The sequence below is a fragment of the Leptodactylus fuscus genome, chromosome 4, assembly GCF_031893055.1.
Source record: "Leptodactylus fuscus isolate aLepFus1 chromosome 4, aLepFus1.hap2, whole genome shotgun sequence".
Classification (NCBI taxonomy): domain Eukaryota; kingdom Metazoa; phylum Chordata; class Amphibia; order Anura; family Leptodactylidae; genus Leptodactylus; species Leptodactylus fuscus.
In genome coordinates, this window is record NC_134268.1 from 50,388,427 (window position 1) to 50,676,784 (window position 288,358).

The 288,358-nt window shown below is 42.9% G+C and overlaps 1 protein-coding gene across 1 annotated transcript; it reads left to right on the top strand.

Moving 5' to 3' along the window:
* The first annotated feature begins 2,424 nt into the window (after nucleotides 1-2,424).
* C4H8orf34 (chromosome 4 C8orf34 homolog) lies at nucleotides 2,425-229,800 on the top strand. Its single transcript, XM_075270419.1, has 14 exons — nucleotides 2,425-2,703; nucleotides 63,954-64,098; nucleotides 68,841-68,972; nucleotides 77,619-77,747; nucleotides 78,772-78,800; nucleotides 82,056-82,228; nucleotides 91,801-91,967; nucleotides 114,992-115,127; nucleotides 135,818-135,903; nucleotides 141,812-141,885; nucleotides 177,356-177,476; nucleotides 188,173-188,678; nucleotides 196,171-196,264; nucleotides 229,750-229,800. Exons 1-14 carry the CDS (start codon nucleotides 2,635-2,637, stop codon nucleotides 229,755-229,757), a joined length of 1,869 nt encoding a protein of 622 aa, XP_075126520.1. The 5' UTR covers nucleotides 2,425-2,634; the 3' UTR covers nucleotides 229,758-229,800.
* The last annotated feature ends 58,558 nt before the right edge of the window (nucleotides 229,801-288,358 follow it).

The window sequence follows — 288,358 nt, forward strand, 5'->3', positions numbered from 1 at the left end:
TAGGGCTGTGTGCTGGCTGTATGGTGTGGGGCTGTAGGGCTGTTTGCTGGCTGTATGGTGTAGGGCTGTGTGCTGGCTGTATGGTGTGGGGCTGTAGGGCTGTGTACTGGCTGTATGCTGTGGGGCTGTAGGGCTGTGTGCTGGCTGTATGGTGTGGGGCTGTAGGGCTGTGTACTGGCTGTATGGTGTAGGGCTGTGTGCTGGCTGTATGGTGTGGGGCTGTAGGGCTGTGTGCTGGCTGTATGGTGTGGGGCTGTAGGGCTGTTTGCTGGCTGTATGGTGTAGGGCTGTGTGCTTGTTGTATGCTGTGGGGCTGTAGGGCTGTGTACTGGCTGTATGCTGTGGGGCTGTAGGGCTGTGTGCTGGCTGTATGGTGTGGGGCTGTAGGGCTGTGTACTGGCTGTATGGTGTAGGGCTGTGTGCTGGCTGTATGGTGTGGGGCTGTAGGGCAGTGTGCTGGCTGTATGGTGTGGGGCTGTAGGGCTGTGTTCTAGCTGTATGGTGTGGGGCTGTAGGGCTGTGTGCTGGCTGTATGGTGTAGGGCTGTGTGCTGGCTGTATGGTGTGGGGCTGTAGGGCTGTGTCCTGGCTGTATGGTGTGGGGCTGTAGGGCTGTGTGCTGGCTGTATGGTGTGGGGCTGTATGGCTGTTTGCTGGCTGTATGGTGTGGGGCTGTAGGGCTGTGTGCTGGCTGTATGGTGTGGGGCTGTAGGGCTGTGTTCTAGCTGTATGGTGTGGGGCTGTAGGGCTGTGTGCTGGCTGTATGGTGTAGGGCTGTGTGCTGGCTGTATGGTGTGGGGCTGTAGGGCTGTGTGCTGGCTGTATGGTGTGGGGCTGTAGGGCTGTATGGTGTGGGGCTGTAGGGCTGTGTGCTGGCTGTATGGTGTGGGGCTGTAGGGCTGTATGGTGTGGGGCTGTAGGGCTGTGTGCTGGCTGTATGGTGTGGGGCTGTAGGGCTGTGTTCTAGCTGTATGGTGTGGGGCTGTAGGGCTGTGTGCTGGCTGTATGGTGTAGGGCTGTGTGCTGGCTGTATGGTGTGGGGCTGTAGGGCTGTGTGCTGGCTGTATGGTGTGGGGCTGTAGGGCTGTTTGCTGGCTGTATGGTGTAGGGCTGTGTGCTGGCTGTATGGTGTGGGGCTGTAGGGCTGTGTACTGGCTGTATGGTGTGGGGCTGTAGGGCTGTGTGCTGGCTGTATGGTGTGGGGCTGTAGGGCTGTGTACTGGCTGTATGGTGTAGGGCTGTGTGCTGGCTGTATGGTGTGGGGCTGTAGGGCTGTGTGCTGGCTGTATGGTGTGGGGCTGTAGGGCTGTGTGCTGGCTGTATGGTGTGGGGCTGTAGGTATGTGTGCTGGCTGTATGGTGTGGGGCTGTAGGGCTGTGTGCTGGCTGTATGGTGTGGGGCTGTATGGCTGTATGGTGTGGGGCTGTAGGGCTGTGTGCTGGCTGTATGGTGTGGGGCTGTAGGGCTGTATGGTGTGGGGCTGTAGGGCTGTGTGCTGGCTGTATGGTGTGGGGCTGTAGGGCTGTGTTTTAGCTGTATGGTGTGGGGCTGTAGGGCTGTATGGTGTAGGGCTGTGTGCTGGCTGTATGGTGTGGGGCTGTAGGGCTGTTTGCTGGCTGTATGGTGTAGGGCTGTGTGCTGGCTGTATGGTGTGGGGCTGTAGGGCTGTGTACTGGCTGTATGCTGTGGGGCTGTAGGGCTGTGTGCTGGCTGTATGGTGTGGGGCTGTAGGGCTGTGTACTGGCTGTATGGTGTAGGGCTGTGTGCTGGCTGTATGGTGTGGGGCTGTAGGGCTGTGTGCTGGCTGTATGGTGTGGGGCTGTAGGGCTGTTTGCTGGCTGTATGGTGTAGGGCTGTGTGCTTGCTGTATGGTGTGGGGCTGTAGGGCTGTGTACTGGCTGTATGGTGTGGGGCTGTAGGGCTGTGTGCTGGCTGTATGGTGTGGGGCTGTATGCTGGCTGTATGGTGTGGGGCTGTAGGGCTGTGTGCTGGCTGTATGGTGTGGGGCTGTAGGGCTGTGTGCTGGCAGTATGGTGTGGGGCTGTAGGGCAGTGTGCTGGCTGTATGGTGTGGGGCTGTAGGGCTGTGTGCTGGCTGTATGGTGTGGGGCTGTAGGGCTGTGTACTGGCTGTATGGTGTGGGGCTGTAGGGCTGTGTGCTGGCTGTATGGTGTGGGGCTGTATGCTGGCTGTATGGTGTGGGGCTGTAGGGCTGTGTGCTGGCTGTATGGTGTGGGGCTGTAGGGCTGTGTGCTGGCTGTATGGTGTAGGGCTGTGTGCTGGCTGTATGGTGTGGGGCTGTAGGGCTGTGTGCTGTGGGGCTCTGCTAGGCTCAGCCAGGGAGTGGGCAGGAGCTGCTGCTGCTGTTGTTCTTGTAACCAGGCACCTACAATAAGAGGAGAGAGGCGGGGAGGAGGAGGGAGCCTCTCACCATGCACTTTCCCCTTCCCTGCATCCTTATAGCAACTCTCCTCTCCTATGGCAATGCCACTACTACTCCTCCATTCATCTGATTGACTACATTGGTGCCTGGGGCTTGCATTGCTGAACTTGGGACACTTGCTTGCAGCACAGGAGAGGGGGGTGTCAGCCCTGCACCCCTCCAGCTGGAGATCGGGATATATTGGGGGGCCCTGATGGCGTCTCGACAACAAAATCGGATTCAGATCTACCTGGAGACTAATAAGATCGGACCTCTCTTTGAGGTGAGTGCCTTATCCTAGCAGCCCCAGGCAATGAATAGGTTAACGTGCCTTAGCACTTCCATACAGCAAATGCCTGCAAACCTGCCATGTGCTATGCATGAGAGCAGACAGTGATGCATAATGCACATGACATGGCAGTGCCCCCTGTGTATGGATCCATCATACCACTACATGTACCAGCCCTGCACGGGTATATGGGCATGATCATTGCAGTCAGCTGGTATATACTATGGGGAGCATTGTGCATGTATATAGTGGGGGGCTGCCACAAGCTGCAGGGCTGGAGGGTTCCCTCATCTCCCCCGTATAACAGTACATTCCAGCAGGGCTGAGGGTGCTATTGTTACAGTGTACAGAGCCATTGTGTGCAGGAAAATGCTGACTCCAAAGCGTCCTGTTTGTTGCCATAGCGAAGCAAGCAGCGCCCAGGTGTGTGTATGGAGGAGTCTCAGCAGCGCCCCTAGCGGCCATGTGTAACCCTGTCATGTCTGCTACACTGACCTAAAGCCCTGTCACATTCACTTGTTGTGTTGGAGGAAATCAATTGTTCTCTGTTATCATTTCTTTATGTCATTACTTTCAGAAAGGCTAAAAATTAAAAATAAATTTAAAAAATCTTCCCCAAGATCATGTCACATCCGTCACAAGGGCTCGTTCACACCTTCTGCTGCATTTCAGCATTGTTTTAAAATGATTATTCTGAGTATATTATGTCAGGAAATGGGAACGAATCTCAAGACATACATGTATGTTCTTAAAGGGATTGCGGTGTGAGAGGCTTCCTAGGCATTGGGTGTAAGATGTCCATAGTCCGGTCTATCATCCAGATGTATTATAGGTCAGTGTTATGACTTGAATTCTGTCGGTATCTGACCGGTCATCCCATTCACTTCCATGTTCACCACGACAGATCATACAGTGTCTTCAGACATCAGTCACATCCGTTTTTTCCCATACGTCACATCAAGATGTGAAGATATTTCCGCACCATATTAACACCTCTATCTTTAGCATGAATTTCTCCAAAGTGTTAAGTGTTCCTCCAAATAGCCGTGTTACCGCCCTACCGGCCCCCAAAAACCCAAACACCTTCTACTACTGTTCACAGCCATCTCACCTACTTGCTATAGAGAATAGTATGGCTGTACTCTCATGTTATACTGTACAATTTATGGTATTATTGTATTATTACATTATGTACAATATTATTATATTATGTTATGTATTGTATCATTATATAGTTGCGTTCCACTTTATAGTATCATTGTATTATCAGGTTCTACTGTATTGAATTATCACATACTTTACAATATTAGTGTATTATGTTATAATGTATCACTATATTATTACATGACACTGTATTATATCACTGTATTATTACATTCTGCTATATATTGTCATTGTATTTTTACATTATGACGTATAGCAGTGGATCCCAACTAGTAGCCAAAAAGCCACATGTGTGTCGTGACCCCTATCTGTGGACCATACCACTAGTCACCACAACCAGAGGAGTCTCTATAGGGGGTGCAGAGGTAGCAGCTACTGCTGAACCCTGGACCTTGAAGAGCCACAAATATTCCTGTGCCCCATAAAATCTACAACTATTCTAAATTGCACAAGGTAGGAGGAAGGCTCATTAAAGATTTGGCACTGGTGCCCACAAGTCTCAAGTTACTCCTGGTCACTATATGACGTAAATACTGACATACTGACAATTTTGAAAGTGTATCTGTATTTTAGCGGTGCCATTTCATATGGCATAATATAATACCACTAGTATAAATAGTGAACCGTAGGTTGGGTGCCTATGCGATATAACATCACTGGATGATCACATTATTCACTATAGAATCACTGGATTATTATGTTATAGTGTTTTAGGAGAACCATGGTATACAGTGTAGTATCATTAGATTATCATATTATGCTACATACTATCATTGGATTATCACATTATACAGTATAGTGTCCCTGGAATATTACATTATGCTATATAGTATCACTGGACTATCACATTATACAGCATAGTATCATTGGATTGTCACATTTTGCTGTACAGTATCACTAGATTATTACATTATGGTATATAGTATCACTGAATTATTACATTATGCTATATAGTATCGCTGGATTATTACATTATGCTATATAGTATCGCTGGATTATTACATTATGCAGTATAGTATCACTGGATTATTACATTGTGCTATATAGTATCACTGGATTATTTCATTGTGCTATATAGTATCACTGGATTATTACATTACGCTATATAGTATCACTGGATTATTACATTACGCTATATAGTATCACTGGATTATTACATTGTGCTATATAGTATCACTGGATTATTACATTACGCTATATAGTATCACTGGATTATTACATTGTGCTATATAGTATCACTGGATTATTACATTACGCTATATAGTATCACTGGATTATTACATTGTGCTATATAGTATCACTGGATTATTACATTGTGCCATATAGTATCACTGGATTATTACATTACACTATATAGTATCACTGGATTATTACATTATGCAGTATAGTATCACTGGATTATTACATTGTGCTATATAGTATCACTGGATTATTTCATTGTGCTATATAGTATCACTGGATTATTACATTACGCTATATAGTATCACTGGATTATTACATTATGCAGTATAGTATCACTGGATTATTACATTACGCTATATAGTATCACTGGATTATTACATTATGCAGTATAGTATCACTGGATTATTACATTACGCTATATAGTATCACTGGATTATTACATTACGCTATATAGTATCACTGGATTATTACATTACGCTATATAGTATCACTGGATTATTACATTACGCTATATAGTATCACTGGATTATTACATTACGCTATATAGTATCACTGGATTATTACATTACGCTATATAGGTATCACTGGATTATTACATTACGCTATATAGTATCACTGGATTATTACATTACGCTATATAGTATCACTGGATTATTACATTACGCTATATAGTATCACTGGATTATTACATTACGCTATATAGTATCACTGGATTATTACATTACGCTATATAGGTATCACTGGATTATTACATTACGCTATATAGTATCACTGGATTATTACATTACGCTATATAGTATCACTGGATTATTACATTACGCTACAGTCCTATGAAAAAGTTTGGGCACCCCTATTAATCTTAATCATTATTTGTTCTAAATATTTTGGTGTTTGCAACAGCCATTTCAGTTTGATATATCTAATAACTGATGGACACAGTAATATTTCAGGATTGAAATGAGGTTTATTGTACTAACAGAAAAATATATATATATATATATATATTAAACCAAAATTTGACCGGTGCAAAAGTATGGGCACCCTTATCATTTTATTGATTTGAATTCCCCTAACTACTTTTTACTGACTTACTGAAGCACAAAATTGGTTTTGTAACCTCAGTGAGCTTTGAACTTCATAGCCAGATGTATCCAATCATAAGAAAAGGTATTTAAGGTGGCCAATTGCAAGTTGATCTCCTATTTGAATCTCCTCTGAAGAGTGGCATCATGGGCTACTCAAAACAACTCTCAAATGATCTGAAAACAAAGATTGTTCAACATAGTTGTTCAGGGGAAGGATACAAAACGTTGTCTCAGAGATTTAACCTGTCAGTTTCCACTGTGAGGAACATAGTAAGGAAATGGAAGACCACAGGGACAGTTCTTGTTAAGCCCAGAAGTGGCAGGCCAAGAAAAATATCAGAAAGGCAGAGAAGAAGAATGGTGAGAACAGTCAAGGACAATCCACAGACCACCTCCAAAGAGCTGCAGCATCATCTTGCTGCAGATGGTGTCACTGTGCATCGGTCAACTATACAGCGCACTTTGCACAAATAGAAGCTGTATGGGAGAGTGATGAGAAAGAAGCCGTTTCTGCACGTACGCCACAAATAGAGTTGCCTGAGGTATGAAAAAGCACATTTGGACAAGGCAGCTTCATTTTGGAAACAAAAATTGAGTTGTTTGGTTATAAAAAAAGGCGTTATGCATGGCGTCCAAAAAGAAACAGCATTCCAAGAAAAACACATGCTACCCACTGTAAAATTTGGTGGAGGTTCCATCATGCTTTGGGGCTGTGTGGCCAATGCCGGCATCGGGAATCTTGTTAAAGTTGAGAGTCGCATGGATTCCACTCAGTATCAGCAGATTCTTGAGAATAATGTTCAAGAATCAGTGACGAAGTTGAAGTTACGCCGGGGATGGATATTTCAGCAAGACAATGATCCAAAACACCGCTCCAAATCCTCAGGCATTCATGCAGAGGAACAATTACAATGTTCTGGAATGGCCATCCCAGTCCCCAGACCTGAATATCATTGAACATCTGTGGGATGATTTGAAGCGGGCTGTCCATGCTCGGCGACCATCTAACTTAACTGAACTTGAATTGTTTGTCCAAAATACCTTTATCCAGGATCCAGGAACTGATTAAAAGCTACAGGAAGCGACTAGAGGCTGTTATCTTTGCAAAAGGAGGATCTACTAAATATTAATGTCACTTTTCTGTTGAGGTGCCCATACTTTTGCACCGGTCAAATTTTGGTTTAATGCATATTGCACATTTTCTGTTAGTACAATAAACCTCATTTCAATCCTGAAATATTACTGTGTCCATCAGTTATTAGATATATCAAACTGAAATGGCTGTTATAAACACCAAAATATTTAGAACTAAAAATGATTAAGATTAATAGGGGTGCCCAAACTTTTTCATAGGACTGTATATAGTATCACTGGATTATTACATTACGCTATATAGTATCACTGGATTATTACATTACACTATATAGTATCACTGGATTATTACATCATACAATATAGTATCACTGGATTATCATATGAAAGTAAAAACCACTGTTTGACTGGCAGGCCGTATACACAGGTCAGGCAATGCCATTGCTGAGGATCCATAAAATGAGACCCCGCTATTTCCCCAAATCCCATGGCTCTGGTGCTGTGCAGAGCTCCTGAGCACATTGGGCACCACATGGAGATTTCTCTAACTCCATCCCCATCAAAGCTCCCCGTTTGTTGTGGGATTTTCCAGTGGTGATCCTGGGTGTAACTTCTTGCATTTAGTTATTACTATTAGGCCTCGGCCCCATGTAGCGTATCGCTGCAAAAAAATAAGTGGCGGAAACGCATCACAGATTTTTCTGCAGCATTTTTCTTTGCGATTTTGCAGAGTTTCCTCTGCAGACTTTCTGTCCCTATTTATCCAAATTAGTGCAGCCTTTCAAAAGATATAAGCCCTTTAAGTGTTTATGCAAAATAGTGTATTGGTCAAGTGGGTGGTAACATTGTGGTGTCTCTGTGTGCTGTATGTCATGCAGTTGTAAAATATTATCGGGATACCATATTTTATAGCAGTGTTGTCGCCCACTTGGCCACTATACCCTAAATTGCATCAACAATAAAAGGGTTTATATCTGTGGAATGGCTGAATGGATTTGGATAAAAAAATAAATAAATCTGGGTTTAGGAGTCAAGTGGGCGGCCCTACTTAATGACTAGAGAAATCACAGGGGGAAGGGTGTCAATTGCTGAGTAGGACCACCCAAATGACTATTAAATTCAGAGCAGAGTTTTATCCTGGAAATGTCTAACACAACTATATATCAATGTGCTCGGCGTCTCCGGCTATATAACAGGCAGATATCATAGTATTGTCAGTGCGACAGGTTCCCTTTAATCCCCATTGTCCATACACCGCACAGTTTAGCCTGCACCAAAGTGTCAAACATCTTTGGTCCACAGCAGTTCATGAAGCTGAAGATCAGAAATTACTTGAGAAGTCGGAATATCAATTATTCTCCTGCTCTCGGCAGGGATTATTAACAAGTTTATTTCACAGCATGCAGGTTTCTTCTAAAATGACCTTTACAGTTGTAATCCTGGGACCCCTGGGGTTCGACTCCTTCTGTGTCGTGTGAGTATGACATTGATGGTGTTAATACGTGTCGCTGGTGAAATTCTCTTAGAAGACAATCTGTCACATAAGGACAATGAAAGGGATGATCTGGGCAAAACTGATAAGATGTCTAATACCTGGTGCAGGGGTAAAGCAGCCTATGGACAGTAGATGTGTATCGGTAGGACCCACCAATTCTGACTAGTCATATTATGTATATGGGGGTCTCCTGTATTTACCCCGACATTAGATGTAGGGGCATTTGGATTATGACTGCCCATCCTTCTGAGATAAAGCTGGTCATACATATGAGATAATGTTGGCTGGACACTTGTTCTACTGACAGCTACTTCGTCTGACTCCTCTGAAACACATGCACACTTGGCTTCGCTGAGGGCACTACAGTCGACTCTCGATATAACGTATTGCTGGGACCGGGAAAAAAAATACGTTATAAGGCGAATACGTTATACGTATATAACGTATTTCACTGTGCCGGACCCTGACTACGTTATTCACGATAGCACCTTTTTCGGCCCTATAAAATACTGTATGTACATGCGCGTGTCATGCACATAACGCCGAATGTAAGAATGTCAGAACGCAGAAGCCAAATTAAAACTATTTACATTTATTTATACAGTACTGTATGTCTGTGTGTGTGTGTCCGTATCATTCACTTTTTAGGACAGAAGAATTCCTCAATACGGGTTTGTTTTTGCACAGCTTTGGTGCGCAACCCATACAGCACACTCTCGACGTTTGCTACCTGATTAATGATATGTTCACCGACATCAAAAGCGCTAATGAAAGTCTTCACCTTCTGAAATGAATCGAGAACATCAGAATATTTTGGCACGATTGTTTCGGAAACGGAATTGCTGCTTTCAGAATCAGAATTTGGTTCCTCAAGAATACACTCCTCCTCCTGCTCGTTTTCGTATATTTCCTCAACAGAAAGCACTTCTGATGTAATCACCTCATCGTCCATGGTTGCGTACGTTTCGAAATCTAAACCAGACCCTGCGATGAGTTCCCAGCTTGGTGTATCAATAACTTCTTCGGCGTCACGTGGGATTTCTGCTTGCTCCATTTCTTCTTCCTCATTTTGATACAAAATCACTGCTGCTCCAGCTGCTTCTAGCTCCGAAGGTTGAGTGTGGTTTCCAGCACTTTCAAACCCTGCTTTCTGGAAACAATTCTTGATGCAAGCGGGGGTCACTTTGTTCCACGAAGCTACCAGGAAGTGCATGGCCTGGAGAAGGTCCGGTTTTAACTGATCCAATTGGTTGCGCTCCATCAGCGCAAGTGCCCGCTGCACGAGCAAACGCCTGTAATTGTACTTGAGGGACTTAATTACACCCAAATCGAGTGGCTGCAATTTACTTGTGCAATTAGGTGGGAAAAAATAGAGGTCTACGTTGCGTAAATCCTCCACTTCTTGTGGGTGTGCGGGGCAACAATCCAGGAAGAGGGCCACTTTCCTGTTGCGTGTACCCATCTTTGCGTCGAAGGCTCTCAAAAATTGCATGAAAAAATCGCCCGTCATCCAAGCTTTGGTGTTGTTTTTGTACTCACACGGCAGTGTGCGTACGTTCTTGAAACAACGTGGCTTCTTGTACTTGCCTGCAAGGCAAATTCACAGTAATTCAACATTTAAATTAAATTTAGTGAAACTCGTTTATACAGTACTGTAATTTTAGTTTACTTGCCTATCACCAGTATAGGAATCTTCTCCGAGCCGTCCGCATTGGTGGTAACGAGTACGGTGATCCTCTCCTTGCTCATTTTGCCCCCGTGGCGTTTCTCCCCCTTTACAGCGATAGTGCGATTCGGCATCAAATTAAAAAATACGCCAGTCTCATCAGTGTTGAAGACATCTTTTAGGTCGTATTTCTCTAAAATCTTCGGCAGTTGCTCCGTTGTCCAAGTTTCAACAGTAGCCACATCTACAGCCCCACTTTCGCCAGCAGCAACACAATACGAAAGACTGTTTCGTTCCTTAAATCTCGTGAACCAGCCACTGGAAGCAACAAAGTCTTTCACATTCATTTTTGCTGCTAAAGTGTTTGCCTTTTCCCTGACAACCGAACCATCAATATTAATTCCGGCAGCTCGTGCTTGGTTAATCCACTTCATCAAAATGTTTTCCAATTCCTCATGCTTTGCTTTGCGGAATTTGGAACGTTTTCCTGACATCTTCCCGAGTTTCTCGCTCTGCTCTAGGATATGCTTTTTGTTTCTCACAATGGTATTGACCGTCGTCAGAGGCATATTGTAGCGATTTGCGAGATCTGTCTGTCTGAGGCTAGAGTTGCCTTCCAACTCCCGTATGATTTCAACCTGATCGATGAGAATAGAAACGTACAGTAATGAAATCGCAATGCAATCAACACAAAACCATCTTTACCAGTGTGCAACTCCATGTCACGCTTACCTTCTGCTGCACAGTAAGCTTAGTCCTCTTTTTGGGAGGCATTCTGGCGCCAATAAACAACCAAAACCGGAACTTCACACGACACGAGACACGTACGACTTCCTTCCGGTGAACTAATCTACCCAGAGGGCACTGTGGTGAGAGACTCGTCAGAGGCTCGCACGTATAACGTACTACGTTATACGCTGAAGAAAATGCATGCGATTGGCTAGGTGGGACCCTCCTGTACACAACGTTCTACGTTATATGTGGCTTGCAATTGGCTGCGGGGGTCCAAAAAAGAGTACGTTATATGCAAACCATATTACGTTATAACGGGATAAAAATACATGTAGGTTAGTCGGGACCTGAGAAAATATACGTTATAGCCTATATACGTTATATACTGATACGTTAAATCGAGAGTCGACTGTATATAGTAGAGATATCTGACAATGACTTATCTCCCCATGAACCAAGGGATTTGGCAATTGAAATACAAGAACCTCATCCTTACCGCCCCCACCCCCTACATCTGCCGTCTTGGGAGATTGGGGATGCTTATTGAACCCTCTTATTTTGCCTGACATCAGTCTTATGTTTGTGGCTGCTTTGGCAGTGGCTTTCTTATCATTTTGGACACAAGTCAACTGTGTGTGTTTATTGGGGTGTCAGGCAAAATAGCTGTCTTCCGAAGAATTTACCATCCACAAACTATGTATTTAGGTGTATAGGCATATTCAGGATTGGATTGTCTTTTTAAAGGTTTATTTTATTTTTTTTGTTTATAATCCCATTATCTGTCCCCATATCTAAATTCCCCATTGGTAGATCTTTACAATGGGGTAGGAAACCCACACAAACATGGGGAGATCCTACAAACTCCATGCAGATGTCGTCCATGGTTGGGTTCAAGTCCAGGACTTTGGTGCTGTAGGGCAACAGTGCTAACCACTGACCCACGTTATTGCCCCTATGCTCAGTGTCTAGAGATTTTTTTCTTATGTTTGCTTTTGTCCAGCCCATTGGTCAGACATCTTGCTGTATATGAGCTACTGTATATTACTGCAGAAATCTTGTCCCTTCCTTGGAGGGTAAGCTCCCATCTACCTTCCTTATTGATTTGGTTTAGGAGAATAATTAGGACTTTGGTATTCTGCAAATGAAATCACAAGCATTTTGGCCAGGACTTTCCTTCATCAAACTTCATTATATATTTCATTGGGATTCATTTGCCTTGTGAATATTAACCAGGGATTGTTGGCAGCGTGTACTTGTAGGAATAAGAGTTAATGGGCTCGGCGTCCAGGTTAGTTAATGAATGATAGATTTGTTTACTTCCTAATATTGATACTTGTCCTGCATATTGTATGAATGCAAAATAAGGAGAAAATCAAGATGCAACTTTCTTTATTTTGAGAAGTGATGTATTCGTTCTTATGATACGTATATCAAGAGTATGTCGCTGACACCAAGCCTGCTGGGTGAGGCCATGTGCACATCTGTGCTGTTATTTATGTAGGAAATAATGGCAGGGATGGATCCATCACATGGCGGACACCGACTGCTGCACAACAGACCTTATGGACTATAATAGGGTCTGGGATTTTACTGGATCAAGTAGCACAGCATGCTTTACTATTTTTTTTTTTTTATTTTTTTTTTTTTTTTTTTTTTTCATACAAAGTTTTTATTAGTTTTACAAGTGAAAGGTTACAACTCGACAAGTAACAAGAGAAATAAACATAACAATTCAGTACAGTTGTTAAACAATGTGGTACATGACTATTTTGTTCAGCTTTTTTGATGAAATATGTGACAGAGACTCCATTTTCCAGATGTGAATATAGCCTTAAACTATTGGCTAGTTTTTCACTGGTATAAGGTTTACATCTGCGTTCGGTATGACAAATGGTGGGCAATGAAAGCACACGAACCCCATAGACTATAATGATGTCCGTGTGTTTTCCGCACTTTGTCCGCACGAGTCTTGCAGAGAGAAAAATACTACAAGCACTACTTTTCGCTCTGTATGATTTTTGCGGACTCTGTACAGGAAACACACGGACCCTATTATAGTCTATGGGGTCTGTGTGCTTTCATTGCTCACCACTTTTTAATTAGAGATGAGCGAGTATATTCAATCGAATACCTCCCCTGCATAGTTTTTGGTGTAAAAAAAAAAAGTGCCAGGGAAGGTGGGAGGGGAATCGAATGTTTACCATGTGGTATTCGACCGAGTACACCAATAACTATGCAAAGGGAGGTATTTGATCGAACACTACTCGCTCATCTCTATTTTTAATTCATTCGGTATTTCATCCAGTGGTCCCCAAGCAGACTTCCCGAACGGAATACCGAACGCAGATGTGAATATATGTGGTCAGATCAGTTGCCTTTCATGTAGTACACAGATGATGCAGGCTGCCAGAGTAAGAGCCTTTGACTATATAGAGGGTCTTAACAGGGACTATATACATAGTAAGGGCTTGTTCACATCTGCGCCCGGGGTCTCCGTTATGCAGGTTTCCGTTTCCTGCTCGAAACTGGGCAGGAAACGGAAACCTGCAGGCATTTTTCAAACTCATTCATTTGAATAGGTTTGAAAGTGTCCGGCCGTGAGCGTTTTGTGCTCTCTGCGGCAAAACCGTTTTTTTTATAACCGGACACAAAGTCGGACATGCAGGACTTTGTGTCCGGTTAAAAAAAACCAAAACGGTTTCGCTGCGGAGAGCATAAAACGCTCACCGGCGCTCATGGCCGGACACAGTCTGACAGGTTTCCATCTTCTGGCTCCATTCACACTGAGTAACGCTGGCGTTTTTTGTGCTTATTTTGGCACATAGCGCCGCGTTTGCGCCGTACAACGCGACCGCAAAATAGCGCGACAACACGGCATTTACGCGGTGCTATGTGCCAAAATAAGCACAAAAAACTCCAGCGTTACTCCGTGTGAATGGAGCCTCTATCTGCAGAAGACGGAAACCTGAGAATGGAGACCGAGGCGCAGGTGTGAACCCAGCGTAACATAGTAGATAAGGTGGGATAAAGTCCAACCTATAAATCTACTCAGTTTATCCCGAGGAAGGCAAAAAAACGCCAGAGACAGAAGCCAATTGTCCCAATCCCAAATATGGCAATTGGAATAAGTCCCTGGATTAACATCCAGTCCCCAAAAATTTCTAATTCCCACAACCTATGATATTTTTACTTTCAAGATAAGCATTTAGGGGCCATTCATAAGGAGGAAAATGATGAGGAATTTAGTGTGGAATTTCAGCGCTTAAAAAAAGACTCCCATTGACTTCAATGGGTTACTTTTTTGCTGGCAGAAAAAGGAACCCGTTGATGTCAATGGGAGGCTTTTTTTTCAGCGGTGAAATTCCACACTAAATTCCTCACCATTGTCCTCGGTGTGAATGGCCCCATAATGTAGTACATCATGTGGCAGTGACTTCCATAGTCTCTGCACCCTCTTTAGTTTAGCTATATCTTTCCTATATACAGGTGCCTAAATTTGTGCCCAGTATTCTTCATGTTGCCTGTCTAGAGGAGCGATCAGGATATAGAGATGAGCCAGTACTATTTGAAACGGCCGTTTCGAATAGCACGCACCCATAGGAATGAATGGAAGCGTCCGGCACGCAGACTTTGTCGGTAGTCGGTCGCTTAACCCCTGCGTCCTTCATTCCTTGGGTGCGTGCTATTCGAAACGGGAAGAAAAGCCTAAGAAAAGCCTTGAAGACTGCGATTCACACCTTTCCCTCCATCGAGTGGCCAAACATAGACACAAATCTAGCTAGTATTTCCCTTTCTATTAGCCCATGAGGAGATCCTGATTTTTAGAAAAGGTGCTTAGCCAGTGATACACCTATCTGGACATATCCAGCCTAAAGGACAGGACTCCTGTAGAAGATCATTGTCACAGCACATACCTGTTTACGTAGGACAAGGGGCTGCTGACAACCAATGCTATTTATTGCACACTTGATCATTGGCTTGTGTTAATGGACCTTAACATTGCATATTCTATAATAGGGTCAAGATAAAACCTGCCCTTTAAATTTAATTTAAAAATTGAATTAAAATCTTGGACTACTTACTTGACATGTTTATGATGAATCCTCCAGAATTCTGCTCCGGGCATAGATTACCATCTACTGATGTATAGAGAACACTATAGTGATATTCAATAGAAATTGGGCTGGAGCTAGCAGAATGCTGCAACCACATTACAAATGTCCAAATATGGGAACAAAAAGCAAATAATACAGAAATGTGAATGGACGCTGCAATAGTTAACTCGGTACATATGTGATATTGTTAGCACAGGTTTGCTAAAATGCTCAGAGATTGAAGACTTTATGACCAGCACATGCCTTGGCCTTGTTATCTAATTGATTCCTGTGTGCCACCGGCCGTGTACTTAGTTATTGGCACACTGACAAGAACATCCCCTGTTGTTATAATAGTGATGAAGGCATTCTGAATAATGTCATCCTTATTTCAGGCCATAGTTTCCTGTTCCGAGCCATCAGTATTAGGGGCATGATCACATTCCTTGCACGAAAAGCAACAAACATTTATTATGCAGTAGAAGAACATTATGGGAAAGCTCCATCTTTGGTGATGCTTCTAGAATATATACAAAGTATAGAGATAAATAGTGTAGTACCGTGTTGGCAAGAAAAAAAATCATGGAATGTTTGACTCTTTTGTGTCAAAGTTTTGTAGGTACGAGTCCTGTGTTGGCTAACCAGATTCTGGCCTACCCCCACCTTCCCCAACTCCTTACCCCTACTTTATGGCAACCTGTATTCTATTGGACCCAAAGAAAAAACATTTCATATGAGAAGACATCTATGAACTTCAGATGTGTGGTCTTATATGTGTTCCTTCCACATTTCTATTGGATTAAGGTCAGGACTTTTCACCATGCCAAAACTTCATTTTTCTCTTTAACCATTCTTTGGTGGAATAACTTATGTGCTTAGGATAGTTGTCTTAATATATAACCCATGTTGTCTGGAGATTTGGTTCATGGATAGAGATCCTGATGTTTTCCTTTGGGATGTCCTGGTATAATTCAGATTTCATTCCATCAGTGATGGGAAGCCATCCTGGCCCATAAGCAATAAGACAGGCCCAGACCATGATCCTGCCACCACCGTGTTTCACAGATGGTGCAAGGTTTTTAGGGAATGTAATGTTTTCTTTTTCCAAACATAACGCTTCTCGTATAAACCAAAAAATGTCTATTTTCATCTGATCCCTCCTCAAAACATTGCTCCATTAGCCTTCAGGCCTTAGCAAACTGAAGAAGGGCAGAAATGTTCTTCTTGGAGAGCAGGAGCTTTCTCCTTGCAATCCTATCATACACACTATTGTTCAGTGTCTTCTTATTAACGGTTGCTTAGAGGTTACCTTGGTCTCTTTTGTTGACTTTGCAGACAATTATACACTTCCTCTTGACGTGAGTTCTGTTGGCCAACCACTCCTGAGGAGGGTAATAATGGTCTTGAATTTCCTCCATTTGTACACAATCTGACTAGATTGAAGGTGTCCAGATTCTTTAAATATAGTTTTGTCACTTTTCCATCCTGATGAGCATCAACAACTCTTCTGAGGTCCTCAGAAATTTCCTTTGTTCATGCCATGATACATGTGTTGTGAAGCTCAGACTTTGGTGTATGCATTCTGTATGTCTGTTGGTTCGTGGTCTTATGCTTGGTCACCTGGACTGAGACACGCATATGCCCTTAGGCCTCAGAGAACACAGCAATTTTGGGAACACAAATCTGTAATTTGTCAGTCCACAGTACCTACAGATTTGTTTGCCATCCTTCGATGCCTTGTGGTGCCTTTGCTTTTGTCATCGATGCTTCTACAGGAGAACCTCCATGATATGGTGTGTACTATACCAAGATTATTCTCTCATGGTATTACCTAAGAATTAATCTTAGTGTGACTCTACGTAATATTATAGGCAAATGGAGATACAACATTGGCCCAAGGATATGGTGACTATGTATATGAATTCAGTATTATGAGAAGGTGAAAGGCAAAGTGCTGGAGTCCCGCTATGTCAGCCCCAGATTCCTGACTAATGTGTGGTCCAGGGCAGGTCTGGAGTAGGCCTCAGCCCTAGGTGTGGGTCATAGGCTGGTTACTGGGCATAAAAGGCTGCAGAGCCTGCACTTCAGGGCAGATTCTAGGAGGGAGAGGAGATGCCTGGGTTTGTCCTGACAATGAGAGCCTTGTGTACGGTGCAATGTTTTATTGGTTGATTTCGTGTCGCTGGCAGTAAGCCACACGTACAGTTAGTATTTTCTCTTCAGTTAGTGCTCAGACGAGCAGGAATATGATTTGACATTATTTTGCCTGAAGTTAAGGCTGTATTTTATTTTGCTCATTTTTGTGCCTGACATAAAGGTTTATTTATTTTGCTGTTTTTCTTAAATAAACCGCTTTGCTGCAAGATTTCTGTCGGGTCCACACCACTGCTTCAACCGAGCTTCCTGCCCCATATTATATATGTGAATAATTACTTTTGCAATTCATCTCAGTCTCCGCTCTTAGAGCGTACGCACATAGCACTGCCTTATATTGTATAGCTCCCTAGTATACAGTTGGATAAGTCTCCATGTGTAGGCTTTTTTGGGGGCCATACATACAGGACGTAGCTATTCTCCTCTAGAAGAATACCTCTGTATATTTGGCATCTGGTACAACATGTCCAATTCTATTATTCTAATTCATACAAAATCCATGATCCTTATGGAGCTCCAGTAGAGTTCTAATGCTCTCTCTATGGGAACAGAAATTATAAAATGTTACTGTACATATTGACTTTAATATTTCTCATTGTAATAGAATAGTAAATTTATGCATCTGTAGAATATTGCTATCAGGTTAAATCTGTGAGACACAATTTGTAGCCCTGCTTGTTCCTTGTAAGAATCAGGAATTTATACTCCTACTTCTTGTGAAATATTGGTCCTAATGTTGTTTGTGGCCTAGAGGGGATCATTTGTATTCAGATCTTCTAAAAGTGATGGAAAAGCTGCAGACATGTGCAATAATGTGACTTGTGATGAAAGTGAATACATCACATACATGTCAGTACATCCAAATAAATGCAACTATTGTCTCCTAGCAATTCCAATTTCAATTTTTTCTTTTAAAGTGTAGGAGTAAAAGTGAGAATGGGAAACTGGCTGCTCTTTTGTTTCAGAATGACTGATATAATGGAAGTTTGTGCTAAAAAACCCCCCAAAACCAAACATTTTTTTAGGAAAAAAGTGCCAACTATTGCATAGAATTAAATGTAACTTTTCTTGCTAACCAACATGTATTTTCAACATGTGAGATTTCTATCTGTTGCTGCCCTTCTCTACATAGATGTCAACTAGGGACACACACCTTTAAGCAACTGTAAACCCCTCGCTTGTAGGAGTCGTCCGGTTGCTTCAAAAGCCATGTTGTGACTTCGGGAATCAGTCTCATCACCTGGAAAATGTTTGCCCTTAAAAAATAACTTCATTGTTGGAAAAAGGTGGAAGTCCAATGGTGCGAGGTTGGGTGAATAAGGGGGATGCCGTAGAATTTCAAAGCCACAGGAGCATGCTTCCTTTTGGGTAAGATGTGAGTTGTGAACCGGTGCATTGTCTTGCAGAAGGCGGACAACTATTGTGAGCATTCCACGTCTATTGGTTTTGATGGTCTCTCGCAATTTCTTCAGGAGTGAATAATAGTATGCCCCAGTGATCATGGTACCCTTTGCTAGGTAATCCGTCAATACTACTCCGTGCTGGTGTCAAAAAACTGTGCCTGCCGAGGGTTGGGCACTTGCCTTCTTTGGAGGCGGTGAGACAGGATGCTTCCATTGCATCGACTGGACTTTAGTCTCAGGATCATAGTGACAGACCCAGCTTTCATCAAGTGTGATCAGTCTGTTGAAAAAGTCCTCCTGGTTTCCACGGCACATCGCCAATAGAGACTGAGAGCATTCAACTCGTTCCTGCTTCTGGAAAGGTGTGAGCATTCGGGGAACCCAGCAAGCAGATGCCTTATGCATGTGAACATGGTCTTGGATGATTTTTTCCATGGACCACACACTAATCTTGACATTTTGGCCTACATGGCGAATGGTTATGCAAAGATTTTCCAAAATGGTGAACTCCACTTGCTGGATTGTTTGTTCATCAGTAGCAGAGTTGGGTCGCCCTGGAATTGGACCTGTTTCCACCGAAGTCCGACCACATTTGAATTGACGGTGCCAGTTCTTGACTACGTTGTATGATAGGGAATCATCATCATAAACCTCTTTCATCTCATCGAATGTCTCCTTTGGTGTGCGGCCCTTCAACTAAAGGAACTTGATAACTGTTACCTCTAAAATCAAGACCGTTATGAGTTCTGAGTTGCAAATTGGCAGGTAACCTATAGAGACTTATATCATTACAAAGGTTCCGTTTCAGCGTCCTGTGATAAATAGAAGGGGGTCAGGGGAAATCTTTAATGAACACACTGCGTACCTAGACTAGATGTACTTTGTTGCATACACCTGTACTACAACAACCATAGGAATCCATGGGCCATACTATACCTCTGCACAAGTCTTGGGGATACAAGAGAAAAATAATGGTGCATGTTCCATTGCCTATTTTATGGAAGTGTTCTCATATATGGTGTTATGGGGAGAATTGTATCTCACGTGGAGTGTCCATGGCTCAGTAATACATATGTGTAGGTCCTTGGTGTGCTTCCATGCAGGCACCATGGTGAGGAGTTGGTGTGATGTATAGACCATCAGGGCAAACCCAGGATTTAGATAACACGTTGAGTGATGAAATTTCTCAAATGGTAGATAATGGAGATAGTGTCCTTATGGAAGACTGTACCTATTGAAACAAATAGGATGAGGAGGGACCCTGACTATAAACACAAAGGGTACCAATTCACAAGCCTTAAAGAGTCAGGAGGGGTCTTGGAATTCTCTGTGTGTATGTATCCTAGATTATTCAGGTATTGTACTGGTTGAATTCTCCACCACCATACTTGGTTTTGTGGTCCTGGGTAGTTCTTAGTCCTTAGTTTTTCTTTAACCTTTTTAGTTCCTATATATTTTAAGCAATTTAATACAAGTTATGTTCTATTAGCCATCTGTACTCTGTCACTTTGCTTCTGATAAATGGTGGGATGGGATGGTGGTGGGATGTTAAGGGTGGTGGCGGAACCTCTTTAATTCTCTGCAATTTCCCTTTCAGTAGCCCCTAAGCAACATCAGTGATAGCATAGAGAGAAGTGTGATATACTATATACTAGTTTGCCTGTTGTCTCTGGGCTTGGTCTTGTACACCTTTGTTAGTAAATGACAGGAGGAGGAGTAAAGTATTATACGGTAGTTCCTCTGAAGCAGTATATTGGACTCTTCCTTTTCCAGGCTTTCTGCTCACAGGGCTCATACTTCTCAGTGAGGGATGAAACACGTGCTTTTCTCCTGTGGCTCGCCATCCAGCCTCTATTACCATGTTTATTACTGTGCTCCGCTCTGGCAGTTAATTAAAGTTTTCGTCTTGCATGCAGAAATGTCAGAGTCACTCTCAGTGGGACTGACTTGAAAATATCCTCACGTTCTCAAGTCAAGACCCAGAAAAGTAGATGGTTTATTTCTAAGAAGAATATTTTAGTCATGTAATGCTTATATTACAGTTAATGATTGGTATACGGCTACTTTTTTGAGGAATAGATTTGTGGTTTGCTCATCCAATTCCATAATGTCTTACCCTTGTTTCACATCTGCATCGGTAATCCATTTGGGGAGTCCGCATGGGGAACCCCCTGAACGGACTACCAAATGCATTTGCAAGTGGTGTGCAGTGAAAGCATAGGGATCCCCATAGACTATAATGGGGTCCATGTGCTTGCCGCAAGATCTCCACACAAGTCATGCAGAGAGGAAAGTAGATTGTGAAGTACTTTCCTGTCCTCATGTTCCCTGCGGAGATGTGACGACAAGCACATGGACCCCATTATAGTCTATGGGGATCCGTGTGCTTTCACTGCATACTGCTTGCAAATGCGTTCGGTCCCCATGCAGACTACCCTGAATGGATTACCGATGCAGATGTGAATGAGGCCTTAGTGTTTGGTTATGAGACGACATATCTGAGCCTACTAATCTTAGGTGTGTAATGGTTTGACATGGTCAATGCACAGAGCTGTCACTTTAATCGGTACTGCTATGTAATTTTGCCACTTCTTTTTGCCTTGGCTGTACTATGGCGGATGTATTTTTGAACTTCCCAAAGTATAGTCTACACATGCTGTGGCCTGAAGCTTTACTATGATGCTTGGATGGAAAGCTATCCATATTAGGAGTTTTCCCACGCTCACATTAACATTGTTAATGTCCGTTGCTGTCTTTCGTAATAGATGACAGCAACGGACATTAAACTGTCACAGAGAACAGTCACAGACCGATTCTCATTGACACTAATGTAAACAGCGTGACTGAAGCCATCTTCCATCATGTTTGTTTAGTTTTATAATGGAAGATAAAGTTGAATATGAAGATAATGTCCTTTGCTGTAATTCTGTGATGGAAGACAGAAGCGGAAATTAACAACATTAGTGTGAACGCACCCAAAGTACAATTATCCAAGACAGGGCAGCAAGTGACAGTGGCAGCGTGGAATCGCAGGATCTGTAAGAATTGAGCGCAACTCCTTTGCAAACAGGCATACTACTGCGGGACAGTGACTCCACCACTGCCTGGAAGGGCCCTTACCTGTATTCTGTGCAACTGCTGTGAAGTTGCTGTATAGCTTTTTGGTGCTGTCGTAGAGACCTGCTATAACAGAAAACCACCTCAGTAAGGTGTCTGATGAAACCATGGGTAGAGGGAACTGGATACCCTGTACATCTTTTTGGTATGCTGGCTTAACAGGTGGAGCAGTGTCCATGTCTGGCTCCATTTCAGCACCATCACATGTATCAAACTTGTTGTATGGATAGGCAATTAAATGCTGCATAGTCTGTAACTTATAGGGCTGCTATTCCATGGTTAACCCTAGCAAGGCAGTTTTCTTCCTCTTAGATGAGAGCTAATTTGCATATTGTTTCCCCATGAAGCATTGCCTGTCCTATAATACCCCCCGTGCCAATAGTGAACACCAGAAGGAGAAACAGTACCCCCTAAACCAACTTCTGTGTCTGGACACAGCTGACCATCTGGGGGCAGAGAAGCTGGGCATCTCATCACTGCACCCAAAAGCATCTGTTTTTAGAGGACTGTTCACTAACCAGTTTATGATCATTCCTAGACAGCACAGAAGTGGCTAGCTGCTGGGAGGATATAGTCTTAGTCATGGGGGCATTCTCAGTTTCCTCCAATAAATCTCCTGGCTTTTAGGTCCAGTTCACATCTGCGTTCGGGACATTCTATTCCCTTCTCCGCATCAAGGTAAGCAACACTTTACTCTACGCGTTTTTCTGCAGAAACCGAGCAGAAACCACACGGACCCCATTATAGTCTATGGGGTTTGCCAGTTTCCTAAGGTAACTGTTTTTTATGTGGATTAGGTTTCCGTTCAGGGGGTCCCCAAGCAGACTTCCTAAACGGTAACCCATGCGCAGATGTGAACTGGGCCTTAGAGTAAGTTGTGGTCAAATCACACGTTTTGGTGTCATTTTAGTGAAATTGCACTTTGAGCCCATCCATAATAGATAAAGTGAAATAAATGCATATCCAGCTATGGCTGAATATCGGCTCATTTCTGAAACCAGGTTGGATAATGTATGGAAGCGACAAGCTCCTGTGCTCCTGGTTATTCATATGCTACTCCCTGGAACGTCATTAAAAGAAGCAAGGCAAGCATGACTTCATGTAGTCGTGTTCCTTGAAGGATGACAGCTGAATGACTGCATGTTCTGAAAATTGATGTGCCTGTCATGTTTTCTAGAAATTTTAAGGACTCACTTTCTACCCTGGAAAGTGAGAGTGGAGAATTATAGAGAACAGACTTCATCCTTGTGATGAGTGAGAGGTAAAATTGCTATGATAAAACTGTTTCCAAGCGATTAGTAAATCTATTTAGCAAGAAACCGCTGCTGCCCCTTGTCTTATGAATTATAGACAAGTGCTCAATGACCCAATATCGGGGCCAGTGAGCTTGAAAATAGCGAGTTCATAAAGTCCCAAGACTAGCAGATATTCTATGGTCTGAAAACATTTTATGCAGTGCACAATTTAGCAAGCTTTACAACATACGAGTACAAGACGTCTTGAGGCCACTCATTCGGCAAGCTTTTTGGAAATTGTAAAGGAGCGACAATCTCTGTGCGTTGCGTTACACAATCGCCTTCTAGATGAAATAAATAAGTGTGAATTTATCTTGTCCTGTATTCTTATGCAAGTTCAAGGCTGACAGCATTCTTATCTGAATCAATGTCTTGGTGTAACATTCCGCTGCTACCATCTTGTTAACTGCAAGATATTAAAGCAAGGATATGTTCTTCTAACAGTAAGATTTGTGAGTTGTTGAAGCTGCTGTGGGGTGGAATATAGGACAAAAGCAAGGACTTAAAGCAATGGACTTAAAGTCTTATACTGCACCAGATTTATCACAGTGAGACATTTTCGTAGCACCTATTAGTTGATTTACTTTGCGAGAGAAATTTGTGCAAGAATTTTGGTACAATTCTGGTGCACATTTTGGCATCTTGAGCTCCAACCTCTTTCAACAAGCCACACCCCCTCATCACTAAGCCTCAGCTCCTTGTCCTACAAGGCCACAACAGGCCCCATGAATACAGGATCATCTAGACAGGGAAATCTTATACATAATGGCCTATTTCCCAGTCCAAAGCTAGTCAGGAGACGGGATTTGTATGAAAGTGATCTATAATACTGGGAGCCCCTGCTTGCCCGTGACTTCACTGTCCTATAATGTATATACTGTGGATAATGCAGCCGCAAGGAGGCAAGGACTCCCAGTATCAGAGACCCTGTGATGCAAGGAGTTCTGTCTACTGGCTAGGTTTGGAACAGCAAAACGGCCGATGCACAGACTGGGTGTTCTGGTCTGGATTGCCCTGCGTGCATGGGTCAAAGTATCTAAAAAACATAGTAAATATGGTGCACAGACAGCAGTCCAATTTATTGGTGCAAATTAAGACAAAATTCTGCCACATTTAGGCTTAGCAAATCTGCCCCAATATCTGTGCCTCTTAGTTATTTATAGTAAACCTATAGCCTCCATGACGCCAATTGCATAGTTGCATTTTCCAGGATCTTTATTACCCATTCACATGTTGCATATCCTCCCAGCAGTCTTCCATTAAAATAGGATTTCTCTTATTTTTAAAGGGGTTTTACGAGGCCTGGAAAAAAATTGGTCCTGGGAAAAAAAATAATACATTGTAGTTAGAGATGAGCGAACAGTGTTCTATCGAACTCATGTTCGATCGGATATTAGGCTGTTCGGCATGTTCGAATCGAATCGAACACCGCGTGGTAAAGTGCGCCATTACTCGATTCCCCTCCCACCTTCCCTGGCGCCTTTTTTGCTCCAATAACAGCGCAGGGTAGGTGGGACAGGAACTACGACACCGGTGACGTTGAAAAAAGTAGGCAAAACCCATTGGCTGCCGAAAACATGTGACCTCTAATTTAAAAGAACAGCGCCGCCCAGGTTCGCGTCATTCTGAGCTTGCAATTCACCGAGGACGGAGGTTTCCGTCCAGCTAGCTAGGGCTTAGATTCTGGGTAGGCAGGGACAGGCTAGGATAGGAAGGAGAAGACAACCAACAGCTCTTATAAGAGCTAAATTCCAGGGAGAAGCTTGTCAGTGTAACGTGGCACTGACGGGCTCAATCGCCGCAACCCAGCTTTCCCAGGATCCTGAATGGAATACACTGTCAGTGTATTCCCGTATACCCGATATATACCCCGATACCCGTTCCAACGGTGTGCCCCCCCACCTTCACCCCAGAAATACCCTGCAAGTCCCCTAGCAATAGAATTGGGGCTATATACACCCACAATTTTTACTACTGGTATACAGTGCCATTGTCTGACTGGGAATTCAAAGAATATATTGGGAATACAAATACCCTCATTTCTTGCTACTGCCATATAGTGCCAGTGTCTGACTGGGAATTCAAAGAATATATTGGGGTTACGTGCACCCACAATTTTTACTACTGGTATACAGTGCCATTGTCTGACTGGGAATTCAAAGAATATATTGGGGTTATAAATACCCTCATTTCTTGCTACTGCCATATAGTGCCAGTTTCTGACTGGTAATTCAAAGAATATATTGGGGTTACGTGCACCCACAATTTTTACTACTGGTATACAGTGCCATTGTCTGACTGGGAATTCAAAGAATATATTGGGGTTATAAATACCCTCATTTCTTGCTACTGCCATATAGTGCCAGTTTCTGACTGGTAATTCAAAGAATATATTGGGGTTACGTGCACCCACAATTTTTACTACTGGTATACAGTGCCATTGTCTGACTGGGAATTCAAAGAGTATATTGGGAATACAAATACCCTCATTTCTTGCTACTGCCATATAGTGCCAGTTTCTGACTGGGAATTCAAAGAATATATTGGGGTTACGTGCACCCACAATTTTTACTACTGGTATACAGTGCCATTGTCTGACTGGGAATTCAAAGAATATATTGGGGTTACGTGCACCCACAATTTTTACTACTGGTATACAGTGCCATTGTCTGACTGGGAATTCAAAGAGTATATTGGGAATACAAATACCCTCATTTCTTGCTACTGCCATATAGTGCCAGTGTCTGACTGGTAATTCAAAGAATATATTGGGGTTACGTGCACCCACAATTTTTACTACTGGTATACAGTGCCATTGTCTGACTGGGAATTCAAAGAATATATTGGGGTTATAAATACCCTCATTTCTTGCTACTGCCATATAGTGCCAGTTTCTGACTGGTAATTCAAAGAATATATTGGGGTTACGTGCACCCACAATTTTTACTACTGGTATACAGTGCCATTGTCTGACTGGGAATTCAAAGAGTATATTGGGAATACAAATACCCTCATTTCTTGCTACTGCCATATAGTGCCAGTTTCTGACTGGGAATTCAAAGAATATATTGGGGTTACGTGCACCCACAATTTTTACTACTGGTATACAGTGCCATTGTCTGACTGGGAATTCAAAGAATATATTGGGGTTACGTGCACCCACAATTTTTACTACTGGTATACAGTGCCATTGTCTGACTGGGAATTCAAAGAGTATATTGGGAATACAAATACCCTCATTTCTTGCTACTGCCATATAGTGCCAGTGTCTGACTGGTAATTCAAAGAATATATTGGGGTTACGTGCACCCACAATTTTTACTACTGGTATACAGTGCCATTGTCTGACTGGGAATTCAAAGAGTATATTGGGAATACAAATACCCTCATTTCTTGCTACTGCCATATAGTGCCAGTTTCTGACTGGTAATTCAAAGAATATATTGGGGTTACGTGTACCCACAATTTTTACTACTGGTATACAGTGCCATTGTCTGACTGGGAATTCAAAGAGTATATTGGGAATACAAATACCCTCATTTCTTGCTACTGCCATATAGTGCCAGTTTCTGACTGGGAATTCAAAGAATATATTGGGGTTACGTGCACCCACAAGTTTTACTACTGGTATACAGTGCCATTGTCTGACTGGGAATTCAAAGAATATATTGGGGTTACGTGCACCCACAATTTTTACTACTGGTATACAGTGCCATTGTCTGACTGGGAATTCAAAGAGTATATTGGGAATACAAATACCCTCATTTCTTGCTACTGCCATATAGTGCCAGTGTCTGACTGGTAATTCAAAGAATATATTGAGGTTACGTGCACCCACAATTTTTACTACTGGTATACAGTGCCATTGTCTGACTGGGAATTCAAAGAGTATATTGGGAATACAAATACCCTCATTTCTTGCTACTGCCATATAGTGCCAGTTTCTGACTGGTAATTCAAAGAATATATTGGGGTTACGTGCACCCACAATTTTTACTACTGGTATACAGTGCCATTGTCTGACTGGGAATTCAAAGAGTATATTGGGAATACAAATACCCTCATTTCTTGCTACTGCCATATAGTGCCAGTTTCTGACTGGTAATTCAAAGAATATATTGGGGTTACGTGCACCCACAATTTTTACTACTGGTATACAGTGCCATTGTCTGACTGGGAATTCAAAGAATATATTGGGGTTATAAATACCCTCATTTCTTGCTACTGCCATATAGTGCCAGTTTCTGACTGGTAATTCAAAGAATATATTGGGGTTACGTGCACCCACAATTTTTACTACTGGTATACAGTGCCATTGTCTGACTGGGAATTCAAAGAGTATATTGGGAATACAAATACCCTCATTTCTTGCTACTGCCATATAGTGCCAGTTTCTGACTGGTAATTCAAAGAATATATTGGGGTTACGTGCACCCACAATTTTTACTACTGGTATACAGTGCCATTGTCTGACTGGGAATTCAAAGAGTATATTGGGAATACAAATACCCTCATTTCTTGCTACTGCCATATAGTGCCAGTTTCTGACTGGGAATTCAAAGAATATATTGGGGTTACGTGCACCCACAATTTTTACTACTGGTATACAGTGCCATTGTCTGACTGGGAATTCAAAGAATATATTGGGGTTACGTGCACCCACAATTTTTACTACTGGTATACAGTGCCATTGTCTGACTGGGAATTCAAAGAGTATATTGGGAATACAAATACCCTCATTTCTTGCTACTGCCATATAGTGCCAGTGTCTGACTGGTAATTCAAAGAATATATTGGGGTTACGTGCACCCACAATTTTTACTACTGGTATACAGTGCCATTGTCTGACTGGGAATTCAAAGAGTATATTGGGAATACAAATACCCTCATTTCTTGCTACTGCCATATAGTGCCAGTTTCTGACTGGTAATTCAAAGAATATATTGGGGTTACGTGCACCCACAATTTTTACTACTGGTATACAGTGCCATTGTCTGACTGGGAATTCAAAGAGTATATTGGGAATACAAATACCCTCATTTCTTGCTACTGCCATATAGTGCCAGTTTCTGACTGGGAATTCAAAGAATATATTGGGGTTACGTGCACCCACAATTTTTACTACTGGTATACAGTGCCATTGTCTGACTGGGAATTCAAAGAGTATATTGGGAATACAAATACCCTCATTTCTTGCTACTGCCATATAGTGCCAGTTTCTGACTGGGAATTCAAAGAATATATTGGGGTTACGTGCACCCACAATTATACAGTGCCATTGTCTGACTGGGAATTCAAAGAGTATATTGGGAATACAAATACCCTCATTTCTTGCTACTGCCATATAGTGCCAGTTTCTGACTGGGAATTCAAAGAATATATTGGGGTTACGTGCACCCACAATTTTTACTACTGGTATACAGTGCCATTGTCTGACTGGGAATTCAAAGAATATATTGGGGTTACGTGCACCCACAATTTTTACTACTGGTATACAGTGCCATTGTCTGACTGGGAATTCAAAGAATATATTGGGGTTACGTGCACCCACAATTTTTACTACTGGTATACAGTGCCATTGTCTGACTGGGAATTCAAAGAGTATATTGGGAATACAAATACCCTCATTTCTTGCTACTGCCATATAGTGCCAGTGTCTGACTGGGAATTCAAAGAATATATTGGGGTTACGTGCACCCACAATTTTTACTACTGGTATACAGTGCCAATTTCTAACTAGGAATTCAAAATGCGCAAGGCTCCCGGAAAGGGACGTGGACGAGGCCGTGGGCGAGGTCGGGGGAATGGTTCTGGGGAGCAAGGTAGCAGTGAAGCCACAGGGCGTCCCGTGCCTACTCCTGTGGGGCAGCAAGCATTGCGCCACTCCACAGTGCCAGGGTTGCTTGCCACATTAACTAAACTGCAGGGTACAAACCTTAGTAGGCCCGAGAACCAGGAACAGGTCTTGCAATGGCTGTCAGAGAACGCTTACAGCACATTGTCCAGCAGCCAGTCAGACTCTGCCTCCTCTCCTCCTATTACCCAACAGTCTTGTCTTCCTTCCTCCCAAAATTCCGAAGCTTTACAGAACAATAACCCAAACTGTCCCTGCTCCCCAGAGCTGTTCTCCGCTCCTTTCATTGTCCCTCAACCTGCCTCTCCACGTCACGATTCCACGAACCTAACAGAGGAGCATCTGTGTCCAGATGCTCAAACACTAGAGTCTCCTCCATCTCCGTTCGATTTGGTGGTGGATGACCAGCAACCCACCCTCATCGACGATGATGTGACGCAGTTGCCGTCAGGGCATCCAGTTGACCGGCGCATTGTGCGGGAGGAGGAGATGAGACAGGAGTTGGAAGAGGAAGTGGTGGATGATGAGGACACTGACCCGACCTGGACAGGGGGGATGTCAAGCGGGGAAAGTAGTGTGGATGTTGAGGCAGGTGCAGCACCAAAAAGGGTAGCTAGAGGCAGAGGCAGAGGTCAGCAGCTTAGGCGAAGCCAGGCCACACCCGGAATCTCCCAAGATGTTCCAGTTCGTACCCAGCCCCGAAAAACTCCCACCTCGAGGGCACGTTTCTCGAAGGAGTGGAGTTTTTTCAAGGAATGCGCCGAGGACAGATATAGTGTTGTCTGCACAATTTGCCTCTCGAAATTGATTAGGGGCTCTGAGAAGAGCAACCTGTCCACCACTTCAATGCGCCGTCATTTGGAATCCAAGCACTGGAATCAGTGGCAGGCAGCAACGGCAGGACAAAGGCCGCCTGCCGTTCACGCCACTGCCACTGCCTCTGCCACTGCCTCTGCCACTGCCACTGCTGACTGTGCTGGCGATGCACTCCAGAGGACGAGCCAGGACACCACTTCATCTGCCTCCGCCACTTTGTTGACTTCTACCTCATCCTCCCCTGGTCCTGTCTTATCTCCTTCTCCTGCACCATCAAAGGCACCATCAGGCGTTTCTTTACAACAACCCACCATCTCTCAGACATTGGAGCGGCGGCAGAAATACACTGCTAACCACCCACACGCGCAAGCCTTGAACGCCAACATCGCTAAACTGCTGGCCCAGGAGATGTTGGCGTTCCGGCTTGTTGAAACTCCCGCCTTCCTGGACCTGATGGCAACTGCGGCACCTCGCTATGCCGTCCCTAGCCGTCACTACTTCTCCCGGTGTGCCGTCCCCGCCTTGCACCAGCACGTGTCACTCAACATCAGGCGGGCCCTTAGTTCCGCGCTTTGCACAAAGGTCCACTTGACCACCGACGCGTGGACAAGTGCATGCGGACAGGGACGCTACATTTCACTGACGGCACACTGGGTGAATGTAGTTGAGGCTGGGACTGCTTCCCAAACTGGCCCGGTGTACCTCGTCTCCCCGCCTAACATTCCTGGCAGGGACACGAGAAGAACACCCCCCTCCTCCTCCTCCTCTACCGCCTCCTCCTCCGCCACCGCCTCCTCCTCCGCCACCGCCTCCTCCTCCGCTGTTAGATTGACCCCAGCTACGAGTTGGAAACGTTGCAGCACTGGCGTTGGTAGACGTCAGCAGGCTGTGCTGAAGCTGATCAGCTTGGGGGACAGACAGCACACTGCCTCCGAGGTGAGGGATGCCCTCCTCGATGAGACGGCAATATGGTTTGAGCCGCTGCACCTGGGCCCAGGCATGGTCGTTTGTGATAACGGCCGGAACCTGGTAGCAGCTCTGGAGCTTGCCGGACTCCAACATGTTCCATGCCTGGCCCACGTCTTCAACCTAGTGGTGCAACGTTTCCTAAAGAGCTACCCCAATGTTCCAGAGCTACTGGTGAAAGTGCGGCGCATGTGCGCCCACTTTCGCAAGTCGACAGTAGCCGCTGCTAGCTTAAAATCTCTCCAGCAACGCCTGCATGTGCCACAACACCGGCTTTTGTGCGACGTCCCCACACGCTGGAACTCAACGTTTCAGATGTTGAATAGAGTGGTTGAGCAGCAGAGACCTTTGATGGAATACCAGCTACAAAACCCTAGGGTGCCACAAAGTCAGCTGCCTCAGTTTCACATCCATGAGTGGCCATGGATGAGAGACCTTTGTGACATCCTACGGGTCTTTGAGGAGTCCACAAGGAGGGTGAGCTCTGAGGATGCGATGGTGAGCCTTACAATCCCGCTCTTGTGTGTTCTGAGAGAATCCCTGATTGACATCAGGGATAACTCAGATCACACAGAGGAGTTAGGGATAGCATCCGATCCGTCACAGCTGGAGAGTAGGTCCACACATCTGTCCGCTTCACTGCGTTTAATGGAGGAGGAGGAGGAGGAGGAAGAAGAGTTGTCCGATGATGTGATGGTGATACAGGAGGCTTCCGGGCAACTTCGAATCGTCCCATTGTTGCAGCGCGGATGGGTAGACATGGAGGATGAGGAGGAAATGGAGATTGAACTTTCCGGTGGGGCCAGAGGAGTCATGCCAACTAACACTGTGGCAGACATGGCTGAGTTCATGTTGGGGTGCTTTACAACCGACAAGCGTATTGTCAAAATCATGGAGGACAACCAGTACTGGATCTTTGCTATCCTTGACCCCCGGTATAAAAACAACATCTCGTCTTTTATTCCGGTAGAGGGGAGGGCCAATCGCATCAATGCTTGCCACAGGCAATTGGTGCAGAATATGATGGAGATGTTTCCAGCATGTGACGTTGGCGGCAGGAAGGGCAGTTCCTCCAGTAGGCAACCAAGTTCTCACCGGTCCACACAAACGAGGGGCACACTGTCTAAGGTCTGGGACACCTTGATGGCACCCCCTCGCCAAAGTGCCGCCACGGAGGGTCCTAGTGTCACCAGGCATGAGAAGTATAGGCGCATGTTGCGGGAATACCTTTCCGACCACAGCCCTGTCCTCTCCGACCCCTCTGCGCCCTACACGTATTGGGTGTCGAAGTTGGACCTGTGGCTTGAACTTGCCCTATATGCCTTGGAGGTGCTGTCCTGTCCTGCCGCCAGCGTCCTATCTGAGAGGGTGTTCAGTGCAGCCGGTGGCATCATCACTGACAAGCGCACCCGTCTGTCAGCTGAGAGTGCCGACCGGCTCACTTTGATAAAAATGAACCACCACTGGGTAGAGCCGTCATTTTTGTGCCCACCTGTGTAAAGCACCCCAACATGAAACTCCATGTCTGTACTCAACCTCTCCAATTCCTCCGCATCCTCATACTCATCCACCATAAGCGTTGCACAATTCTGCTAATACTAGGCTCCCTCCACCCTGATTTCCCCCAACTCTGCTGGTTAGAGGCTCCCTCCACCCTGATTTCCACCAACTCTGCTGGTTAGAGGCTCCCTCCACCATGAATTTGCCCAAACTGGGCTGTTTAGAGGCTCCCTCCACCATGAATTTGCCCAAACTGGGCTGTTTAGAGGCTCCCTCCACCATGAATTGGTCCAAACTGGGTTTTTTAGAGGCTCCCTCCACCATGAATTGGTCCAAACTGGGCTGGTTAGAGGCTCCCTCCACCATGAATTTGCCCAAACTGGGCTGTTTAGAGGCTCCCTCCACCATGAATTGGTCCAAACTGGGCTGGTTAGAGGCTCCCTCCACCATTAATTGGTCCAAACTGGGCTGGTTAGAGGCTCCCTCCACCATTAATTGGTCCAAACTGGGCTGGTTAGAGGCTCCCTCCACCATTAATTGGTCCAAACTGGGCTGGTTAGAGGCTCCCTCCACCATGAATTGGTCCAAACTGGGTTTTTTAGAGGCTCCCTCCACCATGAATTGGTCCAAACTTGGCTGTTTAGAGGCTCCCTCCACCATGAATTGGTCCAAACTGGGCTGGTTAGAGGCTCCCTCCACCATTAATTGGTCCAAACTGGGCTGGTTAGAGGCTCCCTCCACCATGAATTTGCCCAAACTGGGCTGTTTAGAGGCTCCCTCCACCATGAATTTGCCCAAACTGGGCTGTTTAGAGGCTCCCTCCACCATGAATTGGTCCAAACTGGGTTTTTTAGAGGCTCCCTCCACCATGAATTGGTCCAAACTGGGCTGGTTAGAGGCTCCCTCCACCATTAATTGGTCCAAACTGGGGTGGTTAGAGGCTCCCTCCACCATTAATTGGTCCAAACTGGGCTGGTTAGAGGCTCCCTCCACCATTAATTGGTCCAAACTGGGCTGGTTAGAGGCTCCCTCCACCATTAATTGGTCCAAACTGGGCTGTTTAGAGGCTCCCTCCAGCATTAATTGGTCCAAACTGGGCTGGTTAGAGGCTCCCTCCACCATGAATTTGCCCAAACTGGGCTGTTTAGAGGCTCCCTCCACCATGAATTGGTCCAAACTGGGTTTTTTAGAGGCTCCCTCCACCATGAATTTGCCCAAACTGGGCTGGTTAGAGGCTCCCTCCACCATGAATTGGTCCAAGCTGGGTTTTTTAGAGGCTCCCTCCACCATGAATTTGCCCAAACTGGGCTGGTTAGAGGCTCCCTCCACCATGGATTGGTCCAAACTGGGCTGGTTAGAGGCTCCCTCCACCATGAATTTGCCCAAACTGGGCTGTTTAGAGGCTCCCTCCACCATTAATTGGTCCAAACTGGGCTGGTTAGAGGCTTCCTCCACCATGAATTTGCCCAAACTGGGCTGTTTAGAGGCTCCCTCCACCATGAATTGGTCCAAACTGGGTTTTTTAGAGGCTCCCTCCACCATGAATTGGTCCAAACTGGGTTTTTTAGAGGCTCCCTCCACCATGAATTTGCCCAAACTGGGCTGTTTAGAGGCTCCCTCCACCATGAATTGGTCCAAACTGGGCTGGTTAGAGGCTCCCTCCACCATGAATTGGTCCAAACTGGGCTGGTTAGAGGCTCCCTCCACCATTAATTGGTCCAAACTGGGCTGGTTAGAGGCTCCCTCCACCATGAATTGGTCCAAACTGGGCTGGTTAGAGGCTCCCTCCACCATTAATTGGTCCAAACTGGGCTGGTTAGAGGCTCCCTCCACCATGAATTGGTCCAAACTGGGCTGGTTAGAGGCTCCCTCCACCATGAATTTGCCCAAACTGGGCTGTTTAGAGGCTCCCTCCACCATGAATTGGTCCAAACTGGGCTGGTTAGAGGCTCCCTCCACCATGAATTTGCCCAAACTGGGCTGTTTAGAGGCTCCCTCCACCATGAATTGGTCCAAACTGGGTTTTTTAGAGGCTCCCTCCACCATGAATTTGCCCAAACTGGGCTGTTTAGAGGCTCCCTCCACCATGAATTGGTCCAAACTGGGCTGGTTAGAGGCTCCCTCCACCATTAATTGGTCCAAACTGGGCTGGTTAGAGGCTCCCTCCACCATGAATTGGTCCAAACTGGGCTGGTTAGAGGCTCCCTCCACCATGAATTTGCCCAAACTGGGCTGTTTAGAGGCTCCCTCCACCATGAATTGGTCCAAACTGGGCTGGTTAGAGGCTCCCTCCACCATGAATTTGCCCAAACTGGGCTGTTTAGAGGCTCCCTCCACCATGAATTGGTCCAAACTGGGTTTTTTAGAGGCTCCCTCCACCATTAATTGGTCCAAACTGGGCTGGTTAGAGGCTCCCTCCACCATGAATTGGTCCAAACTGGGCTGGTTAGAGGCTCCCTCCACCATGAATTGGTCCAAACTGGGCTGGTTGGAGGCTCCCTCCACCATGAATTTGCCCAAACTGGGCTGTTTAGAGGCTCCCTCCACCATGAATTGGTCCAAACTGGGTTTTTTAGAGGCTCCCTCCACCATGAATTGGTCCAAACTGGGCTGGTTAGAGGCTCCCTCCACCATGAATTTCCCAAAACTTGGCTGTTTAGAGGCTCCCTCCACCATGAATTTGCCCAAACTGGGCTGTTTAGAGGCTCCCTCCACCATGAATTGGTCCAAACTGGGTTTTTTAGAGGCTCCCTCCACCATGAATTTGCCCAAACTGGGCTGGTTAGAGGCTCCCTCCACCATGAATTGGTCCAAGCTGGGTTTTTTAGAGGCTCCCTCCACCATGAATTTGCCCAAACTGGGCTGGTTAGAGGCTCCCTCCACCATGAATTGGTCCAAACTGGGCTGGTTAGAGGCTCCCTCCACCATGAATTTGCCCAAACTGGGCTGTTTAGAGGCTCCCTCCACCATGAATTGGTCCAAACTGGGTTTTTTAGAGGCTCCCTCCACCATGAATTGGTCCAAACTGGGCTGGTTAGAGGCTCCCTCCACCATGAATTTCCCAAAACTTGGCTGTTTAGAGGCTCCCTCCACCATGAATTGGTCCAAACTGGGCTGGTTAGAGGCTCCCTCCACCATGAATTTCCCAAAACTTGGCTGTTTAGAGGCTCCCTCCACCATGAATTGGTCCAAACTGGGCTGGTTAGAGGCTCCCTCCACCATTAATTGGTCCAAACTGGGCTGGTTAGAGGCTCCCTCCACCATGAATTGGTCCAAACTGGGTTTTTTAGAGGCTCCCTCCACCATGAATTTGCCCAAACTGGGCTGTTTAGAGGCTCCCTCCACCATGAATTGGTCCAAACTGGGCTGGTTAGAGGCTCCCTCCACCATGAATTGGTCCAAACTGGGCTGGTTAGAGGCTCCCTCCACCATTAATTGGTCCAAACTGGGCTGGTTAGAGGCTCCCTCCACCATGAATTGGTCCAAACTGGGTTTTTTAGAGGCTCCCTCCACCATGAATTTGCCCAAACTGGGCTGTTTAGAGGCTCCCTCCACCATGAATTGGTCCAAACTGGGCTGGTTAGAGGCTCCCTCCACCATTAATTGGTCCAAACTGGGCTGGTTAGAGGCTCCCTCCACCATGAATTGGTCCAAACTGGGCTGGTTAGAGGCTCCCTCCACCATGAATTTGCCCAAACTGGGCTGTTTAGAGGCTCCCTCCACCATGAATTGGTCCAAACTGGGCTGGTTAGAGGCTCCCTCCACCATGAATTTGCCCAAACTGGGCTGTTTAGAGGCTCCCTCCACCATGAATTGGTCCAAACTGGGTTTTTTAGAGGCTCCCTCCACCATTAATTGGTCCAAACTGGGCTGGTTAGAGGCTCCCTCCACCATGAATTGGTCCAAACTGGGCTGGTTAGAGGCTCCCTCCACCATGAATTTGCCCAAACTGGGCTGTTTAGAGGCTCCCTCCACCATGAATTGGTCCAAACTGGGCTGGTTAGAGGCTCCCTCCACCATGAATTTGCCCAAACTGGGCTGTTTAGAGGCTCCCTCCACCATGAATTGGTCCAAACTGGGTTTTTTAGAGGCTCCCTCCACCATGAATTGGTCCAAACTGGGCTGGTTAGAGGCTCCCTCCACCATGAATTTCCCAAAACTTGGCTGTTTAGAGGCTCCCTCCACCATGAATTGGTCCAACCTGGGCTGGTTAGAGGCTCCCTCCACCATGAATTTCCCAAAACTTGGCTGTTTAGAGGCTCCCTCCACCATGAATTGGTCCAAACTGGGCTGGTTAGAGGCTCCCTCCACCATTAATTGGTCCAAACTGGGCTGGTTAGAGGCTCCCTCCACCATGAATTGGTCCAAACTGGGTTTTTTAGAGGCTCCCTCCACCATGAATTTGCCCAAACTGGGCTGTTTAGAGGCTCCCTCCACCATGAATTGGTCCAAACTGGGCTGGTTAGAGGCTCCCTCCACCATTAATTGGTCCAAACTGGGCTGGTTAGAGGCTCCCTCCACCATTAATTGGTCCAAACTGGGCTGGTTAGAGGCTCCCTCCACCATGAATTGGTCCAAACTGGGTTTTTTAGAGGCTCCCTCCACCATGAATTTGCCCAAACTGGGTTTTTTAGAGGCTCCCTCCACCATGAATTTGCCCACACTGGGCTGGTTAGAGGCTCCCTCCACCATGAATTGGTCCAAACTGGGGTTTTTAGAGGCTCCCTCCACCATGAATTTGCCCAAACTGGGTTTTTTAGAGGCTCCCTCCACCATGAATTTGCCCACACTGGGCTGGTTAGAGGCTCCCTCCACCATGAATTGGTCCAAACTGGGGTTTTTAGAGGCTCCCTCCACCATGAATTTGCCCAAACTGGGGTGTTTAGAGGCTCCCTCCACCATGAATTTGCCCAAACTCTGCTGGTTAGAGGCTCAATCCACCCTGATTTTCAAAACAAATGTTGGTGCCAACCTCAACTTACTACAAGGGCCAAATTCACTGCTGGTGACAAGCTCTCCTCACTGCAAGTGCCAAATACACATGTTTCAAGGTGTTTTCCTACTGTCAGAGAGGTGGTATTGAGTGTGTAAAGTGTGTAGTTGTTAGGCTGTGATGTTGGGGTAATAGAGGGTCTTTGGTGTGTTAGATGCCCCCAGACATGCTTCCCCTGCTGTCCCAGTGTCATTCCAGAGGTGTTGGCATCATTTCCTGGGGTGTCATAGTGGACTTGGTGACCCTCCAGACACGGATTTGGGTTTCCCCCTTAACGAGTATCTGTTCCCTATAGACTATAATGGGGTTCGAAACCCGTTCGAACACACGAACATTGAGCGGCTGTTCGAATCGAACTTCGAACCTCGAACATTTTAGTGTTCGCTCATCTCTAATTGTAGTAAAAGAAGCATTATGAGGCCCGCATCATATCTGTATTCAGGCCATTCCGTTCTCCTGCAAGCAGTACTTCTCTCTTTGCATTTTCGTGATGAGATCACACAAAGTCTATGGGGTGGGTGGGTTTCCTAACTTAACTGCTTTTTTGCAGATTAGGTTTCTGATCGGGGGGGGGGGGGGGGGGGTCCCAACCGTAAACCGTAAACACATGTCTGCTGCAGCTAATCCCTGACATTGTGTTGTATAATGGTTGGGACAATGACTTATTTTATCACATTTTCCCTGCTTATTCTTCTTACCCTAGCAATGACATGTTGACACATCACAAGACGCAGTTATCTTAATGTCGACAGAGATCGGTGGCTGGCGGTCAAAGTGTTGATGGTGGAGGAGGGTAGGATTAGTAAGGTGAGGATATCTCCTCTACAAGCTCTACTTTGTTGTGATATATAACCATATATAACCATCCAGACCTTGTTATATTTATTACCTTGAATTTAAGGAATGTATACCTTTAAATTCCTATGGAAATAAGTTATTCAGGCATTAAGGTCCATGTATACTCAGGAAATAGCTCATCCTACAGCGGCTTTGTTCCCTGGATTGTGATTATATCTTGCACCTTTTGTATCTTGTTTGTGCAGCTTGTGAATTCAGAATCGGTATATGTGGATAGTCTACAGTACCTTGTTTTATTCCTTGCTGATTTCTTGCATAACAATCTTTTTATATGGTCAGGGCAGCAAAACCATTGTGCTAGATAACAGTCTAGGGACTTCAATTTACTTTTCCATCTACTGTATCGTGTTAGACTTCCTTACGAAAGCAAGTAGCAGGAAGCAAGGAAAGCAGAATTATACATATGGTCAGCAATTGGAGATGGTAATAAGCTTTATACACTGGTCCCTCAAGGTAGAATAGTTATTGGCTCTAGGATGACAATTGCAAGTTAAAACCATTGTAACACGACGCTACAGAATGTTAATAATTGTAAAGATCCCAGAATATCACAAAATATATGTAACAAAAATAAGAATAATGGAAAATTACCAAAATAACAACATACCTATAGCAAATCCTTAGGACCTATTCACATCTGCATTCAGGTAGTCCGCCTGGGGACCCTCCGAATGGAAACCTATAGCATAAAAAAGCAATTAAAGGAAACACGCGGACCCCATAGACTATAATCGGATCCATGTTTTTTCCACACGAAACATGCAGAGAGAAAAGTCCTGCAAGAGGTATACAGAACCTGTAGTACTGCAATACATTGTAGGGAGGCGCTATTTCATGCAATTCACTAATTAAGGAGTTTTACCAGTAAAATGGCCATGATGACTTATTGGAATCTCCAGCCAAGCATTGTATGTTGAGTCTGGTTTCAAGTTACCGGGCCCAGAAAAGACCACTGTATGTTGAGAATCTTGTAACTTGAGGGTCCACTGTAATTTCTTTAATTTCTGTTCCTAAACGGATCTAAATAGTGAAGATAAGGCACTGAACCCCCCAAAATTAGGCTTCTATGGGTCTTGTCATGCTTGGACAGATAGATGCGGTGCTTAATAGTCCCTGACCTGGGATAATCCTAAAGTCTTGCAGAAAACGTGTGCGACCAGATTTATCTGGAATTTCCTAATATCCCGACACATTCAGGTACCAAGTGAAAAAATAAATGTTTTAAATGTGAAAGGTTAGCACCTGGGGGGAAGGGGGGTTTAGATATTGTAATCTTTATACTATAAGAGATGGAGTTGACTTTCAGTGTCTGATTCGATTTTGATTGGACTTTCTGCTGTCTTGTAAATCCAGGTTACTGTATTGTCACTATACTGTTACTATACTAATAGCAATATCATCTCAAATCCTCTAGAAAGATTTCATATCTATTACAGTGATGAAATAGAAATGTGGATTCTCTATGACAGAATCCATTTGGTGCTGGCTAGACTGGGATGCAGATTGGAAGGAATCCCTGGGTGTTACCATTAACCTTAAGAAGGATCAATGGACTTTGCTGCAAGAAGGTCACACGATTGTAGTCCTCAGAATAGTCAGGAAAAGAGCCAGGTAGATCACTGGGAGTAGAACTACAAGTACCAGGTAGACAACCCAAGAAACTAAGCAGAAGCAAGGTCAGGTAGAAAGCTTAGTTCACAATCGGGATCGGTACTGAAAACGGTAGCAGCGCACAGGAACGACAACAAGCAAAGCATGACCCTTAAACACCAGGCAAGACATAAGAGGACAAATCTTCAGGCACTAGTTTCCTTCAAGGGGTTTTCCAAGCTTAATAATGGTTAGATAAAGATAGGTCGTCAATTGAAAATTGGTAGGGGTCCAGCACCTAAGACCATTGGCAGTCAGTGGTTTGAAGAGACCCTAACGTTCAAGTGAATGATGCGGCCTTTTTAATACCGTACTTCCCAAGCTCAACCCTGTTACTTGAATGGGATTCAGTTGTGAACAGGCCATGTAACGGATGAACATGATGTAACATAGCCTGTGAAGCAGAAGCAGTATTCAGAGAGCGCCACTGTCGCTTCAAATAGCCAGTCCATGGTTTTCAAACCCCTGCTGATCTTCAATCACTTACCTATCCTAAGGAGAGGTCATCAAATAATAAGTACTGGAAAACCCCTTTAAGAATCTGATGACATTGCAGATATATAGTAGCAGAGACATGGCTTAAACTTGCAGGGCTGAGGTGAAGAATGGCAGTCAGTGCAGGAATGGACGCAGTGACCAATTGCCTTGAAACCACATAGGGCCATGGGATGGAGTAGCTGCAGCTACCCATTGAAACGTGAATCTGGGAACAAAGTGAAATAGTTATTTCTCTTTACATATAAAGCTCACTTTACAGACATTGTCGTTCATCTAAATTCTATATTATTTTAGGTTCACACTGGCATCACCTCTCTGTTGTTCAGGTCCGTCAGGGAGAGGTGGACCGCTAAAACCACTGTCTGATGGACCCCATTGACTATAATGGCGTCCGTTAGGTTTTTGTCATTTTTAACCTAAACTGGTGGAGGAAAAAGTCCAAAGGAGTCCGTCAGCTAATCTGGATGTAGATGTGAACCTAGCCTTAGTATGTCTTTTCAGTGGAGTAGGAAACTGGACTATCCTTAGGACCCCCATACAAACTGATTCAAACCTAGGACTCGGCTCTATCCACTGACCATCTGATAATATTTTTAATATATTTGCTATCCAGTTTGGGCAAAATGTGTCTATTACATGGATTTTAAAACCCCCGCAGTTCCGTGCATAGACCCATTTGGGTTAGGGTATTCAGAGGGCCGATTTTATGGGCACTGTCTAAACCCTTCTGAAGTGACCTTACAGATGATAATGAATCCTAGAGCTTCTCTCTACCCACAACCCTTCCATGGTCTATTGACCACTTACAGTAGGACTGGAGGAATTTATCTCTTCCATTAACATAACATGGTCATTAACTGTAGTAGAAATCAGGAACGTGTCAATAATGAATTAGTCTTAATCAATTGACCCTCGTTCCGGCAGGGCCATCATTCCATGGCTGGGGTAAATAAACCCTTGGTGTGGTAGAATGTCATAAAGTGTAGATCCAATTAATGAAAACCTATAATTTATCTCCAAATAGACAGGTTTACCACACTCTGTTTAGCTTAGTATATCAATATTCTGAAATGGGAGAACACTACCCTACTGGAAACATCAATATTTCATAGTCTTCAAGTGCTTTTTTATGCTCCATGTAATATGAATTTAAATTGTGCACCTTGGGGAGCAATGCAGATGGGATGAAGACTAGCTAAGCAAGGTTTTCTTTTCTCTTCCCTTTTATGGCCATGATGATTTAATTCTCCATTTCTCAGCTTTTTGTTACTTGCTCAGAATTTTTTTTCATTTTTATTGGAAGCCATATAATTATGCCTTAAACATCTTCCTCTAGGTTTTCGATAGTCAGCAGTTTGTGGTTCTAATCCATCATAAGCAGGTTGGCTCGCCACATGTATACACTGTGGTAATAGAGCGTGTAGAAACTGTCTCAATGTATATTTATGCCAGACACTATCGAGGGATGGAACACTGGATGGCTCGCTCCACTGATCGTTGTGAGGACTGTGCAGAGCTGATGACTTTGTCAGCTACGTACGGTTGTCTTAAGGCAAGCCTAGAGAAGTCTTAGCCAGATCTAGGAGCCAGCTTCAAAAATTAGGAGCCAGCATCTACAGGAGTCATTTTTCCATGTAAAGAAATGTCCAAAATTACAAATATGCACCTTCAAAATGTATTCTGATCCAGAATGCCTGATCCTGATCCATATACTCCTACCTGCTCACTTCCCCTGAGAACAAAGAAAGGAAGAAAAAAAAAAGTTGAATATTTTCGTATTATTGTAACTATTGTAACTAAAATTATTAATAAGAGAAATTGTCTGGAATAGAACTGTGTGTTTGTTCCTCAATCACGCAGAGACGGCTGAACAGATTTGAATGAAATTCGGCACATAAATTGTAACCTTGCATAAAACATAGGCTTTTATCCCGGTAAATGACATGGCTTCATGACAGTTATGAATTTATGTTCACATACTATATTACACTGCTCTTATCTCAGCTTCTGAGAAAGCCAGGGCTGTTATCTCTCTGTGTAAATACACGCTAACCCTTAGTGTACACACATTTGCATATTATCTGGTCTGGTCCAGGCACTGCTGACAAACTGACATGGGAAAATACCTTCAATCCACATTGGCAGTTTACTAATATCAAACATGCCTGGAAAAATAAAATCTACTTTGTCGCAAACAAGGAGAGCTATTAAGGTAGCCAGAACTCACAGCAAACGGAGCTGAGGGGGATCAACACCAACAACACACTCATTATACGGCGTCCCAGCGAGCTGCTGAGATGCCGGAACAATCACGGGCACAGCGTGAGGAATGAGTTTAGCGGCAGGCCAGCTTGACAGCTGCCAAAACACCGGAGCAAGCGGATCATCTACGCCAACAACACACTCATTATATGATGTTCCAGTGAGGTGCTGAGATGCCGGAATAATCACGGGCACAGCTCGAGGAATGAGTTCAGTGGCAGGCCAGCTTGACAGCTGCCAAAACACCGGAGCAAGCGGATCATCTACGCCAACAACACGCTGATTATGTGACATTCCAGGGAGGTGCTGAGATGCCGGAACAATCATAGGCTTTTATGGCAGCCACCTCTTTTCCCATTTCCCCAGGTACCACGGTAGTGCCCATCAACTTTTTCACTGACCAAACAGTAAAGATGGTTCCTGAGATAGCTGGATTACTTGTAGAGGATTGATATATACGGATGTATCACAGTTTGCATTCACATTGATAACTAGCTGCACTTATCTCACATCGCAACTCAAATCACTGAAAAGTCACTGTTTAAACACAAATCAATATCAGTCTTCCAAAAGGAAGAGACACCATTCGCTATTTTGATGTAATTGCTAGAGATGAGTGAATCTAAGCTGATGAAGTGGAATGTTATCCGAATTTCAGTAAATATTCGATTCACATCGCATCCGGTTTTCCTCACGCTTCTTGGTAACATCGCTTTTTTTTCATAAAATGTCTGCTGCATGTTAGGACATGGGGCAAGGAACTCTGGGAACACGGGATCACCCACAATTCCAATCAGTATCCAGCCAACCCTATGATGTCACAACCTTTGCGACCGTCCATGGCTTCAGGAGCGGATGTTAGCTGTATCTGACAGCTAACACCCTGTTCCATAACCCCCGGTCAGAGCTCAGCTATGATTGGGGTTTTCAACCCCTTGGATGCTGTGGTCAAACATGATCGCAGCATCCAAAGGGGTTCCGCCAGGCCTGCATAGGCTGACTTCCTCTATAGACTGCAATACACATGTATTACAGTCTATAGTGCTGAACCAACGATTCTACACCACTATATAGGCTCTCTGCAGTCAGGAAATAGCTGTTTATTTTTTTAACACAATTCACCGCAAATGAATTGGATCGAATCGTACTGGAAAAATTCATGAAGCTGCTGAATCAAATTTTTGAAAAGTTCGCTTATCTCTAGTTATTGCTTCAAATCCATGCAAATTGGGGTATTGGTTGGGTAGATGAGAGGCCATAGACGTAGGTCAGAAGGGTACTATGTCTTCTTAAGGAGTTGCCTTTGCAGATCAATTTTCAAGGTGAAGAGTCTTAGACCATAAATGCTCTTCTAAGAATTATAAGTACCCTGCTTTGCACTGATGAGGGGCAATAAGTATGAAATCTCCCTCTTCACATGGGTTCCTCTTCCTTTTCAATCAACATGATTTTCTGACATCATTTGTGACACTAATACATTTTGTAATATACATACTAGCAAATCTTGGCTCATTTCTGTAAAACCCTGCTGGCAGAAAAGTCCTTCAAAAGTTTAGTTATGTTTTAACCCTAGATCATGTTACTAGTTTTTTTGACAAACAGGCATTGATTTATAGGAAGCTACCTTCCAGAAGGTGGCACTAGAGCTCGTTTTGCTTTTTTTCCCCATTAATGAGAATTTATTTAAATGTTATTTCCCAGAATTCTTAGCAGAAAATGTGTATGCTCTGTACACTGAAAGGTGACCTGCAAAAGCTGGTGTCAATATTTGCTGTGTAGCTAAGAGTGGGTACAACTTTTTGTACAGATCACGAGTTAGGGAAGAGACTTGACGCAGTACTTAAGTGGAATTTAGGCCTAATGTACAAATCAATAAAAAATCAATACCAATTGGCTCACGGCGTGGCTGTACAAAGGGCTCTTGATCTTATATTGTTTTCTGGTTGTGTTCATTACGGGGACCATATGGCTTCAGAAGTAGTTTTTTTTTAAAAAAAAACCATGTGATTATTTTGCGCTTTGTGATCTTTTTTGACCTCTGTATGGAAAAGGCAGCATCGATATAGCATCACCAGTGGAGACCAAGCAGGGACTAAAGCACCTGCTTAGATGGCCAAAGGTAAGGGCAAACCAGAAGAAATGGGCCCATGTTTCCCAAACCAAGCTGAATGTTGGTTCTCTTCCCTTCCCTGAAGGTTTGCAGGCTTTTATTTTGGCTTTGCCTGAAGTTAAGACTGTATTTTCTTTTGTTTATTTTTTGTGCCTGAAGTCAAGTTTTTTTTTTTCTTCCTGTTTTTCTAAATAAACCATTTTGCATATTTTGTGTCCCTGTTTTGACTGTTTGGGTCCACACCACTGCTTCTACCGAGCTATCTCCCCCACAGGTGCCATAGTCAGTGTCTGCAGTCTCCAGAGATGCAAATCAGGAACAGATTATAAATAGAGATGAGCGAGTAGTATTCGATCGAGTAGGTATTCGATCGAATATTACGGTATTCGAAATACTCGTACTCGATCGAGTACCACTCGCTATTCGAATGTAAAAGTTTGATGCAGAACCAGCATTGATTGGCCGAATGCTATACAGTCGGCCAATCAACGCTGGTTCTTCTCCTACCTTTAGAAGTCTTCTCCGTGCAGCTTCCCCGCAGTGTCTTCCGGCTCTGAATTCACTCTGCCAGGCATCGGGCCTGGGCAGAGCTGACTGCGCATGTCCGCTTGTAGTGCGGGCATGCGCCTGGCAGAGTGAATTCAGAGCCGGAAGATGCCGCGGGGACGCTGTACGGAGAAGACTTCTCGGAGCATCCAGCCCGACCCTCACTCGTGGACTTGATAAGTGTAATTTGATCGAACGTTGCCTACCTCTGAAACGAGCATTTTCCCCCCATAGACTATAATAGATTCGATATTTGATTCGAGTAGTCGAATATTGAGCGGCTACTCGAAACGAATATCGAACATTTTACTGTTCTCTCATCTCTAATTATAAACACCTTGCACATACTTAATAAGCATTACAAGTCTTTTCCACTCTTCTGCTTTATGTAAATGTCCGCCTTATCACACTATGTTGTATTACGGTATTAACACAAATGACTCCACATTATGTAAAACGCTGCGTATACCAGAGTGATAGAGTTTTCCTATAGTCTGCTGAGTACATGTTTCCTGCTGCTTATCAATGATGAAGAGGATGGACTAGCCATTCATTCTCATAGCACCTTACAAGTTCACTTAAACACAGACAATTACATCTCCTGGTAATTGAACTTGTGATTAATGGTCAGTGACGAAGCTCCATATTTTATTAAACACCTGGATGTTCATCGACTGAGTCCAAAAAAAAAGCAATATATGTAATGTATGAGATAGGAGAGCAAATGAAATGTTAGGACTACATACCAAAACAGCAATGGGTGACTAGTAGCCAGGCATCTATTAGTTGCATAAACATATTAGCAAAACTACTTTCTACTTTCTATCCAGCATGTGCCCCTCACCCAGGACCGCCCATAGGCACAAGCCTACTGTGCCTATAGGTAAATCCATCCATGAATGTAACCTATGACCTTAGTTTATATGTTCAGTTGCCACATCACATAAGGACTGTAGCATTTACCTGTTGCCTACATCTTAAATCACTTACGATGTCTCTTAGGATTTGAATACTTTTTATTTTTGTTAACCAGTTTTTATTATACTTCTTTAGAATATCTGTTTGTTCCAGATGTGGATAGTCTGAACAGAAACATATATGGCTTGACAATTTGGGGATTGCTATTGGCACATCAGAAAAATCCAATAGATTCTCCCTCCAACACAGAGGATTCGCTACAAAACCGGCCACAACCAGCTTATTTCTTCTTCTTTTTTTCCAGCAAACATGCACAACAACATATCCTCAGCTGCCTGGCTACTAACTAGGCGTTCATTGTCACTTACTACGAGACCCTGGACCTACGACATAAACACAGCGGTTCATACCGGACACAGCCTGTTTCTTCCCCAGATAAGGAGCATTATGGAAAGTGTAACACATTACTTGTAGAGCCTTCCATCTGGCTCCTTATTAATCCTTTGTGTGCAGATCAACATGAAACATCCAACTTTCCCAAGATTTGTCTCTCCCACCCTGCTTTCCTAGGCTGAAACACATACTTTGTGTACGCTGTAGTACTGAAATAGCCATCATCAACATGAATCTGATAACTCACTGCACCATGATAGTTACCAACAAATGACATTGAAAGAGTTAGGCTAAGACAAGCAAATAGCAAAGCGGAGCAAAAAAAACAGAGGCGGAAATTCATTGAATTTTTTTTCACAGCGTTTTTCATTGCAATTCTGCATAGCTTTCCTCTACGAACTTTCTGTCCCTTTTATACCAATACGGAAAACACCAGAGTTTCCGTAGGGATAATGGACATGCTGCGATTTGCAAAAAAAAAAAAATGCTTTTCCCCTGCGGATTATTTTCTGCAATGTGTGAATGAGATGAGCCAGAATCCCATCCACTTTGCAGGTAATATAAAACGCCGTATTTCCATAACGTGGGGTTTCAGCATCAAAAGCAATGAGCAACAGGTTTACCTAATGTCTTAAAAGTCATGTTAAACTTGGCTGCAACAAATTCCTTATCACATTAAAGATAACTTTGATTGCTTTATTATCTCAGGAATGTTCTAAAAGTTTCTGCCAAAGTTTTTATTTTTTGAAATAACAAGATAAGAGTTTTCTATAAACGGCAGATATTCTCCTCCCACACAAGGTTAAGGATGGATCTTACAAGACGTGGAGCTTTTGTATCAATATTATTTGTCTTTATGCTTTTCTTGAAAACAATTTTCTTTCAAATCGACAAATAAAATGAGTTTGTTCACTGTGCCGGAAACAATCTCCTGCTTGTAGACTCGCTGTACACAATGTAACATTATCTACACTTAAGAATATACCGAATATGTTACTTCTGTTTCCTCTATGTGTGGTTAACGTATTCTTCCTCGCTGGCTCTTTATGACCTGTTCTCTCCATTATTGTTGATTTTTAAGTAATGAACATCCTTTACAACATGATATGGAACTATTGTGTTCACTTAAGAATTGCAATGCTGTTTCCAGAAATAGAGGTAGTGCTTTTACACAGGCAGCAAAGTTTGACTTGAATCTAAAAATTTACTGCAATATGATAACTTAAAAGCCAAAATAGCTAAAAAAAAAAAAAGAAGTAAAGTCTTTGCTCCATTTGTGCTTTATCTGAAACATTTTCGGAATTGAAAACATTGACTATAATGGACTGGGTGATGGGGATGGTAGTAATAGTATTGCATTGCTTATCTTTTTTCACAGATCTCTTAGTTTGGTGCTTAGTTTTATTAGAGATGAGCGAACGGCGTTCGATCGAATTGGTATTCGATCGGATATCAGGCTGCTCGAGATATTCGATTCCAATTGAATATCACGCGGGAAACGCACTAAAAATTCGTATCCCCTCTCACCTTCCCTGGCGCTTTTTTTGCACCAATAACTGTACAGGGGAGGTGGGACAGGAACTACGACAACGTACACATTGAAAAAAAAATCGGAAAAAGAAATTGGCTGGCTAAATCAGGTGACCTTTATACAAATGGTGGATTATCAGATTTGGTTCATATGAGACTGTGAACTATGTGACTGTGAGACAGGGATAGATGTACTGGCAGGGTTAGCTAGGAATTAGCTTTATTAGGGTAGGAATATTACTCAAACAGTTCTTTGGGGCTCTATCTTGTCGGGATCCCTGTCAGCTTGCGATATGCGGGAACTGACTTTTTCTCATAGGAATGCATTGACCAGCGTTGATTGGCTTAATGCCATACAATGTACAGCATTCGGCCAATCAACACTGGTTCTGCCGGAGGACGCGGAGTCTAAGATTGGTCCACAGCCGTCTCCACTGTGGTCCGATTTCAGGTATAGCAGAGTTGACGCAGCTCTGCTACACCTGAGATGCAGCAGAGCTGGCCATGCACTGAGCTGTGCTACACCTGAGATGCAGCAGAGCTGGCCATGCACTGAGCTGTGCTACACTTGAGATGCAGCAGTGCTGTGCGCTCAACGCTGCTACATCTCAGATGTCGAATATTGAGGGGCTATTCGAAACGAATATTGAATATCGAATATTTCACTGTTCGCTCATCTGTACTATTTATTATTTTATTTATTTATTAGTAATATATTGAGACTTACCTCTTTGTACTGTATTTCTTATCTCATATTTTCTTGCATTAAAGGGAATCTGTTAGCAGAAAAACTAATGACAGTACCTTATAGGGTGGCTTCTACACTTTCCAAATATGCCTTTCTTACTCAGCATTGCAGATCCATTTTCATGAAAACCAGTATTTTATTCTTATGTAAATTTGCTGAATTAGGTTTAAGGCCAGGAAGCCATGGGGTGTAAACACCACGATTTGCCCGTAGTGGAAAATCCAAAGGAAAAATCTCATATATTACATATTACAGTCAGGGCAAAGTGGATGGGATTCTAGCCAATCCCATGCCCACTTTGTGATAAAAAAAAAAATACGATGCGGACACATTGCGATTTTCAAAACTGATGCGGTTTTGGAAAACACAGCATGTCAACTTTACCTATGGAAACGCCGGCGGTTTCCCCATAGGTATAATTGTAAAAGAAAGTCCACAGAGGAAATCTCTGCGAACTCTCTGTCTAAAGCACTACGGAAACAACAGCGTTACGTTGGCGCTGCAGTTTTTCAATCAACACTTTTTGGCTGCGGGACGCCCCGTGGGGCCTTAGCCTAAGGGACATTTCATCTCCTGCTGCAACGTCATTCTCTGCTCTAGATAACCAGCCCAGCCCCCCTTCATTGCTTGAGTGACCTCTCCCACTTTGTCTGAAATTAGAGTTGGTTATCTAGAGTGACTCTGAAGACCCAGCAGAAGAAAAGATGCCACCAAAGCCCTCTTCAACTAATTTGCACAAGAATAAATGAATTTTTTTTAAAATGGAACTGCAATGTGGAATAAGAAAGGCATCTTTGGAAAGTGTAGAAGTCACCCTAAAAGGTACTGTCATTACTATGATAAAGATTTTCTTGCTGATAGGCTCTCTTTCATTATTTGGTTAGCCATCCAGTTTAGACATAAGAACAGCAGCCAATGTATATTAAAAAATTTATTAATAAATAAACTCATTGGCCTCTATAGGGCAATGTTGTGGGCATGCTCTGTGACATGTGCAGGTTGAGATGCGCTGTCTTCAACAACAGTCAGTGGGGTGACCCTATCTGACATGATGTACCAGTCCTCAGGTCTCCGGTGCTCTCTCAGTAAGTGAAACGCCAATTAATTCCAAATGTATTAAATCGCTGGCCAGATGACCGGTACCGCAATGTTTTGTAGAAGTGGGTGTGGCCAACATAGCGCTGAAAAATTAGGCGACAATTGTGCCTAATACAAAAGTTGCATTTCTAGGCACAACTAGGCATTTCACCCCGACCCTGGTGTAAACCTCTCGCATTATACCCTCAATAGAGGGAATTTATCATGTGGTATTATGGCACACATTTCTCGTAAAAAACCTGATTTCTTATAACTCACACTAGTTTCTGGCATGAGTTATACTAGAAAGCTACACCAGTTTCTGACTGATAGATGATAATGATAAATAAGATCAGTTTTTGCAAAACTGACCTTATTAAAAATTGTGCCAAATTCTATTTTATAAAATTTGTCTCAATTTGTGCAACTGATATTATTAGATGAGTGGTAAGTCACGTCATTTGTATTTGCATTTGATGAATCTAAACCTAGAATAAATAGATATAATTCATAAGTCTTAGGGAGTGTTCACACTACCGTCAGTGTCAGACAGGTAGTGTCCGCTCCTAGTGTTTGTTCAAAATGTTGCACGGACATTAGCAGCGGACACTAGCTGTGTCCATGACATTTTTCATTCATTTAAATGGCGATCGGGTGCGTTCTTTTGCACTCTGTGCCCTTCCTTCACTGTCCGCTTGTAAAGATGTCCGACTTTTCAAGCGGACAGAAAAACCTGACATTGTAGGTTTTTTCTGTCCGCTTTAAAAGTCGGACATCTTTACGAACGGACACTTAAGGACAGGCACGGGTAGGTAGAACAGAAAAACAACATTTATTCCTATACAATAGTTGGTAGAACCCAGCAGACGCTTCCTTACGGATGGTATTGATAGACACAATAATCCCGGATGCCTGGTGAAACTCCTGGTGTATGTGAGCCATTGGTTGGGTGCGGGTTCTCTGGCCAGCACTCGTCGGTCTCTATCTACCACTTTTGGGGCGTCTGCTGACTCTTAGCACATACTGACAATCACCATTCATCTTCCACTTCGTAACCACATAGGCCACTGTCGATTTGGGGTAATTCAGTTCGCTTGCTTAGGGATCGACCATTTCTGTGGTACCCCACAATTACCCCTTTCTTGAAATAAGACAACTCTGCACTTCATGGCATCTTGCATGCGACTAATGCCAATGCTGTTTCCTATTTAATGGCAGTAGGCGTGACGTACATCACGACCGCAGATATCTCATTTACATTGGTGTCCAAATTCTTATTGGTAGACAGTGTATCTAGAAAAGTGTTTGGAGATTTACTCATTTTTCTTACAAATATCCGTGAGCATTGCGTCTCTGCACAAAATGTATTTACCTTGCAGAACATGTTATGAGGGTATGCAGTTTATTTTGGTACGATGTGACACAGTCTTGAAGCCTGCAGGTGCGCGGATCTGCGGGAGCCATCATACAGGAGGAGGACAATATGTGCGGCACAGATGCACTCAGCAGAAGGACAACTAAGAGATTATATTTGTTGCCTTCTGGTGACCAAATAGTAAAATATCATTTACTTAATTTATAAGAATTGTCACTGTGCCTGTAGATAGCACATGGCATTGATGGTGACCATAGATCTAGAAATGGAATAACAGCAGGAATCAGGTAACCTGTGTGCCAGAATTCATTACTGTCTATGGGTTTGTGCTATTTTTTTTTTTAATGTAGATTGTGAGCCCCACATAGAGCTCACAATGTACTTTTTTTTTTCCTATCAATATGTCATTTTTTGGAATATGGGATGGAAATCCATGCAAACACGGGGAGAACATACAAACTCCTTGCAGATGGTTTTTTGCCCTTGGCAGGATTTGAACACCAGGACTCCAGCGCTGCAAGGCTGCAGTGCTAACCACTGAGCCACCGTGTGGCCCCAGGTTTGTGCTATTTTGTATTGACCTTCTATAGAGGGTCTTCTTGCTTAGCTAACAGGCTATTGGAGTACTAACTGGTTTCTGGAGTAAACCTTCCAAACAATAGTATACTGAAATAAGAAAGTATAATGATCATCCTGGTGCAAAATCTGTAAGTCACAACTACTACATATAACCCTTTCAGCAAAGGGCAGCATGGTTGCTACGCAGCGCTGGAGTCCTGGGTTCAAATCCATCCAAGAACAACATCTGCAAGAAGTTTGTGTTCTGTGTGGGTTTGCTCCGGGTATTCCGGTTTCCTCCCACACGCCATAGGCATACTAATAGGGAATTTAGATTGTGGTCCCTGTATGGGACAGTGACTGACAATATCTATAAAGAGCTGTGGAGTATGTTGGTGCTATATAAGTAAGCAAAATAAATACAAACCAAACCCACAGACTCCTAACGAAATACAAAGCACATATCATGCCATTAGATAAATATATAGATCCCAGGTCTGCAGTTTAGGCCACATTTTGGCAGAAAAGATACAATTCTTTGTTGGATTTTGCTGCGGTTTTTTTAGGCAAAAAGCCAGGAGTGGATGTAACAGACAGGAGAAGTATACGTCCTCCATTTATATTTCCCATTTCTTTTAAAGCCACTTTTAGCTTTGGCTTAGAAAAACACAGCAAATTCTGCAACAAAATATGCAGCTTTTCAGCAACTTGTGGCTCTAGACTTAGGCCAAGGCCCCACGCAGCAAAAAAGCACAGCGGTAAAAACCATGGCGGCAACATCAGTTTTTTCTGCAGCCGCTTTTCACAGAAAGTCCACAGAGGTTTCCTCTCTGCACTTTTTGTTTCCAATATACCTATAGGGAAACCACTAGCGTTTCCGCAAATCTAATTGACATGCTGCGATTTCCAAAAACATAATGGTTTTGGAAACCGCAGAGTGTCCACAGTGCAGATTTTTCCAAAAGGAGTGTATGGGATTTGCTAGCGTCCCGTCCACCTTGCAGTGACTATAAAACATCACGGTCAAGTGGGGCCCAGCCTTATACAGACTTCATCTCAGACCCCTCCCTTCCCGTTGCCCAGTAAAGACCCCCCTTTAGATAACAATGGCTCAATGACTGAACTTCACCAAATAAGATGTTTTGACCTTTCTCTTGTAAATTTGATGGAGTCCTGTGGACTTCTCTGCTTCCTAATAAATTGGGCCCGTCTCCTTCCTTCGCCCTCCATGAGCTATCATTCATTCCACTTTCTAGTACAATAGCCGATTCTAGCACAGATTATAGTAACTCCGCTGGGCTGTAGGGGGCCATGTCTCCTTTACTAACCCCCATCCAGACACAACCACTTTTTTAAAAAAGTGGTATTGGGGGCACAGACAGTTGTGCACTAATATTTGTGACTTTTAGCATATGTGTAATGCCAAATCCTTACGTAAAATATTTGATGACCTCCCCCGTTGGGCATCTCTTGAACGTTTTGGGTAAAACGGCAATAGTCAGAACTTCACCAAATATACACAGCCAGCAGGTATATGGTATGTATAGTAGACTGATGCTAGCACGTTCCTAAAAAGTCTCCTACTTTCCATACACGGCATTCCCATAATTGTAATAGCGTACAGTAAGTAGCGTCTGTTCTGTAGAATGACAGTGGTGTCATGAGTAATGATCGGTGAAGAAGTGATGGCCTCCAGCAATTACAGTCAGTTACCTCCATGTTCTACACAATTAGGCTGTCATTATTGTTGATACGAGGCGCGCGGCTCTGTCACCTGGGTCTATAGTAAAATGATGGCGCTCTTATTTCCTTTCCATCTATGTCCTTCACTTCTGCATGGATGCAGGTCCATTTATAATGTATAATCTGTGCTAGTTGAGGCTTTAGGGACATATTTTATCTATTGTCCAGTAGGAGGTGTGCGCCATTTTAGTTCTGCTAATAATAGGTCTGCACAAGGGGATTATTATATTTAATGTATGAGACGGTGCGCACATTTACTGGCACTAGGTAATAAAACCTGCTCTACAATATTGCTTTAGAAATATATTCTAAATCCAATCTATATCATTAGAATGTGAAAAATCCTCCGTTTATGCACAAAATTTAAGGGCTCCAGATAAAATGTGCAGGTTGTGAGCGTCCGTAATAGCACGTTTTGGGCTTTCCTGCTGTCACGTAGATTGTATGTACTGGGGCAGGAAGGTGAACTGGTGATTGTCACAGCACCCCACTACCCCCCTAGCAGTGTGTTAGCTGTTTCCAATATCTAGGAAAATTCAAATCCATGCTTTCCCCCTTTTAGATGTAGATATGGGATATGTGGGTGTCAAGCTCAGCGAAACTCCACCAGCGATAAGATGCTGCATATGACCTTACGCTGGGTCTTACGCAGTGGTGCAGTACCCTATAACTAGGAGTGCTTGTGCGCCATTTTGACAGTTTTGGGTCAGTTACTGTTACGAGTACAACTCTGTGTCGCCCTCTATAGTGCAGACGATGCATTACAGAAGGACAGTGCAAGTATACCACAGTAAATGCTACCGATACTTAAGGGGTAGTTCACACGGAGTAAACTGGAGTGTATTTTGGCGTGTAATTTTACACGTGTAAAGTAAAACTCCCATTGACTCCCATAGACATGTTAATGATATGCAAATGATAACAAAATAGATTTGTTCGATTTGTTCGATTTGTTCATTCATCATGGATTAGAAGCACATACTAACAAGCCTTGTCCTGGTAGCAATAAGGATGTTAATGTTCTGCCAGGCTGAATGCACCCGGGCATACGAATCATCAGGATTGGTTGCTGGGAAGTTCCATTGCAATTGCCAACCAATGATCTGATGTGATTGATGGGAAGACGATAAAGTCCATGGTTGCAAGTTAGGGCACACAGTAGCCCAAGAAACAGAGGTCTAGCGTTGTCTTGTTGAAAAAAGGGGCTCCTTGGACACTTTGGAGAAATCCTCGTACCACTGGTTACATGACCAAATCAATGTAAGGTCGAGCTGTAAGTGTTTGTGAAATGAAGACTAGAGGGGTCGGCCTACCGTACATAATGCCACTCCACACCATAACCCCAGTGTGACGTCCTCTTGTGAAGGCCTCCTGGTATTGTCCACATGGACCTATCTCTGGCTATCATTGCATCTGACACAAATGTGGGACTCATCACTGGTGAGGATAGACCTCCATTCCAGCCTCCACTACCATTGTGCTGTGCCCCATCATAACCCTTGAGAGTGGCGATGGGAGGTCATTGAAACCCCCGGAACCCTTGTAGCTAGATGTCTGGCAAACCCCTTCTGATGGGGTGTGTGTCAACAAACAGGAGGTTTATTGAAGGTTCATGTGGCTAAAAAACTTTGTTTTCAATCCTACTTTTATGCCCCTCCCACTTGCCATATACTGAGCGACATCTGCTTTTTTTTCTAGATTTTGCATAACATTTGTCCTTTTGTAATTTCAATGTTGAAGAGTGTATATATAATATACGTGTTTATATCACGCCTTGAGAAGGAACATTGACTCTAGAGAAAAATTTTGCTACAAATGTGTTTTCTTACCATTGTTTCGCTGATTTGTGTTGGTAAAAACACATTTTTTTCTGCAGTTTTTTTAGCTGCATTTCACTATCTGGGGCCTTTTTGCACAAGGTGTGCATAGGCTGTAGCTACATAGGGAAGTCATAGTTTGTGTTTATTTCTGACAACAGAAGAATTGCACGTACAATATTCACTTGCAGCTCTTGATAAAGTATCATTATAAGAAATCTCTGCAATTGTAGAAAATTGATAATCAATATTTAGCATCATAGGGAGAATGAATGCTTACAGCTGCTATTCTCCATCTACTTCACAAGTAACATGAATTGCATTGGATACACTTGGTTTATATGTGTAGTGTAATATATGATAGCTTTATTGTAACACTTGTAACCATATATAGATAGATATCTCCATATGTGTGGGTATGTAAATATGTATATAAAATGTGTGTATATATACACTGTACTGTGTATGTATATACTAGATACAAGAATACATTACAAGGTAATTTCAGGAAAAACAGTGTTATGCCCGATCCAAAATCCTTGTGACCAAGCACCTATGTATTGGCTTTATTACAAACATTCTTTTGATCCTAAGACTGTCACAAGGTTCACACCTGCATTGCTTTTTCCGTTCTTCAGGTCTGCTTGGGGACCCGAAAACGAAAACCCAATCTGCTTAAATCATGTGGGCCCCATAGACTAGAATGGGATCTGCCTAGTTTCCGCCCACATTTTTCATGCAGAATGGGGGACGGAATTCCCAAACGGTTACTGACGGTGTGACCATAGCCTTAGACATCTCGGCTCATCTGATAGTATCAGTGAATAATGGTTCTATTATTTTAGTCATATTATTGACTGATACATTTAATTTGAAGCCCCAACATATATTTGTGGTGGTTCCATGACGCTCTGGATATTCCAACCATGTCCGATGATCGGCCACAGCACCCTCGGATACATCTTACAATGAGCTCGTAAGATCAGTCAAAACATAAAACGGTGAGAGGATTCTTTACAATACAGTTCGTATATCCAACAACAGGGTATATATAGCAGAAGCTTATTAAGGCTAAGGCCCCACGGACCGTAATCGCAGCGCTAAAGTGCTGTGGAAAGAACCGCGGCGTGCACGTATTGCGGTTCTTTCCGCAGTGCTTTTAAGAGAAAGTTCACAGAGTTTTCCTCTGCGGACTTTCTCTTAACATTATATCTACGGGAAAGCCGCTGGCGTTTCCGTAGATATAATTGACATGCGTGTCTGCGCTGCGATCTTTTCTGCAAAGTGGGGATGGGATTCACATGAATGCCATCCACTTTGCCTTCACTGTACAACGCGGTATTTTTTCACGGAGCATCTCTGATGCGGGCAAGTCGTGGCATTTACGTCCCGTGGGATCCCGGCCTAACACTTTAGGAATAGCTCTGTCAATAAATACAGACCCAGGGAACCGTTTAACCATTGCAATGCTGCAAGTGTGAGGTACGGTTCTTAAAGGAAATCAGAAAATGGTCTCCAACAGACATGGGCATTCCCCATAAGAGTAAGACATGTTTTTCACAGTGTGATGGAAGATGTCACAGTAAGGAATAAATCTGTACCATCAGCAACACCCAAACAGATTCTCCTGCCCTCAGTGTCTCAAGATTCGTTGCTTGATGATTGGGTTTCTTAGCCATATTAGGGCACAAGCTATCTTGATGGGTATCATTCTTGTTTCGAGTGACCACAGATGAGATGCGGTCTGGGTGTCCTAGATGCAGCCGCCATCACTAGCTCTCATGTGCTATTACAACTTTCTGATAAAGTCTCTATGGGGTGTCCTGTCCCCTGTGACCTCACAGACGGACAGGACCTCACCCTGCCGAATCTGCAGAGGGTTATCTCCTCTTTCTATACTGAAGCCTATATGAATGTCCATCTCCTCCTGAAGACTCTGGTTGTTCTCCTACCTTTCTAATACAGATGGTTTGTTAGGTGCAACATCGTTCACTCTGCTGTTTCTAAGGTGACATGCATACGTGTTCGTGTCACTTGGCTGTGATTAAATAACATGGACAGAACACGGATAACATCTGTGTGCTGCCCGTGCCTACTGGGCCACATTCATTGAGGTCAACATACAAGGGCTGCAGTAGGGACGGGAATAAGACTTGCACTGAGTTTTGCCCACAGCCCCATACACAAGACCATGAAAATACACAGTAGTGGGTATGGGGCCATAGAGTGGAATGGGTCAGTGCGCCAACTCTGAAATCACATTTCGCGCACTGAAAGTGCATACAGTTATGTGCATGATGCCTTACTATTAATTTATTTATTAAAACTAGTCGGTGAAATATTCCTTCCTTCTGTTTCTTTTTTTTTGTGAATATTTATTTTCATTCTATTTTCTGTACATGAATAGGGGGGGCCGCCATCTTGTCTGAGCTTCTTCTTGGCTCATTTAATAACATTTCATGGCCATATGCCGCAGTAGTCTGTAGCTGACTCATTGAACTCTATGGAGAGTTTTCTAGACATGCTCATTGCACAGATGGGGAGAAGATAAGCTGGAACATCTTCCATTGTTAGAAGTAGAGGCAATGATGGGTATTGTCTATACTCTATGTTGCAATCTTGTCTGGTGTAAATAAGGCTGACTGGTGCAAAGAAAACCCCTACAAAATTGGTGTCAGTCTATTATTAGGCTTATTGTCAATCTATTATTAGTGACCAAAGTGAAAATTACAGGATAAAGTAAAATAAAGGTGGAAAATTTACAAATCATTTAAAAAAATTCTTAAAAATATGCGTAAAATAAAAACTTGGGTCATTTTCTGGTGAACCCCTTTAAATACTACATATAATCTTCTAGTAATGTGGGCTTGGCATTTGATATTTTTTACGTATGATCTTTGTTTTCATTTGCATACATGAATATACATTGTATCTACCAATGTAGCAAAGTTTACCTTTGTCTCTTGCAACTACTCAGAACTTTTGACTTTTTCAGTGGCTTTTGTTGCGTTGCGTGAGATCTCGCAGCGGCTGTCAATGTAAAGTTTGCTCCATCAGCACGTTCGCATTAATTGGGGAATCTATAACCCTCGAGTGTACTCTTTGGAAAGAGCAGGAATGTAATTCGAGTGCTTTCCACCTCTACATGGGGTCATTGCTAAGACACTTTGTGCTGCATTGATGCTTTATTCTGTTCTATAGGAGTAAAGTGCTTTTCTAACCTTCTCAGTATTGAATGCTTTTCCATCAGTGTTTCCGCACATAAAGACTTCTGAAGGCCAATCGAAGCATTATGGAGATAATAGGAGAAATTACTTATTTGTTAGGGAATATTATGGATATTGTATATTTTACTTAAGTAGCATATGAATAGGAAAAATACAATAGCACTATAACATGAACGTGATAGAATCCAGCCCAGGCTTAAAGGAACTGCTCTTTTTTGAACAATGTCTGTTCAGTAGATGCTTGCTACAATGATCAGCTACTCTGATGTTTACAGGGTCTGGGGTGATGGTTATGCAGGTTGCATGACTCCCAAATCCGTGTTTTAATATCCTCAGCACCATAATCCCAAGTGCCTAGGAGGTGACCCATTCAGGTGTGCGGTGCCCCAGGCGATCTGCAGTGAATGTTCCCCAGTCCCTCCTCTCTGCTCAGGGTGACAACTTTAGCGTTGAATTAGGAGACCACAAAAGCTAAGATAGGACTTTCTGATCCTACTTGAACACTAAACATAGACAGAGCTGGGATCCACTACTATAAACAATATATTGTAAGCTATACAGACACGAGATCAGATCTCTTCATGCAGTGCAGTACAGTCTCCTATTAAACTTGTGGATGTCATCTGCTCTTAAAGGGGTTGTCCCATCACAAAGATCCTATCTATACTGCTAGTTTATGTGGATTTAAGACTTTTCCTAAATGCATTGCTTTATCAAAACTGCTTTGTTTGGCCGCTATCTTAATTTATTCACTTCATTGTTTCTATGGCCCTTGGGATTATCTGCTCATTTGTCAAGTGATGTAGCTGCCTGCTCTCAGTGGGGAGGGAGGAGCTGAGAGCAGGCAGTTACATCACTTGACAAATGAGCAGATAATCCCAAGGGCCATAGAAACGGAGTGTAAACAATGAAGTGACACAGATAGGGCAGGAGAGAGCTCCAGGATTTCTGAGCTCTTATCAGTCGGTTTAATTGAATTTGGATGATAAGGGCTGAGATAGGGAGTCCATTACCTCTGTATGTAATGCAAACTGACTCAAATCCAGCTCTGCTACATCAGCTTCACACTGTGGTAATTCATTTACAACTAATCCCGTGCAAGTGAAACCCCACCCACCTATGTGCCGAGAAAAGCAGGAAGTGAAGAGAGCACAACAGCCTGCAGGTTAGTGAACAAGCGTCATGGGAATACCCCTTTAAGCATCACCATATTGAATTCCAGATTAGTACAATTAGTATATGAGCCGGCTCAGAGAAATACACACAGTCACAAGCTGGAGTTATGTTACCATTATGGATTCTGGTCTTTAATGGCAGATGGGTGAGGTTTTTTATACATTGTAGGTGTGGTTATACATTGCATAGACAAAGAGAAGGTGCAATTAGTAAAATTAACATAACATGATCAGGTGTGAAGTTGTAACATAAGTTTCCATTTGTCTCTAAAGGATCTCAAATATTGGATGTTTTTATAGAGGACCTATTATGACCTCCATCAACCCCCACTGAATGCTTTTTTTCTCTAGCCCCTACAATTCCTGAGCAATCAATGCTGCTTGTTTTAACACCCAATATGCTAATTAGACTCTCTACCGCCAGGTGGGTGGTCCTGGGTTGGAGCAGACAGTCTGTGACCACCCACCTGACAGTAGAAAACCTAATTAGCATATTGGGTGCTGAAACGAAGCACCCAAGCTCAGGAACAGTTAGGGCTAGAGAAAAAAAAATCTAACTTGGCCAGAATCAGTGGAGTGGAACTTACTTGAGTTGGTGGAGGTGGTGAAATCCTATCCATTGTATAAGTTAATATGAAAATAATAAGTTTCGAATTTTTTTGGTCTAAAGTGTCTATGGATTTATTCCTGGTATAGCATTTTGAAGAGGGATTAATATTGTTCCTTTTTTACATGAAAGGTTTGGTATTTCTAAGCTGCTAACAAGTCTGCAGCCTCCAAAAGATAATTACTTGTCTCTCCATGACCGCTCAATTGTGGCTATGTATAATTTCAGCGTATAATGAAGGCGGATTGCAGAAGTTCACTATGGCAAATCCTACATTCCGTCTCGACGTTCATGATTAATTGAATGTGTGTGCAAATCTGTACTTCCACTGTCTCGTATGCAAGCCACACTTTAAAGAGCCTTTAATGGTCTTTTGTTATGTAACCGTCCATAATGAGGGTATTTAGGCTACAGATTTCTAGGCAGGTTTTTTTTATAATACATACAGTCATTTAGAAACTATTTATACTGTTTTAATTGGTCATCGTGGTGGAAGTAATGTGGAAGCTGCCATCGTACAATCTATGTGATTTAACGCTTTCATGACCAGGAACAAAATTTTACATTTTGGAGTTCTGCATTCTTAAAGGAGATTTTTTATTTATTTATTTTTTAATTTTAAAATACACAATGACCTCTGAAGGCCTTATGTAGGGGAAAGTGACAGAAACAGGGATAAAAATATATTTTTTCCCCCATTATTTTTATATAATATTCTAAATCAACCAATATGTCCTTCATTGGTGCAATGGGTGAATTATGTCTATGGGACTGTTGAAGATAGGCAAATGCTGTACTCTCTTTTCTGACTGAAAAAATCTATAGAGTAATAGTGCGCATGTTGCTCAATTCAAAGAGGGAAATATGGTACCCCGTTTTTTGTCATCTGTAAGGGCTCCAGTGGTGGGACACCCAGTGATTGGGTCACCTATATTGTGGATAGGTAGCAAGTTGTAAGTTGTATGTGGATATAATTATGCAGATATGATATAGGAGTGAATGGAGGACACCCAGGGAGAGACAAAGAGAAAATTGCTAAATTGTTCTGTACTAGTTTAAAGGGATCCTATCAGTCAGACACATTTTTTTTGTAGGTACCATGTCGGAATAGCCTTAAGAAAGGCTATTCTTCTCTTACCTTTCGTCGTCTTCTCCGCGCCGCCGTTCGCCTACAATCCCGGTTCTTGTCTGTATGCAAATTAGCTCTCTTGCAGCACTGGGGGTGGCCCCAACGCTCAAACAGCACTGGAGGCGTCCCCAGTGCTGCCAGAGAACTCTCTCCAGTGCCGCCTCCATCTTCTTCAGCAGCATCATCTTCAACTTCTTCTTCCGGCGGTAGCTTGTAACTTCTAGGCCTTGGGCAGAGCAGACTGTGCATGTCCACAGGCTACGAGAAAATGGCCACTTACAATACTGTTCATGCGGCCATTTTCTTGTGGCCTGTGGGCATGGGAAGTCTGCTCTGCCCAAGGCCCGAGGCCTAGAAGTTACAAGCCACCGCCAGAAGAAGAGGCTGAAGATGACGTTGCTGAGGAAGATGGAGGCGGCGCTGGAGAGAGTTCTCTTGCAGCATTGAGGACGCCCCCCAGTGCAGTCTGAGCACTGAGGTCCGCCCCCAGTGCTGCAAGAGACCTAATTTGCATACTGACAAGAACCGGGATTGTAGGCGACCGGCGACGCGGAAAAGACAATGAAAGGTAGGAGAAGAATAGCTTTCTTAAGGCTATTCCGACATGGTACCTACAAAAAATTGTGTCTGACTGATAGGATCCCTTTAAAAAAAAAAGAGCGTCAGCAGTATCAGACTAATAACAGTAAATTGTGGGGCAGCTTCTACACTTTCCAAAGATGCCTCTCTTATTCTGCAGCTTCATTTTCATGAAAATCAGGATTTCATTCTTATACAAATTAACTGGAAAGGGTGTTTCTTCTACTACTGGGACTTCACTTGTTGCTCCAGCTCTGGCAGGAGAATTCACACTAAAGCATTTTTGCAGCTAATTTGCATAAAAATAAAGTCCTATGGTTTCCGAGGGCCCTTTTTGTCTGCAATCAGGAGACTTTACTCATCTCCCTCCGCCACAGTTAAACTCCCCCATGCCTCCTCCCCCCCCCCCCGTTTCAATTGCATAACGGCACTAGGCAGGGTTGTCCGTTGTCTCCCCTTCTATTCGTTCTTTGTATTGAGCCCTTGGCAGCGGACATTCGTTTATGCCCCAATATTTCAGGGGTTCATGTGCGTGATCAGGAATTTAAACTTTCACTGTTTGCGGACGATATTTTTGTTGCCATCACTAAACCGCACGTCTCCCTCCCTAACCTTCACGCTCTCCTTTCCCACTTTGGTTGGATGTCCATATATAAGATTAATACTTCTAAGACGGAGGCTTTGCCTCTCTGCATTTCCCCTTCTGATGTGGCTGGCCTTCAGGACTAATTTGGGTACACTTGGCAGTCCTCCTCGCTGAAATATTTAGGTATTTAGCTGACAGGCTCATTTTCTCAGCTTTATCAAGCTAATTTTCCCCTGCTCTATAGGCACATCCAGGGTCTCCTTGACAAGTGGCAGGGTTTGCCTCTTTCTCTCTTTGGCCGCATTGCTGCAGTCAAGATGACTGTTTTGCCTAAATTGCTTTATTTGCTTGAGACTCTCCCAGTTCTGTTCCCCCTTCGGGATCTTTGTGCACTGTAGGGCTCACTCCTTCGGTTTCTGTGGGCCGGGGGGGAGACACAGGCTTTCTAGGCAGCTTATGATGACTCCTAGGATGCGGGGAGGGGCTTTCTTTTCTTAACTTAGTCTTATATTATTCAGCTGCTCAGTTGCGTAGGAGTCCGGCTTGTTCTACCCTTTCTGTCTATTCCAAATGGATGGAAATTGAGAAGTTGTGGTTAGCCCCGTATCACCCTAGCTCTCCGATTTGGTCCTACCCATATTACCCTCCTGAGTCTAGCCTCTTGGACCCCATGGCTCTCACCAGGGATATCTGGCACACTTGATTGGCCTGCTTCCGTATTTCCTCTTCTCGGTCCTCCGTGAAGCTGCAATGCAGAATAAGAAAGGCATCTTGGGAAAGTGTAGATACCTCCATGCAAGGTACTGTCATTAATCTGATACTGATGTTCCTGTTGACAGACTTATCTTCAGTAATCATGAAACTGCATTAAATAGAAGTGAATGTATCTGCTGCCCCAAGAATCCTGAACAACGCAGGTCCTCTTAGAAAGGTATATACACAATGTAGCATACAGAACAATCTTAATATCATTTTCACTTAAAGCACTCCATTGCTCAAAACTCATTCTAATCCATCTAGTTAGAAACTACACAACTCCCAAATGATCCCACATTTTTCATAGTCAGAGATGTCAGAGCCTTACAGCTTGTACTTGGATTCCTGCAGATATAGCAGAGTTTAATTTAAAAGGACCTCCAGTAAGAGACAGAAACGTGACCGTACCACGAAAGTTTATTGCACTTCTTTACAAATTCATGAATTGTATAGAAGTTTATCAGTCTAACTATTTCACTATTTTGTGCCCCTAGGAGTTAATGACTAAGCTGATCACTGAGACTCCAGACCAGCCAATTCCATTTTTAATTAATCATCTCCAATCAAAACTGGGAAATGTTGGCCCGCTTCCTAGGACATTGTCTGGATCAGCTGCTCTGTGGGCAGAAAGTGAATCAGGTGAGTTACTCGCCATTGTCCTGTCAATTAGCACAAACAATCCAATTGTGTAAAGAGCTTGCAATTCATAGACATTTAACCTGGCACTTAATTACAAAAAACATTGCAGCAAACTTTATCTTGACTATCACTATGGAGGTATCATACTGTAGCAAGTTATCAGATTTGATTTGCTATATTTGTACAATGGAGGTGGTTTATGGGTTATTTGAAGAATATCCAAGAGTCCTTTAGGTGCCAAAAAAGGGTAATTACCCAAAAATTGCTAATGGCATAAATAAAGGAGTCACGGTGGTCACAGCTGCAATGAGGCCAGGGGGCCCTGGAATGAGACAAGTGAAGATTTATGATACACAGTCATAATGAAGAAAATGAACTTTTTCATTCTAAAAATATCCATTGGTCAGTTGCATACAGTATAGTCAATGAGGGATTGAACGAGGGATATTGTGACACAAACAGGGGACAATTACTCTGTGGCGCCACTGATAGAGGATGGGAATCATGAACATATTGTGAATGAGTCTTCATGGCAATCTGGAACCAGAAAGGGAAGTGTACAGTCCTATGAAAAAGTTTGGGCACCCCTATTAATCTTAATCATTTTTAGTTCTAAATATTCTGGTGTTTGCAGCAGCCATTTCAGTTTGATATATCTAATAACTGATAGACACAGTAACATTTCAGGATTGAAATGAGGTTTATTGTACTAACAGAAAATGTGTAATATGCATTAAACCAAAATTTGACCGGTGCAAAAGTATGGGCACCTCAACGGAAAAGTGACATTAATATTTAGTAGATCCTCCTTTTGCCTCTAGTCGCTTCCTGTAGCTTTTATTCAGTTTCTGGATCCTGGATGAAATTATTTTGGACCATTCCTCTTTACAAAACAATTCAAGTTCAGTTAAACTTATTGACTCGAGTATAAGCCGGGGGAAATGCAGCAGCTACTGGAAAATTTAAAAAATTTAAATGGTCTGAGTTTTTGGGTGCAGTAGGTGCTGGAATTCAGTCTGGCTGAATATAGGGTATCTGCAGTGCTCCTATTAATCCCTTCCTAATGGAACAGGAGCACTGCAGAAACCCTATATTCAGTAGACTGGGCACTGTCAGACACAGGGAAACCTAATGTGTATGTGTTTCACAGTCACATTTTTTTAAAGCTTCTTTTTTTTCCCACTATTTTATGGGAGATTCTATACATTGATAGAATCACCACCCTCACCACCACTACCCCTAAAAAAATATATATATATATATATATATATATATATATATATATATATATATTATTTTATTTTTGCAGAATCGAGTATAAGCCGAGGGGGGCTTTTTCAGCACAAAAACTGTGCTGAAAAATTCGGCTTATACTCGAGTATATACGGTAAGATACGCAAAAACTAGTGTTACCGGGGGTGATGAAAGTTCCACTTTAAATTGTCAACTATACAGTACATGGCACAGAACTTTTAACTTTTTCAATTACGGGTCTTAATCTTGGGTAATATGATTATTTTTTTGGATTATTCTAGTGTTCTTGTATTTTTCTTTATATAACAATGATCTTCAATGTTACCTATTAGAAACATTGAGGCAGCATCTTATCCATTTCTTGAGCAGACAGCAGTGTCCGAATTGCCTCTGTTGTCCCTAATAGGGTCGATCACTCGCTCTCATATTCTCAGTTTTCCAGTCCAGGTGCTCTTTAAATGTTCACTTTAGGCAATCAATTAAGTAGAAAATGGAATGAATGAGGACAGTGGTACATGGTCATGGTCAGTTTACATCTATTCATGCTGCATTGCCGCATTCACTATGCAAATTGAATTTTGTAAATGAAATAACCTGAATGTGCTTACATAGCCGGCTGAATACTTTGGGCTAAGCAATTACACAAACTGAATTTCCCTACATGAGAAAATGATGTTTCAAAAGAAACTCGCAGTGTCCAAAGTAATATGAGTGCACAAATGACCCATTTTCATGTATATTTAATGCAAAGCTAAGCCTCTGATCATTGGGCGATGCCTATTTACAGGAAATGATCACACAAGTATTCTGCCAGTGGATATTAGAAACAAAATTCCATTTCATGTATTCTCTTGTTTAAGCATTAGGTCATTTCCTAACATAGGCTTATTGTGCATTACAAGTGGTCGAGTAAAAACGGGAAATTATTTTGCAGACTACAATAAGCGTAATGAGACTTGAACTGATGTAACCACGAATGACCAATACAGAAAACTGCTTTAAGCCGGGGCGTAAACCTGGTATTTTGGCTGTTGCAGAAACACAGCGGCAAAAACCACAGCGTTTTACAGTACCTGCAAAGTGGATGCAGAACACGATGCAGAAAAAAATCTGCATTAAAAAAGTTGCGTTTTCAAAAATACCCATGTATTTGGAAATCTCAGCATGTCAATTTTACCTGCAGAAATGCTGGCATTTTACATACAGATATAATAGGGGCAGAAAGTCCACAGAGGAAAATTGGAGCCTTAGCCTTCTGGGTCAGGGCGCAGCTACAAGAGGGGGCTCACAAGTCATTCTCAACACACGACGGTCGCATAAACTACTTTGATTATTGACAGTTCATCTGTTCATCTTCTGGTACCTTCTGGTGAGTTGAAGTCAGAAATTTATGATACACAGCCTTCCACTGCCAGAAAGGAGGAAATTATTCCTTTCATGGCAAAAATAGCATTTTGGGGGGGATACTCTGGAGGGAGAGCAGTGGCGTAACTAGGAATGGCGGGGCCCCATGGCAAACTTTTAACGTGGCCCCCCCTCTCACCCGACCAACGCCAAAGACCCCGACCTCCCCCCCCCCCATATTCCTGCTGGCACTATTATGCCTCATAGTGGCCCCTGCACACATTATTATGCCCCATAGTGGCCTCTGCACACAGTATTATATCCCCTAGTGGCCCTTGCACACATTATTATGCCTCATAGTGGCCCCTGCACACAGTATTATACCCCATAGTGGCCCCTGCACACAGTATTATGTCCCTTATTGGCCCCTGCACACATTATTATGCCCCATAGTGGCCCCTGCACACAGTATTATACCCCATAGTGGCCCCTGCACACAGTATTATGTCCCATAGTGGCCCCCTGCACACAGTATCATGACCCATAGTGGCCCCTGCACACATTATTATGCCTCATAGTGACCCCCGCACACATTATTATGCCCCATAGTGGCCCCTGCACACAGTATTATATCCCCTAGTGGCCCCTGCACACATTATCATGACCCATAGTGGCCCCTGCACACATTATTATGCCTCATAGTGGCCCCTGCACACATTATTATGCCTCATAGTGGCCTCTGCGCACAGTATTATATCAGACCCCAGAATGTAATAATTGGAGATCCAAGGGGGATACAAACATAAAAAATGCTGTTACTTATCTATCCCTGGATCTGCAGCACTCCCTGCTGATGGTGACCATCTTCAATGACGTCCAGGGTGTCATGTGACCCGGGGGTCTGCATTGCAATGTACGAGGATGCAGGCCCCAGTCATGTGATTTCAGGGACGTCACTGATGTTGGCCTGAAGCCTTCCGGAGCCAGGAGAGGTAAGTAACACTGTTTTTGTTTTTTTTTTCATTCCCTTACCTCTCCTGGGCCTCTGATCATTATACTCGGGGGGTCTGTAGTAATAGTGATAATTGTGCTTGTGTGGCCCGCGGCATCACTTACTGATCCCGGCACCTGCCAGGATGGGTATGTAAATAGGGCGCATTACCTACTGGAGTAACTCAGTAAAAACACATGCCGCGGTAATGACTGTTGCCGCTACCACTGCTACCCCAGTAGTTACACCCCTGAGGGAGAGTGTGGTACAAAAGGGGGCATGATTGCTATGTGAGGGCCAATGATTGAATGGGAATGATGGAAAGCTTTTATGCACAGACATGTTGTTTCATGATGGTCTGGACCCAGATTGTCAAGGAAAGGGAAACATAAATGCTGTACAACGAAAACCACCAGAAGCGAAATCATATAAAAAATAAATGTTTATTACCAGAAATATATAAATGTATGCCAAAACACAAAGACGATTAAGTAGCAAAACATACATATAACCGGTATGGAAGGATATATAATATCGCCATCTCACTACCGAATTATAGGACACATGGAAACAGAACAATGGGGGATATTAGACTATACACTTAATATCCTGAATATAAATATGGGATTAAATATGAAATTACCAGTTATAACATGTTTGCAATTCCCATATAAAGGTATTACATCTATAATGTGGGAAAGTCTGCACAAAACCTCATAAATTGCACATAAATAGAATAAATAGCTATATACATGAACAAAATGTTCACACATATCTTATATACCATACTTCAGGAAAACATATCATAATAGGAAAAATAATGTATTTTATGTAATCTAGAGTTTATCAGATAAACCGGTGCAGCCAAATCCTAATAATATAAATGTATATACATATGAGTCTGATATACCTGATGCAAAAGGATATCAGATCCCTATACACAATGTAACCACAATGGTATACAAGAGGTGAACTAGTCAGCAGAATAAGTGCGTCTATAATGCTCCTGTGTATATAGGGACCTGATCCTGGCTATACCCTGCTAAAACATAAATCCTAATAACAGGAATAGCTGCCTTCATTTTCTGCACATCATTTCGGACATTACAGTACCTGACATGGATTGCTCACAATGCGCTTTTATTTCCCACAGAGTATAAAGGGATACGAAGGGATTTCCGGAGCTATGACAAACCCTGGCAAGTAAATGCAAAGAAGCCAAAAAAGTCAAAGAGTGATCTTGCAGTCTGCAACATCTCACCGCCATCTCCGGAATCTAAATCTTGTAAGTGTAAAGCATAAGTTAATGAATGTTACTGTGCCTGCGCCTTCTGTTATTAACTCGCCTAATAGTCTATTCACTGGATATCCTACTGTTTTATTAGATGGCTCCTGCTCAGAGCGATTCCAGAAATAGTGGGAATTAGAAATATACATTTCCTAATCTACGGTAACCTACATATAAAGTGGTTTTCCAAATTTAGGCTGGGTCACATACAGGGGACACTGCTTAATTTTCTACTGAATGCTCAGATGTCATCCTAGTACCCTCTATTAAAAAATTGGAACCCTCTTCGGCTGCACACTTGATCATATGCATGAGGCCTAAAGGGGCTGTCCAGGAATAAAAAATAAAGCAAAAATTGGTCATGCCAATCATTCTTCAGCCATTTTGGCGACCGGTTGGGCAGGTGTTTCGGGGGTTGCCTCCCCCTACACTCTAAGATGTTCCTATTGAATATGCCATATGAACGTTTTAGGAAACACTCTCTCCAGCTTCTACGTTTTCATGGTTGTTTGTTGCCTCATTGCTAAATATTGGAGGTTCTCCTCTCCTCCATCCCTAGAGGATTTACGCCCGCGGATACGAGAGGTTAGGACTCAGGAGCACCTGGCAGCCCTTATATGTAATGAGGAGGAGAAGTCTAAGGGTAAGTTCACACAGGGTTTTTTGGACCGATCCAAAACACAGGTTGCTGCGACTGGATGCCAGTGCAGTGCCCTGGCATCCAGTCACGCACTCCGCTCCGGATTATGCCCAAATGAATGGGCCTAGTCGGGAGGAGGGAGTGTCTTCAGGCGGATGTCGCAGACACTCTCGGCTCTCGGAAAAAGAACTGACCGGTTTCAATGGGAGCCGTTTTTTTGGCCAGGATTTTAAGGCGGATACGGCCTCAAAATCCTGACCAAAAAACCCTGTGTGAACTTAAGGGCCCTATCCTGAACCACTTCCATTTTTGACTTGAGATGAGTTCCCTTTTTCCGGTCCCTTCCCTCCCTTTTCGTTCTTGTCTTGTGTCTCCCCCTATTTTATGTCATGGCCTTTACACTTTCTCATTTGAGATGCGTGGTCCCTATATTGTGGACCTGTTCATTTTATAGATGCTTTATGTATTTTTGTCTGTATATTATCTTTGTTATAAAAATCCAATAAAAATTACCATTTGACAAAAAAAAAATGTTTTCTCCAAAACAGCACCACTCTTGTGCACAGGTTATATTAGGTATTGCAGTTCAGCTTCATCATATAGTGTGGCCTCATTATTAATTGCTAACTCACTAGAAGAATTCTAATGATATTCTCCCTCGTGCTTGTCTACATTAATTCATACAGCCTCTTTTATTGTATCAAACCGATTTTTCTTAGAGCTCTGTGTTCCTCTATTACTCCTCTTGGAAATGTATGAGTAAATTGACAACTACAGTGTTGGCCAAAAGTATTGGCACCCCTGTAATTCTGTCAGATAATACACAGTTTCTTCCAGAAAATGATTGCAAGAACAAACTCTTTGGTAATATCTTCATTTATTTTGCTTGCAATGAAAAAACACAAAAGAGAATGAAAAAAAAGTCAAATCATTGATCATTTTACACAAAAGTCCAAAAATGGTCCGGACAAAAGTATTGGCACCCTCAGCCTAATACTTGGTAGCACAACCTTTAGACAAAATAACTGCGAACAACCGCTTCCGGTAACCATCAATGAGTTTCTTACAAGGCTCTGCTGGAATTTTAGACCATTCTTCTTCGGCAAACTGCTCCAGGTCCCTGAGATGTGAAGGGGGCCTTCTCCAAACTGCCATCAAGAGATCTCTCCACAGGTGTTCTATGGGATTCAGGTCTGGACTCATTGCTGCCACTTTACAAGTCTCCAGTGCTTTCTCTCAAACCATTTTCTAGTGCTTTTTGAAGTGTGTTTTGGGTCATTGTCCTGCTGGAAGACCCATGACCTCTGAGGGAGACCCAGCTTTCTCACACTGGGCCCTACATTATGCTGCACAATGTGTTGGTAGTCTTCAGACTTCATAATGCCATGCACACGGTCAAGCAGTCCAGTGCCAGAGGCAGCAAAGCAACCCCAAAACATCAGGGAACCTCCGCCATGTTTGTCTGTAGGGACCGTGTTCTTTTCTTTGAAGGCCTCTTTTTTTTTCCCCCTGTAAACTCTATGTTGATGCCTTTTCCCAAAAAGCTCTACTTTTGTCTCATCTGACCAGAGAACATTCTTCCAAAACGTTTTTGGCTTTCTCAGGTAAGTTTTGGCAAACTCCAGCCTGGCTTTTTTATGTCTCTGGGTAAGAAGTGGGGTCTTCCTGGGTATCCTACCATATAGTCCCTTTTCATTCAGACGCCGACGGATAGTACAGGGTGACACTGTTGTACCCTCGGACTGCAGGGCAGCTTGAACTTGTTTGGATGATTGTCGAGGTTCTTTATCCACCATCTGCACAATCTTGCATTGAAATCTCTTGTCAATTTTTCTTTTCCGTCCACATCTAGGGAGGTTAGCCACAGTGCCATGGGCTTAAAACTTCTTGATGACATTGCACACGGTAGACACAGGAACAGTCAGGTCTTTGGAGATGGACTTGTAGCCTTGAGATTGCTCATGCTTCCTCACAATTTTGCTTTTCAAGTCGTCAGACAGTTCTTTGGTCTTCTTTCTTTTCTCCATGCTCAATGTAAGTCGTCAGACAGTTCTTTGGTCTTCTTTCTTTTCTTCATGCTCAATGTGGTACACACAAGGACACAGGACAGAGGTTCAGTCAACTTTAATCCATTTCAACTGGCTGCAAGTGTGATTTAGTTATTGCCACCACCTGTTAGGTGCCTCAGGTAAGTAACAGGTGATGTTAATTACACAAATTAGAGAAGCATCACATGATTTTCCAAACAGTGCCAATACTTTTGTCCACCCCCTTTTTTATGTTTGGTGTGGAATTATATCCAATTTGGCTTTTTGACAATTCTTTTTCTGGTTTTTCCATTGAAGACAAATTAAATGAAGATAATAATACCAAAGAGTTTGTGATTGCAATCATTTTCTGGAAGAAAATGAGTATTATCTGACAGAATTGCAGGGGTGTCAATACTTTCGGCCAACACTGTATATGTTACTATCCCACATGTTAATACTGTGTCTGATACTATCAGTACAGATTGGATAGTTCTAGAGTGTGAAGGGACATGGCCAACTGAGAAGGGGACTGCTAATGCCTAACGTTTCTAGGAGGAATAACTGAGGGATAATATAATGCAGGATTCAAAGGAAAGATGCTTGCAAATTCTTATTTTTATGAAGAGTATTAAATGGCTTTTGAAGAAGAACTGCAAAGTAGTAACATAAAATAAATGAAGGATAGAAAACTTGTTTTTTCCACCTAAGATATCATGTACGTGATCCATGTTAATGAAATAATTCCATTAATTTAAGCCATGGTAATTACCGTGGTGGAACAACCCAGTAATAATGGTGTCTATTATGTTCTCATCACTTATTATTTCATGATGTATCAGGCGGCTGATCATTATTTCCTCCTGCATTGTGGAGAGTGAGACATGATAGCACTTGACACTTCTAATCTATGTGACTACTGTTCCTTGTGACTCTGGGTACAGCCCGAGATCTGACAACCCAATAAAGGAAACTGTCAGGTTCAGATGGAAAAGATCTGTGCTGTGATGGCTCTCGAAGAAACGATCTGTTCTCTGTGTTATTATTATCATGGCGAAAACAAAGATATACTGCTATAGATGTATGGCGCTTGTGCCTTCAGGGCAATGACGTTAATAACATAGCGCAGAGAGTGAGATGTTGGATATTCTATATGACCAGGTACACTGATGGAGTGTGAAATCTAGAGCGAATTCTTTATCTATCCTAACTTTAGCTATATTTGTCCATGAGATGAACAGCTTTTCAAAACAACACAAATTCATGGAATTATGTCACAAAGTGATATGCTATATGTCAATGTGCAAATATCCATTGGTTGTATTGTGAGCTGCAGCTTGTGAAGGGTTTTGCTAACTACTTGTTATATTGTATGAATGGGAATCTACCACCTCAGAAATCACTTTTAACCACTTATACACTGTTTAGGGGCAGTTACATTAATGCTCATATTTTTCTTGGGTCAAAGTGTAATTATTCTGCTGAGAAATTCACAGTTTATTTCATGTACATTGCGATTGCTGTAAATCGTTGTGCACAAGGAATGTAATTCTTTCTGTTTTGGAGATGGCCCTAGGTAGCGACCACAAAAGAAAATGGGGGCTCAGACGGGCGTGCACCAAGCAACTTATTTAATTATGGAATAAAAGTTGATTTTTCTCAGCAGCAAGACTGAACTTTCATACAAGAAAGTTATGTGTAGTGTGTCACTAACCAGCCTTACAGCAGTATAAGGCCGGGGCCCCATGGGATGTAAACACCGCGATTTGCCCGCTGCGGGAAAAATCGTGGCGTTCTATAGTGTAGGCAAAGTGGTAAAGTACATGCGAATGCCATCCCCACTTTGCGGAAAAGATCGCAGCGCGGACACACTGCGATTTGCAAAGCCGTTGCGGCTTTGCAAACCGCAGCATGTCAATTATACCTACGGAAACTCCGGCTGCTTTCCCGTAGATATAATGTTAAGAGAAAGTCCGCAGAGGAAAACTCTGTGAACTTTCTCTTAAAAGCGCTGTGGAAAGAACCGCAATGCGTTCACGCAGCGGTTCTTCCTGCAGTGCTGCGGATACGGCCCATGGGGCCTTAGCCTAAAAGTTTAGGGTCCATTCTCACGGAGGAAAATGGTGAGGAATTTGGTGTGGAATTTCAGCCTCCCATTGACTTCAATGGGTTCCTTTTTCTGCTAGCGCTGAAAAAAAAAATCCTCCCATTGGAACCCATTGAAGTCAATGGGAGGCTTTTTTTCAGCGCCGAAATTCCACACCAAATTCCTCACCATTTTCCTCCGTTTGAATGGGCCCTCAGAAGAGATTTTAGAGATATTCACTAAAAGTTAGGAGTGGATACATCTGTATATTAAACTATGTATGGAAAAACAGAGTAGTTGGAGTCAGTCTGAATTTCGGCCTGATCATTTTACTGGCTTAGTTGTAATTGTGCCAGAATGGAGACCCAATACATAGTATTACATGGATAGCCATTTTTGTGAAAGGGTCCATTCACATGGAGTAAACGAGCGCTCATTTTGGCACAATACACGTGTAAAGAATACACGGGTAAAAATAAGACTCCCATTGACTTCAATGGCACTTTTAAAAAAAAAAAAAAACGTGTCAAAAAACATGTTGCGTTTTTTACACATGTAAGAAATGTCATTGAAGTCAATGGGAGTCTTATTTTTATACGTGTATTCTTTACACGTGTATTGTGCCAAAATGAGCGCTCGTTTACTCCGTGTGAATGGATCGTCAGACTGCCAAGTAATGCTAGAAACGTGTGGCTGCCCATAACTCCACTTGGTGACCAGCTAAGTACCAGGGGTGAGAGAAGCTAGACCTACAGACCACATACTAATTCCATCCATATAGTGTAACACGGCGTCTGCCAGGGGTTAAGCTGGCTATGGCATGTAATGACCAGTGCTGTGGAGTCAGTAAGCCAAATTTCTCTCTCCGATTCATCTGCCAGAGCATGTTTTTGCTCTGGTTTAATTATTAAAGACCATTATAATAAACTGTACCATTTATGATTTAGTCTAGACTCTAGTTGAGAACAAAAACCCAGAAAAATGCAGCAAAAAAATATGTTTTTACTGTATTTTTCCTACAGTTCCTGTTCCTCCGTTCCCATGGAGTAACGCACCGCACATTCAGACACATATACACGTGTCAGAGTGTGAGCGCTCAAAACAGATCCCATTCACTTCAATGTGTGCCGGCTCACGCACGCTACGCATTGAAATCAATGGGTTAAAAAGCCTCCCATTGATTTCAATGTGTAGCGCCCATAAGCCAGCACACATTGAAGTGAATGGGATCTGTTTTGAGCGCTCACACTCTGACACGTGTATACGTGTCTGAATGCGCGGTGTGTTACTCCGTGGGAACGGAGCCTTAGTCTTGGGCTGGAATCACATATGGTCTTTCTGTGCCAGCTTTTAATGCAGTTTTTGAGCAAATGTCAAGTGTTTCCAAAAAGAAGGAAAAGTATACAGTAAAGATTGATTGAAACTACTTTCTTTTATATCCTCTTCTTTGGTTCTAAACACTGCATTAAAAACTGTGACAACAAGGTTCTTACTAAGCCACATGCACCAAAATCAACCCAGGAACTCCATAAAACTAACTAGATGTGCCCCTGTTATACACATATGTAAGTGCCTAACTTTCTGGGCTGCTTGCAGGACAGCCCATGAAAACCAGGACTTGAGAATATATAAAGCAATTGCTTCCATGGCAGCCCCCTAATATAATGCTCCTTTTCCACTTGCTGCAGTAGTCACATACGACTTCCCTTCACATCACATAGGTTTCCCTATAGGGTTCCCTATATATTCTGAGAAGTTCACATTTACCGTTATATAGCTTTTTCTAGTGTGATCTTATTAAGTCTATAGGAGATAAGGATTGGGTTGAGTTAGAAGTCACGCTCTATATGGGTAAAGCATAAGCACCACCATCATGAACGGTTAAGCTTTGTCGTGACCACATGCTACTTCTCGGTGACATTTTCCCAGTTGGCACATGCTGGCGGCTTCCAGGAGCTGAATTAGCTGTGCAGTGAAGTGGCTTGTACTGAGATTATCATGTTCCTGGTGATGCAGGTCATTAATATATTAATAAAAGAGAACTGTTTGTTGTGTAACTGAATGAGAGCAGTGATAAGTGTATCGTGCACGCGGCCCCGGCTGAACCTGCATTTAGTAATTATTTAAAGGCATAGTCATTGCAGTCTGAGATACATGGATTTGGTCCTGACACTTAGTCTTTAGTGCATACATCTATTTTGTCCAATTAATTGCCCGGTCTGTGCTTTAGATGCTATATACCGTATATACCTTACGCATACGGTATTATCCCTATCTGTGCATGATGTAGCAAAGTTTAACTTGACACACTTTGCATTTTTAATGTCACTCTCTATATTTTAAAAAATATATTTTTTCAATTAATAGAATGAATCGCCTCCTCATTAACATCACAAACAAGACAGACAGGATTACAATAGAAGATAACACCTCTATAGTTAATATCACATAACACTGGCCGTTGTGTCCACTACTGACAATAAATGATATCACAGATGAAATACTCCCACTCCCTGCACTAAATTCTCACCTAGACCCAGCAGAGTATTGCTACCTATCGCCATGACTATGCTGTAAAATATATCATTAAATGCTGCAAACAGAGCAGAGGAGAAGCACAAATGTGAACATAGAAATAAAAAAATAATAAACATTCATATATTTTACTGTCTGGATTTAATAGAAAACGGAATATAAAAAATAGTAATTAAATTTAAATTTACAACAGAATGTAGTTAATATATAAAGGATGAAGTTACACTTTGCTACATTTGTGGATTTTGTATTTCCTTTACTCACTTTAGTTCAAAAATAAAATAATAAAAAAAACTCAACAAGAATTAATGATTCCTATAAAACTAGACTCCTAGAATGGAGTTGAGATAAACACGCCAATATGTCCTTCCCCTTGGTTCAGCAATTTGGTACAAGATGATCGGCTTTAAACAAACAAAAATCAAAATTCCATCTCGAGATGTCTATGCAATATCTGTCTATGTGTGGACAATCACTGGTTCTAATCTGAATTGCAGCCTGTCAAGTCCTTAACCGAACATGTTCTGAGTTAGGCTCCATGCACACAATCATGGTAGTTTTTACTGTATGCCAAAATGGGTTCATATTCCACAAAAAAACATGCGAGAGTCTGTGCCACAAATATGGACAGGAATAGGCCATGCTCAATAATCTGCAGATGGTTTTTATGGCCCAGACACTGATCTAAAAAACAGGGAATATATGAAATTAATGGGTCTGCAATTTCAAAATTGAAGAATTTTGGGATTTGGGTCCATACACTGAAAACCGCTACGGCTGTAAGTTAGAACTCTTACAGAAACGGCCTTTTACACAATTTCTCTCACTAACATGACTTTATTTGACTCTATACAAGAAAATAAGAGAAATCCCATAAAGGTGCATGAGGCCGCCATTGTATCTCCAATTTCATAAAGAGCAATATGGATTTTGTTCTGCTGCATTCTGTATGAAGACAAAAAAGTTCTCATGCCATATAGATAGAAGGATTCACATTTCTTGGCTTTGTTATAGTAAAAAAAAATGTGATCTGTTTTTTACGCCGCTCACTCTGAACCAGTTTACGTTCAAAGTGAGCGGAGCGTAAACTTCGTGTGAAGGCTTCCTTACTTTGCAAAACTATAATAACTATAAAACTACAAAATGAGACACACGGCCTAAAGGCTCATTCACACAACAGGATTCATTGGCCATGTACTAGCCATCGTATTAACAGCGCTCCCATAGACTTTAATGGTTCTATTCACACAATCTGGATAAAAGCATATGGTTTACATTTATTTTTTATACTTATTTTTATGAGTTTTATTTTGAGAGCATTTGTTACCAATTGAATTTTTTTTTAATGTTTTCAGTGCCTAGATCCATTGAACACCCTAAATGGGACTGGCGGACAAAGCCAGAAAGTCGAGATTTTGACGAGTTAAATCACATCCTTCAAGAAAGCAAAAAACTGGGGAAGGCTTTGGAAAATCTGTCACGAAGTAAGTTGAGAAAGATGTAATATGATGTGTGATAAAATTGTTAACCCTTTCCCCATAATTCATGATAATGCTCCGGAATTTTGTATTCTATCACATGTCCAGTTACATTAATATGACCACCTGTCAAAATCCAGAGTAACCACCTTTGGCAGAGTGGGCCGCTGCGAGACGTGCAGGAAGAGAGGGGATGTTGTGATGATGTCACTGGGATGCTGAGCCATGCCAACTCCAGTGCCATGGCCAGCTGTGCTAGGTTACACGGTTGAGCATCCATGGCGCGGACAACCCAATCGAGGTGGTCCCATAGATTCTCAATTGAGTTCAAGTCGGGGGAATTTGCTGGCCAAGGGAGTACGGTAAACTCATCCTGGTGCTCCTCGAACCACGCACGTATACTGCAAGCTTTATGACACGTCGCATTGTCCTACTTGTAGATGACATCATCCTGAGGAAAAACATTTTGAATGTAGGGGTGACCATGTTCCGCAAGGATAGATGCATACTTGTGTCGATCCATCGTGCCTTCCACAATGATGAGTGCACCCAGATGGCTGATGACACGTGCCTTCTGCGATTGGTTATTTAACGTTCACGTCAAAAGTAGGCGGTGGTCACATTAATATGACTGGCCTATGAATAATAATTGGGGTAGGTGAGATTTGATCCTCGCTCTCTTGCCTATCAATTAAGAATTGGTGGGGAGGAGGTGAGTAACTGCACAGGGGGTGGAGCAGTCTGGAGCACTGGAGACGCCCATGGTGCTCTGGACTGCTCATTTGCATATTTTTAATAATTGAATTCCGATGACCCTTATCTGTGTAACTGTGGTGTTGGTTTCATATGGTCAACCCTGGTGAGACTTCCTTTGAAATGTGTTTAGTCTAACTCTGCACCAGCCAAAAATTAGGTTTAGTAAATCTGCACCCAAATTCTTCAAATTATTTCTAGGTTCCCTGTTTCTATATACCTAAATGGGAAACCTTTTACAATGTTGGATTAAATTTGTGAACTTTCTTTATTCCAGGTATTGCTGTATCTGATGAGCTGGAACAGGTAATATTCAAGATAAATGTGATATTACTTTTATAGTTATTATTTCCTACATCGCTATGCCTATAAATTTATATAGAAATCTAAGAATTGCAGTTGTGTTCTCTGCACTCGGCTAACTCTGTCTGTCCCACAGACTTTGACTGTGCATGCGGGTGAGGAACACAGGACCCCCATGCTTGTGATCCATGTGAGTCCCTTTTGGTTGGATCCCCATTGATCAGACACTTATTGCCTGTCATTTATATAGGTGATAAATATCAATCTTGGGACATCTCATTGAAAGGGAATGTATTACCATTACTTATTAAAACCAATGAATTATATGTCTTTTTTCGAATCCGTTTTTATTTCCTGTAACGGATTATGGGGGCTGCCATCTTGTGCGAGTTTCTCCTGTGCTCTGTTTACAGCATTTAGTGATATGCTTTACAGTCGTGGCCATAGGCTGCAAAAGTCTGTAGCCGATTCCTTGAAGTCAATGGAAAAGTTTGAAAAAATTGACATGAAAATGAAAGAAAATCACCAAAAATTCTTAAATATGTTTAACATAAAAACTTTAAAAAATAGGTTATTTTCTGGTGACCCATTCCCTTTAAGTTTCATTTTCTTACAGCCATTCTGTGCATTGGAATATAACTATGGCATTTATTTCTCATCATAACTAACAATTGAGAGAATACAGTCTTATGTCGGCCATGCACCCATGTTGAGCGTATAGATGGTCAAAATGGCTGATTTTCACCATTTTGGATGACCATGGTTATTAAATTATATGTGATTGCCAGTGGCATAACTACCGGGGTAGCAGTGGTAGCGGCTGCCACAGGGCCCGGGATCGGTAAGTGACACTGCGGGCCCCACAAGCACTATTATACTCGGGGGTCTTTTCGGACCCCCCAAGTATAACGATCAGAGACCCGGGAGAGGTAAGGGAACATAAAAAACATTGTTACTTACCTCTCCGCGATCCGGGCATGCTTCGGACCTACTTGCGTGACGTCACACTACCCGGGACCTGCGTCCATATGCGTCGTGACGCAGGCCCCCCGGTCACATGACGTCCCGGAAGATGGCTGACAGTGGCGGAGAGTGTAGCGGAGCCTGGATATAGGCAAGTAACAATAGTTTTTTATGTTTGTATCCCCCCTTGGTCTCCGATTATTATACTCTGGGGTCTGAAAAGACTCCAGAGTATAATAATTGTTCATGGGTGTCCACTATGGGGTATAATACTGTGTGCAGGGGCCAATATGATGCATAATACTGTGTGCAGGGGCCACTATGGGTCATAATACTGTGTGCAGGGGCCACTATGGGGCATAATACTGTGTGCAGGGGCCACTATGGGTCATGATACTGTGTGCAGGGGCCACTATGGGGCATAATACTGTGTGCAGGGGCCACTATGGGTCATAATACTGTGTGCAGAGGCCACTATGGGTCATAATACTGTGTGCAGGGACCACTATGGGGCATAATACTGTGTGCAGGGACCACTATGGGGCATAATACTGTGTGCAGGGGCCACTATGGGGTATAATACTGTATGCAGGGGCCACTATGGGGCATAATACTGTGCAGGGACCACTATAGGGCATAATAATGTGTGCAGGGGACACTATAGGGCATAATACTGTGTGCAGGGGCCACTATGGGGTATAATACTGTGTGCAGGGACCACTATGTGGCATAATACTGTGTGCAGGGGCCACTATGGGACATAATACTGTGTGCAGGGGACACTATGGGACATAATACTGTGTGCAGGGGCCACTATGGGGTATAATACTGTGTGCAGGGGACACTATAGGGCATAATACTGTGTACTGGGGTCACTATGGGGCATAATACTGTGTGCAGGGGACACTATAGGGCATACTACTGTGTACTGGGGTCACTATGGGGCATAATACTGTGTGCAGGGGACACTATAGGGCATAATACTGTGTGCAGGGACCACTATGGCGCATAATACTGTGTGCAGGGGCCACTATGGAGCATAATACTGTGTGCAGGGGCCACTATGGGGCATAATACTGTGTGCAGGGGCCACTATGGGGTATAATACTGTGTGCAGGGGCCACTATGGGGCATAATACTGTGTGCAGGGGCCACTATGGGGCATAATATTGTGTGCAGGGGCCACTATGGGGTATAATTCTGTGTGCAGGGGCCACTATGGGGCATTATATTGTTAACAGAAATGCGGGGGGGTGGTGGTGGTAGGGGTCAGTTGGTCGAGGTCTTTGGCGTCGGTCAGGGGGGGGGGGGGCATGTCAAAAGTTCCCCATGGGGCCCCGCCATTCCTAGTTACGCCACTGGTGACTTCCGATGGTAGACTGCTGTCTGCTGAGACTGATTTTTTTTTTTTTCAGTCACTGTTGGCTAAAACTAGACATGCATGGCACGATTGACCAATCATGGGGTGGAGGGGGGTCACTTTGTGGAAGTTCACTGTGTTGTTGGAAATCTTCTAGTTTAGTGGATTGATGGTTGGATTTGTTGTATGAATTATCAGATGTCCAACTGTTCGGCTACTTTCTGGCAGATACTACACTTAAAGGGATTCTCCTGGAAGCTTGTGAATACTTGTGGGTTTTAGGAGATGAATCCATAGGTTCTCGGCTGGTTCTGACTCCAGGTTATCTGATTAGTGGCAGCACCTGGATCCCGAGTTCCTCCACCTCCTCCATTCACATGGAGTAAAGCACCACTTTACATGTGAATTCCCCCTTATAATGAACTAGTCAGAAAGCCCCTATTATTACAGGTAATTCTAGTGACAGGAGTTGGAGCTCAAGTGCTGACTCCTTATCACGTGACCCTTGGTGGGAGCCATCTTGGATCCCCTGAATTCGTCACTTACAAACCCTGGAAGAAGTAGAGAGCAACTTATCACCAATTCACAGGATAGACATCCTGTGCCACCAGTTTCCATGGGGCGCCAGTTGACCATGCACACTGTTGGACTGCCTCTTGACAGCCCTGATTTAATATCGATATGACCATGAGGCATATTTTACATGTTATACTAATATACATTATAATATAAATACTGTTGCTCTTCTGTCTCACATACTCATTGCTCCTTGTTCTCCCGTCATATTAACTTGTGTCCCAAATTATCAATTTGTGCTTTTGGCCTTCCGGTAGTGGGACCAGCAGTCTTTGAAATATCTATTTGTTGTAAATTCCCTTTAACATAAGCATATCACTGAGTATCCTCCATTATGTCTTCTATTGTTATATCTTCAGGACACCCGAGCATTCAACTCTTCACTGCTAAGACCCTGCGTGATTGGAGAGTGGGTGGGACGTGAAGACAATGACATTGACCCTTTAGCTTCAGAAATGATACAGCCTCCTGTACCAAGAAATAAGAATGAACAGCGTGAAGGGGATGAAGGCAGTGGCAGTCCTGCGGGGAGGTGAGTATCACAATGCAAGGTGTCCGGCTAGCGCCTATTATTTGTCACTCTTACCAGCTATTGAAGGTCAGACCCTACAGTGGTCTACAACACACGTATTCTTCAGACGTGGCATGACTCCTGTCCTAACATATGAGAAGGCAATATGTCATTTAATAATTTTGGATTTTTATAAATTTGTGTTGTTTTTTTTTTTTTTTTACCTTTATTGAATATCTTGTTTTTATTGCCTTTTTCCAGGTGTGTTTTCCATAGATTTCTCCTCTAAGAAAAAAAAACTCCTGGAAAAAACCTTATGTGTAAAATGTGCAAATAAATGGCATAGAAGAGAACTATTGTTAGAAAAATGTATGGTAATAAGAGAAAAGTAAAAAAAAAAAACGTGATTAAGAAAAGGTTTTATGTTAAGGAAAACTCAGTGTCTGTTAAATCCATTACTGCTGCAGACTATCATGGTGGTCTATCATCCCAGTTCCCCTCCAGGAGATTATAATATACCGTATATACTCGAGTATAAGCCGACCCGAATATAAGCCGAGGCCCCTAATTTTACCACAAAAAACTGGGAAAACTTATTGACTCGAGTATAAGCCTGGGGGGGGGGGGGGGGGGAATGCAGCAGCTACTGGAAAATTTCAAAAATTAAAATGGCCGGAGTTTTTGCGTGCAGTAGTTGTTGGGTGCTGGGGAAGGGGAGGGGTGTTTTGGTTGTCTGTCTGCCCCTTCCCTGAGCTTGAGGACTGCTTCCCCCCCCCCCCCCCACTTGGAAGTCAGTCTGGCTGAATATAGGGGATCTGCAGCGCTCCTATTAACCCCTTCCCGACGGAACAGGAGCACTGCAGATCCCCTATATTCAGTAGACCGGGCACTGTCAGACACAGGGATACCTAATGTGTTTGTGTTTCACAGTCATTTTCTACTTTTATATGTATTCTAGGGACAGGAGGGATTAAGAACTTTTATTTTTTATTTTTTTTAAATCTTCTTTTTTTTTTCTTGCACTATTTTATGGGAGATTCTATCTATTGATATTGTGGCTGGTAATAGACCCCCCCACCCTCCTAAAAATAAATAAATAATATATATAATTTTTTTTTTTTGCTGACTCGAGTATCAGCCGAGGGGGGCTTTTTCAGCACAAAATTTGGGCTGAAAAATTCGGCTTATACTCGAGTCTAGCGATGTAGTATAAGCCATGGGACTGTAGAGTGAACGATGCAGTTACTCACCATTGCGAATTGTTAATTGTATTCATCTCCTGAATGGGTCCACCAAGTGGTCATGTGACCGGCACACTGACCTGCCAATTCACACACCAGCTAGAAATCGCCTTTTCTATGCAAGTCTAGGAGAGCCTGGATGTTACGCACTCACAGACTTACCTAGAAACCAGGGTCCTCTGGCTGATGTGTGAATCAACAGGTCAGTTTGCCAATCACATGACCAGCCGAAATACCTGTATAAGAGCTGTATTAAGTGAATGATGCTCCAGGTGAGTGGTTGCTTCATTCACTGTCCATTACTATACTATACTACACTCTGAACTTCACCGTACTAAGGTTTGGCCCCTATCCCCTTTAGCCTACATGTCCCAATGCCAGTACAGGTTTGACTATTGCAGCTATCTCTCTTCCCTAGACATATCCAGCTGTATACGTTTAGTGTGGCATGTAGGTATTTACACCCTTACTTTAGCTCTAGCTTGGATAAGGACTCCAGTTGCATATGAATGCCATTCAGTACAATATTAAAACATGCTGGTGAAATCCTTAGCCAGCTGCAATTCACAACACAGCCACTGGATGTCTACTCATAGACAAAATAGAAGATGGATAGCATATCTCTTTGTGACAGCATATCGCAAAAAGCTGCTCATCTTGTAACAAGCTTACAGTATATGGATGTGTTCAGGCAAGAGGTAAGGTAAAAACAGAAAATCTGCTTAAAAAAAAATCAAACAAGACAACATACCGAATTTCCCAATGATGGGAAAATTAAAGGATTAAAGGATTATCTTATCTTATCTTATCTTATCATAGTATGTTAATTATAGTATTGAGATACCGGCATATTCAGTAGTGCAGTTGACTATGATTACTTATTTGCCAAATGGCATAGATCTAGACTAAGGACATGGGCATGTTAGACATATACAACGGTCCTTCAGGATACAATATTTTCTACTTGCCGTGGTCTTTTCTAGCCCCTTGGCCCTTCAAACCAGACTCAACATTCAATACTTGACTGGAGGTTCCAACACATCTTCACGGTCATTTCAGTGGTGAAATCCCTGTATTAGCGAAGTACATGCAGTGATTGACTGGCTAGTATCGCCTCCTTGCTGTATAGTGTGGTACTACATGTTCTGTATTTTTCTCCTTTGGACACCAGGTGAGAGCACCTCCATGTTATTTTTTTAGAGGCATGATTATACTTTTCTGGACCCTAAAAAAAAACCCCAATATCCATCATAGAAAGCAATATACAACTTCCAGCTGCTTTTTCGAACTTTCAACTTTTGTGTGTAATGATTTGCTATATCTGTATTAGCTCTTTGATGATTTTACGTTATTCTTAATTTTTCATTTTTTTTAAATTTTTTTTGGAAACTCAGTTACTACTTTTCCATAGAATTATGGTCTCATCTCAGTTTTATCATCCAATGGTTGTCCCAAGCAATGAATAACTCTGCCTCAGTATCCATTCCCTTCCCACCCTCCATCTCCTTATATACCGTGCCGGCATGTTTACCAGGTATACGCAACTGGCGACTCTTTTTCCGTCTTTTATACTGGTGCCAGGTTCATATAGTCCTGTAGTTTTGTGTTGCTTTAACAAAAAGAATGCATTAAAAAAACAATAAAATTGGCATTTGAGGTTGTAGTGGAAGGAGAATATTTAATAACGTATCTAAGCTTCTTCAGAAACATCACAAGTATTGTAATCTGACTTTAATGGAAGAACGTGTAGACTCCATAGAAGATGAGAATTCTCAGAACTGTATTAATACAATAGATGGCAGGCTAAGCACATAACAAACAACAACAAATGACTTCATGTCATGAAATATTCATAGAGTAACGCTGTTAAAGATAATTCTGAGGAATTGTAAATTGAGGCGGGTACGCTTACTATGCTCATAGCCCTGAGTCCATAGCAAACACAGTTCATTATCCCACTGAGTTTATTTTCCTGTAAAGACAAATGAGAATATTTTCAGTAGTGACAGCGAGGAAGGATGCAAAATGTAATATTTCATGTACATTGGGGAGGAAGGGAGAATTTTAAGCTGAAGGGGTTATCCAGGGAGTAATAGAGTTTACCAGTGCATTCCTGGCACTAATATACACCCGGTCCTCTGGAGTCCTGGTGATACCTGTGCAGAGGTCGGAAATGTGGTCGTTCTACCTCCCCTGCAGACTGTCTGACTATTGGTTATGTGACTCCATTCTGCAGCAGAAGGGAGACTGTGATGTTACTGAATCTCAGGATGGCTGCAGGGGAAACCGGGGAACGAGAATACTGGCCTCCCCAGCTGCCCACTGCACAGGTAACTTTGGGGCTCCAGGGATCAGGGTTAGAGATGAGCGATTACTATTCGAAACGGCTATTTCGAATAGCACGCACCCATAGGAATGAATGGAAGTGGCACGCTGACTTGGTCGGCGGTTTAACCCCCTGCGTGCCGACTGCGTCCATTAATTCCTATGGGTGCGTGCTATTCGAAACAGGAGTTTCGAGTAGTACTTGCTCATATCTAATCAGGGTGTATATTGGTAGTAAAGCTTAACCAGATAACCATCCTTTATCTTATAAGGGGGAAAAGAGAATGTTAAAAGGAAGAATCACTTCTATAATGATACACAGTGCTACACGCCGCACACAATGTTAATAGTGATGTACAGTAAGCTCAGGCGCCTGCATCAAGTGTGTCATCCATCTCCGGCATGCACATTGAGCACTTTTGCCTTCTCTTGCATTCTCTATAGTAAATACATTGCTTGAGGTGTAGTCAGTGTCTTAATATCACTAGAAGACTTGCCATAGTTCACACGCACGAATACAAGAAATGTTATATATGGTAACAAAACCTCAATAGTCAAATACACAATGATTTCAGAAACGTGACCCTGATTTTCAAAACATTGATTTGTTTCAAAGTAAAATCAGATCTGGTGGGTCTGTATTGCACGTGCACATTAGATTAATGTCAAATGAACTTACCCACTGGCCAAGAAGGTAATGTTCATGTTGTCTTTTCTACTCCCAATATTAGAAACAATAAGGGTAAGTTCACACGGAGTATTTTGGACAGGATTTTGAGGCCTCAAAATCCTTACCAAAAAAAATGGCTCCCATTGAAATCAAGGCGTTGGTTCCGGCTCCCGGAAAAAAAGAAGTGACATGCTCATTCTTTCAGGCGGATTCGCCTTGCGACATCTGCCTGAAGACACTCCCTCCCAACTAGGCCCATTCTTTTGTGTCTAATCCGGACCAAAGGGCATTGCACTGGCATCCAGTCACAGCTACCCGTATTTTGGTCCGGACCAAAAAACCCAGTGTGAACTTACCCTAATGATCAGGCTGTTAGGGGCAGTTCACACGGAGTAAACTGGCACGTATACGCGTGTCAGAGTTTGCGCGCTCAAAAAAGATCCCATTGATTTCAATGGGAGTTCCGATCGTATATGGTGCGTAAATTTGGGCCTGTAATTTTGCGGAGGTATTTCAGAGGTATTTCTAAAATCCCTTTGGCTGTGGGATTGGGGGTCCTTAACTCCCCCTTTGAAGGTAGGTGCAGATCCCATTGGTGAAACGAGAGGTAGATCTGTTGTGGGGTAAAAAGGATATAGATGTAATGGAAAGCCCTATAGTTGCGAGAGATACCATGTATAAGCGGTATGTAATAATCTCTGCACTTCATAAGCAGAATGTATTATAAAAGGTTTCTGTGTCTTTATAGTCCAGATCAATACTGCAGCCCCATTATGCATGAAGTGTCCTTTGAGTAAAAAGATCTCTAATTCTTTTCACTAGACCCCTAAATCCCCAAAGAAATTCAATTTCCATTACAAATTATAGAGAGATCAATATCAGTGACAGATTGAAGATCAAACATTGAAGATTTTCTGCAAAACACAAGGGTTTTGGACTAGAAAAAGGAGACAATAAAAAGAGGTGTATTAGAAGGTTATTCAAATCCTATGAACGTAGAATAAGAGGAAAAGAAAGGGAAAGGATTAGAAATTTATTAAAGTTCCATTACACGATCACAGGATGATACAAGAAAGCTTACACATAGCGAAGGGGTTGTAATTGCCGAAATGAGTAAATGCAGGAAACTGCACAAAACCTTTCATATCCATCTACATGTATTGGGGCGCCAAATATGTTTTGTAAAAATAGCAGACACAGGCATTATATCTATAGAATACCTGACTGCTATTTGTGCACGTTTTTCTTATAGGTGGGTTGTTTTGTTGGGGTGTTTAAAGGGAACTTGTTAAAAATGCGGACCAACCCAGCAGGCAGCATACTATAGAGGAGAAGAGCTGAGCAGGATAAGTTATAGTTTGTAAGAAAATATTCAGTTTATCTTGTATTGAGATACATCTCTGCTCATCCTGGGCTGAGGAGTCCAGTGGGCGGTACAGTTAATGCCACCAACCTTCAGACACCTAAGCATTTTCAGTTTTATAATATGCGTAGCATTAAGTGCTAGTTCACAATGAGTTTTTGCAGGTGGATTTTGACGTGGAATCTGCCTCAAAATCCGCCTGCAAAAAAAAAGACTCCAATTCATTTGAATGGGAGCTGCTCGATTTTTGTTTTTCCCGGGAGCAGCCTGAAATATTGACCAGCGGTATAAAAAAAAAACAGTTTAGCGCACTTCATAGAGGCTTGTGGAGCTTTTTTTTGTGCATAAAACTCATCTATTGTATTTGTATATTGTACATGTAATGCCAAAATTGATATAGTTTGTATACAACTATAATGCAACTTGCAGTGAATTTAGGTAGGAGCCATAAATGTCTTAAGCCATGATCTACTGTAGTTTATTCTGCTAAATAAGTAACAGTACTGAGCACTACCAGTAGTTTCTGATCTCTGCCATCTACCGGCAGCCTCTAGGGGGAGCTGCATTTTATCATTAAGCCCTAGTTTGGAGCTTGGTATCAGAACTTTGACCCCTAAAATGTGCAGCAACAGTTCTATGTAGTACTATACGGTAGTATTATACACTCACCGGCCACTTTATTAGGTACACCATGCTAGTAACGGGTTGGACCCCCTTTTGCCTTCAGAACTGCCTCAATTCTTCATGGCATAGATTCAACAAGGTGCTGGAAGCATTCCTCAGAGATTTTGGTCCATATTGACATGATGGCATCACACAGTTGCCGCAGATTTGTCGGCTGCACATCCATGATGTGAATCTCCCGTTCCACCACATCCCAAAGATGCTCTATTGGATTGAGATCTGGTGACTGTGGAGGCCATTGGAGTACAGTGAACTCATTGTCATGTTCAAGAAACCAGTCTGAGATGATTCCAGCTTTATGACATGGCGCATTATCCTGCTGAAAGTAGCCATCAGATGTTGGGTACATTGTGGTCATAAAGGGATGGACATGGTCAGCAACAATACTCAGGTAGGCTTTGGCGTTGCAACGATGCTCAATTGGTACCAAGGGGCCCAAAGAGTGCCAAGAAAATATTCCCCACACCATGACACCACCACCAGCCTGAACCGTTGATACAAGGCAGGATGGATCCATGCTTTCATGTTGTTGATGCCAAATTCTGACCCTACCATCCGAATGTCGCAGCAGAAATCGAGACTCATCAGACCAGGCAACGTTTTTCCAATCTTCAATTGTCCAATTTCGATGAGCTTGTGCAAATTGTAGCCTCAGTTTCCTGTTCTTAGCTGAAAGGAGTGGCACCCGGTGTGGTCTTCTGCTGCTGTAGCCCATCTGCCTCAAAGTTCGACGTACTGTGCGGCGTTCAGAGATGCTCTTCTGGCTACCTTGGTTGTAACGGGTGGCTATTTGAGTCACTGTTGCCTTTCTATCAGCTCGAACCAGTCTGGCCATTCTCCTCTGACCTCTGGCATCAACAACGCATTTCCGCCCACAGAACTGCCGCTCACTGGATGTTTTTTCTATTTCGGACCATTCTCTGTAAACCCTAGAGATGGTTGTGCATGAAAATCCCAGTAGATCAGCAGTTTCTGAAATACTCAGACCAGCCCTTCTGGCACCAACAACCATGCCACGTTCAAAGGCACTCAAATCACCTTTCTTCCCCATACTGATGCTCGGTTTGAACTGCAGGAGATTGTCTTGACCATGTCTACATGCCTAAATGCACTGAGTTGCCGCCATGTGATTGGCTGATTAGAAATTAAGTGTTAACGAGCAGTTGGACAGGTGTACCTAATAAAGTGGCCGGTGAGTGTATATGGGTACAGCATGGCAATATTATGTTTATATGCTGTTTAGTGACATTATTCACTTTTTAATGATACTTTTAAATACAGATTGTCTTGTGTGTGTGTGTGCCCTCATGCTGTGTATATACAACCATAAACCCCCACCTTAATAAAACCCTGCATATGCTCCTGGTGGCAGAACACATAGGTCATGTAGTCTGCAGCCCATCTGTCATTGAAGCAACAATTCTTCCCTCTGTTATTCCCTTGTGGACGGAGAACTAACACAGGCCAAGGTGCTTTATTGGCTACATGGGCACAATCTGCAGTACCTACTAAAATATGGAGCCCATCAAGGCATAAACCCAGACTAGAATGAACATATTGATTAAAATCTACCAATATATAGGGGTAACATTGCTCTCCAGCACGTGTATCATGCAGACTGTCATTTAGGTCCTTCTTCAGATTGCCCAACATTGAATATTTATACTTGAAGCAGATGGCACGTCTTCACACATCTTGCAAGATTTTATGAGATTGAGTGCCTGAGCCCATCTGTTCAGGCCTTTTACAAGCTAGAATAGGTGGCTTACAGCTCAGAAGAAGCAACTGATGTAACCACAGGTGTCTTCTAAGGATGTGTGTTAAAAATATGTCTGCCAATAAAACAAATGCATAATATATGAGACAGTGCTGTAAATGATGAGGGGATTAGAAGTCTGCAAGGAGCTCTGTGATCATGTAAAAGCAAGTCTGAGATGCCTTATATTCTTTATAATTTATAGAAGCTGTACCTTATTCAATATAATACATCTCAGCTGCTGCAGAACCTCTAGTGGAGGAGTCAGACAGGGTGGACCTGAATGAGTCAGCAATGCTAGTGTGAACTTGGTGTAAGCAGACAGCGAGACATGAGCAGAGATATAAATGAATAATATAAGATACTCTGAATCTCATTCCACAAATCTATGCATCAATCTGCTCCGCTCCTCCTGCGCCATACCCTGCTCCTGCAGAGGCCACTGCATATTCATATGACAAATTCTATTTAAGAATAAGCTTCCATCTGTGTACATCAGCAATAAAACGGTTTCTGCCTATTGTATGACTTTTTATTTCTTGCAAGCTCTATCTGTAATTCTCAGTTTTCCCTGAGCTTCTAGGGGAGACTAGCTGCTGTGATACTTCCCATAGACAGCACATGGAGCTTCTACTACCAAAATCTCTCACATTTATTGAGAAGTAGCAGCAGAACTGTATATATCATTATAGAGAACAGTATTGATTTGAATAAAACACTTGGGGTGAGAATGAAAACTTACTATTAGCTGCAGCAGCAGATCTGTATGAGTGTATGATATAACTAGGAGAGGCCAGGCCCCATATCAGAGCTTTGAATGGGCCATGGGACCTTGTCCATGAACATTGTAGACCAAAATGAACACTGTTGTGTGTATGAGGACTAAATGTGATAAAGGGTACTTGTTACGGTGCCTGCCTATGTCTCATTCCTCTAATATACTCAGCAGTAAAGTTGACAAGGCAACCATACAATGCCTTAAGCTTTACTTATGTTACACTATAGAAGGCATTGACCAGCAGACGGCTGCAACAATGCTGCAAGCTCTGTCTTGGATTTCAATTCTTCTGAAGGTCACCTTTAATAGAGTTTTAAATATTCACCGTAGAGGATGCAAAGCAGGCCATGAAATAACGCTGTGCATCCTCCATACTTGTGTCTGATTGGGTGCCAGTCTAGGTGGTGACATTATGGGTCCTATAACAGCTGCTATGGCTGCTACAGTGGTACTTGGACCCCTGTTTGCTTCTTTTCCACGTGGCTCCTCTTTCCCCTGATTTTTCCATAACCTCTATTTGGACATATTATTTGATACGTTGTACGTATCGACAGTGTGCTTTGGTAGAACAAGATGGATCCAGCTGACATTTGAGAGTTGGTGAAAGGGGAGAAGAGTCTGATAAGTGGAGAAAGAAGCATCTTCTTGTGATAAACTCCTTCAATTGACTTATACTATTGATTTATTCAACGATTGTTGACAGCTAGTTAGTAATCTGCCTGTGGTCATCGTTCTGTCAATGACATTGATGTAGTATCCATTACTTATTCTTCTAGTTTGAAGATGGAACCAAAGAACAAAGGTCTGAAGCAGCAGCAGCAACAACATAAGAAGCTGTTAGCGGCCATGCTTTCTCAAGACTCCTTTGACTCCGTACACAGCGCTCCTGCATCTGTCACAGAGGAAGATATTGATAATGAGGATGATGCAATGGAACTGCTTGGTAATTTATAGACTCACTCATTTATTTATACACTGCTTAGATACAGGACGGATTGATTCTCATGTTAAGTGAATGAAGTCCAGGTTAGGGTCACGGTGTGCAGTCTGATATCTTCTCTCTGATTTGTCTCGGTGTATATTGCATTCCCTAGAATTTATACCATGAGATGTTTTTCAATGCTGTGCATATGTTTTATATTTGTTTTTTGCTATATACTCTCGACTGGAGGTGTGCGATCTGTATATCACCTGTCCCTATGGAAGGAGCACCTCTGATAGTCTGGGCACCTGAAGTTTGCAGTCCGATCCCGAACCTATTGATCGAAAGCAGGATGTTATAGAGCAGCAAGAGCTGCGCAGATGGATATATAGATTTGTTACAGAAGTTCTTGTAGAATTCATTGAATGAATGTGCAGAGATTTATAGAATACAATACAGGTTATAAATCAATAAATGACAAATTATAACCATACTATATATCAATTTGCTCTAGAACAGGGGTCTCAAACTCGCAGCCCGTGGGCCAACTGCGGCCTTCAGGACAATAGTTTGCTCCCCCCGGAGGATGCCGGGTGTTTAACTATGGTGGCCGCCCGGGAGTCGGGCGGCCGCCATAGCTGCCGGGTGTCTACTATTTTACACAGTAGACAACCAGCGCTAATGCCTCCGGTTGGTTCCCACACCGATTGGAGGCATTAACCCTTCCAGGTTCTCGGTCAAAGCTAACCGAGGCGCCATTTTCTCATGCGCCGCCATTTTGCCTGTGATCCCCAGCGCCTGGAGCATTCTCCAGGGCCGCCATCACGTTGGCATGACAGCCGGCTCCCCGGCCAGTCTGCAGTGATTTTCTTTTGCAGGCTGCTCTATGCAGCCTGCAAAACAAATGACGATTTTTTGCAATGTATTGCAATGCATTAACATTGTAATGCATTGCATTAGTGATCAGACCCTCTGGGGTTCACGACCCCTAGGGGGTCTAATAAATGCAAAAAAAAAAAGTAAAAAAAATATTAAAAATTCAAATCACCCCCCTTTCCCTAGAACACAGATAAAAGTAGTTAAATACTGTGACACACCTACATGTTAGGTATCCCTGTGTCTGAAATCGTCTGCTCTACAAATCTATAAAAATATTTTTCCTGTACGGTAAATGCCGTAGTGGGAAAAAAAAGTCAAAAGTGCCAAACCGCCATTTTTTCACTGTTTTGCTTCTGTTAGAAATTTGAATAAAAAATGATCAAAGCAAAAGCAATTCCCCAAAATGGGAGAACTGAAAAGTACAACCAGCCCCACAAAAAAAGATGCCCTATGCATCCCTGTACACGGAAGTATAAAAAAGTTACAGGTGTCAGAATATGGCGACTTCTAGAAAATAAAAAATTTGGGAAAATCTGATGCGGGCCAGCCTTACCCAGACTCTACCTCCAGCAGCCCCCGAGTAAATTGAGTTTGAGACCCCTGCTCTAGAACATGCTGCCTGATAATATTATTTAGACACTTCACAGTAATGCTTTCTAGACATTGTATGATTGTATTGTATGGGCGCTACATGGTTCACTATGAGTGCATCAAAAGGAACCGCTCCATAGGGTATCCTTTAACCTGAGCCAGCACTGATATAACATCATATAGTGATACTATAATATAGTGTTACTGTTGGGGGAAGATGTGTATCTGTCTGATAAAAAGGGCTGTAGGATGTAACTAAAGACTCACATACTGGTGCAAAAACTCATCTTGCACAACTTATTACATCTATCCACCACATCCTATTTATACATTTTAGCAACATTTCCATTTCCCTTCCCTATCTGGGGTCTTAAAAGACCCCAGAGTATAAGAATTGTTCATGTGTGGTCCACAATGGAGTATAATACTGTGTGCAGAGGCCACTATGGGGAATAATAGTGTCTTAGTGTGTGTAGGGGCCACTATGGGGCATAATAGTTTGTGCAGGAATGCTGTTTCTGTGCAGGGGCGGAGGTGTCGGTCGGGGGGAAGGGGCCATGTTAAATGTTCGCCTTAGGGTCTGCCATTCCTAGTTATGCCACTGCTGTCCCCTATTGAAATTTGGTCACAACAGTGTGTCCAAAGAGTGTACACTCTATAGCAGGGGTCAGCAACCTCAGGCACCAAGGCCGGCACTTCAGCCATGTCTACTCTGCACAGGGCTCTCTCTAATGTCTATAAGACTGCTGCTCCATGTAGTCCCTCTCTCATAGACCATGTAATTGCAGTCAGAGGGGAGGACGCACCACAGGAGAAAGCATGAGACATCCTAGTGTCTGGGCTGTGAGCTAGCCTAGTCACACGGTAGCATTTGCCCTTACAATTTGTTTTTGTACATTGAAGCAACTGCAAAATAAAGTATAATATGGCAGCTGGACAAGCTAAAGTAGGTTTTTCTTCATTTCAACAAGGCTGAACAGTTTTTTATGGGTTTATGCAATAAACAAATTCTATCCTACGTGAAGGACATCCTCTACCCCACAAAACCTGGTATACAAGGCATGATAAATCTGCCCCACTGTATTTACCATAACGGGTGCAAAAGTCGGTTACAAAATCTTTGGGGCACGATCAGTATTAGCTGTTTATTAGGATTATACTGATTTCATAGATTAGATTTGGAGTTTTTCGGGTGATTTATCATATACACAATAATGGAGCTCTTATTAAGCAACTGATCTACAATGTGTGGCCCGATAATCACCACATGGCCAATAATAATCTGATTGGAAGCCATTAGACTGTCAGTTGATATTACAGGGGTTGCGCGGGACTTTGATAACATGGTGGCTGCTTTTTTCATTGATCACATGGCAATTCCACTGCTCAGTCCCATTAACACAAATGGGACAGGGCTGCAGCATGGCCATGAAACCAAGGAACATGCTTTTTTATCACTTTGTGTTGCTGGTTATGAACTGATGCATATGGTTATATTACTGTTCAGTGTTATATATTTAAAAGGAACCTGTCAAATGTTTTTTCCACCGTAAACTGGCCTCATCATATGCAGGATGAAGTACTTACGCCCTGATGTCTTGATGGAGATGTCACTTACACACAGGTGGTGTGATTAGTAAGCGGACAGTGTGACTAAGCTGAAGCTTCTCTCCGCCCACATGACTACTTAGGGTAATTTGCATATGACTTTCATACATTTATAAGTTCAATTTGCTGCAACAGAGAGATTATAGAGGGCACCGCAAGAAAGGTAAGTACTTCATCCTGCACATGATGGGGACAGTTTATGGTGAAATAAAAACCTGCCAGGTTCTCTTGTAATACCAAGTGTGGGATCAGATGGCGCTATAGGTTTGACCCTTAATGTATGGATCACGTATGGAGCTGTAATACACCAGTATTATTGTGTGAGCGCCTACTCACTTACTGGTTGTGCAGATTGCTGGTTATACTGTATACGCCAAGTATAGACATAAAGGCAACCTTCATAAGATTGACAACTATTATAATAAGATACAGAATGTTCTTAAGATCTATCATTTGATAAAGAAGAGAAATGTCTGTGTTTATGCAACAAACTACTTCTTATTTTTTATTTATTTATTTACAATTGATCGGGACCTAAACTGGCCTACCCAGGCTATGTATTGTAACTTATATGAGGTCTTTACAATCGAAATTGTATCAACTGGTTTGAAAAAGAAAAAAAAACTTAAAACTTTGGGCCAGTATGTTGCAACACAAAAACTGTTTGCTAATCTAAATTCATAGCGTGATGTATTTCTACTTAAATCTAGTATAAAGCAGCGGCCGGGTGACTGCCTGTACATTCATTTATATGACTTTCTAGCGGCTAATGAAGAAAGATACACTACTGCCCTCTTGTGCTCAATTACTATATTACATCACAGGGCACTGAACTTGTAAAGTAATCGTCTCGGACATTTTCTTTTCTTATCATTCGTAATGTGGACATGCCATTAAAATATAACAAAATATTAACTGTATTCATCATAGTGATAAAAACATGTCTGCAGTGCTCTGTGCATAGAGGTCCAGGATGCCAGTGTAGGATCCGAACCCTATCCATAATGTAACCCAGTGAAACTCGGCACTCCTGGATATTACTTGCTCCATAGAACATTTTATGAATAGAAAGACAATCCAAAGTGACGTTTCGGTCAAATGACCTTCATCAGACACGACTGCGATGCTAGGAAGTCTTGGTGCTATGTAATGCACATCTCCTTAGCAGTGAGATGGATTACATAGAGCCAAGATTACTTCCTAGCATAGCAACATTTGTTCCTGATCAAGGTCATTTGACGGAAACGTCATTTCGCATTGCTTTTCTATTAATAAATGTTCTATGGAGAGCTAATGTCCCGAAATTTACGAGTTCCGCTGCACTTTACGAGTGCAATTCTTGCTTTTCCGTTCTCCATTATAACTACTTACTACTTTTTACCCATAACCATTATCTTCCACAATGATTTGTTGTTATTCATTTTATTATACAAATTGTGTATAATTGTAGCAGAATTATTCCTGAAAAAATTTAGATTCAAGAATTTGAAGGTGAATATTTCTGCTTGACCAAATTCAACTGCAGAATCTACCACGGGATCCGACGTGTAATTTGCAAATTCTCCACTAGTCAGACAGAATTTTTCTGCATCCCTTTCACTTCAATGGGATTTTCAGACGAAACCCACATGAAGATCGAGCATGATGAAATCAGCTACAGGAAAAATTCTGCATCTAAGGCTGGGTTCACACTGGAGTTTTTTGCACCAGATTTTGATGTGGTGGCAGTCTCAGAATCCGGTCCAAAAAACAGCTAGCCGCGACTGGATGCCGGAGCAGTACATACAGTGCACCGGTATCCAGTCGTGGCATTCCGCTTTGGATTAGGTCCAAATGAATGGGCCTAGTCAGGAGGGAGTGTCACGAGGGAGATCTCCGTGGCTGAATCAACGGCAGGAATCAGTCTGAAGAAAGGGCATGTCGCTTCTTTTTTCTGTGACCGCCTCCCATTGATTTCAATGGGAGGCGGTTTTTTTGAGCTGGATTTTGAGGCGGGTTCCACCTCAGCCCAAAAAATCCTGTCTGAACCTGGCCTTACTTCAATTGAAATGAAGGCAGGCTGCTTTAGGGGTTGTTCACACATAGGAATTGGATGCTGATTTGGGGGCAGATTACGCCACTGAATCAGTAGCAGTTTCCTCCCAGATTGAAACAATATGAGGCAGAGATCACAGCAGGACACTGAAAAATAAGTGCCCTGCTCCATCTTGCCACGGATGCCATGGCTGATTTATCTGCGGAGTTCACGGCTCAAGACTCCCACCCATCTGGGTCTACTCGTCAGTGGAAAACCATAACTGAATGTCGATGTCCTGCATCAACATCTCATCGAATTTAGACAGCACCGGAAAATAACGGTGGAAGATGAAGAGGAATTTGGAGCTGATTTTGGAATCTGCCTCAAATTCAGTACCAAATTCTGCCATGTGAACAAAGCCTAACACTAAACTGCTACCCTTTGGCCTGCATATATTGATATTCTGTCACAACAGTGGCCCATATTTACTAAAAGACAATGTAACTTTTGATAGGTGGTCTGAAATTACGCCAGATTTATCATAGTGACTGATGCTGGATGATAAATCTGGTGTATCTTTATACTGTCTAGTATACATTTATATCACCTTTTTATAGGTTTACTGTGATCCTGAATTTTTTCGATATTATTTTGCCGCATTTTAGCCATGCTACCTTTATTAGAGAATCCAAACTCACATGTGTAGCATGTTGAAAAATTTTAGATCTAACTAGACATGTGAAAGATGAACAAATGTTTGTGCCAGTGTCTAGTCGTGATCACAGTAAGCTTAGATAGCATGTACAATAATTGTAGAGCCCGATATCAAATCTCCAAATGGGGTCAAGGTTGCATTAACCAACCAGTGAGGCTTTTCAAGAAATGGGAACGTTATGATTATACATTTCGGTATCTGGGGCCTCTACTTTTCCAGCATACTTCAGTCATCATCCCTCCCCCGTTATGGAAAATGACCATTAGCTACCCCTCTCTCTGAGACATCCCCCACAAGAGATCAGCCTGATACCAATAAGAATGCTTTCTCTCCTGATATTTACTTCCAAGGTATTGCCTGAGGAAGAACTGTTTCTTATTGAAGAGACACAGCCGTTTATGGAGATTTATTGTCCTAAGGCAATGCTTCGTGGGAAAGAGTATGCAAATGAGCTCATACCATCCCAAACACCTCAGAAGAACCAACCAAGGCTATTTTTCTGTGATTTCCCCCTCTGGTTATACTTAATGAACATACAGAAGAGTAGGACTTTATTCCACTTTACTACAGTCCTATGAAAAAGTTTGGGCACCCCTATTAATCTTAATCATTTTTTGTTCTAAATATTTTGGTGTTTGCAACAGCCATTTCAGTTTGATATATCTAATAACTGATGGACACAGTAATATTTCAGGATTGAAATGAGGTTTATTGTACTAACAGAAAATGTGCAATATGCATTAAACCAGAATTTGACCGGTGCAAAAGTATGGGCACCCTTATCATTTTATTGATTTGAATTCCCCTAACTACTTTTTACTGACTTACTGAAGCACAAAATTGGTTTTGTAACCTCAGTGAGCTTTGAACTTCATAGCCAGATGTATCCAATCATAAGAAAAGGTATTTAAGGTGGCCAATTGCAAGTTGATCTCCTATTTGAATCTCCTCTGAAGAGTGGCATCATGGGCTACTCAAAACAACTCTCAAATGATCTGAAAACAAAGATTGTTCAACATAGTTGTTCAGGGGAAGGATACAAAAAGTTGTCTCAGAGATTTAACCTGTCAGTTTCCACTGTGAGGAACATAGTAAGGAAATGGAAGAGCACAGGGACAGTTCTTGTTAAGCCCAGAAGTGGCAGACCAAGAAAAATATCAGAAAGGCAGAGAAGAAGAATGGTGAGAACAGTCAAGGACAATCCACAGACCACCTCCAAAGAGCTGCAGCATCATCTTGCTGCAGATGGTGTCACTGTGCATCGGTCAACAATACAGCGCACTTTGCACAAGGAGAAGCTGTATGGGAGAGTGATGAGAAAGAAGCCCTTTCTGCAAGCACGCCACAAACAGAGTCGCCTGAGGTATGCAAAAGCACATTTGGACAAGCCAGCTTCATTTTGGATGAAGGTCCTGTGGACTGATGAAACAAAGATTGAGTTGTTTGGTCATACAAAAAGGCGTTATGCATGGCATCCAAAAAAACAGCATTCCAAGAAAAACACTTGCTACCCACTGTAAAATTTTGTGGAGGTTCCATCATGCTTTGGGGCTGTGTGGCCAATGCCGGCACCGGGAATCTTGTTAAAGTTGAGGGCCGCATGGATTCCACTCAGTATCAGCAGATTCTGGAGAATAATGTTCAAGAATCAGTGACGAAGTTGAAGTTACGCCGGGGATGGATATTTCAGCAAGACAATGATCCAAAACACCGCTCCAAATCGACTCAGGCATTCATGCAGAGGAACAATTACAATGTTCTGGAATGGTCATCCCAGTCCCCAGACCTGAATATCATTGAACATCTGTGGGATGATTTGAAGCGGGCTGTCCATGCTCGGCGACCATCTAACTTAACTGAACTTGAATTGTTTTGTAAAGAGGAATGGTCCAAAATACCTTCATCCTGGATCCAGGAACTGATTAAAAGCTACAGGAAGCAACTAGAGGCTGTTATCTTTGTAAAAGGAGGATCTACTAAATATTAATGTCACTTTTCTGTTGAGGTGCCCATACTTTTGCACCGGTCAAATTTTGGTTTAATGCATATTGCACATTTTCTGTTAGTACAATAAACCTCATTTCAATCCTGAAATATTACTGTGTCCATCAGTTATTAGATAGATCAAACTGAAATGGCTGTTGCAAACACCAAAATATTTAGAACTAAAAATGATTAAGATTAATAGGGGTGCCCAAACTTTTTCATAGGACTGTATGTAACATACATAGCAATGATGTCTAAACTATTAGCACACATGTTACTATTAAGCCTCCATGTAGCAGAGCACGCTCAGGAGAAGATGTGCAGTTCTGGTCTTTGCTCCTATTCGCATTTCTTTGCCAATAATGGAGTTTTGGGTCACAGAAGGAATTCCTAAGGGACTTGCCTTCTTCCAGTAAAAGGATGCCGAGCCTTGCCAGCAAAGCGTAATGGGTGGACTAGCAGCTAGGAACTTGGACAAGCTAACAGGATGAACATCCAAGTTATGTGGCATTTATACTACATCCAAATATCAGTCCGTGCCAAGCGGCATTGTCACTTACAACATCCTCCCTACATGACTGGTGTAGCCTCGCCATGCACGTGGAAAGAATGCTGGATACTGACACATGTGAACACCGTTGTACTGTTGGGGCAGTGCTGGTTACTTTTCAATGTAGTGGGGCTGGGTCCCACCTTGGCCAGTAAAGGATATATACAAGCTCAACACCATACATACTTATAGGAACATGACCATTAGATATTTGGCCGGAGCTTCTTACTTACTGTACATTAGGGAGAATGTGGTTTAGTTATTTCTGAGTCCTGTAGACAGTACGGCAGGATTTTTCCAGATATATACTTCCAGAAGAGAGTTATATACACTTAGCACATGTATACACATAGCAGTTGTGCCATTCTGACTTTTACCATTCAAGCATAGTTGTAAAGGGGCCAATACTCTTTGACTAGCTGTTGGCCACAGACAGCAGTTTCTGTACAGGGATCAGGCCCAATTCTTCTGCCCAATGATGAACCGGAAAAACAGGGAAGGCCCCATACATATTCTGTAGTCCACATTCAGGTGCAGTATAGCCATTCTGTAAGGGACAGATATAGGTCATACTGTACAGATATTGCCTATACTATAAGATGCTTCATCTAGTGTTTTTGCATCTATATGAAATAGCAGCTCATATTTATATGTCCTATTGATATTGCGCGATACCGATAGGGAATCTTAGTCTGGAGCCTCTTTTAAGGATTCTATCATATTTGAAGGGATAATTTGCTATGGCATCTGTATAAAAAAGAAATGCTTATTTATTTTAACTCAGTGATCTGAGCCTTATTGTAGGCTGACGCTTCATGTTGTGTAGAGATCACATCCCAGTACTCATCATCATCACATAAAGATTACTATGGAGTGTAACACCTGTAGGTGGATAACACAGGATCCAGGATTCACAATAGGTAATGGGACAGCTCACCTTCCCTTCTCTGTGCACCATGGGATGAAGCAGCTAGAAAGATGTTAACAGTTTCAGAAAACTGGAAACCCCTTTAGGCTAAAGCCCCATGTAATGAGCCGTATCAGCAAAGCAGTACAGGAAAAATCGTGGTGGCAACGCATCACAGTTTTTCCCCACAGCGCTTTTCACAGAAAGTTCACAGAGGTTTCCTCTGTGGACTTTTCTCTTCAATTATACATATAGGGAAATTGCATGTGTTTCCATAGGTATAATTGACATGTTGCGATTTCCAAAGCTGCAGTGGTTTTGTAAATTGCAGCGAGTCCATTGCGCATATGGGTCCCAGCATCGGCGATAAAGGGGTATTCCCATCTTCAGGATCACAATAACACTTGAATCTCTAAGCTACTTGAAGTATTTTACCCAGTACTGTGCTTTATCTTTCTTTCTCTGTTTGTCAGGTATTGTTCATTATGTCTCTTCAGTGTGTTTAGGTCATTGGTTTGGTTTTAGTGGTTGGGTCAGTCCCTGTTCTCAGCCCCCTATATTCTCTTTCTCTCTCTGCAAAGTGCAGTGAACTGCTGAGCCCTGATAAAGTGTTTATTTTTTCCACTAGCTGAAAACAATCAGCATCTTAAATTGAGTGAAGGCTGATTTCAGGCAGAATCTGGACTGAGTTTGTGTTAGGCCGGGTTCACACGGAGTTACGTGCCGCGAGATTTGGCACGTAGACGCCGCGTGACCCTTTGCGTGCCGTACACGCTCCCATTCATTTCAATGGGAGCGGGGAGCGTATGCGCCGCGCTAGTTTGCGGCCGTGCATTTATTCACGGCCGCAAACTAGCGCGGCGCATACGCTCCCCGCTCCCATTGAAATGAATGGGAGCGTGTACGGCACGCAAAGGGTCACGCGGCGTCTACGTGCCAAATCTCGCGGCACGTAACTCCGTGTGAACCCGGCCTTAGGATAACAGATGCAGTTCTTAGACAATGAGATCCAGTACTAGATACACTGATCAGAATGGTAAATATGGCGCGGTGTGTCCAACACCCTCCAGGCCGCACAAACTCCAACCCCACAGTGATGTTCACCAGATCCCCAGATTGTTTGGGGATCAACTTGGCAGCACTGCTGGGCGGAGCAGCATGGGTTGGGAAATGCCAAACACACAGTGCACCAGACACTGAGAACTCTTACCAGCAGATGTCTTGGGTAGAGGTGCAGGTCCAAGAAACCAGAAGGCAGCGGCAAATGGTGATTAGCAAGTGGCAGCAGAGAGTCAAAGCGTAGTCCAAGTCGCCAACAAGAGGACAGTGCAGTTCAGTGAGAAATCCAAAGGGAAGGTCAGTCAGACCGAGTCAGTAACAGGAAGCAGAAGTCTAAAGGAAAGCCGGGGGTCATAAACAGGAACAGTACAAGGCAAGGGGTCAGAACACAGGCAATCAGAACAGGAGAAAACGCTTACTAGCGGGAACACAAGGAAACACTGACTAGCCAGCGGTGGTTTGGAGCCAAAGCCAACCTTAAATAGGGCTCCGGCTCACCGCTAGGCTGAAAACTGGAAGTCCCCTCTCCGACTCATGAGGAGACCAGCAACCTCCACACATCGCTGCGGAGGTTCCGGCCTCCTGAAGCAGAGGACTCGGGGGCACAGGAAGGAGAGGGCCGATAACCTCCTAACATTTTGAAGCTCCAAATTCCTCAGTGTGAACATACCCTTAAGTAACTGACTTTCTATGACCCCTATGCAACCTGCCATAAAACCAATAAACTATGTCATTAATACATAAGAAGCGCAGCCAGGAAACAAGGGGCAGTGGAAGAAGAACTGTGCATACATGGCCAACACAACGTACTCTGCTGGTGGTCGTATCTGTATGCAACAATAGAAAAAAAGACCTACTATAATAATCGTTGAGTTGGGTATGCTCCTTTAAGTTCTAACAATAGCCTATGTGTGATGCAGACTCCCATTGGTCATTATCACTTTGTAGTATCTGCCGGTTTCTCCATACTGTATATAATCAAGAAGCCCCTGAGATTTGGGAATTTGTAATGGCACCAGCTCCATCTTCTTCTTAGTTTATGGTGCCCAGTTCTGTGACATGTCCCCTTTAATACATGTTAAAGCAGAATTTCTGTTTGTGTTGGACGCCTCGCCCGGCTCATCATGTTTGATATTGTTTCAAAGTAAAATTGCCCATTTTACAAGCCCCTTAGTACTGGAAATGTTTCACATAAGCTGTAGTTGGCATGTACCCCACTTCCAGAGGATTTCTTGGCTTTTGTGAGATTGGTAGTAAAATTAGTGTCATTGTGTCTTCCTGCCAGGGCTCCTTAATGGATAAAACACATTTTGGCAGATTTAGCTTGGACAGAAAAAAAGAATAAGTCTCTGGATATTCGCCTTTAATCTGATTTTCAGTAAAAGTGTTAATTAAATTTATAGAAAATGCTGCATGTGAAAGAGTTTTATGACGCCTAATGAGAGCGATACAATGGCGGGGTGCTTGGCAGGCTACATGTAAGATACATTTACAGTTAATCCGGTTCTATTGTGCCTTCATCAGGCTGGGTGTCCTCTGTAGAAACGTAGAAAGTAAAGCAGACCAGTAGGGCAGGCTTAGATATATGGTACAGGAAACCGGAATTAAGTGGAAAGGACCCCATAAATAATATTGACTTACTGACTCATTTGTAAGAGCCTTGTTTCGGTCTTAAAGTGCCATAGGCGTATATACTACGATGCTGTATATTTGCATAACTGGCCAGAGGAATATAGCGATGTGTGTATGTATTACTTCCACTTTTCTATATTCTCATGTCCAGGTATCCACAGGTATGCAGGACTAATCCTAGAAAGACCAAATCATTTACCTTCAGCTGATGTGGCCATAAGTACAAAGGTGAGGAGTGCATGGTCCAAGCTACTAATTATTGGGCAGCTTATGGGTGACATACAGGGCGTCGGCCATGTCATTGCTGATGGTAATATATAAAATACTTATTGAAACAGCTTATTATGACCTCAATTGACTCCTCTACATTTGGATGTAATAGTATAAAATCCTGTGAGTCAAGAGTAGAATTGCTAGTAAGCCCCGAAGAATTGGTCTTGGTCATCTGTGTCACTAGAGCCATGGCCATTGACACTGGGGCAACTGTAGGGGTCGGTATAAGAAGCCAAGGGGGGGCAACAGATCATCCTAAACACACTAGGGCTACATACATTTCTTTGATCTAATTTCTCATTTCCTTTGATGGGTATGCATTGTAAATGTATTACCCCTGTCCTCTGGCGTACTGGAGTGAGAAGATTTATAATACTCAGGTTTCCATTTTCAGAAAGAAGAAAACTAAATGGTAAAATAGTTGGTTAACAGCGTATAGTGACGGAGGGAATATGTGGGGGAGACCGTGGAACAAAATGGGGCACGATTACTATATGGGGTCACAGTCAGGATGGGAGTGATGGGAAGCTTGTGTGCAAAAGTGGGGATAAGTCCTCATCTAGGCCTAGATGGAGAAGGAGAGGGACGTGTACATGGTGCTATAATGTATGAATAGGACACAGCTGTTGGTTGGGAGGTTAAAGGGGTTGTCCATTTTCAAATCAATATTGAATGACAAATGTCATTGTTTGTATAATGGAAAGTTTTACAATTTTTCAATATGCTTTCTATATCAATTCCTCACTGTTTTCTAGATTTCTGCTTACTGTCATTCATTCTGCTTACCTCCATAGTCATGTGATGTACAGTCCACGGTCATGTGATATACAGTATATGGTCATGTGACATACAGTCCATGGTCTTGTGATATACAGTCCATGGTCATGTGATGTACAGTCCGTGGTCATGTGATGTACAGTCCATGGTCATGTGATATACAGTCCATGATCATGTGATGTACAGTCCATGGTCTTGTGATGTACAGTCCATGGTCATGTGATGTACAGTATATGGTCATGTGACGTACAGTCCATGGTCATGTGATATACAGTCCATGGTCATGTGATGTACAGTCCGTGGTCATGTGATGTACAGTCCATGGTCATGTGATGTACAGTCCATGGTCATGTGATGTACAGTCCATGGTCATGTGATGTACAGTCCATTGTCATGTGATGTACAGTATATGGTCATGTGATATACAGTATATGGTCATGTGATGTACAGTCCATGGTCATGTGATGTACAGTCCGTGGTCATGTGATGTACAGTCCGTGGTCATGTGATGTACAGTCCGTGGTCATGTGATATACAGTATATGGTCATGTGATGTACAGTCCATGGTCTTGTGATATACACACAGGTGCACAGCTGGTTACGGTCACAGCACAGTAATTAAATATCTGCCTGGTAACGAGCTGTGCACCTGTGTGTCTATCACATGATCATGGACAGTATATCACATGACCATGGAGGTAAGCAAAATAAATGATGGCAAGCAGAGATCTATAAAACTGTAAGGAATTGATACAGAAATTGTATTGGAAAATTGTAGAACTTTCCATTATACAGACAACAAAATTTGTCTTTTAATATTAGTCTGCAACTGGACAATCTCTTTAAGTTGTGCAATAGCACCCAAGATCAGCTTTTGTACCAAGACCTGTGAACCTTTAGTTATTCCCCTGCCTAATGACGTGGCCAGATTAATGCAGATGGAGACCAATGGCCAAATAATTTCTTTGTGACACCCCCCCATCTTTCCCCTTGGGAATACAGTCCAAACCTACATCCAAACCGCATCTAGTAATAAAGTCAAATCTAATGTGGTTTTTCATAGAATCTGTGTAGATATTCAAGGCTGAGCCTTGGGGCAGAAGATTTTCATGTGACACAGAATTACACCTACATTTTATTATCTAATTTATTATCTAATTACTTTTCTTGATATAGAAAATGATAAATCACATCTATCCTATGAGTCCTGTATTAATACATGTATGTAATCCGCTTATCCACAAGGGGGCAGTAGTGCATTTACCTGGGATCCCTGCCTGTCATTACTTAAAGACTGTCAATATTAAACGTAGAGGTTTTATCACAAAGCAATGAAAAGATGTCTTTAATACTGAAGAAATGGCCTATAAATGATAAGCCGGGTTTATATATTGTGATTCTTAAAGGAATACAGCTGCCTGTGCCGCAGTCACCTTATTGTGCTGTGTGTGTGTGGGCTGCATAGAGCTGAAAAGAAATTAGGATGGTTCAATAATCCAATAGTATCAGGGCGCCTCCTCTCGTTTTAATGTGTGCGGTTCAGTAGGCAGCAAACAGAATAACAATTCCAATGAATCACCCCTGTTTTGCCTGTGATCTGCGCTACACAAAGCAAAACGCATGTCATTGATCACCCTCTATTGTGGCGGGGAGTGGCGGACTATCACAGGACCGTAATTGGATTTAAGTGTAAGATGATATTGGCCCCTGCGAGGTACATGCGGAGACTACAAACTCCTTCGCTTGTTTCCTGATAAAAGGAATGGACTTTATTTTGTAACTTCCACTTGAAATAATAAGAAATCCGATCGTTTATTTTATTTTATCTGCTTGTATTACCTGTTTTTTTGTGTGTGACAAAGACAATGGAGGAGAAATAATCATTCCAGCTATGCTCGATTTGCGATAATATGACGCATCTTTGGCGCAAAGCCCTTGCTTGTGTTACGTGTCTGATTCATCACTTTCTGCGACTGTAGGTGAATAGGTATGTCTCAGCCCGGAATATGTATTATAATTTACGCTAGTGTTTTTTTTAGTGTGAGTAATGTGGTGTTCACACCAGCGTCTGCTGTCCGCCCAGGGGTTTCCGTCCTAATCCCTGGCGAACCTGGATAAGGGACACCTCGCCGGCGGTCATTCATTTAATTGGGTTTTTAAAGCAAACCACCGGTGACTGTATGCAGCCTCTAGCGGGGAAACAGGTTTTTTTTTTAGCACGGACACAAAGTCAAACATGGTGTGAACACCCCCTAAGACTAAGGTCCCATGTAGTGGGCCACTGTGAAAAAGTGCTGCAGCATTGCATTGTGGTTTTTCCTGCAGCACTCTTCACAAAAAGTCCACAGAGGTTTCCTCTACAGACTTTCTGTTTCTATTATACCTATAGGGAAACCGCCGGCGTTTCCGTAGGTATAAGTAACATGTGAGTTCCAAAACCGCAACAGTTTTTGGCACAGCAGCTTGTTCACTGCACATATTTTTTTCCAGTATGTGCATTGGATTTGCTGTAAAACGCTGCAGTTTTTATACCATGTGGATCCCCGGTCTTAGGGTAAGCTCACACGGAGTAACGTGCCACGTGATGTGGCACGTATATGGCGTGTGAGATTTTGCACACCATAAACACTCCCATTGATTTCAATGGGATTTCGGATCGTATACGCCACGTTATTTTGTGGCCGTGATTTTGCGGACGCAAAATCACGTCCGCAAAATAACGCCCCATATACGATCCAGGCTCCCATTGAAATCAATGGGAGCTTTTACGGCGCGCAAAGTCTCACACGCCGTATACGTGCCACATCACGCGGCACGTTACTCCGTGTGAACTCCCCCTTATACAGGAAATTGAGATTCTGACTGGTTTCCATTATGGTGCACTGGAGAGCGGATGATAAATATACCTTGCGCCTGTCAGGCTTTATATTAAGACTGTTGGATGAAACATTAGTTGCAGAAACACACGCGGATATTTTTCTGCAATGTGTGAATGGGATTAGCCAGAATCCCATCCACTATGCAGGTAATGTAAAACGATGCGGTTTTGCCACTGTGTTTCTGCCGTGGGCACATTTACTCTATGTAGGACCCCCGGCCTAAAGGTCATTTTGGTAGTTCTAGACTCTGTTTAATGCAGGGGCAGACACAGACAGTTGCGGGTCCCTGGGCAAGAACAATTCTGGGCTCCTTATTTTCCAGTATCTCAGCATTGAACACCCGCCTTATGTCTCTCAAACAATCCACCAGCGATCTTAAGCCATGAACTTCATTAGTTTAAGCATTTACCTGCAATATAATAGACAGTACAAAGCTGCTGTTAGGGTGACAGAGCCCCATGATCTACTAGGCCCCTATGCAGCTGCACCGATGGTATGTCCTCCCCTGGTTTAACGTCTATTACATGCATGAGAACAACATCTGCATTTGTGTGGACCCTCCGGTTTCTCCCCACGTCTTACTGCATCTAGGCCTCCTTGCCCCTTCTATGTGCCCGACCCTTATCGTTTATTAGTCTACATATCCGACAAAGTGTTATTTCGGTTTTTGATCAATGTATAAAGGGAATAATAAGATCTAGAGCAAGATATATAAACATAGCAATAATACTAAATAGAACGAATAATGTGCTGTATTATATTCCGTCACAAAGCCTTCACCGTGTAGCGTCTTAATTCTTTCAAGCACCTTTTTTTTTTATAAACTTCGCCTTAAGTGCTAGGCTTTTTTCAGAGCTATTTAACAGAACTTGTCACATTTGGCTTCACACCTGTTTTCCTAGCACTTTTGCATGAGTAGTGCTCGCACATTCTAAAGTTCTAGCAACGTTAACGAAAATAAGTATTTTCAATGAAAAATCTATTCATACGCTAAACCATACAGAATTTATAAAGTGAGAATGGCTGCGATGGCGACGGCTTGTTGATCACTTTGGGGAAATTATTATTCTAAAATAAAGGAATGCAACGTAGTAACGCCACATTGCTGCTCTTTATAGCCAAATAACTGTCTAATATTAGAAGACATATTAGTTTTATGTTTGTATATGTGTAGTATAAAACCCGTACGCTTTGTGTCGTTTGTTGTTTTAGTAAATACTTGAATTTACCGTAAACTATCAATTCCAGACCTGTTTTTCTTATGCTACCGCATAGTGTTGGGCTTTCCATTTCCGATGGACCAGGTGTAATGCTAAAGTAGTAAGACATATAGAGCCTGCCGGACTGCCATGTTGTCTATAATGGGGTCCATTTGGTGTCCATTCTTTTTAAACTGGAAGCACTGGAAAAAAAAGTTGTTTGTTTGCCAATTTCATAATGGAGGCTCTGAGAGTAATGTGAACATAGCCCTAGAACTCTGCAGTGTGGCGTTCCTTTGTTAGTCATCTTGGACTTTCTGAAAAAGTTGATAAATTGATATTAACAAATCCCTTGTCAAAAGGGTGTGTCCATATCATTACTAGATAGCACTGATTGGACGGTATCAGTGTGTCCAGAGACACAACCCAACTAATAACAATGAGTTGTCAATTTGTTCCGAAATATTCAGGAGGAATAACATTTTGCACTTGCTGTACAACTAGCACATTCTGACACATTGATGCTCATTGGACATCTTTTATATGTCATAACAAGGGTTAATAAGGGCATTTGCACCCACTAAACCTGAGGCCACGTTCACATCTGCATTGGAATACTGAACGCAACTGCAAGTGGTGTGTCAGTGAAAGCACACGGACCCCATAGACTATAATGAGGTACATGTGCTTGCCGCCAAATCTCTGCAGGGATCATGCGGACAGGAAAGCAGTTCACAATCTACTTTCCTGTCCGCCTGATTTGTGCGGGCAATGCGCGGCAAGCACACGGACCCCATTATAGTCTATGGGGTCTGTGTGCTTTCACCGCACAGCGCTGGAACTTGTGTTTGGTATTCCATTTGGGGGGGGTCTCCATGCGGACTCCCCTTGACGGAATACCAACGCAGATGTGAAGGAGGCCTAAACCGTCTGACCTTTTGGTAAGAGAAATGTAGAAAGGCATCGCATGCAGCAATGAAGATGTCAGAGCTCTTGCAGGCAAGTAGTGAGTCTCCTATTTTAAGTCCTGTCATTAAGTTCTGAGTTTTCACATGTAACCATCTGAGAAGGCTCGGATGCTATAAAGAGAATATGCAAATAATATGCAAATAAATCTTCCTTAATGGAAAAGCAGAACTTGCTCTAGCACCACCCTTTGGAAGGTAGCTCCCTGTAGATCAATGCCTGATTTTTCCCTGAAAGCTAGTGGCATCATCTGTGGGATTAAAGTCAAGCCAGAACATTTCCTCCAAAAGGTAAGGGAACCCATCCACAGGCAGCAGTTTCAGGGTTATTGCAGAGTACTGGCTGATTGGGTGAGAGGCCATAGTCATGGGGAAGAAGGGTTACTATGTCTCCTAAGGAGACTTCCTTTTCAGGCCACTAGGCTTCAGTAAAATCAAGCATTGGTAGCTACCTTCCAAAGGACATGACTAGAGCAAATTCTGCTTTTTTTTTTTTTTTTTTTTACCAAAGAGGACTTATTTACATATTATTTTCCCATAATCCTTAGCAGGACATTTATAGTCTATAAGGCCCATCACACTGCAAGGTGGCCTGAAACCTGGTACCCATTCTGACCCTATAATAAGCATGTGAGATGCAAACACTTGTAGACCCACAATCTGTCATGGGCCAGTTAAGTGGGCGCCACTATTAACTTTTATTTGTTGGGACACTGTATTTGCCCTAACATCATGGTCCTCGTCATATGGCAGATCCCCTTTAACAATGATGTTAATTTTAAATGCTAAAGTCCAGGGACACGGGCAGCCGCCCTTTGTGCTCAGAATCTTCCCGTCTTGGACTTGGATCTTTTCTCCCGCTGTCAGCCGCACCATACAGAAAGGTCTAACCAATGCAATTTGCATGTTCACAACGTACACTGCGACTTTACTCAGCTAACCAGGAGCCGTAAACGTGATTGTGTCTTCCGCCAAGTTATGGAAATAAGGAAACCTTGTCATGTAATATTTACCAATCCAACAAGTAACACAAGCTGGAATAAATCTAGCGCCTGAGAAGAAATAAATATAGATGAAAAGTGCGGCCTTTATATCCCTATTTGGTGCAAGTGGAAGGTAATGGGATTGTCGGGTCTTAAAGAAGTCTCAGGCCTATTCATAATTAAACAGTGTCTGTCAAAAAGCCAGGTCATTTCAATTGATAAAGAAGCATGGGAAACGGGTATTGCCAAAAGATTCCTTGTTCAGCAGTGTTGAGAAGAGGGCACTCACGATGCATGGCGATAGGTTACCAGGGTGATGTGGTTGGGAGACATTCATATAGCTGCGGAGGGCACAGGTCCAGAGGATATCTTATATGCTGTGAAAAGAGCTCACAATCCCTTTCAGGAGCCTCACAATTCCTTTAAGGACAGTTGTGAGTTAGATTGTTTATAGCTATAGAATGCAGAGTTTTGCTTTCTTCGTGTATTTTTGTTCATTGGCGGCCTTTTCCGTTTCAGTCCTTCTACCTGGGTCGATTTCTGTCATTTCTTAGCAGGGCTTATAAACTTGAGAATGTGGAAGTCCGGCATTGTTCTACCCTAGTAAAGGGCGATTGGGGTAGGGACAACAAATTATCAAGTAATTCATCAAGAGCTGTAAAAATTCTGTAATCTGTCTGCATAATGTGTGCCGAGACGGCAAATAACTAGTGGATTTTTCAATGAATTTGACTTTTTCGGCTGTTCTTTGGTGCATGATGGGGGTGGGGGCTACTCATAGCGGAAGCGTACTATTACTGCAATTCACAGGTTTTTTTACTCCGTCGGCCCTTTAATTTTCACCCATAGAATCCATAGACATTGCATTATCCATCCCCCTTTCTCAAGCCATTATGTATTTGGTTGGTTTCCATGGCCCTCCATATTACCCAAGCCACTTTTCTTATTGAAGTCTACTCTACAAGTCTAAAACCATCTACACATGCTCCAAGATATATGGGCCGGGTCCCCCAGACCCAGATAAATGCTCTTTGTTAGGGGGCATTCAAACTAGCACTATTGTCCGCCCTGTGTGAGTCCGTGAAAAAGCCAGCCAAAACTGCATAGGGATAGCTTGCCGGCGGTCAGTTTTAAAACCCATTCATTTTAATGGGTTTTAAAACGGACTGCCAGCAAGCCGGCTTTTTCATGTACTCACAAAGGGAAGACAGCAGCGCTGGTGTGAACAACCCCTTAGAGTTTCTCAGTGGTTGAGGAGATAAACCCTTGAAGTATCCTGAGGAATTGGGGTAAAATCATTACTGAACTTGTAATAGCTTCCATCTTGGTTTTCACCAAAGTTTTTCAGAAATGGATGTGCTGGAACTTGTGGAAGACTGAGACATATGTTACTGTATAGACATACTGGGCCATACAGTAAAGAAGGTACGAGTCTAGTGTATTCCAAAAGGACACTCAAAAGAACATATTGTAGATGCATAGAGCCCTATGGATGCAGAACTCTGCAAAATGTTTAGGCAGGTGTGGAAAAATGAAGTAAAGTAAAGTAAAGTAAAGTAAGAATCCTTTACAAAATAGAAGTGTTCATTGTTTATTTTAGTCAATTAAAAAAATGCAAAGCAAATGAACAAAAGTTCATGCCTTCTATCAATTCTTGGTACTTGCATGCAGTTTTTGATGAACTCTGCAGGGAGGTTGTTCCAATCATCTTGGAGATCTAAGCACAGATCTTCTGTGGATGTAGACTTGTTCCAGTCCTTCTGTCTCTTCAGATAATCCCAGACAGACTTGATGATGTTGAGGTCACAGGACTCTGTGGGGACCATATCATCAATTAAGGGACTCTTTGTTCTTCTTTATGCTAATGATAGTTGTTAATGACATTGACTGTATGCTTGGGGGGTGTTGTCCCTCAGCAGAATAAGTTTAGAGCCAGATGCCTCCCTGATGGTACAAACTGCCTTCTGTTAAAGCCAAATTTGAAAAAGCACCAAAGACAGGCAACATGGAAGACCGTAGACACGGTGGTTGGCCACGAAATTTAGTGTATCAGGTAAAAGACACATCGTGTTTACTTCCCATCAAAATCAGAAGGTGTCGGGCAGAATCCAGTAAGATCCAGGTGAACCCGTCTACTGTTTGGAGAGGACTGATCAGAAGGGACCTTGATGGAAGAATTGGGATCAAAAAGCAATATCATTATTGTGTAAAGTGACTCAACTATGTATGAAAACATAGGGACTGGGGTCCAGAAAAATGGCAACAGGGGCTCTGGACTGACTCAACAAAATTTGACACATTTGGCTATGGAGGGCTGGAGAGCAGTACAAAAGTGAGTTTCTTTGCAAACTTGGAACTTTAGCAAATTGAATTGGGGATTTAGTCAGGACTCATGGTGTCCTCAAATACAGACAGATACTTATCCATCTTGCAATGCCATCAGGAACATTGAGAGCTGATCTGTTGCTGTAGATAGGTCAATAAAGCACCCACTTTTTTTCTCTCTTTTTTTTAACCAAGGAGTGCTGCTTGTTTCACTCTTTTTTTTTAAATTAAAGAGGACCTTTCATCAGATTGTGCACAGGCAGTTCCATATACTGCTGGAAAGCCGACAGTGCGCTGAATTCAGCACACTATTGGCTTTCTCGATCTGTGCCCGGTGTAAAGCGCTATCGGTCCCGGTACCGTAGCGCTTTACAGTCAGAAGGGTGTTTCTGACAGTCAGTCAGGTACGTCCTTCTCCACAGCAGCGCCTATCGCGCTGTGCTGTGAGAGCCGGGAGGAATGCCCCCTCCCCTCCTGATAATACTCGTTTATGGACGAGCACTATGAGCAGAGGGAGGAGGCGTTCCTCCCCGCTCACACTGTACAGCGCGGCTTTCCAGCAGTATATGGAACTGCCTGTGCACAATCTGATGAAAGGTCCTCTTTAAAATGGGTTTCACATGAACAAGAGATATTACCCAATTCAGCAAAGACAGAATGTACTTTGCCTATAGCTATAGAAAACACCATCTATGGGGGAGGTAATGTAGGTCGTGAAGCCAAGAAAGCAAATATGGAACAGAATAAGGAGCAAAGTACAAAACTTATTACTGAGCTACCACGTGATAAGAAGAAAGATAAAGCTAGATTACTTTTGAGATCATTTTGCAAAAAGCATATATATATATATATATATATATATATATATATATATATATATATATATATATTAGTCTCTAGTGAGTATCAAGAAAAAAAAAAAAAGGATGGGAATGGGGTAAGGGAGATAAGGTACAGTAAAAGGAAAAAAACATTGGAAACTTTCCTTACCCCACCATACTTAATTTCTGGAGTAGAGAGGAGAAAGATACAAAACCCACAAAATCCCGAGTGCATGTTCTTAGTTTTGACACAACTCAGGGGAAACTTGAAAAACTTTCCAGGGCTTCCAAATGCATCTCAAAGCCTCAAATTTCCCTCTAGAATCTGCCATTAGTTCTTACATATGTTTCATATAAAAGGTATCCTGGATCTACTCTATAAGGCTGGTCTTACACAGCCGTAATGTAAGTCCGCAATTGAGGGTTTTCAACTGCTGACCATTTGCGCACACATTATATTCAGTGCGGCCTCTTACACCAACCGGATATTTTATCCGTGGTGTGCCGGGCCGCAACCGATGTCCGCACTTTATAGAGCAGGTCTGCAAAGGCTGTGAATTCACGGCAGTGCACGGACTCGCCCATAGAACTCTATAATTAAGAGTAGTTATGGGATATCATACCTCATACCTTGACTGATCTTGTAATGCCATATAAGACTAGCATGGTATTATTGTGTGCCTAAATAGTTAGAATATTCTACATGCTCCCGTTTTGATGCAACGTTGTATATATTGTTGCTCGTCCTCAGCATCCAGATTTTGTATGAACATAAATAATATGAGAAGTCGTCCAAATGATTACTCATGGAAATTATTATATGAGAACTGGCTGTAATGAGGCATCATCGTAATGTATTCTTGGTTGTTTATATTCCAGAAGACCTTGATGATCTACGGATGGAAGGTGTTACCAGCATAATGCCATCTGGAAGTAAATTTAGCCAAGGTCGTAGCACGTACACCACTGAACCTCAAGCAAAAGTCACTCTAAACATCTGCTCAAGGTGTGCAAGGTAAACATAGTAGATAGTATCTGGCAGAACATTGCTAGTACTGTGAGAAAGAAATGATTTCACCCCAGTACTCCAAGACACCTTTCTCTTATGTTACTAATAAACACATGGCTCTTAAGTTGTTTTCATATAACAATTTAGAATTTAAGGAGGCTGAAACTGTTGCTCTATCTAATAGAGTGGAATAAGCCACAACCAGACTCCAGAACAAAAAGATTGAGTATGTTGAAATCCAACATGCCCGTCCATCTTGCACCCTGACATCTCACATTAGGAGAGAATCAGGATGCCTACTACATGTTAGAATATCAGAGGGTACTGCTGACAATGCATGGCATGGCCACCTTTAGTCTTCTATTTAAAGAGCATTACAATATGCAACTGAAAAACTAAAACCTTTATCGTGACGCCAGCGTTTTATGGTCTTCTGGGTGGCAATGACTAATGGACTACCATGACAGTGCTAGAAGGTGTTGTCACTAAGGCTCTTAAAGCAGGGGTCTCGAACCACCTGACCGTGGACCAGGAGTGGTCCGTTGGGGGTCTTTTGCCGGTCCGCGGGGTGTGGCAGCAGGCTCACTGTCCACTGTCTTAAAGTACCAGATTTACCACTCAGTTTGAACTAGACCTGATATCAGATCAGGTAAGTGATCAGACTTGGAGGGACTCTTGGTAAATAAATCTTGAGATATTGTGCACTAGTGCATGCTGAGTGGTACAGCCGTAGATGCAGCAATACTACCCAACATGTATTGACATATCTCCATGCTCATTGTCAGATGCCAGACTCAATTGGAGCAACATTGTAATGGTACATAACTAAATCTCTAAATCTATCCTAAATTCTGCCCTACTTTTCTCTTGCATTTTTCACACTTTTTAAGCAGAAACTGAATGGAAACCACACAGACTCCATTATAGTCTATGGGGTCTGCAGGTTTCCTAAGGTAACCGTTTTTTTATGCGGATTAGGTTTCCATTCAGGGGGGCCTCAAGCAGACCGACTGAATGGAAACCATGTGCAGATGTGAACCTGGCATTTCTTGTATATAATATGTAAATATCATAAATAAACAATACATCTACAATTTGTAAAGTGCTGTGGAATATGTTGGTGCTATATAAATACAATGTATTATTATTATTATTATTATCTGTAACCGTGATTTATAGATTTCCTTTGAATATAACTTTTGTTATTCCCCCTTAAAATGTATTTATATGTGAATAAATTGACAACTGGGTGTTACCATTCCTCTTGTCAAAGAAGTGTATTCATACACAGTCCTGATTGGACAAGGTCAAACTGTGTAGGGACACACCCACAACTGGTAACACCCATTTGTCTATTTATTAATACGTTTCTTGGAGGAATAACAGAGGGATAGTGCAGTACAGGGATACAAAAGATACCCGGAATTGTTTCAAGGGGAGTAGAATTATTTACTAAAATAGACATGGCGGGAGAGGCGACCTATCGTTAAATTAACTAATTCAATCTCAAGAAATACAGCTATATTTTATTTTTATATGTATGTATGTTTATATGTCTCCCTTACAAAAATCATAAAAAATAGTACAACTGAGATTGTTTTTTTTTAAGTGAGCAATTACGTTTTCTACATTTACAGCAAAATACAATACCATATGTATAACAATATCTATTTTGTGTGACATTGATTGACTTGTCTGTAAAGAAGGATTACGCACATTCTTCAAGGTTTACCCTATGGCACTGGCCTTCATTTTTTACATCTCACTTTTCTTTTTGCTTATCAGAGGATTTCAGGGGCTGGGTAGACAGAGAGCCATGTTAAGCTGGAGGAGCAGTCTGTCTGGCTTATGATTATTCTTCATTTGTTCTTATGAGAGGATACTTCATCGGTGTAGGGACTGCTACCTATATGAAAGTAGTACTGAAGAGCATTCCTGTCCCCTTACTATACTGTTCTTGTGTCTGACACGTCAATAGATTGTATTCCTGGTTACACCTAAGGCCATGTTAGGTATAGGCCATCAGACCTCAGACACATTCCTTGTGGTCTGAGACGACTGAGAAGATGGAACAGACACAAAACTATTTGCTCTGAGAATTGCTGCCGGATTACTACAGGATTAAGAATGATAATATTCTATATGATACATAACAAAATATACATATAGCTAAGTAAAAGTACTAAATATAAATATATTTGGTATATTCATATATATACACACATGAAAGTAAAATAAATATTATATATGATGCATAATACATAATTTAAGTAAAATTATATATGTATTGTGGTGAAGGTTGCTTGGTAGCAGCAATGGTGCGGAGCCAACCAGTCAAAGACAGGGACACGATGTCTGGTGCAAACAATTTTATTTGGAAAAACAGCAAAAAATAAGGACGGTAAACCTTCACGTCAGGCACCGAATAAGCAAAAACAAAATACAGCCTTAACTTCAGGCAAAACGGTAAACAAAACCCTGCTCATCTGAGCACTAACTAAACAGTAAAGCACTAACTATACGCGTGGCTTACTGCCAACCAATGTATTACTACTGTCAATGTCTGAAAAGTGCTACTGAATATGATGCCACTAAATAAATAATATATAAGTATTACCGTACTCTTTGGACTATAAGACGCACCTAGGTTTTAGAGGAGGAAAATAGGGGAAAAAATTTTGAAGCAAAAAAATGGTAAAATATTTAATATATGGGAGTTGTAGTTTTGCAACAGCTGCAAGGCCACATTGACAGGTGACCCTGCAGCTGTACGGAGACGCATAGAGCGTTTTTTTTGTGGGGCCAGATGTACTTTTTAGTTATACCATTTTGGGGAATATCTATTGCTTAGATCACCTTTTATTTAAATCAGAGGAAAAACGGTGAAAAAAATAACCACGGCGGTTTGAAAAATATCAGTAGACCGGGCATTTTCGAATACAGGGATTCCTAATGAGTATGTGTTTCACAGTAATTTTCTACTTTTATATGTATTCTAGGGAAAAGAGGTGATTTAGAAGTTTTATTTATTTTATTTAATTTTTTTAAAGCTTTTTTTTCCCACTATTTTATTGCTCCTTCCCCCTAGGTGGCTTGAACCTGCAATCATTTGATTGCAAGTCCCATAGATGGCAATAGAAGTGTATTGCCGTCTATGGTAGATTCTCTACATTACTATTACGGCTGGTCATAGACCAACCGCAATAGTAATATAGCAGTAACAGGCCGTGGAGCCTTCAGTAGGCTCCCGGGTGTCACCAGAACAGGTCGGCTCCTACGACCTTGCCGTGCCTGCAACTTTAAAGGTATAGGGGTGTATTCTACACTTGGGATGGGGGGGGAGAGGGGGTTAAGTTTTAATGCCCGTAATTAGAATGCATTCTAATTGCGGGCATTAGCTTTGGGCCTCCGCATATAGCAGAGACCCGGTTGCTATGGCGACCGCTTTGCAGCAGAGCGGCCGCCTTTATTCTTACAGACCCGGCATCCCGGCAATAGAATGGCGGATGCCGGGAAGGGGATTTTAGACGCCAGCACAGGTGCCGGAGGCCTGCAGCATTGCCACGATCCTGTCGCTGCAGGATGTAATATTACATCCTCTAACTTATACGTTTTTTTCTGATCCTTCAGGCTCAGGTCATTGAAGGGTTAAGCATGACTACATTACGGGATCACTTTTTAATTTATATGAAAGTCTGATTGGTTGTGTAAAATTATTAGGAAATGACTTGTTCTCAGAAAAGCTGATTACGGTTTTTATATTTTTATCCCAATGGTCACGAATGCCAGGTCTTTCAATCTCTGCCAAAGTAATATTCCAATATGCGATATTCTTAAATCTAATATGTAATACATTAATATTGATTTTAGACATTTTTCACCATTATTCATTATTGTAGAGACTATCTTGTACTAGATGACATGTAACCTCTGACCCCAATTAGAGATGAGCGAGTAGTGAAATATTCGATATTCGATTCGAGTAGAACCTCAATATTCAACTATTCGACCGAATATCGAATCCCATTATAGTCTATGGGAAAAAATGCTCGTTTCAGGGGAAACCACTATTCGACTAAAGGAGAGTCACCAAGTCTACCTCAGCGAATGATGCCAACACCTCTGGAATGCAACTGGGACAGCAGGGGAAGCATGTCTGGGGGCATCTAACACGCCAAAGTCCCAGTATTACCCCACTATCACAGACTAACAACTACACACTTTCCACACTCAGTAGAACCTCTATGAAAGTGGAAAAATAATTGGAAACCTTCTTTCCTCTACATTAATATGGACAGAAACACAAATTTTAAGCTAAAGAAACATTAGCATGCGCTCATCACAATCCCTGGCTTGATGGCAACGTTAAGCAGGGTGCAGGGTACAATGCTGACGAGGCTCGAGCACCAGCAACAGGTGTTACAAATTGTAACATTATGTGAACTACGGTCTATACTGTATGGAAAGTTGAACCCATTGCTTCAGATTCGTATGGGACAGGCATATTGGGCGCACAAAAAGATGTATACAAGTGGACTGTATTACAAGTATAGATGCTATCTATTTTTAGCGTATATGATTCACATATGCTAAAAATAGCCTCTATACTTGCAATACAGTCCGCTTGTATACATCGGTTTGTGCGCCCAATATACCTGTCCTATACGGGTCTGAAGCAATGGGTCTACTTGACATACAGTATGCACCGTACTAGGTAAACACTCAAAGTAGATAGCGTGTATACTTGCAATACACTGCGCTTGTATGCATCTTTTTTGTGCCCAATATACCTATCCCATACGGGTCTGAAGCAATGGGTCTACTTGCCATACAGTATAGACCGTACTTCACATACGCTCAAAACAGATAGCGTGTATACTTGCAATACACTACGCTTGTATACATCCTTTTTTGTGCCCAATATACCTGACCCATACGGATCTGAAGCAATGGGTCTACTTGCCATACAGTATACACCGTTGTATGTATATCTTCAATATATATACCGCGTATACTTGCAATTCACAATGCTTGTATACATCTTGAAATGTGTAAGGCTAGTGGAAGAGGACGAGGACGAGGACGGGGGCATGGAAATCCAGCTGGGGGCCCAGGCCGCGGTCAAGCTACTGTGGATCCAATGCCTACTGGTGAGAGGCAGCCAGCACTGTGCTCATCCACAATCCCTGGCTTGATGGCAACGTTAAGCAGGGTGCAGGGTACAACGCTGACGAGGTCCGAGCACCAGGAACAGGTGTTACAATGGCTAGTGAATAATGCTTCCAACATGCCCAATCTTCCCAGCAGAGTCATCCTACCCTTTCCCCCATCCCAGGAGCTGTTTTCGGGTCTTTTAACTGTCTCTCACTCTGTCCAACCACTTTCCGCATCCCAGGAGCTAACAGACTAATTTCTCAGTCCTGATGCCCAAACACTGGAGCATCCGCCATCTCCTGCCGATTTTGTGCTTGTGGACCCACAACCAGAATTTATTGGCCTGTGATGATGACAAGCAGGGCTGCCACCAGGAATTTTGGGGCCCCATACACACTAAGTGTCTGCCCCCCCCCCGCCATTTTAACACTACTTTATTTTGTGACATACCAATTATGTATTACCTCCCAACTTTTGAAGAGTAGAAAGAGGGAGAAAATGTGCTACGCCCACTTTTCTGTTGACTCCACCCATTCTCATTCATTTTCATGTGCTCCCACACAGTATAATCCTCCTACAGTCACCTGTAAATTATATGCCTCCCCTCCATCTCTCCCCCAGTTTCATATACACCCTTCCTCTGCCCCCGGTTTCATGTCCCCCCCCCCTCCATCTCTGTCCCCAGTTTCATGCTGTTCTCCCCCTTTCAACTGCCCACAGTTTCATGTCCCCCCATCTCTGCCCCAATGTCATGCCGTTCCCCCCCTCATCTGCCCCAGTGTCATGTCATTCCCCCAGGGGTGAACCGATCTCTTTTGCCGCCCGAGGCGAACTACAGAAAGCCGCCCCACCCCCCCGGATGAGGGGGCGGAGCGAAGGGGCGTGGCGGAGCAAAGGGGGCATGGTGGAGCAAAGGGGCGGTGCTTAGCGCAGAGAGCAGGCACTGAGAGGACTTGCTCTCTGCCTGAGTGTGAGGGGAGGCTGCTGGAGCAGCGCTGCTCCAGTGGCCTCCCCAAACCACCTCTCGGTGCTAAGCCAGTCCAGGACAGCTTGTGCGTGCATAAATATGTGCGTGCATAAATATGTGCACGCATAAATATGTGCGCGCATATACAGATATACAGGGTAGGGCGCATATACAGGGTAGGGCGGATATATATGTGCGCGCATAAATAAGTGCGCACATAAATAGGTGCGCACAAAAATATGTGCGCGCATAAATATGTGCGCGCATATACAGGGTAGGGCGCATAAATATGTGCGCGCATAAATATGTGCGCGCATATACAGGGTAGGGCGCATAAATATGTGCGCTCATAAATATGTGCGCGCATATACAGGGTAGCGCGGATAAATATGTGCGCGCATAAATATGTGCGCGCATAAATATGTGCACGCATAAATATGTGCACAAATATACAGGGTAGGGCGTATATACAGGGTAGGGCGCATATATATGTGCGCGCATATATATGTAAGCATAATAAATATGTGCGCGCATATACAGGGTAGGGTGCATAAATATGTGCGCGCATAAATAAGTGCGCGCATAAATAAGTGCGCGCATAAATAAGTGCGCGCATATACAGGGTAGGGCGCATATACAGGGTAGGGCGCATAAATATGTGCGCGCATATACAGGGTAGGGCGCATAAATATGTGGGTGCATAAATATGTGCGCGCATATACAGGGTAGGGCGCATAAATATGTGCGCGCATAAATAAGTTCACGCATAAATAAGTGCGCGCATATACATGGTAGGGCGCATATACAGCAAAGGGGGCGGTGCTTAGCGCAGAGAGCAGGCACTGAGAGGACTTGCTCTCTGCCTGAGTGTGAGGGGAGGCTGCTGGAGCAGCGCTGCTCCAGTGGCCTCCCCAAACCACTGCTCGGTGCTAAGCCAGTCCAGGACAGCTTGTGCGTGCATAAATATGTGCGTGCATAAATATGTGCGTGCATAAATATGTGCGCGCATATATATGTGCGCGCATAAATATGTGCGCGCATATACAGATATACAGGGTAGGGCGCATATACAGGGTAGGGCGGATATATATGTGCGCGCATAAATAAGTGCACACATAACTATGTGCGCACAAAAATATGTGCGCGCATAAATATGTGCGCGCATATACAGGGTAGGGCGCATAAATATGTGCGCGCATAAATATGTGCGCGCATATACAGGGTAGGGCGCATAAATATGTGCGCGCATAAATATGTGCGCGCATATACAGGGTAGCGCGGATAAATATGTGCGCGCATAAATATGTGCACAAATATACAGGGTAGGGCGTATATACAGGGTAGGGCGCATATATATGTGCGCGCATATATATGTAAGCATAATAAATATGTGCGCGCATGTACAGGGTAGGGTGCATAAATATGTGCGCGCATAAATATGTGCGCGCATACATAAGTGCGCGCATAAATAAGTGCGCGCATATACAGGGTAGGGCGCATATACAGGGTAGGGCGCATAAATATGTGCGCGCATAAATAAGTGCGTGCATAAATAAGTGCGCGCATATACAGGGTAGGGCGCATATACAGGGTAGGGGGCATAAATATGTGCGTGCATATACAGGGTAGGGCGCATAAATTTGTGCGCGCATAAATATGTGCGCGCATAAATATGTGTGCGCATATACAGGGTAGGGCGCATAAATATGTGGGTGCGTAAATATGTGCGCGCATATACAGGGTAGGGCACATAAATATGTGCGCGCATATACAGAGTAGGGCGCATAAATATGTGCGCGCATATACAAGGTAGCGCGGATAAATATGTGCGCGCATAAATATGTGCGCGCATAAATATGTGCACACATATACAGGGTAGGGCGTATATACAGGGTAGGGCGCATATATATGTGCGCGCATATATATGTAAGCATAATAAATATGTGCGCGCATATACAGGGTAGGGCGCATAAATATGTGCGCGCATAAATATTTACCCGCATAAATATGTGCGCGCATAAATATTTTTTTTTTTTTTTTTCACCCTGCGCCTGCCTAGAGTGTGGCTGCATGTGTTTACAGCTGCTGAAACTAAACTGATCTTTCTCTATCCCGTCCTTTTTTGTTCACTTTTTTCTATTACTATAAGGAGTATTAGTATAAGAACTTACCATGGGCTGGAATTTGATGCAGAAACTCTTATAAAGAAATCCTTTTTGAGCCTTTTTGTCTGAAGCATGCCTCCACACAGACAAGGAAGACTGGTTTACACTAAGGAGACACTATTACACCTTAGAAGCATGCTGCAGGACAAGCTGGACAAGCATGCTCTTACCATCCCCCACGAACTAATAAGGAGACTTAGAAAACGCAGAAAACGCGGAAAACGAGCCGGCATACTGAGACGCGAAGGAAGAAAACGCAAAAAGCATGTGATCCCGTCCATCATTATGGGGAATGTGAGATCAATTGTGAATAAGATGGATGAACTGACAGCACTGACCAGACATCAACAGGAGTTTCGTGAGTGCAGTATGATGCTGTTTACAGAGACTTGGCTTACTGAAATCACTCCGGACATACTTGCCTCCGTGGAGGGCTTCAAACTTCTTCGGGCGGACAGAACACTGGAGAGCGGTAAGCGAATAGGCGGAGAAATTGCAATATTTGTCAATGAGAGATGGTGTAATCCAGGACATATTGTGGTTAAGAAACAATTGTGTGGAAAGGATATTGAACTGCTAGCCGTGGGCATGAGACCTTTTTACCTGCCAAGGGAACTATCACATGTTATCGTACTAGCTGCATATGTCCCCCCCTCTGCTAAAGCTGACGCTGCCTGTGAAGTCCTCCATGCTGGTGTGATTGAGCTGCAATCATCTCACCCCCATGCCCTGCTCCTAGTGTCTGGAGACTTCAACCATGTCTCAGCATCCACTCTACCAGGCTTCACACAGTATGTAACCTGCCATACAAGAGACAACAAGACGCTGGACTTGCTCTTTGCCAATGTAAGGGATGCATATAACTCATCTGCCCTACCACCCCTAGGCAGATCAGATCACAACCTGGTACATCTGCGACCCACATACATTCCACTGGTGCGCAGAGAACCGGCGGTTACCCGTACCGTGAAGATTTGGTCAGAGGGAAGTGTCGAGTCTCTAAGGGACTGCTTTGATATAACTTTATGGGAAGTGTTTCAAGACTCATTTCCAGAGGACATCGAGGGACTCACACATTGCATAACGGACTACATTAATTTCTGTGTGGACAGCACGGTACCAACTAGGAAGGTGAGGTGTTTCTCCAATAACAAACCATGGATTAACTCTGAGATTAAAACTCTCCTCAAGCAAAAAAAGAGAATTTTTAGGTCTGGGGACAAAGATGGCCTGGGGGCGGTTCAGAAACAGCTGAGACAATTGATCAGGGAAGGGAAAGCCAACTACAGACGGAAGATGGAGCTACAGATGGGGGAGGGTAGAATCTCTGAGGTGTGGGACAGCCTTAAGGCAATTTCAGGACACAAGGAAAAGACAAGGCACCGAACAGTAGGGGACAGGAAGTGGCTTAACGAGCTTAATCTATTCTTCAATAGATTCGACTCCAAGCAAATGCTCCCTCCACCAGCATGTCAGCCAACCGCCCTCCCCTCACACACCAAGACCCAACCCCCACCGACCTGCGGTCAACTGCAATCTGACTATCTGATCCTGCAGGAGTCTCAGGTGTGTAAGGAAATGAAGAATATTAGAGCGAACAAAGCGGGGGGACCTGATGGTATAAGCGCAAGAGTTCTTAAAATGTGCAGTGACCAGCTGTGTGGTATTATAACGCACATGTACAATATGAGCCTGAAGCTGGGGGTGGTACCTCAACTGTGGAAAACATCTTGCGTGGTACCAGTCCCAAAGAAACCCAACCCGATGGGCTACAATGACTACCGACCTGTAACACTGACATCACACCTAATGAAGGTCCTAGAGAGACTGGTCCTGACACACCTACGCCCCCTAGTGAGCTCCGCTCTGGACCCCCTCCAGTTTGCCTACCGGCCAGGCATTGGGGTAGATGACGCCATCATCCACCTTCTTCACAGAGCTCTCTCTCACCTGGAGAAACCCGGGAACACTGTGAGAATAATGTTCTTTGATTTCTCCAGTGCGTTCAACACCATTCAGCCAGGGCTACTGAGGGAGAAGCTGAACCTTGGTGGTGTGGACCATCACCTGTCCAACTGGATCCTAGACTACCTGACAAACCGCCCTCAGTATGTGAGAGCCCAGGACTGTGTGTCTGACACTGTGATCTGTAGTACGGGGGCACCTCAAGGTACAGTTCTTGCCCCATTCCTCTTCACACTGTACACTGCTGACTTCAGGCACAACTCATCCAGCTGTTACTTACAGAAGTACTCCGATGACTCTGCTATAGTCGGCCTTATCACTGATGGCGATGATAGGGAATACAGAGACTTAAACCGGGATTTTGTTGAATGGTGCCAGCAGAACCAGCTCAGGATTAATGCTGGGAAGACCAAGGAGATGGTGGTGGACTTTAGTAAACGGAGAGGTGCTCCGACCCCGGTGGAGATCCAAGGAACATGTATTGAGATAGTCAGGACCTATAAGTACCTGGGCGTGCTCCTCAATAATAAACTAGACTGGGCTGATCACCTGGAGGCGCTGCACAGAAAGGGCCACAGCAGACTCTACCTGCTCAGGAGGCTGAGGGCCTTCGGAGTCCAGGGGACACTTCTTAGGGCCTTCTTCAACTCTGTGGTTGCCTCAGCCATCTTTTTCGGTGTGGCCTGCTGGGGAAGCAGTATATCAACCAGGGACAGAAATAGACTTGACAGGCTGATCAGGAGGGCCAGCTCTGTCCTGGGGAGCCCCTTGGACCCAGTACAGGTGGTGGGTGACAGAAGGATACTGTCTGTGGTGACCTCCATGCGGGGGAACAAATCCCACCCCATGTATGGGACCCTGATGGGACTTGGCAGCACTGTAAGCGACCGTCTGCTTCACCCCAAGTGTGAGAAGGAGCGCTATCGCAGGTCCTTCCTTCCAACCGCGACCAGGCTGTATAATCTACATCAGACCAAACGAAGAGCTCTCCGCACAGAGAACTAATGATTATGAGGATGACCATGAGGTCTTCCTCTTTCTCTTCTGTTTTTCCTTAGCTGCCATGGACTCCTAGTATATCTTCTCTTCTCAGCTTATCTGTGTCTACGTCTGTAACATATTACTCTGTATTATCCTGTATCTGTATTACTATGCTGCTGTAACACGCTGAAATTTCCCCAAGGTGGGACTATTAAAGGATTATCTTATCTTATATGCCCGCATAAATATGTGCGCGCATATACAGGGTAGGGTGCATAAATATGTGCGCGCATAAATATGTGTGCGCATATACAGGGTAGGGCGCATAAATAGGTGCGCACATAAATAGGTTCGTGCATATAGAGGGTAGGGCGCATAAATATGTACGCGCATATACAGGGTAGGGCGCATAAATATGTGCGCGCATAAATATGTGCGCGCATATACAGGGTAGGGCGCATAAATATGTGCGCGCATATACAGCGTAGCGCGGATAAATATGTGCGTGCATAAATATGTGCACGCATAAATATGTGCACACATATACAGGGTAGGGCGTATATACAGGGTAAGGCGCATATATATGTGCGCGCATATATATGTAAGCATAATAAATATGTGCGCGCATATACAGGGTAGGGTGCATAAATATGTGCGCGCATAAATATGTGCGCGCATAAATAAGTGCGCGCATATACAGGGTATGGCGCATATACAGGGTAGGGCGCATAAATATGTGCGCGCATATATACAGGGTAGGGCGCATAAATATGTGCACGCATAAATATGTGCGCGCATAAATATGTGCACGCATATACAGGGTAGGGCGCATAAATTTGTGCGCGCATAAATATGTGCTCGCATAAATATGTGCGCGCATAAATATGTGCGTGCATAAATATGTGCGCGCATATACAGGGTAGGGCGCATAAATATGTGCGCGCATAAATATGTGCGCGCATATACAGGGTAGGGCGCATAAATATGTGCGCGCATAAATATGTGCGCGCATATACAGGGTAGGGCGCATAAATATGTGCGCGCATATACAGGGTAGGGTGCATAAATATGTGCGCGCATAAATATGTGCACACATATACAGGGTAGGGCGTATATACAGGGTAGGGCGCATATATATGTGCGCGCATATATATGTAAGCATAATAAATATGTGCGCGCATACACAGGGTAGGGCGCATAAATATGTGCGCGCATAAATATGTACCCGCATAAATATGTGCGCGCATAAATATGTGCCCGCATAAATATGTGCGTGCATATATAGGGTAGGGTGCATAAATATGTGCGCGCATAAATATGTGTGCGCATATACAGGGTAGGGCGCATAAATAGGTGCGCACATAAATAGGTTCGTGCATATAGAGGGTAGGGCGCATAAATATGTACGCGCATATACAGGGTAGGGCGCATAAATTTGTGCACACATATACAGGGTAGGGCGCATAAATATGTGCGCGCATAAATATGTGCGCGCATATACAGGGTAGGGCGCATAAATATGTGCGCGCATATACAGCGTAGCGCGGATAAATATGTGCGTGCATAAATATGTGCGCGCATAAATATGTGCACACATATACAGGGTAGGGCGTATATACAGGGTAGGGCGCATATATATGTGCGCGCATATATATGTAAGCATAATAAATATGTGCGCGCATACACAGGGTAGGGCGCATAAATATGTGCGCGCATAAATATGTACCTGCATAAATATGTGCGCGCATAAATATGTGCCCGCATAAATATGTGCGTGCATATATAGGGTAGGGTGCATAAATATGTGCGCGTATAAATATGTGTGCGCATATACAGGGTAGGACGCATAAATAGGTGCGCACATAAATAGGTTCGTGCGTATAGAGGGTAGGGCGCATAAATATGTACGCGCATATACAGGGTAGGGCGCATAAATTTGTGCGCACATATACAGGGTAGGGCGCATAAATATGTGCGCGCATATACAGGGTAGGGCGCATAAATATGTGCGCGCATATACAGCCTAGCGCGGATAAATATGTGCGTGCATAAATATGTGCGCGCATAAATATGTGCACACATATACAGGGTAGGGCGTATATACAGGGTAGGGCGCATATATATGTGCGCGCATATATATGTAAGCATAATAAATTTGTGCGCGCATATACAGGGAAGGGTGCATAAATATGTGCGCGCATAAATATGTGCGCGCATAAATAAGTGCGCGCATATACAGGGTATGGCGCATGCACAGGGTAGGGCGCATAAATATGTGTGCGCATATATACAGGGTAGGGCGCATAAATATGTGCACGCATAAATATGTGCGCGCATAAATATGTGCACGCATATACAGGGTAGGGCGCATAAATTTGTGCGCGCATAAATATGTGCGCGCATAAATATGTGCGTGCATAAATATGTGCGTGCATATACAGGGTAGGGCGCATAAATATGTGCGCGCATAAATATGTGCACGCATATACAGGGTAGGGCGCATAAATATGTGCGCGCATAAATATGTGCGCGCATATACAGGGTAGGGCGCATAAATATGTGCGCGCATATACAGGGTAGCGCGGATAAATATGTACGCGCATAAATATGTGCACACATATACAGGGTAGGGCGTATATACAGGGTAGGGCGCATATATATGTGCGCGCATATATATGTAAGCATAATAAATATGTGCGCGCATACACAGGGTAGGGCGCATAAATATGTGCGCGCATAAATATGTACCTGCATAAATATGTGCGCGCATAAATATGTGCCCACATAAATATGTGCGTGCATATATAGGGTAGGGTGCATAAATATGTGCGCGTATAAATATGTGTGCGCATATACAGGGTAGGACGCATAAATAGGTGCGCACATAAATAGGTTCGTGCGTATAGAGGGTAGGGCGCATAAATATGTACGCGCATATACAGGGTAGGGCGCATAAATTTGTGCGCACATATACAGGGTAGGGCGCATAAATATGTGCGCGCATATACAGGGTAGGGCGCATAAATATGTGCGCGCATATACAGCGTAGCGCGGATAAATATGTGCGTGCATAAATATGTGCGCGCATAAATATGTGCACACATATACAGGGTAGGGCGTATATACAGGGTAGGGCGCATATATATGTGCGCGCATATATATGTAAGCATAATAAATTTGTGCGCGCATATACAGGGAAGGGTGCATAAATATGTGTGCGCATAAATATGTGCGCGCATAAATAAGTGCGCGCATATACAGGGTATGGCGCATGCACAGGGTAGGGCGCATAAATATGTGTGCGCATATATACAGGGTAGGGCGCATAAATATGTGCGCGCATAAATATGTGCGCGCATATACAGGGTAGGGCGCATAAATATGTGGGCGCATAAATATGTGCGCGCATATACAGGGTAGCGCGGATAAATATGTGCCCGCATAAATATGTGCCCGCATAAATATGTGCCCGCATAAATATGTGCGCGCATATACAGGGTAGGGTGCATAAATATGTGCGCGCATAAATATGTGTGCGCATGTACAGGTTAGGGCGCATAAATAGGTGCGCGCATAAATAGGTTCGTGCATATAGAGGGTAGGGCGCATAAATATGTGTGCGCATATACAGGGTAGGGCGCATAAATATCTGCGTGCATAAATATGTGCGCGCATATACAGGATAGGGCGCATAAATTTGTGTGTGAATAAATATGTGCGTGCATAAATATGTGCGCGCATATACAGGGGTGAACCTATCCCTTTCGCCGCCCGAGGCGAACTACAGAAAGCCGCCCCTCCCCCCCGGATGAGGGGGCGGAGCAAAGGGGGCGTGGTGGCGCAAAGGGGGCGGGGCTTAGCGCCGTTCGAAGGCAGAGAGCAGGCACTGAGAGGACTTGCTCTCTGCCTGAGCTTGAGGGGAGGCTGCTGGAGCAGCGCTGCTCCAGTGGCCTCCCCAAACCACCGCTCGGTGCTAAGCCAGTGCAGGACAACTTGTCCTGGACTGGCTTAGGTAATCAAAAATGCCACCCTCCCTGGGGTCCTGACATAGTGCCGCCTGAAGCGCTCGCTTCAGGTCGCCTCATGGGATGTGCGGCGCTGCATTCCCCCCTTCATCTGCCCCAGTGTCATGTCATTCCCCCCTTCATCTGCCCCAGTGTCATGCCATTCCCCCCCCTTCATCTGCCCCAGTGTCCATGCCATTCTCTCCCCACCCCCTTCATCTGCCCCAGTGTCATGCCATTCTCCCACTTCATCTGCCCCAGTGTAATGCCATTCTCCCCCCCCTTCATCTGCCCCAGTGTCATGCCATTCTCCCCCCTCATCTGCCCCAGTGTAATGCCATTCTCCCCCCTTCATCTGCCCCAGTGTAATGCCATTCTCCCCCTTCATCTGCCCCAGTGTAATGCCATTCTCCCCCCTCATCTGCCCCAGTGTAATTTCATTCTCCCCCCCTTCATCTTCCCCAGTGTCATGCCATTCTCTCCCCACCCCCTTCATCTTCCACAGTGTCATGCCGTTCCCCCCCTCCCCTTCATTTGCCCCCCAGTTTCATGGGCCCCCTTCATTATGTTAAACATAAAACAAACACTTATTTACACTCACCCTTCCTTCCATCGCTCCCTCGCCGCTCCTCTCTCTGACGCTCCTCTCACTCCACTGACAGGTGTAAGCGCGATGTGATGTCATCACATCGCGCCTACACACGCCGAAGCCGGGGGGCGTAGCATTAAAGCAGGAGCTGAGCTGAGCTCCTGCTTTAATCGCCTGTGTATTCAGCTCATCGGCATCCGACGGACGCCAATGAGCTGAAATCAGGACAGGCAAGTGCTGGGGAGCCCCAAGAGGCTCTGTGGGCCCCGGCACTTGCCCGAATATACTACAGTGACGACGGCCCAGGGCACAATTGCTGCTGCAGGCGCCAGGGGGCCGGCCAAAACCGGGCCCCCCCCCCATTTTTCAATTTGGCCGGGCCCCTGACGCCAGTAGCGGTAATACTGGCCTATCGGCGGCCCTGATGACAAGACACAGTTATCATCAGGGTAGGCTGTGGTTATGTGCGGTGTGCAGGAGGAGGAGCATATGAAGAAATTGGAGGAGGAGGTGGTGGACGATGAGGCCACCGACCCGACCTGGACAGGGGTGATGTCTAGCGGGGAAAGTAGTGTAGATGTGGAGGCAAGCGGAGCACCAAAAAGGTGGCTAGAGGCAGAGGCATGTCCAGAGGCACAGGACAGCTGTTTCACAGAAGCCAGGCCAGAGCCAGCAAGACCCAAGATTTTCCCTGTACTAGCCACTTGCCCATCTTGGCCACCTCCCTCGATGGTGTGTAGATTTTTCAACGTATGCGCAGAGGACAAACTGAGTACGTTTTGCACACTGTGCAACTCCATTCTAAATAGGGGCTCTGAGAAAAGCAACCTGACCACCTCAGCCATGTGCTGTCATTCGGAAGGCAAGCAGTGGGCTCAGTAGGAGAGAGCTAACTTAGGAAAATCGTCATCCGGGGTTGCCGCCAATGACTCTTCCACTGTGTCCCATAACATCAGTCAGGCCCTGTGTTCCCCGCTTTGCAGTAAGGTCCACTTGACCACCGACGCCTGGACAAGCTCATGCGGTCAGGGACACTGCATCTCACTCACGGCACACTGGGTGAATGTAGTGGAGGCTGGGACCGGGTCGCAAACTGGCGAGGCCTATCTCCTCTCCCTGCCCAAGACTCATGGCAGGGGTTCTCACAAAGGCTCCTCCTCCGTCGTAACATCGACCCCAGCTACGAGCTAAAAATGCTGCAGCACTGGCATGGGGAGACATCAGCAGGTCGTGCTGAAGTTCATCAGCTTGGGTGACAGAAAACACACTGCCCCCGAGGTGAGGAATGCCATCCTAGAGGAGACTGCAATGTGGTTTTCGCTGATGCACCTGGGCCCAGCCATGGACGTTTGTGATAATGGCTGGAACCTGGTAGCGGCTCTGGAGCTTGGCAAACTGAAAACACTTTCCATGCCTGGCCCAAGTTTTCATGGTGTGTGAGCAGCAGAGACCTTTGATGGAGTTCCATCTCCAAAACCAAAGGGTTCATCAAGGTCAGCTCCTTCAGTTAATCAACCATGAATGTCCATGGCTGGCAGACTTATGTGAAATCCTATCCCATCCTTTCCACTGGACACTTTCCAAACTCAATAGAGGCTAACAACTGCCATCCGGTCCACACCCACCAGGGGAACATTCTCCAAGGTGTGGGATACGTTAATGGCACCCTCTCACCAAACTACCGCCACTAAGGGGCCTAGTGTCACCAAGAGGGAAAAGTATAGGCGCATGTTGCGTGATTACCTGGCCAACCACAGCCCTGTCCTCTCTGATCCCTCTGCACCATACACTTATTGGGTGTTGAAGTTGGACCTGTGGCCCTTAAAGTGAGTTGAGGCTTGCACCAGCCGAGTTTTGGGTGAGTTTGGCAAGGGGGTGCCAGTACACCCACAAGTAACCCTTTTTGGTGGGAGAGAGTGTACACAAAGAACCACAACTGACACTTGCTGAGCGAGTCTTCTACTTATAACTTCATGATAGGACCTGTGTGTCTATGCTTTCTTTTCAGTTCTAGTTGGATTTGTGCACCTGCATTTTTAGTTTTTGCCCCTTTCTGTGCATTCAGCCTTACACCAGCATACATAAGACGTTTATCTACTACCGTATATAGCGGATGACAGTATGCAGGTTTCTTCTCACCCCTATGGGACAGATGTATACAATATACCAGTGGTATGGAATTTGAGCCCTAAATAGTGCTTTTGTGAAATTTCTGCAGGATGACCGTATATGCTGATGGTGTTTAGAGACTCTTCAAGCAGTGTTGCTGTTTTCAGAATATTTCCTGCCTAGCAGTAGCTAATCTCTCTCTGACCCTCAGCACGATGTCTCTCCCGATCTCTCCAAGCTGCAAATGACACAAACATGGATGACACTATTCTTATAAATGCCTACGTTTTTCTCTTTCCTGTCCCACCTCCGCTGCACAGTTATTGGTGCAAAAAAAGCGCCAGGGAAGGTGGGAGGGCATACAAATTTTTTCTGCGTTTACAGCGTGGTATTCGATCAAAATCGAATATGTTGAATACCCTGATATTCGATCAAATACCTACTCGATTGAACGGTATTCGCTCATCTCTAACCCCAATATCTGCATCCTACCTGTCATACTCATCAGGGTCTTTGGGGATGTTTTCAGCAGGGCGGTGGAATACAAGTCATGGACATGAACTCCAGACCAGTTTTGGGTGGAGTCAAGAAACAGTTACTTTTTTGACTCCAACTCCAAAATGAAATTATTAATTGTAATTATATTATACAATTAATAATATTGTATAATAAATTAGATGAATAGTTTTTTACATATTTACTTTCAAAGGATTTCAATAATTGGCCTTTTAATGACTTAGACGATCTTTACTGCTTATGGCTAAAGCCCCACTTTGCAGAAACGCAGCTTTTTTTGTTGCAGAATTTGTTGCGTTTTTTTTTCAGCCAAAACCAAGAATGGCTACAAAAGGAATGGGAAATATATAGAAATCTGATACTTCTACCTTATGCTCAGTCCCTTCCTGACTTTGGCTCAAAAAACTGCAACAAAACGTGCAGCAAAAAAAAGCTGTGTTTCCACAATGTGGGGTATCAGACTATGACTGTCAGCCATTTATGAAGGAGTCAGAGTCAAGCTGAAAAATAGAGAAGTTGGAGGCTGTTGTTTGGTCTAGCAACTGCATAGCCCCGGTTTTTAGAAAGCATTACATTTTTCAGAATTTTTTTTTTTTTGTCCAAATACTATTCATTTTCAAGTCAAATTTCTTTATTCCTGTCCATGTTCTATCCAGAAGCGACAATCAGACCAATATACTGCGTTTTCTCAGTCACATGTGAATTGCTTTATTAACCTTACTGTGTCAATGTTCTGTCAGTTGTACTCTTAGGGCTCATTCACACGGAATAAACACGGCTCGCAATGTGCCGCGTTTATGGGACGTTTGCGCCGCAATTTTGACGGTGCATGTTTGCGGTCGAATTAGCGCCGCGTAAATGAGCCCTAAGACAGTAGACAGATGGGAATCACGGCCTTCTTAATGGTCCCTGATTTTGACATAGAGGGAATTCTGCAGTCAGAGTTACTCCAAACAGTGTAAGGCCTCGTTCTCATCTACGTTTGGTAATCTGTTCAGGGAGTCCACATGGGGACCCCCCCCAAATACCCAAATAGAATACCAAATGCATTGGCAAGCGGTGTGCAATGAAAGCACACGGACCCCATAGACTATAATGGGATCCATGTGCTCTCCGCGCTGTGACTGCACAGAACATGCAGATAGAAAAGTACTTTGTGATATACTTTCATGTCCGCATGATTCATGTGGGCAGCACGCGGAGAGTACACGGACACCATTAGTCTATGGGGTCCATGTGCTTTCACTGCACACCGTTTGCCAATACGTTAGGTATTCCGTTCGGAGGGGTCCCCATGCGGACTCCTTGAACGGATTACCAAACACAGATGTGAACAAGGGGTTAGTGTGAATGTTCTCTGAACTACTCATAGCAAAATTCCAAGCCTAGATTTGCATGACCATGTGTGAGAGAGTGAAGGGTGTGGTCTGGGAAGACAAGTATATTCCAGCCAGGCACCTAAGGGGTGCTTGGTAAAAACTCACACCAGGGAGGTCAGCTGACTAATCAGGCCCTAATAACAGTCTGAGTGTGAAGACTAGCAGGGTGGCACCATAATGACAGAGCTGATCTCTCCATACCAAACCTACAGAGCAGGTACTGTGTCACCCGTTGCTGTTGCCAAGGTGAGAGACTGGTAGCCAGTCTCCTGTATAGTCAGGGAAAAGTTTCCTTACGTTTAAGTTAGTTTCTCAGCCGAGAAGGGTTTTGTTTTGTTTATCCTGTGGCTTTGCAAAAGCAGTGTATGCATTACATGTGAATAAAGCCTGAACCTGTGTGCAATCTAGTGTCTGTGTCCCTGTTTCCTGCACTGCTACAAGCGTCTACCTGAGCGGTTCCCCACACCATGATAGAAAACAAGTGGCCATTTTTCCCCTACGTAGTGTCTATTTTCAGAGATCCCTCATACATTTCAGGGTATTGAGGATCTGTGAAAACTGAAAAAAATAGATCATGATCTACTAAAAACAGACCACCAACAAAAATTGGTCATGGGATTGGCCTAGAGGCATAGAGGCCAGAGTGAAAATTACAGTGTATAGTACTTGTCTTAAAATATTGAAACATGGAAGATGTTTTTAAAAAGTATCAAAAATTATTTACAAATATGTTTGACATTGGTTTAACTTTCCCATTTTATTATTATCCCCTTAAATTTGGGCTAAGTGCTAATAGTAAGTAGTATTGTATTAATACATTATGTGCGGGTCTGGCGACTCCTCAGTAACAATGCTTCTATGTTCTAGATTACAAGGAGATAATCTAGCTCAGGGAGAAGAGGTAGTGCCAAAAGATTGTTCCTCTCCTGTGAAAGCTGCAGCGACTGCCGGAGGTGAGTACAAATCTTCTCCTATGTCTCTCAGTGGCTTCTCTTGGTTTACAGGAAAAAACACCAAATGTAGGGTAATATAATGATTTATTTACTATATAGGATGCAAACAAAATACGAAAAAAAAAGAAAATATATATTAAATAAAAATGTAACATTGTTAAAGTAAACCTTTATGTACAAAATAAGTCACTTGCCAAAAAGAAGTGGTGTCCTTGCAGAATGGGTAAACCTCCTGGGCCCATTAGATCCTCTGAGCTTCTGGTCACTTATATGTGACATGGGTACTTTATGTGCCAGTCACAAGACAAAAAAGGGGTGCAACAGCACATTTTATGTCCATGCCAAAAAGGGGCATCACATGCAAAATGAAGATCGTCATGCCCCATAGAGGGTGGTACTTTCCCAAAGAAGCCATTGCAATGTGGAAATTCTTGCAGTGGCCGGGTCTCTTGCATGAAACATTTAAAAGCTGGCAGGTATGAAATAACTAATATATGGCAAGTAAACTAAAGCCAAACACGAAATTCAGATTCCTCGACTGGGGTAAAGACTAGCACTGAGAAATACTCCAGCATAACAATGTCAGTAGACTTCAATGCATACTAAAATGTCATAGGGTTCTTCTGAGTGTCCAAAGGCTTTCACCACCAAGGATATACTTGCATATATTTAGATATACTCTTGATGTATATGGTATGGGATGTTTCCCTTTGCTTAAACAGAATTTACACACCAAACCGTATCATGAACTCCTGGGCTCCAACGCAAACAAGTGCCAGGCCTCCCAACTTTAAGGTATCTTTATGTGAAGAGCTCCTCATATTGGGAACAGAGATTGCATAGGCCCCTCTTGGACTCCCTGGCTCAGATGCAATTGCAAAACCTTAAGTTACATCCCTGCAGCAAGCGCAGTGTTAATAGTGTCATGCTGCTTACAAGGCATAGAAATGTCTATAGGTCTATATGTCTATCCTACAAGTGGTGTTTTTCCTGGTTTCTATCATTTCTGGTTACATCTGTGACATCCATTTGAAAGATTGAAAAAACCTTATTGCGAGTATTTTATCTGAATTCCAGCTAAGTAGAAAACACAATATGTACAATTGGGAAGCACTTTGTGTAATGTGAATGGCTGACGAAGTGCAGGGACAATGAAATGCATTTTTATGTAACTGAACACAAAGCAGAATCAGAAGATGAAACAAATTCTTACCCTTCATCTGTGTCTTCAGATCTTCTCGGGACCATCACTTCTTGTGATAAGACTATCAGCTGCCATCTTCCTATGTACAGGACACTCATCCTGGATTGCTATAGATGGAGCACAGAGCTCGTATGTATAGCGGCCTGGCACTTAAATAGAGTGTGCTCGGGAATAGATTTATATGATTGTGGTAGATGAAAGCAAAGCAAACACAACCGGTTGGCAATATAACTCAGCTTTATGGATCTCATTCTCTACAATCAACAATTCATCAATGCTATAGAACTTCAAGCCTCAAAATAGGTTCTTATCCTCTGTAAAAGTAAATATTTTTTATCTGTAAGTCTCTTCCTTGGAATAGATTTTCCACATAAATGAATCAATTCCACCTTGTTGCTTCACTGGTTGCCCATCAATCATAGACTACATATAAACTTATCACACTCGCCCACAAATCCCTCTATAGCGCTGCACCTCTCTACCTCTCCTCCATTGTCACTACCATCCTATTTTCTGCCAATGACCGTAGACTTGTATTCTCTGTCCGAGCATCCGACTCCTATCTTGAGAATTTTCTTGAGTTACAAGTCTCTACCTCTCCATTGTCACTACCTCTCTGTTCTGCCAATGACCTTACACTTGTATCCTCTGTCTGAAAATCCCATTCCCGTTTTCAAGACTTCTCTCGAGGTGCACCAGCGCTCTGGAATACTTTACCCCAAGCCAGTCAGATTAATACCCAACTACGGAAGCTTCAAAACTGCCCTAAATCACATTTCAGCAGACTTATCACATACCTGATCACATTGTACTACACCTCCCCACTCCACTAACATGTCTTATCCTAAGCTATCCTTCCTACTCTTTCCCCAGAACCTAACCCCTCCATCTGGAAGTTACCCTCCACCCCACACACTTAGTATCTATATATACACAGCTGGTGACAGGCTGTGTATACAGCTTCAGTTATATGACCTTATTAATGGCTGGACCATTGTACCAAACAAGCCGATAGCGGGGAAAAAAGAATGCTATCAGTGTTCATTGTATAGTAAAGCATAGTCTATTGCCTTTTACTATAAAGAGCCATACAATAGAAAAAAATATACGTATGTGATAGTTTTTTTGAGGGTTTTTTCTGCAGTTGGAGTCAGGGGCTAAAGTTTATGTTTATACAGTGGCAAACGTCATGGCTTTCTGTCGGAAGTATATGTCAGGAAGTATAAGAAACATGTACATGTCCTCTGGAAGGATTTCTCCATCCGTATCTAGCAGTATCTGCCTTCAGTTCTCCAAGGACAGTCCTACATTCTTAAAGATTTAGCAGTATGACTGGTATTGATATTGATGGCGAGTCAGAGACAAGATACAGCATGTCTGTAAGGAGATTATATCATGTTGAGACTAAACATGGACCTTTGAATGAAAAGTATTCAGATGTTTTTTAGGCTTGTACCTATTACACCCATAACTTCTGGTTTCTACCCCCCAGTCAATGAAATACAGTATATTTATATATACCCTGTATTAAACAAAGTTGATCAGAATAGGTACTTAGGTAGTATATTTATATACTGTATACACTGCACTTATACGTACTTGGTAAGAAAATATACAATATTCTGTAATATGTTGTCTCTGAAACTGGATAATGGAAACACCGTAAGGCTGAGGTCCCACGTTGCGGAAACACAGCATTGTATGTTGCAGACTTTGTTGAGGTGTTTCGAGCCAAACTCAGGAGTGGCATAAAAAGGGATAGAAAATATAAAGGAAGCATTTAGACATTTCTTTTGTGTTAAATCCACTCCTGACTTTGGGTCAGAAAACCACATCAAAATCTGCAACAAAAAACACTTTATTTCTGCAACATAGGGCCTTAGCCTAAGGCTGCATGCACACGGAGTTATGCCGGGCTTGTAAAAATACTCATTCACAGCCGTAGACGCGAGCGCTGCAGATAGCTCCCGAACACTTCCCATTCACTTCAATGGGAGCGCTCGTAACGCCGGCATTACGAGCGCTCCCATTGAAGTGAGTGGGAAGTGTTCGGGAGCCGTCCGCAGCGCTCGCGTGTACGGCTGTGAATGATTATTTATACATGCCCGACGTAACTCCGTGTGCATGCACTCTAAGGGATAGTTGCTGGCGAGCTCTGTTTGTATAGGCTATAATTACATTTCAGTAGAGGGATGGGTACATACGATGTGGTCAGTGCTGTGTCCCTGTAGTAGTGGAAGCTCTGCCCACCCAAGGTGGCACCCATGGTAGCTAATGGCTGCACTCCATTTCTCCGCAACAATATGTGGCCATTAGCCAATGTGCGTGGGACGGGGCTTCAGGTACCGTATGGATGAAGCCCTCGATGTGTTCTCTGTTCTCTTCCTTAACTTCAATTTTTGAAATTGTTCATTTATATGGATTTGGCATCACATTCGATGTTAGTACAGGAAGACGTTCTGGTGCCAAACAATGATATTCGTGTCCCCAAAAGGGCCGCCATTAAAGACTTCTCTATTTATATACAGTACAGACCAAAAGTTTGGACACACCTTCTCATTCAGGAGTTTTCTGTATTTTCATGACTATGAAAATTGTAAATTCACACTGAAGGCATCAAAACTATGAATTAACACATGTGGAATTATATAGTTAACAAAAAGTGTGAAACAACTGAAAATTTGTCTTATATTCTAGGTTCTTCAAAGTAGCCACCTTTTGTTTTGATTCCTGCTTTGCACAATCTTGGCATTCTCTTGATGAGCTTCAAGAGGTAGTCACCGGAAATGGTCTTCCAACAGTCTTGAAGGAGTTCCCAGAGATACTTAGCACTTGCTGGCTCTTTTGCCTTCACTGCGGTCCATCTCACCCCAAACCATCACGATTGGGTTCAGCTCTGGTGACTGTGGAGCCCAGGTCATCTGGCGTAGCGCCCCATAACTCTCCATCTTGGTCAAATAGCCCTTACACAGCCTGGAGTGTGTTTTGATGCCTTCAGTTTGAATCTACAATTTTCATAGTCATGAAAATACAGAAAACTCTTTGAATGATAAGGTGTGTCCAAACTTTTGGACTGTACTGTATGTGAAACATGTTTACACTATTCGGTGGTATTTTGCCCTGTTCTGATATTGGCTGCTTGCATCTTCCAGCTTTATGTTGGGCGATTTGGAGATAATTTGCCATTTCCATGAAGGTGTGGGTTATGCTCTGGGTTTCTAGAAGGTGGGTGGAGTATTGTGATTGTTAGGAGACCCCAATCTATAGCCAGTGATTGACTTCCTGTGAATTGTGGTCTATAGCTAGAGATAGAAGAGGAAACTAGATTGTAGAAGTGCACCTTCAGCTCTTCAGGCTAGTTAGTGGCAGATGAGGTCCAGTGACAGACTGCCTGTTAACCCTATGTTTGCAGAACCAAGCTTTCTTGAACATGCTTTAAATGAAATATCACTGATGAACCAGAGAGGAAACATAGCCCTGCATGCCAACTTGCCCTGCATTCACCCAAGAGTTCTTGGAAAGGAGGACTAAATCCCAGTGGTCGCCTCAGATCGCCATTGTGGAAAGGTTTAGAGGACTGAGGAAGGATTGAAGAGCAGTCCCCACTTCTGTCCATAAAGTGCCATATGTATGGAACCTGCTACTGTAATTTATTGAGCCATCATGCGGCTCTGTAACTGGATGAATCTATACCCATTAAATTGAACTGTGAGCTAATCCTGTCTTTTGTGCCTTTATTTGCACCAAACACCAAGGGCAATCCAAAATACCAGCACACAGGAGACAAGTAGTAAGGAGTTCCCCAGGGAACCCTATTCCATCACCTCAGTCTGTCCCGTTTTAGGACCTTTACGAGGATTTGGCACCAAGAACTATTCTGACCAGTGAGGCCGCCATATTAGGCCTACCTCTGACCGCACCTTGTCTACGCAGCTGAGCTACAAGTTGTTGGACCAGATTTACCCCAAATAATGATTGGGAATGAATCTGTGAGCGTTCATTTGGCCAGTCAACGGAACGTATAAATGGCCATATATTCTGGTTTAGTCTTTTAATATCTTCCATTGCAGTCAGGGATCCTCTGCACAAACCCCAGATACCATACTACACTCAAGTCTTGCCCCAAGCATTTGGAGATATTGTCATTTTAATGGCCACATAATAGATCACTTTTCCCTGATCTCTCGTCGGTAAACACAACGATTACATTACAGACGTGTTTAGATCTGTGTTATGTAGTGATTTAGTAAATGGGATATACACAGCATGTATTTGTAGACGGAGCACTTCTACTCATCACTCGTAAAAGACGACAGATGATAGGCTGTCATTAAAAGTGAAGGCCGCACTTCTGCTACCTTAAATATCCCGCAGGCATCAATTACTGTATCACAATATTTGGGCTTAACCACTAGTAATTCTTGGCGCTGCAGCCTTTTTGTTTTCATCATGATCAAATAAGATAGGCTGCTTCAATCCATTAAGACATCACTCATCAAAATCTGCTCCGTGGCAGGCAAGATATAAAACATATTACCCATGTAATTCAAAACCTGCTCTTAAACCTATTTATATAGTCCTGGCATGAAACCTGAAGGTTTACATATTTCTACAGATTAATTATTCCAAAGTAATTACATGAACATGAAGCTATTTTTTTTTTTTTTTTTTACAATTTTTTTTTTTTTTGTCTCCTTGGAACAGATTCATTGCCCGGAGCAGAAACCTTAATGGAGGACGATGAAGAATTTGAAAGTGCATCTCAAGTGACCGGACCTGTAAGTGAACGGCATTGCTATTGACAGGTCGAAGCATTTTGTTAATGGTCCTGAGAATGTGGATGATATTGACTAGGAAAATTTCAGGTTATGGCTATAAAATGAAAGAAAAAAAATTGCAATTGTTGTCAAATATGGCACCAGATTTTTGCTTGTTGGACAACTTCATGGCAAAAAGAGTGACTTAAGCTCGTAACCGGTATAGATTTGAGTCTGGTGCTTGGAGGGTCAGCGATGCACCGACAGTCATAATAAAATGGGCACTCCTCTTCACTTTAGCACGCATAGAGGGTCAAGACTGGCATATGTGCAGCCAGTTTTGATAAATTTCCCTCATTGTGCAGTGAATGTGAATGTATGGAGCTCTGCCTGAACACAGTTTAATCAGCTGATTGTTGGGGGGCAGATGTCAGACCTTCTATGAATTGATAATAAAGAGATTTCCAGGCTACGGACTTGATAACCTTAAGATCTTACTCATAGATCAGCAGAGGTTCAACACTCGTGTCCCTGGCCGAACAGCTGTTTGATGAGCACTCACTTTTTAGTACTTACCAAGCACAGCACCGTACATTTATATAGTAACTGTGCTTGAAATTGAAGCTAAATCCCTTCACTTTAGTAGAACTGAGCCGTGATCAGTCCAAGTGAGCCATGAATGTGACATCACATGGCTGCCAGTTTAACCCCCTAATCCATAGGGGTCTTGGATGTTGGGCCCCCATAGATTCTTAATTGATGACTTGGCCTCAGGATAGGTCATCAATGTGAACCTCGAGGACAACCCCTTTAATAATGTTTTCCATATGGTAACTTATAAAAGTGGTTTTCCAGGACTACGTCAATAATGCAAAGATGTGTTCGGACTTCCAAAGAGAAAGATACTTTGCAGCCCTCTGTGGTTAATAGAAGAGAGTCCTAAATTGGAGACCACCCCACTAAAAGACTTCCCTAATAGGCTAGGTATTCACCTAAAAAATGTTAAAGTGTGGTGCAGGACTTCATAAATGCAGTCTTCAAAATTCAATATCCCCTTCAAATCTATCGACCGCCTGAATATTGTGTGTGGCTGGTTCCATTTTTGATGGTTATATCTCAACAAGTGAAGGGGTCTTTCTATAAAACAAGTTCTAAAAGTGATAATTGCCGAAGTCTCTGACGTACAGTTGTCTCTTAGTAATAAATGACATCGAGCTCCTTTAAGCTCCTGATACCTTTTCAGGTCTTTAGCAGAAATGTGAGCTCCTGTAGCATGAGATGACAAGTGACCTTGTATAATGTGCTAATCATATCCCACATAGGGGCCTACGCAATGTAATTGGCATTTAGGTTGGATGGCCGCATTTGTCTAGTGCTGGACATCCATTTTCTGTAGAGAAGACACTTGATTGTGGGAACGACCACTTATAAGAAAGTGTTCAGTTGAATAGTTCAGCGGGGTGAGCAGGTTAATGCCAGAACAGGAATCGGTGATTAGATCTCTGGGGATTTTCTCATGGCACTTTGTGACCTTCAACAACTCACTTTCCTTCCGTTGTGCCTCCTGCAATTAAACATTGTACGAGAAGCAACATAAGCAAGTAGAACGTCCACCGCCTTGATGTTATTGTTGTACATTATTATAGCCTATTTCTCTAATTATCCTATTAGGAGCGTGCACAATGCATTTGACTACTTGATACATCGCTGCCTTGTGAGTCAGTCTGTTCAGATTGAAACCAAATGTTAAGTAATAGGAATGGTGGATTCTTTGGGAACTATTATGCTTGATTTTATTTCTATGTGCCTGTTGCCTCAAAGGTGAAGAGCACAATGAGAATGACATTCGGAACGGGGTTGCCTCTCATTTCTAGTTCTAACGCTAGTTCTAACGCTAGTTCTAGTTCATTTCAGTTCTAACGCTAAGCTAAGAAAGTTGCATGTTTCTCATCAGCATTGGATTGCACCCCATTGTCCCAAGCCAAATATTGATATTTAGATAATTTGTCACATTTGTGATTTGTGGTTCCCAATGCAGATATCTCCACTGAGAATACTCCATTTAAATTTATTTCCATGTATTATCTATCTATCCCCATTCTCCGTTTACTTGTATTGTCAGGCCTTGGAATCTGCAGGATGGAACCCAACCATGTGTTAAGACTCCATGGCTGGCCCCACACAGTATGGTTTGCAAAATTGTGCACTAAACAGTATGCTGTAACCTCCAATATAATGCCCCTTTGCTGCCCCCACACAGTAGGATGCCCCCTTTGTGGTCCAACACAGTATAATGGCCCCATCACAATTGAATGTCTCCTCAATGTCTCCCACACAGTATAATGCCTCCATTATAACTTCTACACAGTATAATGTCCAATTAGTGCCCCCCACATTATAATGGTCCTGTATTTGCCACCACACATTATAATGCCACAGGAAGGGTTGCTAGCTCACCTTCTTACTGCATCTTAGTTTTCTTGGCAAAATTAAAGTGAAGCTTTTCCTGGAATGTTGGATATTCTGCTGATTCTTCTGTTTGCCTCCTTAGTGGCCCCCACTAATTATAATGCCCCTTAATGGCCCACATACATTATACTCCGCCCTTATTGGCATCACACAGTATAGTTGTCCCCTACACAGAAATATGTGATACTCAAAAAGCTCCTGTTCCCATGAAGTTGTCTGAAATCTCCAGTCCATGCTGTCTATAGCTCGATGTTACAGACACAATGATGTCTTCACATACAGTAGGGATTGCAGGGTGATTGGTAAAACCGGGAGCCACCATTGTATTCAACTCTCTATCTGTGTCCAGAGGATGTAGGTGGAGTTGACATTGGGACATACCATCTGGGACGGTGTCCAAAACCTGGGACTGTCCTGCTGGATCTGGGAGGTTTGTTTAAAAGCAATGGCCTCCAATGAGACCAATAAAGAAAAAAAGTTCTAGCCTAAAAATATCATCCAGACTGGTAGTGGGAACCTTAGACAGGAGCCACTGATGATAAGTTCAGGGCTCGTGTCCAGGAAATGAAACATTTTAAGGGTGCATTCACACGGTGTAACGTGCCGTGTGACCTGGCACGTATACGCCGTGTGAGATTTTGAACGCCTTATACGCTCCCATTGATTTCAATGGGAGCCTGGATCGTATACGCCGTGTTATTTTGCGGCCGTGATTTTGCGGCCGCAAAATAACGCGGTGTATACGAGACTAACTCCTATTGAAATCAATGGGAGCATATACGGCGCTCAAAATCTCACACGGCGTATACGTCCCAGGTCATGCGGCACGTTACTCGTGTGAATGCACCCTAAATCTCAAAAAGAGAGCCACATATTCAACATTATTGGGTTAGGGGCACAAGTCTGGTGATCGATTCCATTCAATACTAAAAAGATTGGTTCAGTAGAATTTTTCCAGATATTTCCTTCAGTGACCACCTATATGGCAGGATTCTGCCATCTACAGATATATTTTTGGCTTACAGGATAACTGATTTGCAGAATAAAAGGGAAGTTCCAGCCAAAAATGAGAAATTGGTCATATTTTTTTTTTTTTTCTTCACTTTACATTAAAAATATTTTGCGCTGCCTGTTCTTTGTAGTTGCCACATATGTTCTACATTATGCACCCCTGGCCCCTACATTGTGTACACCATGGGGGGAGACATCAGGGGTGCAATATTAAGGCAATAATTCTAACTCATTCTTGAATAAGCAAGGTCTCTTGCATGTCAATGTCAATAAGAAAGCTGTGACCGCTGGAATGCAAGGAAGGAAAACAAAACGGTTCTTATAGGCCTTAAAGGGGTCTTTTCGCTTCAGACATTTATGGTATATGCTCGGGATGCAAGATATGATAGATGCTGGTCGTACGTCACTCAAGAATGCTCTTATCTCAAGAATGACCTGCATCTATGGATGGACAGGTGGTCATACTACCTCCATTAATGTCTCTGAAAATAGCCGAGCCCAAGATGCGAATAAACCCTTTAAGGCCAAATTCACCTTTCTCTCCAAGAGTAAAATGGCATGTATTTGTATTCCTGGATGTGGTCTCTATTTGCCGTGATCTGAGCTATGCTAGATAATGTGATGTTATAATAGAGTCCTGTCCCGTATATCAGTAATGGGGAATACAGATACATGATTTGCATAGGAGAGAACTTCATTCAAGCTCTGTAATGGTTTCTGCATTAAGTACTGACTTTGAAGTGACTCGGGGATGACATTTCATCTTGTGTTTCTTCTGCAGTCTGTAGGTTAAGATATAATGCTGCCAGTTGACATAATGAAATGTGACATTTTAATCTCAGGAATGTCGATGCATGAGGTGTGACATACGAGCCCACTTAAGTGTCACAGCCCAAGCCTGGGAATACACAAAGTACAGTCTTCAAGCTTTTGCGATTAATCATTTTTTTCCCCAATTTTTAGTATAGTAATATTTTTTGATGGAATTTTGCATTTAGTATACAAGATGTAAATTACTTTTGTATTTATTATTAAAATCTAAATATAAGTGAAACCTTTATGCTCAAGACTTTGGAGCTTGGTAAATCATGAGATTTAGATATAGTAATTACAAATGTAACACATTATGTATGTAAATACCAATGTCAAGTTAAAGTTTGCTACATACGAACATTTGTAAATTACTGATACAGAAGGCTATTCGACATATTATCCAATGCTGTGCTTCATTATTGAAAAAAAAAAGTTCTAGGGAGAATTCCTAGAAACAAATATTTTAAATAAATGTAATATGTGATATTTCTGAGTTATATATTTTTTCAACTACTCTGGTTAATAATGGCATTCACAAATAGAAATTTAAACACAAATTTATCAGCCTCCGCTGTCTTCCCTTTTCTTGCCTGCAAGATTAGGATGGTTATGACCCACTGTGTTACCAATCAGTTTGACTGTGGGCTACGTCTAAGGGGATTGTCTAAGGAGACTCCCCAATATTCACCCATTAACTTCTTTGCAGTGAGTCTGCCATGTTGCTGCCTACAACATGGTAACAGATGACCAAGCAGATCATGAACTATGGTTCAGTTCACCACAGAATCAGGCAAAACAAATGGTGTGAATCCAGGCTAAAATACTTGGAGAAAATGGCACATATATAGATAGATAGATAGATAGATAGATAGATAGATAGATAGATAGATAGATAGATAGTTAAAAAGTAGGGTGTATCAATCAAATAACAAAAAAATGTAAAACCTAACTTTTATTAAAGACACTTAAAATTGTTCTACACATGAACGTGAGCCATCGGGGCTACCATCTGGCCTCTGGGTCAGATGATTTTTTTTATTGATAGGCAAATTATCGATCTCCTGATGAGCCTAAATAGGTGAGACGCGTAGAGATACAGTGAGTTAGAGATAGGGATTGACTTTATTTGGGGAGGAACCAGGAAGTCTGAAATAGCGAGAGAGCTAACCAGGCTAGAGATTCTGACATAGCTGGTGTGTGTGTATTTAGCCTAGAGAGACGTGCACTAGTTACAAGGCTGACACAAATTATAGGATGTAATTAGGAGAACAGTGCCAGAATCCCTAGCGGAGCAGGAATGACTTGTAAGTCTCCGTACTGCCTATGTAGGCACACACTCTCCTTAATGTGTACGACTATCCCCTGACCCTGGTCTATAGTCTCTCACTCTGCCAAATCAGTATCTCTGCGCTATGCTGAGTAGGTCCAAAAGACCGAAACAGCGCTGTCCATAGCTGGGAATCTGTTCCTTTTGGAATAGAAATACTAATTTGTCAATTAAATCCGCATCATGTTAGTAGGCTTATTAACTGAGTCATGCATGATGTTAAGGAGGCTGCCTTCTAGAGGGCAGCATACAGAGGCACTGTTCTCCTAATTACATTAGATTTGCATATTTTTTACACAAATTATAGATGCACGCCGAACTGTACACAGCATTCATGGGCTGGAATCCTCTCCCTATGTCTGTATGAATTCCCTTACCGATTTTTACCTGTTATGGGGGCTTATGCATAGATTACTGAATCCGCACTATAGCTGGAATTTAAACTAAATTTGATCCTTACATAGGACGGAGAATGTAGTGTGGGGAGATTATCTCAACTCATATTAGATAGGAGTGGATTCAGTTGATCAGCAATTCTTTATAATACTGCTCTGCCTTGGAGTGAAACAATATCTTGATAAGGGGAGTACATTTTTATTTAGGGTGGCTCATGTTCATGTGTAGAACAATTTTAAGTGTCTTTAATAAAAGTTAGGTTTTACATTTTTTGTTATTTGATTGACACTCCCTACTCTTTAACTAAAATCAGACAGGGATTGACAGAAGGAAGATGAGCAGGTGAGTACACGATCTCCAAAGAAACAGGAGCACTTTCAGTGGTTCAGGTGACTAGGTCTGCTAGGAAAGGTAGTACCCCAATACCCCAATATACACACTGTGTGTCAGCATTACAACTGCTCTGTGAACTTGTATGCGAAATTACTAAATTGAAGCTCATGGTCCCCAATACAAAATCAAAACTGGGTCCCCTACTTACGGTACCATGTCTTGTTACTATTGCATGTGTTTTCTTATGTGGCAGTGGGACCTTCGGACTGTCTCAGGCAGTAGGGTCTTGGTGCAACTGGAATGTCTATCTCATCCCTGAAATTTCTTTTCTATGTACAGTCTTTGTACAGTATATGCACACAGTCATTTTTGAGATATATAATACAGATATATCCACCCTTAACTTTCCATGTATTTTAATAACTTCAGTGCCTAACAATACTAACGCAATACAATTTTGCAATATCCTAGCAAAACCCTTAACAGACTGCAATTCTCATCATAACCATTGAGTGGTCACATATAGATATACATAGTATTTGTATATCCCCTGTTAGAGTATTGTGAAATCATGTTTTGCAAAGTTGGTCCTCTTGTGCCAAACATCTTGGGATATGTCACGCCAAGAGGAAAGGTAACCAAGGACACATCTGTGTTTTTATGCTTTCATCTACTAACAAACAGTGAAGCATGTTAAAGTAGTTAAAAGCAGGAAAATAACATCCATAATGTTTTTATAGATATAAGTGCAGTCTGCTCCCTATCTGCTGTAGTGCACGTCTCATATAAAGTAGTGCTCTCTGCTGGTGCTCAGATCTTCGATGCTCTCTGCTGGTGCTCAGATCTTCAGTGTTCTCTGCTGGTACTCCAATCTTTGGTGCTCTCTGCTGGTGCTCAGTTCTTTGCTGTTCTCTGCTGGTGCTCACATCTTCGGTGCTCTCTGCTGGTGCTCAGATCTTTGCTGTTCTCTGCTGGTGCTCATATCTTCGGTGCTCTCTGCTGGTGCTCAGATCTTCGGTGCTCTCTGCTGGTGCTCAGATCTTCGGTGCTCTCTGCTGGTGCTCAGATCTTCGGTGCTCTCTACTGGTGCTCTCTGCTGGTGCTCAGATCTTTGGTGCTCTCTGCTGGTGCTCAGATCTTCGGTGCTCTCTACTGGTGCTCTCTACTGGTGCTCAGATCTTCGGTGTTCTCTGCTGGTGCTCAGATCTTCGGTGCTCTCTGTTGGTGTTCAGATCTTCGGTGCTCTCTGCTGGTGCTCAGATCTTCGGTGCTCTCTGCTGGTGCTCAGATCTTTGGTGCTCTCTGCTGGTGCTCAGATCTTCAGTGCTCTCTGCTGGTGCTCTCTACTGGTGCTCAGATCTTCGGTGTTCTCTGCTGGTGCTCAGATCTTCGGTGCTCTCTACTGGTGCTCTCTACTGGTGCTCAGATCTTCGGTGTTCTCTGCTGGTGCTCAGATCTTCGGTGCTCTCTGCTGGTGCTCAGATCTTCGGTGCTCTCTACTGGTGCTCTCTGCTGGTGCCCAGATCTTTGGTGCTCTCTGCTGGTGCTCAGATCTTCGGTGCTCTCTGCTGGTGCTCAGATCTTTGGTGCTCTCTGCTGGTGCTCAGATCTTCGGTGCTCTCTACTGGTGCTCAGATCTTCGGTGTTCTCTGCTGGTGCTCAGATCTTCGGTGCTCTCTGCTGGTGCTCAGATCTTCGGTGCTCTCTACTGGTGCTCTCTGCTGGTGCCCAGATCTTTGGTGCTCTCTGCTGGTGCTCAGATCTTCAGTGCTCTCTGCTGGTGCTCAGATCTTTGGTGCTCTCTGCTGGTGCTCAGATCTTCGGTGCTCTCTGCTGGTGCTCAGATCTTTGGTGCTCTCTGCTGGTGCTCAGATCTTCGGTGCTCTCTGCTGGTGCTCAGATCTTTGGTGCTCTCTGCTGGTGCTCAGATCTTCAGTGCTCTCTGCTGGTGCTCTCTACTGGTGCTCAGATCTTCGGTGTTCTCTGCTGGTGCTCAGATCTTCGGTGCTCTCTACTGGTGCTCTCTACTGGTGCTCAGATCTTCGGTGTTCTCTGCTGGTGCTCAGATCTTCGGTGCTCTCTGCTGGTGCTCAGATCTTCGGTGCTCTCTGCTGGTGCTCAGATCTTTGGTGCTCTCTACTGGTGCTCTCTGATGGTGCTCAGATCTTTGGTGCTCTCTGCTGGTGCTCAGATCTTCGGTGCTCTCTGCTGGTGCTCAGATCTTTGGTGCTCTCTGCTGGTGCTCAGATCTTCAGTGCTCTCTGCTGGTGCTCTCTACTGGTGCTCAGATCTTCGGTGTTCTCTGCTGGTGCTCAGATCTTCGGTGCTCTCTACTGGTGCTCTCTACTGGTGCTCAGATCTTCGGTGTTCTCTGCTGGTGCTCAGATCTTCGGTGCTCTCTGTTGGTGTTCAGATCTTCGGTGCTCTCTGCTGGTGCTCAGATCTTCGGTGCTCTCTGCTGGTGCTCAGATCTTCGGTGCTCTCTGCTGGCGCTCACATCTTCGGTGCTCTCTGCTGGTGCTCAGATCTTCGGTGCTCTCTGTTGGTGTTCAGATCTTCGGTGCTTTCTGCTGGTGCTCAGATCTTCGGTGTTCTCTGCTGGCGCTCAGATCTTCGGTGCTCTCTGCTGGTGCTCAGATCTTCGGTGCTCTCTGCTGGTGCTCACTTCTCCGGTGCTCTCTGCTAGTGCTCAGATCTTCGGTGCTCTCTGCTGGCGCTCAGATCTTCGGTGCTCTCTGCTGGCGCTCAGATCTTCGGTGCTCTCTACTGGTGCTCAGATCTTCGGTGTTCTCTGCTGGTGCTCAGATCTTCGGTGCTCTCTGTTGGTGTTCAGATCTTCGGTGCTCTCTGCTGGTGCTCAGATCTTCGGTGCTCTCTGCTGGTGCTCAGATCTTTGGTGCTCTCTGCTGGTGCTCAGATCTTCAGTGCTCTCTGCTGGTGCTCTCTACTGGTGCTCAGATCTTCGGTGTTCTCTGCTGGTGCTCAGATCTTCGGTGCTCTCTACTGGTGCTCTCTACTGGTGCTCAGATCTTCGGTGTTCTCTGCTGGTGCTCAGATCTTCGGTGCTCTCTGCTGGTGCTCAGATCTTCGGTGCTCTCTACTGGTGCTCTCTGCTGGTGCCCAGATCTTTGGTGCTCTCTGCTGGTGCTCAGATCTTCGGTGCTCTCTGCTGGTGCTCAGATCTTTGGTGCTCTCTGCTGGTGCTCAGATCTTCGGTGCTCTCTACTGGTGCTCTCTACTGGTGCTCAGATCTTCGGTGTTCTCTGCTGGTGCTCAGATCTTCGGTGCTCTCTGCTGGTGCTCAGATCTTCGGTGCTCTCTACTGGTGCTCTCTGCTGGTGCCCAGATCTTTGGTGCTCTCTGCTGGTGCTCAGATCTTCAGTGCTCTCTGCTGGTGCTCAGATCTTTGGTGCTCTCTGCTGGTGCTCAGATCTTCGGTGCTCTCTGCTGGTGCTCAGATCTTTGGTGCTCTCTGCTGGTGCTCAGATCTTCGGTGCTCTCTGCTGGTGCTCAGATCTTTGGTGCTCTCTGCTGGTGCTCAGATCTTCAGTGCTCTCTGCTGGTGCTCTCTACTGGTGCTCAGATCTTCGGTGTTCTCTGCTGGTGCTCAGATCTTCGGTGCTCTCTACTGGTGCTCTCTACTGGTGCTCAGATCTTCGGTGTTCTCTGCTGGTGCTCAGATCTTCGGTGCTCTCTGCTGGTGCTCAGATCTTCGGTGCTCTCTGCTGGTGCTCAGATCTTTGGTGCTCTCTACTGGTGCTCTCTGCTGGTGCTCAGATCTTTGGTGCTCTCTGCTGGTGCTCAGATCTTCGGTGCTCTCTGCTGGTGCTCAGATCTTTGGTGCTCTCTGCTGGTGCTCAGATCTTCAGTGCTCTCTGCTGGTGCTCTCTACTGGTGCTCAGATCTTCGGTGTTCTCTGCTGGTGCTCAGATCTTCGGTGCTCTCTACTGGTGCTCTCTACTGGTGCTCAGATCTTCGGTGTTCTCTGCTGGTGCTCAGATCTTCGGTGCTCTCTGTTGGTGTTCAGATCTTCGGTGCTCTCTGCTGGTGCTCAGATCTTCGGTGCTCTCTGCTGGTGCTCAGATCTTCGGTGCTCTCTGCTGGCGCTCACATCTTCGGTGCTCTCTGCTGGTGCTCAGATCTTCGGTGCTCTCTGTTGGTGTTCAGATCTTCGGTGCTTTCTGCTGGTGCTCAGATCTTCGGTGTTCTCTGCTGGCGCTCAGATCTTCGGTGCTCTCTGCTGGTGCTCAGATCTTCGGTGCTCTCTGCTGGTGCTCACTTCTCCGGTGCTCTCTGCTAGTGCTCAGATCTTCGGTGCTCTCTGCTGGCGCTCAGATCTTCGGTGCTCTCTGCTGGCGCTCAGATCTTCGGTGCTCTCTACTGGTGCTCAGATCTTCGGTGTTCTCTGCTGGTGCTCAGATCTTCGGTGCTCTCTGTTGGTGTTCAGATCTTCGGTGCTCTCTGCTGGTGCTCAGATCTTCGGTGCTCTCTGCTGGTGCTCAGATCTTTGGTGCTCTCTGCTGGTGCTCAGATCTTCAGTGCTCTCTGCTGGTGCTCTCTACTGGTGCTCAGATCTTCGGTGTTCTCTGCTGGTGCTCAGATCTTCGGTGCTCTCTACTGGTGCTCTCTACTGGTGCTCAGATCTTCGGTGTTCTCTGCTGGTGCTCAGATCTTCGGTGCTCTCTGCTGGTGCTCAGATCTTCGGTGCTCTCTACTGGTGCTCTCTGCTGGTGCCCAGATCTTTGGTGCTCTCTGCTGGTGCTCAGATCTTCGGTGCTCTCTGCTGGTGCTCAGATCTTTGGTGCTCTCTGCTGGTGCTCAGATCTTCGGTGCTCTCTACTGGTGCTCTCTACTGGTGCTCAGATCTTCGGTGTTCTCTGCTGGTGCTCAGATCTTCGGTGCTCTCTGCTGGTGCTCAGATCTTCGGTGCTCTCTACTGGTGCTCTCTGCTGGTGCCCAGATCTTTGGTGCTCTCTGCTGGTGCTCAGATCTTCAGTGCTCTCTGCTGGTGCTCAGATCTTTGGTGCTCTCTGCTGGTGCTCAGATCTTCGGTGCTCTCTGCTGGTGCTCAGATCTTTGGTGCTCTCTGCTGGTGCTCAGATCTTCGGTGCTCTCTGCTGGTGCTCAGATCTTTGGTGCTCTCTGCTGGTGCTCAGATCTTCAGTGCTCTCTGCTGGTGCTCTCTACTGGTGCTCAGATCTTCGGTGTTCTCTGCTGGTGCTCAGATCTTCGGTGCTCTCTACTGGTGCTCTCTACTGGTGCTCAGATCTTCGGTGTTCTCTGCTGGTGCTCAGATCTTCGGTGCTCTCTGCTGGTGCTCAGATCTTCGGTGCTCTCTGCTGGTGCTCAGATCTTTGGTGCTCTCTACTGGTGCTCTCTGCTGGTGCTCAGATCTTTGGTGCTCTCTGCTGGTGCTCAGATCTTCGGTGCTCTCTGCTGGTGCTCAGATCTTTGGTGCTCTCTGCTGGTGCTCAGATCTTCAGTGCTCTCTGCTGGTGCTCTCTACTGGTGCTCAGATCTTCGGTGTTCTCTGCTGGTGCTCAGATCTTCGGTGCTCTCTACTGGTGCTCTCTACTGGTGCTCAGATCTTCGGTGTTCTCTGCTGGTGCTCAGATCTTCGGTGCTCTCTGTTGGTGTTCAGATCTTCGGTGCTCTCTGCTGGTGCTCAGATCTTCGGTGCTCTCTGCTGGTGCTCAGATCTTTGGTGCTCTCTGCTGGTGCTCAGATCTTCAGTGCTCTCTGCTGGTGCTCTCTACTGGTGCTCAGATCTTCGGTGTTCTCTGCTGGTGCTCAGATCTTCGGTGCTCTCTACTGGTGCTCTCTACTGGTGCTCAGATCTTCGGTGTTCTCTGCTGGTGCTCAGATCTTCGGTGCTCTCTGCTGGTGCTCAGATCTTCGGTGCTCTCTACTGGTGCTCTCTGCTGGTGCCCAGATCTTTGGTGCTCTCTGCTGGTGCTCAGATCTTCGGTGCTCTCTGCTGGTGCTCAGATCTTTGGTGCTCTCTGCTGGTGCTCAGATCTTCGGTGCTCTCTACTGGTGCTCTCTACTGGTGCTCAGATCTTCGGTGTTCTCTGCTGGTGCTCAGATCTTCGGTGCTCTCTGCTGGTGCTCAGATCTTCGGTGCTCTCTACTGGTGCTCTCTGCTGGTGCCCAGATCTTTGGTGCTCTCTGCTGGTGCTCAGATCTTCAGTGCTCTCTGCTGGTGCTCAGATCTTCGGTGCTCTCTGCTGGTGCTCAGATCTTCGGTGCTCTCTGCTGGTGCTCAGATCTTCGGTGCTCTCTGCTGGTGCTCAGATCTTCGGTGCTCTCTGCTGGTGCTCAGATCTTTGGTGCTCTCTGCTGGTGCTCAGATCTTCAGTGCTCTCTGCTGGTGCTCTCTACTGGTGCTCAGATCTTCGGTGTTCTCTGCTGGTGCTCAGATCTTCGGTGCTCTCTACTGGTGCTCTCTACTGGTGCTCAGATCTTCGGTGTTCTCTGCTGGTGCTCAGATCTTCGGTGCTCTCTGCTGGTGCTCAGATCTTCGGTGCTCTCTGCTGGTGCTCAGATCTTTGGTGCTCTCTACTGGTGCTCTCTGCTGGTGCTCAGATCTTTGGTGCTCTCTGCTGGTGCTCAGATCTTCGGTGCTCTCTGCTGGTGCTCAGATCTTTGGTGCTCTCTGCTGGTGCTCAGATCTTCAGTGCTCTCTGCTGGTGCTCTCTACTGGTGCTCAGATCTTCGGTGTTCTCTGCTGGTGCTCAGATCTTCGGTGCTCTCTACTGGTGCTCTCTACTGGTGCTCAGATCTTCGGTGTTCTCTGCTGGTGCTCAGATCTTCGGTGCTCTCTGTTGGTGTTCAGATCTTCGGTGCTCTCTGCTGGTGCTCAGATCTTCGGTGCTCTCTGCTGGTGCTCAGATCTTCGGTGCTCTCTGCTGGCGCTCACATCTTCGGTGCTCTCTGCTGGTGCTCAGATCTTCGGTGCTCTCTGTTGGTGTTCAGATCTTCGGTGCTTTCTGCTGGTGCTCAGATCTTCGGTGTTCTCTGCTGGCGCTCAGATCTTCGGTGCTCTCTGCTGGTGCTCAGATCTTCGGTGCTCTCTGCTGGTGCTCACTTCTCCGGTGCTCTCTGCTAGTGCTCAGATCTTCGGTGCTCTCTGCTGGCGCTCAGATCTTCGGTGCTCTCTGCTGGCGCTCAGATCTTCGGTGCTCTCTACTGGTGCTCAGATCTTCGGTGTTCTCTGCTGGTGCTCAGATCTTCGGTGTTCTCTGCTGGTGCTCAGATCTTCGGTGCTCTCTGCTGGTGCTCAGATCTTCGGTGCTCTCTACTGGTGCTCACATCTTCAGTGCTTTATATTTGGGTCTCTAATAATCTATCCCTGAGTTTAAGCCTAATAGAAAATGATGCATTTCCTATGGCAATTGTTTCCTTGATAAAATTATTACGCTACAGTCAGATAAAGCTGGCAGCGCCTCACAGCAAAGCAGCTGCAAGAGCAGGTGGTCATCAGATGACTTTAATGTCAGACCAAGATATCGGATGTTACCTTAATATGTCAGGAAGTTATTGTTCCATGCTCATACACTATAGAAATGACCTTACAATTGAATTCATCTGCAGTTCCTTTAATAACCAGAAAATTGTAGTTATTGAACAGATTCATAAAATCGTTCTGTTTCCGTTCCCATTACAATTACTGTCAAGTGATTTGGTGCTTTCTATATAAGAAAAACAAGGAACCACGCATTTCCAATAAATAGACACAGACCCTCATAATATGGATGTAATGTACGCCTTAGAGTATGATATGGATGTAATGTCGCCTTAGAGTATGATATGGATGGAAGGTAAATATCACCAAGTGTCGTGTGTTTGTAGACTATCCTTGTTTTTTTTGAGGGATCAATAAAAATAATAGATCACCCCAGCAATGCGCCGTATTATGTAGCAACACCATGTTAGAAACAAAGTTTTGCAAAGTTGACAGGAAGTCGGCAGCTCAATTTTTCCGTCAAAACAATGGACATTGTGATATAATCTGACAGATTCCACTGGTGGTCTTGATGCAGTAGATCCAGTGTTATTTATGACCGGAAGCAAAGATGAAATGTGAACAGAGTCTAGCAATCCAAATCAACATCAATCAACCTTAGGGCTCGTTCACAGAGATTTTTTTGCAGAGGATTTTGACGCGGAATCCGCCTCAATATTCACTGCCAAAACCGGCTCCCGTTGACTTCAATGGGAGTCGCTCGCTTCTTTTTTTCACTAGTTAGTAGTGCAAAAAAGAAGCGATATGACCTTTCTGGTCACGGATTCCATGGCTGAATCGGCCGCGGTGTGAGGCTCCTTCCCTTTTAGGCCCATTTATTTGGACCTAGTCCGGAGCGAAATGCTGCGACAGGATGCCGGAGCAGGTGCATTCGCAGTTAGCCGTGCGTAATGTTCACACACGGAATGCAAATTCTTCCGTGTGAACATAAACTTATAATGTCCAGAGAGTAAGGGGATGTTTACACTACCGTTGTGAATGTCCATTGCTCTCATCCATCATAGGGAGCCCCTCTCTGTCTGTATCTGTTCCAATTGACTCTAATGTAACCATCATTTCTTTTAACATGCTAGTTTACTTTTGTAATGGAAGTAAAAGTCGTGCATGTATGTTTTTGAACATGAGAGTGAATACTGATGGAAACCAGATGGGTGACTCCATCTGCATTCTACAATTAATGTATATTGCTCTTATCCCATGACAGATCCTGTAAGTATAACTACCAGTGTAAAGTGTCTTCTAAATTGTCATGTTGATACAATGGTTGGATCACTTCTAGACTTACAAGTAAATGTGTTATTTCCATTTACTAAAAATGAATGTATTGCTGTGGAAAATAGGATACCACATGTATAAAATAGGATATCGGCCTACAGGAGGGTATATGAGATAATCCTGTGGTTCACTCCATTAGCAAGTCTTTGTTTTATACTACATCTTGGTAGACGTCTTATAGTAAGGATGTGATGAAATACTACTGGACTACTGTAATTACTATATACAATACAGCAGCATGTGAAAATGAAGATCTAGCTGTGAGAAAGACTGTAGAGTAAATAGGGTTTTATATCTTCCATATCCCTGCCTCACAAATACAATGGAGTTATTGTTATATTTGTATAGGGTGATTTTATGTCTTAGAACGTAATAAAACAGGAATTACTGCAAATCATGTACAGCAGGATAATGCTTGATAAAAATTAACGTCCATTTTAATCCTGTGATGTTTTCTTTCCATATCGTCAACTGTAATCACTTAAAGGGGTATTCCCAACTGGCTTCTTCACCAACCTGCATGCTGTGTGCTCTGTTCACTTCCTGGTTTTCCCGGTACATTGGAGGGTGGGGTTTCACTTGCTATCTCCCAGACTACTAGCTAGCTCTCTTCATAGCAGTACATGTTTGCAGTCAGTAATGAGGGATGGTTGTAAATAAATTAGCCCAGTATCACTGGAAGATGCACAATATGAAGCTGATGTAGCAGAGCTGGATTTGATAGGTGATGAGAATCCCAAATTTACATGCTAGAGGAACAAGAGAAAGCTTGCAATAAACTCCATTTTAGGGCTGTGTTTACATACAGAGGTAATAGCCCTGTCTTAGCCCTTATCAGCTAAATTCAATTAACTGACTGATAACTGGAAGAGCAGGGAGATAAACAGCTCAGAAATACAAGCTGCTCCGAGCAATCAGCTCCCCCTCCCCTATCTGAGAGCAGGGAGCTATGTCACTTGTCCTGGGTGTTGAGATAAACAGCTCAGAAATACAAACATGGAGCACTCAGCTCCCTCCCCTCCTGAGAGGATGGAGCTATGTCACTTGTCCTGAGCGGAGAGATAACCAGCTCAGAAATACAAGCACTGAGCACTCAGCTCCCCCCCCCCCTCCTGAGAGCATGGAGCTACCTAACTTTTCCTGGGTGGAGAGATAAGACCATCCCCAGTTGGTTATGGAAACGCAGTGTAAACAATTAAGTGAATAAATTAAGATACCGACCAAACAAAGCAGTTTTGATGAAGCAATGTAGTTAGGAAAACTCTTAAATCCACATAAGCCAGCTTTATAGATAGGATCTTTGATATTGGACAACCCCTTTAAGGGTCACTCTTGTCAATATCAATTGGGGTGAAGTGTCATACAAAAAGAACACTTAAATGGGGAATAATCTTTCAACAAACTTTGGTTAAATTAATAGCACAGGCAGATGTAAGAAACTCTGTATATATGTATTGGAGAAAAATGTTTCTCACTCTGCTCTCCTAAACTGACATTCACTCTGGAAACTCTGCTAAACCCATCTTGATCTCCCAAGATGTACCGTCAGCTCACTGCAGTATCAGAGTACATGTGTCTGTAGAAATCTATAGAGATGGATCTGAGTGGCAAACAAAGGCTACTTCTAATAGAAAAAAATTATATCTCACGCTGAGGAGTGAAAGTGACAGAGAACAGAATCTCCTGTTTCCTACATGTGCTGTCTACCCACTAGCTCAGAGATAGCAAAGAATTAGAGAGAGAGAGCAAAAAACTACTAAAACAATACAGGGATAAAAGTCATATAATGGTCAGAAGTAGTGTTACTCCACATAGAGACACCTATGGCAATTTATCCTGAGAATAATCCGGACGTTTAGGTACACTTTACAGAATTCTTGTGTCGCGCTCCAACTTTGTAGGTGCATTAAACAGAACGCAGAGTATTTCATTGACTGTCGGAGAAAGGAACCTTGCATACCTACAGTTTTTGTAGTTAACTTATCGGATATGTGACATTCATGGTACATACCAATGATAAGCCTGTATGCTACCTCTTCTTCTCACTTCCTTTACCCCACCCCCCCACCCCCCTTCCTGAACAAGACACTGAAGTTTTGCAATACTTATGAAGATCAGACAATATGCAGATGCTTATAGAGAACAGACTCCGTGTTATCTGAGAGATAACAGACAGGGCTTTATCAGCAGACTTCGATTAGCTGAACTGATTGTCCTGACTGTGTGCTGATGTCACTTGTCCTATCACACAGGTCCATGGTGGGAGGAATAAGTTCACATAGCAGACAAACAAAATAGATTTTCTAAAGCAATATAATTAGGAAAAGTCTTCAATTTACGTAAGCTACCAGTATAGATAGGATCCTTGAGATGGGACAACCCCTTTAATTTTATTTTGCTTTTGTTAATAAAAAAAAAATATTCTGATTCTTGGCTTTTATTTATTTTATTTTTTTCTAACCATGTATTGCTCCATTCTGAGGTTTCCGTCTTCTGTCTGTAGAAGACGGAAACCTGTCATGCCAAGTCCAGCCGTGAGTGCCGGTGAGCGTTTTATGCTCTCCACAACGAAACCGCTTTTTTTAAACCGGACACAGAGTACTGCATGTCTGACTGTGTCCGGTTTAAAAAAAAAACAACGTTTCGCCGCGGAGAGCAAAAAACGCTCACCGAGCTTACGGCCAGACACTTTTCAAGGTTTCCATCTCCTGCCCTGTTTTGTGCAGGAAATGGAAACCTGCAGAATGGAGTCCCAGGCGCAGATGTGAACGAGCCCTTAATGATACAAATTAATGCGCAAAAAGTCCTAGATGAAAATTAAAGTTTTTAGGGCCCCATACACACGTGGGAATCCGGACCAGAAAATTGGGTCCATACATCAGCCCAAACTTAGTCAGGAGATGGGAATCCCTGCATCCCAGTCTTGTTGTGGCTCTACTGACCGCACTATATACAGTATAGGACAATGAAGCCTCAAGGAGGTAGATAATCCTAGTATCATAGATTATTGTGATGCAGAGAGTCCAATCTCCTTACTGGGTTTGGAAGGGGAAATCCGACCAATATACCAAGCATCGTTCCTAGTTGCTAAGAACTATAGATCCCAACCTCCAACTACATAGGTTCGAGCTAATTTTTGTCCAAAATGTCTACATTGATAGGTCGCCAAAATTATAATGAACACTCCATTCTATCGTAATTGTGTGAAGTCATTCTATAATGTAGCAGATTTCACTCCATCATTGAAGCTGGGCAGTAAAATGAATAGAGATATAAAATAATCGTTTAATGGCTGACACATGGCTGACCTTACAAGTTGGCATATTTCGAGTAACCAAATTAATAAACTGACCCGACACTGTATAAATGAGGCCATAGCATTGGATCCATATTAACAGAGGTTGAGGTGGAACACGCCAGTTGTAAAATGGAAAGAAACATGAAGCGGCAGGTGTTCATTGGAACCTTAATGCCTATCAAAACTTTAAATAAACTCTGAACGTTGCGATTTAAGTGTAGAAATGAATAAAGCAGTGTTGGCATTTGTCACAGTTCATTAAAGACTCCGCTAAAGGAAACTGCAGTATTTAGATAAGGACAATATTTTTGCAAGCTGACCTGGAACTTAATGCCGGTATTGTAATTTTATTACTTTTGAAACCTGATCTTTTTTTCTGGAAATAAATTGGGTTTATTTTTAGGTGACCTCATGGAAAATACTGATGACACTCTTCATTGACTCAGTGTTACTTAAGGTGTTTTTTTTATTTCAATTTCACAAAAAAAAAAAATTTCTGCTCATTTTTGTTTTTGGAATAATTTGTGATTTACTTATCAATTTGAATCCATATGGTGGTAAAGTAAGACCATACGGACCTGTATAGCTCCATACAAAACAGGACCATCTTTAAAGGGGTATTCCCACGTCGCATACTCACCAGTCTTCGTTGCTGTAAATTCTTCTTTCTTCCGGCTTTGTTGCGTCATTGATGGGCGGGGTTACATATGCAAAGCCAGCGGCGAGATGCTGCTGGCTCTGCGTGCACGCTCATAGACCAGTCCAGCCTTCACAATGCGACTACAGACCCGGCATCCGCCTCTCTTTATTACAGCAGATGCCGGGTCTGTATTCGCATTGTGAAGGCTAGACTGGTCTATGAGCGTGCACGCAGGGCCAGCGGCATATCGCCGGGGGTTGGGTCTTCAGGTACCTGGAGCACTGCTCTTGCTGCTCAAGTAGATGGGTGATATAACAGTGGGAGGATCAACTCTAAGTACAAGGGGCAGGGGGGTTGCAGACAAGATATGGTAGTGCCTGAGCTGCAGGAGTAGTGCTCCAGGGAGCTGAGGACCCGCCTCCATTGCACCAACTGCCTCATTTTCATGAGACTGTAACGTTGCTTTTCTACAATTCTACAAAAGTGAAATACATAACAATTCTTGAGAAAACAAATTTAAGTCTGTCCCTGTCACATGATCTTTGCCTGGGCAACCATTTCCTAGATTCCATTAGTGTATAGGCGTGATTAATAATTTATATTATATTTGGATTTGACCTGGACTATTGACTTGGGTCTTGATTTACATCTGTGGACCAATTCTGAATCAGCTTTGCTTGACCTCTGATTTAAACAGCCATACCCCCCTCTTACATTTCTGGACCTTGCATATATATATACCATCTGTAAATCACCCGTGGTATGATATCATTTTCAAGGAGTTTCAATCTATTTCAAGGAAGCGACCTTGAGATTCCCAAGTATATATCCCTGAAATGGATCTTTTATGGAGGAGACACAAAATCCATTAAATTCTCCTTCCTAATTTAGCCCTCAAGAAAATCCAAAAGAACCTCTGCATGGGACACGTATCTCATAGTTCTACTGCCTATAAATAGCAATTTCAACCAGGACAGATGCTGGATTATGCTCTTCTAAGGCTGCATTCACACAGAGTAACGCCAGGCGTTTTTTTTGTGTTTTTTGCACATAGCGCCGCGTTAACGCCGCGCTATTTAGCGGTGGCGTTGCCCGGCGTTAACGCGGCGTATACGCGGCGTTAACGCGGCGCTACGCGGCGTAAACGCGGCGCTATGTGCAAAAAACACACAAAAAACGCCTGGCGTTACTCTGTGTGAATGCAGCCTAAGAGGCAAGTTAGAGAAAGAAATAGTCAAACGTTCCAATGTCGGCCAAAGGAGGGGGCGATGAGAATAATTTCAAGTGTCTGTTGAGGTTTCACTTTAAAGGGGTTGTCTGACTTGTAAAAATATTTGGCAAAGGGCTCAAAATAAGCTGAAAAAATGAAAAGGAAGCAATACTCGCCTCACTAATGCATTGCATCCCCTATTCTAGTATTGTCTAGCCCAGGCTCTGGTTTCTACTTCTTTGACCCTCTGGCCACACAGGAAATACAGTCAGCCGATCATTGGCGATCACTGCCGCAATTGGTGTTTATGTGAGTGGTTTTCTCCTGTGTGTTGAGAAGGAACAAAGTGTAGAGACCAGCAAGGAGCCAAAATGGAACTGGATCAAGAGTAGTAGGGCAGAAGTGTTACTACTTCTTTTTTCCCTTTGCTTTTAACCCATTCTGAACTTTTTTGTAAAACTTTTTACTTACCAGACAGTCCATTTGAGTCTGTTTTAGGCTAAGGCTGGGTTCACACAGGGGTTTTTGGTCTGGATTTTGATGAGGAATCCACATCAAAATCCGGCTCAAAAAAACGCCTCCCATTGAACTCAATGGTTCCATTTTCCGCGAGCGGTTTTTTCCAGCTCCCTCCCGACTATAACCATTCATTTGGGCCTAATCCGGAGCGGAATGCTGCAACTGGATGCCGGTGCACTGTATGCACTGCGCTGGCATCCAGTCACGGCTAGCCGTTTTTTTGGACCGGATTCTGTGGCGGCCTCCGCCTCAAAATCCGGTCCAAACACCCCTTCCCCCCCAAACACTGTGGAAAAGACCACAGTGAAAACGTCTCACTTTTTTTTGCAGCGTTTTTCATAGAAAGTCTGCAGAGTTTTCTTCTGCGATCTTTTTGCCGCTACTATACCTACAGGGAAACTGACTGCGTTTCCATAGGTATAAATGAAATGTAGCAATTTACAAAAATTTGAGTGTTTTTGAAGTAGCAGCATTTCCACGGCAGATTCTTTCCTGCAATGTGTGGACGAGACTACCCAGTATCCCATCCACTTTGCAGGTACTGTAAAACGCAACGTTGTTTGCTGTGGCAGTACCACTGTGGCTGCGTTTTTCGCAACGTGGGGCCTTAAATTGATTTTTCTTGTCTTGTCAGGTTAAAATCCCTGTTCTTATGTTGATCTGTAGAACCAAACCAATAAACGTGGGTATAAAACGACAGAGTGGGACTGAAAGAAGCTGACTTTCCACTGACTGCATGTAATAGCTGTCTAGAGGATTGTATGTACCGTGTCTTCAAATTGGTGGTTTGGATGGAGCACAAAGCATAATGAAATGGTATTCAAAAGAAATAGAAAATAAAAACCTGTCATCTGCGCCCCAGCTGTACTAATACATTCTTCTAATATGGAATCAAAGAGGGTTGTAAATTCCTGAACTTTCTTCCCTATGATTGGCAGTATTCACGGACAATTGGCTGGCACCCTTTATAGCAATGTGTTTTCTTTATTTTTGAGATGTAGGCAAGTAACTCATTAAATCTCGGCGCCAATTAAAAAGTTACAGTCCTACATGTAACATGTCGATTGTTTTCACTAGCAGTCGCTCTCATTCACACCACCAGTGTTGTTCAAAGCCTTTGCTATAATTTAGGGGAGTCTCTGTTAGTGTTTTAATGCATGTGAAGTGTTTTGGTTGTACCACTTTTATTAGCTGCTTGTCATCTTTACTGGCTGAATCTCAGAAATCGCAACTCCAGAGCATGTTTTGGCAGCTGCATTTTACTTGCAATATACTTTATTTTCCTTTTACCAGACGAGAAAATAGAATAAATAATTCACAATGAAAAACGAGTGGGTGAGAATAGTGTGGTAAGTGGGTTTTACGGAAAAGTCTGAAAGATCGGGTTCCCTTATTTATAATGAGCATCTCTCTCGTAGAGACTTGCTTAGGTCCTGTTCGCACTTTGACTCTAAAAGTCTCTGTCAGTGGTTCCGTCGTGATGATGGCAAAGATAGCACACCAACTTATGGAAACCCATTATAAATCAATGAGCAAAGGATGTAGGACAAGGTCATGGCTTCCATTATAAATGATAACCGCAACAATAGTAAGAACAGAGCGTTAGATGGAGTCTTGTGTGTTTGAGATTTAATAAAGTTGGCACCTCTCATCTGGGTTTTTTTGCATAGTTGTTATTTTTAGGTCACTAAGACCTAGTTAAATGGACCTCTCACTACCACTGATCTGTCTGTTTTAGGATGGGTTCACATCTCCAGGTTAGCCAATTCGGCCAGTTTCTGTCTTCTGCTCCGCGAAACTGGTCAGGGAATGGAAACCTGGCGGTCAGTTTTCAAACCTATTCACTTGTATGGGTTTAATAAAGGTGACCGCCCGTGTGCGTCTTCTGCCTGTCCGCGGGGAAACACGTTTTTATTTTACTGGGCACAAAGTCCTACATGTCCAACTTTGTGTCCGGCTAAAAAAAAGTTTCCCCGCGGACAAGCAGAAGACGCACACGGGCGGTCACTTTGCAAACTTATTCAAGTGAATGGGTTTTAAAACTGACCGCAGAGTTTCCGTCTCCTGTCCAGTTTTGCGGGGCAGAAAACGGAAACTGGCCGGATTGGTTAAACTGGAGACCGGGTGCAGATGTGAACCTGCTCTTAGCAAGTACTTTAATTACCCATTGTCTAATGACTAGAACATTTTTTTTTTGTGGTTCAAGAAATTTCTTAGTATTTCCATTTCCTTGAGGTGTCGTACAGTCTGTGCATGTACACCCTGCAACTGGTAACACCCAATTGTTAAGGTATTACCTTCACCCAGGTGTTAAGGCTAGATTGTCAGAAACGCCCTTCTGACAGTGAGCAGACATCGGTGCCGTTATAGCGACACAGATATCTCCAACCCCGGGGCACATAACGGGAAATCCAACAGTGCACTGAGTTCAGCGCACTGTCAGCTTTCTAGCTGTATATAAAAACCGCATGTGCCCAAGGACATGGAAGGGCCTCTTTAAACAACCTCCCCTGTACTAGAGGTTGTGGTGCCTGTACCCAAGATGGGAGGGTACACGGGGTACTTGCCCAGTTTTCATACTTTGCATCTAACGAAGGACAGTGTATGGTCATGGCCTTGGGGGTAATATATTTAAATAGGAAAAACTTTCTTTAGGAAGGACAACATACAGCAGTGACTCAAATAAAAAACAAAAATCTTTCAATACAAAGAATATTCTAGCAGATGCCGACCGCGTGTTCCGAGTGGTATTGTGAGCGTTTCACTTGAAAAAAGGCTAACTTAAAAGGTTTTTGTGATGCCTGGCTTTTCCCACAATTCCAGTCCTGCATGTGGAGACCTTGTGCATTGCTATGTGAAGATGGTTGCTAGTACGGACAGTGCAAAACTAAGAAGGGAATGTGAGTTCAAAGCCAGATTGGAGAGAATCCAGTAAGTGTGGGAGTTGAAAAAGTTACTTATACTGCAGAAAATGTTCAAAATGAAATTTAAGAAATAAGAAGAATGTCAGAGGGCGTTTATATTTTATAGTCTGATTCTGAATGTAAAGTTATATTTAAAGTAATTTTATCTGACAACTTGTACAAATGTCAAAAGCACAAAAGTTCTGGCATAATATATGAAATCAATACAAATGACATTTACCTTAATGATAAGTTTATTGCAGGTCAGATCTTTTGCAGTTAGTTTGACTATGGTTGGATGTTTTGACAGACTATAGTGAAATTCCAGTATTCTATTCCTAATGTAATAGGGACAAAGAGCCCCACACATGCCAGCTATTTAAAGGGCTTTTCCAGATGGGAAATATTTTTCATATCTAGTTGATCTACATTGACATTGTAAGAAACAGCTGTGAAAAATAGATACATTGGTCCATTTTATTTATTTTTTTTCCCTCGGATCCCTTTTAGAATTGGGTCTATTCAAGGATCTAAGGAAATGAACAAGTACGGGACAAATCCTATTTTTCTGATGGACCTTTAAAATGGTCCATCAAAAAACGGGCATGTGAAAATGCCCATTTTTTACATCCACATGAATGACTCCTCAGGCCCAAAATGGTTTAAAAATAAATAATAACCTCACCAATTCCCCATTTATTACTATTCTGAGGAGCCTGGGTGACCCTGGGTCAGGATGGGACCAGAAAGGAGAACCAGGGGGTGCCGTAAGTATTGGAACTAGAGCATAAGGTGATCAGTGAGAGACTACTGCCTGGAGGTCAATACTGATGACCCCCTGCTTAGGCTTTTATTGGGTCGGTGAGGGTCCCACACCTTGAATGTCTGCTGATCAACTGCCTGGAGAGACTCATCTCCCTGAGGCAACCCCTTTATCCTACAGACTCAATTTCCATATGCCATGTTATGTGATATGAATGTAATAGGAGTATATTCTCAGGACTCCCCTGCTATTAGCTACAACGACTCTCCCTGTGGAAGAACTAATATGATGTATGAACAATACATGGATGGACCACTGATGGTGGTGGTTACAGGAGACATAAAACTGATAATAGTTGATCGAGTACCCTTATCTCTGCGGTCAGCTCATCATCTTAAGACCTTTTTCGAAAACATTGTCAAGTGTGGACATACCTTTGGCTCAAATTTCTCTAAAGTGGCCATGTGTGTGATCAAATGAATTACTAACTCCGATTCCCAATTATCGTGTTCATTTTCATAAGTGATGATTATAAGTTAAGGATTTGCACAGTGTTTTCTTGAAATGCTCAGTATTGTGTTTGCAGTTACTTTACTGACTACTAGGATTAATCTTTTCCATTAGACTTATGATTTTTATGCATTAGTGCCAATGCAGTGGTCCCTCAAATTACAAAATGAATGGGTTTTGCCAGGGATGTAACTTGAGGGGGTGCAGAGGTTGCAGTTGCACTGTGGCCCAGGAGCCTTAGGAGGCCCATAAGCCCTGGCATCAGTATTGAGATTGCAGCTTCCATCTGGCCCATAAGCCAAGGAGACCCACAGATTACCCTAACCACACTAAGGATGATTAAACTCCTTAAGGGTGCATTCACACTGAGTAAACGCTAGCTTATTTTGTAGAGTAAAATTACACTTGTAAATTTTGCTATCCCATTGACTTCAATGACATTTTACAGGCGTATTTTTACAGGCGTATTTTTTACAGGCGTATTTTTTACAGGCGTATTTTTACACTTGTAAAAAAATATCATTGAAGTCAATGGGATAGCAAAATTTACAAGTGTAATTTTACTCTACAAAATAAGCTAGCGTTTACTCAGTGTGAATGCACCCTTTGGCTGCATTCACACAGAGTAACGCCAGGCGTCATTTGTGTGTAATTTGTGTGTCTTTTACGGCCGTCATAAAACGTTTACATAGAGTTCTATAGGAAAAGACGTCCGTAATTCACTGCCGTCATTTACGGCCGTCATTACAATGACGTCCGTAAATGACGGCCGTAAGTGGATACCAGGGGGGATTAAGTGGCCATAGGATTAAAAAAAAAAAAAATCCTCTGGCTACTTAGTGATTAAAAAAAAATCACTACACAGCGTGGATTCTAACAATTAAAGCGCTCAATTGTTAGATTCCATGCTGTATATTGAATAGGATTGTTTGTAAAATCCGATCTCCGATTAGTAAAAAAATCCCATTGACTTGCATTGGGATCGGAATTGGGATCGAGATTGGGTTCGAATGAAAAATGATCGGAAATCAGATTTCAAAATCGATCCTGAAAAGTCAAGATCGTCTCAACCCTAATAGTGAGCTTATGTGCAATGGGCTGCAATGCAATATATTGCAGTAGATTATACTTGGAATCAGAGATCCCAGGTTCAAGTTCCACTGTTGGACATGTAAAAATCCAAAAAAAAAAAATCAAAATAAAGTTTAAAAAATAAACAATATTATAAAAAGTTTTAAGAAACCGATCTTTTAATTTAACATATAGCATAAACCAAAATCAAACAAACTTATTAGGTATCCTTATTTGTGTATAAGTTCGTATTATCCAAACATAGCGTTAATTATAGGTGCAAAAAATAACTATAAAAAGTGCTGCCATGCAGAGCCAACACTGGGAAAACAAAATGCAAAAAATAATGATAGACTTTAGGTTTTTTTTAGCATGGACCACCCAAAAAACGTTAACAAAAGCTAATCAAAACATTATATGTACCCCAAAAATAAAAATACAACTCGTCACACAATGAATAAGCCCTCAAATAGCTATAGTGAAAGAAAAGTTATAAATTTTGGAGGGCGGGGAAGGAAAATATGAAAAAGTTGCCAAGCATTAACATACAAATTCCCCTGCATCCTTAAAGGCGAAGGACTCCAATTTCTCATGAATGCAGTTGAATATAATATTATGACATGGTAACAAAGCATTGACAGGATGTATTTCTCATAACCAGTTACAGAATATACATATCACAACATGTCACCCATATATTGAATATTTAGCAGTATATCATGAAATCATGTTTTCTTGAAAAGCTTGTAATTTTGTGACACTCATATCAGCCAACTGGATATTCTTCCATCCATGATTCATAGAGATCTATAACATTTTGGAGTTATTACAAATTTTTTTTCAGCAGGTATAAGGAAAGCTAATAAAATGTCAGACCCCAAAGAGAGTAATATAATCGATAGAACATATATTGATTATTGTTAGAGAGTGACCTCCAGAATCAGATTCTACAATGGCTTTATTTGTGTCCTGTAACCATACATCCATATATAATTGCATTTGGTTAAGGATTTCAATTTCTCATTAAAACATTTCAAAACAATATAGCAGCATACTACCAAAATTCTTGACAGTCTGCAATTCACAAAAACAACCAAGTGACCACACATAGGCACATATAGGATAGACATCTTGTGGCAGAGTATCAAGTAATGTTGTTTTGAAAAGCTGGCCATTTTATGAAACAACATAACTTGACAAGTCTTCAACCAATATCCTGGTACCAAGTTGTTTGTAGTGTAGGCAGCCTTCTGATGTGACTTTATTATACGGGCACTGATGTACAGATTGGACATGTAGATATTGTATTATTGAATGCATGCTCATGTCTACCACTATGACCTGAGGACTTTGTTGTTTGCCATTATCACTTGCTCAGTATTATGGCTTGATCACAGTACAAGTACATGTAGCTTTTACTACATCCTTAGAAAACTTAAAAACCAAATCCTTAAAAACAAAAACTTGCTATGAGATGTTCTCAAATGTCTATCTGTCCTTATGAATAGTTGACAAGCCAAAACTGCTGTTCCCATGAGAATGTTCTACAGATAGATTTGCAAGCACTTTATCTCATAATATGTTTCAGCCACTACATGTCCAGACGTTCTAGAAAGTACAATTATATGGCTTGAAGATAAATACACAAACTATCATTATATTTCCTCCACACTTCCAGTGGCTCCATCACCAAAGCCTTCCCAGAAAGCCCTATATTAACCAATTTATAAAATACATGGTGATACATGTTGGAATGCCTCAAATCTGTGGCTACAATAATAGAAAACTCAGTTCTTCCCAAAATCCTGAAGCTGTGCAAAACACCCTAGTATAGTGAATTGTACTGAATAGCAGTAGCCTGGTATAATATGGTGATTATTAGTCTGACTCTAGTAATTATTTTATAGACAAATTACTAAAAACAAATCTATCGTCAATTATATGTCTACATATTGTTTTATTAAATTCATTTCATTAACTTCATTTTACAATATATTATACTTCGAGTCACCTAGATATCATATGAAGTGCAATGTTTAATGCTAGTAAAAGAATATTATTTCTAGTACATGCTTTGATAAATGGTAGAAATAAGATAAGATAAGATAATCCTTTAATAGTCCCACAGTGGGGAAATTTCAGTATGTTACAGCACCAAAGTAATACAGATACAGGATAATACACAGTAATATGTTACAGACGTAGACACACATATGCTGAGAAGAGAAGATATACTAGGCAAATGAAGGAACCCCCTTAATCCTGGCAAGACTGGTCAGGAGAAACAACCTTATAATATGTCATGCCTGTTTGCCATCTGCTGGTGAGTTTATTGGGCAACTATGAAACACATAGATCTGGGACAGCCCATAAACTACACGCTGCCCTTCATACTGGCCTTGGCCTAACCAACGTATTTCATTCTCTCAGTATCGACAGTGTCACATGGCCATCATCTTCCAGTAAGGATAGATAGATAGATAGATAGATAGATAGATAGATAGATAGATAGATAGATAGATAGATAAGATAATCCTTTAATAGTCCCACAGTGGGGAAATTTCAGTATGTTTCAGCTGCATAGTAATACAGATACATGGTAATACACAGTAAATATTGCAGAAGTAGTAGACACACATATGCTAAAAAAGATATACTAGGAGTCCATAGCAGCTTAGGAACAGAGAAGAAAGAAGGAGGACATTCATAATCATTAGTTCTCTGTGCGGAGTGATCTTCGCTTGGTCTGATGTAGATTATACAGCCTGGTCGCGGTTGGAAGGAAGGACTTGCGATAGCGCTCCTTCTCACACTTGGGGTGAAGCAGACGGTCACTTACAGTGCTGCCAAGTCCCATCAGGGTCCCATGCATGGGGTGGGATTTGTTCTCCCGCATGGAGGTCACCACAGACAGTATCCTTCTGTCACCCACCACCTGTACTGGGTCCAAGGGGCTCCCCAGGACAGAGCTGGCCCTCCTGATCAGCCTGTCAAGTCTATTTCTGTCCCTGGTTGATATACTGCTCCCCCAGCACACTACACCGAAAAAGATGGCTGAGGCAACCACAGAGTTGAAGAAGGCCCTAAGAAGTGTCCCCTGGACTCCGAAGGCCTTCAGCCTCCTGAGCAGGTAGAGTCTGCTGTGGCCCTTTCTGTGCAGCGCCTCCAGGTGATCAGCCCAGTCTAGTTTATTATTGAGGAGCACACCTAGATACTTATAGGTCCTGACTATCTCAATGCATGTCCCCTGGATCTCCACCGGGGTCGGAGCACCTCTCCTTTTACTAAAGTCCACCACCATCTCCTTGGTCTTCCCAGCATTAATCCTGAGCTGGTTCTGCTGGCACCATTCAACAAAATCCCGATTTAAGTCTCTGTATTCCCTATTGTCGCCATCAGTGATAAGGCCGACTATAGCAGAGTCATCGGAGTACTTCTGTAAGTAACAGCTGGAGAGGTTGTGCCTAAAGTCAGCAGTGTACAGTGTGAAGAGAAATGGGGCAAGAACTGTACCTTGTGGTGCCCCCCGTACTACAGATCACAGTGTTACACAGTCCTGGGCTCTCACATACTGAGGGCGGTTTGTCAGGTAGTCTAGGATCCAGTTGGACAGGTGATGGTCCACACCACCAAGGTTCAGCTTCTCCCTCAGTAGCCCTGGCTGAATGGTGTTGAACGCACTGGAGAAATCAAAGAACATTATTCTCACAGTGTTCCCTGGTTTCTCCAGGTGAGAGAGAGCTCTATGAAGAAGGTGGATGATGGCGTCATCTACCCCAATACCCGGCCGGTAGGCAAACTGGAGGGGGTCCAGAGCAGAGCTCACTAGGGGGCGTAGGTGTGTCAGGACCAGTCTCTCTAGGACCTTCATCAGGTGGGATGTCAGTGCTACAGGTCTGTAGTCATTGTAGTCCATCGGGTTGGGTTTCTTTGGGACTGGTACCACACAAGATGTTTTCCACAGTTGAGGTACCACTCCCAGCTTTAGACTCATATTGTACATGTGCGTAATAATACCACACAGCTGGTCACTGCACATTTTAAGAACTCTTGCGCTTATCCCATCGGGTCCGCCGGCCTTGTCTGCCTTAATTCTCTTAATTTCCCGACATACCAGAGACTCCTTGAGGATCAGACATTCGGATTGCGATTTACTGCCAGTCGGTGGGGGTTGGGTCTTGGTGTGTGAGGGGAAGGGGGTTGCTAGTGAGGGGGGAGTTGGTTTGGAGTCGAATCTATTGAAGACTAGATTAAGCTCATTAAGCCACTTCCTGTCTCCTTCAATCTGATGAGCTGCCATTTGTTGTTGTTTATGTCCTGATATCACCTTCAGGCTGTCCCAGACCTTTGAGACACTACCCTCCCCCATCTGTAGTTCCATCTTCCGCCTGTATTTGGCTTTCCCTTCTCTGATCAGTTGTCTTAGTTGTTTCTGCACCGCCTCCAGGCCATTTTTGTCCCCAGACCTAAAAATTTGCTTTTTCTCCTTAAGAAGAGTTTTAATCTCAGAGTTGATCCATGGTTTGTTATTGGAGAAACACCTCACCTTCCTAGTTGGTACCGTGCTGTCCACACAGAAATTAATGTAGTCCGTTATGCAGTGTGTGAGTCCCTCAATGTCCTCTGGAAATGAGTCTTGAAATACTTCCCATAGAGTTATATTAAAACAGTCCTTTAGAGACTCGACACTTCCCTCTGACCAAATCTTCACTGTACGGGTAACCGCCGGTTCTCTGCGCACCAGTGGAGATAGATAGATAGATAGATAGATAGATAGATAGATAGATAGATAGATAGATGAGAACCCATTACCCCAACAACCAACACCTCTCCCCCATTCTTACTATGTCTTTCGTATTAAGTCCCCATTTCAGGCCTTTGTTAAAAACAAAAAAATCTTGTCTGCCTTTCAGGTTTTTATAGGAAAGAAATATTCTTTTCAGTTTTCTTCCAAGTTCATGAAGTTCGACCATTTTAAATTTACAAACCCTAGTTGACCCAGAGGAAGGCAAAAGTCAAAACTTTGTTCATGTCTAAGAAATGCCTGCATAGATTTGAGCAATTTGAGTCTGAGTTCTCGTTCACATCTGTGTCAGTAACCCATTTGGGGGAGTCCGCATTGGGACCCCCCCCAAACGGACTACTGAACGCATTGGCAAGCGGTGTGCAGTAAAGCACACGGACCCCATAGACTATAATGGGGTCCATGTGCTTTCCGCACGGTCTCCACACAGAACATGCGGACAGAAAAGTAGTTCACGATCTACTTTCCAGTCCGCATGACTCTTGCGAAGACGGTGAGGAAAGCACATGGACCCCATTATAGTCTATAGCCTGGGTTCCTATTCTTTGTATACAATGCATCTCCTCTTGCTTTGTGTCTTCACGTAATGTAATACCTTCATATGTTTTCCCATGTAACTAAGTATGCCTTTTGTACTGGCATTCATTGTAGTCAAAAGCCCCACGTTGCCGAAACTCAACTTTTTTTGTTGCAGATTTTGCTGCATTTTTTTGAGCCAAAGCCAAGAATGGTTACAAAGGTAATGGGAAATATATAGGTAGTTCTTATACTTCTCTCTTCTGCACAATCTCGTCTTGCCTTTGGCTCAAAAACCCGCATCAGCTTTTCTGCAATGTTGGGGACTCAGCCTTAAAGGGGTTTCCTGGGACTTTTTAATTTATGAACTATCCTTAGGGTAGATCATCAATTAAAGATCTATGGGGTCTGACACTTGGGAACTCAGTGGAGTAACTAGATAAAGTGACAGTGGAGCTCCCTGAGCATTGTTCTGCTTCTCAGGTCATGAGAGGCCCTGTTCATTGATCACATGCCCTGATCTGATCTCAGTCCCATTCAAGTGAAAAGGGGTGAGTTGTGATACCAAGCACAGCCTCTGCTCATTGAATGCTATAGCCTTTTTTCAAACAGCTGGTCAATGTGGGTCCAAGGTGTCAGACTCCTGCTGATCTTTAATGAATGACTTAGCCTAAGCATAAGTCATCAATGAAAATGTATAGCCATTTTTTTCTATTTATTAAGACTAAATAGTGAAATACTTTATTTCCCCTAATTTATTTTTCTTTTTGGGTTGTAGAGTGTTAGTTTTTTATTCTATTTCCTGTACTTGATTATGGGGGCCGCCATCTTGCCTGAGTTTTTTTCTTTGCTCTGTTATTAGTTTTCCGTGATATTTCCTGATGACATTTAGTTTATTATCATCACCATTAATTACACCTCAATCCAGCTCCAATGTGGCCTCAATCTTGATCCATTCAAGATGTAAAAAGCAGGTTTATTTTTGTCCTTACAGGTTGGGTAAATCTTTCTTCTCATCCATTCTCTGTCTTGGGAATAATGAGCAAGGAAACTAAACAGCAGTAAATTCAATGAAAATGAAAATCTGATCTAACACATTTGATATTCTCACTCAACTGGCTAAAAATATGAAATATTACCGTACACTGGCTCAACCAGCTAAAAGCTAGCTCAAAATATACTTCAACCCTAACTCTGCTAAATCACTTATTCTGCAATTTGTGTTCTTGAATTGAATTTACGGTAAAATTTTTCCCAAGTGAAATGGATTTTCTGAATGCCCCTTAGTTTAGGAGCCCTTTAGTTGTCCCCTGTACTACGGTAATTGGGTACACAGCCAATATCTGTAGTCACGAACCAGACTAGAACACATGCAGGACAGAGTTTATCCCCTGAAATTATCTGAGAAGTTTCCCGTTGCATTAAAGGGAGTCTACTACATCCTCGAAGCATATTCATATCTGCCACCACCGTCTTACCGAGCACATTACAGTGACATACACCCTATCTATGTTATGCATGTCACTTTTGTAGATTTATAGAAAAACATCTTTGAAGCAATATGCAAATAAGGAAGTTGGAGCACTGGGGGCGGTCCTTCATTTCCTTAGAGCACTGCTCTCGCCACTCAGATCACTACCATCTCCTGCCTAGACCACCCTGTGCAGTTTTAGTTGAGTGTCCCACTGCTATGACATCATCCATTCTACTTAAGCAGTAAAACAGTGAACCAACTGCAAAAGAATACAGTGACAAAAGAGACGTGTAACAAAGATATGTTATTATCACCTTAAAGAGGACCTTTCATGTCCGCGGGCATATGCAGTTTTATATACCGCTAGAAAGCCGACAGTGCGCTGAATTCAGCGTCTTTCCCATTATGTGCCCCGGGCTGAAGATATCGGTGCCGTTACCAATGTCTGCCCACTGTCAGAAGGGCGTCCCTAACAGTATAGCTGGGCTGTGAGAAACGCCCCTCCTGACGGTACTGTCCATAGCCCTGTACTTAGCGATGATGCTAACCTGTGAGAAACGCCCCTCCTGATTGTATGCGCCCATAGACTAGTACTGGGGATGCTCTTCACAGCTTAGCATCATTGCTGGACTGTCAGGAACGCCCTTCTGACAATGGGAAGACATCGGTAACCAATATCAATATCTCCAGCCCCGGGTCATATAACAGGAAAGCCGACTATGCGCTGAATTCACTATTGGCCTTCTATCGGTATATAAAACCGCATGTGCCAGAGGACAGGAAAGGTCCTCTTTAATGTGCTCTGCAATGCAGCAGTGACAATTGAATATGCCTGGAGATGTGGTGGAATTCCAATAAAACAAGCAGAGATCTTGGAAACCCTTGAGGATTTGCTATGCATATTAACTTAGGAGGTTGCCTCTTTTTCCATTATGTAATGAATAAGCTTTAGTTGCTGAAGCCAGAATACTCCTTTAAATTGTGAGCCCTAGAGGGGACATATAGAGGTGTGTACAGCTGTATCTATGTAAGTGTGTACAGCTGTATGCAACTCCAGTATTGAGGTGATAAGGAAGACTGTAATTACTGATAAAGTATGGCATCAACAATAAAGATGATCTGCGAGCTTCCCTGACATGCCTGCTTTAGTAAACCACTATAATCCCCATGAAATAACAAGTCTGCAGTATCTTTTCTTATAACTTGGTCTTGTGCCACTCTTCTGCTATCCTTGTTCAAAACTTATGCAAAAATAAAAAACTGAGTGTCCTCATTCTCATGTCAATAGGATGCATGAGATTGTGTAGACATACCTATTTGAGATGGGGAATGCTAAACTCAGCTGTCAATTTGTTTATAAATTTCCAAGAGGTATTACATGACCAGCAGTATGTAGCGGTATAAGATAAGGAACCCCATAATTTGTATTTCATATTTCAAGCTATGTACTGAAACCGCCAGGGGAGCTTACAGTTCATCTTTGTCATTGCACAAACCCATATAAGTAGTGAATACAATTGGACTGGCACTTAATTCTCCATGTTGGACAAGAGCTAATTAGATTTAATCACTTAGAGATCCTTTAATGCGAGAGCCAACTGATTGTCAAGGATTCAAATTTCTTGCAGTGGCCACTAGTGGGGAAATATAGTATTACAATAATATAGAGCTTAAAGATCATATTATGTCATTGCATAACCACACCTAAGTAGTGAATAAAATTGGACTGGCAATTTATTTTCCATGATGGACAAGTGCCTATTACACTTCATCATCTAAAACCCCTTTATTGCAAGAGCCGGTCAGGTGATCAACTGATTGTCAAGGATTCAAATTGCCTGCAGTGGCCACTAGTGGGGAAATATAGTATTACAATAATATAGATCATATTATGTCATTGCATAACCACATCTAAGCAGTGAATAGTGAAATTGGACTGGCAATTTATTTTCCATGATGGACAAGTACTTATTACACTTCATCATCTAGAACCCCTTTATTGCAAGAGCCGATCAGGTGATCAACTGATTGTCAAGGATTCAACTTATTCCTGCAGTGGCCACTATAGGCGAATTCCAGTATTACAGTATAGGTCGCCATTCAAGTGCATGGCCATCTATGTAATAAATGGGTGATCTAGTGCTGTTGTATGGTACTGGTGGTCCTATGACTTCCAGGGTAGGGGATCCTATCCATGATATGTGTCCCCTAACAGGGCATATGCAGAGATGTTCTTGAGATGACACAAAAATATTGAAGCTGGAAACTTTTTTTTAGACCCAAATAAAGGATTTTCCAGATCCAACTCTGCATTGATTGGTTTAATAGAAAATAAACTGGAAAACTATACCTGTAAGGCAGCATGGCGTAGATCATCTGACACAGATGTGTAACTTATTCCTGGCTCCTGATGTGTGATAAATCTACAGTGTAGCTGGATGGAAGATTTATTATTGATGCTTTACAGAGTTAACATCCTATTCCTGAAAGTGCTCAGGACACCAGACACTTCTAATAGGAAACAACTTGTGTCCAAAAATCTCAGTGTGCAAGGAACATATAATTATTGCTTTCCTATTTCCATTTTCGACTTGTTTGTAAAAGTACATTCTCTCACTTTTTGAACTTCTTTAGCGTCAACCAGTCTGGGACTTGGATGTCTTGTCTGCCAGAAGTGGGGGCTCACCGAACCAAAAACTCTTGAAAGAAGCTTTAACCGCAAAGGAACTGCAGAGCATGGAAAAGCATCTAGCTGGTATGTGCTGAAAACTGCTCTTTACTGTGTACTAGGTGGATACCAGGTTTTGCCTGTCTGAACTTAAAATTGGAGCTATAAAACTAATCAAATTAAATCGATCAATTTACTATTTCAAAAAGACCCCCTTCTCCCCGAGTCTGATATCTTACATGCAGGCTTTAACAAATACATGAAAGTCAAAGTTAAAATCAAGAATCGCCCATAAATTGAAAAAAAAAATTGAGATTTTATTTTTAGGCAAAAATCTAGTTGGAGCCCGGTAACGCATCCTGCTGCATTATATTTATGAACTGTAATAGATTATTATTATTATTATTATTATTATTATTATTATTATTATTGCTTTTTATTATTAATTAGATAAGATAATCCTTTAATAGTCCCACATTGGGGAAATTTCAGCGTGTTACAGCAGTATAGTAATACAGATACAGGATAATACAGAGTAATATATTACAGACGTAGACACAGATAAGCTGAGAAGAGAAGATATACTAGGAGTCCATGGCAGCTAAGGAAAAACAGAAGAGAAAGAGGAAGACCTCATGGTCATCGTCATAATCATTTAGTTCTCTGTGCGGAGTGATCTTCGTTTGGTCTGATGTAGATTATACAGCCTGGTCACGGTTGGAAGGAAGGACCTGCGATAGCGCTCCTTCTCACACTTGGGGTGAAGCAGACGGTCGCTTACAATGCTGCCAAGTCCCATCAGGGTCCCATACATGGGGTGGGATTTGTTCTCCCGCATGGAGGTCACCACAGACAGTATCCTTCTGTCACCCACCACCTGTACTGGGTCCAAGGGGCTCCCCAGGACAGAGCTGGCCCTCCTGATCAGCCTGTCAAGTCTATTTCTGTCCCTGGTTGATATACTGCTTCCCCAGCAGGCCACACCGAAAAAGATGGCTGAGGCAACCACAGAGTTGAAGAAGGCCCTAAGAAGTGTCCCTCGGACTCCGAAGGCCCTCAGCCTCCTGAGCAGGTAGTCTGCTGTGGCCCTTTTTGTGCAGCACCTCCAGGTGATCAGCCCAGTCTAGTTTATTGTTGAGGAGCACGCCCAGGTACTTATAGGTCCTGACTATCTCAATACATGTTCCTTGGATCTCCACCGGGGTCGGAGCACCTCTCCTTTTACTAAAGTCCACCACCATCTCCTTGGTCTTCCCAGCATTAATCCTGAGCTGGTTCTGCTGGCACCATTCAACAAAATCCCGGTAATTATTGTTAATAATAATATAATAATAATAATAATTAATAATAATAATAGATTCATTAGATAAGAGGTTTTCTCTGTAATTCTTTCAACAGGATATTTCTTGTTGGTGGTCCTCACAAAAACACCTGACATTCACTTTATATATTGTTTTTCATTGCCCTAGGTGCAATCATTATAGAATTATCGAGAAAAGCAAAATAATCAGCATCACTAAATAAGTAACCATGTGTAATAAACTGTTAAGAGAAACCCAGGGAAACGGACACTCCTATGTCCAAATAATTGCAATGCAAGTGCAAAAAGCCCCACAAAATATAGAACAAAACATAAAAGAAAAGGTCAAAAAATCAAGGTATCCAATATCTGCAGGCAGCAACATATCATGCACATATAATGTGCGTAAAAAACATTGAAATATGATGCAATACTGTACCATCAAAAGCAAAGAAGTCTGCAAGGTACAGTAGTACAAATAATAACATGTCTAAACAATGATCTAGAGTCAACTTAAAGGTATCATCACTCAGAAAGATCATGTGAGGTGAGCAGTGGGGTCGCTGAATCTTTTATTTTGCTGTTTTTGTAATTTTATTTTATTTATTTTTTGACGTTGCATTAGTCACCTATTTTAGGGACAGCATTAGTTGGGGTACTTCTTTTTGTTTTCTCTTATTGTTCATTGTGATTTTCATGGTTCTTTTGCGTATCATATATATTTAGATAATTCTTTAATAGTCCCACCTTAGTAATACAGATACAGGATAATAAACAGTAATATATTACAGAAGGAGACACACATAGGCTGAGTAAAATACTAGAAATCCATAGCAGCTAAGGAAGAAAAAGAAAAGAAAGAAGACTACAGGATCATTTAGCTCTGCCTCTTTGCTTGGTCTGTTGTAGATTATACAGCCTGACTGTGGTTGAGAGGAAAGTCTTCCGATAGCTCCTTCTCACACTTGGTGTGAAGCAGTCGGTCAGTGACAGTGCTTGCAAGTGCAGTCAAGGTCTCATACATGGGGTGGGATTTGTTCACCCGCATGGTGCTCACCATGGACAGTATCCTTCTGTCACCCACCGCCTGTACTGAGTCCAGGGGGCTTCCCAGGTCAGAGCTGGCCCTCCTGATCAGCCTGTTAAGTTTATTTCTGTCCCTGGTTGATATACTGCTCCCCCAGCCGGCCACAACGAAAAAGATTGCTGAAGCAACCACAGAGTTACAAAAGGCCCTAAGAAGTGGCCCCTGGACTCCAAAGGCCCTCAGCCTCCTGAGCAGGTAGAGTCTGCTGTGGCCCTTTCTGTGCAGCGCCTCCAGGTGATCAGCCCAGTCCAGTTCACTATTGAGGAGCACGCCCAGATACTTATAGGTCTTGACTATCTCAATGCATGACCCTTGGATCTCCACCAGGATCGGAGCACTTCTCCGTTTACTAAAGTCCACCACCATCTCCTTATCCTTATAAATAAGGGGGTTTGATTCATAACCCCCCTTTTTTACTTACTGCATTTTTTGTGTTTTTATGTTTTTTTAACATCCTTTCAGGTGTATTTTTGTAAGTCGATTATTTTTTTTATACATTTGTGAGTGCATGGCAATTATTTGGATAGGTTGTGTCCTTTTCTCTTTTCATCATTATAGAATCATATCATAAATACATTCTAGTCTGTTACACCAGATCCATAGAAGCTTCCCCTCTACGTTGTTCTAGTCCGTCAGAGGACCTCAGAACCAAGAAGAGGAGGACTGTTAAAATAGTGGTAAAACATGGAGTCTGACGGACCCCATTGACTATTATAATAAGGTCTGTTTGGTGTCCATCATTTTAAAGGCGACACTGCAATGGAGACTCTAACAGAGACAACGGAGCCTTAGTGTGATTGTTCTTCAGTAGGGTTGAGCGATTGGGAAAGACCGGATCCCAATCAGCAATCGAGCAAATTTCACGATCGGGATCGGCTGGAAACGATCGAAAATCGGATTTTAAAAGCGATCCTGAAATCTCAAGATCGGCTCAACCCTATTCTTCAGTCACTTGCACTGCCACAATCCTGAATTTTATCTAATAATCTTAAGAAAATGTATGAATTGTGCTAGGTTGTCAGTCTGTGTCAGTCTGTGTCCAACCTTCTTAGAGTACAGGATGACACCATCTACTCTCACTGGTCATTCCTCAAACTACATATCCAGCCTCAAGACTCATTCAGATACCAGATGACCCATTAGACTCATTCACTGAAAAGTGAAAGCTGCTCAGAGTCCTAAACAGATGCAGCCACAACTGAAACAATTTTATGCCTAGTCTTATTTAAAAATAACTCCTATCCCTAGATAATCCCAAAATAATATTAGTATAGTGCCACCTACTGTTTCTATTAATAGTCTGTATTATGTCCACATCAGTGAATAGGATGAGATGGACATGCATGCTCAGTCTTGCTTCTCTCTTTGCTCCTGATGGAGTCTTTGTCTGGTGAGCTAACTGCTTGCTACAATGAGAAGATACTGACCAAATGTAATTGCGGTTATTGTTTCCCCTTCCCCTGAGATTTTGTGTCCTCCTTGACACATTTACTAAGATGCACACAGAAATACTATTCATAGAAACCACAGGAGGCGAATTCTAACATAACTCTACAAATAAATAAATTCAGAGAAAATACATAAATGTAAACAGATATGGGCTGAATTTAACCATAAACAATATCTTCTAACACCTTCCTGGTATCCATCCTACATGTACAGCAGATGTCGAGACATTAAACATGGCACTTGCTCAGGAGCTGAGTGGGTTCTGCCAGTTTACATAAGTCCAATGGGGGGTTCTTAAAAAAAAAAAAAAGTTGCTCATGTCTGAATGGCGTGCCTGATCTCTGTATCCATTGCTCCCAGCACCTCCTAACAGCTAGGTCAGGATGGCCTAGATGCTGGACAGTTTGTTGAAATAGCTTCTCCTGTTTCCTTCATTCCAGTGATGCACTCCCATCTCAAAGCCTGTCAATTAGGCAGAATGTCTTTAAAGGGGTATTCCCATGTCCCTTGCTCACCAGTCTTCGCTGCTGCAAAGACTTCTTTCTTCCTGGTTTTCGACGTCAATTGGTGGGCGGGGTTTTATATGCAAAGCCATACTGTCCGACTACCTCCAGTTTAGCTCCGCCCCCAAATTTGTGTGTAGCTCCACCCACCACATAGCGTGATCCTATGGGACAACTGAAGGGCCTGTGATGTCATCAAAGGTCCTATAACACTTGGATTTAGCTTGTTCTATATAGAGTCAGCTAAATCCGAGTGGGATAAAGGACCAGGTCCTTCTATACACTAGCTTTTAGCCTGCTCTATATAAGAAAACTAAATCCTAGTGAGCAGAGGGACCAGGTCCTTTAGCCCACTAGGATTTAGACTATTTTATATAAGAAAACAGCTCTCATCCCCCCCCCCCTTTATCTGAGAGCAGGAAGCTAGATCACATGTGTGGTGCAGATACAGGGACAGCTACAGACACAGGCTCGCTCCCGTGTACTTAGCCCCCCTCCCTACCCCCTGAGAGCAGGCAGCTATGTCACTTGACATTTGAGCAGATAATCCCAAGGGCCATAGAAACGCACTGTCAACAATGAAGTGAATAAATGAAGATAGTGGACAAACAAAGCAGTTTTGCTGAAGCAGTGTATTTAGGAAAAGTCTTATAACCACATAAACTAGCAGTATAGATAGGATCCTTGTGATGGAACAACCCCTTTAAGTGCATCATAGAAGCATGTTTAGCAGTCATTGATCTCTCACCAAGATGTACTCTACCCAAAAGTAGCCTCTGAGAGCCTTTTCATAGAGGAAGCACTTTTACGCCCTCTTGTGGCAAGATCTATTTTCTAATCAGACCACATCCTTAACCATGTGCATATCTACCTGAGATATGAATACCTGCCAAATAATTAAGCAATCTGACATTTCTTAAATTTTTTATCATTATTTATTTATGTATTTTTAATGAGTGTAATTTCAATGAAGTTCTGATATAACTATATAATATCACAATACATAATGATACATACCAGATTTGACCTTTATTTCTCCTAAAGAATATAGTATTTAGATTTCCAAGTGTTTATTCTCATTCTATAGGCAGTGTTTAGGAATATTCTTATGCATGAATGTATTCATTTCATATATTGCTTAAGAATGTGCTTAAACTTATGTCTTATAATGCTCATAGACAGAAGTGGGGCATCAAGTAAGGAAAACCTAGGCATTTTTTTTTTATCTTTTAGCATAGGATATCAAAAATTAAACTTTAAAAGGAAATCTAAGTTTCCTAAAATACTAAATATGGTATTGAGAACCAATTTTCACCCCTTTAATAACTTCCTGAATTATTGTGCTCAGGGACAAGACTAAACAGTTTGTGGGTTACATAAATAGGTTTTCATGGGTTATATTCATGAATCATCATTCTCTCCATGGACAGAACGCTGTGTACTCCTTTCCATTTCACTTGACTGCCTGCTAAGGATTTGCTTGTAGTGCTGTGCTCTAGAGAACCGCAAGATGACAAGAAATGAGAGCATACCAAGACTTGGGAGTTCAGCAGTGACACATATTTCGTGTTGTACATGGCCATGGCTGCTGCTGAGTATTTAGGCTAAAGCTACAAGTCGCCCCTCGTGCTGGAAAAACCAAGGCAGCAACGCGTCAAGGTTTTTCCTGCCGTGCTTTTCCGTGGATTTTCTGCTTTAATTATATTGGGAAACTGCCCGCATTTCTGTAGGTATAATTGATATATTCTGCGATTTCCAAAACTAACGGCTCTGCTGCGCATGTTTTACCACACTTTGGGGGAGGGATTAGCTAGAATCCCCTCCGCTACACAGTAACTATAAAAAAAAAAAAAAGCCGCATCTTTTTCCACTGCATTTCCACCACTGGCAAACCATATGGGACCCTGGCCTTAAAGGGGTTATCTGGCCCATAATGCATGTTTCATATTAATGACCTATGCATATCAGTAATTGATCTGTGATCTGCTCCTGCTCAAGTAATAAGAGTGGAGTTGCAGTTCCTCGGTGCCATCACTATATAGTGAATGACGCTTCATCGCCATTTCATATATTTGAATACGAGCAGCGTTCTGAGGTGGATTCAGCCAAATTCCATTGAATACAATGGAAGGCGGGAAGCAGGATGCTGAAAAACAAAGTGCCCTGCTTGTACTTACCATGGACTGCACTGTTCTTTACACTTACAGAGCTGATCTAGGTCCTGTAGGACCCAGCAGCTCTTGTAAGACTCTGACACCGGCGGATCATGTGACCGCTGGGTCAGAGGGCGGCCGCATCATGGCGATTCCCATAGCTGTGTATATCGAGAAGGCAGGGAAGGGAATAAACCTTCCCTGCCTTCTCTCTGGGAGCTTCGGCTGAAGTTACAGCCGGCTCCCAGCTTCAGTAGCTGCACGATTTTGTGCAGCTGCTGTGTTCTGACTGGACGTACCAGCATGTCCTGTCAGAACAAGGCAACCACTATCTGGACGTTTATAGTCTATGGGCGGTCCGGAAGTGGTTAATGGTATTGTACAGTTTGTATAGTAGGACAATATACACCGTAGTAATTGTGGTATTAAAGGAAAAATTCTGCTAAAAATTTATGTTGTATTACTTAAAAACATAATTTGTAGTTATTGAAGAACATTCATAGGTAGAGATGAGCGAACACTGTTCGGATCAGCCGATCCGAACAGCACGCTCCCATAGAAATGAATGGAAGCACCTGTGACGCTGACTTTTGCCGGCGGCCGGCCGGCGTCACAGGTGCTTCCGTTCATTTCTATGGGAGCGTGCTGTTCGGATCGGCTGATCCAAACAGTGTTCGCTCATCTCTATTCATAGGTCTGTATGTCATAGAACGATTAAATAATTTTTGTTTCACGTGAGAAGGTTAAATCAAATATTGCCATGTTTTATTGTAACTATCTTTTACCTTAACAGCAAATTAGATCCACAAGTCCCTTTTGAATGTACAATGCCGACCTTAACTTTTGCCCTAACCCATGTATTTTAAGTAGTAATAGAATATTCCGTTCAGAACACAACTGTTATTACATTCAGGGCTTTGATTTCTGTATTTTCCTTCCTTCATGTCTTTTTATAGATCTTGTTTGTAGAGTTCTGTAAGGCGGCCATGCATTTGAAGTTAGGCCAGCCTATCTAACCACAAGTTTAACAGATTAAGCAGTCATTTTTGCTTTTACACTGATTGTTTTGGACCAATGGAAATCCGTTCCATCTGTCTTCAGATTTATCACACGAGCTTGAAAATTATTCTTGGCACGTCGTCCTTATCACCACAACTGTAGCGCTTATCACAAATGCATTGAATACGGTACAGGATGGAATGAGGAAGAACTAACATAAGGCAATTCAGTAACCTCTGTATAGTACACAGCGTACAGATGTATCCATCCTTAACTTAGCTCAGACATACATTATTTCTCAGTAAACCAATCCGATACAATGTTGGAACATGCTAGAAAACCCTTGACTGGCACATATAGGATAGACATTATATCACTATGTGATACCATAATGGGAAAAACCACTCATTTCATAACATACATATCTAAAAAAAACTACAGCTGAGATGAAAGGTAGACATTAGGGCTATTAGGGCTGAACTGTTAATTGCAAAAACCAAATCAGCTCAATTAATTGACGTGAACTTGATCAGATTGATTATTTCAAATAATTTGCATTCATCCCATCCTTTCTAAGGCTGATGTCACATCGGGGATTCCGTTCCCCATTCTGTTTGACCCGAAGAACAGAAACCCAAACGCAGGCGTGAACCGAGCGTCCCATTGCCACTGGCTAAAGGATAGGTGACTAACCGTTGGCTGTCCAATCAGAATGGCTGATACATGAATAACCAAAAACAAAATTCAATGACATGGCTTGGCATATATACAGGGAGCATGGCATGTAAAAAAGGGGGTGTCGTGCTAAAACAATAATTTTTGTATGCATAGTCAAGGTAAAATGTTCAATTAACGGTGGTTTTGATCTAGATCCTAATCGCCCAGCCTTAACATCTAGGAAGTGCTTTACATGAGATAAGTACAAGACAACTATGAAATTGTAACATTTGCAGGCAACGCGGTTTGTACTTATACTTATTACTTCCCGCACCGCCCCATGCTCCGGCAGCCTCTTGGCAATTGTTCCACATTACTAAGCAACTAACATGCTGCTTACATCAATGGTGGGATGTCATTGATCCTGATGGCTTCAAGCCTTCATCTTTTTCTCATTGTCTTTTGTCATCCTATTTCTGATGGATAAAACACACCCTGCCGCAGTAACAGTGGTTATTTCTTCTTGCTTCTGTTCCTGAGGTCCGCATCAAGGTCTTCTAAATAAAGATAGGTAGTTCTCTCATTCGTGGCTTGGGTGTCAGTCTACAGTTCACTCAGCAGTTCTTAATAGGATGCTTCTATCCACCTGTTGTTCTTGTGGACCTTGCCTCAAGTCGCCCTATTCCAGATAATGTCATAGCTAAAAACTTCTCAAATTTACTGGGGTAGTCCCTAATTTTCAGTAATGGTTCTGGACAGGTCAGACAAGTCCTTGGCACAAAGGGGCTTGTCTAATGAACTCCCTTCCCAAAATAGGCAGGTGCAGTAGGCTTAGGGGCTGGGCTGGGTGGTGCAGGGCCAGATTAGTCCCAGGGTAGGACTTGCACATCCCTATTTTACCAGTTACAAAGTTAACTATGCCTTGTTTATGGTACTTGTACTTGTATTCTTGACTATGCTGCTGCTTTCATCCTTGGATACAATATCTGACTACTGAGCAGATATCCTGGTGGTGACCTGGGCGAAGTTCTAGCCAAGATCTCAGTATTCGTGTGTCTGTTTTTAATTCCAGCTTCTGATCCATTTCTAGTGTTGATGTTTCTGCTCTGTACCTGATGTCTTTTCACTTGTCTCACATTTCACGACTCGTTTTGTTGGTTTTTATATGCATTTGGTCATTTTTGATGTATCTGTTTGATAACTGGTGACTAGAGATGAGCGAGTAGTACTCGATCGAGTAGGTATTCGATCAAATACTACGGTATTCGAAATACTGGTACTCGATCGAGTACCACTCGCTGTTTGAATGGAAAAGTTTGATGCAGAACTAGCATTGATTGGCCGAATTCTATACAGTCGGCCAATCGATGCTGGTTCTTCTCCTACCTTTAGAAGTCTTCTCCGTGCAGCTTCCCCGCGGCGTATTCCGGCTCTGAATTCTCTCTGCCAGGCATTGGGCCTGGGCAGAGCTGATTGCGCATGCCCGCTTGTAGTGCGGACATGCGCAGTCGGCTCTGCCCAGGCCCGATGCCTGGCAGAGTGAATTCAGAGCCAGAAGATGCCGCGGGGACACTGCACGGAGAAGACTTCTCAGAGGATCCAGCCCGACCCTCACTCGTGGACTTGGTAAGTATAATTTGATCGAACGTTGCCTACCCCTGAAACGAGCATTTTCCCCCCATAAAATATAATAGTAGTCGAATATTGAGGGGCTACTCGAAACGAATATCGAATCTCGAATATTTTACTGTTCGCTCATCTCTACTGGTGACCATTCTGAGCACCACTCTCAAGGGATCCTCATGTATCAAGGTCTAAAGCTCCTTGCAGGGGTTTAGAGTGAAAATAAGAGTATTCCTCAGTCTCCACAACCCAGTCTAGACAGTTCAAAACCAGTTTCAACCACAATGATCCAATTTTCAAGAAACATTACTGTACATAAATACATTTACTAGATATTACTATAACTTCTTAAGATTGAACCAGTAAATGGCTTATATATTATTAAAGGACTTGTCTACTCAAATTTTTATTGGTTGTTACTTTCTTTTTCTGTAATTTGTAAGCTCGCCTAAAAATTGATTCTTCTTCGTAAAAAAAATCGTGGGAGGAAAATTAGTGTCTTGTCTTTTGTTAGCAAAGGCAAAAAGTGAGAAAATTGTTACATTTCTGAACAAGTAACGGAATGTTTTACGAATGTTCTTATTTATCCTGTTATATAATGTTACCATAGCGTACAACAATGTCTTGTTAAAGTCCGCTCTCTTTCAAGGTCCTAGATAATATAACTTAAGTCTAATGGTTTGGCACCATGTATCTGGTATGTATTTCTGAATTCGGAAACTAGGATTGTAGACTTCAAATACTGTATTGTTTAACATCACATGTTGTCAATTAGGTTATTGACTACTTTTATAGACTAAAATGGTGCGTTTAGTATTTTTTAAAAAACAATACCACCAGAAAGTTCATTCTTCACCAGACCTCAGAGGTTTGTGGCACAGACAACAAAGACACAGTCTGTGAGAAATACAAAGTTTAAAAGTGACAGAAAAGGAAATAGAAATAAAAATAGTAATTTCAAACCATTTTCACTGCTTCTATAAAGCAAGTCAATTTCCTTTGGATGTTGCAGATATAGAAAAAGACTTGGCACTCATGGCTGAAGCAAGTATGTCACGAAACCCAGCAAACCAACAAGGAGCTGGCAACGCTGGAAGTGACCATCAAGGAAGTTACCATGCTTCGAATGTGCAAAATACAAAACCACAAGTGCCAAACCAAACAGCAAAAAACTTACAACTCCATCTTCAAGGGAACAAGTCACCTCCTCTAAGTAATAGCAGAACTCATGGTTCAAATCCAACAAACAGTAGACCTCAGACTCCAAATTCACAGTCCAGTAGACTTCAAACACCTGTGACTCCATTGGCCAGACCGGGAACTCCAAACAGCATAGTGAACCGACCCCTTACTCCAAGTAATCAGGGAAACAAAGAAGGAATCTCTCCTGGACATAGGAGTAGATCTGTAACTGTTAAAAGCCAAGTTGGGTGGACTTCTAGTACACTATCGGGAGTTCCCGTCCAGGTTCCTGTAGACACTTCGGGAATTGCTTCTCATCGAAACAGTGTTGTGGAGGTAAGCTTTGCTGCTTATTATGCACAATTGTATCGTTTTTCCCTGTTTCAGATAAATGGTTGTTTTTGGTTCCTTTGCTTCTATACGAGATACTTGGAATCTTGTCTTTCTTTACATTGTGTCTCGGTTTTCTGTTCACATACACCTGGGAAACTTACAACATATAAACATGAAGTGCTGACCTATGCAAATGTTGAATATGTCTATAATATCCTATTACATTTTTAAAAAATGGGGGGAACTTATTAAAGTACACAAGTTTTCTGGCCCAAAAATGATGCATTGAGTAAAGTGAATGGAATAAGGTGGGGAGGCAGGCAGGTTGGCCTTGACCCAGCAGATTAACTATAACTCATGCCAAAGAACTGGTATTCATACGTCCACACCAAACACCATGTGAGGAGCCATCTTTAATTTTTTGTCCAGTTGTCTAGTCAAAAACTTCTGCTCTCATGAACACTAGTTATGTACAGAATCTGTAGTTTTGATAACTTCCAGAAACATTCACATACAGACCTGAGACTGGTATTGTACACTCATTTTATGGAAACATTGAAAATTTAGGGGATGGCCTATAATGACTCTTATATCAGAGGACCTTTCAACACCTCCAATAACTCAATCTCCTTGCATCCCTTAATAGTTAGTGCGTCACTGATTCTGGTGCAGTTGGAATGTTTTCTCTAGGCCCCACCATTCCTGAGTAATTGATGCTGTAAGTTCAGTGCCTGATATGCTTATTAGGCTTTCTATTATCAGACGGACGGTCCTTGGTTGGAACAGGTAATCTGGGAGTGACACATACTGAAGGATGCAAAGGATTTGGTTCTCTTTTAAGCCAGTGTGTGCTGGAGTAGGATGTGCTATGTTTTTTTAGGAGATACATAAATGTGACTTGCAAAAAACTTTGCTATTTTTTATGCCAGAAATGGATTTAATTGGATTGATAAATACCCTTCTGAGAATACAGTATTGGTGCTGAACAGTGGCTGTTCCATTGCTCTAAAGAGATCATAACCTTTAGTGCAATTGTGTGTGGAGTGTTCCTCACTCTTCCTCTATAGTATATGTCAGGGAAGATAAGGATCGGGTCCAGTTTTTTTGTTCCTGCGGAGATAAACTTTCTTTCTTCCCTCTCTCAGTACACATGCACTGCTCGGCCAAGCTAAATGTGCATGTTGTTGTGGGGAAGTTAGCTCGGTAGAAGAACTAGTATGGACCCAAACAGTTACGACAGGGACACAAAATGCAGCAAACTGATTTATTTAGAAAAAATAGAAAAATAATAGAAAAATAAATAAACCCTAACTTCAGGCATAACATAAACAAAATAAAATACAGCTTTAACTTCAGACTAAAACAAAATAAACACCTGCTCGTCTGAGCTACTAACTAAACAGAATGGATAACCTAACTATACATGTGGCTTACTACCAGCCACACGAACCTAACAGGCGCAATATTGTGTCACCAGATTCAGGGTTACAGGACAGAACCATACACCTCCTTCACATCATGGAACTGCCATGAACTGTCGGCTCTGCAGCCTTTTATGGGTCAGTAATGAGCCAAGGATCTACACCTGGGCTGAGGCCTACTCCAGATCCGCCCTGGACTACACATAGGCCAGAAACCTTGGACTGATATACCTGGACTCCTATACCTGGACTCCAGCACTCTGCCTTTCACTTTCTCACAATGTGTATACTTGGGTGAGATGGATATCTTGTGTGTATGGCTGACTTTAAATAATAGTCTAGCTGTTATAAAACAGACTTGGAAATTAGACAGAAGATTAAAGCACGAAGGACCCTTTAACCTTGGGGCTGCTCTCTAACTGGGAGGAAATGTCAACACTAATAGGATTCATTTTGCCCTGACACATACAGCTATGGGCTGCAAGGTTTTATATTTGTCTGTGCATACTGAATGATGTCCGTACTGGCAGAGCTGGAGAGCCGCGCTTGTCTTATTGAAAATGATTGCATTGCTAAAGCATTTCCACCTGGGCAACCTGTTAGGAGGGAAATGATGCTTGCAGTTTGTATACAGGGTGACTTATTGGACATGACAAATCTGGTAGCTATAACTGTCTCAAATGGAAAGACAATGACATTACAGCCAAAGCGTACAGTTTAACCATTTAGTGTCTGGCAGGACAAGTTGCCTGTAACTTTGGGTTACTGAATTAGTAACATACAGCAAAAAGCATTTGAGGTTTTGAAAATTAATGTTACTAAATCTATAATTATATAGTTTATTATTAGAGATGAGCGAGTACTGTTCGGATCAGCCGATCCGAACAGCACGCACCATAGAAATGAATGGATGCACCTGGTACTTCCGCTTTGATGGCGGCGGCCGCTTAACCCCCCGCGTGCCGGCTACGTCCATTCATTTCTATGCGGGCGTGCTGTTCGGATCGGCTGATCCGAACAGTACTCGCTCATCTCCATTTATTATATAAAAATAGTATAGAAAAGGTATGGTATAGATGTTACATTTACATTGGAAGGACAGTAATGCCATAAGATTATTGCAATGAAAGATGCTATCAGTGCAGACATATATAAGGTAGATGGTGTTTTACTAACAATTAGAGATTAGCGAGTAGTACTCGATCGAGTAGGTGTTCGATCGAATACTACGGTCTTCGAAATACTTGTACTCGATCGAGTACCACTCGCTATTCGAATGTAAAAGTTCAATGCAGAACCAGCATTGATTGGCCGAATGCTATACAGTCGGCCAATCAACGCTGGTTCTTCTCCTACCTTTAGAAGTCTTCTCCGTGCAGCTTCCCCGCGGCGTCTTCCGGCTCTTCATTCACTCCGCCAGGCATCGGGCCTGGGCAGATTCAACTGCGCATGTCCGCTTGTAGTGCAGACATGCGCAGTCGGCTCTGCCCAGGCCCGATGCCTGGCAGAGTGAATGACGAGCTGGAAGACGCCGCGGGGACGCTGCAAGGAGAAGACTTCTCGGAGGATCCAGCCCGACCCTCACTCGTGGACTTGGTAAGTATAATTTGATCGAATGTTGCCTACCCCTGAAACGAACATTTTTCCCCCCATAGACTATAATAGGGTTTGATATTCGATTCGAGTAGTCGAATATTGAGGGGCTACTCGAAACGAATATCGAACCTCGAACATTTTACTGTTCGCTCATCTCTACTGACAATCAAAAAAATGTTCGACGTTTCCATTTGCAAAAATTCAAAATTTTAGATAAAATGTTATTCACTGATCGCAATACAAACTGAAGGTGCTATAGGCGACCATCGAAGAATAATTTTTATAGGCATTTCCAAAGGCTAGGTTCACACCTGCGCCCGGTCTCCATTCGGGGTTTCCATTCCTGAATCTACATAAAAGGATCCTAATATACAAACGCTTTTTTTTTCTGAGTAACACGTCAGAATAGCCTTAAGAAAGGCCATTCTTCTCCTACCTCTCGTTGTTTTCTCTGTGCCGTCATTCGCCAGAAATCCCGTTTTTTGTCGGTATGCAAATGATTTCTCTCGCAACACTGGGGACGTCGCCAATACTGCAAGAGAACTCTCTCCAGCGCTGCCTCCATCTTCATCAGCAATGTCCTCTTCACCTTCTTCTTTCGCTGCGCGGTGGGTCAAAATTTAACACATGCGCAAGTCGGCTCTGCCAGCGGGGCTTGGGCAGAGGCGACTTCACATGCGGGGAGCCATTTTTTCAGTGGCCGCTTACATGAGCATGCGCAGTACACTCCTGTAGTTCTATGGAGTACAGAGCAGCATTGGAGTCGCCTCCAGTCCTGTTTGAGCGCTGGGGCCTGCCCCGAGTGCTGTGCGAGAAATTATTTGCATACTGACAAAAAACAGGATTTTAGGTGAACGGTGGCGTGGAGAAGACAACGAAAGGTAGGAGAAGAATAGCCTTTCCTAAGGCTATTCCGACGTGTTACTCAGCGTTTGTGTGATAAGATCCCTTTAAAAATGCAGAGAGAAAAGTCCTGTAAGGAGGGCTCTTCTCTCTGTAATTTTTTGGGCAGAAACCCAGCGGACCCCATTATAGTCTATGGGGTGTGCTGGTTTCCACAGATAACCGCTTTTTAAGCAGATTGGATATTGTTTTTCGGGTCCCCAAGCAGACCTGAAGAACAGCAACATGAACACAGGTGTGAACCTTGAGTAAGTGAAAGGGGTCACCGCAGAATTGGTGATAGGATCATGTGCCATTTAGATCCAGAGTTACCGGCGATAAGAACCCCTCTGATCTAGCAGTTATCCCTTATGTTAGGGGTCCTCAAACTGCGGCCCGCGGGCCACATGCGGCCCACCAAGCACTACCGTCTGGCCCTGCTGACAACGCCGGCAGGCGTGCATTTATAATGAAGCTCCTGGGGAGCTCGGGCCAGGCCATGGAGCACACTTCACTTTACCTATTGGAGGGCACCGCTCCCGATGTCTGTGCCACCTGCTCTGCCTCCAGCCCACTGTTTAAAAAGTTTGAGGACCCCTGCCTTATGTAGTGGATAGTTGATAACTTCTAAAAGGATTGTCCAAGACCCAAGGGTATTAGATACTGATGACTTATCTACCTATCCACAGGATACATCCTCAGTATCTGAACAAAGGGGGTTCAACACCCAGACCCTGCACTGATCAGCTGATTTATTTTTATTACTAAATCACCAATGTGTTTACTTAGTTCTGGGCTACTATAGCAGGATAGTGATCTAAGTACTATGTATATAGTATATCAGATGTCATTCTAGAGCTCTGTCTACTGATCTATCTATAACTAGGGACCTTAAATCTCAAAAAGGGTGCATCTGCTACTAGAACAACAAGGTTTCTACTCCCATGTAGAAGGGATCCAGTAACACTTTGGAGCTCTGCATGGAAAGGCAGACATGCTATATTAAGGCTGGACTCCACCTTAATCCAACCAAGAAGTCTAAAGTATAAAAAAGTCCAAGTTCCAGTCAATATGATCAATAATCCTCACCGTGAACCGTTTAAAAACAGCAACTTTTTGGCACGCAATCCTTCCAGCTTAAGAAAAAAATTGTGCCAAAACGTTGCTGTTTTTGCAGATGTTCCCTACAATAAAGCAGTAAGTGATCATCTTGGAGGCACCTTGGGCTGTTTTTCAGTTTTAGCTCTTTACCACAGGATTTTTGGTGGATGACTCATTACATGATTTTTACCGTAAAAAGGGCCTAGTTGACTTTCTTGAAACCTATAGTATTTCATTCCGTCTGTACTAGATTTATTCCAGGCCAATTTTTTGGTCAGATAGGAGTTTTTCTTGTAACTCGAGGCCCTTTGGTAGCCACCTCATATGGTTTTATTTTTGCCTTCCTTTAGATCAGTATTGAATGATTATAGGTTCAGTTTTTTCCACCCATATTGTGTAACCAGGACATTTTTGAAGTCTTTCCTCCAGTGGTTAGAGCTTATCTGAAGCATGAACTCTGCACCTGACAACTGAATCCTGGGTAGTCGGAGAACGGGACATAACTTTTTTTTAACTAGAGTCTCCCTTTTAAATTTTAATTTATAGATTATATATAATATAATTTATATATGTATATTAGGCATAAAAATTATATTATGGGTAGAACTTTGAATGAAAGTTACTGACCTGTCGGTGAACCAGAACCCATTGATAAACCACAGTCTCTGAACCTTGTATGTCTTACTTATTCCATACTTGGGATTCAGTTTATCTTCATGACCATCCAAAAACACTTGGGAGCTGATTGCATTCCGCTACAGGAAGCAGCAACATTTTTATTTATAATTTGATTTGCATAAAAATGCAGATATCATATTAGCTTGGGGTTTGAAACGTGGAATTCCTGGATCTACTCCTCCGCGCCTTCCAGCTGAGATAAAGTAAATGCAATTATTTTTTAGAGCATATGCCAAGATCTCATTTAAAGATTGCAGAACACACACACAGGCAAATGTTTCAAGGCCCTAAAACATGCAAATTGTCGTCTGTGAGATGTTACCTGGCTCAGACTTGTGTTTTATTACACCTCCATTGTAGTCTTTGGTTGAATGCCACGAGACTGTCTCATGAGCTACCTGAGGGAAATCTTTCTATCCGCCTCGAACTCACTCTCCATTGTATTTTTTCTTTTTATTGGAATTTTTTTTAAAAAAATCTACACTAAACTTTTGAAAGTCTTCCAGCAATTTGCAATTTCAGAATGTCTGAACACACATATATACATATTTACAAACCCTCATATATTTGCCCTACCAGGAGTTACATTACTTGGCATTTAAGATCTGTTATGATGTTTGCATTGTGGTGTCAATATGTATAAACCATTTTGGATGTCAACGTAGAACCAACATAGTCCGCACCGACACTTTTCTGTTGACTTTTATATGGCTTTACATTGATTTTTAGGGGACATTCTCACTACTGCCATTGTCCGCCCCAGGGGTTTCCGTCCTAAACCCCAGGAAAGTGGACAGGGGACGGTTTGCTGGTGGTCAGATTTAAAACCCATTCATTTGAACTGCCAGTGTCCATATGCAGCCTCTCCGCCTGGAAATCATATTTTTTGCATAGACACAAAGTCATACATGCAGGAGTTTGTGTCCGTGCAAAAAAAAAAAAAAAAAAGGTTTCTAGGCGGAGAGGCTGCCTATGGACACTGGTGGTTAACTTTAAAAACCAATTCCAATGAATGGGTTTTAAAGCTGACCGCCGGCAAGCTATCCCTTGTCCAGTTTCCCCAGGGTTTCGGACAGAACCCCCTGAGTGGACAGTGGGAGTAGTGTGAACACCCCCATATATGTCAACATCTTGGGTCCCTCACGTGATCTTCACTCTGTAGGCCCTGGCAAGGAAAGTGTTAGACATATCGGGGCAGGGTTATAAAGGCTGCCATTTTCAATGCCAATCTTCATATTCCCTTCACCAACCACCTCCTAAATCTGGTCCACCGGTGCACGCTCTGCTCGGCCGTGCACATGCACACTGTAAATTAAGCCAGTAAACTGGTGTAAATGGTTATAAATCTGGTTCAGACTGTGAAAAATTTTCATGCAAGAATCCAATTCTCACAAAAGGTTTGCAACTTTTCCTGCCTTCTGTACCAGTACAATGCATAATAAATCTGTCTCTTTGATTTTGGGCACATGACCTGATTACTCTGAAAGGGTGTGTACAATGTAAAACTATTAACCACAGCAGTAGCCTGCCTCAGTTGGTGAGCGGCCTATCCTGTGTGTGGAGAGGAAGTAGAAACCAGCGGTAGACTTGGGCATTATTGGAATGGGAGAGGTGGGGGATTGGATGAGATGAGCATTACTTCCTTTATGGTTTTAACCAATTCTAAGCCGTTTATGAAAAATAATTTTTCCTTCCTCTGTGCTGCAATAGTGATGTCATTCAAGCAAAAAAAAAAAAAAAATCATGTATTTTGTGTATACATTTAACTCCAAAATTCTATGTTCTGTAGCATAACCTTGTTCTTGTTCCTTTGATAGGAGGAATCGTATGAACAACTCCAAGGTTCACGTCAACCATGGACTCTTCCAAGTGACACAGATAGTGAAAGTGTGGAGACAGAAAAGGAAAAACGTAAGCCTTCCTATAGTTATATGCATGGATAAAAATACATCTTTTATGTTCAGATCCCATGGCTCATTCTCACTCTTCCATATTCAAGGGCATGTTTTAAAGAGAAATTTAGGCAATAGCTTATGATACGCTGTCATAGACCAAGGCATTTAACCAGTTATATTGGGACTTTTTTGCACAGATGTTGGACTTTCGGGAATTACTGAACATTGGATGTAGGACTAATGGAAATTTACTATAGGTAGGTGTGAGACTAATGGAACTTTAAGTCAACGGGGAATATGACAGAGACACTTTATTGTTCCTGAAGTTGTGGAGGCTTAAGAAAATGGGTGGAGAGGGTACTATATATTATTGCTACATATTGCCCTATAAAAGTAAGCAAGGTATTTTTTGCTTTTAAAGAAGAATATTTGTATCCACATCTAGTGTGTCATTGATATGTCTAAGGCAGTGATTATCAGGGGGTGCTTGGAAACCCACCAGGGGTACGTGGAGCACTGGATGACCACATTCGTTCATGGAACATTATCTGCACACTTAGGGCGTTTTTGTATTTTGTTATTGGGCAGGGGAGTCCTGAGGAGATATATATATATATATATATATATATATATATATATATATACACACTCACCGGCCACTTTATTAGGTACACCTGTCCAACTGCTCGTTAACACTTAATTTCTAATCAGCCAATCACATGGCGGCAACTCAGTGCATTTAGGCATGTAGACATGGTCAAGACAATCTCCTGCAGTTCAAACCGAGCATCAGTATGGGGAAGAAAGGTGATTTGAGTGCCTTTGAACGTGGCATGGTTGTTGGTGCCAGAAGGGCTGGTCTGAGTATTTCAGAAACTGCTGATCTACTGGGATTTTCACACACAACCATCTCTAGGGTTTACAGAGAATGGTCCGAAAAAGAAAAAACATCCAGTGAACGGCAGTTCTGTGGGCGGAAATGCGTTGTTGATGCCAGAGGTCAGAGGAGAATGGCCAGACTGGTTCGAGCTGATAGAAAGGCAACAGTGACTCAAATAGCCACCCGTTACAACCAAGGTAGCCAGAAGAGCATCTCTGAACGCACAGTACGTCGAACTTTGAGGCAGATGGTCTACAGCAGCAGAAGACCACACCGGGTGCCACTCCTTTCAGCTAAGAACAGGAAACTGAGGCTACAATTTGCACAAGCTCATCAAAATTGGACAATTGAAGATTGGAAAAACGTTGCCTGGTCTGATGAGTCTCGATTTCTGCTGCGACATTCGGATGGTAGGGTCAGAATTTGGCGTCAACAACATGAAAGCATGGATCCATCCTGCCTTGTATCAACGGTTCAGGCTGGTGGTGTTGGTGTCATGGTGTGGGGAATATTTTCTTGGCACTCTTTGGGCCCCTTGGTACCAATTGAGCATCGTTGCAACACCAAAGCCTACCTGAGTATTGTTGCTGACCATGTCCATCCCTTTATGACCACAATGTACCCAACATCTGATGGCTACTTTCAGCAGGATAATGCGCCATGTCATAAAGCTGGAATCATCTCAGACTGGTTTCTTGAACATGACAATGAGTTCACTGTACTCCAATGGCCTCCACAGTCACCAGATCTCAATCCAATAGAGCATCTTTGGGATGTGGTGGAACGGGAGATTCGCATCATGGATGTGCAATCTGCGGCAACTGTGTGATGCCATCATGTCAATATGGACCAAAATCTCTGAGGAATGCTTCCAGCACCTTGTTGAATCTATGCCACGAAGAATTGAGGCAGTTCTGAAGGCAAAAGGGGGTCCAACCCGTTACTAGCATGGTGTACCTAATAAAGTGGCCGGTGAGTGTATATATATATATTTATTTAATATATATCTTTTTTTTTTTTTTTTTAACAAAGAGCAGTTTTTGGAGCCAAAGCCAAGAATGGCATAAGAGGAAAGGGAATATATAGGAAATTCTTATACTTCTACCTTCTGCTCGATCCACTCCTGGCTCTGGCTTGAAAAACTTCAGCCAAATCTACAACAAAAAAACTGAATTTCCGCAATGTGGGGGCCTCAGCCTAAAGAGTTTTTACAGCCAAGTAAAATTTGTATTAGATCGGTGGTGGTTATACTTTTGACAACCCCACATACAAGTGATGAGCTGCTACAGAGAGTTGGACTACCACTGATCTAATATTGGTGGACTCTCCTGTTTTTATTTGATTGGAACACCCCTTTAAGGTTGGGGCCCCAGGTGGTATACACACCACGGCGTTTTACAGTCTTTGTATGGGATTCTAGCGAATCCCAGCTACACATTGCAGAAAAATACCTGCAGAGGATTTTTGGAAATCGTAGCATGTCAATTATACCAATTAGTGGTTTCTCTGTATGGATAATTGAAGCAAAAAGTCCACAAAGGAAAACTCTGCAGACCTTGGGTGAATAACTGCAATGTGTTTCCTTTGCGGTTCTTCCCACATCACTTTTTGCTGTGGCCAGTGGCATAACTAGGAAAGGCGAACATTTGAAACCCCCCTCAATGACACCCCCTTCCCTCCATCCCCCGAAGACCAATCTCTATACATATGAAGTCTGACGGAGCCTTTACACCCATGCATTGAGGTCATACAGTCTTCTTATACTGATATACAGGCTTCGTACAGGGCTTCACAGATTACTTGCATTTGCGCGAGGTCTTAGTATTTGTCTATAGGTGAGAAGGAAATCTCTTGTCATTGTAGACAGTAATAAGCATGTGGTGAATATTCCTGATAGATCATCTTTTGTACTGAGGTATTGGAGATGAACATAACTCAGTACTGTTGCAGGTGGCGTGTAAATACAGAGAATTACTACACATCAAATATAATTATTCAGTAATAGGATCCACCTGGAATGAGAATGTGTGTATTGTGGCCAGAGCAATAGTTCAAAGATGCCCGGCCAGCGTCTGTCCAGTCACGCTCGTACAAGAGCTCGCTGATAAATATGTCACCTGGCATACATTATAGGCTTGTATTTGGACTTACCATACAACACTCTTTTTGTGATCTTGTATTCTGGGAGCCAGACCTTCACAATTTATGAGTGCAGAAAAAAATAAACATTAACCAACACCTGTTTTGTGACTCAGCCATAGATTTCTGTGGAAATAATACAGACTTCACGATGTTCAATAATAACGGCGAAATCCAAACCTGCAGCTGGAAAAATGTCATCATCCTATAAAGTGTATATTTTAAAGAAGTGCGGTAATGGGATTGCTTATATAAAGCTAACAAGATCCACCTTACAAGGTCTAACCTCAGCATCTTATAGCATTTATCAAGGTATCTGTTCTGTTAAAGCGTTACAGGAATTGCCCAGTCACGAAGATGTCTTAGAGACGTGCTTGGCGAAGGAAAATACTATGATATATCATTCAGATTGTTCTAAAAGTGATACCGCTTCTCCCTTTATGACCGACAGTTAAAGAATATTATTAAATATGGCTTTCCCACTCCAAGTAGTCTATGAAACATATGCAAAAAGTCTTAAAGTGTACCTTACCTTTCAAAAACTTTACATAAATCAATAATACAGTGTGTGTGCACATGCCCGCTTCTGCCCCTTTTGCCCCATTGCATGTTGCATCTCTAATAGGGTTGAGCCAATCTTGAGATTTCAGGATTGTTTTTAAAATCCGTTTTTTGATCATTTTCCAGCCGATCACGATCGTGAAATTTCCTCGATTGCTGATCGGGATCTGATCTTTACCGATCGCTCAACTCTAGTTACTTTAGGTTCATGGAGTAGGGTTGAGCCGATGTTGAGATTTCAGGATCGTTTTTAAAATCTGATTTTCGAGCATTTTCTAGGCGATCCCGATCGCTCAACCCTAATCTCTATTTTTCAGTTCTCCCTGAGCTGCTGGGTAGAGAATAGCTGCTATCTTGTCTGCCATGTTGTCTCTCACTCAGACGCAACATCAGAATTAGCAGATTATTGAGAAGTGCTGATCTGTACTGATGTGAAGTAAGCACTTGGGGTAAGGTAGATAGTGCTTAGTGGTAGATTTAGCTGCTTTCTGTGTCTAAGTGTATAAACTGTAGAGGGTGAGGGGCGGTTGTCAAAGCATCAAAAACACATCCAGTTTTTTAGCACACCCCCTCTACGTAGACTAATATGACATCTCAGTGACTTTCTTTGCTTCTTGCTTTTGCTTTAGAAGACATTTCAGCTCTGGGTGGAGAAGGTGTTTTTTTCTGATAAGATGTACAAAACGAGAAAAACATGGCTCGCACATCCCAACCTTATACACTGATCTAGTGCAGGGGTGCTCACACTTTTTCAGCATGTGAGCTACTTTATAAAATGACCAAGGCAAAAGATCTACTACCCACTTCTTGTGGACGGGCCTGTGGGCGGGCCAGGGCGGGCCTGTGGGTGAGGCAGGGCGTGTCTGTGGGCGGGGCCGGGCATGTGGGTGGGGGCGGGCAGAGCGTGAGAGCAGGAGACAGCGACGTTCTGTGGCCGCCCAGGGATCCCCGGTGTCTGCTTGTTCACAGCGCAGGCTGAGAGTTATCTCTGGACGCTGGCCCCACCTGCCAGTGTCCGGAGATGACACGCAGTTTGCGCTGTGAACAAGAGCACCCCGGCCCTCTTCATCCCTAAGAGCAGGGGGCGCGTCATTCCCCGGAGCTGCTGCTGCCCGGCCTGCAAGTGTCCAGAGTGCTTGTTCACAGCACAGGCTGAGAGTCGACTCTCAGCCTGCACTGTGAACCAGCAGACACCGGGGATCCCTGGCAGCATCCTGCGATCGACCCATACGTCCTTTGCGATCGACCGGTAGATCGCGATCAACGTATTGGGCACCCCTGATCTAGTGCTTCTCAGCAAATTTTACAATACCAAACATGAGGTTCTTAGAATACATATTGATCAATGTGCATAAGCCCCCTAGCCACTTCACGGCGACCTCTTTATAGTGAGTCCCTACTCTTTTCTCTGATAAGATGTTTTGCAAAGTTTCTTATATTGTCTTATACTATTAATTTATGTAAAGATTGTTAAAAAGTTTTGACCATTTAAAGAATACTGTACATGTCCGCAGTTTCATAGTAGCTTGTATATCCTAAGCATAAAAAGTTTAAATAATAATTTAGGGTTACTTAAACAGAATCTGTCATCAGAGCCTCACAAATATAGAGGGTTAGGTCACCTTTATCAAACAGTGTTTTCCCCTGTGATTTGCCGTTATGCAGATGAGATCTTTAGAGCAACAAGGGTGTTGCCATTACTCCAAAGAGTTAAGCCTCCCACTGCTGTGTGCAGCCCCTTCCTCCAATTGACAAAGCAGCTGTTCTAGAAAAGCATCCTATACATAAGACAAAGAACTGACGGAGGCATAAAGATAGAAGAGTAAAATGATATTCACCTCTACTCCATAACCCAGTTATTTCACTAACTTTTGGGCTACAAAAGGGAACGTCCCGGCATATATTGGAGGATAACCTCATACTATTCTATTACTTTGTGCTGACCTCTAATTACTGATACTCTTGAGCCATCCAGACAAGCAATTGTGCACTTGAGAAAGGACCATCAGTGGTCCGAAACGAGTTGTGACATGTTCTCATTACAATAATAAAGAAGTTTCTGGTATGTCTGGGTGAGCGCTGTCCTTCGGCCTGTATCCCAAACAGTTTGGTCCATCCATTGCATCCATATATTACGTTCTTGTGACGTCACTGCAGCTGCTGCCCATTGAACTGTCCTGCACTACAGCAATGACTTGTGTCTAAACGCTCTGTCGGGCTGTTGTGACTCCATCACAACCCAACTAGGTAAGCAGACGCTCATCTCTCTGTGTTTCCATTTCACCCTGTGATAATACACGAGGATCGGCTCGGTGTCTCTCCTTGTCTAATTACTGATGTCAGCAGAGCAAGGGTTAAATCGAGGATATTTGTTGCTCCCCATATTCTCACATTTTAGAAACGGCACATGCCTTATGAGTCTGTTTCATATCTACCTATCTATCCATCCATCCATCCCTCCATCCATCCATCCTTCCATATATAGATTTGCTGCTAATGCAATAGGAAATGAAGAATAATAAAAGTATCATAAGTCTAAATGATAGAAATACAAGTTTTTGGTCAGTAAAATGAGTAATTGAGTAAGTTATGCTGAATGTGGGTATTAGTAATGGAAATCCCAAATCCCTGAGATGTCATGGATCGCTAAGGTGATAATTATAGGAGACTCCGACATTCCTGGTGCGGATAAGAACATCAACCACTAAGACTCATTGTGAATTTCTTTAGTACATTTTCATTAATTGACAATGTTTGCAACTGAGTAATCCCATTGATGGATAGATGGTATCGTATTTCTGTGTAGGAGGCTTCATGATCAACTGATCAGACAATGGCTAATACACAGATAACAGTTTAGTTTAATGACAACACAATGGAAGATAATGATATGACAGCACCTCTAGTCACTTCTCTGGCATTCAGAGCATGATGATGTCTAATCCACAAGAACGCTCCTCTTTGATTCCAGACCAGCATTATGGTTTATGAGCTGCTTAGAATTCAGCTTCACCCTGAATGTTAGATAGGCTTGGGAAGTTTCTGAAACTTTTATATAATGTAAAATAGATACAAATGAAACACTCTAAGTATTGGATTGCTAAAAAACCTAACAAAAAGCAAACATTTGTCGGCATTCAAGGGTTGTATAGTCATGTGGCCGCTATGGGGCTCTCGGAGAAAGGATCCTGTTAAGGTTGGCCAATAAGTACTGAAGGAAATCTGCCAGCAATTTTGATAGATCATAACTAGAGATGAGTGAACAGTAAAATGTTCGAGATTTGATATTCGTTTCAAGTAGCCCCTCAATATTCGACTACTCAAATCGAATATCGAACCCCATTATAGTCTATGGGAAGAAAATGCTTGTTTCAGGGGTAGGCAACATTCGATCAAATTATACTTACCAAGTCCATGAGTGAGGGTCGGGCTTGATCCTCCGAGAAGTCTTCTCCTTGCAGCATCCCCTGTGAAATATAACAGTCAACTTATTGAGTTGACACTTGAGGTCAACTTTCAGTTGTGAAATAGTCATAGGAAATATTGCAGCTTTCTTTAATCAGAAGGGACAGTAGAGCCCAAGCCAATGTCAGACTGGACCTCAGTGGGCCCAGGCTCCAACACAATTGATGGGCCGGCAGAAGATACTGAAATTTGCAGTGTGCTTAAGATGATTCTAGTAACCTACCCTTGAATAATCTGTATCTGATGGGCCAAAATTGGAACCCCCCATCCAACACTAGTCCTAGCCACATGATATCTGTGCATTTTTTAGCCCTGCACTCCATTTTGATGTAAAATGGCTGTATATAAAACTGTCTGATCATAAATTGTGGAAAAAATATATAACTTGATCAATAACATGGATATGACATATTTTCTGTTGTCTGAAAAATGTTTTGTGATTATAGTAGATTGTAGTTGCTACATTATGGAAGCTATACTGTAAGGGTATGTTCACTTGGTGGAATTAGTAGAAGCTGAAAAATTCTGCTTCAGGAATTCAGAAGAATAATATTTCTGCTTTACCAAATCCAATGTGGAATCTGTCTCAATAGAATAGAATATAGAATAGAATATAGAATAGAATAGTATCTGTCTCAGAAAGAATTATCTGCAGAATTATCCAATTTTATGTCAAAATTTGTGCTGGCCAGTTGAAAATAAGGAGGGGGGAAAAATGTCTCATTTCAGATGAAATTTGGAGCTGTTTTTGAGAACCATATTGGAACATCTCTCAAAATCAGCTTCAAATTCCCAAATACTTTAACAATAACCATATACAACCATGGCATTATAGGAACTCCTAGTCTCCCCTTCTCACATAGGACAGCAGAGGAGACCTAAGGTCTTAGATATTTGATCCCTTCTATCTGAGACAGTTGTGTAGCTTGAGTTGTTTTTCTCATAGTGTATTATTAACATCTGCTTTTTATGATTTTTTTTTAAAGAGATGGCCAATTGTAATTCAAGAAATTAAAACAATTCCTTTTCTAGTTTTCTTTACTATATGCAAGAATATTTTTCACATCATTAGAAAATATCTCAACGGGGTGGAATGTTTTTCTAATTCCTGCAGGGTAGCCGTTCCAAAGTTTCTCGCATTTCGTCATAACAAAGATTTAAGTTTCAGACTAATCCTAAAGGAAATTCACAAAACAAATGAGATTAAAAGTTTAATGGTTTGCCAAGGAAGTCTTTCAATGAAGTGTTAGAAAAATACAACATAATGTCATGTTCTCTGTCACTGTCGATTAAGGAATGGCGGATATTTGTGTCACGTCCTTTTCCTTTAAATTGCTTCTTCATCAATTTTATTTTACACATTTTAAAAAATTCTGGAAAATCATATCGGGACAGAATGGAGAACTGCTCAGGAACAGTTGTAAGACGTGAACAGTAGCTCCGGACTGGACAATTCCAATAAAATACTAAAATAGAGGGCGGCCTAGTATGCGGGGATGATCTAATACTTATATTAAGACAATGCGCTGTCATAATACTGTATATATATTCAATTAAAGAATGGAATGAAGGTATAAAGAAATTAAACAGTTTGATGGACAGTGCGTGATCTGTACTTTATATATGTTTTTTCATATGTTTGGAAATTTTTGACATTTTTCTGGCCGTAGTTTTTGGAGGGTTCAGCAAGAATGAGCTAGGTCCAGTTTAAAATATGTTAGGGGGCGTTCACACTACCGTCAGTGTCAGACAGGTAGTGTCCGCTCCTAGTGTCTGTTCAAAATCTGGCACGGACATTAGCAGCAGACACTAGCTGTGTCGTTGACACTTGTCATTCATTTAAATGGCGATCGGGTGCGTTCTTTTGCACTCCGTGCCTGTCCTTCACTGTCCGCTTGTAAAGATGTCCGACTTTTCAAGCGGACAGAAAAGCCCGACATGTAGGTTTTTTCTGTCCGCTTGAAAAGTCGGACATCTTTACAAGCAGACAGTGAAGGACAGGCACGGAGTGCAAAAGAACGCACCCGATCGCCATTTAAATGAATGACAAGTGTCAACGACACAGCTAGTGTCCGCTCCTAATGTCCGTGCCAGATTTTGAACAGACACTAGGAGCGGACACTACCTGTCGGACACTGACGATAGATAGATCCCTAGGATCCATCTCCTTGTATCCCTACCAGCTGAATGAAGGTTCTGTTGTGTGCCCTCTTGATTGTTTACTCAGGCACAGCGCCATGTATTTGTTTGTGGCTGTTCCTGGTACTATAGCTCAATTTTATTTACTTGAATTGGACAGACCTGGCACCTCCACCAGGCACAGCCACAACAGATGTCCAGGTAAAATTTGTGGAATAGTAGAAAGCCTGGGTAAGTTGGTAGAGGCAGTAGTGGTCAGCCTAGGCCAAGCTGCTTGATAGTATTTTAAGGTAGTTCACACTGGCGTGTATTTTGGCGTGTAATTTTACATGTGTAAAATAAGACTCCCATAGACTTCAATGACATTATTTTACACATGTAAAGAAACACGTCAAAATACACATCAAAATACACATGTAAAATGTCATTGAAGTCAATGGGAGTCTTATTTTACACATGTAAAATTACACGCCAAAATACACGCCAGTTTACTCTGTGTGAACTACCCCTTTCCCTGATTTACAACTATACACTGACGTGAACATGGTGCATCTTTGGCACGGTGTGGTGCATCTAATTTGGACTGGAGTTTTATTGCATTATCAACGTGGGTGTGGATTGTCAGAAAAGAGATTTGTGGATTCAGCTCCTCCCCCTGGGCCATGTGAGTATCAAATCACACGACCCAGGCGGATGAGCTGAATACAGGATGGGGGTGTTTAGTGATGATGCAACAGTGCTCAGTAATAGGAGAAAACCACCCCTTGCTCCAAGACCTTCATTTGAATAAAACTTAAAAGTGCTTTTTCTCTGCATCCCTGGGGTTCTGAAACTTAAGAAAGGTATGTTTTTTATTTTGCTAATAGCATCTACAGCCCTATGGGAGTGGTTTAAAGTAGCTGGGGATAGTGATAGACTCCCTTTATTGCAAAATATAGTTCTTGGTATGCAAGAAAGAAAAACATGCAACCTTGTTCACAAACAGCATTACTAAGTGATAAGCCTTCTAATCCTTATTATGTTATTTACCAAAGCACTGAACATTTTTTGCAACAACAGGTTTAGCAGTGGCTTGCAGTATGTTTTATTTCAAGGGCTCGTGGCAAAGTGTCAGCTCGGTTACTCCCGTCTAGCTGTCCCCTTGACTAGCTCACATTGATTTTAAGGTATTTCATTTTACACAAAGAGAGACAGACCAGTCAATCATGTTGAGATAGACAAATAGAAACCAGAGGGGAACTGCCCCAAGGACGCTCCAAAACCCTGTGTGCAAGTCTGGCTATGAGGCAATGCCAAAACTGTTTTCTCTATAAAACTGCAGTGCTTTAGAGTAAGACATAGGTTAATATGATTGCAGGACTTGTCATTTACATTAAGCGTGGTTAGGTCCAACTAGTGATTGACAGCCATGTCTGTAAGCCTTGTAAGCATATCAATCTACAATAATAAATCTGCTCAATTCCTCCCAGAGTTGTGGACTCGGCAGACCTACCCACCGACTCTGCAGTCTGATACCCCCGTGAGCCCAGTCCAGATTTCCACCAGTCCACATTTCATAGTGAATGTCACTTTAAGAGATAAAATGAGAAAAAAGTCAGAAAAGTGTAGAAAGAAGCTTGTATCTCTGATAAGATATATCCTAAAGTTTCCTATATTTTGCTTTTACTATTGAGATATAAAATATTTTTGTCATGAAAAGAAGACTACAAATTATTTGATAGTCTGACACAGTTTTAATCGTTTGACCAACACATGATTAAAATAGACAAAAATATTCTTGTTGTTAAGGTCCAAAAGGAACTTTGTTCATTAAAAGGTTTTCAGAGATTATAGAGCTGATGATTTGTCCTTTGGATAGATCCCTAGGATCCGTCTCCTTGTATCCCTACCAGCTGAATGAAGGTTCTGTTGTGTGCCCTCTTGATTGTTTACTCAGACACAGCGCTATGTATTTGATTGTGGCTGTTCCTGGTACTGTAGCTCAATTTTATTTACTTGAATTGGACAGACCTGGCACCTCCACCAGGCACAGCCACAACAGATGTCCATAACTGTGCCTGGGTTAACCAGAAAAGGGACACAATTCTTGCTAAAGTTCTTCAGCCCCTTAAAGGGATTCTATCATTAAAATCACATTTTTTGTCGATCACACATAGGAATAGCCTTAAGAAAGGCTATTCTTCTCCTACCTTTAGATGTCTTCTCCATGCTGCCGTTGTGTAGAAATTCCGATTTTCGTGTGTGTGCAAATGAGTTCTCTCGCAGCACTGGCAGTGGGCCCCAGCGCTCAAACAGTACTGAGGGGTGTCCCCAATGCTACGAGAGAAATCTCCAGTGCCGCCTCCATCTTCTTTAGAAACGGCCTCTCTGAGCGTCTTCTTCTGGAGCTGGGTTCAAATTTCTAAGCCTCGGGTAGAGCCAACTGCACATGCCCACAGGCCACAAGAAAATGGCCACTAACACAGCTGTGTAAGTGGCCATTTTCTTGTGGCCTGTGGGCACGCGCAGTCGGCTCTGCTCGAGACCCGAGGCCTAGAAATTTGAATAGGAGTAGAATAGCCTTTCTTAAGGGTATTCCTACGTGTCATCGACAAAAAATGTGATTTTAATGATAGAATCCGTTTAATATTGAAAACTGGGTCATCATCTAGATAGCCTAATGACTATGCTACACTATTATAATGTAATAGAACCCCATGAAAGGGACTCTGTTACCAGAACCTGATATATCAACCCTTGCAAAGGAACTTTTTTGGCTGTGTTCTCATGGAGGAATTTGCCATGAATTTCCTCCTGGAATCTGCTCCCAATTGTTTTCAATGGGAGGCAGATATTGCAGAAGGAACGGTTGATTCACTTGCAGAGTCCGTGGCTCGAGACTCCGTAGAGAGTAGGTCCATTCATCTGGGCCTAATCAGCAGTGGGATGCCATAATGGAATACTGATGCACTGTATCAGCATCCCGCTGAGGTTGGACCATGGCTAAAATGCTGGCGGCGAAAAATGAAGAGGAATACCTCTTCATTTTCTGCCATGTGAACCTGCCCCTTGGAGTAATGAGGATGTTGCTACTGCTCCAAAGAGGTAAGCCACAACGCCTTCATTGCTCTATAGAGCTCATTTACCTATTCACAAAAACAGCAATATCTCTGCAATGGAGGAACCAGTTCACAGGGGCAAAACACTATTTGATTCTGGTGACCCTAACCTATCTATCTGCAGAGATGGGGTTCATATACTTGGCTGTGGTGACTTAGGCTTAGGCTACATTCAGACGACCGAGGTCTGCAAAAAATGGATCTCTAGCAGCCGTCATCATGGATCCCCCATACATTCGAAAGTGGCGCTAACATTGAATTTAATGCTGCCGTGTGACACCCATTACAAAAACGGGCATTACGCGGCCATTATTCACTGAAAGTAACCTTACTTTACCTTTAAGAAGTTGTTGCCCCCTACATAACTCAACACAGTTCAAAGCTGTTCATAGTAGAAAATAATGTATCGGTTTTACTTCTTTAAGATCATTGCAAATTCATCTAAACCTGTTTCATGAAGATTCCTAATTCTTGCTAAAGGCAGATCTTATAGCAAACCCGGCGGCCGTCCCTAGAGGTATATACCACAGCTTGAGAGATTCAGACGGACTGAGCCAGAAGCAGATTTTACAAGTCATTTAGCACGATGCTCCTTTCCTGTTGTTGAACTGTCCAGATCACTGTCGTATTTTCCCTTTATGCAAGAAGAATGACTCCGTGCTTGGCTCTCCTAGCGCTCCTTTATGGGAAAGTAAAACCTGCTAAGTAAACATGTCATTTGTTTCAGATACGTAATGGTCCCCCTTCAGTTGTGGTTAGGAATCCTGGAGGACTTTCTTTCCCACACACTTTTCACATGGAAGTGGTTACAGCTACTGTGCTTAATATTCTCTCATTTCATAGCAAAGTGTGAAGTACAAAGTATGTTTTCACATGTTAATCCCATTACAGACACTCTGCGTATTCTCCGAAATATGAAAAACACTATCAAAATAGAAGGAACGGTTGCTGTTTTTACAATGGGATGTATGTGCTAATCCGCTGCACAGAGCATTTGTACAGGTGTAGCAGAGCTCAATTTAACATTGTACTATTTCTTTTGGCCGCTGAGTAGCCCCATGAATCAATGGGGTTGTCCAAGAAGTTTCACTACAGAGGAATTGAAAAGGGTTGCAAGAAATTAGGAACACATGGTTGATTCCTCCAGAAATAGCGCCACTTTTATCTGTGGGCCTTGTCAGGTATTGCAGCTCACCCCTATTTCCTTGAATGGAACTGCAGTTGAGTTGTAAATTCAAAGGGGTTGTCCGGAATAAAATGCATATTTCTCCTCTAAGCTAAACCCTCTCCCTCCACCTACCTAGATCGCCAGGGCACCTCAGGCACATTTTCAGATTTTCCAGTTCTGTTTTCCTGTTTTTGAAAATGGAATGTCACCTATACTAACTAGAGATGAGCGAACACTAAAATGTTCGAGGTTCGAAATTCGATTCGAACAGCCGCTCAATGTTCGTGTGTTCGAACGGGTTTCGAACCCCATTATAGTCTATGGGGAACAGATACTCGTTAAGGGGGAAACCCAAATCCGTGTCTGGAGGGTCACCAAGTCCACTGACACTGGGACAGCAGGGGAAGCATGTCTGGGGGCATCTAACACACCAAAGACCCTCTATTACCCCAACATCACTGCCTAACAACTACACACTTTCCACATTCAAAAAAACCTCTATCAAAGTGGGAAAATACCTGGAAACCTTCTTTACTTCCCAAATGGATGGACACAAACCCCAATTTAAGCTCAACAAACAGTAACAACCACCCCTTTAAATCACGTTCCCCATGACAACCACAAATGGAATAGGCAATGGGAATTCCAAAAGCCCTCACCCTTAACTGTCATTTTGAGTGTGTGTGTGTGTGTGTGTGTGTGTGCGTGTGTGTGTGTGTGTGTGTGTGATGTGGTAAGACCTTCCAAAATTCACTTTTCTAGCCCTTAACATGAGCCCTTCCAAACAAAGTTACATGACCTTAAGCTGAGCTACCAGCAGAGATTGAGGCCCTTGGCATGAGTAGAGCCTTGCACCAGCAGTGTTTTTGGCACTTAGGGTGAGTTGAGCCTTGTACCAGCGTGTGTCCCTTAACATCAGGCGGGCCCTAAGTTCTGCGCTTTGCACAAAAGTTCCACATTAACTAGGCTGAATGGTACAAAGATTAGTAGGCCCGAGAACCAGGAACAGGTCTTGCAATGGCTGTCGGATAACGCTTAAAGCACATTGTCCACCAGCCAGTCAGCCTCTACCTCCTCTTACCCAACAGTCTTGTCCTCCTTCCACCCAAAATTCCCAATCTTCCCAGAACAATAACCCCAACTGTCCCTGCTCCCCAGAGCTGTTCTCCCTTCCTTTGACTGTACCGCAACCTGCCCCTCCATTTCGCGATTCCACGGACCTAACAGACGAGTATCTGTGTCCAGATGCTCAAACACTAGAGTCTCCTCCATTCCATCTCCGGTCGATTTGGTGGCGGATGACCAGCAACCCACCCTCATCGACGACGATGAGACGCAGTTGCTGTCAGGGCAGCCAGTTGACATGCGCATTGTGCAGGAGGAGGAGGCGAGACAGGAGTTGGAAGAGGAGGTGGTGGACGACGAGGACACCGACCCCACCTGGACAAGGCAGATGTCAAGCTGGGAAAGTAGTGTGGATGTTGAGGCAGGTGCAGCACCAAAAAGGGTAGCTAGAGGCAGAGACATGTCCAGAGGCAGAGGTCAGCTGCTTTGCCGAAGCCAGGCCAGACCCGGAATGTCCGAAGATGTTCCCTTTTGTACCCAGCCCAGAAAAACTCCCCCATCGAGGGCACGTTTCTTGAAGGTGTAGAGTTTTTTCAAGGAATGCGCCGAGGACAGATATAGTGTCGTCTACACAATTTGCCTCTCGAAATCAAGTAGGGGCCCTGAGAAGAGCAACCTGTCCACCACTTCAATGCACCGTCATTTGGAATCCAAGCAATGGAATCAGTGGCAGGCAGCAACGGCAGGACAAACGTCGCCCGCCGTTCATGCCACTGCCTCTGCTCACAGTGCTGGCGATGCACTCCAGAGGACGAGCCAGGACATCACTTCATCTGCCTCCGCCACTTTGTTGACTTCTCCCTCATCCTCCCCTGTTTCTGTCTTATCTCCTTCTCCTGCACCATCAAAGGCACCATCAGGCGCTTCTTTACAACAACCCACCATCTCTCAGACATTGGAGCGCCGGCAGAAATACACCGCTAACCACCCACCCACGCAAGCCTAGAACGCCAACATCGCTAAACTGCTGGCCCAGGAGAGGTTGGCGTTCCGGCTTGTTGAAACTCCAGCCTTCCCGGACCTGATGGCAACTGTGGCACCTCACTATGCCGTCCCTAGCCGTCTCAACTTCTCCCGGTGTGGCGTCCCCGCCTTGCACCAGCACGTGTCACTCAACATCAGGTGGGCCCTTAGTTCCGCGCTTTGCTGCAAGGTCCACTTGACCACCGACACTTGGACAAGCGCCTGTGGTCAGGGATGCTGCAGTGCTTATCTTTAATGACAGGCAGGGTGAATGTGGTGGAGTCTGTTCCCCGGGTGCAAACTGGGGTGGCCTATCTCCTCTCCCAGGCAAAAATTCATGGCAGGAGTAGACTGAAACCCTACGACGCTGCAACCTCCACCACAGCTACTAGCGGCAAACGCTAAAACACTGGTGTGGGGAGACGTCAGCAGGCGGTGCTGAAGCTCATCAGCTTGGGGGACAGACAGCACAGTGCCTCCGAGGTCAGGGATGCCATCCTGGCTGAGATGGCATTTTTTTTTCCCTGCTACACCTGGGGCCTGGCATTTTTACGCCTGTGATAATGGCTGGAACCTGGTAGCGGCTCTGGAGCTTGCCAGCCTCCAACACGTTCCATGTTTGGCCCACGTCTAACCTAGTGGTGCAAAGTTTTTTAAAAACATACCCAAATGTACCGAAGCTACTGTTGAAAATGCGGCGCTTGTGCGCCCACTTTTGCAAGTGCACAGGAGTCGCTGCTAGCCTAAAAACACTCTAGCAAGGCCTACATCTGTCCAAACACAGGCTGTTGTCCGTCATTCACACATGCTGAAACCCTACAATACCATATCTTGAGCAGGGTGTGTGAGCTGCACAGACCTTTGATGGAGTTCCATCTACAAAACCCAAGGGTTCCTCAAAGTCAGCAACCAAAGTTTCTGCACCATGAGTTTCCAGGGGTGGCAGAGTTATGGCTAGGGGAAGAGGCATGGATAGGGATGATGTCTAGGGGCAAAAGCAGTGTGGATGTGGAGGCAAGCTAAGCAGGAAAAACTGGGGGTACAAGCTAAGGCATGGACTGGGGTGATGTCTAGGGGCAAAAGCAATGTGGATGTGGAGGCAAGCTAAGCAGGAAAAACTGGGGGTACAAGCTAAGGCATGGACTGGGGTGATGTCTAGGGGCAAAAGCAGTGTGGATGTGGAGGCAAGCTAAGCAGGAAAAACTGGGGATACAAGCTAAGGCATGGACTGGGGTGATGTCTAGGGGCAAAAGCAGTGTGGATGTGGAGGCAAGCTAAGCAGGAAAAACTGGGGGTACAAGCTAAGGCATGGACTGGGGTGATGTCTAGGGGCAAAAGCAGTGTGGATGTGGAGGCAAGCTAAGCAGGAAAAACTGGGGGTACAAGCTAAGGCATGGACTGGGGTGATGTCTAGGGGCAAAAGCAGTGTGGATGTGGAGGCAAGCTAAGCAGGAAAAACTGGGGGTACAAGCTAAGGCATGGACTGGGGTGATGTCTAGGGGCAAAAGCAGTGTGGATGTGGAGGCAAGCAAAGCAGGGAAAATGGTGGCTAGAGGCAAAGGGATGTCCATAGGCAGCAAGGGCAAAGATGCAAAACTCTCCCGTTTCAAGAATTTTCCTGACTTGTTTCCCCACAAAACATTCCTGGGAGGAGGGCTGAAACACCACCCTCCTCCTCCTCCGCTGTTAGATTTACCCCAGCTACGAGCTGAAAACGCTGCAACACTGGTGTGGGGAGACGTCAGCAGGCTGGGCTGAAGCTCATCAGCTTGGGAGACGGACAGCACACTGCCTCTGAGGTCAGGGATGCCATCCTGGATGAGATGGCAATTTGTTTATCCCCGCTGCCCCTGGGGCCAGGTTTTTTAGCTTGTTGGAGGGCTCTGGAGCTTGCCAGCCTCCAACACGTTCCATGCCTGGCCCACATGTTCAATGTAGTGGTGCAATGATTTTTAAAAACATACCCCAAATTAGCTGAGCTAAGGGTGAAAGTGCGGCACTTGGACACCCACTTTCCCAAGTCTACAGTACCTGGAGCTAGCCGCAATACACTCCAGCAAGGCCTACATCTGCCTGAAGCACCTACTGTTGTGCGAGGTCACCACACGCTCTAACCCTAGATACCATATGTTCAGCAGGGTGTGTGAGCAGCAGAGACCTTTGATGGAGTACCAGCTACAAGACCCAAGGGTTCCTCAGAGTCAGCTCCCTCACTTTCTGCACCATGAGTTTCCATGGGTGGCAGACTTATGGCTAGAGGCACAGGCATGGATAGGGGTGATGTGTAGGGGCAAAAGCAGTGTGGATGTGGAGGCAAGCTAAGCAGCAAAAACTGGGGGTACAAGCAGCCGGTGACATCATCACTGACAAGCACAGCTGTCTGTCAGCTGACAGGCTGACTTTCACCAAAATGAACAGACAATGGATAGACTCATCATATACATGTCAGTTACATGACAAATTTAGTGCAATTTGCAAGTCCAAGATGGTTTGGAGATCTGCGGAGAGGAATCTCACCACCTCTTGCGGGTGCCATCATTTGGAAGGCAAGCCCTGGGCTCAGTGGGTGAGAGCAAGCGCAGGATAATCGTCGTTTGGCCTGGCGGCCACTGCCTCTTCCACTGTTGACAGGGCTGGCGCTGCAGTCCAGACCAGGAGCCAGGACACCTCCACATCTGCCTCTGACACTTTGGGGAGTTCACCCTTATCCTCACCTTTTCCTGCCATTTCTCCTTTTGCCCGCGCCATCATGCGCCTCTTCCCAGCAACTCCCCATCTCCCAAGCCTTTCATTTCATGCTAAAGTACAGCGCAACCCACCCACATGCCCAAGGCTTCAACGGCCTCATCTCAAGAAATCTGGCCCAGGAGATGTTGGAATCCCGGCTGGGGGACACTCTGCCCTTTTTGGGCAGAGTGTCTACTGCGCCACCGCACTGTGCCGTCCACACCAGCACTTTCCCCCAAACATGAGGCGGTCCCTAAATTCAGCGCTTAGCCCTAAAGTTCCATGTGACCAGTTACGAATGGACAAGTGCATGCGGACAGGGACGCTACCTTTCAATTTGGGCACAGTGGTTGAATGTAGTTGAGGCGTGGACCGGGTCGCAAAATGTGGTGGCCTGACTTGTCTCCCCACACAACATTCCTGGGAGGAGGGCTGAAACACCACCCTCCTCCGCTGTTAAATTGACCCCAGCTACGAGCTGGAAACGCTGCAACACTGGTGTGGGGAGACGTCAGCGGGCCGTGCTGAAGCTCATCAGCTTGGGGGCCAGACAGCACACTGCCTACAAAGTGAGTCATGCCATCCTCGATGAGACGGCAATGTGGTTTTTGCCACTGCACCTGGGCCCAGGCATGTTGTCATGTGTGATAATGGCCGTAACCTGGGATTGGCTCTGTAGCTTGGCAGCCTGCAACATATTCCATGCCTGGGCCACGTTTTTAACTCATTGCTGCTAATCTTTTGAAAAAGGTACCCCAATGTTCCTGAGCTACTGGTGAAAGTGTGGCGCTTGTGCGGATAGTTTTTAAAGTGTATAGTTGCCGCTGCTAGCCTCTATGCACTCCTACAACGCCTGTACCTGCTGGAACAACGGCTGTTGTGCGACGTCTCCACACTGCTGGCACTAAACATATCATGTGTTGAGCAGAGTGTGTGAGCAGCACAGACCTTTGATGTAGTTCCAACTCCAAAACCCTCGGGTTCGTCAAAGTCAACTCCCTCAGTTGCTCAACCATGAGTGGCCATGGGTGGCAGACTTATGTGAAATCCCATCCCATCCATTGCACTGGACACGAAACATTAGCATGCGCTCAGCACAACTTCGGATATGGCAGATGCGTTAAGCAGGGTGCAGGGTACAACACAGACCAGGCCCGAGCACCAGGAACAGGTGTTAGAAATACTGCAGCATCTGCCATTTCCTTCCAATTTTGGGGTTTTGGACCCGCCACCGACTTGTCTGGACCTAAGTGGGGATCATGAGACACAGTTGCCATCAAGGCAAGCTGTGGTCATGTGCGGTTTGCAGTAAGGGGGCAGTGCGCAATTGGAAGAGGAGTTGGTGGATGACGAGGCCACCGACCCCACATGGACAGGGGTGATGTCTAGGGGCTAAAGCAGTGTAGATGTAGAGGGAAGCTAAATCAACAAAAAACCTGGGTAGAAGCAAAGGCATAAACTGGGGTGATGTTTAGGGGTGAAAGCAGAGTAGATGTGGAGGGAAGCTAAGCAGCAAAAACAGTGGGTAGAAGCAAAGGCATGCAAAACTCTACCCTGTTGGAAGACTTATTCCTAGGTCTGGAACACGTTAATGGCCCCCTGGACAAATTACTGCCACTCAGGGGCCTAGTGTCACCAGGAGGGACAAGTATAGGCGCATGTTGTGGGAATACCTGGCCGACACCAGCTCTGTCCTCTCCGATCCCTCTGTGCTCTACAGCCTAAACTTATTTTCTCATCTTTTTTTCTGAACTGCACATCTCTTGCCTGCTTCCTTTGGGATCTTAGAAATGGTGGTCCACTTCCACAGATGGTAACTTCAATAGACAGTGTAACGGGAGTAGCTGAGGGATCGCTGTCTTAACCACTTTTTGGCACAAAATTAACTTCCAAAGCCAAATATGGTGCAAGTATATGATGCAAGGACACCTACACACCTATCTCTGACACATTGGGGAGTTCACCCTCATGCGCCCTTTTGGCCTGCACCATCATGCGCCTCTTCCCAGCCACTCCACATTTCCCAAGCTTTTCATTGCAGGCAGAAGTACAATACAACCCACCCCCATGCCCAAGCCTGTAACAGCCTCATCGATAAACTGCTGGCCCTGGAGATGTTGGTGTTTGTTTATGCTTCTGGAGACCCAGGCCTTCCGTCAGCAGATGGCAGCTGGGGCACCTCCCTATGCTGGGCCTAGCCGTTACTACTTCTCTTGGTGTGCTGTCTCTGCCTTGCGCCTGCATGTGTCCCATAACATCAGTCGGGCCCAGAGCTCTGCGCTTTGCTGCAAGGTCCACTTGACCACCGACACATGGACAAGCGCCTGTGGTCAGGGATGCTGCAGTGCTTATCTTTAATGACAGGCAGGGTGAATGTGGTGGAGTCTGTTCCCCGGGTGCAAACTGGGGTGGCCTATCTCCTCTCCCAGGCCAAAATTCATGGCAGGAGTAGACTGAAACCCTACGAAGCTGCAACCTCCACCCCAGCTACTAGCGGAAAACACTGTAACACTGGCATGGGGAGATGTCAGTAGGCCGTGCTGAAACTGATCAGCTTGGGGGACAGACAGCACAGTGCCTCCGAGGTCAGGGATGCCATCCTGGCTGAGATGGCATTTTTTTTTCCCTGCTACACCTGGGGCCTGGCATTTTTGCGCCTGTGATAATGGCTGGAACCTGGTAGCAGATCTGGAGCTTGCCAGACTCAAACACGGTCCACGCATGGCCCACGTTTTCCAACTTGTTGGTGCCATGTTTCTTTGAAACCTACACCATTGTGCCTGATATACAGGTCAAAGTGGGGCCATTTTCGTAAGTGAGAACTAGCCTCTGCTAGGCAGAAAACATTCAGAGCACACTCCTCTCATCTTCGCACCGTTGGCTGGCGGAGGAAGACGAGGGGGTTGGAGTGGCATCTGATGTCCCTATCCCACACGAGGCTAGAGGGTGCACTTCAGTGCATCCCATTGCTTCACCACAAATGGTGTGAAGGGGAGTGGAAAATGGAGGAAATGGAGAGTGACCCTTACAGTTGGGGCCAGCAAAGGCATGCCAAGTAACACACTGGCACACATGGCTGACTTCATCTTGGGTTGCTTTTCAACACATATTTCACATCATGAAGAACAAATAATACTGGATTTTTTCAAGCCTCGAACCCCGGTCTAGGTCTAATGTCTGTTCCTTTCTTATATTAGGGGAGAGGGAAAAAAAATTACTTCAGTGATACGTTTAGCGTACATAGACTGACTATTAATGTGTATCCCACTTAGTGTTGTTAGGGTTACACACCGTCACAACCTGGCTAAAGCTTCTATAGCTGTTAATAAAGTCAACATAACTTTACGGTATCCAAAAAGACAGCTGGTACCGACAGAGAGCAAGACAAATGTCACCCAAAGCTGTGAGCTCTGAACACCCACAGTGACTTTGGCGTCATCATCATTATAAGGGAGCGGGTGGTAATAAATAACTTGGCAGTGCCTAAAACCCAAAAAGCTTATACAACTATATTTACATTAAGATACACAAATGAAACTTTTCAGTAGCATGTCATGAGACAAGCTGATAAGCTCTTCCTTTGTGCAGTGCTATTTGAAAGTTAAACGCTGCCTTTATTTTAATTCTGGAGAAGGTGCAGACATTAGATTTAGAACATGTTGTCTTCATTGTCCAAATCCTCTATATAGGTAACGTGTTTTTCAGGCCGAGCTGTCTGGGAACGAGCTGGTGCAGCACTGACAACCTGGGTGAATATGGCAAGAGCCTGAGATGTAGGGTGAATGAATCCCCAAATTATTTGTGGAATTCCCAGTGAGACAATGGCACTGTATACCAGTATTAAAAATTGTGGGTGCACGTAACCCCCATATATTCTTTGAATTCCCAGTCAGACAATGGCACTATATACCAGTATTAAAAATTGTGGGTGCACATAACCCCCATATATTCTTTGAATTCCCAGTCAGACAATGGCACTGTATACCAGTAGTAAAAATTGTGGGTGCACATAACTCCAATATATTCTTTGAATTCCCAGTCAGACAATGGCACTGTATACCAGTATTAAAAATTGTGGGTGCACATAACCCCCATATATTCTTTGAATTCCCAGTCAGACAATGGCACTGTATACCAGTATTAAAAATTGTGGGTGCACATAACCCCCATATATTCTTTGAATTCCCAGTCAGACAATGGCACTATATACCAGTAGTAAAAATTATGGGTGCACATAACCCCAATATATTCTTTGAATTCCCAGTGAGACAATGGCACTGTATACCAGTATTAAAAATTGTGGGTGCACATAACCCCCATATATTCTTTGAATTCCCAGTCAGACAATGGCACTGTATACCAGTATTAAAAATTGTGGGTGCACATAACCCCCATATATTCTTTGAATTCCCAGTGAGACAATGGAACTGTATAGCAGTATTAAAAATTGTGGGTGCACGTAACCCCCATATATTCTTTGAATTCCCAGTCAGACAATGGCACTATATACCAGTATTAAAAATTGTGGGTGCACATAACCCCAATATATTCTTTGAATTCCCAGTCAGACAATGGCACTGTATACCAGTATTAAAAATTGTGGGTGCACATAACCCCCATATATTCTTTGAATTCCCAGTGAGACAATGGCACTGTATAGCAGTAGCAAAAATTGTGGGTGCACGTCACCCCAATATATTCTTTGAATTCCCAGTCAGACAATGGCACTGTATACCAGTAGTAAAAATTGTGGGTGCACATAACCCCCATATATTCTTTGAATTCCCAGTCAGACAATGGCACTGTATACCAGTATTAAAAATTGTGGGTGCACATAACCCCCATATATTCTTTGAATTCCCAGTGAGACAATGGCACTGTATAGCAGTAGCAAAAATTGTGGGTGCACATAACCCCCATATATTCTTTGAATTCCCAGTCAGACAATGGCACTATATACCAGTATTAAAAATTGTGGGTGCACATAACCCCAATATATTCTTTGAATTCCCAGTCAGACAATGGCACTGTATACCAGTATTAAAAATTGTGGGTGCACATAACCCCCATATATTCTTTGAATTCCCAGTGAGACAATGGCACTGTATAGCAGTAGCAAAAATTGTGGGTGCACGTCACCCCAATATATTCTTTGAATTCCCAGTCAGACAATGGCACTGTATACCAGTAGTAAAAATTGTGGGTGCACATAACCCCCATATATTCTTTGAATTCCCAGTCAGACAATGGCACTGTATACCAGTATTAAAAATTGTGGGTGCACATAACCCCCATATATTCTTTGAATTCCCAGTGAGACAATGGAACTGTATAGCAGTATTAAAAATTGTGGGTGCACGTAACCCCCATATATTCTTTGAATTCCCAGTCAGACAATGGCACTGTATACCAGTATTAAAAATTGTGGGTGCACATAACCCCCATATATTCTTTGAATTCCCAGTCAGACAATGGCACTGTATAGCAGTAGCAAAAATTGTGGGTGCACGTCACCCCAATATATTCTTTGAATTCCCAGTCAGACAATGGCACTGTATACCAGTAGTAAAAATTGTGGGTGCACATAACCCCCATATATTCTTTGAATTCCCAGTCAGACAATGGCACTGTATACCAGTATTAAAAATTGTGGGTGCACATAACCCCCATATATTCTTTGAATTCCCAGTGAGACAATGGAACTGTATAGCAGTAGCAAAAATTGTGGGTGCACGTAACCCCCATATATTCTTTGAATTCCCAGTCAGACAATGGCACTATATACCAGTATTAAAAATTGTGGGTGCACATAACCCCCATATATTCTTTGAATTCCCAGTCAGACAATGGCACTGTATACCAGTAGTAAAAATTGTGGGTGCACATAACCCCAATATATTCTTTGAATTCCCAGTCAGACAATGGCACTGTATACCAGTATTAAAAATTGTGGGTGCACATAACCCCCATATATTCTTTGAATTCCCAGTGAGACAATGGCACTGTATACCAGTATTAAAAATTGTGGGTGCACATAACCCCCATATATTCTTTGAATTCCCAGTCAGACAATGGCACTATATACCAGTAGTAAAAATTGTGGGTGCACATAACCCCAATATATTCTTTGAATTCCCAGTCAGACAATGGCACTGTATACCAGTATTAAAAATTGTGGGTGCACATAACCCCCATATATTCTTTGAATTCCCAGTCAGACAATGGCACTGTATAGCAGTAGCAAAAATTGTGGGTGCACGTCACCCCAATATATTCTTTGAATTCCCAGTCAGACAATGGCACTGTATACCAGTAGTAAAAATTGTGGGTGCACATAACCCCCATATATTCTTTGAATTCCCAGTCAGACAATGGCACTGTATACCAGTAGTAAAAATTGTGGGTGCACATAACCCCCATATATTCTTTGAATTCCCAGTGAGACAATGGAACTGTATAGCAGTAGCAAAAATTGTGGGTGCACGTAACCCCCATATATTCTTTGAATTCCCAGTCAGACAATGGCACTGTATACCAGTATTAAAAATTGTGGGTGCACATAACCCCCATATATTCTTTGAATTCCCAGTCAGACAATGGCACTGTATAGCAGTAGCAAAAATTGTGGGTGCACGTCACCCCAATATATTCTTTGAATTCCCAGTCAGACAATGGCACTGTATACCAGTAGTAAAAATTGTGGGTGCACATAACCCCCATATATTCTTTGAATTCCCAGTCAGACAATGGCACTGTATACCAGTATTAAAAATTGTGGGTGCACATAACCCCCATATATTCTTTGAATTCCCAGTGAGACAATGGAACTGTATAGCAGTAGCAAAAATTGTGGGTGCACGTAACCCCCATATATTCTTTGAATTCCCAGTCAGACAATGGCACTGTATACCAGTAGTAAAAATTGTGGGTGCACATAACCCCAATATATTCTTTGAATTCCCAGTCAGACAATGGCACTGTATACCAGTATTAAAAATTGTGGGTGCACATAACCCCCATATATTCTTTGAATTCCCAGTCAGACAATGGCACTGTATACCAGTATTAAAAATTGTGGGTGCACATAACCCCCATATATTCTTTGAATTCCCAGTCAGACAATGGCACTATATACCAGTAGTAAAAATTAAGGGTGCACATGACCCCAATATATTCTTTGAATTCCCAGTGAGACAATGGCACTGTATACCAGTATTAAAAATTGTGGGTGCACATAACCCCCATATATTCTTTGAATTCCCAGTCAGACAATGGCACTGTATACCAGTATTAAAAATTGTGGGTGCACATAACCCCCATATATTCTTTGAATTCCCAGTCAGACAATGACACTATATACCAGTATTAAAAATTGTGGGTGCACATAACCCCAATATATTCTTTGAATTCCCAGTCAGACAATGGCACTGTATACCAGTATTAAAAATTGTGGGTGCACATAACCCCCATATATTCTTTGAATTCCCAGTGAGACAATGGCACTGTATAGCAGTAGCAAAAATTGTGGGTGCACGTCACCCCAATATATTCTTTGAATTCCCAGTCAGACAATGGCACTGTATACCAGTAGTAAAAATTGTGGGTGCACATAACCCCCATATATTCTTTGAATTCCCAGTCAGACAATGGCACTGTATACCAGTATTAAAAATTGTGGGTGCACATAACCCCCATATATTCTTTGAATTCCCAGTGAGACAATGGCACTGTATAGCAGTAGCAAAAATTGTGGGTGCACATAACCCCCATATATTCTTTGAATTCCCAGTCAGACAATGGCACTATATACCAGTAGTAAAAATTGTGGGTGCACATAACCCCCATATATTCTTTGAATTCCCAGTCAGACAATGGCACTGTATACCAGTATTAAAAATTGTGGGTGCACGTAACCCCCATATATTCTTTGAATTCCCAGTCAGACAATGGCACTGTATACCAGTATTAAAAATTGTGGGTGCACATAACCCCCATATATTCTTTGAATTCCCAGTGAGACAATGGCACTATATACCAGTATTAAAAATTGTGGGTGCACATAACCCCAATATATTCTTTGAATTCCCAGTCAGACAATGGCACTGTATACCAGTATTAAAAATTGTGGGTGCACATAACCCCCATATATTCTTTGAATTCCCAGTCAGACAATGGCACTGTATAGCAGTAGCAAAAATTGTGGGTGCACGTCACCCCAATATATTCTTTGAATTCCCAGTCAGACAATGGCACTGTATACCAGTAGTAAAAATTGTGGGTGCACATAACCCCCATATATTCTTTGAATTCCCAGTCAGACAATGGCACTGTATACCAGTAGTAAAAATTGTGGGTGCACATAACCCCCATATATTCTTTGAATTCCCAGTGAGACAATGGAACTGTATAGCAGTAGCAAAAATTGTGGGTGCACGTAACCCCCATATATTCTTTGAATTCCCAGTCAGACAATGGCACTGTATACCAGTAGTAAAAATTGTGGGTGCACATAACCCCCATATATTCTTTGAATTCCCAGTCAGACAATGGCACTGTATACCAGTATTAAAAATTGTGGGTGCACATAACCCCCATATATTCTTTGAATTCCCAGTGAGACAATGGAACTGTATAGCAGTAGCAAAAATTGTGGGTGCACGTAACCCCCATATATTCTTTGAATTCCCAGTCAGACAATGGCACTGTATACCAGTATTAAAAATTGTGGGTGCACATAACCCCCATATATTCTTTGAATTCCCAGTCAGACAATGGCACTGTATAGCAGTAGCAAAAATTGTGGGTGCACGTCACCCCAATATATTCTTTGAATTCCCAGTCAGACAATGGCACTGTATACCAGTAGTAAAAATTGTGGGTGCACATAACCCCCATATATTCTTTGAATTCCCAGTCAGACAATGGCACTGTATACCAGTATTAAAAATTGTGGGTGCACATAACCCCCATATATTCTTTGAATTCCCAGTGAGACAATGGAACTGTATAGCAGTAGCAAAAATTGTGGGTGCACGTAACCCCCATATATTCTTTGAATTCCCAGTCAGACAATGGCACTGTATACCAGTAGTAAAAATTGTGGGTGCACATAACCCCAATATATTCTTTGAATTCCCAGTCAGACAATGGCACTGTATACCAGTATTAAAAATTGTGGGTGCACATAACCCCCATATATTCTTTGAATTCCCAGTCAGACAATGGCACTGTATACCAGTATTAAAAATTGTGGGTGCACATAACCCCCATATATTCTTTGAATTCCCAGTCAGACAATGGCACTATATACCAGTAGTAAAAATTGTGGGTGCACATGACCCCAATATATTCTTTGAATTCCCAGTGAGACAATGGCACTGTATACCAGTATTAAAAATTGTGGGTGCACATAACCCCCATATATTCTTTGAATTCCCAGTCAGACAATGGCACTGTATACCAGTATTAAAAATTGTGGGTGCACATAACCCCCATATATTCTTTGAATTCCCAGTCAGACAATGACACTATATACCAGTATTAAAAATTGTGGGTGCACATAACCCCAATATATTCTTTGAATTCCCAGTCAGACAATGGCACTGTATACCAGTATTAAAAATTGTGGGTGCACATAACCCCCATATATTCTTTGAATTCCCAGTGAGACAATGGCACTGTATAGCAGTAGCAAAAATTGTGGGTGCACGTCACCCCAATATATTCTTTGAATTCCCAGTCAGACAATGGCACTGTATACCAGTAGTAAAAATTGTGGGTGCACATAACCCCCATATATTCTTTGAATTCCCAGTCAGACAATGGCACTGTATACCAGTATTAAAAATTGTGGGTGCACATAACCCCCATATATTCTTTGAATTCCCAGTGAGACAATGGCACTGTATAGCAGTAGCAAAAATTGTGGGTGCACATAACCCCCATATATTCTTTGAATTCCCAGTCAGACAATGGCACTATATACCAGTATTAAAAATTGTGGGTGCACATAACCCCAATATATTCTTTGAATTCCCAGTCAGACAATGGCACTGTATACCAGTATTAAAAATTGTGGGTGCACATAACCCCCATATATTCTTTGAATTCCCAGTGAGACAATGGCACTGTATAGCAGTAGCAAAAATTGTGGGTGCACGTCACCCCAATATATTCTTTGAATTCCCAGTCAGACAATGGCACTGTATACCAGTAGTAAAAATTGTGGGTGCACATAACCCCCATATATTCTTTGAATTCCCAGTGAGACAATGGCACTGTATAGCAGTAGCAAAAATTGTGGGTGCACGTCACCCCAATATATTCTTTGAATTCCCAGTCAGACAATGGCACTGTATACCAGTATTAAAAATTGTGGGTGCACATAACCCCCATATATTCTTTGAATTCCCAGTGAGACAAAGGAACTGTATAGCAGTATTAAAAATTGTGGGTGCACGTAACCCCCATATATTCTTTGAATTCCCAGTCAATGGCACTGTATATCAGTATTAAAAATTGTGGGTGCACATAACCCCCATATATTCTTTGAATTCCCAGTCAGACAATGGCACTATATACCAGTATTAAAAATTGTGGGTGCACATAACCCCCATATATTCTTTGAATTCCCAGTGAGACAATGGCACTGTATACCAGTATTAAAAATTGTGGGTGCACATAACCCCCATATATTCTTTGAATTCCCAGTGAGACAATGGCACTGTATACCAGTATTAAAAATTGTGGGTGCACATAACCCCCATATATTCTTTGAATTCCCAGTGAGACAAAGGAACTGTATAGCAGTATTAAAAATTGTGGGTGCACGTAACCCCCATATATTCTTTGAATTCCCAGTCAATGGCACTGTATATCAGTATTAAAAATTGTGGGTGCACATAACCCCCATATATTCTTTGAATTCCCAGTCAGACAATGGCACTATATACCAGTATTAAAAATTGTGGGTGCACATAACCCCCATATATTCTTTGAATTCCCAGTCAGACAATGGCACTATATACCAGTATTAAAAATTGTGGGTGCATATAACCCCAATATATTCTTTGAATTCCCAGTCAGACAATGGCACTGTATACCAGTATTAAAAATTGTGGGTGCACATAACCCCCATATATTCTTTGAATTCCCAGTGAGACAATGGCACTGTATAGCAGTAGCAAAAATTGTGGGTGCACGTCACCCCAATATATTCTTTGAATTCCCAGTCAGACAATGGCACTGTATACCAGTAGTAAAAATTGTGGGTGCACATAACCCCCATATATTCTTTGAATTCCCAGTCAGACAATGGCACTGTATACCAGTATTAAAAATTGTGGGTGCACATAACCCCCATATATTCTTTGAATTCCCAGTGAGACAATGGAACTGTATAGTAGTAGCAAAAATTGTGGGTGCACGTAACCCCCATATATTCTTTGAATTCCCAGTCAGACAATGGCACTATATACCAGTAGTAAAAATTGTGGGTGCACATAACCCCAATATATTCTTTGAATTCCCAGTGAGACAATGGCACTGTATACCAGTAGTAAAAATTGTGGGTGCACATAACCCCAATATATTCTTTGAATTCCCAGTCAGACAATGGCACTGTATACCAGTATTAAAAATTGTGGGTGCACATAACCCCCATATATTCTTTGAATTCCCAGTCAGACAATGGCACTGTATACCAGTATTAAAAATTGTGGGTGCACATAACCCCCATATATTCTTTGAATTCCCAGTCAGACAATGGCACTATATACCAGTAGTAAAAATTGTGGGTGCACATAACCCCAATATATTCTTTGAATTCCCAGTGAGACAATGGCACTGTATACCAGTATTAAAAATTGTGGGTGCACATAACCCCCATATATTCTTTGAATTCCCAGTCAGACAATGGCACTGTATACCAGTATTAAAAATTGTGGGTGCACATAACCCCCATATATTCTTTGAATTCCCAGTGAGACAATGGAACTGTATAGCAGTATTAAAAATTGTGGGTGCACGTAACCCCCATATATTCTTTGAATTCCCAGTCAGACAATGGCACTGTATACCAGTATTAAAAATTGTGGGTGCACATAACCCCCATATATTCTTTGAATTCCCAGTGAGACAATGGAACTGTATAGCAGTATTAAAAATTGTGGGTGCACGTAACCCCCATATATTCTTTGAATTCCCAGTCAGACAATGGCACTGTATACCAGTATTAAAAATTGTGGGTGCACGTAACCCCCATATATTCTTTGAATTCCCAGTCAGACAATGGCACTGTATACCAGTATTAAAAATTGTGGGTGCACGTAACCCCCATATATTCTTTGAATTCCCAGTCAGACAATGGCACTATATACCAGTATTAAAAATTGTGGGTGCACATAACCCCAATATATTCTTTGAATTCCCAGTCAGACAATGGCACTGTATACCAGTATTAAAAATTGTGGGTGCACATAACCCCCATATATTCTTTGAATTCCCAGTGAGACAATGGCACTGTATAGCAGTAGCAAAAATTGTGGGTGCACGTCACCCCAATATATTCTTTGAATTCCCAGTCAGACAATGGCACTGTATACCAGTAGTAAAAATTGTGGGTGCACATAACCCCCATATATTCTTTGAATTCCCAGTCAGACAATGGCACTGTATACCAGTATTAAAAATTGTGGGTGCACATAACCCCCATATATTCTTTGAATTCCCAGTGAGACAATGGCACTGTATAGCAGTAGCAAAAATTGTGGGTGCACATAACCCCCATATATTCTTTGAATTCCCAGTCAGACAATGGCACTGTATACCAGTATTAAAAATTGTGGGTGCACATAACCCCCATATATTCTTTGAATTCCCAGTCAGACAATGGCACTATATACCAGTAGTAAAAATTGTGGGTGCACATAACCCCCATATATTCTTTGAATTCCCAGTCAGACAATGGCACTGTATACCAGTAGTAAAAATTGTGGGTGCACATAACCCCAATATATTCTTTGAATTCCCAGTCAGACAATGGCACTGTATACCAGTATTAAAAATTGTGGGTGCACATAACCCCCATATATTCTTTGAATTCCCAGTCAGACAATGGCACTGTATACCAGTATTAAAAATTGTGGGTGCACATAACCCCCATATATTCTTTGAATTCCCAGTCAGACAATGGCACTATATACCAGTAGTAAAAATTGTGGGTGCACATAACCCCAATATATTCTTTGAATTCCCAGTGAGACAATGGCACTGTATACCAGTATTAAAAATTGTGGGTGCACATAACCCCCATATATTCTTTGAATTCCCAGTCAGACAATGGCACTGTATACCAGTATTAAAAATTGTGGGTGCACATAACCCCCATATATTCTTTGAATTCCCAGTGAGACAATGGAACTGTATAGCAGTATTAAAAATTGTGGGTGCACGTAACCCCCATATATTCTTTGAATTCCCAGTCAGACAATGGCACTGTATACCAGTATTAAAAATTGTGGGTGCACATAACCCCCATATATTCTTTGAATTCCCAGTCAGACAATGGAACTGTATACCAGTAGTAAAAATTGTGGGTGCACATAACCCCCATATATTCTTTGAATTCCCAGTGAGACAGTGGAACTGTATAGCAGTATTAAAAATTGTGGGTGCACGTAACCCCCATATATTCTTTGAATTCCCAGTCAGACAATGGCACTGTATACCAGTATTAAAAATTGTGGGTGCACGTAACCCCCATATATTCTTTGAATTCCCAGTCAGACAATGGCACTGTATACCAGTATTAAAAATTGTGGGTGCACGTAACCCCCATATATTCTTTGAATTCCCAGTCAGACAATGGCACTGTATACCAGTATTAAAAATTGTGGGTGCACATAACCCCCATATATTCTTTGAATTCCCAGTCAGACAATGGCACTGTATACCAGTAGTAAAAATTGTGGGTGCACGTAACCCCCATATATTCTTTGAATTCCCAGTCAGACAATGGCACTATATGGCAGTAGCAAAAATAGTGGGTGTATATAGCCCCAATCCTATTGCTAGGGGACTTGCAGGGTATTTCTGGGGTGAAGGTGGGGGGGCACACCGTTGGAACGGGTATCGGGGGTATATATCGGGTATACGGGAATACACTGACAGTGTATTCCATTCAGGATCCTGGGAAAGCTGGGTTGCGGCGATTGAGCCCGTCAGTGCCACGTTACACTGACAAGCTTCTCCCTGGAATTTAGCTCTCATAAGAGCTGTTGGTTGTCTTCTCCTTCCTATCCTAGCCTGTCCCTGCCTACCCAGAATCTAAGCCCTAGCTAGCTGGACGGAAACCTCCGTCCTCGGTGAATTGCAAGCTCAGAATGACGCGAAGCTGGGCGGCGCTGTTCTTTTAAATTAGAGGTCACATGTTTTCGGCAGCCAATGGGTTTTGCCTACTTTTCTCAACGTCACCGGTGTCGTAGTTCCTGTCCCACCTACCCTGCGCTGTTATTGGAGCAAAAAAGGCGCCAGGGAAGGTGGGAGGGGAATCGAGTAATGGCGCACTTTACCACGCGGTGTTCGATTCGATTCGAACATGCCGAACAGCCTAATATCCGATCGAACATGAGTTCGATAGAACACTGTTCGCTCATCTCTAATACTAACCCATATCTCACACCATCATATTTATCTGTCTTCTGGTCCAGATCTTCTTGGAATGGGACATCACTTTTGTATGGGGGGCTGGCTCCTCCTCTTCTTGATGTCTACAACACCCAGCTACTGGGTGCTGGCTACTGCACATGCTGGCACTCCGGCTCTATTGCGTATGCGTGAATCAAGGAGGTGTCATGTCCATTCCCATAAGGTCTTGCCCTGAAGACGGGTAAGTATGATGGGCTGGGGAGAGTGGTGGGTTAGTATTGGTGACGCTATTTAGGAAAGGCTAGTAGTGGACGGGCTAGCTAGGGAAACCGGAAGGGAGTGTAAGTGAGAAAGGGAGGGGGAGAGAGGGAGGGAGAGGAAGTCAGCTCTGAGTGAAGCACAATACATCATGGCAGTTGTAGGCAAACAGAACACAAAGCTATCCATGTAAACAAATGCAGAAGATGCCACTTCTAAAAGTCTTTAGTTGCGGTTATTTCTGATGTATAACAATGTAATGCCGTGGTGACATTTTGGATGAACCCTCTGAATCATTGCTGTCTATTGTAACGTTCTATGTTCTTTTCTAGGTTTGTGATGCCACAAGACAACCTGGAACCAATGAACAGTATATACTTGGACAGAAGAGAATTTTTTTCCAATGTCTGATTGCAATAACTTGCAAGGAGGATTATTTTTTTAGTGTGTTTAATAATAGAATTAATGTCTTAATCATAATAAAACTTTCTTATTCAATGGTCTGCGGTTACGGTAAGCTTTTCTTCTACTGTAACTGCCCACAATTATGCACCTTCCAAGTTTCTTTGTTACCTTAGACATGAATTTTTCAATGTTTTCTTGTGAGGAAATTCACACTTTAATGTGTATTCTTGGAAACTTTCACTCCTTGAGGTATTTGAGATGCTATAAATTGTAATTGCATACTGATTTTATTTTGGGGGGAGGATATCTTGGTAAGTTTTTGATGAAAAAATACATGTACAAAAACTGTGTTCATTGCATGTTGCACCACAATGATTGTACTGATATAATCCACAGGTATTAGGCCTTAACAGAGCGACAGACAGGTTTCTTGTATAGAGACTCATCTATTGGATACTTTGCTTATTGTGAATGGTGTAATCTTTTATATACTGACAGCATTTTAGTGATTTCTCGGGCTAGGTTTACAGCATGTTTGGCCATGAGTCAGATGTATGCCAGTAGAGACCCTTTGCATACGTTTGGGAATCTTCTACACTTCTAAGCACAACGTTAAACAGGTCTACTTTAATATTTCTAGTGGTCAGTCCTCCGTTTTTTTTATACACTGCATCCGAATTCTCTGTAAAGGCAGCAAGGTACATAGTAAATTTATGGGTGCCTGTAGTATTCACTAGAGGACGTTACTACTGTATACACTAAACTCAACAATGAGACTGTATTTATAAACCCCCCCTAGTGGAAACTTCAGGTAGTGCGAATATTATATATTAAAGGGATTGTTCGGGACTATGATATTGAGCTCTTACTCATGGACATCACATTAATTAAACTCATAACTATGTCTAAACTCGGTCCCGTTCAAATGTATGTGGCTGAGCTGCAGTACCAGACACGGCCACTATATATTATATGGCACTGTGCTGTGTATGTTGTGATTGAACTACAGTTATCAATATTGTAGTCCTGGATGACCCCTATTAAAGATGTTTTCTGGGAATTTTACATTGATGGTATATCTTTCGGGTCAGCCATTAGTTGAAGATCTGTGGGGTTTGACCCGGGATTCCAGTGGATCAGCTGGTTGAAGCAGCAGTGGCTCCCTCAGCTCCACATCCTCTGCACAGACCATGTGACGTCATATTCATTGGTTACATGATGTGATCACTTCTCAGTCCCATTCAAGTGAGTTGCGATATCAAGCACAGTTGCTGCTTGGTAAGTACTGATGAAGCTGCAGTGCTCATGTGAACCCTGCAGCCCCTTTAAACAGCTGATCTGTCTGGGAGTCCCTACCAATCTTAAACTGTAATATCTTAAAGAGGACCTTTTACCACTGCCAACATGTCCAGCTCTTTAATAGCTGCTGCTCTAATGATTCTGGTTGTTTTTTTTTCTCTAGCCCCCACCATTCCTGAGCAATCAATGTTGTTAGTTTTAGTGCCTGATATACTATTTAGGCTCAGTACTGTCAGGAGGATGGTATAATAAATAGCACATCAGACACCAAAACTAACTGCACTTGTTGCTCAGGAATGGTTAGGGCTAGAGAGAAAATTCCAGCTGTGCTGGAATCAGTGGAGCAGTGTCTATTAGCAGATGCCAAGAACTTGAAATGGCGGAGGTGGTGATAGGTCCTCTCTAAGCATAAGACATCAATTATAAAACCTGGAAAATCCCTTTGAATCTTTGCATGAAGATATGGAGGTTTGTATAAGAAAACTGCTATAAAGATATCTCAAGAATTGAGTCAGCACCTACTGATGGATCTTGAATTGCATATATTTTTAGTAACAGAATGGCAGACATACGCAGTTAGTTTGGCATAACCTTGTCCTGACAGTTTATACTGCATGGCCAAATACTGTAGCACCATGTGAACCTGGCCTTTATGTTTCTTCTCTGCATCCTATGTTTTATAATAGCGAGCACTTGCCCTTCCCTGTAAATGCTGTCTCCCAACCATTAACTTTTATGCACTGGTGGATTTAGCAGTTGGCAATGGATTAAAGAGATTTTCCCAAGAGTTAAACCTAACACCTATCCACAGGTGGAGACTCAATTGCTGGGACCCCCCCAGTGGGGGAATGGGGACTCCTGTGTCTTCCTGTTTGAATGAAGCGATGAAGGTGCATTCATGTTGCTACTCCATTGACAACTCCTTCCTTATAGGGCTACCTTAAGCTGTCTTCACATTTGCTCTCCCATAGGGATGAATAGAGTGGTATCCCCCATGTTTGACCACCTCTCCATTCAAACGGTTGGATATTGGAACCCATTTCTTTTTATCACTCGGGGTCATGAATTCCCCCCCCCCACGCCAACTGTTCACAAACTAATCACATATCCGTTTCAACCCCCATTACGCCCTGGGGCTAAAGAGATCTTGGTGGTCCCTGATTTTAAGCACTCTTGTGTATTGTGGAAGAGAGAATATTTCAGGGTTGACGGTTGCTGCCTCTTTTGCAGTATGCATGCTTACCAGTGTTATGTGTAGGCTTTGCCCATAAAGGTTTATTATTCTAGAATTTGCTTTGCTGAAACATGTCATACAAAGCATGTAAGAATAGCAACCAAAAAGGGAACAGATACAAGGTTTCCTCTGCATTAAATGCACAGCTCGTCTTCTACAGAGATGTGGATCATATTCTGTAAATGGGCAATATACAGTCCTATGAAAAAGTTTGGGCACCCCTATTAATCTTAATCATTTTTAGTTCTAAATATTTTGGTATTTGCAACAGCCATTTCAGTTTGATATATCTAATAACTGATGGACACAGTAATATTTCAGGATTGAAATGAGGTTTATTGTACTAACAGAAAATGTGCAATATGCATTAAACCAAAATTTGACCGGTGCAAAAGTATGGGCACCTCAACAGAAAAGTGACATTAATATTTAGTAGATCCTCCTTTTGCAAAGATAACAGCCTCTAGTCGCTTCCTGTAGCTTTTAATCAGTTCCTGGATCCTGGATAAAGGTATTTTGGACAAACAATTCAAGTTCAGTTAAGTTAGATGGTTGCCGAGCATGGACAGCCCGCTTCAAATCATCCCACAGATGTTCAATGATATTCAGGTCTGGGGACTGGGATGGCCATTCCAGAACATTGTAATTGCTCCTCTGCATGAATGCCTGAGGATTTGGAGCGGTGTTTTGGATCATTGTCTTGCTGAAATATCCATCCCCGGCGTAACTTCAACTTCGTCACTGATTCTTGAACATTATTCTCAAGAATCTGCTGATACTGAGTGGAATCCATGCGACCCTCAACTTTAACAAGATTCCCGATGCCGGCATTGGCCACACAGCCCCAAAGCATGATGGAACCTCCACCAAATTTTACAGTGGGTAGCATGTGTTTTTCTTGGAATGCTGTTTCTTTTTGGACGCCATGCATAACGCCTTTTTTTTTTTTATAACCAAACAACTCAATTTTTGTTTCCAAAATGAAGCTGCCTTGTCCAAATGTGCTTTTTCATACCTCAGGCAACTCTATTTGTGGCGTACGTGCAGGAACGGCTTCTTTCTCATCACTCTCCCATACAGCTTCTATTTGTGCAAAGTGCGCTGTATAGTTGACCGATGCACAGTGACACCATCTGCAGCAAGATGATGCTGCAGCTCTTTGGAGGTGGTCTGTGGATTGTCCTTGACTGTTCTCACCATTCTTCTTCTCTGCCTTTCTGATATTTTTCTTGGCCTGCCACTTCTGGGCTTAACAAGAACTGTCCCTGTGGTCTTCCATTTCCTTACTATGTTCCTCACAGTGGAAACTGACAGGTTAAATCTCTGAGACAACTTTTTGTATGCTTCCCCTGAACAACTATGTTGAACAATCTTTGTTTTCAGATCATTTGAGAGTTGTTTTGAGTAGCCCATGATGCCACTCTTCAGAGGAGATTCAAATAGGAGATCAACTTGCAATTGGCCACCTTAAATACCTTTTCTTATGATTGGATACATCTGGTTATGAAGGTCAAAGCTCACTGAGGTTACAAAACCAATTTTGTGCTTCAGTAAGTCAGTAAAAAGTAGTTAGGGGAATTCAAATCAATAAAATGATAAGGGTGCCCATACTTTCGCACCGGTCAAATTTTGGTTTAATGCATATTGCACATTTTCTGTTAGTACAATAAACCTCATTTCAATCCTGAAATATTACTGTGTCCATCAGTTATTAGATATATCAAACTGAAATGGCTGTTGCAAACACCAAAATATTTAGAACAAAAAATGATTAAGATTAATAGGGGTGCCCAAACTTTTTCATAGGACTGTATTGTATAGCTTTCATCAACTTGTACTAGACTAGGTGAAAGCAGTTTATTGGTTTGCTCTTGTGGATGAGTGCAAATATGTAATGGCCTGCATTGTACTACATGTGACCGGATGCCATGTTGCTCGCTTTTTCTGTGCACTCTAAAGACTATCGTCTCTGCTGGTATCTACTATTTTTATAGTCTGATAATTGTCCATCCTTTCTTCCCATCTCTCCACCTATTCCAAAGATTTGTCCATGAGGCTAGATTATGGGGATATTGTCACTCCTTAGGGAGAGACCACCATGTAGGTGTGTGGAGTCTTACAAAGCCCTTTTCGCTCCACTGTGGGGGATTATGGGAAGAATATGCAAATATGTTTCCCAGGTTATACATAGGGAAACGCTGCCTCTGTATGCTGCATACAGAGGCAGTGTTTCCCTATTTACATCCTGGGAAACATATTTGCATATTCTTCCCATAATCCATGAGACTAGTCAATGACTATATTAACTAAATCTATCCTACTATTACCAGGGAGCTCTGTGCAGCTACTTGTTGGTGATCCTATAATACATACTCATAAAGTTAGAGGGAGTTGTTCATTAGAAACAAGTCCAGATTATGGTAAGAAATGGGGTTTTCCAGGGCTTTCAGAATTTTTCCACATTGGAGTCACCAGACAATCTATGATTATGGGGCCTCACCTACGAACACTAAATACCGTGATAAAAAATCCATATATAGTAACCTCTCAGACTGACAGCCATATACCAGAGTACAGCACAACATACTTCCCCAGCAGCACCAACCTCCACAACGACTACCCAACAGCATCACAAACCAAAGTGCAGCACAAAATACGTTTGCAGAATTTCCCACAATAGTACTGCTCCACCGTGCAGCTCTAAATACTTCCCCAGAAGTGAGAAACATGATGCCGCACCACTGGTGGCAGTATTCTCCCATTTTTTACATTTTCCCCATTGACCGCAGCATTGTCACCCTTCCCACAGAAAACTCACTTGTCTTTCTTCTGATGCTTCTTTCACTGACGGCAGAATTGTCCCCTTTGACATTCACCCTCACTGGCAGCAGCATTGTCCCATTTCCCATTACACATCTTCCTGTAACATCATTCCGCTTCCTATGTTTCATATCTGCCAAGAGACTTGTCCCCTTTCCAAGCCTCTGCATCGGCAGCAGCATATTCCTACTTCCCACTAGCAGCGGTGCTATTCCTCTTTTTATCCCCCCCCACACACACACACACACACCGGTAGCAATATTATTCCCATTCTTACCCCTTCCCCATTTGCAGCATCACTGTCCCCCCTTTCTATCCTTCCTCAACCAGCGTTGTTTCCATTTCCTCCCTTCACACTAGCTACATCATTGTCCCTCTTCCCATCCTTCACCACTGACAGCATCATTGTCCCCTAAGCCCCTATTCTCAGCATCAGTGTCCTCCCCATACCTTCCCCACTGGCAGTATTTTTTTTACCCCCAAACTATCCTTTCCTACTTGCAGCAATTGCTACCCTATTCCCACCCCTCCTAAATTAGGAGTAAATGCAGGTGATGGTGGAGGCCGGAGAGAGAGTTTCTGGATAGCTCTCCATGTTCTTAGCTTTCTTCCTGGTCTTCAATTGTCCTGCTGTTGAGGACCTGTACACTTGTGGTCATGTGACCATTATGTGACCAGAGGACCTTCACCTTTTCTAGTCAAGTTATCTGCACTAATAATGCAGGTCTGGCATTGTCATTGCAGTTTCTGCTTTGGAGTACTAGTCTCCATGGAGCAACCCCTTAAAATTGGCTACCAATGATGTTGGTCTGAGTGTTTTGAGACTACAAATGAAAGTAGATGCTTTATCTGCTTTTCGGTTCATAAATGCAGATTTTTTTTCACCTTTACTAATGCATGCCAATTTAGTAAATTTATCTTGAACACTTTGTGTAATAGAAATCCCTTATATTGTACATTTTTAGGCCAATAACTGGTGTATCAACATATACGATATATAAAATGTATCACATTTATAGATGACATCAGTGGTATACAACTAAATGAAATATTACAATAAATCCAAGAACTTGAACATGTTATGTTAGGCCTCCCAAACATAGATCTGTGCAATGGCCTCCAAATTCAAAGAGATATTTAAAAACATATTGATGGATTTAAAAGTTTTTTAAAAATTTTTGTCTAAAACATTAGATTTTTTTTTTCAAGTAAAATATCACTACTTTGCTCCCTACAACAACCCTCTGTGGTAAAACACCACCACAGATATTGTAAGGTTGCGCCATTTTTTTTGTATATTTTTATGTATCCAAAATTGAATATAAAAATAATTTTAATGTATAGACGAATGGTAAAAAAAAAAAATATACAGAGCCAAATATTATGTGCAATAAAGCAAACTAAATTTGGTGTTTTGCAAGATAGTGGAGCATGCTTGACTAATTCATAGATGAGATATTTTCCTCTTTTTTTTTCTAAAATATTCTGCATTTTAATATGTCTAAGGCCTGGTTCACATCTGCATTCGGTAATCCGTTAGGGGAATCCGCATGGGGTTATATGAAAGCACATGGATCCCATAGACTATAATGGGGTCAGTGTGTTTTCCGAGCACTGTCCGCACGAGTCATGTGGACATGAAAGTAGATCATGAAGTACTTTTCTGTCCACATGGTCCGTGCGGACACCACGTGGAAAGCACATGGACCCCATTATAGTCTATGTGCTTTCATAGGCTCTCCGCTTGACAATGCATTCAGTATTCCATTTGGGGGTCCCCATGTGGACTCCCTGAACGGATTACAGAACGCAGATGTGAACCTTTCATCCTTGCAGTCATGACCGCTATGCTGGATTTATTGTCAGACAAATACCAGCTTATTCTGATGGACCCCACTGGGTTTAATAGGGTCCATTGGGGAATTTTCGATGGCAAGAATAGTGCTGTAAATTGCCTTTTGTGCCAGAGCGCCCCCATTTCTGCTGATGTACACCGAGCCTTACATATATTTCTGGTCTTTGCCTTTATTACTGTAAATGTTACCTTTTTGTGTTTGTGCTTTTCACTTATTTTATATCATTCATTCGGGTTTGAAAAGAATATTTAATATGAAATATTTCTTGCATGACATTAACATTTATCACCGACAGACTCGCAGTGTAAATAGAAGATAAACGAATACAATCATTTAACAAGAATATTTTAAAATGGGATTTCTAAGATTTAACATTGAAGCCCTAAAATGTCTTTAAATGGCAATTTTGAAATAAAAATGTTTCTGAATGTAGAAGTCAAAGTGCAATCCATTGAAAGCCTTGGTATAAAATACACACTGGGAATTGTATGGGGTGTACTTATACCTGCCGCATTCTGATTTCTAATGAATTTACTGACTTTGTACTCAAGTATTCCAATGAAAGAATTTTTGTGTGCACTTGTATTGTGAAGCATGATTTGCGCTTACCATGTTTTCGACTGATGAATGCTTTTTTTATGTTGATTTTGTTAAATGAATGTGCTTGATTCTGCTACCACAATAAAAAAAAATATTTATAACAAATATTGGGGTTCTTGGGTCTTCATGAATATTCCAATTGAGTTAAATAAAGGTAAATTATAACCTTGTTTTTGTAGCAAGACAAAACATTTTAACCACTTCAGTACCAGTCCAAGATCGGACACGTTTCAGGTTTCTTTTGTATGTGCGGTTTTGAGGGCTGTAATATTTGTGTAATATTTTTATCAAATGTGTTGTTCAACTAATTTCTGCTTTTTTTGCTGACACATAGGGCTTTATTTTTATTTTGTTTTTATTTTTGCATGTGTTTTAATTTTTTTAGATATCTGGGAAAATATAAACAAAATAGGAGGGAAATTGTGTCTGTTTTTCACTTTTCATTTTTTTAAAATTTTATTTACTAACACAAAGTGCTACTAAAAAAAACTTTATAAAATAGTTTTTCCTCTCCGTTATGGTAATTTTTATTATTGAAGGTGTCGTAGAGGGTGGGATTATAACCTTTAATAACAGCATTTTATTGGTGTATTTTATTTAGTGTTTTAATTATTTTATTTACTTTTAAAAAAAAAAAAAAATATCTTTTTTTTTTTTAACATTGTATCCCCATAAGTCCTATAATAGACCTTTGGGGACATCTGATCATTTTTTTTTTGTAAGGGAGGCTGATTTTCCCACTTATTTGGGGCTGGAACATTTAGCCCCAGTTGCAGGAGGAATACAACCTTCTGTACATTAGTATAGGACTAATAGAGCTTATATGGATCATGTCACCACCAGGTCAGAGGGGAGCCGCTACATAGCACTGTATATATAGCGATCGGGAAGGGAGGGATGGTAATAAACCTTACCTGCCTTCTCTCTGGGAGCTCTGAATGTAGTTACAGCTGGTTCCCCATTTCAGCAGCTGCATGACTTCATGCAGCTGCTAAGTTCTGCTTGGATGTAACGGTACATCCTTGCAGAACATGGCAGCCACCTTCTGGACATGTATAGTCTATGGACAGTTTGAAAGTGGTTAAAGTTGGATCTCAGAAGCACCAATGGTGAGGATATGGAAATAATGAGTAAGGCCTGTTGCAGACGGCCATGCTGTGGGTCAGTGTGCTATCTGTGTATTTCAAATTGGGGAATTGTGACATCACCACAAGGAATTATGAAACATGGTGGAATTCTGACATCACAATTTGGTATTGTAATATTTCAGTGGAGCTCTGTGACATCACAATGGGTACTCCATGGAAAAACTTAAAAAATGAAGATTCAAGGGGTCACTGATAAAAACTACTACTAGATATACAACAGGTTTGATCAAGTTTTGTTGTAGCTTTTTTTTTGGTTTGAAGCTGTTTTTATTAGTAATTTTAAGTTTGACAAAAATGGATATTTTGACCTTGACTGCTGCATTGGGAGGTCACAATGGGATTCTGACATTACGATGGAGCAATGTGATATCTCGGTGGGGCTATGTGGCATTACATTGGGTATTCTTTCATGTAAAAAATCTAAAAAAAATCAGACTTTAACAGGGTATAAGAATATAAATGTAATGAAATACTAAAAACCTATTTAAAAACATGAAACTGTGCTAATACAAAGTGATCGGTGGAATTCATTTCAAGAAGTTTTATTGCAACTTTTTTTGTTTCAAGCTTATCAGCTTTGGACTTGACACAAATGGGGCCTTTGATCCGGACCCAGGAAGCCATTAATACTTCCAGGTCATCTCTTTTTAATGCCTGCCATTACCACTCTTTGACATGTGTTTGAGAACGTAGAGTGACTCATGAAACATATTGCACTAGGGGCCACACGGTGGCTCAGTGGTTAGCACTGTAGCCTTGCAGCGCTGGAGTCCTGGTGTTCAAATCCCGTCAAGGGCATAAAACCATCCGCAAGGAGTTTGTATGTTCTCCCCGTGTTTGCATGGATTTCCATTCCAAAGACATACTGATAGGGAAAAATGTACATTGTGAGCTCTATGTGGGGCCCACAATCTACATTTAAAAAAAAATAAAAAACATATTGCACTGGCCACTTTGTATCAGGCCGGATTCACACTTGCGTTTGTTGCCCATTTGGCGACTCTGTCACCCATTCTGCTTGAAAAAAGCAGGACTTTTCGCATTTCAGGCAGAAATCCAGTGGATCCCATTATAATCTATGGAGTCCATGGGTATCCACTGTATAAGTGGTTTGGATTTCCATTTTTTGCATCCCCAAGCGCAGACATGAACCTACCATAAGCTTGGTTTCAGAGCCTTGTTCCTGTCTGAGCACAGCCTACCACAGTGAAGAGCCACTGTAGTGTGTGTACCTTTAATTGTATTACACTATCACACACCCTGTCTGTTTCTTATGTATCCATTGGCACTATAGGGCATTGTGACATTGTAATAGGACACTGTGACATGTGGAAGCCATGGCCTTGTGCAAAGTACATAAGAGACTTAATAAACTGTTTCTTTCTTTGTTTTAGAACATTCTATGTGTTTATTTAGTCTGATGTTCATTGGTATAGGTTCTCAGTTGACGTTCTGTATTTGACATTCACACACTATGAAGTATACTATGAATGAAGAAGTTCAATCCAAATCAGCGTAAATAGTCAACATTTTCCCTTTGGGACTGGAAGTGTCAGATTTAGTCCCGTGCTGAATAATCCACAAATAAATCTGAAGTTACTGAGCAATTCAGATATTTACTGTCAGTGGTGGGCCAGTAAATTCTTCAACAGCGAGAACCCTTTATCTTATCCTTTTAATATATAGTGCTTTTATATGATATTCTTGATCTTATTATTTTGTATCTCAACCCCTTTCTGTCACAGCCATTTTTTGATATTTGTTTTTTCATTTCCCTCTTTTCAAAAGACATATCTTTTTTTTTATCTTTCATTTCACAGAGACATACGGGGGCTTAATTTTTGCGGGACAAATTGCACTTCATATTGTTACCATTCAATGTTCTGTACAAAGTAGTGGGAACCTGGGAAAGATTATGAAAAGGGTCCTATTAGGGTGCATTCACACAATGTAACGTGCAGCGTGATCTGGCACGTATACGGCGTGTCAGAGTTTGCGCGCTGTAAAAGCTCCCATTCATCTGGCCGTATACGTGCCGGATCACGCTGCACGTTACATCGTGTGAATGCACCCATAGGGAATAACCTTGCTTGGCTTTCTTAAGGGCTTTGTTTCTAGGATATTCAGTGTGCAGTTAAAATGACATGTATTCTATAGGTTAGTATGATTACGGAAATACTAAGTTAAAAAAAATTAAAACTTTCAAACTTTTCAGTAAAGGGTGTGAAGTAGAGAAAGGTATAATGTGGGAGAACCGCGCTTTTAGGTCCCAGACTGCAGTATGGGTTCAGGCCAGTCCTGCAGGACAGTCCACTCCAGGCTTGGAAACAGACCAGCAGGGTTTTGTAAGTAGCATAGGTGTGCTGTTTAGTTAGAGAGGAGAGAGACTGAAAGACTGACACAGTCAACCAGTCTGTGAGAAAGCTCTGCCAAAGAGGACACTGCTAAAGAGCTGGGTATGTGCACCACTTGTTGATCTGGAAAACATTGTTTATTGGGAGGCCAGCGGTAGGCTGACCCCCGGTTAGTGAGGGAACACCTTGTGTAGTTAGCCGCCGGAGAGGCGTAGGTTTTTATTTTCTTTGGTTTGTTTTTGATATACTGAGCCGCTGAGCAGCACAATCTGTACATTTAAACTTGTCTGCTGCAATAAAGGCTGATTTGAAGAGGAAATCTGAGCGTTTGAATCCCCCGTACATCACAAGGGATTCTATCATTAAAATACTATTTTTTCTGACTAACACGTAGGAATAACCTTAAGAAAGGCTATTCTTCTCCTACCTTTAGATGTCTTCTCCGAACCACCATTCGGTAGAAATCCCGGTTTTCTTCGGTATGCAAATGAGTTCTCTCGCAGCACTGGGGGTGGTCCCCAGTACTCAAACAGCACTGGGGGCATCCCCAATGCTGCGGGAGAACTCTCCAGCGCCGCCTCTATTTTGTTCTGGAACGGCCTCTTCACGTGTCTTCTTCTGGTGCTGGGGTCAAACTTCTATGCATGCACAAATCGGCTCTGCCATTGGGTCTCGGGCAGAGCCGACTGCACATGCTGAAGGCATGCACAGTAAGCTCTGTACTCCGTCTAAGGTCAGGAGAGTTTGCTGGCCAATCAAAAACAGTGATACTGTGGTTATTAAACCAGGTCCTGGTACTTTTGGTATTGTGGACAGATGTCAAGTCCTATTGGAAAGTGAAAATTCCATCTTCAAAAAGCATGTCAGCAGAGGGAAACATGAAGTGCTCTAGAATTTCCTGGTAGGCGGCTGCTCTGACTTTGGTCTTGATAAAACACAGTGGACCTACACCAGCAGATGGCATGGCTACCCAAACCATCACTGATTGTGGAAACTTCACATTAAACCTCAAGCAGCATGGATTGTGTACATTGTGTACTTCCTCCAGACTCTGGGACCTTCCAATGAAATGCAAAATTTACTTTAATATGAAAACACCTTTTGACCACTGAGCAACAGTCCAGTTCATTTTCTCCTTGGCCCAGGTAAGATGCCTCTGGTGTTGTCTATTGGTCATGAGTGGCTTGACACATGGAAGGCAACACTTGTAGCCCATGTTCTGGATACATCTGTGTGTGATGGCTCTTGAAGCACTGACTCCAACAGCAGACCACTCCTTGTGAATCTCCCCCAAATTGTTGAATGGCCTTTTCTTTAACAATCCTATCAAGGCTGTGGTTATCCCGGTTGCTTGTGCAACTCTTTCTGCCCCACTTTTTCCTTCCACTCAGCTTCCCATTAACATGCTTTGATACAACACTCTGTGAACAGCCAGCTTCTTTAACAATGACCTTCTGTGGATTACACTCCTTGTGGAGCGTGTCAATGACTACCTTCTGGACATGTGTCAGCAGTCTTCCCCATGATTGTGTCGCCTACTGAACCAGACTAAGGTTAAACGCTTAGGAAGCCTTTGCAGCTGTTTTGGGTTAATTATTCTAATATCATGAGATAATGACTTTGGGGTTTTCCTTGGCTCTAAGCCATAATCATCAACATTAAAATAATTAAACAAGTTAACTCTGTTTGTAATGATTCAATACAATATATGTGTCACTTTTTCAATTGAATTACTAAAAAAAAAAAAAAAAAACTTTTTAATGATATTATAATTTATTGAGATGCACTTGTACATAGTTGATGGGGTTATTTATTATGCTTACTTATATAGCGCCATCATATTCCGCAGCACTTTACAGATATTGTCAGTCACTGTCCCATATAGGGTTCACAATCTACATTCCCTATCAGTATGTCTTTGGTGTGTGGGGGGAAACCGGAGTACCCAGAGGAAACCCACACAAACACGGGGAGAACATACAAACTCCTTGCAGATGTTGCCCTTGGATGTTGCCCAGGATTTGAACCTAGGACTCAGTGCTGCAAGGCTGCAGTGCTAACCGCTGAGCGACCGTGGGGTTGCTTGAAGACAATGGTCTATCAAGTCCAACCTATAATCCTACAGTGTTGATCCAGTGGAAGGCAAAAAACCCCATGAGGCTCCTGCCAATTGCCCCATGTCAGGGGGAAAAAAATCCTTCCTGACTCCAATCTGGCAGTCAGTCTAAAACCCTGGATCAACTTGTCTTTAACAAAGTAGTCTGCATCAGGGGAGTCATATCAGAGGGGAAGAAGAAAATAAGATGGCAGACAACTCGTAAACAAATATAACAAGTGCACCCAATACATCTGTACATTATTCTTTAATAGCATGTGATAAACCATATAGGTAATATATATGTGCTAGAATGCTTCTTTAAATAGTCATTAAGTTTTCAGACAACTTAGTTTCATTGAATAAAGCATATGATTCTAGACAGAAATGTAATGTACTTTATTTAAAATGGTGCTGTTTTCTGCCTGAAAACCTCTTCAAGGTTCTTGCCATTGGGTGTCTCCCTCCTTCCTTGCTGTTCACTCCCTGTTATTATGGAAGGTCCATCCTTTGAAACCAACAGACTCAGGGGAAGATATCAGGACTAGAACCCAGGGACTTCAGTGTCCCAGGCTGCAGCTCTTCCAATTGAGCTATTCAGCTTCCTGGACAGCTCCTGTGCTGATCTGAAGCCTGGTTCCCGTTGCCTCTAGTTTCAGTTCCCGCCTTCTTATTTGCTCCACCCTATTCTCTCATTTTACTTCCTGTTTAAACCAAACCTTGAACTTCCAGCCTGTAATCTAACTAGATGCTCCTGCTCTGCTGCCAATACTGAGGTTCATCTTGGGCATTGACCACTGGCTTGCTCCTCACTACGTTATCTGCCTTCTTCTCCAATACTGACATTCATCTTGGGCATCAACCACTGTCTTCCTCCTGACTACGTTATCAGCCTTGCAAGTAAGTCAGCCCCCAATTAGTAGCAACTTAAGACTCCGAACCAGACCCCGACCCTTACAGTTTCTTTTTCACAGCCCCTGTATTTTTACTCATAAATCTGCTGCTCTGTGGTCCCTGTCTGTACATTGCTTGGAGGAGTCTGCAGCTTATCAAGGACTACTTACTTCTAACTAGCTGCATGTATAATTGCTGATAGGATGTTATTCATAAACACCAATCAGTTGTCTTGATTTAGCTCAGATCTCTCTTTTTCTGTGTCAGGGATCTTTTTAGCTGCACTGTAATCTGGATTTGGAGTGTCTAGTGTCTGCTTATCCTATACTATGTTAACTTGGGTTTTTCTAAGTTGTTTGCTATTTTACAGTTCCTTTTAGTAGAATTAGGGTGCATTCACACTACGTATACGGCAGCTTATTCTGAACGTAAAACACATTCAGAATAAGCGGCGTATAAAGCAGTTCCATTCATTTCTATGGGAGCCGGCATACGAGTGGTCCCCATAGAAATTAATGGGCTGCTTTTTTCACTACGAGCAGTCCCATTGAAGTGAATGGGAAGTGCCCGCGTGTACGGCTCGGCATGAGCAGAGCTAGCCGCACATGCCGGCACATCCCATTCACTTCAATGGGACTGCTCGTAGTGAAAAAAGCAGCCCATTAATTTCTATGGGGACCACTCGTATGCCGGCTCCCATAGAAATGAATGGAACTGCTTTATACGCCGCTTATTCTGAACGTGTTTTACGTTCAGAATAAGCTGCCATATACGTAGTGTGAATGCCCCCTTACATGTAAAGAAGCCAGTAATAATAATACAGGATAAGTGAAAGAGGGCCGACTGTTCTGTACTGTACATGCCCCCTGCCTAAGAGAGAAATGCAAAGTGTGCTGCAGTCATAATGGGACTGTCAGTAGCAGAAACATTTAAAAGGACACCACATATGATGTCTTATATCGGCATTTTTTGTATTTTGTGAATAAGGTGAATGCACCTTTGTAGCTTCAGGTTGCACTCTTTGCCCCATAACTCAATTGCCCTTATGCAGTCTTCACTGATCTCCAATTACTATATTAAAAATCCCATCACTAACAGTTATGGATGATATATGCATTAAATAAAGCTGACATTTCAAAGTGCTCACATAGACTCCATCCTACCCATCCAGAGCAGATGTTGATATTTGGAGAGCAATGAACCAAGACCTGATTTATTTTAATTAGGTATAATACAACTTCAATGTATTTCTTGGCTTTGCTCATAGTTTTAAACATGAAGACTTGCGTCTCTGTGGAATGAGAATACACTGCTCTAATTCTATACCGTGTATGCAGCGTGTCTGAGTGAAGTATATTGTGAATGTTCTATATGTCAGTGAACGGATGTACAAACTTGCCAGAAATTTTACTGGAAAATATAATAAACACAAATGTTTCTGCTATAGGAAAAGGGACAAAACCTTAGAACATATTCAGGATTTTATTTGGCTGGAATATGTGCATGAACCACATTTCTATATTACAATTTATCTTCTATTTAGAGTACAGATATGTCTTTCCTTACTTTTCATCTTGATTGAACATGATCAAATATGTACACGATGAGATGACCAGCTTTATAAAACCACATCATTTCACAAGATGCATTTCTTATATATGTCTGTGTGGCCATCCACACATATGGGTGGCCTGGGAAGGTTTTTGATAGCACGTTGCTATACTGTATTGAGTCGGCTTCATGAGAAACTGGAGTCCTAAACCAAATTCAAACTAAAGTAAGGGTGGATACATCTGTAGGTGACCAGATGTATATTTGAAAGTCATGTCAAGTACAAGTCTATCTGTAAGTTGCATTGGTTCTTCTGTAAAGTCATTGAGAATCCAAGACAGATTGTAGGTAGAGAAATTACCAATACTGAAACCTGGACATAGAATGACTTTAGGAATTTGGGCTCATTGAGAGACTAATGGTTGTCACGGTTTCTTCAGATGTGGAAGGTTTGATCAGGTAAGGTTTCTTGCTACCATATTTTTGTACCGTATTGTCTGATCCTAAAAAGAGTCTTCAAGAGTTAGTATACAACCATATAAGAAAACATTTTAGCAGTTTAGGTCACTACTTTTCTATACATGTCCTCCATTTGTAGACATTTATAGAGAAGATTCTCCTCTACATACTGTGTGCAGTCTATGGTACCTACCGTGTTTCTCCAAAAGATAGGCTAGGGCTTATTTTCAGGGGATAGCTTATTTTTTATTTATTTTTTCAGGAACAACAATGCACTCACCAGACCCCTTACACCCCAAATAATGTAGAGCTGACAAGTGTTGATGGTGGATGGGCTCTCACACGCAGATCTTCTGTCGCAGGCACCTTGCCATTGCAGCAGTCTTCCACTGCAGCCAAGTGTAGCAGTTGGCTACCCCTGGTGACTGGAGGCAGCCACAACGTAGTCATACCAGCAGGACAACCCAATCTGTGTGTGATAAACCAGCACCCTTGTTGTGGAGAACTCTCTCACTAGTACCATCTTGTGCAGATTGCTCCCTTAAAGTCTCTGTCTGATTCACTTGGGGGTGAAATTTTATTTTTTTTTGGGGGGGGGTCTGCTTTCATTGATGAAGGGTCTGCTGTATCAGTGCTGCTGTATTCCATTTACTTTTTTACACGTATAGCTGTTTGGACACCTATTTAATAAACAGAAGCTAGGGCTTATTTTCAGGGTAGGTCTTATTTTCGGAGTAGGGCTTATATTTCAAGCATACTCCAAAACTCCTAAAATAATATAAAATCATGCTAGGTCTTATTTTCGGAGAGACAGAATAGTTTTCACCCACCAGTTCAGAGACAACTTCAAATTCCAAATACAGCATATAGTGGGGGAAATTGGTAAAAACCTAAAAGTATAGGTTGTATAACATACATTTTACGTTTATTATTACCAATTTGAGGAAACATGACTCTATTCTATTTACTGTACTAATTTACTGTATATCTGCATCAATCTCTTATATTGGAACTTATAAACCCTCCCTGTCAATGGAGTCTATGGGACACCGCTGCAGTACCTACACTTGTATGTGAGCAGCGCGTCTCATGGTACGTAAACAATAGCGTGACCTGCTCTGTCTCTGTACTGGTGACCCCCACAGATCTAATATTGATGACCTATCCCAAGGAGAGATACTGGATAACCCCTTTAATATCAGGGTCTTCCTAACAAAAATGTAGACATGACTGCCTCATTACATCAAACTACCCAAATAGTATAACAGGACAGAACCTGCAGGTGATACAGCATCACATGGGCCAAGCATATAAACATATGACATTTTCTGTTTATTTAGCAATATTTATTAATATGATTAACAAAGAACACATGGTGTAACCACAAAAAATGGAACGTATGATTTGTAACAAATGTATGTAAAGATCAAACAAATTTCTTCCCTAAACAGAAATCTGGACTTGACTGTAGCTTTCTCTGGATTTGCTTCACACAACAGTCATATATTTTCTTACAGGTCAACCTCACTGGGGTTCAGCGTTTTTTTGTTTTTTTTTCAATGTACAACATAGACTTTGTCTTTTTCCCATATCTGAATAGAGGTGTTGGAAACACAAGCCAGCAGCAACAAGTCTTAATGTTAATCCTCACATGCTATATTAATGCAGAATATTGCCAAGTAAAAGTGTTATAATTGTGGTAAAAATGTTCTGTAGCCTTAAGAAAATATAAGATACATTACATTGAAGGTTTTTTTTAAGTGTCTGGTTGATTCTTCCCTATCCCTGCTCGGTATACAGTCATTACACTTAATGACTATCTATATTTCCAGGCAGGGAAGGTGAGGGAAGCTTTTTTCTTTCCCACACCTCCCTCTATGCAGCTGCAAGACACATATTGAGATTTACAATGTGGAGGAAAGTCACCGGTCCAATTAAAGGTGCATGCTTTCTATCACTAATGTGAAAAAATGAGCATGCCAAAATGTTTCATGCTGATTTAGTACTCAGGGTCTTAAGACAAGCAAAGCAATCTACATTCTCCCGTGTATTAATAGTTACACCATTATCATTTAAATTTCCATAAATCTAAGGGAATTGTTCTTTACAAAAGACCTTTGCGGGTTATACTTGTCCCATGCTGTTGAATAAGCGCAATTAAATTGTTGTTTTTCCTGGAGTATCACAAAAGGATCAATTATGACATGTTTTCCTGGAACCTCAAGAATAACAGTCCCAAATAAAAAATTCTTAACATGGCACATTACATTCTAGGAAGTTGTAACAAATTATGGAAATTGTATTAAAAACTTTGAGATGTCTTCTCCTGTAGGGCGGATTCACACCTGTGCCCGGTCTCCTGCATGTCCGACTTTGTGCCCGGTTAAAAAAAAAAACGGTTTTGCCGCGGACAGGGAGAAGATGCTCATGGGCATCCATTGCAATCTCTCGGAGCAGAAGACGGAAACCCACTGGAATGGCTAAAGCGGAGACCAGGCGCAGGTGTGAACCCGCCCTTACCTGTCTTCTTGACCGGAGATGATATTGTGTATCACAAGGTAAGCAGATGTTCTAAACATAGAATGGTTTCATGACACGTTATCACAATTGTGTTATTTGTGTCTGTGTGACCACCCAGTTGGGGAGGGCGAGTTATAGCTTTTCACAGGCTTTTGTTATCATATCATGATATTGTGTGTTGAATTGGTTTTTATAACACATTAGTGATTGGTTGAAGTGGTTGTGAAGTGATATTTCTGCACTAAAATAAACACCCACGACATTATTCACACAGGTTTGGACAACCACATGTTTAGGTGTCCAATGTAACCAAGGAAGAAGAGGAAAGGAAGCGTGGATTATTTAAAAAAACAAACAAAAACATATTGAAGGGGATTTCTGACCCATAATGCATGTTTGATATTACAATAAGATAATCCTTTAATAGTCCCACCATGGGGAAATTCGGTGTGTTACAGCAGCATAGATAATATAGGAATATATTGCAAGAAAAGAACACATACAAACACATAGCAGATAGAAAATATACTAGGAGTCATAGCAACTAAGAAGAAAAGAGATTCAGGATCATTTAGTTCTCTGTGCGAGGTGATGTTGATAATACAGCCCAGCCGCTGTTGGAGGACACAAGGAGGGCGGCACATTAATGACTTATCTTCTAGACAGGTCATGATTATCTAATATGTGGGGATGGGATTCCTGGGAAACTGCACAGATCATCTGTTCTACCAGCCTACTGGTGCCAGAAGCTGCAGTGAACTGGGAGTGGATACAGTCTTCTCCTATTCAAGTAATAGTATAGCAGCAGCCCTGTCCATTGTGTAGCCGTGGCAGTCCGGAACCGCAGCAAAGTATTATCCACTCCCCATCCACTGCTATGGCTTCTAGTGCCCAAAAGATGCTGGAACAGCTGATCAGTACATGGGTTATAAGTAGACAAACACCTTTAATTGAACAAATGAACCAAAGTCTGTCTGTCTGTCTGTCTGTCTATCTATCTATCTATCTATCTATCTATCTATCTATCTATCTATCTGCAGAATTACACTGCTTCAGATGCAGCTCAGTCTTCCTCTACCAGGGCAGACATTACCGCAGCTAATAGGGGTGATATCACGTCTGAAGAAGGCTACACAATTAATCATGGGGCAGCAGCAGAGAAGAGGGGGTTGGAGCGGCAATAGCAGTAATCCGGGACATGAAGACACGGTGCACCATTTGCAAATTGGATAAAAGTCTTTTTCCCACTAACTACCTACAGGCCAAACATATCAGTATGTTATGAGAGAGACAGGCTATGTAATGCTGTGCAGGCAGTTTTATATCAATGGAGAGGCAGTAGACTCCCATTACCTGATGAAATGATCTGTTTATCAGTGTCTGCTGACCAATATGTATCCACCATATGGACATTTCTAAATGCTCTCCAAAAATGTAAAAATGGTAGATGATGACATCTTGTCCTTCTGTGTCCTTCCCTGCACCTCTACGCTCAGTCGGCCGGGCTGCAGACAGGCATTAGCTGTCCAGGTGCAGAAATTTAAAGGACTGAAACCTCTATCCACATTCAATTACAGTAGTTGAACTTCCTTTAAGGTTCCTGAGGGATAGCGCAGCCTTATGGCGTGACAGGTGTTTTCCTCTCCGGCTTCCTGTTGGGTCCTTTCCATTTATTGGATTATTGTTCTATAGAGATCCTTAAACTTAGACTGAAGTTTACAAATGTGTTAATGGTAACTCTGGAAATAAAGGATATGATTTTCTATCACATAATACAGAAAATTAGAGCTTTTCGGAGGATTGGTGCGCGGCTGCAGTTGTGTGAGCTGTTATAGTTTATTATAATAGAATTGCTATAAAGGAAAATCGAATTATTGGATTTCTAGGTCCCATGTAGTACAGACCACCTCCTTGCCAGATCATAGTAATAAGGGAACAGAGGAAATGAATTCTATTTAATTCTACGTGTTCTGTGTCATGATGAGACACTGGGGGGTTTGCTTAGGAAACGTTCCTTGTGTTAGTAAAAACGTCCAGGGACGCTGCATATTACGTGTCCAGACAGCATGGTCATTGTCACATACACACTTTCGTAGTCTTTGCTAGAGATGAACGAGTAGTACTCGATCGAGTAGGTATTCGATTGAATACTACGGTATTCGAAATACTCGTACTCAATCGAGTACCACTCGCTATTCGAATGGAAAAGTTCAATGCAGAACCAGCATTGATTGGCCGAATGCTATATAGTCGGCCAATCAACACTGGTTCTTCTCCTACCTTTAGAAGTTTTCTCCGTGCAGCTTCCCCGCGGCGTCTTCCAGCTCTGAATTCAACCTGCGAGGCATCGGGCCTGGGCAGAGCCGACTGCGCATGTCCGCTTGTAGTGCGGGCATGCGCAGTCGGTTCTGCCCAGGCCCGATGCCTGGCAGAGTGAATTCAGAGCCGGAAGATGTCGCGGGGACGCTGCAAGGAGAAGACTTCTCGGAGGATCCAGCCCGACCCTCACTCGTGGACTTGGTAAGTATAATTTGATCGAACGTTGCCTACCCCTGAAACGAGCATTTTCCCCCCATAGACTATAATAGGGTTCGATATTCGATTTGAGTAGTCGAATATTGCAGGGCTACTGAAAACGAATATCGAACCTTGGACAATTTACTGTTCGCTCATCTCTAGTCTTTGCCGTTGGTGTGTCTTAGGGAGTATAGATCGTGCTCCAAAACAACCCAAACACTCCAAATACACAGCTCTCTGCCACCAGCCTGCAACCATCAAGTCCTGGGACAATAGGTACCTAATACTCAAACCAAGATTAACCAGCTTATACCCTGCCCCAAACAGCCAAAGGGTTAATACAGTTCACTTTTTAATGCAGTTTTCAGAGCCAACGCTAGCAGTGAATGAAAGAAAGTCAAAGTTTAGATTTTTCCTTAATACTTTGCCTTATCTTTGGTTCTGTTCCTGCCTTTAGCTCATAAAACTATTGAAAAATAACCTTGAAAAGGCTATAGGGGATTTGGTGAAATCTGGTGTTTTGTGCCTGCCTTGGCCACGTTTCCAATAGTGGACAGGCTCGTGGCAAGGCAGGGCATGGGTGCAGTTGTCCCACCATATAAATGATGGCAGAACCCCGTCTATTTATTTGCACCTAAACATAAGGTGACGCAGGGGAAACAGATAATTAATGATGAATTAAACACTCCCTGCACTGGTGCAGAAGACTTCAAGGCTTGTTCATGAATCCACATGTAGTAGGAAGGCTTCACATAGGTCTTTAAAATATTGACTATATGTTGGCTGTATTGTCCCAACTGAACACTCGGTATCTGCCCAGATTCCAAGTAGTAGTCAACATAGTATGATGCTAGAAGTCCCTGCCTCCCCCACAGTCCTGTTCCATGCTGTAATGATGTTTTCATTATGGGACAGTAATTCTACTTTAGGCAGGGACTAATAGCATGGTGAATCCCTGGGTGCCAGTGGGCTCAGTGTTCAGTCTAGGAAATCAATCCATCATACATTCCTTATTTCGTGGACTGAATATGCCTATATCTAGCTGACCTTAAAGAGGACCTTACATCACCTCCATCAATTCCAACTGCATTCTTCAGTAGGTACCGCACTACCAATTATGGCACAGTTGGAATTTCTTTCTAGCCCCCACCATTCCTGAGCAATTCATACTGTTAATTTCAGCACCCAATATGCTAATTAGGAGAAACATTTCCAACTGTGCTAGAATCAGTGGAGCAGCTTCAGCTAAAGGATGCAAAGAGTTGGAGATGGTGGAGTGGTGAAAGGTCCTCTTTAATGGAGTCTACATCACCCACATTGCTTGTAACCACTTATATGTTGCATGGCTGTTTTTGACATAGTGAACATATTTGTTTGTGTGAAAATGTGATATTGCTGTCAAGAGAATGAACTCCATGTACATCAGCTCCACATACAAATAAGATGTTCATTTTTACCATTTTTGTTCAATAAGTAAAGTAAAACCTATTTTAGTGGTGGTAGACTCCCTTAAAAAAAAAACTCTTGGGGAAACACGGTGGCTCAGTGGCTAGTCTTGCAGTGCTGGAGTCCTGGGTTCGAATCCCGCCAGGAACAACATCTGCACGGAGTGTGTATGTTCTCCCCGTGTTTGCTTGGATTTCCTCCCATCCTACAAAGACATACTGATAGGAAAAGAAAAATATACATTGTGAACCCTATATGGGGCTCACAATCTACATTAAAAAAAAATCCAAAAACCTGTCCTTTTAGCACAAATGCTACCCAACAAGACAAAACATTATAATTAGAAAACTAGAGAAATGAGGGTAACCAAGCCACTAGTATCTTGGAGGTTGATGGATATGATACATTTATACTTGTTATGTTATTCTCTTTATAAACCTGATCCCAAAAAACACATTCCATAAATTTTTCACAAAATTTTTTCGTTATTGTAAATTTGGATGTAGAATTTCTACACAACCAAACCATTTGGTGAATATTTACCTGGATCTAAGATCTCTCAAAGGTCTGAGGACAAAACCCATTCATGGTGATTGAAGTGTAATATCTACCTATCGACCTATTCCTTAACTGACCCCTTCCATGACAGGACATGAAGAATTAGAATCTGTCAGGAAATTTCCAGACCAATCTCGTCTTAATTATGGGTCTTTCATATCTTTATGTTACTGATACAGAGGCCAATATTGAGAGAGAAGCGACCACAGTGTGTTTCCTCTCGAGCTCGGCTCTCTGATCTTCCAGTATAATAAAGTCAGCTAAGCCCAAGCCTACGTGGTTTAACTTTTCATTCAGCCTGTGATGATATATTAATTATAATCAAAGCATACTTCTGAAATAGGATTTAATTGTGCTTGTGATCTGGCATCCGAACAAGAAACTTTCCCTGTAATACCACTTTATTAGGGATTAGTGGAAGTTCAGAGCTGCATATTTTAGGTCATATTTAAGGGCGGAAACCATTTTATAAAATCATTTTTGGCCTTTTGTAAATTTACATATCTGGCATAGATTTACTGGCACTTTCTTCAGGTGGTTACTGCGTTTTGCTCTCAAATACAGGGCGTTTAACTTTGCAGGAAACGGCTTGGCAAATTATTTTGGAAACCAAAGTTTATTGTGTATTTTTCCCTAATTCACAAGGTGTTACTTCATTTACTGTCTAAAAGCGTGTGTGAGTTGGCAGCGTCCGATGCCCTTCATGACATTATTAATATCCAGAGGAAGCCTTGCTTTACTACATTTAACAGCGTTCGAGCGCATTGGTGTATTTGTAGTTGGGTTTATTAAATTACTCAATACAATTAAAATCCAAACATACCGCCTTTTTCTAAGAGCTCGTAAATAAAAATCGGGATTGTTACCGCAGAACAGGATACCGCGGAACTTGAAAGACGGCAACACGACATTCTAAATGTCAGCACCTTGGTAGGAAATATGGCTGTTAAATTATGTCAAATAGGGCTGGGTGACAGAAAGGGGTACGTGCCGCATAGCCACACTCCCTGCCCAGAACACTTATTTCCCCTGTCTATCTAATATCTAGCTTTCTCATATCTACACTCTTATTTTACATTGTCTACTTATAACCCTGACCATCACTATTTATATGGGTAGATAATACCCTGCTCACCTCTGGGCCCACCAACTTTCAGGAAAACAGCAATCCCATGGTGCTGAGTTGATATTATTGACTATTATATCTTTTAATCTAATGTTAGGGTATATCAAGATATATCCATTCAGCAGATATGTTTAACAGACGCAAAGACACATACAAAAAACAAGTGCAAAAGGATATACAAGGGTAATCTGAAAAGTTTCTGACCTCCACATGTAGATGGTAACACAGCGGTTTTTCTTTGACATTCGTTGTAGTGATTGGATGCGAGTGATTTTGTGAAAATGGATAAAATTGAATATCGAGCTGTCATTAGGTATTTGTTTTTGAAAGGCAATACGCCTTCGCAAATTAAAGACGAGTTGGACGCTGTATATGGGCACTCTGCACCATCACGGCCAAAAAATCACGAATCAAAACATTGCTCAAGTTCACCAAATGGTGCTAGAGAACCATCAAATGAAGGTTAGAGAGATAGCAGAGGCTCTCTAGCACCATTTAGTGAACTTCCGCAATATTTTGGTTCATGGTTGCAGTTTTTGGCCGTCCCGAACGTTCGTCAACCAAGCTGGCCACGTGTAAATTCAGCTGCCCAAAATTTGACAGTGTTACATGATGGTGCAGAGTCCCTGTACACAGCGTTCAACTCGTCTTTAACTTGCGAAAGTGTATTGCCTTTCAAAATCAAACATCTAATGACAGCTCAATATTCGATTTTATCCATTTTCGTAAAATCACTCGCATCGACTCACTTCAACGACTGTCAAAGAAAAAACGCTGGTGCAAAATGGCTGAAATTTGTGAGTACATTCCAATGCATGCGCAAACACATTCCCCAAGTTTGGTTGACGAGTGATGCCATCTACACGTGGAGGTCAGAAACTTTTCAGACTACCCTGGTATATCCATTTACATAGATATACAAAAAAAAAACCATCGGCTCTCTTTTGGTGTTTTTTGATTTTTTTTGTCAAAAAATTATGGTATGCATCTGGTTCTTGCATCCTTTCTGGTCTGCTAATAAAACTTGATGTGAATGTTACCTTAACAGTCTGTGACTTGTTTGACTTTTTGACAAGTTTCAGTAACGCAAACACCTTTCTGGTACCACTAATATGAAGTGGTTTCTGTAGCTGCCATCAGATGAAGGGCCAGAAGCAAAGGGGCCAAAATCCAATAGCTGGGAAACACAATGCTCACTAGTGTTTTATTCTTAGGCTATTTACTGAACAGGTGGGGCATACAACTTGTAATAGGTCGGTATTCATAAAATGCTAAACTACTGTATTTTTGTAGTTTACCGGAAGTTCATAAATTAAAACCCAATTCAGCTACAATCTATTGTCGGAATAAAGATGACCTCAATATGTCTTATGTGTTAAATGAGGTGAACTAGGAACAGGCCATTTTCTCCATAATGTAAATCAAATTAGAGTAAGGAGGTAAGGTCCTTTATCATAAGTGGTAGAGACAATTTCCATGACCTGGTAATAATTAGACATGCTGCGAGTATTATATGGCCCACTGTCCTCCTACCTATCTCAGGGAGGTCCTTAAAATGGTTGTCCAGGGTTTTTAATTTATTTTTAATAAGGACAGTGGAGGTGAGAAAAAAACTACTCTCTTGTCCCTGGTGTCTCCCAGCTTCACTCCGGTCCTACAGCTTCATTGTCCCCACCGCACTTGAACGCTGAGACCAATCAACGGCCTCAGTAAAGGACACAGGATGTCACTACCTTTGACATGCCGAGGTCCTTTTCTTTGCCTATTCCAAAAAGACAAATGAATCAACAGGCGCGTAAGTATTCTGAATGGATGAATCAAATTTGTCCACTAGCAGAACAAATACAATAAAGAGGCTATCCAGGTTACCAGAATCTTTACACAAAAAATCTCAAGTACTCCAGGTTCTTGTTTCAATTTGCTGATGGCTACTGGTGACAGGTTTACATATAACCAGTAAATGTTTCACTCCCTGCTGATACATGTGTGCTCAAAAGTAGAAATGCAGAAATATAATTCTACAAAATATGAGATCCAGTAGATGAATGCTCTCCACCACTATAATAACCCCTGCAGCTATGTAGGTGCCCCACTTTACTTTTCTTCCACTCTTCAGCTCACAGACTAACCTTCTTATGGGTTTTAATCATGCCTCATTTTTTCTTAATTTACTGGTTAGTGCTAAAAGAAAAAGTAAAATATTTCGAACTGTGATACAAAACCTGGTAAATGTAACCTCCCCTTCAGCTCAAAGACACCACTTATACCAATTTATGAGGTAGCCACCTAAAAGAATGGCCTCTTAGGCCCCGTTCACTTCTGCGTTGGTATTCTGTCCGGGGGAGTCTGCATGAGGCCCCCCCCCGAACGGAATACTGAACACAACTGCAAGCGGTGTGCCAATGAAATCTCCGCAGGGATCATGCGGACAGGAAGGTCGTTCACAATCTACTTTCCTGTCCACATGATTCGTGCGGGAAGCGTGTGGCAAGCATACGGGCCCCATTATAGTCTATGGGGATCCGTGTGCGTTTACTGCACAGCGCTTGTAGTTGCATTAGGTATTCCAGGGGTCCCCATGCGGACTGCCTGAACGGAATACCGAACACAGATGTGAAAGAGGAATAACTCATACATGGACCTACATTTAGAAGTCAACCTGCCCACTTCACCTGTGCTGTTGGAATTATGACGCAATGGAAGGATATGACACAGGGGGTGTTCAGAGCACAGGGTGAACGCCCCTGATGCTACGTGATCGGAATTTGCATAACTGAAGAAATGTATTTTATCAGAAGAAAATAATTGAAGGTAGAATAGCCTTTTTATTCCAACATACTATTAGTTAAAAATGAGTTTTTCTAAAGATAGGATCCCTTTAAGGGGTGTCAAAATAATTGACTGGTCCTATAGGACATCCCCCCATCATTCTTAACCTAAGGCAATCCTATAGTAAATCCAAACAATCAAAGATTCGTATGTAATGTTCTCCAGTAAACCTTGACTCTAGGCAGTTTCTTGAAATGTCTGGAGTAAAGTCAAAGTAATGCTGTTAAATGGCTATAAAATTAAGCAAGGTAGGTGGCAAATCATCACTTAGGTAATGCAACCTCACACAGGCTGCTCGCTTGTGCTCATTCATTCAGCTCAAGTTCGCAACGTTTCATCGTGGACTGTACTAAGACCACTGCTTGCACTTTCCCTTTCATGATTTGGGGATGATATTGTTGATGTACTTAAGAGGTAAAGACCGCCCTTCTATTCTCAGACACTTAGGAATATCTTAGTATTTTTGCACAATGTTATTTTGTACCTTACAAGGGCGACTTCTATTTATTTTATCATCATTAGCACACTGTTAGTAAGAGGCAAGTTACTTTTTGCTGTCATTTTCTGATGTTTTAATGACTATTCTCTTGTGAATTGTGCACTTCTAGCGGAATTTGTGTATTTGAGCAAATAACGTCCCCGGCATTTAAGTTCAGATATATTTTGATAGGTGTTGGCTCATGTAACCTTCTCCCTTTGTGGAATCACTTTAACATGTAAATTAAATCAAGGTGAAAAACGTAACTGTACAGCTATTTTATTCAGGCCAAGCAAAGTTCATGTGAATCATATGCAGTGGTTTGCCACGACTTTTGATTAATTAAACATGAAAATAAACTTGGTTTCTTCCAACACTGAAATTTTTATAACACGTTATTTGCCTTAAGGAAACTCCAAGAGCCAGCATAGGAATGCTAATGATGAGAGATGTATGGAAATGAGACATTGCTGATTTTCAGATTGTTTTTACCAACTTTGGATGAACTATGCCGAGCTCTAGATATGTAGCGCAGAACATGCTGCATATACCATCTGTAATAAGTGTCATAAACTCATCATACACAATAAATTACATTTGCCCAAATCCAATGCATTATTGAGCAACCATCTAATGTGTAAGATACTCACCCGCTCCCAAATCCCACCTCCCGCCTCCTGAGTCCACCTTTCAACTGCTGCCTCCTGGGTCCCACCGTCTGGCCACTAGTATGCTGTGGGATTGGCTACTTACGTGACTAGTAGAGATGAGCGAACACTAAAATGTCTGAGGTTCGAAATCCGATTCAAACAGCCGCACACTGTTCGACTGTTCGAAAGGATTTCAAACCCCATTATAGTGTATGGGGAGAAATGCTCGTTTCAGGGGTACGCAAAATTCGATAAAATTATACTTACCAAGTCCACGAGTGACGGTCGGGCTGGATTCTCCTTGAAGTCTTCTCCCGGCACAGCGTCCACGCATCTTCTTCTGGCTGGAATTCACTCTGCCTAGGCATCGGGGCCTAGGCAGAGCCAACTGCGCATGCACGGTCATGTGCGGACATGCGCAGTCGGCTCTGCCCGGCCCGACGCCTGAGCAGAGCCGACTGCGCATGCGAGGGCATGCCCGCGCATGTGCAGTCAGCTCTGCCTAGGCAGAGTGAATTCCAGCCGGAAGACGCCGCGGGGACGCTGCACGGAGAAGACTTCTAAAGGTAAGAGCATTCTGCTGGTTCTGCATCGAACCTTAAACTTCGAACAGCTAGTAGTGTTTGATCGAGTACGAGTATTTTGAATACCGTAGTATTCGATCGAACACTACTCGCTCATCTCTAGTGACTAGACATCAGGTGCCACCCCTGCTGTCTTACACACAGCCATTCCACTACAGAATGTAAAGGAGTGGTATAAAGGAAAGAAGATTGAGAGGGCCTGGGGCCACTGCCACACAAAGCAGAGAGAGAGAGTGTCAGTAAGTTTGTTTAAGAGCCACTGCATCATCCACTGTGAATGTAAGTTAGGATTGCTAAGCCTAACCATTTTACGAGATTTGGACAAAAAGCATTTGGATTCGCTTTGGTGCCTGAAAAATAAGTCTTCCCGTGATAATAAGCCTTAGCCCATTTTTAGAGAACAAAAAATATAAGACCCCTCCTTATTTTCACAGAAACATGGTAAGAATGGACATGTTGCTTTGCAGCATGGCTGCTATTCTGTTCCAGCATCAGATAAAATGGTGCTAGATTGTTGTTCAGTAGATTATTTGGCTCTTCCCGTTGGTAAAAACACTGGTTGAGTTTAGCCTATATGTTTATGGTGAAGTTAGTTTAGAGAGCTATAAACCAAAGGCATGTTTATAATCACAGTTATCTTGTATCTGGTAAAACTTCTTGATGTAAATAGTAAATATTTCACCCCCCCCCCCCCCCCCCAATGTCATTCTGTCTATCAAAGAGTAATGGGCCCAGGTGAAATGTTGGCTAGGGCTTATCTGGTAATTCTGATACTTAGAAGTTATCACTTATCAACAAGATATGGGATTGGTGTGGGTCCTACACCTGGGCCAAAGATCACGAGAATCGGGATTGCCTCTATGACTGGATAAACCATTCAGTTTTATGCATCTGCTGCTCCTCTGTGCCAGTCCTACAGTAATAGGGTGGCAAACTGCATGTACAACCAACATACATTGAATAAAGGCGTCCCAGTGGTGGATGAGATAGTTACCGTATGAAATGTTTAATGGGAGGGGTTGTCCTGTATATATAGATTTAATCAAGAAAGTCGGGAAAGGTGTAAATAGAAAAAAAAACCCATATGCCCCTGTCCCTGATGCTCTAGTGCCCCCCTCCCCCTCCAGTCCGATCCTGCTGCTCCCAGAGTCTTCTAGTGGAAGCCAATTAGTGGCCTAAGGAAAGAAACCTATGATGTCTTGTGTTCTTTCCTTAGGCTGCTGTTAACGGGAGGCAAGGACTTCTGCCGAAAGAAGACTTCAGGAGCAGCAGGGCTGTACCGGGGTTGGAGACACTGGGGACTGGTCAGTATGGTTTTTTTTTGTTTGTTTTTTTTAACACTTTTCCCGACCTCCTTGATCAAGTCCTTTACATTTACAACCTTTACATATTTTCTTTTTATTGCATTTTTTTTAGCCCATGCTAATTCCAAAACTGTATGAATTTAGGATTGAAGCATTTATGGTATTTCTAAGTGTTTCAAGATGCTACAGTAATGTATGCCTAGACATGTACTACACCCACACAGAAACATCACCGCAGCGGTTGTGTTCTTTAAACATTACTTCACTAACATCCATCTAGGAGACTGCAATACCCATCCGGCAGAGAGTAGTGGTAGAGGGAGCGCTGACTTCAGAGAGCCCAAGGGGGATCACAGATAGGGAATGCAGCATAAGAGGACTAAATCTATTAAATCACCTTGTTCTTGGTCATGCAACTAGTAGGACCATCCACATAGATGTGTTGTAACTGCTTTACACATTACCTACCTAAATAAAGGTCCCAGACTGCTGATAGACTCTCTTGACCTCTATATAGATATTATGTTCTGACATGATGCCTTAGTTTATCATTGCCCAGCAGTGAGGTTAGCAGTGAATGTTATTGAACCCTCTCTGCTTGAAGTGGTTAAAGGGGCTCTATCACTAGGAAAAGTCATTTTTAACTAACCACACCTTTGCATAGCCTTTAGAAAGTCTATTCCACACCTACCTTTAGTATGTAGATTTCCTCAGTGGTTTCTGAATAAGTCCGTGTTTATTCATATGCTAATTAGGCTGGTGCACAATAGATCATGCACACCTCTCCTATTGTTTTCTATGGGAGGCTGCTGCTGCTGCTAATGATGACTCAGCTCCCTGTTTGCTTCACACACATAGAAGATAATAGTAGAGACAAGTGCTGCTGGGAACTTCCTGTGCTGGCTGGAAGCTCATTAGCATATGAATAAAAACGGACTTATTCAGACACCACTGACGTTAGGTTCACACCTGCGTTCAGCCTTCCGTTCTGTGCTTTCCGTCTTCTGCATGCCAGAAGACGCAAAGTACAGACCAGGTCCGGCCGTGAGCGGCGGTGAGCGTTTTATGCTCTCCGCCGCGAAACCAGATTTTTTAATCCGGACACATGGTACTGCATGTCCGACTCTGTGTCCGGATTATAAAACCCAGTTTCGCGGTGGAGAGCGCAAAACGCTCAACGCCGCTCACGGCCGGACATCTTTCTCACCCATTCAAATGAATGGGTGAGAGAGACTCCTGCAGGTTTCCGTATCCTGCTCTGTTTTATGCAGGAAACGGAAACCTGCACAACCGAGAGGACAACGCAGATGTGAACGAGCCCTGAGGCAAGCTACATACTAAAGGTAAGTGTGGAATAGCCTTTCTAAAGCCTATGCAAGGATGAGATTAGATAAAAATGACTTTTCCCAGTGATAGAGCCCCTTTAATGCATACCTACAGTAGGCTGGTTTTCCATTAAAGGGAATCATTAGAATCCCTTTCTGAACAAAGATCATGTCAGAATAGCTTTAGAAAGGCTATTCTTGTCCTATCTTTATTAGTCTCATCCACACTGCCATTCCGGTGTGATATAGCTTTTCGTTCGTATGCAAATGAGTCATCAGGGAGCATAGGGGGTGTTCCCCCTTTCCTCAGAAAGCACAGGGTGTGTACCCTGTGATTCCTGAAGACTCTCTAGTGACTCCCACATCTTCTTCAGTCGACGCCTCTCTGCCACGTCATCCTCGTCTTCATCTTCCAGCAAGTCTGCGTTCGGGATCGAAATTCCATGTACGCTCAGTTGGCCCTGCCATTGGCCTTTGGGCAGAGCCAGCTGCATGTGTCTGTTCAGTCATTTCACTGTGGCTGCTTACACAAAGCCCGATGGTGAAGACAACTGAGAATGTGCTGGATTTTGATAACTGCCTCTTCAAATGGTCCCTTCCCAGGTGTGGGATCCCTAGTCATTTCTTATTGATAACTTTTAAAAATTGATTGCCTATTATTAGAGATGAGCAAACAGTGAAATTTTCGATATTCGTTTCAAATAGCCCCTCAATATTCGACTATTCGAACGAATATCGAATCCCATTATAGTCTATGGGGAAAAATGTTTAGTTTCAGGGGAAACCACACTTCAACTCAGGAGAGTCACCAAGTCCACTATGACACCTCAGGAAATGATGCCAACACCCTGGAATGCAACTGGGACAGCAGGGGAAGCATCTAACATGCCCAAGTACCTGTATTACACCACTATCTTGTCAGGATCCCTGTCAGCTTGCGATATGCAGGAGCTGACTTTTTCCCATAGGAATGCATTGACCAGCGTTGATTGGCCGAATGCCATACAGAATACAGTGTTCAGCCAATCAACGCTGGTTCTGCCGGAGGAGGCGGAGTCTAAGATCGGTCCACAGTAGTCTCCATTGTGGTCCGATCTCAGATGTTGCAGTGTTGAGTGCACAGCTCTGCTACACTGGAGTTATAGCAGAGCTGGCCATGCGTTGAGTTCTGCTACACCCGAGATGTAGCAGAGCTGGCCATGCGCTGAACTCTGCTACATTCAGAGATGTAGCAGAGCTGAGTGTGAGAATGCTGTACTCTGAATGGCATTCGGACAATCAACGCTGGTCAATGCATTCCTATGGGGAAAAGTCAGCTCCCGCATATCGCAAGCTGACAGGGATAGATAGATAGATAGATAAGGATAGATGAGATAGAGCCCCAAAGAGCTGTTTCAGTAACATTCCCACCTAAATAAAGGTAATCCCTAGCTAACCCTGCCAGTACATCTCTCCCTGTCTCACAGTCACATAGTTCACAGTCTCCTATGACCCGGATCTTAAATACACTATTCGTATAAATTGGAGGTCACCTGATTTAACCAGCCAATTACTTTTTCCGATTTTTTTTTTCGATGCCTCCGTTGTCGTAGTTCCTGTCCCACTTCCCCTGCACAGTTATTGGTGCTAAAAAAGCACATGGGAAGGTGGGAGGGGAATCGAATTTTTAGTGAGTTTGCCTCGTGGTATTCGATTGCAATATCAATTCGATCGAATGCCGTTCGCTCATCTCTACATATTATTAATATAGGCCATCAATTTTAAATTACTGTGGGTCTGATAGTCAGGACCCCCACAGATCAGCGGTTTCCTAGAACATGCAGATTCTAGTATTGTCTACAAGTGGCAAAACAGTACACTTATGCTGTTGCTGGGGATGCATTCTCCATCATTGGATAACCTGTCCTCTTCCCCACATGTGTCCTCAGTTTTCTCGTTCATCAAGATGCCATCAAGAGTGTCCAGAACACTCTAAGGGTAAGTTCACACGGGGTTTTTTGGATCGGAACCTGAGGCGGAGCTGATCCAAAAGCTGGGTAACTGCGATGGAAAGCTGGTGCACTGCACCGGCATCCAGCCGCGTACTCCGCTCCGGACTAGGCCCAATGAATGGGCCTAGTCCAGAGGATTGTGTGTCTCTGGGCCGAATCGCGAGGCGACTCGGCCTAAAGAATGAGCACCTCGCTCATGACCAAAAAAAACTCCACGTGAACTTACCCTAAGGCTAACTAGCAGAAAAAGGAACCCATTGAAGTCAATGGGAGGCTTTTTTTTTTAGCGCTGAAATTCCACACCAAATTCCTCACCATTTTCCTCCATGTGAATGGACCCTTAGCCTTAGGTTGAGGCTCCATCTTACGGAAAGGCTGCTTTTTTTGTTGCGGATTTTGCTGTGGTTTCTTGAGCCAAAGTCAACAGTGTCACGAAAATTGATGGGAAATCTAGAGGAAGCTTTTATTTTTCTTCCTTCTGTTAAATCCACTCTTTGCTTTGGCTTAAAAAAACACAGCAAAATCTGCCACAAAATCTGCATCTTTTCCACAATGTGGGACATTAGCCTTATGAACACAGTACAACAATGCATTAGGCAGACCGGCTTATTAGGAGCTCCTGTGCATTAAACAGTTAATACATCGCACGCCATTTCATCTATTATAAAGCTTTTAAATGAAAGCAGGGTTTGGATATCATCCAGAATACGAGACGGCTCAGGCTCCTCTCAGCTGTTTTCCATGGTTGTCATTAATTTAATGGTCCCTTCTGTTTTGTTTCTGAGTATCTATCACATATAGTTACTGTAACATTCAGAATACATGAATTTAAGAACGCAATTAAATCCTCTTATTTTTATGCTGAAGCCCAGACATCAATACACAGCTGTATTCTCTCTGCTATTAGCTTATGGCTTTACATGTACTTTCCAATCCATATAAGTATCAGCCTATTTGCTGCAGTCAATAGTGTGAATAATGTGGTAATGATAAGGGTTTCGAGATCACACATTGAGGTCATTTGCAATTAAATAGAGCAAAACAAGACAGACCAATATTTCATGACCATAGGACTTGTTCACGGATCAGAATTTGGTCAGTCTTAGATCTTACGGATGGTAACCAGATGACACTGTTATGTACACACGCGCACACGTGTACATACATATACACCTCTCTAGACTTCAATGTGAACAGGGCATGCATAGTGTATGGGCATGTGTGTCTACAAAATATTTGTTGTGGATCAGTACTTGCAGACAGTAATAACCACTATGGTCATGTACGTGGAGCATAAAGATCCATGAGAACCTTAGTTAGCAACACAGCCTTTTACAATACCGGTAACGTGGATGGGATTCTGGCTAATTGCATCCAGATATTGCGGAAAAAAAATCTGCAGCGGAAAAGCAATATAATCCGATTTCTTTACAATCTTCCAATCAGACCAATGTATATCTGTTTGTATAATCTGTCTCATCTCCAGGCAAACAAATCTGACCTGCTTAAAAATCTTTGCTTGGCATCTACCGTGATTCTAGAATGTAAATGACACCTGAAGCCCCTGCGTAAGACTGGAATATGTTTTTATACGAAAGCCATAATTTTTGTCATATAGTATTATTGCATACAGACTCTAGTGACCAATAATTGGATCCAACATCTTCTCTAAACAGGGTTGTCTTCTGCTGGAATTTTAAGACCCAACAGTTTTAGGGGCCCATTATGGTGTCAAAGTCTGAACCCATCGGAGGATTCCGGTGCGCCAATCTGTCCATTTTGACAAATGCTCAGAAATGAAATGTAAAAAATTTTGCACGTCAGAAATTAATTCCTAGAATTCGCCAACTATCAGAACAAGATGGAATAAACATGAGAGAAGAGATGACACTTTGGTGTTTTCTTTGGCGAGCTGAAGTGTATTACCATGGAGCATTTATACTTACCAGATGTCTGTGTTTTTAACCTTTTTATCACTTACAAAAGAAAACTTCTGTTTGACGCATGATATTTCATTGGTAAAAGGAGTGGCAACTGTGCAGTAGCTGTTTTGTATGTTCAATGTAACCACAAGGAATCCGAGTAAGTTTGAGGCCCCACTTTGCTGAAACGCAGCTTTTTTGTTGCAAATTTTGCTTCGTTTTTTTTGTTTTGAGCCAAAGCCACAAGTGGATTGAGCAGAAGGTAGAAGTATAAGAACTTCCTATACAGTCCTATGAAAAAGTTTGGGCACCCCTATTAATCTTAATCATTTTTAGTTCTAAATATTTTGGTGTTTGCAACAGCCATTTCAGTTTGATATATCTAATAACTGATGGACACAGTAATATTTCAGGATTGAAATGAGGTTTATTGTACTAACAGAAAATGCGCAATATGCATTAAACCAAAATTTGACCGGTGCAAAAGTATGGGCACCTCAACAGAAAAGTGACATTAATATTTAGTAGATCCTCCTTTTGCAAAGATAACAGCCTCTAGTCGCTTCCTGTAGCTTTTAATCAGTTCCTGGATCCTGGATGAAGGTATTTTGGACCATTTCTTTCTACAAAACAATTCAAGTTCAGTTAAGTTTGATGGTCGCCGAACATGGACAGCCCGCTCTCAAATGATCTGAAAACAAAGATTGTTCAACATAGTTGTTCAGGGGAAGGATACAAAACGTTGTCTCAGAGATTTAACCTGTCAGTTTCCACTGTGAGGAACATAGTAAGGAGATGGAAGACCACAGGGACAGTTCTTGTTAAGCCCAGAAGTGGCAGGCCAAGAAAAATATCAGAAAGGCAGAGAAGAAGAATGGTGAGAACAGTCAAGGACAATCCACAGACCACCTCCAAAGAGCTGCAGCATCATCTTGCTGCAGATGGTGTCACTGTGCATCGGTCAACTATACAGCGCACTTTGCACAAGGAGAAGCTGTATGGGAGAGTGATGAGAAAGAAGCCGTTTCTGCACGTACGCCACAAATAGAGTTGCCTGAGGTATGAAAAAGCACATTTGGACAAGGCAGCTTCATTTTGGAAACAAAAATTGAGTTGTTTGGTTATAAAAAAAGGCGTTATGCATGGCGTCCAAAAAGAAACAGCATTCCAAGAAAAACACATGCTACCCACTGTAAAATTTGGTGGAGGTTCCATCATGCTTTGGGGCTGTGTGGCCAATGCCGGCATCGGGAATCTTGTTAAAGTTGAGGGTCGCATGGATTCCACTCAGTATCAGCAGATTCTTGAGAATAATGTTCAAGAATCAGTGACAAAGTTGAAGTTACGCCGGGGATGGATATTTCAGCAAGACAATGATCCAAAACACCGCTCCAAATCCTCAGGCATTCATGCAGAGGAACAATTACAATGTTCTGGAATGGCCATCCCAGTCCCCAGACCTGAATATCATTGAACATCTGTGGGATGATTTGAAGCGGGCTGTCCATGCTCGGCGACCATCTAACTTAACTGAACTTGAATTGTTTGTCCAAAATACCTTTATCCAGGATCCAGGAACTGATTAAAAGCTACAGGAAGCGACTAGAGGCTGTTATCTTTGCAAAAGGAGGATGTACTAAATATTAATGTCACACTTCTGTTGAGGTGCCCATACTTTTGCACCGGTCAAATTTTGGTTTAATGCATATTGCGCATTTTCTGTTAGTACAATAAACCTCATTTCAATCCTGAAATATTACTGTGTCCATCAGTTATTAGATATATCAAACTGAAATGGCTGTTGCAAATACCAAAATATTTAGAACTAAAAATGATTAAGATTAATAGGGGTGCCCAAACTTTTTCATAGGACTGTATATTCCCCATCACTTTTGTTGTCAATCTTGACTTTGGCTCAAAAAACAGCAAAATCTGCAACAAAAAATGCTGCATTTCTGTTATGTGGGGCTTCAGCCTAAAGCCCGTTTTATGGGAAAGACTCCAGTTAAGACTAAGACCCCACGTAGCAGGCCACAGCAAAAAAGCTCTGTGGGAAAACCACAACGGCAACGGATCACGGTTTTCCCCACAGCGCTTTTCACAGAAAGTCTGCTTCCATCCGTAGGGGAACCGCAATCGTTTTGGGATTGCAGCATGTCCACAGTGCATATTTTTCTGCAATGTGTGGATGGGATTTGCTAGAATCCGATCCACTTTGCAGGGACTGTCAAACGCTGGTACGTGGGACCCCCTGCCTAAAACTACTTTTTAAGCACTATTCATAGCTCTCATCTTCCAACCCAACTGATCCAGTCATTGTGAACCATGTAGGTAATTGTAATGTATGCAGACTTTTATACTTTCCTCTTCCACCCCTTATCTAAGTGACAACCTCTCTGAATGGCGCAGATTAAGGTGACCATACATATGACCCCTCGTTCACACCTGCTTTTGTATTTCATCCATGGAGAGTTCGCATGGAGACCCCCTAAACAGAATACAAATGAAATTGCAAGCACTGTGCTGTCAAAGCGCATGGACCCCATAGACTATAATGGGGTCTGTGTACTTGCCGTGCACTGCCCGCACGAATCATGTCCGTACAGCGCTATATGTGCTGCTGTGAGGAAGGGCGTTCCTGACTGACTGACAGGAACGCCCTTCTGACGGTGAAGAGCTATGGTACCGGCACTGATAGCTCTTCCCCTGGGGCACCAATCGTGAAAGCCGAAAGCTGAGGCAGAACTTCAAATGTCCCTCACCACCGAAGAAAGATCCTCTGTCCTTAAACACTCAATGGGCCCTTCTAGATGTGTATGCCTGCAAGAGTCAAGCTTTAAATTGATCACCAGGTGGTATAAAACGCCCATTGTAATCCATAAGTTCTATCCTGAGGCTTTCCCCTTTGTGTTGGTACTATCATAAGGCCCCAGGTTCCTATTTGCACATATGGTGGGAATGCAAAAAGATATCCCCCTACTGGTCGCTCCATTAGTGGGGTCTGAACCAGGTTTGTGGACTGTCCAAACCTCTGACCCCGGTTGGCATATTTTTTTACATTTATGCCCCCCCTCAGGTTTCCCAAGCGACTCTGGCTTCTACTTCAAGCCTTTGATCGCCTTATACTGGGCATCCAAATCCCCTCCCACAATATCTCACTTTCTATGGAAAGTCTCTCAAGTAGCTTGTATGGAGGAACTCTCCCACTTTGAACTTCGCACTCACCAAACATTCAGCTCTATATGGGTGCCATGGTATACCTTCTCAAAGGACCCCACCTGGGCGCATCTGTGGGAACCCCCTGGTTGATTAGGATATTTTTCTTTTTTTCTTTTTGAGGCCCTTTGACTCTTACCCCTAGCACTCATTTTCTTACCTTTCCCATCCTCACGTTCCATTTCCCGTTGGGTCTTTCATTCCTCATCTGTAGTTATTTACAAGCGCTTTTGAATGTTATATCTGTCTCTGTAATGCCACACTTATTGTCTTATTGTCCTGAATGATATATATGTTCATTGTTGTCATTTTAAAAATGTAATAAAACATTCTTTTTTTTTTTTTTTTTCTTTTTTTTAATTTTTAGGGGTGTTTCTTCTCCTGCTGGGGCTTGACTCTCTGCTCTAGATAAAGACAAAGTGTGACTAAGTGGAAGTTGTCACTTAAGCTATATAGGTGGAGCTGGGAATCAGTTAGGGGCTGTGGTCTGGAGTGGAGCCCTGGCATGAGAGGAAATGCCTCTAAAGATAATTTACATATGAATAAAATGCAGATTTTCATGGTAATAGACTGTGATGCAGAATATTAAAGGCATTTTTGGAAAGTGTGGGGAAAAAACGTCAATATAGAGAAGTCTAGCAAGGTCAGGATATGGAAGCCACATTAAGAACAACCTAATAGCAGGCAGCTGGATGAGCAGGAACAGGGTTTAAATATCCCTCCTCAGCTGCTAATTGGATCAGCACAGGAGAGGCCTGAAGACTACAGAAACTTCAAGGGTTGACACTGTAACCTTAAAGCAACAGCAGCTAAACTGAGATTCCTGACAGGTATCCACAGTTAATGTATGCTGTCATGACCTTCTTTTTCATTGAAAAGACTGATATTCTTACAGCTCTGTATAGCTTAAAAGTTGTATGGCTGTGTGTATGAGGCTTTAGTTACAAAAATGACAATCTGCTTCTAAAGGAGTATTTATGACACAAAAAGTAACATTTAAAAGGTGACATTTAATGGGACCCTGTCACAATGAATATGCAGTCTGATCTATCCATACCATATTATAGAGCAGGATTTGCTGAGTAGATTGATACATATTTTCCTGGGAGAAATTCAGTAGGACTAATTTATTCATTAAAAATCTTGTTTATTCTGATTTTAGTAGTCTAGTGAGTGGTTTTACCCATTAATTAATATCGTATCTATCTATTTATCTACCTATTTATCTATCTATCTGACTCTGATTAGCACCGCCCACTGGACTCCAAAGCTTAGAATGAAGTAATTTCATAGATTACAAGTCATACTGAATATTGTTCCACAAAACTGCATATCTACTTAGATCCTGTAACATAATGCTAGCAGATCATTCACCATAACAATTCTGAAAGTATTATCAAATTTATATAAAAATGATATACCTAGATAATAACAGTAATGCGCCGTGTTTGCATATACCTTAGCGCCCTCTACTGTAAGCTACTGCACTTTAGTATTTGTACCTGTGTACATTTACTCTACTAAAGAGCTGACTTTTTGTTTTTTGCATTGTTTACATGGTGGGTGCAGCTTCCTCCATGTTTCTACGCCTTCCATCTGCCCAAGGCTATTTTAACTAGAATAAAGCATGTCCCTGCATCCGACCTGCCTTGTGTTCACACTGTAGGCCTATTTGGGGCTGAGAAATGTGTTTGTATTGTGAAGAGACCCAATCTGAATGAGAATGCCTTGTTGGGGCAGATGGGCTCTTACAGCTTTATGATGAGTAAATGTAATGTATATACAAATAGAATGAATGTAGCAATAATGTATCATGTTTGCATTTTATGTATTTGTCTTGCAGTTTTAGCAACATGCACCTGTTACATTTGCTTTACTTTGGACGTGCTGTCTGACTTCTTGGGGGGGGGGGGGGGGGGGGTTTGCTTAAAAATAAATGGTTGTTTTTTTAAGATGTATGGGGTCATTGAACTATCGGCACATAGAATAGAAAGTCTTAGTAATGTTCTTCCGGCCATCATCGTTCCAACACTTGATAGAAGCATGGCTTATATACTGTATATTATAGATGGCTTCCAAGTATATGTAACCATTAGGTAAAGGCAGAAGTGTAGGATTGTCTGTAATTTCTCCTTTATGCCTGGTTTACAAGTAGAGTTTGCACCCTTATTCTTCCATAAAATGGTGACAAGCTGTGGGTAATGTAAAGCATTCTAATAAGCAAGACCTCCCTGTGGGAACCTGTGATAGATGACTGTTTCACATTGAGAAGCAGACAGAACTGTTGACATTGGCTGTCAAAAAGGCTTCACGTCTTTGAAAGAAAATCTTAATCTTCTTTATTCATGTGTGAACAGGTCCCGGCCTTCATCCCGCAGATCATATGCATTGACTGCTTAAACCGAGGGTTGCTAGGCTTTTAGTACGGTTTGTTTGCCTTTGTCTGCATTATACAAATGGATGAGGATGGAAAATTAAAATCTGTCTGACACAGAGGGCCGTCTTTTCTGCCTCTGTTTGAAAAGACATGGCAACCCGGCTGGAAATGAAAAGGAATTTTACTGAGTCCAGAAAAGCGCTAAGTGTTTGAATGTCGGGCGTAGGAGCTGAATGGTCAGTTTAGAAGGCACGGGAGCTGTTTGGAGAAAACCGAATGGCTGTCAAGGAAGACACAATAGCCAAATTTGTGTCAGTAAAATAGTCTTTCTTCTAAAAATAAAACTTGCCTTGTGTTAACGTATTTAGCAAACAAATACTGTTTTTGTAAGAAGGATAACAAATATGTTCTTAATTGGGCACCTTCTAAAAAGTGCATGACAATGAGATTAACCGTCAGTAACCCAGTGGGGCTGCACGCTACGTCTCTGCAATACCTACTTGACATTGAGCTATCAGTTTGGTTCATTGCAGTTTATGCCTACTCGGTGTTGCTGCCATTTTATGCTACAATTTGCACTTCTTTCTAGGTTATGGTAAGTCTATTGGCCAGTGGAAAGCCCTGCTCTTGCTGCTAAAGCTTAAGCACTTTTTCGGGAAACCCTACCCACTTTTCTCTCCAGCTATGAAAATAAAGATGGGCCAAGACCTGCCTTTTAGTCTGGAGACCCATGTGATGTAAGCATGACAGAAATGGTGCGGGAAAAAATGCAGCGTTCAAACAGCACTGGGGGCGTCCCTAATGCTGTGAGAGAACTCTCCAGCGCCGCCTCTATCTTCACCTGGACCGGCCTTTCCCTGCGTCTTCTTCGGCGCTGGCTTCAAACTTCTAGGCATGCGCAGATGGCTCTGCTGTCGGGCCTTGGGTAGAGCCAGTGGCGTAACTAGGAATAGTGGGGCCCGGTGGTGAACTTTTGACATGGGAGGCTCCCCCTTCCTGACCGACACCAAGACCTTGACCCATTTTCATGTCCTCCCCTCCATCTCTGCCTTTAGGTTACTGTTGCTCCTCAATTGCTCCACACCACACATACATACACACTCACACACAGACACACACTCTCCATCCTGCATCTAACATCCCCCCTCCCCTTCAGTACAATACAATACAATACACAGAGCGCCCCCTGACTACTATTAGACAGTCATTAGTAACAGCAATTGCAGGCAAGTCTGAATACAAACAATGTGTAGAGTACTGATCCATCTACTGACACTGACCTCCCCCTCCTCCTAATACACAGATATCAGGACACTGACCTCTCCCTCCTAATACACAGATATCAGGACACTGTCCTCTCCCCTCCTCCTCATACACAGATATCAGGACACTTACCTCTCCCTCCTCCTAATACACAAATATCAGGACACTGACCTCCCCCTCCTCCTAATACACATATATCAGGACACTGTCCTCTCCCCTCCTCCTCATACACAGATATCAGGACACTGACCTCCCCTCCTCCTAATACACAGATATCAGGACACTGTCCACTCCCCTCCTCCTCATACACAGATATCAGGACACTGTCCTCTCCCCTCCTCCTCATACACAGATATCAGGACACTTACCTCTCCCTCCTCCTAATACACAAATATCAGGACACTGACCTCCCCCTCCTCCTAATACACAGATATCAGGACACTGTCCTCTCCCCTCCTCCACACCACACACACATACATACACACTCACTCACACACAGACAGACACTCTCCATCCTGCATCTCACATCTCCATCCTGCATCTCACATCCCCCTCCCCTTCAGTACCTAGCACCACATCTCTCCTTCTCTTCATCTCTTCCTGCACGGGCTATAAAGACACGCCCACCTAGTCATGTGACGGCTGATGTCACACAAGGTCCTTAATCTAGAGGTCCTACAAGCTTTCCCCCGATCTTATTACAGTTACAGCAGTTTCTGTGATAAGAGCGGGGGTAGCAGGGGTAGCTGTCACCGGGCCCGGGCCCTGTGGCAGCTGCCTCTGCTGCTATAGGAGTAGTTACGCCACTGGGTAAAGCTGACTGCACATGCCCGCGGCCATTTTGTTGTTGCCACTTACCTCAGGTTACTGTGTAAGCAGCCAGAAGAAAATGGTCGCTTACACTAGTTTACTGTGTAAGTGGCCACAGGAAAATTGTCGTGGGCATGCGCAGTCAGCACTGCTTGAGGCCCGATGGCAGAGCCGACTGCGCATGTCTAGAAGTTTGAAGTCAGCGCATGACATCACATGTGAGCTTCGGACGTCACCGAGAAAGTGGAGATTGAGTAATGGATGCCACGAGGAGGCCCCAAAAGAAGTATTGGGAGGTTAGTATGAATGTTTTTTTAAAAATTTTTTACACCTTCCCTGGGCCTCCAGCTATTATATTCTGGGGTCTGAAGAGACCCCAGAGTATAATAATGTCACTTTCATTTTGACATAACTTTGGTTGTATTGACATATTGAATTGATAGGTTTCTAGCAGGGTGTTCTACACTTTTTTAAGCCAATTTCTGGGGAAGTTCACACCAAACTTGTTTGACTCAAAATGCATCTTGGTCCTGAACCAGTAGTCAGTGCTCATCAGAGGACAGGGATTCAATGACAAACAGATAATACAGGACGGTATAATTGTCATATAGTATACAGTATATACCTCCCATGTATAAGATGAATCCCCTGCTATTCAGTGGGCACTGTTTATTATGCAGCCCACATCAGGCTTTGGCGGCAATTGTAATTTATTCGTGCATTCAGTTATTCTGTTATCACATTTCATTTCCCCTTTATTGCCCTGTGCGCTCCGATGTGCAGGCTACAAATAAACAACCGTCTGTACAGAGGCGATGGAAGAGCCAAATGACAGGCAGCCAGATAGTGCCGAGGTGAAGCAGAAGCTTTAGCCATGCATATGGCCTGTGTACAGCTACAGCTTCTGCTTCACTTCGGTGGCAGCCAGATCTCCTTTGCTTCCCCAGCTTTAGGTTATCTGTCTGTTGCTCCTCAATCCCTCCTGCACAGACTGCTGCAGGCAGATAAAATTCTGGCTTTCCACAGCAGACATTAGCGAAGCCCCTACATATAAATACATAAAACCCTGTTGAACACTATCAATTATAATTAATTTCAAGAATATTCTAGCTCATACTGGCAGACGATAGAAGGAATTATAGCATTAAAAAGTGTGTTGGCAGGGGCACCCTTATGTGGCCAGATCCCCGAGGGCAGGGCCACCTGCACAAATATACTGCAGCAGTAGAAGCATTTTCAATAAAATTCAATGTCTCAGATTCATCTGCCGAAATGTTATTCAATGATTCTTTACATCAGGTCCATACTGAAATTTCCTGTGGCTTAAATGGTCACTAAGTTTTCAGACCATTTAGTCTCATTGAATAGAGCAGGTGGTCCTAGACCAAAATGTAATGCACTTTATTTAAAAATGTTGATGTTTTCTGTCTCCTTCCATGCTAATTTGTTGTTCACTCCTTGTTACTAGGGAAGCTCTGTCTTTAGAAGCCACCTGGCCTAAAGGGATTCTATCAAGGATTCTTAAAAACTATTCTTCTCTTACCTTTATTATTCTGATCCGCGCAGCCATTCTGAGAAATGTCGTCTTTATTCCATATGCAAATGAGTTTTCAGACAACACAGGGGGGCGTTCCACCATGCTCAAATAGCACTTGAGGTGTCCTCTGTGCTGTCCGAAAACTCTCCAGTGACACTCCATCTTCTTCTCCGGACCGCCTCTTCTTCCTCGTTACCATCGCAACACATCTTCATCCAAAAGCGCCAACTGCGCATGTCCGTCGGCCATTTTTCTGTGGCCTCTCCCATTCAGCCACAGGAAAATGGCCAGCAGACATGCATAAATGTTGTCTTTTACCGTCACTGCATAGTGAATCCCATCCCCCACATTACAAAAAGATACACATAGTGAAATGCTGTGATTTAGAAAAACATTGCATTTTTGTAAATCGCAGCATGGCAGTTATACATACAGAAACACTGGCCAGTGGAGAGCCTGGAGAGGTAAGCGGCCAACTGGTAATGGCTGGGGCCCCGGACCAGCATGATAGCAGTCGAAGAAAGCCTGATTAATGGACAGGGACCCAGCATGTACCAGTGGAGGTGACTAAAAATCAGAATTACTTATACTCTCCTCTACTTGGCTGCTGACAATTTCCAGAATCTTCTTTGGGGTTCTACTGGCCCAGGGGTAGGGAACCTTCGGCTCTCCAGCTGCTGTGAAACTACAACTCCCAACATGCTCCATTCACTTCCATGGGAGTTCCCAGAACAGCAGAGCCAGTATGCATGCTGGGAGTTGTAGTTTTGCAACAGCTGGAGAGCCGTACGTTCCCTACCCCTGTTCTGGCCTGTGACTGAGGTCATGCAACCAGATGTCACTTTTGAGTCTGTGATTGGGTTACATGGGATGTGTTGGCATATTGACATCAGCGCGACCCACGTGACCGCTGAGCAGTGAGGTCTGGGATGCATATACATAAGTGGCAGGCACAAGAGGACCGAAAATGCTGATGCTGAAGACAGCAAGGGTGCTAAGGAGTGGTAAAGTAAGGTGAGCATAAGTGTTTGGTAATGTCAGGATTTGAACCTGTGACCTGCTGTCTTGCCCAGTGTCTCCTTGCTTCCTGAGCTATTCAACTTGTTGAATAACTGCCTGTTGGACTTCTGTGTAGAGCCTATTCCTGAGGCTCATCAGCTGTGTCTAATGATTGGAACCCGCCCTGTATTAACCTGATTGGGTTGCCTATATATAGGTGACTCTGACACTTCCTGTTGTGTTGGTATTGTGTTCTGTCTATCTGAATACAGGTTCTTGGAACTTTTACCTCCTGGCTGCCAGCTCACCATAGCTTTAATATAGCTCCTGAACGTCTACAGACTTCTACCTGGTATTGGCTCACCTGCTCTTGGACTATTACCTCAGCCCCCCCCTGTGGGCTGCCCATGTGCTGTCTCCAGCCTCCTCTGCATTACCCGACGACTGGACTCCTGATCCTGTGCCACTAGTACCGTGACAGGTAATTTAATCACTTCCTCTTACTCTGAGACTCCAGAGTATAATAATAGAACCAGATTTTGGGAGCATATTATACTGTGTGTGGGCAACTGTGAAAAATATAATACTGTGTGGGGGCCACTGTGGGGCATATTATACTGTGTGTGCCCACTTTTGGAAGCATATTATGTTGTGTGCAGTCACTGTGGGGAGCATATTATACTGTGTGGGGTCACTGTGGAGTATATTATGCTGTGTGCCCCATTGTTGAGCATATTATACTGTATGAGTACTGTATACTCTATTCACATCACACAACATCTATTTTATAGCAGCTGTGCATTATTACAGGCTGTAATAACATTGCATGGTGATTATAAAACAGATCTTTTGCAATGTAAATAGTGAGGGGGTCATATTGGTCGCAAAATCACAATATCGTCAAAGAGATGATCAGCAGGGGTCACGGGTATTGGACCCCTCTGATCTACTAGACTAAGTTCACATGGGGGGCAGTATAGCAGGTTTTGGCACCGAGAGTGACGCGGGGAGCCGTTGCAGTCGCGGTTCTCCCCCCGGAGTCGGCTCAAATGAATGGCCCGACTCCGGAGGTTGCTGCTGCCAGGTGGACGCTGCGGCATATCGAACCGCAAAATCAGCCTGAAGGAAGGGCAGCCGGCTTCCTTTTTCCGTGACCACCATTGTAAGGGGGCGATTTATGACGTGAATTACGCGCCATAATCGGCCCCCCTCTGTGCCCGTGTGAACGGGCCCTTAGACTGCTAGAACCCTGCAGTTCAGATGTTTCCCACAGCACACAGCTCCCAGTATTGTTTACGTGCCGGCACTGCGCTTCTCACTCACCATATTCTTGGTAACCGTGGTTGTGGGTACTAAAGCTGTATCCCTTTCAAGTATCTGGGATAACCCTAGTGGACAAAATGTGAATATGTAATAGTCATGCTCATATACAGGAGTTTTTGATATAGATTACATTATGCAAATTACCGAAGGTGAATAATCCTAATTGTCATCAATAAAGATGATCAGCTGGTTTATTTGACTATTTCATTAAGTGAATCTGTAAGTATCAATGTATATATCTACATTTATCTAGAAATCTAAGTATGGCTTATCTGAATTTATATAATAATTTGGCCGGTGGCATAAATTGGTAAAACAAACAAAAAAAATAAAGAAAATGTAAAAAGAAGAATTCCGTTTTTCCTTCCTTCCTGTCACTTGCAGCTGCTTGTTGGCTGATTCTTCTAGTTAGACCATCTGCACATCAGCTGACTCCGGAATAAATAGGTAGTGAGAAAGTTGACAAAGTCTGCAACAGATGTACAGCAGAGATCTTACATTCTTCCTGTGCACCATGGAAATTGTGGTCCATCAGAGACATGAAGATCAATGACTTCACACAGGATTAACTGCTGTAATTTAATCACACATCACCCCTCTGCAATGTACATCATAACAGCCTGTTCTTCTAGAAATATTATAAGATTTCATATAAGGAACATTCTATATACTGATTTATATCATCAGGGGTACAGCCAAAGTGTCATAGACCCTGATGCAAAAGTTAAGCTTGTGCCTGAGCAACTTCTTATGCCCGTCCACATATTTCTGTATCTCTTAAGTGGCCTATTAATGTCATCTGCAGCAGAAATCATAGACAGCATATCTATAAGAAAACTTTTCTTACATATCTTAGACCAGGGATCTGTGCGCCGGAAACGCCGCGATTTGCCCGTGCAGATTACAGTATCTGCAAAGTGGATGGGATTCATGCGAATCCTATGCCCACTTTGCATTTAAAACCACAGTGTGGACACGCTGCGATTTCCAAAACCGGCGCGGTTTTGGAAATCGCAGCATGTCAATTATATCTACGGAAACACCGGCGGCTTCCCTGTAAATGTACTGGTAACAGAAAGTCCGTGGAGGAAAACTCAGTGAACTTTCTGTTTAAAGTGCTGCGGAAAGAACCGTGATGCGTTACCGCCGTGGTTTTTCCTGCAGCACTTTAGCGCTGCGTATCGTCCTAAGGCTTAGCCTAGGGATAAGGCCCCACATTGCTGAAACGCAGATTTTGCTGCGTCTTTTTGCGCCAAAGCCAAGATTGAGCTAAAGGTAGAAGTATAAGAACTGCCTATATATTTCCCATTCCTTATATGGCCATTCTTGGCTTTGGCACTAAAAATCGCAGCAAATTCTGCAACAAAAAAAGCTGTGTTTCCGCAATGTGGGGCCTTAGCCTTATAGCTCAGAAGTCTCTTCCACAGATAGACATGTGCTATAAGAATACTGTAACCCTTTCAGCTACAAGTATATCCACAGCCTCCCTTACATGACTATACATAAAGCAACAACTCACTTATAACACAGAGGAACATTGACTCAGCAAAGCTAGTGTATAACTTCATTATCTCTGGCGATTTTTATAACTTGTATGTAACTAATGTTTATTTAATGTTTAATTAATTTTATATCAACAAATGAGACTTATGTAGAAAACTTAGTTATGACACAGAGAAACACCAACTGTACTAGTGTCAAAGCACCCCCACCAGTTTCCTTATATCATTTAATATTTGCTGCTTCACTGGTTCTGGCACAGTTAAAACACATTTTTCTCTAGCCCCCACCATTCCCAAGTAATTAGTGCTGTTCATTTTGGTATCTGATAGGAAAATCAGGATCTGTACTTTCAAGGGGCATGACTCTGATCTATCTGACACTCTCTACCTCTTATTGGACAGTGTCAGAGAGCCCAGACCACACCACCTTGGCTGCTCTTGTCTGACACCACCCACTTGACAGTAGAGGCTCTAGTTATCATATCAGGCATAAAAACTAACTGCATTAATTGCTCAGGAATGGTGAGGGTACCGGTTCAGTGGAGTGGCATCTCTTAAAATATGTAAGGAACTAGAGTTCTGGAGAAGACAAAAGGTCTTCTCTGAAAATCTCAATGATGTACTTCATCTGATAGGCACTGTCATCCTGAATATTTTGATGATTTGTTTATCCAAATTCATTCTGTCATTCCAATGATATAAGCTCTTTTACTGTTCATGCAAATTAAGGTCATACTAGCCCTGTTGGTAAATAACCCTGCATGACATACAGCACATAAAGACCCCGCCTGCAGAAAGTATTACACAGCATTACTGCCCAGATAGCAAATAGTCTTCCTGTCCATCCTAAGTACACTAATCTCCAGAACCCCCACACTGTATTACCTGTGTATTGTTTCCTATCTGTCTCATTCTGACTGTCTGAGATCCTATCTCTCTAATCTCGCCCCACATAATGTATACCTTCTCTTTCTGCCTGGACATTTTATACCACCTATGAGCCATCAGTAACCTCACACCTATAGTCTCACTGATCGGCTGTCCTCTATCATAAGGGCTGCTTGCCCGGCATTAAGGGTCATATGATCCCTTTCTCCATACCTTCATGTGACAGCCACCAGTTTAGTTTGTTCATATGAAGTCAACTGCTCCCAATGATCCCATTTGCTTGAATTGGAACATTTTAAAAAAATTTGTTACAAAACCAGCCCAAAATGAACCCGTTTGCTAATTTCTAGGGGTTTTCCACTATTGCACTTTGCTTCTAAAGTGCAGAATAATGTTTCTCATGGTTTTATTCCAAAAGTAACTTGGATTTCCTTATTGGTGAACTTCAGACACAGGTGCCTACTGTGCTTCATGTCAGTCTACACTTGCATCTTCTGTGATCTGAGTTCAATTGAATTTTTCAAAGCAGGAAGATAGTAATATGTTAAGTCGGGCATACACATTAGATCTATATCAGCAGAACCTGCAGATTGAGGACTATATAATGTATATGGGATATGATGGCTTAGTGGTTAGAACTGTTTCTTTGGAGTGCTGGAGTCCTAAATTCTAATCCAGCCAAGGATAACATCTGTTTGTATGTTCTCCTCATGATGCATGGGTTTCTTCCAGGTACTCTGCTTTCCGCCCACACTCTGAAGACATACTGATAGGGAATTTAGATAGTCAGCTCTATATGGGACAGTGGATGATAATGTCTATGAAGTGCTGCAGAATGTGTTGGCGCTATACAAGTAAGGGCTCGTTCACATCTGCGTTCATGGGTCCTTATTGCAGGTTTCCGTTTCCTGCATAAAACAGATGCAGGAGACGGAAGCCTGCAGGAGACTTTCTCACCCATTCATTTGAATGGGTGAGAAAGCTGTCCGGCAGTGAGCGTTTTGCGCTCTCCGCCGCGAAACCGGGTTTTATAATCTGGACACAGAGTCGGACATGCAGTACTCTGTGTCCGGATAAAAAAATCCGGTTTCGCGGCGGAGAGCCTAAAACGCTCACCGCCGTGCACGGCCGGACCCGGTCTATGGTTTCCGTCTTCTGCCATGCAGAAGACGGAAACCATAGTATGGACACATGACCGCAGGTGTGAACCCAGCGTAAGCAAAATAAATATATGAAAAACACTATAGGGCATATTGGATTTCAAGGGCAATATTTTTTTCTTAGAAAGTAAGAAGACAAAAGAGGAATCCAGTAGTGGTATTGTTTAGAGATGAGCGAATACCAGTCGATCGAGTAGGTATTTGATTGAATATCAGGGTATTCGACATATTCGATTTCGATCGAATACCACGTGGTAAACGCAGTAAAAATTCGATTCCACTCCCACCTTCCCTGGCGCTTTTTTTGCATCAATAACTGTGCAGGGAAGGTAGGACAGGAAGCAGGAAAATGTAGGTATCGAAAAAAAATAGGAAAAAGTCATTGGCTGGCGAAATCAGGTGACCTCAGATTTATAAGTATAGTGTCAGCCATATTCGTCTCAGATGCGGTTTGATGAGATAGGGAGAGAGACATCATTCTGAAGGTCAGAAAGAAATTGTAGCTTCTGTTAGGCAGGAAAACTGAGAACCAACAGCTCTTTTCAGAGCTATACTGCAGGAAGAGATTATATACACCTCCAGTATATAGACTCAACCTGCAAAATATCCCAAAAGCCCTTTTTAGGGCTAAAATTCCCAACCACTAGTATACATTTTAACTGTGCCATAGGGGCAAGACGAGTGAGCTGTATACTGACATATGGTATATAGGGCCAAAATATATGCTTAATATATCTAGCCTCAGTGTATACCAAAAAAGCAAAACTGGTATACAATCCATCAGTGTGTCAAGTCACTCATTTCTGCATACTGTCCTATGGTATACAGAGCCAAAATATATGCTTACTATATCTAGCCTCAGTGTATACAAAAAAAAAACAAAATTGGTATACCATCCAGCAGTGAGTCAAATCACTCATTCCTGTATACTGACATACGGTATATAGGGCCAAAATATTCGCTCAATATATCGAGCCTCTGTGTATACCCCCCCCCCCAAAAAAAAAAAAATCACATTTGTATACATCTTAAAATGCGTAAGGCTAGTGCAAAGGGACGTGGACGGGGATGAGACCGGGGGCGTGGAAATGCAGCTGGGGAGCAAGGTTGCGGTCAAGCTACAGCGCATCCTATGCCTACTCCTCAGGGGCAGCAAGCATTGCACTTCTCCACAATCCCCAGCTTGATGGCCACATTAAGCAGGGTGCAGGGTACCACACTGACCAGGCCCGAGCACCAGGAACAGGTGTTACAATGGCTAGCTGATAATGCTTCCAGCACCTTATCCACCAGCCAGTCAGCCACTACCTCAAGTCCTCTTCCTAGCCAAGAGGTCCTTCTTCCTCCCAATATTCCCAGCAGAGTCATCCCACCTCCCCCCCCTCCACCCCCAGGAGCTGTTTTAGGGTCCTTTAACTGTCCCTCACTCTGTCCCACCACTTCAGGAATCCCAGGAGCTACCAGACGAGTTTGTGTCCTGATGCCCAAACACTGGAGCATCCGCCATCTCCTGGAAATTTTGTTGTTGTGGACCATGCATGGCCCACACTTTCAACTTAGTGGTGCAATGGTTTTTGAAAACGTACCCCAATGTACACGAGCTACTGGTGAATGTGCGGCGCTTGTGCGCCCACTTTCGCAAGTCTACAGTAGCCGCTGCTAGCTTCAGAACACTCCAGCAACGCCTAAATCTGCCCGAACACTTGCTGTTGTGCGGCGTCCCCACACGCTGGAACTCGACGTACCACATGTTAAGCAGGGTGTGTGAACAGCAGAGACCCTTGATGGAGCACCATCTCCAAAACCCAAGGGTTCCTCTAAGTCAGCTCCCGCAGTTTCTGCACCATGAGTGGCCATGGATGGCAGACTTATGCGAGATACTACGCGTCTTTGAGGAGTTCACCAAGAGGGTCAGCTGTGATGACGCACTAGTGAGTGTAACCATCCCGCTCCTGTATGTGATGCGAGAATCCCTCATCGCCATCAGGGATAACGCATTGTACGCTGAGGAGTCGGGGATAGGAGCAGGACCATCCCAGCAGGATAGTCAGTGCACACTTCTGTCCTTTCACAGCGTATAATGACGGAGGAAGAGGAGGAGGAGGATGATGAAGTGGCAGATGATATCATTGTCACACAGGAGGCTAGTGAGGAAGTTCAGTGCGTCTCATTGCTGCAGTGCAGATGGGGCGAAAGGGAGGAGGAGTAAAAGGAGGAAATGGAGAGTGACCATTCCGGTGGGGGCAGTGAAGTCATGCCAAGTAACACTCTGGCACACATGGCTGAATTCATGTTGGGGTGCTTTTCAAGTGACAAACGCATTGTCAAAATAATGGAGAGCAACCAATACTGGATTTTTGCAACCCTCGACCCCCGGTATAAAAATAACATCTCATCTTTTATTCCGGTAGAAGGGAGGGCCAATCGCATTAATGATTGCCACAAGCAACTGGTGCAGAATATGATGGAGATGTTTCTGTCAACCCTTACTGGCGGCAGAGAGGAGATTTCCTCAAAGAGGCTAACGACTGCCATCCGGTCCACAACCACCAGGGGAACACTCTCCAAGGTGCAGGACACATTAATGCCCCTCCCATGGCCAAACTACCACCACTGAGGGGTGTAGTGTCACCAGGAGGGAAAAGTATAGGTGCATGTTGCGGTAGTACCTGGCTGACCACAGTCCTGTCCTCTCCGATCTCTCTGCGCCCTACACTTATTGGGTCTCCAAGTTGGATTTGTGGCTGGAACTTGCGCTTTACGCCTTGGAGGTTCTTTCCTGCCCTGCTGCCAGTGTGCTATCGGAAAGGGTCTTCAGCGCAGCCGGTGGTCATCACCGATAAGCGGAGCCGGCTGTCAGGTGACAGTGCTGACTGGCTGACTCTCATCAAAATGAACAGCCAGTGGATTGAATCATCATTTACATGTCCACCAGTGTTAAGCACCCCAACATGAAGTTAAATGTGTGTGCTCAACCTCTCAAGTTCCCCCTCCTCCTCCTGCTCCTAATACTCCTCCACCATCAGTGTTGCACAATTCTGCTCCTAGTAGGCTCAATCCACCCGAAGTCCCCCAAACTCTGCTGGTTAGAGGGTCAACTCAATTACAGGTGCAATGTTTAGATGGCCTCTTTCCAAACCGAGGGTGATTCCTTTCTGTAAGATCTGATGGCTGTTTCCAGCCCTGATTTTCATGGTTGATCTTGTTCAGTAATGAGGCCAGCTCAGCATGAGGATCTTCTACATTAGATTGTCCATGCCCACTAATGTGCATGAAGACTCGATCACAGTAAATGTTCTTATTTTTCTCCAATTCAATCTCTGAATGAACTGCTCTGACAGATGTCCTAGGCACTGCTGCAATGGCAATCACTGGGTTTTCCTGTTCTGGTTCCAAAGAATCTTGTGTCTTACTTGAAGAAGAGACAATCTCAGGCTAACTGCTGGTTGCTTGTGCTGCAGCGTTTGGAGTTGGGTCTGTCAGATTTGTGATGAACTCCACACACACACACACACACACACACACACACACACACACACACACACACTGACAGTTCAGGGTAGGTACTGTTGATTTCCCATTGCCTATGCCATTTGTGGTTGTCATGGGCAACGTGATTTAAAGGGGTGCTTGTTAATGTTTCTTTAGCTTAAAATTTCTGTATCTGTCCATATTATTGGGGAAGAAAGAAGGTTTCCACTTTCATAGAGGTGGTATTGAGTGTGGAAGGTGTCTAATTGATAGGCTTTGATATTAGGGTAATCCTGGGACTTGGGCATGTTAGATGCCCCCAGACATGCTTCCCCTGCTGTCCCAGATACATGTGTAGAGGTGTTGGCATCATTCTCCTGGGGTGTCATTGTGGACTTGGTGACCCTCCTTAGTCGAATAGTGGTTTCCCCTGAAACGAGCATTTTCCCCCCATAGACTATAATGGGATTCGATATTTTTTCGAATAGTCGAATATTGAGGGACTACTCGAAACGAATATTGAATATTTCACTACTCGCTCATCTTTAGTATTGTTTCCTTTTGCCATATAAAATACATGCACAATTGGCTTTTCATGGGAATAATAATGAAAAGTACCCCTATAACTGGTGCCTTCCCAAGGTCGCATTGTCAAGATTCCCTTTGCTGGTTCTGATCTTCCTTAAGTCATTACATATGAGCTGTTTCCGATTCTTTAAATACACATCTTACAGTATCTGCTTGCCTCAACACTGTTACTTTTCTAATGATATGATGATGCGCATATATATATATATATATATATATATATATATATATAGTCCTATGAAAAAGTTTGGGCACCCCTATTAATCTTAATCATTTTTAGCTCTAAATATTTTGGTGTTTGCAGCAGCCATTTCAGTTTGATATATCTAATAACTGATGGACACAGTAATATTTCAGGATTGAAATGAGGTTTATTGTACTAACAGAAAATGTGCAATATGCATTAAACCAAAATTTGACCGGTGCAAAAGTATGGGCACCTCAACAGAAAAGTGACATTAATATTTAGTAGATCCTCCTTTTGCAAAGATAACAGCCTCTAGTCGCTTCCTGTAGCTTTTAATCAGTTCCTGGATCCTGGATAAAGGTATTTTGGGCAAACAATTAAAGTTAAGTTAGATGGTCGCCGAGCATGGACAGCCCGCTTCCAATCATCCCACAGATGTTCAATGATATTCAGGTCTGGGGACTGGGATGGCCATTCCAGAACATTGTACTTGTTCCTCTGCATGAATGCCTGAGGATTTGGAGCGGTGTTTTGGATCATTGTCTTGCTGAAATATCCATCCCCGGCGTAACTTCAACTTCGTCACTGATTCTTGAACATTATTCTCAAGAATCTGCTCATACCCTCAACTTTAACAAGATTCCCGATGCCGGCATTGGCCACACAGCCCCAAAGCATGATGGAACCTCCACCAAATTTTACAGTGGGTAGCATGTGTTTTTCTTGGAATGCTGTTTCTTTTTGGACGCCATGCATAACGCCTTTTTTTTTATAACCAAACAACTCAATTTTTGTTTCCAAAATGAAGCTGCCTTGTCCAAATGTGCTTTTTCATACCTCAGGCAACTCTATTTGTGGCGTACGTGCAGAAACTGCTTCTTTCTCATCACTCTCCCATACAGCTTCTATTTGTGCAAAGTGCGCTGTATAGTTGACCGATGCACAGTGACACCATCTGCAGCAAGATGATGCTGCAGCTCTTTGGAGGTGGTCTGTGGATTGTCCTTGACTGTTCTCACCATTCTTCTTCTCTGCCTTTCTGATATTTTTCTTGGCCTGCCACTTCTGGGCTTAACAAGAACTGTCCCTGTGGTCTTCCATCTCCTTACTATGTTCCTCACAGTGGAAACTGACAGGTTAAATCTCTGAGACAACGTTTTGTATCCTTCCCCTGAACAACTATGTTGAACAATCTTTGTTTTCAGATCATTTGAGAGTTGTTTTGAGTAGCCCATGATGCCACTCTTCAGAGGAGATTCAAATAGGAGATCAACTTGCAATTGGCCACCTTAAATACCTTTTCTTATGATTGGATACATCTGGCTATGAAGTTCAAAGCTCACTGAGGTTACAAAACCAATTTTGTGCTTCAGTAAGTCAGTAAAAAGTAGTTAGGGGAATTCAAATCAATAAAATGATAAGGGTGCCCATACTTTTGCACCGGTCAAATTTTGGTTTAATGCATATTGCACATTTTCTGTTAGTACAATAAACCTCATTTCAATCCTGAAATATTACTGTGTCCATCAGTTATTAGATATATCAAACTGAAATGGCTGTTGCAAACACCAAAATATTTAGAACAAAAAAATGATTAAGATTAATAGGGGTGCCCAAACTTTTTCATAGGACTGTGTATATATATACATATATATATATATATATATATATATATATATATATATTGTGTGTGTGTTTACTGAGCCTTTCCTCAGTCTTAGGCCCGGTTCACATCTGCATTCAGATTTTCATTCAGGGAGTCTTCTTGGGAAACCTTCCCCCAAACATAAACCTCTATGCATTAAAAACCAGTTACATAAGGAAACCACACGGACTCCAAAGACTATAATGGGGTACATGTGGTTTCCGCTCGGTTTCCGTACGAATCATGTGGAGAGAAAAGTGCTGCTTGCAGGAATCGGGGCCTTACTAAGAGACAGGTGGTCAAAATTGTCTGCAACAAGCATTTCTTTTTCATTCTGCCAGTCATGTAAATCTGTACTGAAAGCGGGTATAAAAAGGTCTTATGATGTTATTTACACCTTGGTTGGTTATTTATTTGGCATATCTGAAGGCTTGTAACATCTCGGTTTTACTCTTCTATAATATAAAGTAATGAACAATACTTAGTATAGATCTTCAATTTGAAATTGATGGGCTCTAACACCCAGCCACCACGTTGAACAGATGTACACTGTGTAGTGGCCTAGCTGAGTTATTACAGGGCTCAGCTTCCAGTTACAAGGGGGTTAGACAATAGGTACTGCATAACACATAGTGATCTGTAACAAGGCGTCTTACCTACCCTTTACCATTTACAATACTAATGTCTTCATATGTTACAAAGGCCCCTCAGACTCCAGGGACAGGTGCACCTGCTACTTTTGCACCCCAATAACTACAGTACATCCCATTCTCTATTTATACTGTTAGACTTCCAGACAGTGTTGGACTGGGGTGTCTAAGGGCCCACCAGTGGAATTGTTTCTAGGGGTGCACCATCAAGACCCCTGCAGATCAGCGATACCGAGACACGACGGCTAAAGGAAATAACATATCAGGAGACATGCTGCTCACCCGCCATACAGTGTGCACCACTGCACTATCTAAACCCACTGCTACACACTGCATGGTAAGTGAACAGCGTGACTCCTAAAATTGTTACCATTACCTGCAGCCATGCTGTCCTGGAAACTGATCTGCAGAGGCCCAGGCTGTTGTATCATCACAGATGTAATATTGAAGGCCTATCCTAAGGACAGACCATCAATATTAGAAAGATGGATAAATGCTTTAAAGATTTGTCCAGGAATTGGAGCAACCCATGTGCCGGGCGGGAGCAATAAAATAAAAACTAAATAAACAAAAAGCACACTCTTCTGTCCCCGGCACTCCAATGTCCGCCACCAGTGTCCATTCAGTCTCATGCTGGCGCCTTCTTGCTGGGAGTCCTGCACCTCATGTGATCACTGAGACCAATTAGGTACAGGATTTCCAGAAATGAGACCAAACAGACACAGAGGGGGGACAACGGGGTGCTGGGGACAGGTGAGAAGGCTTTTTGTTTTCTTTTTTTTATTTCTACACCTCCCTGGTGGCCGCCACAGTGATCGCTCCAGTTTGTGGACAACCTCTTTAGGCTAAAGCCCCACACTGCAGAAACAGCGTTTTTTTGGCTACAGCAGAAAGGAAAATTGATGTGTTTTACAAAACAAGCAAAGTAAATGAAATTTAATCAAAGTGAGGTCTCGTTCACACAGGGCAAGAGGAGGCGGATTTTGGCGCTGAATCCATGTCAGAATCTGCCCCTTCACAATAACAGTCTATACAGACCGCTAGCTTACTTTTTTCCATGAGCGGGAGTATGGAAAAAAGAAGCGAGCTGCCCTTTCTTCAGGCGTATTCCGTGGCTGAATCAGCTGTGGTGTCCGCCTCACAGCACCAAGCTCTGTACTAGGCCCATTCATTTGGGCCTACTCCGGAGCAGGAAGCCGCGACAGCTGCGTCAAAATCAGGACCAAAATACGCCCCCCCTTGCCCCGTGTGAACTAGGCCTTACTTCATCCACACATTGCAGGATAAAAAGATGTGGAAGATGCTGCAAATTCTAAAATGCATGGCTTCTAAAAACATGGCAGGGGAATTGTAGCTGCGT

Bases quoted from the DNA above. Each gene is read 5' to 3' on its own strand.
- C4H8orf34 (XM_075270419.1), top strand. From the start codon at position 2,635: ATGGCGTCTCGACAACAAAATCGGATTCAGATCTACCTGGAGACTAAT. The intron at 115,128-135,817 runs GTAAACATAGTA...TCTATGTTCTAG, and splicing joins ATCTGCTCAAGGTGTGCAAG to ATTACAAGGAGATAATCTAG. The intron at 135,904-141,811 runs GTGAGTACAAAT...TCCTTGGAACAG, and splicing joins AGCTGCAGCGACTGCCGGAG to ATTCATTGCCCGGAGCAGAA.